The 288,358-nt window shown below is 41.5% G+C and overlaps 2 protein-coding genes and 2 pseudogenes across 4 annotated transcripts; 3 read left to right on the forward strand and 1 right to left on the reverse strand.

Annotated features, from left to right (window-relative positions):
- Window positions 1-7,727: 7,727 nt before the first annotated feature.
- On the forward strand, window positions 7,728-10,849 carry LOC137248461 (putative gustatory receptor 39b; annotated as a pseudogene).
- Window positions 10,850-61,495: 50,646 nt separating this feature from the next.
- LOC137249608 (uncharacterized) lies at window positions 61,496-215,797 on the forward strand. Of its 3 annotated transcripts, XR_010952455.1 has the most exons (6): window positions 61,496-61,609; window positions 62,007-62,164; window positions 208,247-208,347; window positions 215,110-215,282; window positions 215,335-215,506; window positions 215,611-215,797. XR_010952455.1 is itself a non-coding variant. In XM_067781255.1 (3 exons), the coding sequence occupies exon 1, from the start codon at window positions 213,617-213,619 to the stop codon at window positions 214,727-214,729; it is 1,113 nt and encodes a 370-aa protein (XP_067637356.1). In that variant the 5' UTR covers window positions 209,804-213,616; the 3' UTR covers window positions 214,730-215,282; window positions 215,335-215,506; window positions 215,611-215,797. The 3 variants fall into 3 exon arrangements, 1 of the variants encoding a protein (XP_067637356.1); XR_010952456.1 differs by lacking the exons at window positions 62,007-62,164; window positions 208,247-208,347 and having other exon boundaries at window positions 61,539-61,609; XM_067781255.1 differs by lacking the exons at window positions 61,496-61,609; window positions 62,007-62,164; window positions 208,247-208,347 and having other exon boundaries at window positions 209,804-215,282.
- Window positions 198,105-200,101, reverse strand: LOC137248462 (putative gustatory receptor 39b). Its single transcript, XM_067779391.1, has 2 exons — window positions 199,990-200,101; window positions 198,105-198,931 (listed from the first exon to the last, which is right to left on the reverse strand). The coding sequence occupies exons 1-2, from the start codon at window positions 200,099-200,101 to the stop codon at window positions 198,105-198,107; spliced, it is 939 nt and encodes a 312-aa protein (XP_067635492.1).
- A 17,201-nt stretch (window positions 215,798-232,998) lies between the features above and the next one.
- LOC137248463 (putative gustatory receptor 39b) lies at window positions 232,999-236,115 on the forward strand (annotated as a pseudogene).
- Window positions 236,116-288,358: the final 52,243 nt, after the last annotated feature.

Consider the following 288,358-nt stretch of genomic DNA (forward strand, 5'->3'; position numbering starts at 1 on the left):
TTCTTTATCAGGCTCGAAAAAGAAGCCGCCAATTTAGGACTTGAAAAGATACAGTTGTCCTTAGGGGACAAATTGTTTAAGGATAATTATACTCGAGTAGGCAAATTTATTGAATTAGGAAAAAGGGTTCTCAAGAAATTAGCAATTGCACTAACCCCAGAGGTTGTGTACGTGACTAGTCCCAGGAAAATTAGAGAAATCCTGCAGAAATATCATGACGATCCTATTAGTGGTGGCCACCCAGTAATAAAGCGCATGATAAAGAAAATCAAACAAAACTATAGCTGGAAAAATATGCGAGGTGAAATAAAGAAATACGTAAATAACTGCATCCACTGCAATAAGAATAAAATAAATAAGCATATAAAGGAGCCAATGACAATAACGGAGACACCTCCGAGAGCCTTCGATATAATACAGATCGATACGGTCGGACCATTGCCAAAGTCAATAAACGGAAACGAATACGCAGTTACCATTATATGCGATCTCACAAAATACTTGGTAGCAATCCCAGCCCCCAGCAAACATGCGCTAATAGTTGCCAAAGCTATATTCGAGCATTTCATTTTGATTTATGGTCCCATGAAAACAATCCTAACAGATATGGGATCCGAATACAAAAATAAATTATTCGAAGAACTGTGCAAATTGCTAAAAGTTGAACACAAAAACTCAACACCATACCATTATCAAACTTTGGGCACTGTAGAACGTAGTCATAGAACGTTTAATGAATATGTACGTTCATATATATCCAGTGACAAAGATGATTGGGATGAATACCTAAAATATTTCGCGTACTGCGACAACACGACCCCACCGACCGTACATAACTATTGCCCTTATGAGCTTATATTTGCGAAACCCCCCCAAGAAGCCAAGGAAAAACAAAAAATTAATTATGATAAAAGTAGCACCAGTAAGGAAATAAAATTAGGAGATTTAGTATTAGTAAAAGAAGAAGATAACCATAAGCTAGACCATAGATATAAAGGACGGTATAAAGTAAAGAAAATCGACGAAAATAACAATTTTACTTTAATACCATATAGACAGGAGTCTGGTAATAAGAACAATAGGGATAAGGAACTAATAATCCATAAGAATAGACTTAAACCCATTTAAAATATTTTTTTAGCAAATAATCATTCCAATTTACCCGATTCATTAATAAAAATAATTTCTAAAAACAATCGGATTTTAGAAGGGTCGACACATTTAAAATCCGGCAATAAAACAATTGTATAAAATTTTAATAAAATAAATAAAATAAACAATATAAATAAAATAAGAAAAATTAAAAGATTTTTTCTTTCTCTACAATTTTGAAAAAATAAATGGACTTATACAAATATATATATGTAAAAAGTAACAATAATTATAACAATAAAAATAGCAAGGTCAACAGATCAAAAGCAAAGCAAACAACCTCTTTCACTACAATATCAAATAACAATAAAATATCAAAACAATTGAAAATATGACAAAAAGTCTTATACAATTGTTCACAAAACAATTATATAATACTTTTTTTTCTAAGGTGGATGGTGTAGTATTATACGTCACACACTGTATTGTATCATTATATGCCACACCTACTGTAACATACTTGCGGCTTTACGCATAACAAATTCAAATATATTTTAGTAATAATCATATTACAATTATTGAACTAACCCAGACGGCACGGAATGCCGAATATGAGACACATATCACAGTTAATAAATTATACATATAAACACACAACCCATTGTAATATACATACAAACATTCAACTAATTGTGGGAAAATACCAAAATATTCAAACTGATCTGCTGACGCTGCAAATTGTACAAAACTACATGTATGGAGTTATGCATACAAAACTACATGTATACAAAGACTGTATACAACCGTACATGTATGCATAACCCATTTCCTATGTACTTGTTTTTAGTTATTAGTATTAAGATATTTATGAATGTATAGGTTAAGTAAATTAGTATAAAAGACAATAATTTATTCAATAAAGAAGAGACTTAATGTCGCACAATCAAACGTGCAACGTCTTTCAATTACGAATATTTAAAATTGACCTTATGGCCGTTGACCTTATGTCACCACACCATCACATTAATGCATTGTCATCGAGCCTTGATACGTGTGCAAAGTTTCAATCAAACTTATGGACATTCAAAGTGGTAATAAGGCCAATTGACCTTATAGCCGTTGACCCTATGTCACCACACCATCACATTAATGCATTGCCATCGAGCCCTGATACGTGTGCAAAGTTTCAATCAAAACTTATGGCCATTCAAAGTGGTAATAAAGCCAATTGACCTTATGTACGTTGACCTTATGTCACCATACCATCACATTAATGCATTGTCATCGAGCCTTGATACGTTTGCAAAGTTTCAATCAAACTTATGGCCATTCAAAGTGGTAATAAGGCCAATTGACCTTATGGCCGTTGACCTTATGTCACCACACCATCACATTAATGCATTGTCATCGAGCCTTGATATGTGTGCAAAGTTTCAATCAAACTTATGGCCATTCAAAATGGTAATAAGGCCATTTGACCTTATGGCCGTTAAAGTTATGTCACCACACCATCACATTAATGCATTGTCATCGATCCTTGATACGTGTGCAAAGTTTCAAATTAATCAGACTTCTAGAAACCGGTGAAAATTAAGCTCAAAGATTCCGTTACATACAGGCCAATCTAATAAAAGCGTGTTAAAAATCTTCGCCGAGGCAGTCGCGTTAGTATCAGAAGATCTAGCACCGGAACGTATCGGAGTTATATCCGGCAAATGACTGCTCGACAGTCGAAACACTCACCTAAAAACAACAGCAGCACACATCACGTACACATTTATCAAAATTTCGTTGCATGCCCTTTTTAGTGATAACATCCGCAACACAATAGCCTGTAAACTAAGCGAAGTAACATCTCCCAAAGCACACTTTGTTTTTTATCACGATATAAAGCGAAAGCCCGCCATTAGCTAAATTATAATGCACTATGGAACAACAATTGCACGCTTGGTTTCGATATACAGTAATTTTTGGTATTTATTTAAGACGAAGTTCAATAGCCACAAGCAGTCTAGAAAAGTATGAGATTGGAGCGCGCAACTTAAAACCAGGCCCCAGCACCAAATTACGTAGCGTATGGGTTACCCCACGGCATGGTATCATCAACGCATACCGTTTGAAAAGGCTCTATGTAAAAGCATTATTAACGTGGACGTTTATTATGAATGCCCTGGGCTTCGGCGCCGTACGAAGGGTGTTATGCTCACTTGGGTGGTTGGAAAATACTCTTCACGTCGGAAGCTATCGCGAATCTATTCATTATTATGGAGGCACTATGGCTGCAGGTAGAACATGAAGCATTCTTTGAGCAGCTGCATAAGGTTGAGTTTTCACTGAAATTTCGGCTTCATCTTAATATGAAAGAAGACAATTTTTTAAAAACTTTGCTGCGCCTATATTTATGCTATTTGTCGTCATTCTTTCTTGTGGGTCTAACGCTCTTTCTTTGTTCAACGATTTGGATACAATATATTGGCTACTTTTGGTATGTTTTTTGGTTTATGATCGCAAGCGTATACGTCTTATACAAGTGCTAATCTATTTACGTGTTCTAAATTATTACATGATTTGCCTTGCAAAGAAATTACGTCAAGATGTAGCCTATTACAAGGCGTAAACATTGGATGCGAATTTTGCAAAAGTTAAATCACTAAATATCTTTTAGCCATCAAAGATACCTACACCCAACTTGTGGAAGCTTTCGATTTATTTAATAAATTTGCCTGCTGGTCAATTTTATCGATTATAACCTGTTACATTTTGGATATAAGTTGTAATATTTATTGGTCTCTTTTGAGCCTCGATGGTATAGTCATACGTAAGAACATTTTTATAGCCACTATATTTTGGTTATGTCCTCTGATTGCCTTAGTTTGGCATGTTTGCAGGTTTGGTGACGCGTGTTCACAAGTGGTAAGTATTTGCTAAACTCAATTTAATTGCATAAAATAAGTTTTGCATACTTTTAGGATGCAGTCATAACGGGTTTATTATGCAAAGTAGTAATTTCAAGCACTTCAAATGAATTGGCAATTTAGCGTTTGACATTGCGTCAATTGTCGACGCAATTAAAACTCCGTCGTATTCAGGTGTCAGCGAAAGGCATTTTTTACCTGAATATGCAACTGATAATGTCGGTAAGCCTCAAAGTATGCTTTAGTTGCTACCTGTAGGAATTAGTTTGAAGTCTTTTATTATCGTTTCTAGGTTTCCACATCGATAGCGGCCTACCTTATTATAATAATACAATTTGTCAATAGTTCAAATAGATGAATATCTGAAACATCACTTGGAGTTGCGAATTATATACCCAGTTGTGCATATTGTCATAAAATAAAAGAGTTTATTTAGCATCTTTTAAATTTCATTTTAAATAAACTTATTTGGTGGCGGCTTTAGGAGATATTTAAAATCTCCGATTGCAGGGCATTACCAGTCCGTTAATGGGAATGCTGCATCTTGCCGGTTATCCTATCAACCATTTTATAATAGCAGTGTAACCGGTCTAGCTCTCTCTTCCTTAATTGCCCCATCCCTCCCTTACTATTATTTTAACTTTCTACTCCGAACTGGCGAATGCTGCATCTTGCCGGTTATCCTATCAACCATTTTATAATAGCAGTGTAACCGGTCTAGCTCTCTCTTCCTTAATTGCCCCATCCCTCCCTTACTATTATTTTAACTTTCTACTCCGAACTGCACTCCCAGCTATATTAAATTGTCTCTCCTTTTTACATATTCGACACTCTTTTTCTTCCTTTCTCCATTTTTTTTGTTGCAGAGAAGCCCGTAATGACAAGAACTGCGCCAAATCACTGGCAAGGGTGATAAAGTGTAACCAACAATATTTTGTAAGCTCGGAACTTGGCTCTGCTTGGTAACTCTTATTTTTCTTACCTTAGCGATAAAGACAATCCCCGAAGGTTTTGGTGATGATGATCGTTTCACGGTACGATTCGTTTAGGTACTAGCCCAATTATAGTACTAGCCCACCATTTCGGGAACGATTCCACGTCGTGACCTTCGAGAATACGCCACCAGCTCCTTCTGTGAGAAACTTGAGTCGTGCCCTTAAATATGTGTATGATTCAATAATATTTGTAACAAGACTTGCCTCGCGTAGACATGGTTACCTATTAGGTTATTGTTGTTGTAACGATAAAGACACTCCCCGAAAGCTTTGGGGAGTGTTATCGATATTGATGGTCCGGATATACATAGATTCGATACGTACCGGTAACAAGCACCATTCAGGTTCTAGCCCGACCATATCGGAAACGATTTAATATGACCACATTGAACCTTCTGGCCATCCCGCCCACCACCAACAGAGGCTCGCCTGCTTAATATGTGTGTATCACATATTTGTAACAGAATTCACTTCGACTAGGTGAGGTTGACAATTGAAACCCTGACGTGGTTGGACGTACGTGCAACCATAGTAGGAGAGCGGGTTCGCATCCCACACCCGAGAGAAAAGGCTTTGACGATATGCCAATTGGTTGTGAAGAAGTTATAAATTGCTCTGAGAAACTACTTGAATCGTACACTGGGTTGGTAGACAAGCACGCTACATCCATACCTTTGCCTATTTCCGTGTGTCTGCCCCTTTCCTTTTCATTGTTTTCGTATTCTTTTTCTTACTCATATGTTTCTTCTATCCCCTCACCTTCACCCTCCTCCTCTTTCTTTCCTCTCCTTCATCTCTTATGCTCCTCATCGTTCTCCTGTTAGGTATCTCCTCTTTTCATGTTCCACTTCGTTTCTTTCGCCTATCTCTTCTCTTCCTCAGTCTATATCTCCTTCTCTTCGCCTTGCTTTGTGCCTTTACCTGTCTTTCCTCTCTATCGCTTTCCGGCTTCCTATGCCGATTCCTTTGTTTTCGACTTTTGTTTCCAATTCCTGTTACATACTTTTTCCTTACGAAAACTCCATCTTCTTCGTTTTTCTCTTTCTTTCTCTATCGTCTTGCTCACCGTTTTTCTCTAAATGAGCGTAACAAGGATAGAAGTAGTAGTATTGGAAGCTTTTAACGTATTTAAGTACCGCTTCGGACTCTTGACTCTAAATCACGAAGGGATTAAGAGCCACGACACTTAGATGGGAGAGTCTTGCTTTGCCAGAGTGACGCAATCGCATAGAATGTGAGCCTGTGCATTTATATTCTGATCTACGGCAACCTAACTTAACAAAACTTTGTTTTTGGCTTCCAAATCAATAAGTCTACATTGCATTCATCCATTCGTTTAAAAGTAATGTGTTACACAGCAAGGCACGTACGGCTGTCTGACATAGTGAGGATACTCCACGAGTATAAGCCACATTGTAGATATTCTTTACCGCTTACTTCTTCTGCATGGATTTGGCTAAGGCACTAAGTGCCTCAAAAGTAGCGGGGTAGCATCCTTTTTGTAACCATTTCAAAAGTTCGACCCATAGATGCCAGCTCTCGTTTTTTCGTCAATAAATTTGAACCCTTCTGTGAAACAGACCTATAAGGCAGGGTCAGTATATGGATTCCCTTTCACCCAAATAGTTCTGTCCACAATGGGCCGCTCAAAATTCCGAACATCACGTAGTTGCAATAAATTTTCTCATTACTTACCTATGACCCGTCATTTTTCTACTCTTCAGCTTAGAGTTATTTTGAAATCTTAATGCAGCAAGTATTGCCTCTTTCTCTATTATAATAGGGAAGGGAGATATTGCCACAAAGGTACTATGTGGGGGACGTTGTCATCGTTCTTGCCAATACAAACTAGTCCATACAGTTGGCTTCATTTTGTTATTGCTGTTGTTTGCGTGGTATTCGGCCAGTATTAAATGTACGAATACCAATTTGGGAGATAGCTGCTATGCTTTGTCATAGAGTCTACTATAGGCAAAGAAAGCTCTTGTTATTGTGGTGGTTGTAGCAATAAGGACACTCCTCGAAGGCCTTGGGGAGTGTTATCGATGTTGATGATCCTTTGCCGGATGCAGATCCGGCACGTTCCGGTAACAAGCACCCTAAAGTTAATAGCCCGACGATCTCGGGAGACCTTCTAGGCCATCCCGCCCTCCCAATCCCTAGATCCATCAGGAGTTCGAGGTCGCCAGAGCCTCGGTTGTTAATGAAAAAGGATTCGCCACGGGTAGGTGAGGTTGACAATTGGGTTGGAGAAGCTATATATCGCGCTGGCAATCCCTTGAATCAATTTGGTATTTCAGTCGCCTCTTACGACAGGCATACCTACCGCGTGTATATTCTAAGCTCCCTAACCCGCTGGGGTGGGCAAAGAAAGCTTTGCTCAGATTTTGGTACCACCCAGGGATGGTTATGGCATGGATAGTTCCTTTTCCGGGTAAAAGTCACTATTAGTAGACTATTGATAGACAGTGCTTCATTATCACAACACCTTTCTATCTATTTTCAACGTTCATGCATACATATATCGTGTATCTCGAAACCACCTTTATCTGATTTTTTTGTGTCTCATCCTAATAGTTGCATGGCAAACATTATTCATTTTTTATCACAAAAAAGATGAAGATAATGTCCTAAACACATCTTTTGGCACATACTTGCATACGTAGAACTTTTTCTAAGTTCACGATACACCGTAATAAGGACAAAAAGTGTCTACGCAGTTAGAATGACAAACGAATTCCGCGCTTCGCAGCGCTGCTGCATATTTTTTGGCATTTCCTTAAATCAATGGCAATACGAGTGTCCCACCCAATTAAAGAGATATCACAAACAAGCGTGGTGTCAAAAGCCTTCAGGCGTTTGCTACAACAAAAGCACATCCCACTTGATCCAACGTATCTACATAACGCCCATAGCATTAATGGTGGCTATGTTTTACGTACATGGACTATACACGCATGATCCATTAACAAACTTGCTGCTTACGTGGCTGACTTCCGTTACGCTCTTTCATCTACAAGTATTAACAAATTTCTTGATTCTCATGGAAGCGTTATGCAGGCGCAGCCAACACGCTAACTTTCTTCTACTACTCGAAGAGATTGAAATGTCCTTGAAACTGCGTTTGCGTACGGATGTGCGTAAATTTGTACTAATTAAGCAATTGCATTATATCATAGCATACCTTGGGGCGCTTTCACTGCTTGGACTCATACTCTTCATGATCACTTCGTTATGGTTGAACTATGTTGGTTACTTTTGGAATGGTCTTTGGTCCCTCTTAATGCGTGTACGTATCATACAGTTAATAGTTTATGTGCGTACAATGCAACATTATTTGGAGTGCTTGTGTGCGAAGCTACGTTAAGTTGTAGCCTACCGTGTGGCGCTGCAACAGCAGCTGTTGGACATAGATTATGCCAAATTCGACTCAGTGGAGTACTTGTTCGCTATTAAAGATATTTATGCTCTGATTTATAATGCTTTTCAGTTACTTAATTATTTTGGTGGTTGGTCGCTCTTTTGCATTGTGCTCACTTTTCTGTTTGACATAAGCTTTAACATTTATTGGACGCTTCTTAGTTTGGATGGGTTCTTCATACGGCGCCTTTATTATATTGCTGGACCCTTGGCTACAATACCACGTGTCGTCATTATTTATATGCTTTGCTATTGGTGCAATAAGTGTAATTAATTGGTGAGTCTAATTGAAAGTAAATTTTTTTCTTAAAATTTATTGCATACTTTTAGGGTCGTAATGTTGCTTGTCTCGTAAGTAGGATGCAGATATTGAATTCTGCGAGCTCTACGGCCAGATATTATCTTGTTTTGCATCAATTCTCTTCACAACTATAACTACAACGTATTGAAGTTACGGCGCATGGATTCTTTGTATTGGAAATGCACCTCTTAGTGACAGTAAGTGCTTATGAGGATGAATGCTACCATGCAGGGCTTACATATGTACAAGACAGAAATCGGATATGTAATCAGGCAAACAAGCTGTAAGTGTGATTTCACCTTCTTGACTTGAGGACAGTGAACATGACCAAAACTTACCTTTGGAAAGCGCAAGTATAATCCGAATCGGGAAATTACAAATCTCTTACGAGATCGTTTAAGAAGTATAGTTAACTCCCGTTGCACAAAACCAAAAAGGAAATATCAAAAATATTTGAGCGCGTGGCTAGACGTTTACAAATATTTGAGTATAAGATTCCTAAAGAGCGACTGACGGCATCGCCTTTTATCGATTGCCAAACTTAGAAATGTAGCCTAACTCTTGCCGGGCGCTCTCTCAGACTTACTAGGATGCTTTTTCATAGTCTTATAAGCTCTATAGAAATAGTCTATTCGTCATATCGTGGTTCCTCTGGTTTAACCTATTCACAGGCAGTGAGCGTAAACTGCATCGGAGTGGGGTAGGTTGGGCCGCTATTCAAAGAAATGTGAAAAAAGGACGCCACTGATGACCTTCTACTGCTGTAAAGGAGCTTCCTCGTATCTTGCGTCTAGAGGCTACAAATTAGTTTCATCGGAGGAGCTTTTGCTCAGCCTGTGAAATATTTTGAAGCCTCATGTAGACAGGGTGATTATGCAAAATAAAGTTAACACAAACTAGCTCTGGGTGTGGCGGGATGGTCTAGAAGGTTTAATGTGGTTATATGTATAAATCATTTCCGAGATGTTCGGGATAGTATCTTAATGTTGCCTGTTATCGGCACGTAGCGGATATATATCCAGTCAAGGATCAACATCGATAAAACTCCCCAAAACCTTTATCGTTAATATAACAACAACACAACAACATGTTGAAGCTAAAGTGATCCTCGACTTGGGGGAACCGTTTATACTGGGAGGGCGAACCACCTCGCTACTTGCCCTGACAAGAAGTCGCATATTGCGTCTAGATTTTAGCGTATCGAATGGTTGGAAAGAACTACCTGGTAGCCATAGGTGGGGTACAGTTCGTATTTCCGTTGATCACATTTAGCCTCACTAACGCTAACATCATCGGTTTGTAGCTGGGAAGATTTTGTACAGATGTTGACGCCAATCAGCTCAGCTGAGTTATGAGAAAACTGGAGAGAAGTACTGTGGATAAAGATGCGGATAAGGATAAAGATAAGAATAAAAATAAAAAGAAGGATAGGTATACGGATAAGGTAAGGGCAAAGGATAAGGATAAGAATAAAGATACGGAGATGAGTGCCAAGTTCGGACAGACAGGCAGACAGACGGACGGATGGACGGACGGACGGGCGGAAGGACATGGCTAAATAAAGTTCTTTTCTCGCCCGGATCATTTTGATATATAGAAGTCTATATCTATCTCGATTAGTTTATGCCGTTACGGGATACAGTTATGCGAACGAAATTAATATACTCTGTGAGCTATGCTCAGATGAGTATAAAACGAAAGGGATGGAAAAGAGAGAGAAGAAAAAAGGAAGAACGAGAAGATGAAGTACGAGTGGAAGAAGGAGAACAGAAAGTACAAGATGTAGGAAGAGTAGGATTGGTGAAGGAAAAGAAAGGCAAGGAGAGATAGAAGAATAAGGAAAGAAAAATGGAGGGGTGAAATTTGTTATATTAGAGAGACATCAGCAAAACATTTATTATAAAGGGTGCCTGGAAAAATATCCGAATATCACAGAGACCGCGGAACTTGTAACAAAACCTGTACGCTGCTTGCTCTTCAAAAATTCTCACACTTATTTTAAACAGATTTTCGCGGAGACAGCAAGAAACTTGGTCATATTACTGCAATTTCTTTCACTTTGGATGGACTACCATAACACAACAACACTTACAGGGACTGGCATCTGTCGCAGCTGTCAGAATTAATGTTCAATTCATATGCTATTAAAAAAATATGTACTAAATAAAATTGAGAAGGTGAAATTATACTTATAGTGGATTTTATTTTACGTTCATATTCAACATGGGAGTATTCCAGCTGCTTTAATGTTTTTGCCGTTTATATTTCTATCGGCTGAAAACATTTGTAGGCTTGACATGGAGATGTCCTAGACATGGTGAGCTCAGCTCATCCTCATTGGAGCACAGCCGTCTGTCCTTCCGCTCGGCCGTTAACACAATAACTTGAGCAAAAACCGATATATCTTTACTAAACTTAGCCCACGTACTTACCTGAACTCACTTTATCTTGGTATAAAAAATGGCCGAAATCCGACCATAACCACGCCCACTTTATCGATATCGAAAATTACGAAAAATTAAAAAAATGCCATAATTCTATACCAAATACGAAAAAAGGGATGAAACATGGTAACTGGATTGGTTTATTGACGCAAAATATAACTTTGGAAAAAACTTTGTAAAATGGGTGTGACACCTACCATATTAAGTAGAAGAAAATGAAAAAGTTCTACAAGGCGAAATCAACAGGCCTTGGAATCTTGGCAGGAATACTGTTAGTGTTATTCAATATATAAATAAATTAGCAGTACCCGACAGATGATTTTCTGGATCACCTGATCCACATTTGGTCGATATCGCGAGAACGCCTTCACATATACATCTAAGGGCCACTCGCTTTTAAACCCTCATTAATACCTTTAATTTGATATCCATATCGTACAAACACATTCTAGAGTCAACCCTGGCCCACCCTAATGGCGATATCTCGAAAAGGCGTGCACCTATAGACCTAATGCCCACTCCCTCTTAAAATGCTCAGTAACACCTTTCGTTTGATACCCATATCGTAAAAACATTCTAGAGTCACCCCTGGCCCACCCTAATGGCGATATCTCGAAAAGGCGTCCACCTATAGACCTAATGTCCACTCCCTCTTAAAATGCTCAGTAACACCTTTCCTTTGATACCCATATCGTACAAACATTCTAGAGTCACCCCTGGCCCACCCTAATGGCGATATCTCGAAAAGGCGTCCACCTATAGACCTAATGCCCACTCCCTCTTAAAATGCTCAGTAGCACCTTTCGTTTGATACCCATATCGTACAAACATTCTAGAGTCACCCCTGGCCCACCCTAATGGCGATATATCGAAAAGGCGTCCACCTATAGACCTAATGCCCATTCCCTCTTAAAATGCTCAGTAACACCTTTCGTTTGATACCCATATCGTACAAACATTCTAGAGTCACCCCTGGCCCACTCTAATGGCGATATATCGAAAAGGCTTCCACCTATAGACCTAATGCCCATTCCCTCTTAAAATGCTCAGTAACACCTTTCGTCTGATGCCCATATCGTACAAACATTCTAGAGTCACCCTTGGTCAACCTTTATGGCGATATCTCGAAAAGGCTTATACCTATAGAACTGAGGATTACTCCCTTTTAAAATACTCATTACCACCTTTCATTTGATACCCATATCGTACAAACACATTCTAGAGTCACCCTGGCCCACCCTAATGGCGATATCTCGAAAAGGCGCCCACCTATAGACCTAGTGCCCACTCCCTCTTAAAATGCTCAGTAACACCTTTCGTTTGATACCCATATCGTACAAACATTCTAGAGTCACCCTTGGTCCACCTTTATGGCGATATCTCGAAAAGGCGTCCACCTATAGAACTAAGGATTACTCCCTTTTAAAATACTCATTACCACCTTTCATTTGATACCCAAATCGTACAAACACATTCCAGAGTCACCCCTGGCCCACCCTAATGGCGATATCTCGAAAAGGCGTCCACCTATGGACCTAATGCCCACTCCCTCTTAAAATGCTCAGTAACACCTTTCGTTTGATACCCATATCGTACAAACACATTCTAGAGTCACCCCTGGCCCACCCTAATGGCGACATTTCGAAAAGGCGTCCACCTATAGACCTAATGCCCACTCCCTCTTAAAACGCTCAGTAACACCTTTCATTTGATTCCCATATCGTACAACTAGAGACACCCCTGGTGCACCTTTATGGCGATATCTCGAAACGGCGTCCACCTAGGGAACTAAGGATCACTCCTTTTCAAAATACTCATTAACAGCTTTCATTTGATACCCATATCGTACAAACATATTCTAGAGTCACCCCTGGTCCACCTTTATGGGGATTTCTCGAAAAGGCGTTCACCTATAGAACTAAAGCCCATTCCCTTTTAAAATACTCATTATCACCTTTCATTTGATACCCATATCGTACAAACACATTCTAGAGTCAGCCCTGGTCCACCTTTATGGCGATATCCCTAAATGGCGTCCATCCATAGAACTATGGCCTACTCTCTCTTAAAATACTCTTTAATACCTTCCATTTGATACACATTTCATACAACCACATTCCAGGGTTACCCTAGGTTCATTTTCCTACATGGTGATTTTCCTTATTTTGTCTCCATAGCTCTCAACTGAGTATGTAATGTTCGGTTACACCCGAACTTAGCCTTCCTTACTTGTTAAGTATAAAGTACTAAGTGGTAAATTTTGTGGGCGCTATTTATACCTGAGTCGTGTGAGTAAAAAATAAAGAAACACTTTTTCTTATAGATTTCAGGAACACATATTTTAGATTAAAGCTATGCAAAAAAATCTTTTTTTTTTTTAAGTAGCTGAACAAACAAATTTTACTTTAAACAAATAAAAAATTCAAGCAATTTATGCATATTCCAGCAAAATGAAATGAGCTCAGCTCTGGCAAAACACTTGCTTTAGTTTTTTAGTAATTGTTTGTTAAATCTGTACTCGCATAGTTGAATTGTGTTATTAATTAGATATGAATAAATACAGAAAAGTACAGAGCGTGCACTTAATAAAAAAAAATTTGTTTTCAAACTGCTAATATGTTCTATTGTATACTGCCACAAAACCAAAGGTGGGAGCAGTGCAATACATTTTGTGTAGCAACACAGCTCGAAATTAACTGGGCTGACATAATCAAGATCTTTTGTTAAGTGTTAATGGGACCTTATGAAGTCAATTACTTTTCATCTTACGATAGCTTTTCCCTCTAGATTTTGGAATGAAACACAATCAAAATACTTCTTAATTTCAGTTAGAGTTGTACAACACTCGGTCCGTTTTAGCTTAAGTTTTCGGGTGAAAGTATGTGCCAAAATTCCAAACACCTAATTAAACAACAAAACTTTTAAAAACAATATTTTCTTACAAATTTCTTACTATAGGAGCTTTATATGTTTATGATATATACAGAGTGTGCATTTAATTAGCTTTATTTGTTTCCAAACCGCTAATATGTTCTATTGTATACTGCCACAACACCATAGTTGGGAGTAGTGCACGAAATTGTGAGCAACAACACTGCACTATGGCTTAAATGACCATGTTCTGCGGCCAAAAATCAACCAAAGGAGATAGAAGCTTGAAAATTTGCACACACAAATCTGGCACCCCCTAAAACTCTGGCAAAATAATGTGCGGGATTTGATCACTGCCACGCCTTTTTTTAAATTATACTTACGAGTAGGTACATATATTATTTAAGAACTTTTTTGACCTACATATTTCTTCTTAAAATCTTTCAATGAATCTGTTATTTTTCGAGATATCGCTAATTAAGTTGTATGTAAAATAAAATGGAACACTTAAGGCTATTAAAAAACAATTTATTCAGAAAGATTGATATTATATTTAAAAGTATTAGTCGAGTTTATTTTTGGTGCTCCCTTTTTGAGTGAGTACTAAAAGCATAGCAAATTTTTGTTTTTTGTGTGTCAGGTAAAATCCCACCTTGATCTAATCTCACGATTCTTCTTTTTCCTCTAGTTCAATCGAGAAGCCAATATTATCTTCCATATCTTCATTTTCGTCGGAACATATTTCATCTAATTCTTCTAATGCCTGACGTGATGTTGTAGGCTTATCATTGTCAAACTCATTAGGAAGAGATTTAAAAAGTGCAACTACTTCAGGTGGAAATGTTTGTTTTGTTGTTGAATAAATCCTCTTTGTCAAGTGCATACTAGATATAAGGGGATCAAATGAATCCATAGCTCTATCAAAGGCATCTTTTATATTACGACATGCGATCTCTTTTATAGTATTTGTTATGGCTTTCTGAAACATTTTCTCCTAGACAGCCTAGTGGTGTACTAGATGATTGCATAATTTGAGCGCAGTGAACCAAAATTTTGTGTAACGTGGCTGACATAGGATACCAGTCGTATTTTTATACTCAGATGAGAAGAGCTCACAGAGTATATTAACTTTGTTCGCATAACGGTAATCCGTAACGGCATAAACTAATCGAGATAGATATAGACTTCTATATATCAAAATGATCTGGGCGAAAAAAGAAATTCATTTAGCCATGTCCGTCCGTCCGTCCGTAAACACGATAACTTGAGTAAATTTTGAGGTATCTTGATGAAATTTGGTATGTAGGTACGTAGGCACTCATCTCAGATCGCTATTTAAAATGAATGAAATCGGACTACAACCACATCCACTTTTTCGATATCGAAAATTTCGAAAAACCGAAAAAGTCCGATAATTCATTACCAAAGATGTATAAAGCGATGAAACTTGGTAGTGCGTTGACCTTATGGCGCAAAATAGAAAATTAGTAAAATTTTGGACAATGGGCGTGGAACCGCCCACTTTTAAAAGAAGGTAATTTAAAAGTTTTGCAAGCTCTAATTTGGCAGTCGTTGAAGATATCATGATGAAATTTGGCAGGCACTTTACTCCTATTACTATATGTGTGCTAAATAAAAATTAGCAAAATCGGATGACGAACACGCCCACTTAAAAAAAGAATTTTTTTAAGTCAAATTTTAACAAAAAATTGAATATCTTTACAGAATATAAGTAAATTATGTCAACATTCAACCCCATTAATAATATGGTGCAACAAAATACAAAAATAAAAGAAAATTTCAAAATGGGCGTGGCTCCGCCCTTTTTCATTTAATTCGCCTAGAATACTTTTAATGCTATAAGTGGAACAAAAATTTACCAATCCTTGTGAAAATTGGTAGGTGCATAGATTCTATGACGATAACTGTTTTCTGTGAAAATGGGCGAAATCGGTTGAAGCCACGCCTAGTTTTTATACACATTCCACCGTCTGTCCTTCCGCTCGGCCGTTAACAGGATAACTTGAGCAAAAATCGATATATCTTTACTAAACTCAGTTCACGTACATATCTGAACTCACTTTATCTATTTAGAAAAAACTTTGTAAAATGGGTGACACCTACCATATTAAGTAGAAGAAAATGAAAAAGTTCTGCAGGGCGAAATCAAAAGCCCTTGGAATCTTGGCCGGAATACTGTTCGTGGTATTACACATATAAATAAATTAGCGGTACCCGACAGATGATGTTCTGTGCCACCCTGGTCCACATTTTCATCGATATCTCGAAAACGCCTTCACATATACAACTAAGCACTCCCTTTTAAAACCCTCATTAACACCTTTAATTTGATACCCATATCGTACAAACGCATTCTAGTCACCCCTGGTCCACCTTTATGGCGATATCTCGAAAAGGCGTCCAACTATAGAACTAAGGCCCACTCCCTTTTAAAATACCCATTAACACATTTCATTTGATACCCATATCGTACAAACACATTCTAGAGTCACCCCTGGTCCACTTTTATGGCAGTATCTCGAAAAGGCGTCCACCTATAGAAATAAGGCCCACTCCCTTTTAAAATACTCATTAACACCTTTCATTTGATACCCATATCGTACAAACAAATTCTAGAGTGACCTCTGGTCCACCTTTATGGCGATATCCCGTAATGGCGTCCACCTATAGAACTATGGCCCACTCCCTCTTAAAATACTTTTTAATACCTTCCATTTGAAACCCATGTCATACAAACACATTCCAGGGTTACCCTAGGTTCATGTTGCTAAATGGTGATTTTCCCTTATTTTGTCTCCAAAGCTCTCAGCTGAGTATGTTATGTTCGGTTACACCCAAACTTAGGCTTCCTTACTTGTTCCATATATGTTTGATAGTTGCATCAGCATGTCTTTTTGCAGAAATAATATTCATTTTGCTGTCTGCTCTACCAAATTTTGCAAAGGCACCATCACCATTGTTTCACTATGTATTATACCTTCAGGCCGACACAGTAACTTACACTCAATAACTTTATAATAAAGAGGGTAAATATCACAATTTCTAGATTTGTTTAGTTCTCGTGTGTTATTGCACTGTTGCCTTGTCAAGTCATTTTCCAACAATTATACTAAAGCTTCTTCAAAATTTCATTATTCGAAGCATCGCGTCGGAGATTTAACTGCCTCAGTCAAAACATATTTTAAGTCATTGTCCTTCGATGCACGTGTAGAAATTGATGCCGCATGTAACAGAAGATATGTGATTGCTGAGAGCAAACTTCTGATGAGAATCTCAGCTTTTGCGGCTCAATTCCTTCAGAATAACTCACTGTAGGTCGCCCTTATTGCTAAACATTGGACAATGCAAATACAATATCCATTGCTAGCCAGTGACTTTCATACGTGATCATATTTTGTAAACTTCGTCCATTTTTCTTACATTTTTGGGTTGCATGTGAACAGAAACTCTTATTTTTTAAATATATTCGTTTCACCTCTTCCCAGTTAAGTCGACTATTGAATTTTCGCCCAATTCAATCGAAAACAGCTTTATGTTGCTTATTATTTTCCGCCCACACATTAAACATATCTCCGTTTTTGATCTTGATATGCTCTGAAAATGTTTGATAAGTCAGCGATTAACAAACTCTTGCAAAAGATATATACACCGAATTAACAACACACTTTTGTCTCAAATAATTTTCATATCGGACCCAGTCGGACCCCACAACTTCTACTTTACGAAACCCGAGCAACATTTTTAAACCCACATAATTTTAACTAGCACATAACTACTGCGAAATTTTAAATATATTGTAACGAATTTAGGGAAACTCCGCTTATTTCAAACCTTCTACTAACGTTGATATCGCTAAACTTTTCAACCAATAACTCCAATATTCAATAATGCAAAATGGTCTTTATTAAAGTACTTCACAATAACTCTTATACTTAGCAACCAATAGCGTGCTTAAGTCAAACTGATTCGTCGTGCCTCAGCTGCTGCTGCTTTTATACTTTTTGGTTTTGACATATTTCTAGGCGTTTCTATTTCTAGAATTTACTGGTTAGTTACCAGCTGTAAAATTTCCAGCTATAACTACGTTTAAAGCTTCTCATAAGCGCGTGTATATGTGAGTGATACTTGCACAAATTATTGCCTACTTTTGGGAGTATCTCAGATAAATTCATGTGTTTGTGCGTTGCTCTCCGCTGCTTGTATGGACATATGTATACACATAGTGATTGATTTATTGATGTGCATACAAGTCACTGCTTAGTGTTGGCTTAGAGATGATAGTATCCCTTAGTGTTGCTAATATTCGTCACAATATGTTGCTTGTATTGTTTTTGCACTTATACACATTGTTATACACACCTTCGCAATTGTTTTCCATTTTAAAAAACATATTTATCTGTAGAACTTTTCCTTTCGCACAATTTTAAGCTTAGCTAATTTTCGCACAATAAAAATCGCAAAATTGACGTTAAAATAACCGTTAAATTCAGCTGGTTACCGCTTCTACTAGAGTTGCCAGAGAGGAAAAAAAGTATGTATATATAAGGTTTATTCCCTATTTAGAGAAAACATAATTTGCCAAAAGTCGAAACTAAAAAAATTGACTTTTGGCGTCAGAACATGGTCATTTAAGCCACAGTGCACTGCTCTAATTAAAGTGGGCTAACATAATCAAAATCTTTTGTTAAGTGTTAATGAGCCGGCGATAAGCCCACAGTGATAAACAGAAGAAAGGATAAACTAGATTTCTTAAAATGTGGGAGGGGCGGGAGTACGAAACTCCCCTGAAAATTTATCTTTTGAAATGATCTTGAAATAGTTTCGAAAACAACGAACATATTCGGCTATAGTTAAAAAATATTTGGTAGTAGTGCTTCCGATATAATTCCCGAAACATTTTACTTTAGCACTTTTTCGAAAATTTTTAAGTATAAAATACACCTGTGGGCGCTATTGGAACAATATTGGGTTGTGTGAATAGAATATAAGCAAACACTTTTTCTTCTAGATTTCAGGAGTCTGGAAAACCAAAGATACTTCTAAATTTAAGTTCAAGCTATACAAAGAGGAGCTTGTTTTGTTTTTTCTTTCTATTCGTTATAAATTAATAAATACAAGGCGCAATAACCGCCGAAGATATTTAAGGCCGAGCTTCTCGTCTAATTTGCGTCGTGTTTCCTTCAGTTTTCCCTAAAAATTGGCCGGACGGGACCTACATGTTTTATGTCGACTCCGAACGGCATCACCAAGGCAGATGAGTTTTCACTGAGAGCTTTTCATGGCAGAAATACACTCGGAGCGCTTGCCAGACACTACCGAGGGGCGACCCCGTTTAGACAAATTTTCTTCTAATAGAAAAACCTTATTTCTAAAATTTTTGATGTTGCTTTGCCCGGGGTGTGAACCCAGGGCATACGGTGTCGTAGGCGGAGCACGCTAAAATCACACCACGGTGCCCGCCAAAAATATATTGCTGGAAAATACGAAAAATCCAAAAAGTATAAAGATATGAAAATTTTTGCATCCACTCTCCCTCCGTTCTAGCTGACCTGCTACTACTATAAACTATCTCGCCCTTCCGTCAACAACTACAACTCTTCACTTGTTTATACAATCAGTTACAGATTTAACTAAATGAAATGGAAAAAAAGTCAAATTACAAAAATTATTTTTTTGTTTAATAGGAATAATATGCGGAATTAATTTAAGAAAATAAAATAAATACATTTAATTTGTTTATTGGCCGTTAATGAATAAATATATATATTTTTCTGTTTGTGAGCTCTAGGCCTCTTTTAAATAAAACAACTCCGTTTGTTGCTAGTATGTATTTAATTTTCGATATTTCAATCATCAGGAATCTTCTGCTGTGATGCATGTGTGATGTGTGTCTTTGCACCACAGCGGAAGATTCCTGATGATGATCTCAGATTGAGATCGAAATATCGAAAAATAAATACATACTAGCAAGAAACCGAGTTGTTTTATTTAAAAGAGGCCTAGAGCTCACAAACAGAAAAATATATGTAAAATAAATACAAACATTTATTGGCCCGGCTTCATCTAGGAAAACCTCGCCTTTTAGAGAGGTCATAATTTTAGGAAAAATATTTTCATTTTAACCCCCGGTAGAATAGAAAATATTAATAGGAAAATTTTCCTAAATTTGAAAAATTGTATTTTGTTTTTGGATTAGTAAGTAGAAAAATTTTCAGACAACCTGCCATAGCTGCGCAGATAGATCCATTTCGAAGGGTGCTAAGCCTTCATCATCAGTACGCTTTAGGCACGCTGCGCTAACCATTTAGCTATACAGCGGTGGTTTGTTTGACTGGCAAATTTGCTACTTCTATTCCTTTTACCCAATATATTTATTCAGTGTTGCGCCATCTGGTGCAAATCACTGATAATGCTGGATTTTTGTTTCTTGTCAATTACTTTGTTTGACATTCCCAAGTGCTCATGGTTTATTAACAATTGTTTTTGTTTTTATCGGCATATTGATAAATGATTCAAGGTTCGATTCGAGCTCAAGGCCAGAACAATAATTTTTTTCTAATGTTCTAATTATTGTTATTTTTAAATTTTTCTAAATTTGAAAAAGACAAGAAACAAAAATCCAGCATTATCAGTGATTTGCACCAGATGGCGCAACACTGAATAAATATAGTTGGTAAAAGGAATAGAAGTAGCAAATTTGCCAGTCAAACAAACCACCGCTGTATAGCTAAATGGTTAGCGCAGCGTGCCTAAAGCGTACTGATGATGAAGGCTTAGCACCCTTCGAAATGGATCTATCTGCGCAGCTATGGCAGGTTTTCTGAAAAATTTTCTACTTACTAATCCAAAAACAAAATACAATTTTTCAAATTTAGAAAAATTTTAAAATAACAGTAATTATCATTAGAAAAAAATTATTGTTCTGGCCTTGAGCTCGAATCGAACCTTGATTCATTTATCAATATGCCGATAAAAACAAAAAGGAAAATTTTCCTACTTTAACTTATCTACAAAATAAGGCAGTAGATTTAAGATTGGCCGATCTCAGTTAAGAAAACCTCGCCCATAGAGAGGCAATAAGTTAGATAATATATATAAGGGACAGTATAAGGTAAATAATATTGATAAAAACAACAATTTAACATTAATACCACTTAGAGTAGGAAATAGTATAGGAACAATAAAGATAAGAGGAAATAATAGTCCATAAGAATAGGCTTAAACCAATATAAAAAATCTGCTAGTAATTCCCATAATTTAACAAAAAACAAGTAAGAACGGCACTGTCTTCGGCTGTGCCGAAGACTTCATACCTTTCATGAATGGGGCTGAACAATAATCTTATCCCGTTCGTAATCTCCGAATAATCGGATGTATAAGATAAGAAATATATAGTGAACAGATCTACATACCTTAACGATTTTTAAGATAAATATAAAATAAAAAACAGGTAGGTAATCTGTGTGAGGATGCAAAGCTTCACGTTTTTTGTGGTCTGCATGTAAAAACTATGGCTACGAATCACGTATTTCAAAAATATATGACGTAAACGTAACTATTTGATGAAATTTGATGAATCTTGAAGCTTCTAGCCGTAAAAAAGGGGTCAATATGACAGTTTATATGAAGTATATAATATATATACCCCCGATCTCTATGATTTTTTCAGACAACAATATATGCTATATACGAAAGCATTTTGTGAAATTTGAAGCTTCTAACTGTTAAAACGGGGCAGAAATTGCGCAAAGTTTCTTATCTGAAAAATCGGTTGTATGAGATATATACTATTTATACCACCGATCTCAATGATTTTTTCAGACATCAATATATGCTATACACGTAAGCAGTTGGTGAAATTTGAAGCTTCTAGCTGTTAAAATGGGGTAGAAATTGCGAAAAGTTTCTTATCTGAACAATCGGTTGTATGAGATATATACTATATATACAACCGATCTCTATGATTTTTTCAGACAACAATATATGCTATATACGTAAGCAATCAGTGAAATTTGAAGCTTATAGCTGTTAAAATGGGGTAGAAATTGCGAAAAGTTTCTTATCTGAACAATCGGTTGAATGAGATATATACTATATATACAACCGATCTCTATGATTTTTTCAGACAACAATATATGCTATATACGTAAGCAATCAGTGAAATTTGAAGCTTATAGCTGTTAAAATGGGGTAGAAATTGCGAAAAGTTTCTTATCTGAACAATCGGTTGTATGAGATATATACTATATATACAACCGATCTCTATGATTTTTTCAGACAACAATATATGCTATATACGTAAGCAGTCGGTGAAATTTGAAGCTTATAGCTGTAAAATGGGGTAGAAATTGCGAAAAGTTTCTTATCTGAACAATCGGTTGTATGAGATATATACTATATATACAACCGATCTCTATGATTTTTTCAGACAACAATATATGCTATATAGGTAAATATTCGGTGAAATTTGAAGCGTCTAGCTGTTAAAATGGGGCTAAAATTTGCGAAAATATATATATATATATAATATATATATACTATATATACCACCATATATATAATATATATACCACCGATCTTTATGATTTTTTCAGACGACAATATATGCTATATACGTAAGCATTCGCTGAAATTTGAAGCCTCTAGCTCTTAAAATAGGGCAGTAATTACGAAAAGTTCCTTATCTGAACAATCGGTTGTGGGGGATATATACTATGTATACGACCGATCTCATACATTTTTTCAGGCAACAATATGTGCAATATACGAAAGTATATGGTGAAGTTTGAAGCTTCAATCTGTTAAATTGGGTAAGATATTACAAAAATCCTCTTTTTCTGAAAAATCGGTTGTATGGAGGATATATGCTATAGTGGTCCGATCCGGTCGGTTCCGACAAATGTCTAATCGGACACCCAAATACACCTGCTCACCAAATTTTATCAAGATATCTCAAAAATTGAGGGACTAGTTTGCATACAAACAGACAGACGGACAGACGGACAGACGGACATGGCTAAATCAACTCAGCTCTTCAACCTGATTATTTCGGTATACTTAATGGTGGGTCTATCTATTTTCCTTTAAGGACTTACAATTTTCGGTTTCGTGACGAAGTTAATATACCATTTCATTTTCATGAAAGGTATAAAAATAGGTAGGTAATCTGTGTGAGGATGCAAAGCTTCACGTTTTTTGTGGTCTGCATGTAAAAACTATGGCTACGAATCACGTATTTCAAAAATATATGACGTAAACGTAACTATTTGATGAAATTTGATGAATCTTGAAGCTTATAGCCGTAAAAAAGGGGTCAATATGACAGTTTATATGAAGTATATAATATATATATCACCGATCTCTATGATTTTTTCAGACAACAATATATGCTATATACGAAAGCATTTTGTGAAATTTGAAGCTTCAACTGTTAAAACGGGGCAGAAATTGCGCAAAGTTTCTTATCTGAACAATCGGTTGTACGAGATATATACTATTTATACCACCGATCTCAATGATTTTTTCAGACAACAATATATGCTATACACGTAAGCAGTTGGTGAAATTTGAAGCTTCTAGCTGTTAAAATGGGGTAGAAATTGCGAAAAGTTTCTTATCTGAACAATCGGTTGTATGAGATATATACTATATATACAACCGATCTCTATGATTTTTTCAGACACCAATATATGCTATATACGTAAGCAATCAGTGAAATTTGAAGCTTATAGCTGTTAAAATGGGGTAGAAATTGCGATAGGGGTGGTATATCCGGGCGCGCGCCTCAAGGTAGTGGAGGCGAGTGATATCCCCTCACGATCAAGGGCTAGAGCCTGGATTCCAGTGACGCCAACGGACCCAGCTGACATCCTGGAGCTGCTCTAGGATTACGTCTAAAAGCCGGATGGGTACTGGACGGTCTTCAGCGCTGAAACCATAAACTTGCTTATGGATACACACTTCCCAGCAAGCGTGGGCGTGTCTTCAAATATTGTTAGCGGAGGGTCACCTAATGATCAGCTAATAAGCGAAATCACAGATGATAAAAGGATTGATTGGGCTTTACAGACCTTTAAGCCCTATAAATCGCCGGCGCCGGATGGAATTTTTGCGGCTCAGCTACAGTATACTGCCGAACTTATAAGGCCCTGGATAAAAGAGATGTTTATAGGTTGTCTTAGGCTCAATTACGTACCAGCATCGTGGAGAGAAGTCAACGTGGTCTTTATCCCCAAGGCAGGGAAAACCTCCCACTCTAAACCAAATGATTATAGGTCTATAAGCTTATCTTCTTTTTTGCTAAAAGCACTCGAAAGATTCCTAGAGGACTAAATCAGGAGGAGGAATGAGCCATCGCTTATTTCGCAAGCTCAGCATGCCTATACTAAGTGTAGGTCAACTGACACGACCTTACATTCACTGGTATCCGTTATCGAAAGGTCACTTGACCTCAAGGAATACACACTGGCGGCATTTGTAGATATAGCGGGTGCCTTTAACAACGTTCTCTCTGAGGCCATCACCTCGGCGCTGGCCGATCTGGGGGTTGACGCGTGCCTTGTGGAGTTTATATACAATCTGCTTACGTGTAGGCATACTAAAACTGAGCTAGGTGGATGCGTGATCCCCAGACCGGTCGGCAGAGGCACTCCGCAGGGCGGCGTTCTCTCTTCGCTACTTTGGGTGGTTACCGTCAACCAACTACTACGCCTCATGGAGGCAGAACGTCACCAAGTGACCGCATATGCAGATGACATCTGCGTCACCATGCGGGGGAAATTTCCGCAAACTCTTTGCAACCTAATGGAAGGGACACTATCCAAAATTTCTCACTGGGCCACAGCCACAGGTTTGGAAGTCAACCCGGAAAAAACCGAGCTTGTCCTCTTCACGAGGAGGTACAAAGTACCAAATCGTACACCGCCAAGAATTGGGGGTACGTTCTTAGCGTTTGGCGATCAAGTCAAGTATTTGGGAGCCATTCTGGATAGGAAGCTATTATAGAGTGACCATATAGTGGGGCGATCCAAGAAGGAAGCAGCAGAGCTGTTTACCTGCAAGAGGGCAATAGGCACCTCCTGGGGATTCTCTCCTAAGGTGACCTACTGGATTTACACAGCCATTGTGCCCCGATTCTTCTTTATGGTGCCTTGGTCTGGTGGCCTGCACTAGCTAAAAGTACCTATCTTAAAATGCTTCAAAAGGTGCAACGGAGTTCGGAGCCTTTTAAGCCTTGATATGTGTGCAAAGTTTCAATCAAGCTTGTGGCCATTCAATGTGGTAATAAGGCCAATTTGTAGCATTCTACGTCACACACTGTATTGTATCTTTATATGCCACACCTACTGTAACATACTTGCGGCTTTACGCATAACAAATTCAAATACAGTTTAGTAATAATCATATTACAATTATTGAACTAACCCAGACGGCACGGAATGCCGAATATGAGACACATATCACAGTTAATAAATTATACATATAAACACACATCCCATTGTAATATACATACAAATATTCAACTAATTGTGGGAAAATACCAAAATATTCAAACTGATCTGCTGACGCTGCAAATTGTACTAAACTACATGTATGGAGTTATGCATACAAAACTACATGTATACAAAGACTGTATACAAACGTACATGTATGCATAACCCATTTCCTATGTACTTATTTTTAGTTATTAGTATTAAGATATTTATGAATGTATAGGTTAAGTAAATTAGTATAAAAGACAATAATTTATTCAATAAGGAAGGGACTTAATGTCGCACAATCAAACGTGCAACGTCTTTCAATTACGAATATTTCATGGCGATCCTGTCAGCTCAGAACAAAAATCAGCACAACTGCTAAAACGTTCTGACTGGAGAAGATCATGCCAGCTTGATCTTAACTTAGCTGAAAATTTGCTCATAAGCAAAATTCGCTAGATCTTGCCTGGACAGAGATCCTGCCATCTCACAAACAGCTCACTAACTGCCAAGAATTTGAAAAGAAAGGACTAAAGATCCTGCCAAACTAAAGTAGTCCTGAACGTAACAAGATACAAAGAAAGAAGATATTTTACGCTACAAAGAGGACTCAAAAATTTTTTGCTAACATCATCAGGAGCTGAACAAATTAAAACCAAAATCATCAGTTATGAAAATTGGAGCAAATCAGAATCGAAGGATGACTGATCAAGTAAACGCATAAGCGAAGTGGAATAAAAAGGCAATAAGGAGAACGGATCAAATAAAAACGTAAGCAAGCTGGAATAAAAATGACGGATCAAATATAAGCAAAAGAGGTGGAATAAATGTTGGAAATTTTCAGCAACAGCAAATTAACGGCAAACTACATCCAGACCGACAAGGAGTTATAAATATTTAAGTATACATTTTTAGAATCAATTGAGCGGCCTCAGGGACGCTAAACCATTAGCAAAAACGAAAGTTTTTGCTTAGGATTTTTTTTCTCTCTTTAAGTAGGAAATAAAATTAATTGAAAATTCCTTTTTTAAACATTGAACAAATTTCCTTTAAAATATATAGAAAAACTGCACTATTTAATTTTGAAAAAAAAAAGTGTGTAGAAACAATTTCTTTTGAAAAAAAAAGTATAATATAAAAATTTACCTTAAAAGTAAAAGAAAAGTAAATTGGAATATTTAGGACGCTTCTATAACCTCTAGAAAAATCCCATAGAACATTTTAATAAAGTTTAAAAATTTAAATTACTCTGTCCATTACTATTAAAATGCAAAGAAACTCCTCAGACCTTCCTCTCTATTGGTGGGATGAAAATACCCGACACACTAGGGACCTACCCAAAGAACTAGAGAGTTTAAAGAAATTTTGGAAGACAATAGGTATGGAACGGGAACCCACAATTGAGGACATTATAAACCCCACTACCAGGGTGGAAGAAATAATGCGAATGATGAGGAAAGTGTTCCCCAACAATTCCAAATGTTAGGTAGCACCTGAAAAAAAAATTTTATAAAACAAAAATATCTAACTTCCTATTAAAACCTTCAAGATGTCTTGGTGGACAAAAATAGCCCAAGGCATTATGGTAGCCATAGCTGGCTACGAAATAGGAAAAGAAAGCTCTGAAACAAGAGATAACAAGTATGAGCCATCAACTAGGGTAGATACAGAAAGTACTCCGAACATCCCGGATGTTTAGCAATTATAGGTTGCGTATTCATGCTATTAATCATCACAATAGCCATGATGCTCAAAAACTATATGAATCACAAATTTAGGCAGGTAAAACCCGCCACAAATCGTATCTAACCCATTACCAGTACCAAACCAAAACTGAGGAAGAGCGGTAAATTCAAACCCAAAATGTCACAATCGCACAAATAAAACTAAGACTAAAAACCGCAATCAAAGGCGAATCAGTAGAAGTTTTGACAGCAAAACTCCTGAATATCCAACAGCGTAGCAAAACTGCAAATCAATACACTGAAGAGATAGAGAAGATAACTAGGTAATTGGAGGGAGCCTATATCTCGGACGGATTAAACCCAGAGCTAGCAACGAGATATGCTACCCAAGCAGCAGTAAAAGCTATGTGTAAGAACTGCTCCAATGACAAAGTGAAAATGATAATGCAAGCAGGAACGTTCACAACAATGAACGACACAATCTCAAAATTCACAAACAGCTGCACAGAAATCACAGGCAGCTCTAATACAATTTTAAACATTCGTCTACAAAATCAATATCGAAGTAATTTCCGTGGAGGTTACCGAAGTAACAACTATGGGAACTACCGAGGTAGAAGATTTAGACCACAACCGAGATACAATAATAACACAGTAACAAATAATAATGCTCAAAGAGGAGCACAAACTCAAAGCGTCAATAGACAATACAACCAGACTCGTAATGTTCGAAATTGTACCCAGCAGGAAAACCAAGAAACTCCACTTCAAAATCAGTAGATAGAAAAATATATGTACTAAATCTACACTTAAATAGTTACATATCTACAAGAACTTCATTAAATAACTCATTTTCAATTTTTTTAGTAGGCACAGGAGCAGATACCTCCATAATTAAAAAGAATCAAGTACTTAGTCATACAAAAATTAATACAGAACAAATAACAGACTTAAAGGGCATCGGTCAGGGTACAACCAGTACATTAGGCACAATTAAAGCCGATTTAAAAGGCGATGACCTTCTAATTTATCATAAATTTCACGTCGTAGAAGACGATTTTCCAATACCGTGTGATGGTATAATAGGTTTGGACTTTATAAAGAAATATAATTGTATTCTAGATTATGGCAAAAATGAGGATAAACTAATCCTAATACCATATGATTTTCCTCAAACAATCACAATGTACCTAACAAATTATCTGTCTGCCAACACAATTACGATCCCTGCTAGATCTGAAGTCATTAGACAAGTAACAGTAAACTCTGATAATAAAACCATCTTCATACCCCATCAACAATTATCTGAAGGAATTTTCATAGCAAACACAATCACAAATAAAGAACAAACTTTTGTCAGAATTATAAACACCACACACAAAAACACAACTATTCAAAATTACAAAATACATACTGAAAATCTAGATGACTACAATTTAATTAAAACAAACACACGCAATAAACAAAGTAATGACACAGAAAAATTAAAAAGATTAACTAAAAATTTCCCAAAATTTGTTAATTCAGAATTAACCTCATTATGCACAGAATTTATAGACATATTTGCACTAGAAACAGAACCAATCTCGTCTAATAATTTTTATAAGCAAAAATTACACATGAAAGATGACACACGAGTATACATAAAAAACTATAGATTGCCCGAAACTCAAAAAGGAGAAATAAGCAAACAGGTTAATAAACTGATCGAAGATGACATTATAGAACCCTCAATATCAGAGTATAACAGCCCCATTTTACTGGTACCTAAAAAATCACTACCAGGTAATACTGAAAAAAGATGGAGACTGGTAGTTGATTACAGACAAGTAAACAAAAAACTAGCAGCGGATAAATTTCCACTTCCAAGAATTGATGATATTTTAGACCAACTTGGAAGAGCAAAATATTTTTCATGCCTTGACCTTATGTCAGGTTTTCACCAAATAGAATTACACCAAGATTCTAGAGATATAACCTCGTTCACAGCAGACAATGGTACATATAGATTTAAAAGACTACCCTATGGATTAAAAGTAGCACCAAACTCATTCCAAAGAATGATGACACTGGCATTTGCAGGCCTCAAACCATCCCAAGCCTTTCTATATATGGATGATTTAGTTGTACTAGGGTGTTCAGAAAAACACATGCTGAAAAACTTAAGAGATGTTTTTGATACTTGTAGGAAATACAACTTAAAATTACATCCAGACAAATGCCTATTTTTCAGCGAAGAGGTAACTTATCTAGGACATAAATGCACAAGCGAGGGAATACTACCCGACCCAAGCAAATTTGAGATAGTTCAAAATTACCCAACACCAAAAACAGCAGATGAAGTTAAAAGATTCGTAGCGTTCTGCAATTATTACAGAAGATTTGTACCGAATTTCGCAGAATACTCAAGAAAATTAACTAGGCTTTGCAAAAAGAATGTTTTCTTCGACTGGACAGAAGAATGTCAAAAAGCGTTTGTCTATTTAAAGGAAGCATTAATCAGCCCAAAACTTTTGCAATACCCCGACTTCAATAAAGAATTCTGCATAACAACAGACGCTAATGGGTATGCTTGCGGAGCAGTCCTTAGCCAGGAACATGACGGCAAACAGTTACCAATCGCTTACGCCTCTAGATCCTTTACAAAAGGTGAAACAAACAAAGCTACAATAGAAAAAGAGCTAGCAGCAATCCATTGGGCCATAACATTCTTCAGACCATACGTCTATGGTAGAAAATTCAAAATCAAAACCGACCACCGCCCTTTAACTTACCTTTTTTCGATGAAGAACCCTTCATCTAAGTTAACACGAGTAAGACTCGATTTAGAAGAATACGATTTCGAAGTGGAGTACATTGCTGGAAAAGAAAATCACATCGCGGACGCATTGTCTCGTATTAACATAACGAATTTAAAAGAAATGTCAGTGGAAGCATGCAAAATAATGAAAGTCACAACTAGATCAACAGCTAAAAATATACCAAATAATGCTAAAATTCAAGAAAGTCACACTGAGAACCCCAAGATATATGAAGCGGTAAATAAATTTGAAGTAAAAAGACATGTCAGGCTCGTTTTCAATCCCCCGAAATTATATTTCAAAAAGGGAAAGAAAATTAGTAGCACCATAAATACAAGAAACCTAATTGTAGATGATAAAATTGACTTAGGACAATTCTTTATCAGGCTCGAAAAAGAAGCCGCCAATTTAGGACTTGAAAAGATACAGTTGTCCTTAGGGGACAAATTGTTTAAGGATAATTATACTCGAGTAGGCAAATTTATTGAATTAGGAAATAGGGTTCTCAAGAAATTAACAATTGCACTAACCCCAGAGGTTGTGTACGTGACTAGTCCCAGGAAAATTAGAGAAATTCTGCAGAAATATCATGACGATCCTATTAGTGGTGGCCACCCAGGAATAAAGCGCATGATAAAGAAAATCAAACAAAACTTTAGCTGGAAAAATATGCGAGGTGAAATAAAGAAATACGTAAATAACTGCATCCACTGCAATAAGAATAAAATAAATAAGCATATAAAGGAGCCAATGACAATAACAGAGACACCTCCGAGAGCCTTCGATATAATACAGATCGATACGGTCGGACCATTGCCAAAGTCAATAAACGGAAACGAATACGCAGTTACCATTATATGCGATCTCACAAAATACTTGGTAGCAATCCCAGTCCCCAGCAAACATGCGCTAATAGTTGCCAAAGCTATATTCGAGCATTTCATTTTGATTTATGGTCCCATGAAAACAATCCTAACAGATATGGGATCCGAATACAAAAATAAATTATTCGAAGAACTGTGCAAATTGCTAAAAGTTGAACACAAAAACTCAACACCATACCATTATCAAACTTTGGGCACTGTAGAACGTAGTCATAGAACGTTTAATGAATATGTACGTTCATATATATCCAGTGACAAAGATGATTGGGATGAATACCTAAAATATTTCGCGTACTGCTACAACACGACCCCACCGACCGTACATAACTATTGCCCTTATGAGCTTATATTTGCGAAACTAAGCCCAGTATATAATCACGAGGCATACGATAAGGAAATTAAATATAGACTTCAAATAGCACAACAAAGAGCTAGAAAATTGGTAAAAGAAGCCAAGGAAAAACAAAAAATTAATTATGATAAAAGTAGCACCAGTAAGGAAATAAAATTAGGAGATTTAGTATTAGTAAAAGAAGAAGATAACCATAAGCTAGACCATAGATATAAAGGACGGTATAAAGTAAAGAAAATCGACGAAAATAACAATTTTACTTTAATACCATATAGACAGGAGTTTGGTAATAAGAACAATAGGGATAAGGAACTAATAATCCATAAGAATAGACTTAAACCCATTTAAAATATTTTTTTTAGCAAATAATCATTCCAATTTACCCGATTCATTAATAAAAATAACTTCTAAAAACAATCGGATTTTAGATGGGTCGACACATTTAAAATCCGGCAATAAAACAATTGTATAAAATTTTAATAAAATAAATAAAATAAAATAAGAAAAATTAAAAGATTTTTTCTTTCTCTACAATTTTGAAAAAATAAATGGACTTATACAAATATATATATGTAAAAAGTAACAATAATTATAACAATAAAAATAGCAAGGCCAACAGATCAAAAGCAAAGCAAACAACCTCTTTCACTACAATATCAAATAACAATAAAATATCAAAACAATTGAAAATATGACAAAAAGTCTTATACAATTGTTCACAAAACAATTATATAACACTTTTTTTTCTAAGGTGGATGGTGTAGTATTATACGTCACACACTGTATTGTATCATTATATGCCACACCTACTGTAACATACTTGCGGCTTTACGCCTAACAAATTCAAATATATTTTAGTAATAATCATATTACAATTATTGAACTAACCCAGACGGCACGGAATGCCGAATATGAGACACATATCACAGTTAATAAATTATACATATAAACACACAACCCATTGTAATATACATACAAACATTCAACTAATAGTGGGAAAATACCAAAATATTCAAACTGATCTGCTGACGCTGCAAATTGTACAAAACTACATGTATGGAGTTATGCATACAAAACTACATGTATACAAAGACTGTATACAACCGTACATGTATGCATAACCCATTTCCTATGTACTTATTTTTAGTTATTAGTATTAAGATATTTATGAATGTATAGGTTAAGTAAATTAGTATAAAAGACAATAATTTATTCAATAAAGAAGAGACTTAATGTCGCACAATCAAACGTGCAACGTCTTTCTATTACGAATATTTCAAATTGACCTAATGGCCGTTGACCTTATGTCACCACACCATCACATTAATGCATTGTCATCGAGCCTTGGTACGTGTGCAAAGTTTCAATCAAACTTATGGACATTCAAAGTGGTAATAAGGCCAATTGACCTTATAGCCGTTGACCCTATGTCACCACACCATCACATTAATGCATTGCCATCGAGCCCTGATACGTGTGCAAAGTTTCAATCAAAACTTATGGCCATTCAAAGTGGTAATAAAGCCAATTGACCTTATGTACGTTGACCTTATGTCACCATACCATCACATTAATGCATTGTCATCGAGCCTTGATACGTGTGCAAAGTTTCAATCAAACTTATGGCCATTCAAAGTGGTAATAAGGCCTATTGACCTTATGGCCGTTGACCTTATGTCACCACACCATCACATTAATGCATTGTCATCGAGCCTTGATATGTGTGCAAAGTTTCAATCAAACTTATGGCCATTCAAAATGGTAATAAGGCCAATTGACCTTATGGCCGTTAAAGTTATGTCACCACACCATCACATTAATGCATTGTCATCGATCCTTGATACGTGTGCAAAGTTTCAAATTAATCAGACTTCTAGAAACCGGTGAAAATTAAGCTCAAAGATTCCGTTAAATACAGGCCAATCTAATAAAAGCGTGTTAAAAATCTTCGCCGAGGCAGTCGCGTTAGTATCAGAAGATCTAGCACCGGAACGTATCGGAGTTATATCCGGCAAATGACTGCTCGACAGTCGAAACACTCACCTAAAAACAACAGCAGCACACATCACGTACACATTTATAAAAATTTCGTTGCATGCCCTTTTTAGTGATAACATCCGCAACACAATAGCCTGTAAACTAAGCGAAGTAACGTCTCCCAAAGCACACTTTGTTTTTTATCACGATATAAAGCGAAAGCCCGCCATTAGCTAAATTATAATACACTATGGAACAACAATTGCAGGCTTGGTTTCGATATACAGTAATTTTTGGTATTTATTTAAGACGAAGTTCAATAGCCACAAGCAGTCTAGAAAAGTATGAGATTGGAGCGCGCAACTTAAAACCAGGCCCCAGCACCAAATTACGTAGCGTATGGGTTACCCCACGGCATGGTATCATCAACGCATACCGTTTGAAAAGGCTCTATGTAAAAGCATTATTAACGTGGACGTTTATTATGAATGCCCTGGGCTTCGGCGCCGTACGAAGGGTGTTATGCTCACTTGGGTGGTTGGAAAATACTCTTCACGTCGGAAGCTATCGCGAATCTATTCATTATTATGGAGGCACTATGGCTGCAGGTAGAACATGAAGCATTCTTTGAGCAGCTGCATAAGGTTGAGTTTTCACTGAAATTTCGGCTTCATCTTAATATGAAAGAAGACAATTTTTTAAAAACTTTGCTGCGCCTATATTTATGCTATTTATCGTCATTCTTTCTTGTGGGTCTAACGCTCTTTCTTTGTTCAACGATTTGGATACAATATATTGGCTACTTTTGGTATGTTTTTTGGTTTATGATCGCAAGCGTATACGTCTTATACAAGTGCTAATCTATTTACGTGTTCTAAATTATTACATGATTTGCCTTGCAAAGAAATTACGTCAAGCTGTAGCCTATTACAAGGCGTAAACATTGGATGCGAATTTTGCAAAAGTTAAATCACATAAATATCTTTTAGCCATCAAAGATACCTACACCCAACTTGTGGAAGCTTTCGATTTATTTAATAAATTTGCCTGCTGGTCACTTTTATCGATTATAACCTGTTACATTTTGGATATAAGTTGTAATATTTATTGGTCTCTTTTGAGCCTCGATGGTATAGTCATACGTAAGAACATTTTTATAGCCACTATATTTTGGTTATGTCCTCTGATTGCCTTAGTTTGGCATGTTTGCAGGTTTGGTGACGCGTGTTCACAAGTGGTAAGTATTTGCTAAACTCAATTTAATTGCATAAAATAAGTTTTGCATACTTTTAGGATGCAGTCATAACGGGTTTATTATGCAAAGTAGTAATTTCAAGCACTTAAAATGAATTGGCAATTTATCGCTTGACATTGCATCAATTGTCGACGCAATTAAAACTCCGTCGTATTCAGGTGTAAGCGAAAGGCATTTTTTACCTGAATATGCAACTGATAATGTCGGTAAGCCTCAAAGTATGCTTTAGTTGCTACCTGTAGAAATTAGTTTGAAGTCTTTTATTATCGTTTCTAGGTTTCCACATCGATAGCGGCCTACCTTATTATAATAATATAATTTGTCAATAGTTCAAATAGATGAATATCTGAAACATCACTTGGAGTTGCGAATTATATACCCAGTTGTGCATATTGTCATAAAATAAAAGAGTTTATTTAGCATCTTTTAAATTTCATTTCAAATAAACTTATTTGGTGGCGGCTTTAGGAGATATTTAAAATCTCCGATTGCAGGGCATTACCAGTCCGTTAATGGGAATGCTGCATCTTGCCGGTTATCCTATCAACCATTTTATAATAGCAGTGTAACCGGTCTAGCTCTCTCTTCCTTAATTGCCCCATCCCTCCCTTACTATTATTTTAACTTTCTACTCCGAACTGGCGAATGCTGCATCTTGCCGGTTATCCTATCAACCATTTTATAATAGCAGTGTAACCGGTCTAGCTCTCTCTTCCTTAATTGCCCCATCCCTCCCTTACTATTATTTTAACTTTCTACTCCGAACTGCACTCCCAGCTATATTAAATTGTCTCTCCTTTTTACATATTCGACACTCTTTTTCTTCCTTTCTCCATTTTTTTTGTTGCAGAGAAGCCCGTAATGACAAGAACTGCGCCAAATCACTGGCAAGGGTGATAAAGTGTAACCAACAATATTTTGTAAGCTCGGAACTTGGCTCTACTTGGTAACTCTTATTTTTCTTACCTTAGCGATAAAGACAATCCCCGAAGGTTTTGGTGATGATGATCGTTTCACGGTACGATTCGTTTAGGTACTAGCCCAATTATAGTACTAGCCCACCATTTCGGGAACGATTCCACGTCGTGACCTTCGAGAATACGCCACCAGCTCCTTCTGTGAGAAACTTGAGTCGTGCCCTTAAATATGTGTATGATTCAATAATATTTGTAACAAGACTTGCCTCGCGTAGACATGGTTACCTATTAGGTTATTGTTGTTGTAACGATAAAGACACTCCCCGAAAGCTTTGGGGAGTGTTATCGATATTGATGGTCCGGATATACATAGATTCGATACGTACCGGTAACAAGCACCATTCAGGTTCTAGCCCGACCATATCGGAAACGATTTAATATGACCACATTGAACCTTCTGGCCATCCCGCCCACCACCAACAGAGGCTCGCCTGCTTAATATGTGTGTATCACATATTTGTAACATAATTCACTTCGACTAGGTGAGGTTGACAATTGAAACCCTGACGTGGCTGGACGTACGTGCAACCATAGTTGGAGAGCGGGTTCGCATTCCACACCCGAGAGAAAAGGCTTTGACGATATGCCAATTGGTTGTGAAGAAGTTATAAATTGCTCTGAGAAACTACTTGAATCGTACACTGCGTTGGTAGACAAGCACGCTACATCCATACCTTTGCATATTTCCGTGTGTCTGCCCTTTTCCTTTTCATTGTTTTCGTATTCTTTTTCTTACTCATATGTTTCTTCTATCCCCTCACCTTCACCCTCCTCCTCTTTCTTTCCTCTCCTTCATCTCTTATGCTCCTCATCGTTCTCCTGTTAGGTATCTCCTCTTTTTATGTTCCACTTCGTTTCTTTCGCCTATCTCTTCTCTTCCTCAGTCTATATCTCCTTCTCTTCGCCTTGCTTTGTGCCTTTACCTGTCTTTCCTCTCTATCGCTTTCCGGCTTCCTATGCCGATTCCTTTGTTTTCGACTTTTGTTTCCAATTCCTGTTACATACTTTTTCCTTACGAAAACTCCATCTTCTTCGTTTTTCTCTTTCTTTCTCTATCGTCTTGCTCACCGTTTTTCTCTAAATGAGCGTAACGAGGATAGAAGTAGTAGTAGTGGAAGCTTTTAACGTATTTAAGTACCGCTTCGGACTCTTGACTCTAAATCACGAAGGGATTAAGAGCCACGACACTTAGATGGGAGAGTCTTGCTTTGCCAGAGTGACGCAATCGCATAGAATGTGAGCCTGTGCATTTATATTATGATCTACGGCAACCTAACCTAACAAAACTTTGTTTTTGGCTTCCAAATCAATAAGTCTACATTGCATTCATCCATTCGTTTAAAAGTAATGTGTTACACAGCAAGGCACGTACGGCTGTCTGACATAGTGAGGATACTCCACGAGTATAAGCCACATTGTAGATATTCTTTACCGCTTACTTCTTCTGCATGGATTTGGCTAAGGCACTAAGTGCCTCAAAAGTAGCGGGGTAGCATCCTATTTGTAACCATTTCAAAAGTTCGACCCATAGATGCCAGCTCTCGTTTTTTCGTCAATAAATTTGAACCCTTCTGTGAAACAAACCTATAAGTCAGGGTCAGTATATAGATTCCCTTTCACCCAAATAGTTCTGTCCACAATGGACCGCTCAAAATTCCGAACATCACGTAGTTGCAATAAATTTTCTCATTACTTACCTATGACCCGTCATTTTTCTACTCTTCAGCTTAGAGTTATTTTGAAATCTTAATGCAGCAAGTATTGCCTCTTTCTCTATTATAATAGGGAAGGGAGATATTGCCACAAAGGTACTATGTGGGGGACGTTGTCATCGTTCTTGCCAATACAAACTAGTCCATACAGTTGGCTTCATTTTGTTATTGCTGTTGTTTGCGTGGTATTCGGCCAGTATTAAATGTACGAATACCAATTTGGGAGATAGCTCCTATGTTTTGTCATAGAGTCTACTATAGGCAAAGAAAGCTCTTGTTATTGTGGTGGTTGTAGCAATGAGGACACTCCTCGAAGGCCTTGGGGAGTGTTATCGATGTTGATGATCCTTTGCCAGATGCAGATCCGGCACGTTCCGGTAACAAGCACCATAAAGTTAATAGCCCGACGATCTCGGGAGACCTTCTAGGCCATTCCGCCCTCCCAATCCCTAGATCCATCAGGAGTTCGAGGTCGCCAGAGCCTCGGTTGTTAATGAAAAAGGATTCGCCACGGGTAGGTGAGGTTGACAATTGGGTTGGAGAAGCTATATATCGCGCTGGCAATCCCTTGAATCAATTTGGTATTTCAGTCGCCTCTTACGACAGGCATACCTACCGCGTGTATATTCTAAGCTCCCTAACCCGCTGGGGTGGGCAAAGAAAGCTTTGCTCAGATTTTGGTGCCACCCAGGGATGGTTATGGCATGGATAGTTCCTTTTCCGGGTAAAAGTCACTATGACAGTTTTGTTCGGATTGATAGACAGTGCTTCATTATCACAACACCTTTCTATCTATTTTCAACGTTCATGCATACATATATCGTGTATCTCGAAACCACCTTTATCTGATTTTTTTGTGTCTCATCCTAATAGTTGCATGGCAAACATTATTCATTTTTTATCACAAAAAAGATGAAGATAATGTCCTAAACACATCTTTTGGCACATACTTGCATACGTAGAACTTTTTCTAAGTTCACGATACACCGTAATAAGGACAAAAAGTGTCTACGCAGTTAGAATGACAAACGAATTCCGCGCTTCGCAGCGCTGCTGCATATTTTTTGGCATTTCCTTAAATCAATGGCAATACGAGTGTCCCACCCAATTAAAGAGATATCACAAACAAGCGTGGTGTCAAAAGCCTTCAGGCGTTTGCTACAACAAAAGCACATCCCACTTGATCCAACGTATCTACATAACGCTCATAGCATTAATGGTGGTTATGTTTTACGTACATGGACTATACACGCATGACCCATTAACAAACTTGCTGCTTACGTGGCTGACTTCCGTTACGCTCTTTCATCTACAAGTATTAACAAATTTCTTGATTCTCATGGAAGCGTTATGCAGGCGCAGCCAACACGCTAACTTTCTTCTACTACTCGAAGAGATTGAAATGTCCTTGAAACTGCGTTTGCGTACGGATGTGCGTAAATTTGTACTAATTAAGCAATTGCATTATATCATAGCATACCTTGGGGCGCTTTCACTGCTTGGACTCATACTCTTCATGATCACTTCGTTATGGTTGAACTATGTTGGTTACTTTTGGAATGGTCTTTGGTCCCTCTTAATGCGTGTACGTATCATACAGTTAATAGTTTATGTGCGTACAATGCAACATTATTTGGAGTGCTTGTGTGCGAAGCTACGTTAAGTTGTAGCCTACCGTGTGGCGCTGCAACAGCAGCTGTTGGACATAGATTATGCCAAATTCGACTCAGTGGAGTACTTGTTCGCTATTAAAGATATTTATGCTCTGATTTATAATGCTTTTCAGTTACTTAATTATTTTGGTGGTTGGTCGCTCTTTTGCATTGTGCTCACTTTTCTGTTTGACATAAGCTTTAACATTTATTGGACGCTTCTTAGTTTGGATGGGTTCTTCATACGGCGCCTTTATTATATTGCTGGACCCTTGGCTACAATACCACGTGTCGTCATTATTTATATGCTTTGCTATTGGTGCAATAAGTGTAATTAATTGGTGAGTCTAATTGAAAGTAAATTTTTTTCTTAAAATTTATTGCATACTTTTAGGGTCGTAATGTTGCTTGTCTCGTAAGTAGGATGCAGATATTGAATTCTGCGAGCTCTACGGCCAGATATTATCTTGTTTTGCATCAATTCTCTTCACAACTACAACTACAACGTATTGAAGTTACGGCGCATGGATTCTTTGTATTGGAAATGCACCTCTTAGTGACAGTAAGTGCTTATGAGGATGAATGCTACCATGCAGGGCTTACATATGTACAAGACAGAAATCGGATATGTAATCAGGCAAACAAGCTGTAAGTTTGATTTCACCTTCTTGACTTGAGGACAGTGAACATGACCAAAACTTACCTTTGGAAAGCGCAAGTATAATCCGAATCGGGAAATTACAAATCTCTTACGAGATCGTTTAAGAAGTATAGTTAACTCCCGTTGCACAAAACCAAAAAGGAAATATCAAAAATATTTGAGCGCGTGGCTAGACGTTTACAAATATTTGAGTATAAGATTCCTAAAGAGCGACTGACGGCATCGCCTTTTATCGATTGCCAAACTTAGAAATGTAGCCTAACTCTTGCCGGGCGCTCTCTCAGACTTACTAGGATGCTTTTTCATAGTCTTATAAGCTCTATAGAAATAGTCTATTCGTCATATCGTGGTTCCTTTGGTTTAACCTATTCACAGGCAGTGAGCGTAAACTGCATCGGAGTGGGGTAGGTTGGGCCGCTATTCAAAGAAATGTGAAAAAAGGACGCCACTGATGACCTTCTACTGCTGTAAAGGAGCTTCCTCGTATCTTGCGTCTAGAGGCTACAAATTAGTTTCATCGGAGGAGCTTTTGCTCAGCCTGTGAAATATTTTGAAGCCTCATGTAGACAGGGTGATTATGCAAAATAAAGTTAACACAAACTAGCTCTGGGTGTGGCGGGATGGTCTAGAAGGTTTAATGTGGTTATATGTATAAATCATTTCCGAGATGTTCGGGATAGTATCTTAATGTTGCCTGTTATCGGCACGTAGCGGATATATATCCAGTCAAGGATCAACATCGATAAAACTCCCCAAAACCTTTATCGTTAATATAACAACAACACAACAACATGTTGAAGCTAACGTGATCCTCGACTTGGGGGAACCGTTTATACTGGGAGGGCGAACCTCCTCGCTACTTGCCCTGACAAGAAGTCGCATATTGCGTCTAGATTTTAGCGTATCGAATGGTTGGAAAGAACTACCTGGTAGCCATAGGTGGGGTACAGCTCGTATTTCCGTTGATCACATTTAGCCTCACTAACGCTAACATCATCTGTTTGTAGCTGGGAAGATTTTGTACAGATGTTGACGCCAATCAGCTCAGCTGAGTTATGAGAAAACTGGAGAGAAGTACTGTGGATAAAGATACGGATAAGGATAAAGATAAGAATAAAAATAAAAAGAAGGATAGGTATACGGATAAGGTAAGGGCAAAGGATAAGGATAAGAATAAAGATACGGAGATGAGTGCCAAGTTCGGACAGACAGGCAGACAGACGGACGGATGGACGGACGGACGGGCGGAAGGAAATGGCTAAATAAAGTTCTTTTCTCGCCCGGATCATTTTGATATATAGAAGTCTATATCTATCTCGATTAGTTTATGCCGTTACGGGATACAGTTATGCGAACGAAATTAATATACTCTGTGAGCTATGCTCACATGAGTATAAAACGAAAGAGATGGAAAAGAGAGAGAAGAAAAAAGGAAGAACGAGAAGATGAAGTACGAGTGGAAGAAGGAGAACAGAAAGTACAAGATGTAGGAAGAGAAGGAGTGGTGAAGGAAAAGAAAGGCAAGGAGAGATAGAAGAATAAGGAAAGAAAAATGGAGGGGTGAAATTTGTTATATTAGAGAGACATCAGCAAAACATTTATTATAAAGGGTGCCTGGAAAAATATCCGAATATCACAGAGACCGCGGAACTTGTAACAAAACCTGTACGCTGCTTGCTCTTCAAAAATTCTCACACTTATTTTAAACAGATTTTCGCGGAGACAGCAAGAAACTTGGTCATATTAGTGCAATTTCTTTCACTTTGGATGGACTACCATAACACAACAACACTTACAGGGACTGGCATCTGTCGCAGCTGTCAGAATTAATGTTCAATTCATATGCTATTAAAAAAATATGTACTAAATAAAATTGAGAAGGTGAAATTATACTTATAGTGGATTTTATTTTACGTTCATATTCAACATGGGAGTATTCCAGCTGCTTTAATGTTTTTGCCGTTTATATTTCTATCGGCTGAAAACATTTGTAGGCTTGACGTGGAGATGTCCTAGACATGGTGAGCTCAGCTCATCCTCATTGGAGCACAGCCGACTAACAGTATGTTCTGTTCAGGTATCAGGCCATATTAAAGACTCTGCCACGTTTGAAAGACAAACTTTGAAAATGTTTAGTATTCTGTGAATTTTCTAGCTCTCAGAATGCATACTCCAAAGGCTGCTTCATAGAAATTGCTCACGACATTATCACCTATTAGCAGAACATGATTCGGTGTAATAACGTCACTATGCCCTTACCGCAATTTCCTCACGAATATCAAAGTTTAACCGCAGAAGAAGCTCTTGGATTAAGATACCGCGAAAGCCGTTGGCTGAACAGCAGATATGAAACCTTTGACTTCTCTCTATAAATTTCTTGCTTTCCTTCACATCTATAGCCGACAGGGAATATGCCACTCAAGTTCTTCGTTTAAAGGAACATAATATAGGCCAGCCTACGAGGAAGCAGCGATTAGGCTCACAAATGGGTATCGAAACTGGACTTTGCTAACTGACCTTAGCTAGAATAGTGACGAGCACTCTCCGGAATCAAAAAATGCACTGACATTTTTCAAAATACTTTTTAGGAGTTTGCTCATATCCCATATAGTACAAGGTCTTTGCAGCATACCCTCTCAGGTATTAAACGCTAAGTCTCAGGCTTTATAACAACGCCTGTAGTCGTGAGTGGTCAGTGGTACATGCAGCAGAAAGAGTTGAGTGCGTAGGGTTTCTTTTATTTAGCGGTATCTTCACTATATTTATTAGAGCCTGTGATTGCATTAGCAGAAGTGTAAAAGCTCTCCTACGATACTGCGACAGCCAATGGATTTTACACCACAGAAAGGATCGTTTCGATAGCTATGATTGCATAACGGTTGGTTGTACAGGTATAAAGGAATCAAGATAGATATAGACTTCCATATATCAAAATCATCAGGAACGAAAAAAATTTGATTGAGCCATGTCCGTCCGTCCGTCCGTTAACACGATAACTTGAGTAAATTTTGAGGTATCTTGATGAAATTTGGTATGTAGGTTCCTGAGCACTCATCTCAGATCGCTATTTAAAATGAACGATATCGGACTATAACCACGCCCACTTTTTCGATATCGAAAATTTCGAAAAACCGAAAAAGTGCAATAATTCATTACCAAAGACAGATAAAGCGATGAAATTTGGTAGGTGAGTTGAACTTATGACGCAGAATTGAAAATTAGTAAAATTTTGGACAGTGGGCGTGGCACCGCACACTTTTAAAAGAAGGTAATTTAAAATTTTTGCAAGCTGTAATTTGGCAGTCGTTGAAGATATCATGATGCAATTTGGCAGGAACGTTACTCGTATTACTATATATACGCTTAATAAAAATTAGCAAAATCGGAGAAGGACCACGCCCACTTTTAAAAAAAAATCTTTTTTAAAGTAAAATTTTAACAAAAAAATTTAATATCTTTACAGTATATAAGTAAATTATGTCAACATTCAACTCCAACAATGATATGGTGCAACAAAATACAAAAATAAAAGAAAATTTCAAAATGGGCGTGGCTCCGCCCTTTTTCATTTAATTTGTCTAGGATACTTTTAATGCCATAAGTCGAACAAAAATTTACCAATCCTTTTGAAATTTGGTAGGGGCATAGATTTTATGACGTTAACTGTTTTCTGTGAAAATGGGCGAAATCGGTTGAAGCCACGCCCATTTTTTATACACGGTCGTCCGTCTGTCCTTCCGCATGGCCGTTAACACGATAACTACAGCAAAAATCGACATATCTTTAATGAACTTAGTTCACGTACTTATGTGAACGCACTTTATCTTGGTATAAAAAATGAACGAAATCCGACTATGACCACGCCCACTTTTTCGATATCGAAAATTACGAAAAATGAAAAAAATGCCATAATTCTACACCAAATACGAAAAAAGGGATGAAACATGGTAATTGGATTGGTTTATTGACGCGAAATATAACCTTGGAAAAAACTTTGTAAAATGGTTGTGACACCTACCATATTAAGTAGAAGAAAATGAAAAAGTTCTGCAGGGCGAAATAAAAAACCCGTGAAATCTTTGCAGGTATTACATATATAAATAAATTAGCGGTATCCAACAGATGATGTTCTGGGTCACCCTGGTCCACATTTTGGTAGATATCTGGAAAACGCCTTCACATATACAACTACCACCACTCCCTTTTAAAACTCTCATTAATACATTTAATTTGAGACCCATATCGTACAAACATATTCTAGAGTCACCCCTGGTCCACCTTTATGGCGATATCTCGAAAAGGCGACCACCTATAGAACTAAGGCCCACTCCCTTTTAAAATACTCATTAACACCTTTCGTTTGATACCCATATTGTACAAACGCATTCTAGAGTCACCCCTGGTCCACCTTTGTGGAGATATCTCGAAACGGCGTCCACCTATGGAACTAAGGATTACTCCCTTTTAAAATACTCATTAACACCTTTCATTTGATACCCATATCGTACAAACAAATTCTAGAGTCAAACCTGATCCACCTTTATGGCGATATCCCTAAATGGCGTCCGCTTTTAGAACTATGGCCCACTCCCTCATAAAATACTCTTTAATGCCTTTCATTTGATACACATGTCATACAAACACATTCCAGGGTTTCCCTAGGTTCATTTTCCTACATGGTTATTTTCCCTTATGTTGTCACCATAGCCCTCAACTGAGTATGTCATGTTCGGTTACACCCGAACTTAACCTTCCTTACTTGTTATTAGCACGCTTTTATTAGCTTTACCTGTATGTTTCTTTGTAACTCTCCATTCGCCCCAACGCGCCTGCTGCCTTATTAAAATGGTTCTGCAATTAGATTCGCCTTATTTGTAATCCCGTTGGGGTCATATCGAGACCCTTCCGGGATCATTTTTGGATGGTTTTCGGGATGCGTCAGGGATCCCGCCGGGGTCATTTCGGGACTTTCTCGGTACTATTTCGGGATAATTTTGGACCCTTCCGAGATCATTTCTGTATAGTTTTCGGGATCCTTCCGGTATCCCGTCGGGGTTATTTTGGGATATTTTCGGGATCTCGACGGGGTCTTTTCGGGATCATTTCTGCATAGTTTCCGGGGTTCGTCCGAGATACCGTCGAGGTCATTTCGGAACTTTTTCTCGACTAATACGGGATCATTTGGGGACCCTTTCGGCACCATTTCTGGATGGATTTCTTTATCCGTCCGGGATCCCGTCAGGGTAATTTCGGGACAATTAGGGGATCATTTGAAGACCTTTCCGGCATCATTTCTGCATAGTTTCCGGGGTCCATCGGGGATCTCGACGGGGTAATTTCGGCACTATATCGGGATCATTTCTGCATAGTTTCCGGGGTTCGTCCGAGATACCGTCTTGGAAATTTCGGGACTTTTTCTCGACTAATACGGGATCATTTGGCGTCCCTTCCAGCATCATTTCTGGATGGATTTCGGTATCCGTCGGGGATCCCCTCTTGGTCATTTCGGGACTTTTTCTCTACTAATACGGAATTATTTGGGGACCCTTTCGGCATCGTTACTGGATGGTTTTCGGAATCCGTCCGGGATCCGCGCGGGATCATTTCGGGACTCTTAGGGGATCATTAGAGGACCTCTCCGGCATCATTTCTGGATAGTTTTTGGGATCCGTTCGGGATCCCGACGGGGTCATTTTGGGACTATTTTGGGATCAGTTTGGGGTACCTACCGGCATCATTTCTGAATGGTTTTCGGTATCCGTCCGGGATCCCGTCGGGGTCATTTCGGGAATTTTTCGGGATTTTTTGGGGTCCCTTCCGGCATCATTTCTGGGTGGTTTTGGGGATACCGTCGGTATAATTTCAGGACTTCTTCGAGATCATTTGGGGACCCTTCCGGCATTATTTCTGGATGGTTTTACGACTGAGTATAAAAATCGTTTTTTTTTAAGTTGTTGAACAAACAAATTTAGCTTTAAACATATAACAAATTCAAGGAACTTATTATGCATATTCCAGCGAAATGAAATGAGCTCAGCTCTGGCAAAGCACTTGCTTTGGTTTTTTAGTATTTGTTTGTTTATATACGTGGCTCACAGCTTATTTCGTGCAGCTATAGAACAAAACTGTTGAGCTATATAGAAAGGAAACTAGTGACGGTGTCAAAAAAATTCAGATGCACAGTTTTAATAAAAATATGTTTCTGTTCGAACAAATTCTTAATTTTAATGTGTTTACACGTTTGTGCTAATCTTAGTTTATAAAAAACACGTGTCACACAATTGAGGCCAATGGTCTCCTAAACTACTGAACCGATTTTGAATTTGTTTTGCACCCTGTGTGTTGTTTGATCTAACTTGAAATATAGGATAGGTGACTGGGTGACTAGGATCTCGAGATATAGGCCAAAACGTGGACCCGGGTACCTCTAGAGTGTGTTTATAGAATATGGATATCAGATGAAAGCTGTTGATGAGTGCTTTAGTAGAGGGTAATTTTCATACCCCTGGGTGACTAGGGTTTCGAGATATAGGCCAAAACGTGGACCCGGGTACCCCTAGAGTGTGTTTATAGAATATGGATATCAAATGAAAGCTGTTGATGAGTGCTTTTGTAGAACGTAATTTTCAAAACCCTGGGTGACTAGGGTCTCGAGATATAGGCTAAAACGTGGACCCGGGTACCCCTAGAGTGTGTTTATAGAATATGGATATCAAATGAAAGCTGAGTGCTTTAGCACAGAGTAATATTATCCAGAGACGGACTGGGACTGGGATTAGGACTAGGACTGGGACTGAGACTCGGAGTGGGACTGGGACTGGGACTGGAATAAAATACATACCACCTTCTGGGACAGGCAATAAGGGATGCAGAAGAATGACAAGAAATTGCGAGAAGAGAAAACAGAAACCAGTGAAGGAGAAGGAGATTGAGACGGAGATAGAATGAGACGAAGACGGAGATAGAATGAGACGAAGATGGAGATAGATGAAGCGAAAAAGACGGAGGGAGGAGTGAATAAAAGGATTAGCAAAAAGTGAAGAGGGGGGAGGGCAGAGTCAGACGGAAAAAGCTTATAAAATGTATGCAGATTGGCCAAATTTAGGGCAGGACAACGTCTGCCGGGCCTTCTAGTTATTTAATAAAAACTAAAATTATCTCAAAAACTAAGGTCACAGCTTATTTCGTGCACTGCGCCCTGCCTTAGAAAACTACTTTTTATTTAGTTTATAGTTTTAAATCCCAACATTCTTTTACAAGAGCTATTGTTAAAGTTTTTTAGTCAAAATTCAACAAGAATATGTCTGTATTAAAGGAAGAATTGCCTTCTATTTTTTGGTTCATTTATATAAAGGTAGTCCTTAAAATTTTTTTATCATCTTTTTATTTCACTTGAGCTGAGCTTTGTATATAAAAAAAATATTTCGGGTTTCCCTTTTGGCCTTCCCTAGGGGTATGCCAACCTGGACACCTCAATGTCTCTAACAACCCTCTCATTATGGTCCACCCCTGTTGAAACAGCAAGTTTCCTAGGACTCCCGTTAGAGGATATTGATGACAATTTGTGATCGGTCCCACCTACTGGATGCGGCGAAGCACTGCTACAACAACAACAACAACGGCGGTTTGGATGAGGTGGATATCTCTAGCGAATGGAAACAGATACCAGCCCCCACACCTGAGTCAATTTTCGAGTCGTCTGTGTGGGTTTTTATACCGTGCGAATAGATAATAATCCATTTCGGAACTGAATTTTCCCACTGGAAGTAAAGTAAGCATATGCCTCAGAGTCGCTGAGTCTCAGTGCGATTTCGGCCCATGACCACCGTATGTGCATGTCTATCGGAAGCAGGTTTGATATGGGGTATTTAATTTTGTGACTTCTCCCAAAACTCAAGTTTCTGAGTCCTTTATACCATTTTACTTACCTGTTTCAGCAATTCAAGATTCAATGTGCAAAATTCTTTCACGTCTACTGTAAGTCCTTTATGTTGGCATTGTATTGCAACATTTGGGACAAGATCATTGTAGGTTTTATTACCGAAAGGTTTTGCCAACTTGCTTATGAGACAACTTATCTTAGCGTTCTGTAAAGGTACGACGGATAAGAAACTGAGTTGAACCAACTACAACAGCGCCACCATACTCACATTTCTACGCTTCGACGCTTTGCAGACCGCGCTTGGTGTCCGAATTTTCTGCTTGGTCGATCATATCATGTGTAACACTCGTCCAATCTGTTTGAGACGTCTACATGACAAGCTTCGAGGTATGCGTCTTGTGTAGCTAGCTCATCCGCTTTTTAATTTCCATATATTCCCATATTCTCAGGCACCAAATATAGATCAATGTAAAAATTGACGCGGCTGCAGTTTAAGCTATTTTTCTCCACGATTTCCACTGCCTTAGTCACAGCTATTACTCTCGCCTGAAAAAAATTACAGTGATCAAAGGAGTTAAATCAAGAGCATTCCCATCCTTAGAATCCTTTCAAAGCTAAAGAAATAACAGAAAGGTCGATTGCATATGTAGCCAAAGATTTCATCTCCAAGGAAGGGATATTTTAACTTCGCACCGCAATGTATTTCTCCCAAGGCCTAGCCTTTTAGCGAACAACCTTTTCAATTAGTTGCTTATTCCCTTTTCCATCTCATATTCTCTGTTTTCTTCTATGCCTATGTGTGTAGTTAATTTAATGCCATGAGCGCTCGCTCTTTGTTGCTGTGTATATGGCTGAGTAATGTCTTCTGGGCTCTTTTTTGCTTTGTACATGTGTGCGTAATGTCGTCCGAGCTCTTTGCTACTGTGTAGAACTTAAGCTTATCGCCCGTTTATTTCACAAAGTGCTATTTATACAGAGATACATCAAGCTCTAAAAAACTTTTTTCATTCTTAAATCTTTAATCATAAAATACTTTAATAGTTTTATTAGCTGGGACTTCATTATCTTGGGAAATTTGCTTTTCACTGCCCAAAAACTGAATCAGCATAATCAGATATGTAACGATTAATACGATCATCTGTAGATAGAGAAACAAGTTTTGAGTATAAATAAACGAATACTATTTAAGACGCAGTAGTAAATTTGGAGAAAAAGTTCTATCTTAATGGAGCAAACTTCACATTATACTTCCCAAGGCGTACACTGGGACAAATGCAGAAGGGCAGCCATTTGATATGCACCCTGTAACCACTCAGCCATCTGGCTATAATTTCATGCTCCACATCCGCGGGAAAAGATCAACAAACCCCTGGATTTGCCTACCGTCCCCCATGGATGAGGCACATAACGTCCCAGATAAGCTTTTAAGTTCTAGTGGTATACTGATATGCTTGAGTGAGAGACTGATATCACAGTGGGCAGGTACTCATATCATATGATAATACAAATTTGAGGTTATTCTAGATGAGCAAAAAAAAAAAAAAACTTAACGTCAGATGTTTCAAGAACATTTTGTAATGTATATTGGAAAGATTTTCCGTCATCCCTTGTCAAATTTGTTTTGCAAACAAACCGATTCCGGTGAGGTGTCTTCTTCAATGTCATTTTTCATTCTTGAAACTTGGATTATTATTATTATTATTAGTAGGCCTCGATGAACTATGAACTATTTTAGATCTATTGTACTTGCCCTGTCATTCCATTACTGTATGTAGAGGCTTTTAATGTATTTAAGTACCTCTTCAGACTTTTTACTACATAGCATATTGGAATTAAGAGCTACGCCTTGCATGAACGACGCAATCGGGGCGTTTCATCCCCCCAACTCACAGAAGTGACCGATTTGTGTATCGGATAGATTTAACTTAATTAGGTGATATCGTAAACTACAGTGTCCCCTAGATCCGTCCGTCAGATTTAGTAGGTCCACTCTGCTTAGATTAACGAGTGATACTCTTGTTGCGGGGCTGTGTTTAAAATAATAATGTGAATAAAATACTAATGTGAATGCTCCTCCAGTGAATAAAAACGATGAAATAACGCTCTACCAAATTGGTCGGTACATCAGCTCCAATGAAGCAGCTTGGCGTATATTTGGTTTCCAATTCATGAACGGGATCCAGCAGTTGTTCAGTTAGCCGTCAATCTCGAAAACGGTCAGCGTGTATTTTTCACGAACGAGACAGTGATTGATCGTGCAATAAATCCACCTAAAACTATACTCACTGAATTTTTTGAATTGTGTAATTGTGCGGATGATTTTGGTGCCTTTGCACGAATATTACTCTATTCACAAGTACCACGCTATTTCACATGGACTCAAACAAAAAAATGGATGCCCCGCAAGCAAGGCTAACCAGTTGCTGCATGTCACAATTTATTTAAATCAAACGCCTTGGGGAGATTATTTACAGTCAATCCAAGACACACTGAGTGCTTTTATCTTCGACTGTTGTTGGTTAATGTTACTGGCCCATTATCATTTAAAGATATACGTAAAGTGAATGGGCAACACTATCCAACGTATAAAGATGCATGCCGTGCACTCGGCTTGCTCGAAGACGACAACCAGTGGGAACGTATGCTTGCTGAAACTGCATTGAACTGTACAGCAATACAAATTTGTCTACTATTCGCTATAGTGTTGACTACATGTTTCCCAGCCCGAGCACAGATATTGTGGCATAATCACAAAGATTCAATGACTGATGATATATTGCATCAACATCGTACACGGTGTCACGATCTAACCATAACATTCAGCGACGCAATGTACAATGAAGCATTAATTGCTATTGAGGATCTTTGCATTGTCATTGCCAACTTACCACTCAGTCATTTCGGTATGAATTCGCCAAATCGAAATGCATCTGATTTAATGAATACTGAAATGAATCGTGAACTGCAGTACAGCACTGTAGAAATAGCAGCGATTGTTGCCCGCAATGTCCCACTAATGAATGAGGAACAAAGAACCATTTATGATCGCATTATGAACAAAGTTTCAGCTAGACAAGGTGGGTTCTTCTTTTTGGATGCACCGGGTGGAACTGGCAAAACATTCCTTATTTCGCTAATTCTTGCTCAAATACGATCAAATAATGTCATCGCATTGACCGTTGCATCATCGGGCATTGCAGCAACTTTATTGGACGGAGGCAGAACAGCTCACTCAGTATTTAAGCTGCCACTAAATATTTAGAATAACCCTGACGCAGTATGCAACATTAAGAAACAATCGTCCATGGGCACCGTGCTGAAACAGTGTAAAATTATCATTTGGGATGAATGTACTATGGCACACAAAGATATTAAAAACAACGACAAACTATTTGGCGCAACTCTGTTGGTCCTTTCAGGTGATTTCAGGCAAACACTTCCAGTCACGTTCAACATACGCTGATGAGATCAACTCTTGCTCAAAATCATCTCCATTGTGGCGTAATGTTGAAAAAGTACACTTGAAAGTAAATATACGCGTTCAAATGCTTCAAGATCCATCCGCTGAAACATTTTCAAAACAACTCTTAGATATCGGTGATAGAAAAGTTGCTATAGATGAAACTGGCTACGTAAAATTACAGACCGATTTCTGCACAATCGTTGATTCGCATGATACTCTCATTGAACTAATATTTCCCGATGTACATACACAGTACATAAATTATGAGTGGCTTGCAGAAAGAGCAATTTTAGCGGCAAAAAATGTAGACGTTGACAATTTAAATGTGAAGATACAAATTTGGTTGCCAGGGAACTTGGTATCATATAAATCTATTGATACTGTTTGTGACGACAGCGAACAGTAAATTTTCCAACAGAGTTTTTGAACTCACTGGATTTGCCAGGCATGCCACCGCATAATTTACAATTAAAGGTTGGATCTGCGATTATCTTGCTTCGTAATTTGAACCCGCCCCGGCTGTGCAACGGTACGCGATTAGTCATTCAAAAATGAATGAAAAACGTGATCGAAGCCAGCATTTTAAATGACAAGTTCCGAGGTGAAAATATATTAATACCACGGATTCCTATTATAACTACAGATGTGACAATTAAATTCAAACGTATTCAGTTTCCGATTAGATTGGCATTTGCAATGACTATCAACAAATCCCAAGGTCAAACGATGTCTATTTGTGGCTTTGTTTTTCACACGGACGTGGCATGCTCTCGAGTGGGTAAACCATCCAGTTTGTTTGTGTTGGCTAAAGATGGACTAACAAAAAATATTATTCACGCTATAGCATTAAGAGATTGATATTGTTTGTTAGTTATACTGCCTTAATTGATAAATTAATGATATATCATTTTAATACTGTTTTCAAACAGAAACTTAATGATCTCATTTCACCTTCTAATGAAATCGTAAATTTTTTGCTTTCCCACAGAAGTAACTGCTCGATTAGTATGAAGGATGAAATGCCAAGCGAATAAAATGACAATGCTATATGACAGACAATCATGGCCGAACGATACAAGGTGGCAGCATGGTGACATACCTACAAACATAAAAAAAATTCCATGTACTTGTAAATTCGATGGACATTTGTCAAAATCGTACTGCGCCGGTAGTTGATGTATCAAATCAAATAAAAAAGGTTATAATCAGCTGTTCGATGCGGCCACCTTGTATCGTTCCGCCATGCAGACAATGACATTTACTTTGACAAATGACATTTTTAAGCACTGAACACACCAAAAACTAAGAAGCGGAACGCGGCCAACAGAGTTGCATTGTGCTTTTGACTTCATTAGGCATTCGATTAGCTACTAATGAAATAATTACGGATTCGAATTTTGTAGGGAAGATTGAGCTCAATAAACGTCTTAATGTAGAAAAATGCCTTTATTATTCAATAAGCCGTCTGTGTGAAAATAGTATAAGGAATAAAGTATAATAACTTTAAAAAAATAATGTTGGACTTTTGTTATTTTTATATTCCTTCATCTTTCACAGCGCTCCATGCCTATTTCACGCATATACCACATTCTTACACACTTACAATAAGTAAGCTATTTTTGGTATCTATACACTAGAAATTACTCAAAAATTATTTATATGGCAAAAAAACGTTTGCCGGGTCAGCTGTATTAAATAAATTATAAATTAACAAGTAAGGAAGGTTAAGTTCGGCTGTAACCGAACATTACATACTCAGTTGAGAGCTATGGTGACAACATAAGGGAAAATAACCATGTAAGAAAATGAACCGAGGGAAACCCTGGAATGTGTATCAAATGAAAGGCATTAAAGAGTATTTTATGAGGGAGTGGGCCATAGTTCTATAGGTGGACGCCATTTAGGGATATCGCCATAAAGGTGGATCAGGTTAGACTCTAGAATTTGTGTGTACGATATGTGTATCAAATGAAAGGTGTTAATGAGTATTTTAAAAGGGAGTAATCCTTAGTTCCATAGGTGGACGCCGTTTCGAGATATCGCCATAAAGGTGGACCAGGGATGACCCTAGAATCTGTTTGTACGATATGGGTATCAAATTAAAGGTATTAACGAGGGTTTTAAAATGGAGTGGTGATAGTTGTATAGGTGGTCGCCTTTTCGAGATATCGCAATAAAGGTGGACCAGGGGTGACTCTGGACTTTGTTTGTACGATATGGGTATCAAATGAAAGGTATTAAAGAGAGTTTTAAAAGGGAGTGGTGGTAGTTGTATATGTGAAGGCGTTTTCCAGATATCGACCAAAATGTAGACCAGGGTGACCTAGAAAATCATCTGTTGGATACCGCTTGTAGCGAAAAAAAGTTTGATGTCGTTGGCCCAGGCTTGCGAATTTAACGCACCCAGTTGTGAACAATTGATGTTGGTTTATTAGATGGTAGGTTGGATGGGTGGATGGGTGGTTTATTTCTAAATCAGGTTACAGGTTAATAAAATCACATTACAAACAAAATGACAAATTTTCTACTTACCGCTGTGTGCCTTATCCGACTGCTTGCCAACGAATGGCGGTTTTTCATATTACAAAATGGGACTTGGCAGACAGCGGCGAGTTTACATTACAAGGTTACCAGATCATAAAATTGACTACTAAAATTATTGAACACAGGGCGTTCTGCAACATCCCGCCCCCGTGAATCACTCTATTCACCAGACTCAACGTCCAGAACGGCCAACTTGGCTACAGCTCTTCTCTTCACCCCAGAGTTCGTTCGTACATCAACTTGGCGGACAACTCCGTCTTTCGAAGGATACACTCGCTCCACCACGCCATGACACCACTCTCTTCTTGGCACATTTGGATCGCAGATGAACACTAGCGCTCCTTCTTTCAACGGTTTCGTAGACTGGCACCACTTCGTTCGACGTGTTAGCGTGGGGAGATATTCCAGCACCCACCTTTTCCAGAAGTGATCTCTGAGTTGACGAGCCACACGCCACTGTTGTCGTAGAGCCACGGGGCCTGCCGATACGTTGTCCACGCTGGGCGTATGCGCAGTATTATTCGGCCCCAATAAAAAGTCATTCGGCGTCAATGGCTGTTCTTGGTCTGGAGAGATGGGCAAGTGCGTTAGTGGCCGGGAGTTGACGATGTTTTCCGCCTCAACAAGAAAGCTATATAGTGTATTTTCCCGAGGTGCAACCTCTTTAAGCGTTTGATGTAGTACTCGCTTGACACACTGCACCACTCTCTCCCAAACGCCACCTTCAGCTGGGTTATACGGTGAGCTGAACACCCAATCTACACCACGTCGAGAAAGCTCGCCCTGGACACGCTCGCAATCGAATACCTCGGTGAATCTCTTGGCCTCGTTGTTCACACCAACAAAGTTTTTCCCATTGTCTGACCTCAACCTTGTAGGGACGCCCCTACGATTAAAAAAATTTCTGATTACGATGATGCAGGAGTCAGTGCTCAGATCGTGAGCTACCTCCAGATGCACAGCCCGCGTGGTTAGGCATGTGAAAAGTGCTACCCACCGCTTTTCTGTACTCCGCCTCACTGTTACGTTAAGTGGCCCGAAGTAATCCATACCAGTGTAAGTAAACGGCCTTACGTAGGGTGTAAGTCGATCCACTGGCAACGGCCCCATTAATGGCGGGACTGGTGCTGCTTTCCGTAGGCGGCAAACCTTACAGTTAGCGATGACGTTTCGTAGAAGTGTTCTTAGACGCGGCACCCAGTACTCTCGGCGAATAGCGCATATGGTGGCTTCGGTATTTTGATGGCCCATGAGGATGTGATAATGCTCCGTTATAAGTTTCGTGTGCACATGTTTTGGCGGCAATATTATAGGGCGTCTAGTACATATCGGGAGCCAGCTGGCTGCATCTATACGTTCACGAACACGTATCACACCATTCTCATCCTGATACGGCGACAACTGCACCAAAGGGCTCTGACTAGATATCTCTTTTCCATCTTGGATCTGTTGGATTTCCTCGGGGAAGCATTCATTCTGAACGATGCGGCATAGGAGAAGCTTCGCTGCTTCGAGATTGTTAGCTGTAAGACCATACGGATTCTTATTTTGGGTTCGGCTGCATATCTTGACGAACAGCACAACCCAGGCGGTAGTTCGTAGTAGCCTATTGTATGAAGAGAACCGATCGAAGTCAATGAAATTTTTGCATACGATGATAAATGTATGCTGTGGGCGCAATTCTTCTTCATGAACAACATCGGCAGAGATTCCATCTTCAGTAGGCCAAGCATATTCCTGTTCGCGCAGAAATGATGGACCTTGTACCCAACGAGTCTTAGGACCAAGCACGATATTATGATTGGCTCGAGTGGCTTCATCGGCCACGTTTTGTGCTGTGGGTATCCAGCGCCAATCGGACTCGTGAGTAGCGGCTAAGATTTCGGCGATTCTATGCTGCACGAAGGGCTTATATTTACGATGTTTGCTTCGAATCCATTTGATCACTGTTCCCGAATCACTCCAAAGAAAACATTGGTCGATTTTGAAAGAATGTGCTTCTCGCACAGCTTGTTGAAGACGAGCTCCTAAAACTGCGGCCTGCAGCTCTAATCGCGGTATGGTCAAAGTTTTTAGTGGAGCGCACTTTGATTTCGCGCAGATGAATGTGACCTCTATCTCCCCTTGGGCATTCCTTGCTCTCCAATATGTGACAGCAGCAAAGGCATTTTCGCTAGCGCCGATGAATACGTGTAACTGTAGAGATTTCGGCGCACCATTTCGGAAATAGAAGCGAGGGCAGGCGTACTCCATTACCGCTGGCAGTAGCTTTCGCCATCTTTCCCATGATTCGGCTATGTTTGCTGGGAGTGGGTCATCCCAATGTGTTTCGTGCCTCCACACTTCTCGCATCACTAACTTTGCTCCTATCACGAAGTTACCTAGAAATCCCAGTGGGTCGAATATGGACATAACCACACTGAGAAGTTCCCTCTTTGTAGGGCACCTACCTCCGTTCACTACCGCCTCGCTTACTTTGTTAAACTTCAGTCCAAACTTAAAACAGTCCGTTGTACAGTGCCAATGTAACCCAAGAACTCTCTCAGTCTGCAGTCCATCTTTTAATCCGATGGCCTTGTCGACGTCCATTCCACCCAATGCTGCAATCACTTCCTCCGAGTTTGACGTGAAATTACGGAGTTCAAAGTCGCCATTCTTGTGGATCTCCCTTACTTGGTTTGCAACGGTTATAGCTTCCTTTGCTGAGTCGAAACTATCTACCAAGTCATCCACATAGTGATTTTCCAAGATCGCAGTCACGGCCCGTGACGTATAACGATTGTCATCGACGTGTTCCAACGCATTTCGCGTCTTAACATAATGAGCCGCGCAAGGGGAGCACGCAGCTCCAAACGTAATGACACACATTTCGTATATATCGGGTGGTTGGCCAGAGTCACCACTGCGCCACAGAAAGCGCTGGGCACACCTATCTTCCGGACGTATTAATATCTGGTGAAACATTTCCTTAATGCCGCCACACAGGCCCACCGCTCGTTCACGAAAGCGGAAGAGAATCGAAGGCAAAGGCTTATACTCCTGCGGTCCCTTAAGTAAGCAGCTATTCAAGGAGATACCATTGACGTGGGCGGCGGCATCGAACACGAATCGAAGTTTTCCAGGCTTGTTCGGATTTGGTACGGCAAAATGGGGCAGGTACCAGGTACGCGGCGATGACCAGATAGATTCCGACGTAGTGAGTTTACGTGCGTAACCCTTCCCTATATAGCTATCAATGATTTCTTTATACGCTTTAGCAAACTCGGCATCGCAGTTCATTTCAACGCTCTTTAGCCTCTTGAGCGCCATATTGTAACTGTTCGGCAACTGAATATTATCATCCTTCCATATAAGTCCCGTCTGATATCTTCGTCCAAAACGACAAGTTGTCGACTCCAAGATAGATCGTGCGCGGATGTCGGCGTCGCTTTCGATTGGTGACGATGGTCTAACGCCAAAACTTTCGGTCTCGAAAAAATCGGCAACCATGTTATGAAGCACTTCATCTGGGTTACATTTCAAAAAAAGACATGTAGCTATAGAAGGAGGGGATTTGCTGACAGGACCAAACACTACCCAACCCAGTTCTGTTTTGGCTACAAACGGGCCGTGTTTCCTCATCGTGATGATTTTTGAACCTATGCCCAAGTGGCAGTTATCAATCCCGATGAGAAGTCGAGGTGTGGCTCCTGAGTGCGGCTGCACTGGCAGTTGACTTGCTTCCTTGTCGTCCATTTCCAGGTCACTCCAACTAAGGCTTTGTGTTTGCAGCTTTAGATTACGTATGGCATGGACCTGTCGCAGCTTGTGTTTTTTGTTCATACCAGCACCGCTTATTTGTAATTCGACTAAGGTGGCGGGCTCATGAACCGAATGCCCCCAAACCATTGAACGTTCAGACTGTAAGGCCGTCCTACTAGGTTTAACTCCTTTACGAGGCTGTCTTCCATCATCGTTATAGATGAACCTTCATCTAGTAAGGCATATGTATCCACGCGGCGTTGCTTTCCATACAGTGTGACAGGGAGAATGCGGTAGAGTAACTTAATCTTCGGCGAGTTGGTAGAACAGCTTAAAACGGTCGCTCCCTTATCGCTAAGCGGCTGCTGCCGAGCATTGTTTAGTGGCGAAGTAGATCTGGACGTAACAAGGGAGGCGCTTCGTGACGACGATGTTGATGGAGCTGGCGGACGCTCTGACCGAGACTCATGAAGTAATTTATGATGTGCTCTACTGCATCCATCGATGCCGCAAACCTTTCGCCTTCTGCAATTGCTGGTGATGTGACCCCCATTTAGGCAGGCAAAACATAATCGTCGAGATTTAACTAGGGTCCATCGATCGGCTACTGTGGCTCCAGTGAGGCGTTTGCACTCTGATGGCTTGTGTTGACCTTGGCAAATAGGACAACTCCGCAGAGTAGTATCATCTACATTGAGGACTGTACGGCGTTTAGGTTCACGAGCAGCGAGTTGACAGTCATCATTGATGGTGCATATGACATTGACGAGTGAGGTTAGCCAGTCGCTAAAATGTATTATTGTGGCTCGAGCAGGTATGGTGGCTGCATGCCGACCCCACTCAATGCGTTTGCTCATGGGTAACTTGGCGATAAGTTCGTCGAGTAGCATAGGGTTGGCGATATGATGCTCGGCACCGGCAGATTCCAAAAGTGCGCAGATGTTTTTTACCTTCATTGCAAATGATATAACTTTCCCTAACATACTCTCAGAGATTGGTGCTATCTCTTTAACTTGCGCTAACTGGCTACGAACCAGCTGCTCTGGTCGTCCAAATCTAAACTTCAACTGTTCTAGAATGCAATTTACATTGTTAGGGTGGATGAGTAGTGACTTGAACGTTTCACGTGCATCACCCTTAAGGCACTTTTGGAGACGCTGGTTATTTTCGAAGTTGCTATATCTGTATGCAGCCGTCGACTCTACGAAAGATGCATAAAACATAGGCCAGTCCTCAGCCCTACCGCTAAACTCAGGCAAATCTAACAATTTTTTGGGAGGGTTCAAATTATATGGTACATACTGTACGTTATTGCAAGCCCCACTGACTTGAGGCGTCGACGTCGGAGCGGCTGACGACTGAGCTGAAAATAAATTATTTGAATGTAGCGCGGAGGTATAGCGCAAATCATAAGGTATTGCATTGGGTTGACAAAAATTGTATAAATTTCTAGAATTGGGCGGAGGTACACAAGGGGCTTCGATAAATGGCGTAGAGGCATTCGACTGTGTGCTAGTTGGCATTGGCGACGGCTCAATCCGCGTTGACTGTGGTAGCACTGGAGGTGCTTGCGTTGACTGCGGCAGCATTAGCTGCGACTGCGCGACGACGCTGCTGGCGTAGGTAACAGCAGAACTGCCGTTATGCAATCCCGTTGACCGAAGGCAATAGTTCTGGGACTCCCGTTCTTGTAACTGTACCTGAGTGGCTTTCAGATGGAGCTCCAACATGGCTATACGTTTTTCCATCTCGTCGTAGTTATGACCACCGTGGTTACTTTGGGCATGGCTTGGCGTCGGCGAAGTACCCGTGGTTATAACCGTTTGGCTGGCTGAGGCAATTGGGGCTCCATCATAGATGTGTACTGGTTCAGTTACCGCGGACTTACCAGGGGCACTGTATACCTGTATTTCTGAACGTGTCCTTGTGGCAGATTCAGATATGCTGGGCGGCGTTTCCGTTATTGGGGATAATGTGGCGTTCTTATCCATATTGTTACTACTATTCATAAGGCGAGCACTTCTGCGTGGCGGTGTGTGCAACATATGTAGCAGGTGTATTGAAGCAGTTAATACAGAAGCGTGGCTATTAAATTACATATATGTAGAGGCAGACCCGTGGCTTAACTACGCAGATTCGTGGCTCTAAATTTATTAATTACCAGAATCTTTGTTTGATATATATGGCACAAATAGCAACGTATTTACTGCTTTGTGGCGGCGATGTTGGGAAATATAGGCAGAAATATGCATACATACATTTACCTTGCGTTGCGAAGTGGTGTTACGACTTTGCTAGCGCTGCGACGTTCCTGGCTGAGACGGCGACGTTGACGTAGCGTTGTAGTGGCTTTCACGGTGGTGTGTTACTGGCGTTAAAATGGCAAACAATTACAACATTGATATCCACCTGTTGAACATTTAACGGAGAATATTTTTTTGGCAATAAAAATGAGGGCTGCTGTTATTGGCAAAGTATTACGGGCATGGCGTTGCTGATGTGACGGGCGCAGTAAGCGCAGCCCATTTGGTCAACAGCGAAATAAAGTTTGTAGCGAAATAAAGTTTGATGTCGTTGGCCCAGGCTTGCGAATTTAACGCACCCAGTTGTGAACAATTGATGTTGGTTTATTAGATGGTAGGTTGGATGGGTGGATGGGTGGTTTATTTCTAAATCAGGTTACAGGTTAATAAAATCACATTACAAAACAAAATGACAAATTTTCTACTTACCGCTGTGTGCCTTATCCGACTGCTTGCCAACGAATGGCGGTTTTTCATATTACAAAATGGGACTTGGCAGACAGCGGCGAGTTTATATTACAAGGTTACCAGATCATAAAATTGACTACTAAAATTATTGAACACAGGGCGTTCTGCAACACCGCTAATTTATTTATATATGTAATACCTGCCAAGATTTCAAGGGTTTTTTATTTCGCCCTGCAGAACTTTTTCATTTTCTTCTACTTAATATGGTAGGTGTCACAACCATTTTACAAAGTTTTTTTCTAAAGTTATATTTCGCGTCAATAAACCAATCCAATTACCATGTTTCATCCCTTTTTTCGCATTTGGTATAGAATTATGGCATTTTTTTCATTTTCGTAATTTTCGATATCGAAAAAGTGGGCGTGGTCATAGTCGGATTGCGTTCATTTTTTATACCAAGATAAAGTGAGCTCAGATAAGTACGTGGACTAAGTTTAGTAAAGATATGTCGGTTTTTGCTCAAGTTATTGTGTTAACGGCCATGCGGAAGGACATACGGACGACTGTGTATAAAAACTGGGCGTGGCTTCAACCGATTTCGCCCATTTTCACAGAAAACAGTTAACGTGATAAAATCTATGCCCCTACCAAATTTCAAAAGGATTGGTAAATTTTTGTTTGACTTATGGCATTAAAAGTATCCTAGACAAATTAAATGAAAAAGGGCGGAGCCACGCCCATTTTGAAATTTTCTTTTATTTTTGTATTTTGTTGCACCATATCATTGTTGGAGTTGAATGTTGACATAATTTACTTATATACTGTAAAGATATTAAATTTTTTGTTAAAAATTTACTTAAGAAAAATTTTTGTTTTTAAAGTGGGCGTGGTCCTTCTCCGATTTTGCTAATTTTTATTAAGCGTATATACAGTAATAGGAGTAACGTTCCTGACAAATTTCATATTGATATCTTCAACGAATGCCAAATTACAGCTTGCAAAATTTTTAAATTACCTTCTTTTAAAAGTGGGCGGTGCCACGTCCATTGTCCAAAATTTTACTAATTTTCTATTCTGCGTCATAAGTTCAACTCACCTACCAAGTTTCATCGCTTTAGCTGTCTTTGGTAATAAATTATTGTACTTTTTCGGTTTTTCGAAATTTTCGATACCGAAAAAGTGGGCGTGGTTATAGTCCGATATAGTTCATTTTAAATAGCGATCTGAGATGAGTGCTCAGGAACCTACATACCAAATTTCATCAAGATATCTCAAAATTTACTCAAGTTATCGTGTTAACGGACGGACGGACGGACATGGCTCAATCAAATTTTTTTTTCGATCCTGATGATTTTGATATATGGAAGTCTATATCTATCTCGATTCCTTTATACCTGTACAACCAACCGTTATCCAATCAAACTTAATATACTCTGTGAGCTCTGCTCAACTGAGTATAAAAATTGCTTCAATTCATTCTAAGTTTGAAGTTCCTTTATATTTACAAACGCACCATCTTTGGCGGTTGTGGCAATATTCGATTTTGCATTTAAACTCATTTACATGAGAAATTTCATTGTGACACGTTCACTAGCAACTCTGCTGCGCTATGTTCGTGATGCTGGTTTCCGCTAGCTGCTAGTTTCGGTTACGCCGCGAAGCTTTAAACACGTGCGCTCAATCGCGAAGTGATTAACAAATTGAAGTTCAGTGAAAATTGTGTCAAATAGTGTAAAAGAATGATTATTATTATAAAATATTGATAATAAAATGTATGTAAGTAGCTATATCAGAATGTAAAATATATCCGTGCAAGGCATTTTTATAAGAAAACTGTAAAGTTGAAAAGCTGCATCAGTTCAACAAATGGTTGTTCTGAAAAAATATATATGTACGTGTGTGGGCGAGTGTGAATGTAGGTATGCACATTAGACTGTTTTATAAGCAAACGTAAATTCTGTGATTTTCCTCTAATTTTTTTTACAATCGCAAGATGGATATCTTTGCAAATCAATTATTCAGTGCAGGCACTGACACGAATCAATGCGCATACCTAAATATATACGTGAATATGTATATAAAAGTGTTGAAATGCTGATTAAAAAGCGTTGTTGCATTAAATGTTAGAAAAAAGTGTGTTAATAAATGTTTTTCGATTTAATAAAATATTAAGTAATAATGCAGTCACTTTATTCGAGGTAGCGAGCAAAGAAAATGTGTGTTAGTGTGCATGCAAATGAAGGGAAAGTGGCTTAATAAAATGGGAAGCCTAATTTTTAGAAATATGGAAGTCACGCACTCAAGAAGAGAGGGTTGATTTATTCCAGTAAGGTGAGTAGTTATTTATTTGACTCTCACACTTTTCAAAACAAATCATAATCTATACATATATATAAAAAGGGGGCTCATTTTCCACGTAAAGGTTTGGAGCACAAACGGGTGAGGGGATCTTGACCAAACTTACATACGTGTTATGTAGAGGTCCCTCGATTGCTTTGGTTCTTAAATTTTTAAAATCAGACACAATAGGGTCTTGAAACCCAAAACATGGACCCGGGTATTTTTCAAAATATGGATGTACAATATGGATATCAAATGAATGATGCTGATGAAGGCCTTAGTACAAAGGTAAATGATTGCAATATCTCAACCCGCTTACGAGATATGGGCCAAAATGTGGTTCAGGGGTATTATCTGTATTATGAATAAAACAAAATTCTCGTGGTACACTGTTTGTAGTTGAACTCCTTCGAAACGGCTCGACCGATTTTCATAAAATTGTGGGAGCATATTGAGTAGGTTTGAGAATTCGTCATACAAATAAAAACACCAGAAGATATTTTTTTCTAAAAAAAAAACAAATTATATGAAAAATAGGTAAGATTTTATGCCACTTATATTTTTTATACAAAATTTCTGTTTTTTTATTCTTTTATGAAACAGCATTCAAAAATACTTACAACTATTTTGGACTGGGACTGGAAATAAAGGATATATACAAGAATAAAAAACTAGAGAGAAGAAAAACGAGAGAAGGAGAAAGAGACTGAGAAAGAGATAGAGTTAGACGAAGATAGAGAAAGGTATAGATGGAGCGGGGGAGGGAGAAGAAGAGGGAGCTAGCGTAAAAATATGGGATGGAAAAGACGGATACGGAGAAAGAGACTCAGAAAGATTAGTGTGTAAAAAATCTTGAAGAGTGGAGAGAGGAGAGAGGGGGAGGGAGAGTAAGAGATAATAACTTCGTAAAATTAATGCAGATAGACCAAAGCTAGAGCAGAACAATGTCTGCCGGGTCCGCTAGTATATATATATATTTATTTCTTTGTGCTTGTGTTTGTGATTGAACTCATTCTAAGCAACTAGAGCGATTTTAATGAAATTTTATGATTGTGTTCAAGTGGACTTGAGGTTGCTTTAGATTCACAATGTGGTCCTTTTTCCTTTCATATCTTTCCGGAAAGTCCGCCAAGGGTCGACCTGTTCTTGAAAAATATAATTTATGGTGCGGTTTGCTTGAAATTTCGCATTGGGGTACCTCCTTGCCTAGCTTGTTATTTGTGAAAGACCTATTTCCGATAATCTAACCAGATTTTTCAGAAAGGGGCTTCCGAATAATCTCATAAGTATTCTAGCTAGATCCGACCATTTACACAGAAAGTGCTCCATAGTATTGTTGGTAGTTACGTCTATACAACTTTTGCAGTGGCGGAATACCTATCTTTTCACTATGCATGCACAAATACCGATGACTGGTGCAGACCGCTATACGTTTATGGGTGTCGGCTCAAGATCTACTCAGTAGAATATCTGTCCTTCTGTTATTGTAGTCTGGCCATGTCTCCTAAAATTGCACAGTTAGAAGTATTCTTTCACTTGAGCTGAGCTTTGTACATAAAAAAAGAAATATTTCGAGTTTCCCTTTTGGCTATCCCTAGGAGTATGCCTTCCTCGACGCTGGTTATTCTTTCATTTCCATCCGCTGTTCCCCCATGCGCCAGCTCATCCGCTACCTAATTTCTTTCGATTCTCTTATGACCCAGAACCCATATAACGGATAATTCTAGAGTGTCCGTTAATGTAGCTATAAGGTGCTTGAATGCTCCCACTAGCTTAGAGCTAGCTTTATTGCTGCATGGCTGCAGAAGAGATACCTTTCCAGTTATGTTCAAGAGCTTGAATGATTTACAGGCTTGCCTAATCGCTAGGCCTTCCGCCTGAAACACACTATACTTTGACGATAGTTTGAATGACGTGGATATCACTAGCGAATGCAAATAGATTCCAGCCCCCATGCCTGAGTCAATTTTCGAGTCGTCGGTGTGGATTTGTATACCGTGCGATTTGGGGGGATAATAATCTATTTGGGAACTGAATTTCCTCACCGGAAGTAAAATAAAGATATGCCCTGAGAGTCGCTGAGTCTCAGTGCGATTTAGGCCGATGCACACCGTATGTGCATGTCTATCGGAAGAAGGTTTGATAAGGGGTATTTAATTTTGTGACTTCTTCCAAAACTCAAGTTTCTGAGTGCTTATAATGTTTTACTTACCTGTTTCAGCAATGCCAGATCCAATGTGCAAAATCCTTTCACGTCTATCGTAAGTCCTTTATGTTGGCATTATATTGCAAAATTTGAGACAAGATCATTGTAGATTTTATTACCGAAAGGTTTTGCCAACTTGTTGATGAGACAACTTATTTTAGCGTTCTGTGGAGATACGACGGATAAGAAACTCAAATGAACCAACCACAACAGCGCCACCATACTCACATTTCTACGCGCCCTATCGCCAAACACCAATAGCGTTGTCATCATAGTACCCAATCTTAACATGGTCATCATATTGTAGAAGAATTGCATGGGATTTGATTTATTCTTCGCGATTATAATACACCAAAAAAGATTGCTCACCAATGTAAAAAACGTAGTGAAGATCAACACTATGGCGGACCAACCATAACAATTGCTCACACTTTCATGTAACTCGCACAGACGTCCCTGTATAAGACGCAACGAATTCAAACGTTCATATTCCCACAATGTATAGGGTTGCCAAACGGCACTGGTATATTTATATTTGGTACGATTAGCACACACTAACACTTGAAGCGCATCAATCATATATGAGGAACGTAGAGTTTGCCGTTCAATTGCTTGTATGATTTGCACATAACGCATACGTTGCACAACCATTAGGGGCGCGGCTTGATAGAAAACCGGAGATTTATAGCCTACGAATGCAATTCCCAAATGTATGACATCGTAAATGATGTGTAAGATTACATGATAAGAAGCATTTAGCCACACTTTCAACTCCATTCCGCTAATGTCCACTTGTTTTTGCAACAACTCATCCAACTCACGTTCCAGCGCAATACTCGCCGACATTTTTTTGCCTTCAACATTACTTCGCATATGGTTACCACATTTGTGAAAATGTTAAAAAAATATAACACATTGCCCACCATAAAACTGACCTTTTCATAAACGGTCATCATTAGAGATAATAATAGCTTAGTTGCAGGTCCAGCTAGCCAAGCAAGCCAGCCCAAGCGGAGCATTGTCGTAAGCCATGATAGATGTGGTAGTGGTATAAGGAGGGTTATGTACATTTGTACTAAAACATAGTTACGTATTAAAAATGCGCAAATCTGCTGATAGTACATTATGTTGAGGTGACGTTACAGATACTGGCTCTCTGTCTAGGTCACTAGCTTAATAACTTCTGAATTTTTTCGACTGATACCACAGACCTAAGTGGTTGCATGACTTAGCTAAAATCAAAATGTGCATGATTTGGAAATGTGAAATCCATTAAAGTTTATCAGTAAGTCATCTAACCCAGCGAATGGGTAGTAACCCAGTAACAAAAGAATAAGGCCGCCACCAATGAAACATTTTGTTTGGCCCTCAAAAACCCAATTAAACCAAAAATTGTGAGCACTTGAACAAAAAACTACGGAGAACTGTGTGGGAGTTTTTTCCCTCATTCTCTTCACAGAACCTCATCCAAGCATAACTGCTAGGAAAAATCCAGGACAGTGCTCGGCTTTAGAGAGTGTATGTAATTACTTGCTAATTTTAGCGATCCGAGTCTTCGTTTCGCGATGGCATTGCATTCGAGAAGGATGTGTTCTGCAGTCTAATCCTCGCGGTCACAGAACCGACGCAGGTTATAAGTCCATATACCTAGTGTGCATAGTGACCTGTGAGTATGCTAGTTAAAACTCTAAGGATACTTTTTTGGGAGATAAATAATGTCTTCATATCGCTTTGTGTTATATTCTCCCATCAGTGCCTTTGTCTGCCGTAATGCTGGAATATGACGCCATTGTTCTATGAGGCATGTCACCTCTTGCTTGAATTCTTCCCTTACTGTGTTAGACCCCATCACCATGATGAGCTCAGGCCCTATAGTGCTTCAGTCCAGCCCACCCGCTTCCTCGTCCCTAACCACCCCTCTCTGTCCCTGTACCGAAGCCAAAATACTGTTGTTATTAGCTCCTAAACGATTCAAATTTCCCACGCTCTTAAGGACTGTTTATGATCTAGTCTCTGCTGACGACATTGCCTTGAGTCCGGCCTGGCTGTCGCTCAGTATAACGATTATCTTATTAGTGTAGTCTCGTTGTAGGTTGATCTCAGCACGGGTTAATTTTATGACGTTGACCTCGGTATGAAAAATGTTCAGATAATATCCGAGGGGTATGGATATCTTAGTTCTAAGGCTGTAGATCCCCGCCCGGTGCCCTCTGGTGTCCTTGAGCCATCGGTATACATGAGGGTGCGTCTCCGGTGGAGCACTTTTTGTCTAGAGCGATATCACCAGTGGTTTCCTGCTGGAAGTACAAGCTAAAACTAATTTACTGCTTGCTTTACTAAATCTCTGTCGTTGCGCTCACACGACATACATATGTGTGAACGCCGAATAGTTTTCCTCTCGAGTGCACCACTGTTCTAAAGGAAATGGGTTTTAAGAGCTGCACGTTCTCTCGAGTAGATACAAAACAACAAATACTTTTATTAATAATTATAAAGAGCTGGGGGTTTCATGCCAATTTTATTTAATACAATTCTTGGTTACATTATCTCCACTCAGATGAAACTGTATTAAGATTATAAGGTAGGTTGTTGTAGCCCCAGTGATCTAAAATGAGAAAAATGGGAAAAGAAAATAAAAGCGTATTATAGAAGAGGTTTCGAATGAAGTCTTTTCATGCCAAGGGCTATTGGTTTTTGATACATGATACTAAGAACTTCAGCCTCTCTACGCTGTATACTTACTTATTTTATTCATCTTGGGTTCTTACCGTATATAGGAGTGAAGTATTGACGTCAAAGAATCCCGCGGCGGAGACTGTCATCTTTTGATGTAATAGCTCCAAGGAGAACTGCTCGATCTGCAAACGACGAATCATAGGGATCTTTATAATACATCTTATAAACAAAAATGCACGTTCAAAGTTCTTAGCCACTCATACCTAATTTTGACGATAGGTGTCGAAGTCGCCCATCATATTTTATTCATCGTACGACCATCTGTCCAGCAAGGCAGGCTCAGCGGTCTAATATTGAATAATGGGGAAGGCGTTGAAATACAGCCGAATATATCCCCGAATATATAACCACCACCTCTCCGTGGCTGCAAATCATTCAGCATGAACGATAAACTGCTGTGTTATATAGTCGCGTGCTATGGAGTCCGGCTAAGCCCTCACACCATCGACGAGTGCCTACCCTAGTAAGGATTCTATGACTAACTTCAAGTTTATCACCGGATGATTTTGTGCGATATCATTTCGGGACTTTTTCTTGAGTTTTTTAGGATGTGGCTCAATTTCTTTATCTTCATTCTCTATCAGAGCCGAAAGTAGGCTTAATCATTCAGTTTCTGAATTTAAGGAGAGTCTATAGGAGAGTTATAAAAAGCTGGAGATTCTTTAGCTGTCCTTTAAGCCGTAGTATGCTATCACAGAATCACTGCTTAGCCGTAAAATCAGAGTTTCGACCAAATTAACTCTAGGTCATCTTTAAAAAGACCTTTTATCAAACATGTTCTGAGTGGGTAAGTTACTCTAATGATTTCTACGTCTTTTTCTATTTTTCAGAGGGACAGGGGACAGAGCGACTTAATAATCGGAATAGAACCGATAAATTTTCTGACTTACCGCAGTGTTGTGGTTGTCATTGTCAACATTCCATTCAATGCGATGTAGGCCCAATGCAAGTTCAGTTGTGTTTAAAAAAAGAATTGAAATTTTTTTTATTAGTCGAATTTTTTCCGATACTTTTTACTCACCTTTAGTGATAAATCATCGCAGAGTAGTATCAACGTGACAAGATTAAAAATATGCGGTACGAAGAGTAAAACGCCACTAGTCGTTTGTAATATCTCCTCCATTGTAGATGAGTTGCTGTAGAAATTTAAGAAAACCCAATACAAATTCGCAGTTATCGATATAAAATCGTTGATAACATTTGCGCATATCGAATAACCATAATTCTCATTCAACAGCAACAATAATTCCCACAAACGATTGTAAAGATCACGAGTGATGTTAAGACGATGCAGATCTGCGTTTTCCAAGCAAGTACCGCGATATTGTGGATACTCGGAGGATATAAAGTCTGTCGACAGATCATGATTTAGCTTTTGAATCCCATGCAATAGATCAAGCTCATGCAAGGTAAGAACCAATTTCACCAAACGTTGACGTAACACGGACAGGAAACATGCAATTTTAAAATATCGTAAGCCGACAATAAGGAATGGCACTAGATATAAGATGAAATATACAGAAAGGAAACTTTCTTTGGAAAAAGTTTGTGCTATAATGATAAAAGAATCGATGGTTATGTACAAAGTAGCCATGATGGTACCCCAACGTAATAGATAACGGTGTAAGTGGCTGGAAAGTAAGAAAATGCATTTACACGAAGATTTTCCAGATACTCAACGACGGCATAGTTCGGTCTAGAAAAACAAATGTCTCTTAACACGTTGGTTGCCTGCGTATCACTGGTGATTATATCAGGATCTATTAAAAAATTGAAAATATCGAATGGCGCTACTATCGCTAGTTTTAAAGCTCTAGCACAATCAAAATTATAACCGGAACTCTTGTATGGAGATATCGATGATACTGTAACGAATTTAGGGAAATTCCGCTTATTTCAAACCTTTTGCTAACGTTCGATTCGCTAAACTGTTGAATAAATCACTCCAATATTCCGTATTGCAAACTGGTCTTTATTTAGCTTACTTTAAAGTAGTACTTCACAACCAATACCGTGCTTAAATCAAAATTTGATTACTGACTACTCAGCTTGCGCTGCTTTTATACTCTCCTTTGCTTCAGTTTCATATTTCTACTAAAGTCTAGACGTTTCGTCTTCTAGAACTGCTGTATCTCCTGCTTGGTAATTGAGCTATATAATGGGTATATATGTGTGAGTAACAACTTCGGCTGATGACTACATCTGTGTGTGAGGTATTTCTTTGTTGCCTTGTACATAAGTGTGGCTTCTTCATGTTATTGTTGTTGCGTGATTATTAACTAGCCTAGTGATGTCAACATTCGCCACAATACATTGTTGTATGATCACTGGTGATACTCTGGCAGCCAACGTGTTAACGTCGCTCTTTACTCACCGATTATCTACATCCCCATTCAACCAACGCACATACATTCGATCGATTTCTCGCACCCGTTCCACGAATTCGGCGAAGTGATGACGATTTATGAATACTTCTGTGACAATAACTAAGTGTACGATTCTTATACCAGAAAATTGTATAAAATCAACGGTATCATCAAGCCTAGTATTTCCCGTTGGAAACTCGTTCTTACCAAATATGCTGTAAAGCAGAAAACTGACAGATAATAACCAAGAGCAAATGCTATAACATTCGAGTAGACGTGAACTATAGAGTTTGCCATTTTTACGGTTTTGCATGTATACTGAGAGAGCACTAAATTGAAGGAAGCGGTGCAAAAAAGCGAGGACGCCGACAATATCCATGGTTAGCTGTTATTCTATTCATGGGAACTGGAATGAAATAAAAGTGTATTAGAAAGGATAGAGACGGTGGGCATGGTTTCCTATGACAAAAAAGAAATTTGCAAAACAGTAGAGGATATGTTCATAGTCATTCTATTGGGTTGAAATACTTGAGAAGTTTGACAGCCCTGACTTGTTTGGGTTCTGATATTCTTTTGCTGAAAGATTGTACAAGAAATTTCATCTACTACGCAAGATTACAGCTGTGTAGTCCAATGCTCAGTGCATACGGGAATAATCTGGATAAGCGCCTACCATAAATAGTGTGGAGTGTAAAGCAGGCTCTAAGCAGCATAGAGTCAAAACACGCAGGGAGTTAAACAAAAATAATCGGTTATTTAGCTGTGCCGCTTTGATCCGTCCTTGAGAACTGAGAAATCAAATTTCCGGGCACAAGTGTGCACCCCTTAGCTCTGTAAAGTTGGCACCTACTTGGGCGAATAATTAAAAAAACCATATCTCATTCGTTTGTCCAACGTTTGTCCATGTTTGTCCAGGAAAAATTTTCATTTGTCCACCTTTTGTTAAAAAGTTATAACAAAAAAATTTTTTTTTTCGAAAAAACCCAAAAAAGTTTTTGGTTCGCTTTATTGTGCTAAATCGTTTGCCCATCGTTTGTCCATGTTTGTCCAGGAGAAATTTTCGTTTGTCCACCTTTTGTTAAAAAGTTTTTTCAAAAAAACAAAAATCGTGTGTGAAGTTGGCACCTCCATTTACGAGTAATTAAGAAAACCAAATGACATTCGTTTGTCCATCGTTTGTCCACGTTTGTCCAGGAAAAATTTTCGTTTGTCCACCTTTTGTTAAAAAGTTATAACAAAAAATTTTTTTTTTCGAAAAAACCCAAAAAAATTGTTGTTTCGCTTTATTGTGCTAAATCGTATGTCCGTCGTTTGCCCATCGTTTGTCCATGTTTGTCCAGGAGAAATTTTCGTTTGTCCACCTTTTGTTAAAAAGTTATTTCAAAAAAACAAAAATCGTGTGTGAAGTTGGCACCTCCATTTACGAGTAATTAAAAAAACCAAATGCCATTCGTTTGTCCATCGTTTGTCCACGTTTGTCCAGGAAAAATTTTCGTTTGTCCACCTTTTGTTAAAAAGTTATAACAAAAAATTTTTTTTTCGAAAAAACACAAAACAATTTTTGTTTCGCTTTATTGTGCTAAATCGTATGTCCGTCGTTTGCCCATCATTTGTCCATGTTTGTCCAGGAGAAATTTTCGTTTGTCCACCTTTTGTTAAAAAGTTATTTCCAAAAAACAAAAATCGTGTGTGAAGTTGGCACCTCCATTTACGAGTAATTAAAAAAACCTAATGCCATTCGTTTGTCCACGTTTGTCCAGGAAAAATTTTCGTTTGTCCACCTTTTGTTAAAAAGTTATAACAAAAACATTTTTTTTCGAAAAAACCCAAAAAATTTTTTGTTTCGCTTTATTGTGCTAAATCGTATGTCCGTCGTGTGCCCATCGTTTGTCTATGTTTGTCCAGGAAAAATTTTCGTTTGTCCACCTTTTTTTGAAAAGCTATTTCAAAAAAAACAAAAATCGTGTGTGAAGTTGGCACCTCCATTTACGAGTAATTAAAAAAACCTAATGCCATTCGTTTGTCCACGTTTGTCCACGTTTGTCCAGGAAAAATTTTTGTTTGTCCACCTTTTGTTAAAAAGTTATAACAAAAACATTTTTTTTCGAAAAAAACCCAAAAAATTTTTTGTTTCGCTTTATTGTGCTAAATCGTATGTCCGTCGTTTGCCCATCGTTTGTCCATTTTTGTCCAGGAGAAATTTTCGTTTGTCCACCTTTTGTTAAAAAGTTATTTCAAAAAAACAAAAATCGTGTGTGAAGTTGGCACCTCCATTTACGAGTAATTAAAAAAACCAAATGCCATTCGTTTGTCCATCGTTTGTCCAGGAAACATTTTCGTTTGTCCACCCTTTTTTAAAAAGCTATTTCAAAAAAAAACAAAAATCGTGTGTGAAGTTGGCACCTCCATTTACGAGTAATTAAAAAAACCTAATGCCATTCGTTTGTCCACGTTTGTCCAGGAAAAATTTTCGTTTGTCCACCTTTTGTTAAAAAGTTATAACAAAAACATTTTTTTTCGAAAAAACCCAAAAAATTTTTTGTTTCGCTTTATTGTGCTAAATCGTATGTCCGTCGTTTGCCCATCGTTTGTCTATGTTTGTCCAGGAAAAATTTTCGTTTGTCCACCTTTTTTTGAAAAGCTATTTCAAAAAAAACAAAAATCGTGTGTGAAGTTGGCACCTCCATTTACGAGTAATTAAAAAAACCTAATGCCATTCGTTTGTCCACGTTTGTCCACGTTTATCCAGGAAAAATTTTCGTTTGTCCACCTTTTGTTAAAAAGTTATAACAAAAACATTTTTTTCGAAAAAAACCCAGAAAATTTTTTGTTTCGCTTTATTGTGCTAAATCGTATGTCCGTCGTTTGCCCATCGTTTGTCCATTTTTGTCCAGGAGAAATTTTCGTTTGTCCACCTTTTGTTAAAAAGTTATTTCAAAAAAACAAAAATCGTGTGTGAAGTTGGCACCTCCATTTACGAGTAATTAAAAAAACCAAATGTCATTCGTTTGTCCATCGTTTGTCCAGGAAACATTTTCGTTTGTCCACCCTTTTTTAAAAAGCTATTTCAAAAAAAAACAAAAATCGTGTGTGAAGTTGGCACCTCCATTTACGAGTAATTAAAAAAACCTAATGCCATTCGTTTGTCCACGTTTGTCCAGGAAAAATTTTCGTTTGTCCACCTTTTGTTAAAAAGTTATAACAAAAACATTTTTTTTCGAAAAAACCCAAAAAATTTTTTGTTTCGCTTTATTGTGCTAAATCGTATGTCCGTCGTTTGCCCATCGTTTGTCTATGTTTGTCCAGGAAAAAGTTCTTTTGTCCACCTTTTTTTAAAAAGTTATTTCAAAAAAACAAAAATCGTGTGTGAAGTTGGCACCTCCATTTAAAAGTAATTAAAAAAACCTAATGCCATTCGTTTGTCCACGTTTGTCCAGGAAAAATTTTCGTTTGTCCACCTTTTGTTAAAAAGTTATAACAAAAACATTTTTTTTCGAAAAAAACCCAAACAATTTTTTGTTTCACTTTGTTGTGCTAAATCGTATGTCTGTCGTTTGCCCATCGTTTTCCCATGTTTGTCCAGGAAAAATTTTCGTTTCTCCACCTTTTTTAAAAAAGTTATTTCAAAAAAACAAAAATCGTGTGTGAAGTTGGCAGCACCATTTACGAGTAATTAAAAAAACCTAATGCCATTCGTTTGTCCACGTTTGTCCAGGAAAAATTTTCGTTTGTCCACCTTTTGTTAAAAAGTTATAACAAAAACATTTTTTTTCGAAAAAAACCCAAAAAATTTTTTGTTTCACTTTGTTGTGCTAAATCGTATGTCTGTCGTTTGCCCATCGTTTGCCCATGTTTGTCCAGGAAAAATTTTCGTTTGTCCACCTTTTTTTAAAAAGCTATTTCAAAAAAAAAACAAAAATCGTGTGTGAAGTTGGCACCTCCATTTACGAGTAATTAAAAAAACCTAATGCCATTCGTTTGTCCACATTTGTCCAGGAAAAATTTTCGTTTGTCCACCTTTTGTTAAAAAGTTATAACAAAAACATTTTTTTTCGAAAAAAACCCAAACAATTTTTTGTTTCACTTTGTTGTGCTAAATCGTATATCTGTCGTCTGCCCATCGTTTGCCCATGTTTGTCCAGGAAAAATTTTCGTTTCTCCACCTTTTTTAAAAAAGTTATTTCAAAAAAACAAAAATCGTGTGTGAAGTTGGCAGCACCATTTACGAGTAATTAAAAAAACCTAATGCCATTCGTTTGTCCACGTTTGTCCAGGAAAAATTTTCGTTTGTCCACCTTTTGTTAAAAAGTTATAACAAAAACATTTTTTTTCGAAAAAAACCCAAAAAATTGTTTGTTTCACTTTGTTGTGCTAAATCGTATGTCCTTAGTTTGCCCATCGTTTGTCCATGTTTGTCCAGGAGAAATTTCGTTTGTCCACCTTTTGTTAAAAAGTTATTTCAAAAAAACAAAAATCGTGTGTGAAGTTGGCACCTCCATTTACGAGTAATTAAAAAAACCTAATGCCATTCGTTTGTCCATCGTTCGCTCATCGTTTGTCCAGGAAAAATTTTGGTTTGTCCACCTTTTGTTAAAAAGTTATAACAAAATTTTTTTTTTTTTGAAAAAACCCAAAAAAATGTTTGTTTCGCTTTATTGTGCTAAATCGTATGTCCGTCGTTTGCGTTAAAAAAACAAAATGGCATTCGTTTGTCCATCGTTTGTCCACGTTTGTCCAGGAAAAATTTTCGTTTGTCCACCTTTTTTTAAAAAGTTATTTCAAAAAAACAAAAATCGTGTGTGAAGTTGACACCTCCATTTACGAGTAATTAAAAAAACCAAATGCCATTCGTTTGTCCATCGTTTGTCCACATTTGTCCAGGAAAAATTCTCGTTTGTCCACCTTTTGTTAAAAAGTTATAACAAAAACATTTTTTTCGAAAAAAACCCAAACAATTTTTTGTTTCGCTTTATTTTGCTAAATCGTATGTCCGTAGTTTGCCCATCGTTTGTCCATGTTTGTCCAGGAGAAATTTTCGTTTGTCCACCTTTTGTTAAAAAGTTATTTCAAAAAAACAAAAATCGTGTGTGAAGTTGGCACCTCCATTTACGAGTAATTAAGAAAACCAAATGACATTCGTTTGTCTATCGTTTGTCCACGTTTGTCCAGGAAAAATTTTCGTTTGTCCACCTTTTGTTAAAAAGTTATAACAAAAAATTTTTTTTTTCGAAAAAACCCAAAAAAATTGTTGTTTCGCTTTATTGTGCTAAATCGTATGTCCGTCGTTTGCCCATCGTTTGTCCATGTTTGTCCAGGAGAAATTTTCGTTTGTCCACCTTTTGTTAAAAAGTTATTTCAAAAAAACAAAAATCGTGTGTGAAGTTGGCACCTCCATTTACGAGTAATTAAAAAAACCAAATGCCATTCGTTTGTCCATCGTTTGTCCACGTTTGTCCACCTTTTGTTAAAAAGTTATAACAAAAACATTTTTTTTCGAAAAAACCCAAAAAATTCGGGATTATTTCGGGATCATTTGGGATACCTACCGGCATCATTTCTGGATGGTTTTTGGGATTCGTCCGGGTCATTTCGGAACTATTAGGGGATCATTTGAGGACCTTTCCGGCATCATTTCTGGATAGTTTTTGGAATCCTTTCGGGATCCCGTCAGGGTCATTTCGGGGCTTTTTCGGGGTCATTTAAGGATGGCTTTCAGGATTCGTCCGGGAACCCGTCAGGGTAATTTCTGGACTTTTCCGAGACTATTTCGGGATCATTTTGGGACCTTCCCAAGATCATTTCTGGATGGATTTCGGGATTTGTCCGGGATGCCCTCAGGGTCATTTTGGGACTATTAGGTGAGCATTTGAGGACCGTTCCGGCATCACTTCTGGATGGTTTTCGGTATCCGTTCAGATTCCCGTCGGAATAATTGCGGGACTTTTTCGGGATCATTGGGGTCCCTTCCAAAATCATTTCTGGATGGTTTTTGGGATTCGTCTGGTATCCCGTCGGGGTAATTTCGGGACTTTTTCTCGACTAATACGGGATCATTTGCGGGCCCTTTCGGTATCATTTCTGGATAGTTGTCGGGATCCGTTCGGGATCCCGTCAGGGTCTTTTCGCAACTATTGGGAGATCATTTGAGGACCTTTCCGGCATCATTTCTGGTTAGTTTTCGGGATCCTTTCCGGGTCCCATCAGGGTCATTTCGGGACTTTTTCGGCATCATTTAAGATTGGTTTTCAGGATTCGTCCGGTATCCGTCAGGGTAATTTCTGGACTTTTCCCAGACTATTTCGGGATAATTTTGGGACCCTCCCAAGATCATTTCTGGATGGATTTCGGGATCTGTCCGGGATGCCGTCAGGGTAATTTTGGGACTATTAGGTGATCATTTGAGGATCTTTTCGGCATCACTTCTGGATGGTTTTCGGTATCCGCTCAGGATCCCGTCGGAATTATTGCGGGACTTTTTCGGGATCATTTGGTGTCCCTTCCGGCATCATTTCTGGCTGGTTTTTGGGATTCGTCCGGCATCCCGTCGGGTTCATTTCGGGACTTTTTCTCGACTAATACGGGATCATTTGCGGGCCCTTTCGGCATCATTTCTAGATAGTTGTCGGGATCCGTTCGGGATCCCGTCAGGGTCTTTTCGGAACTATTAGGTGATCATTTGAGGACATTTCCGGCATCATTTCTGGATAGTTTTCGGGATCCTTTCGGGGTCCAGTCAGGGTCATTTCGGGACTTTTTCGGGATCATTTAGAGATGGCTTTCAGTATTCGTCCGGGAACCCGTCAGGGTAATTTCTGAACTTTTCCGAGACTATTTCGGGATAATTTTGGGACCTTCCCAAGATCATTTCTGGATGGATTTTGGGATCAGTCTGGGATGCCGTCAGGGTCATTTTGGTATTAGGTGATCATTTGAGGACCTTTCCGGCATCACTTCTGTATGATTATCGGTATACGATCAGGATCCCCTCGGAATCATTGCGGGACTTTTTCGGGATCATTTGGGGTCCCTCCCAAGATCATTTCTGGATGGATTTCGGGATCTGTCCGGGATCCCGTCAGGGTCATTTAGGGGTGCGTTCGAGATCCCGTCAGGGTCATTTCGGGACTTCTTCGGGAATATTTCTGGAGGGTTTATGGGATCCGTCCATTACCCCTTAAGGGTCATTTCGGGACTATTAGGTGATCATTTGAGGACCTTTCCGGCATCACTTCTGGATGATTTTCGGTATCCGTTCGGGATCCCGTCGGAATCAATGCGGGACTTTTACGGAATCATTTGGGATTCCTTCCGGCATCATTTCTGGATGGTTTTCGGGATTTGTCCGGGATCCCGTCGGGGTTATTTCGGGACCTTTTCGGGGCTAATACGGGATCATTTGGGGATCCTCTAGGGGTCGTTTCGTGACTTTTTCTGTATTATTTTGGGATCGTTTTGGGACCCTTTCGGCATAATTTCTTGATGGTTTGCCGGATCCATCAGGGTCATTTCGGGACCATTTTGGGATCATTTGGAGACCCTTCCGAGATCATTTCTGGATCCGTCCGGGATGCCGTAGGAGCCATTTCGGGATTTTTTGTTACTTTTCCGGGATAGTTTTTGCACCCTTCCGGGATCATTTCTGGATCTGTGCGGGATCCCATCTGGGTCAATTCCGGACTATTTCGGGATCATTTTGGAATCCTTCCGGAATCATTTCTGTATGGTTTTCGCTATCCATCGTGGATCCCCTCGGAGCCATTTCGGAACTTTTTCTGGAGTTAGTCGGGATAATTTAGGGACCCTTCCTGGATATTTTCTGGATGGTTTCTGAGTTCCGTCCGGGAGCCCGTCAGGGTAATTTCGGAACTTTTTCGGGACTATTTCGGGATCAATTTGGTACCCTTCAGGCATCATTTCTGTGTGGTTATCTGGATAAGTCTAGAATCGTGTCGTTGTCATTTCGGGTTTTTTGGGACTACTTCGGGAACTTTTGGAAACACTTCCGGGGCGTTTCTGGATGGTTTTCGGGATCCGTCCGCGATAGCATCGGGGTCATTTCGTGGCTTTTTCTGGATAATTTCGTTACCATTTTGGGATCCTATCAGGTTATCAGCTCATAAAGTTCTTTTTTTTACTCAAATACAAAAATAAAATGCATTAGACAGAAAAACAATTTTAAACAGATAACTTTATAAGCAGGCTAACGTGAATAGCCCACATATTTCATTTTCTCCTTGCGGACGGGGCCGCGGGTAAAGGCTATCTAATATATATTATAAATGGGAAAGTTTGGATGTTAAGATGTTTGGATGTTTGGATGTTTGGATGTTTGTCCAGACGTTTGTCTTTGTGACTCAATAACGCAAGAACGGCTGGACCGATTTGGATGAAATTTTGCGCACATATAGCCAATAGTCTAGAAGGATCTACTAGCTATATATTTTTCAAAAGGGCGTGGTCCCCGCCCCCTAGGAACAGTTATAATTTAATTATTATATTTTTTCGTCTTTGCGACTGAATCACGCCAGAATGGCTACACGGATTTTGATGAAATTTGGGACACAGACAGTAGTCTACTAGCGAAATTTTTTTCGAACATGGAAAGAGGGGTGGGGGTCCCACGACCCTTCGAGAAATTATTTTTCATAATTTTTACACATTATAACTTTACGTATACTGGCCTTCACCAATATCACAGACTCAAGGGGTCAAATAAATCGAGGGCTTACAAAGTAAGCAGTGACACCCTCCGCCCGCCCCCCTTTATCTCCCCCTCTGGTGTAAAATCCATAAATTGTTATAACTCAATCTAAATTTTCTCCTAAATCAATAGTTTTTGGTATCTGGTACATACAGAACGAGATCTAGACAATTTTGGAGGAACGATCAGTGGTCCTCTCCTCTACTCCCGCCATCCGCCCTCCATCAATTGTTTTTATTAGCACGCTTTTATTAGCTTTACCTGTATGTTTCTATCTAACTTTTTATTCGCTCCAATGCGACTGCTGCCTTATTAACATGGTTTTATAATTAGCTTCACCTTATTTGTAATCCCGTAAGGGTCAGTCGAGACCCTTCCGGGATCATTTCTGGATGGTTTTCGGGATCGGTCCGGGATTACGCCGGGGTAATTTCGGGACTTTTTCGGGACTATTTCGGGATCATTTTGGGACCCTTCCGGGATCATTTCTGTATAGTTTACGGAATCCGTCCGGGATCCCGTCGGGGTTATTTTGGAACATTTTCGGGACTATTAGGGGATGAGTTGTGGACCTTTCCGGCATCATTTCTGGATAATTTTCGGTATCCGTCCGGGATGCCGACGAGGTCATTTCGGGATTATTTCGGGATCATTTGGGATACCTACCGGCATCATTTCTGGATGGTTTTTGGGATTCGTCCGGGATCCCGTCGGGGTCATTTCGGGACTTTTTCTCGACTAATACGGGATCATTTGCGGACCTTTTCGGCATCATTTCTGTATGGTTTTCGGGATCCGTTCGGGATCCCTTCAGGGTCATTTTGGGACTTTTTCTCGACTAATGCGGGTTCCTTTGAGGTACCATCCGGCATCATTTCTAGATGGTTTTCGGGATCCATCAGGGATCCCGTCGGGGTCATTTCTGGACTTTTTCTCGACTAATACGGGATAATTTGGGGTAGCTTCCGGCATCATTGCTAGATGGTTTTAGGGATCCGTCCGGGATCCCGTCAGGGTCATTTCGGGACTATTTCGGGATACTTTCCGGCATCATTTCTGGATAGTTTTCGGAATCCATCCGGGATCCCGACGGGGTCAATTCAGGACTTTTTCTCGACTTATACGGGATCATTTGGGGTACCTTCCGGCATCATTTCTATATGGTTTTGAGGATCCGTCCGGGATCCCGTCGGGGTCATTTCGGGAATTTTTCTCAACTAATACGGGATCATTTGGGGACGCTTTCGGCATCATTTCTGGGTGGTTTTCGGGGTCCGTCCGGTATCCCGTCGGGGTCATTTCGGGACTATTTCGGGATCATTTGGGGTACCTTCCGGCATCATTTCTAGATGGTTTTCGGGATCCGTCCGGGATCCCGTCGGGGTCATTTCGGTACTATTTCGGTATCATTTGTGGTACCTTCCGGCACTATTTCTAGATGGTTTTAGGGATCCGTCCGGGATCCCGTCAGGGTCATTTCGGGACTATTTCGGGATACCTTCCGGCATCATATCTGGATAGTTTTCGGAATCCATCCGGGATCCCGACGGGGTCAATTCAGGACTTTTTCTCGACTAATACGGGATGATTTGGGGACCCTTTCGGCATTATTTCTGGATGGTTTTCGGGATTCGTACGGGATTCTGCCAGGGTCATTTCGGGACTATTTCGGGATCATTTGGGGTACCTTCCGGCATCATTTCTATATGGTTTTGAGGATCCATCCGGGATCCCGACGGGGTCAATTCAGGACTTTTTCTCTACCAATACGGGATGATTTCTGGACCCTTTCGGCATCATTTCTGGATGGTTTTCGGGATCCGTCCGGGTCCCGTCGGGGTCATTTCTGGACTTTTTCTCGACTGATACGGGATCATTTGAGGACCCTTTCGGCATCATTTCTGGATGGTTTTCGGGTTCCTTCCGGATCCCGTCAGGGTCATTTCGGGGCCCTTTCTCGACTAATACGGGATCATTTGGGGACCCTTTCGGCATCATTTCTCGATGGTTTTCGGGATCCGTCCGGGATCCCGTCGGGGTCATTTCGGGACTTTTTCTCGACTAATACGGGATCATTTGGGGACCATTTCGGCATCATTTCTGTATGGTTTTCGGGATCCGTTCGGGATCCCTTCAGGATCATTTTGGGACTTTTTCTCGACTAATACGGGTTCCTTTGAGGTACCTTCCGGCATCATTTCTAGATGGTTTTCGGGATCCATCAGGGATCCCGTCTTGGTAATTTCGGGACTTTTGATCGACTTATACGGGATCATTTGGGGACCCTTTCGGCATCATATCTTGATGCTTTTCGGGATCCGTCCGGGAACCCGTCGGGGTTATTTCGGGACTTTTTCTCGACTAATACGGGATCATTTGGGGACGCTTTCGGCATCATTTCTGGATGGTTTTCGGGATCCGTCCGGGATCCCGGCGGGGTTATTTCGGGACTATTTCGGGATCATTTGGGGTACCTTCCGGCATCATTTCTATATGATTTTGAGGATCCGTCCGGGATCCCGTCGGGGTCATTTCGGAAATTTTTCTCGACTATTACGGGATCATTTGCGGACGCTTTCGGCATCATTTCTATATGGTTTTGAGGATCCGTCCGGGATCCCGTTGGGGTCATTTCATTAATTTTTCTCGACTATTACGGGATCATTTGCGGACGCTTTCGGCATCATTTCTATATGGTTTTGGGGATCCGTCCGGGATCCCGTCTTGGTAATTTCGGGACTTTTGATCGACTTATACGGGATCATTTGGGGACCCTTTCGGCATCATATCTTAATGCTTTTCGGGATCCGTCCGGGAACCCGTCGGGGTTATTTCGGGACTTTTTCTCGACTAATACGGGATCATTTGGGGACGCTTTCGGCATCATTTCTGGATGGTTTTCGGATCCGTCCGGGATCCCGGCGGGGTTATTTCGGGACTATTTCGGGATCATTTGGGGTACCTTCCGGCATCATTTCTAGATGCTTTTCGGGATCCGTCCTGGATCCCGTCGGGGTCATTTCGGGACTTTTTCTCGACTAATACGGGATCATTTGGGGACCATTTCGGCATCATTTCTGTATGGTTTTCGGGATCCGTTCGGGATCCCTTCAGGGTCATTTTGGGACTTTTTCTCGACTAATACGGGTTCCTTTGAGGTACCTTCCGGCATCATTTCTAGATGGTTTTCGGGATCCATCAGGGATCCCGTCGGGGTCATTTCTGGACTTTTTCTCGACTATTACGGGATCATTTGGGGATGCTTTCGGCATCATTTCTGGATGGTTTTCGGGATCCGTCCGGTATCCCGTCGGGGTCATTTCGGGACTATTTCGGGATAATTTGGGGTAGCTTCCGGCATCATTGCTAGATGGTTTTCGGGATCCGTTCGGGATCCCGTCAGGGTCATTTCGGTACTATTTCGGGATCATTTGGGGTACCTACCGTCTTCATTTCTAGATGGTTTTCGGGATCCGTCCGGGATCCCGTCAGGGACATTTCGGGACTATTTCGGTATCATTTGGGGTACCTTCAGGCTTCATTTCTAGATGGTTTTCTGGATCCGTCCGGGATCCCGTCGTGGTAATTTCGGGACTTTTTCTCGACTAATACAGGATCATTTAGGGTAGCTTCCGTCATCATTGCTAGATGGTTTTCGGGATCCGTCCGGGATCACGTCTTGGTAATTTCGGGACTTTTGATCGACTTATACGGGATCATTTGGGGACCCTTTCGGCATCATATCTTGATGCTTTTCGGGATCCGTCCGGGATCCCGTCGGGGTCATTTCGGGACTTTTTCTCGACTAATACGGGATCATTTGGGGACGCTTTCGGCATCATTTCTGGGTGGTTTTCGGGATCCGTCCGGGATCCCGTCTTGGTAATTTCGGGACTTTTTCTCGACTTATACGGGATTATTTGGGGACCCTTTCGGCATCATATCTGGATGCTTTTCGGGATCCGTCCGGGAACCCGTCGTGGTAATTTCGGGACTTTTTCTCTACTTATACGGGATCATTTGGAGACCCTTTCGGCATCATATCTGGATGCTTTTCGGGATCCGTCCGGGAACCCGTCGGGGTCATTTCGGGACTTTTTCTCGACTAATACGGGATCATTTGCGACGCTTTCGGCATCAATTCTGGATGGTTTTCGGGATCCGTCCGGAATCTCGTCTTGGTCATTTCGGGACTTTTTCTCGACTAATACGGGATCATTTGGGGACGCTTTCGGCATCATTTCTGGATGGTTTTCGGGATCCGTCAGGGATCCCGTCGGGGTCATTTCGGGACTATTTCGGGATCATTTGGGGTACCTTCCGGCATCATTTCTGGATGGTTTTCGGGATCCGTCCGGTATCCCGTCGGGGTCATTTCGGGACTATTTCGCGATCATTTGGGGTACCTTCCGGCATCATTTCTATATGATTTTGAGGATCCGTCCGGGATCCCGTCGGGGTCATTTCGGGAATTTTTCTCGACTATTACGGGTTCATTTGCGGACGCTTTCGGCATCATTTCTATATGGTTTTGAGGATCCGTCCGGGATCCCGTCGGGGTCATTTCGGGAATTTTTCTCGACTATTACGGGATCATTTGGGGATGCTTTCGGCATCATTTCTGGATGGTTTTCGGGATCCGTCCGGTATCCCGTCGGGGTCATTTCGGGACTATTTCGGGATCATTTGGGGTACCTTCCGGCATCATTTCTAGATGGTTTTCGGGGTCCGTCCTGGATCCCGTCGGGGTCATTTCGGTACTATTTCGGGATCACTTGAGGTACCTTCCGGCACCATTTCTAGATGGTTTTAGGGATCCGTCCGGGATCCCGTCAGGGTCATTTCGGGACTATTTCGGGATACCTTCCGGCATCATTTCTGGATAGTTTTCGGGATCCATCCGGGATCCCGACGGGGTCAATTCAGGAATTTTTCTCGACTAATACGGGATGATTTGGGGACCCTTTCGGCATTATTTCTGGATGCTTTTCGGGATCCGTCAGCAATCCCGTCGGGGTCATTTCGTAACTTTTTCGGGACTAATACGGGATAATTAGGGGAGCCTTTCGGCATCATTTCTGGATGGTTTTCGGGATCCGGACGGGATCCTGCCAGGGTCATTTCGGGACTATTTCGGGATCATTTGGGGTACCTTCCGGAATCATTTCTATATGATTTTGAGGATCCGCCCGGGATCCCGTCGGGGTTATTTCGGGACTTTTTATCGACTGGTATCGGATCATTTGGGGACCCTTTCGGCATAATTTCTGGATGGTTTTCGGGATGCGTCAGGGATCCCTTCCGGGTCATTTCGGAAATTTTTCGGGACTATTTCGGGATCATTTGGGGTATTTTCCGGCATCATTTCTGTATGGTATTCGGGATCATTTGGGGTCCCTTCCGGCATAATTTCTGGATGGTTTTCGGTCATTTCGGGACTATTAGGGGATCATTTGATGACATTCCGGCATCATTTCTGGATAGTTTTTGGGATCCGTGCGGGATCCCGTCGGGGTAATTTCTGGACTTTTCAGAGATTGTTTCGGGATTATTTTGGGCCCTTCCAAGATAATTTCTGGATGGATTTCGAGATCTGTCCGGAATCCCGTCAGGCTCATTTAGGAGTCCGTTCGAGATCCCGTCAGGGTCATTTCGGGACTATTAGGGGATCATTTGAGGGCCTTTCCGGCATCACTTCTGGATAGTTTTCGGAATCCGTCTGGGATCCCGTCGGGGTCATTTCAGGACTTTTTCGGGACTAATACGGGATCATGTTGGGCCCCTTCCGGAATCATTTCTGTATGGTTTTCGCGATCCGTCGTGGATCCCCTAAGGATCCTTCCTGGATATTTTCTGGATGGTTTTTGAGAACCGTCCGGGAGCCCGTCAGGGTCATTTCGGAACTTTTTCGGGACTATTTCGGGATCATTTTGGTACCCTTCAGGCATCATTTCTTTGTGGTTCTCTGGATAAGTCTAGAATCGTGTCGTTGTCATTTCGGGTTTTTTGGGACTATTCCGGGAACTTTTGGAGACCCTTCCGTGGCATTTCTATATGGTTTTTGGGATCTGTCCGCGATAGCGTCGGGGTCATTTTGTGAAATTTTCTTGATAATTTCGGGATCATTTGGGGATCCTATCAGGTTATCAGCTCATTTAGTTCTTTTTTTACTCAATTACAAAAATAAAATGTATTAGACAGAAACATCTTTTTAAACAGATAACTTGATAAGCAGGCTAACGTGAATATCCCATATATTTAATTTTCTCCTTGCGGACGGGGCCGCGGGTAAAGGCTAGTCCCAAAATGATAACGAAATTATCCAGAAAAAGCCACGAAATGACCACGACGCTATCGCGGACGGATCCCGAAAACCATCCAGAAACACCCCGGAAGTGTTTCCAAAAGTTCCCGAAGTAGTCCCAAAAAAACCCGAAATGACAACGACACGATTCTAGACTTATCCAGATAACCACACAGAAATGATGCCTGAAGGGTACCAAATTGATCCCGAAATAGTCCCGAAAAAGTTCCGAAATTACCCTGACGGGCTCCCGGACGGATCTCAGAAACCATCCAGAAAATATCCAGGAAGGGTCCCTAAATTATCCCGACTAACTCCAGAAAAAGTTCCGAAATGGCTCCGAGGGGATCCACGATGGATCGCGAAAACCATACAGAAATGATTCCGGAAGGATTCCAAAATGATCCCGAAATAGTCCGGAATTGACCCAGATGGGATCCCGCACAGATCCAGAAATGATCCCGGAAGGGTGCAAAAACTATCCCGGAAAAGTAACAAAAAATCCCGAAATGGCTCCTACGGCATCCCGGATGGATCCAGAAATGATCTCGGAAGGGTCCCCAAATGATCCCAAAATGGTCCCGAAATGACCCTGATGGATCCGGCAAACCATCAAGAAATTATGCCGAAAGGGTCCCAAAATGATCCCGAAATAATACAGAAAAAGTCACGAAACGACCCCTAGAGGATCCCCAAATGATCCCGTATTAGCCCCGAAAAGGTCCCGAAATAACCCCGACGGGATCCCGGACAAATCCCGAAAACCATCCAGAAATGATGCCGGAAGGAATCCCAAATGATTCCGTAAAAGTCCCGCATTGATTCCGACGGGATCCCGAACGGATACCGAAAATCATCCAGAAGTGATGCCGGAAAGGTCCTCAAATGATCACCTAATAGTCCCGAAATGACCCTTAAGGGGTCATGGACGGATCCCATAAACCATCCAGAAATGATCCCGATATATTCCCCAAGAAGTCACGAAATGACCCTGACGGGATCTCGAACGCACCCCTAAATGACCCTGACGGGATCCCGGACAGATCCCGAAATCCATCCAGAAATGATCTTGGGAGGGACCCCAAATGATCCCGAAAAAGTCCCGCAATGATTCCGAGGGGATCCTGATCGGATACCGATAACCATCCAGAAGTGATGCCGGAAAGGTCCTCAAATGATCACCTAATACCAAAATGACCCTGACGGCATCCCGGACTGATCCCAAAATCCATCCAGAAATGATCTTGGGAAGGTCCCACAATTATCCCGAAATAGTCTACGAAAAGTTCAGAAATTACCCTGACGGGTTCCCGGACGAATCCTGAAAGCCATCTCTAAATGATCCCGAAAAAGTCCCGAAATGACCCTGACTGGACCCCGAAAGGATCCCGAAAACTATCCAGAAATGATGCCGGAAATGTCCTCAAATGATCACCTAATAGTTCCGAAAAGACCCTGACGGGATCCCGAACGGATCCCGACAACTATCTAGAAATGATGCCGAAAGGGCCCGCAAATGATCCCGTATTAGTCGAGAAAAAGTCCCGAAATGAACCCGACGGGATGCCGGACGAATCCCAAAAACCAGCCAGAAATGATGCCGGAAGGGACACCAAATGATCCCGAAAAAGTCCCGCAATAATTCCTACGGGATCCTGAGCGGATACCGAAAACCATCCAGAAGTGATGCCGAAAAGGTCCTCAAATGATCACCTAATAGTCCCAAAATGACCCTGACGGCATCCCGGACAGATCCCGAAATCCATCCAGAAATGATCTTGGGAGGGTCCCAAAATTATCCCGAAATAGTCTGGGAAAAGTCCAGAAATTACCCTGACGGATACCGGACGAATCCTGAAAACCAATCTTAAATGATGCCGAAAAAGTCCCGAAATGACCCTGATGGGACCCGGAAAGGATCCCGAAAACTAACCTGAAATGATGCCGGAAAGGTCCTCAAATGATCTCCCAATAGTTCCGAAAAGACCCTGACGGGATCCCGAACGGATCCCGACAACTATCCAGAAATGATACCGAAAGGGCCCGCAAACGATCCCGTATTATTCGAGAAAAAGTCCCGAAATGACCCCGACGGGATGCCGGACGAATCCCAAAAACCATCCGGAAATGATTTTGGAAGGGACCCCAATGATCCCGAAAAAGTCCCGCAATTATTCCGACGGGAATCTGAACGGATACCGAAAACCATCCAGAAGTGATGCCGGAACGGTCCTCAAATGCTCACCTAATAGTCCCAAAATGACCCTGAGGGCATCCCGGACAAATCCCGAAATCCATCCAGAAATGATCTTGGGAAGGTCCCAAAATGATCCCGAAATAGTCTCGGAAAAGTCCAGAAATTACCCTGACGGGTTCCCGGACGAATCCTGAAAGCCATCCTTAAATGATCCCGAAAAAGCCCCGAAATGACCCTGACGGGAACCCGAAGGGATTCCAAAAACTATACAGAAATGATGCCGGAAAGGTCCTCAAATGATCCCCTAATAGTTCCGAAATGACCGTGACGGGATCCCGAACGGATCCCGACAACTATCCAGAAATTATGCCGAAAGGGTCCGCAAATGATCCCGTATTAGTCGAGAAAAAGTCCCGAAATGACCCCGACGGGATCCCGGACGAATCCCAAAAACCATCCAGAAATGATGCCGGTAGGTATCCCAAATGATCCCGAAATAATCCCGAAATGACCTCGTCGGCATCCCGGACGGATACCGAAAATTATCCAGAAATGATGCCGGAAAGGTCCACAAATGATCCCCTAATAGTCCCGAAAATGTTCCAAAATAACCCCGACGGGATCCCGGACGGATTCCGTAAACTATACAGAAATGATCCCGGAAGGGTCCCAAAATGATCCCGAAATAGTCCCGAAAAAGTCCGAAATTACCCCGGCGTAATCCCGGACCGATCCCGAAAACCATCCAGAAATGATCCCGGAAGGGTCTCGACTGACCCTTACGGGATTACAAATAAGGTGAAGCTAATTATAAAACCATGTTAATAAGGCAGCAGGCGCATTGGAGAGAATAAAAAGTTAGATAGAAACATACAGGTAAAGCTAATAAAAGCGTGCTAATAAAAACAATTGATGGAGGGCGGATGGCGGGAGTAGAGGAGAGGACCACTGATCGTTCCTCCAAAATTGTCTAGATCTCGTTCTGTATGTACCAGATACCAAAAACTATTGATTTAGGAGAAAATTTAGATTGAGTTATAACAATTTATGGATTTTACACCAGAGGGGTAGATAAAGGGGGGCGGGCGGAGGGTGTCACTGCTTACTTTGTAAGCCCTCGACTTATTTGACCCCTTGAGTCTGTGATATTGGTGAAGGCCAGTATACGTAAAGTTATAATGTGTAAAAATTATGAAAAATAATTTCTCGAAGGGTCGTGGGACCCGCACCCCTCTTTCCATGTTCGAAAAAAATTTCGCTAGTAGACTACTGTCTGTGTCCCAAATTTCATCAAAATCCGTGTAGCCATTCTGGCGTGATTCAGTCGCAAAGACGAAAAAATATAATAATTAAATTATAACTGTTCCTAGGGGGCGGGGACCACGCCCCTTTTGAAAAATATAAAGCTAGTAGATCCTTCTAGACTATTGGCTATATGTGTGCAAAATTTCATCCAAATCGGTCCAGCCGTTCTTGCGTTATTGAGTCACAAAGACAAACGTCTGGACAAACATCCAAACATCCAAACATCCAAACATCCAAACATCCAAACATCTAAACATCCAAACATCCAAACATCCAAACATCTTAACATCCAAACTTTCCCATTTATAATATATACTAGCCTTTACCCGCGGCCCCGTCCGCAAGGAAAATTTTTAATAAATGGGCTATTCGCGTTAGCCTGCTTATTATCTGTTTAAAATTTTGTTTTCTGTCTAATGCATTTTATTTTTGTAATTGAGTAAAAAAAAGAACTAAATGAGCTGATAACCTGATAGGATCCCAAATGATCCCGAAATTATCCAGAAAAAGCTACGAAATGACCCCAACGCTATCGCGGACGCATCCCGAAAACCATCCAGAAATGCCCAGAAAGGGTCTCCAAAAGTTCCCCGAATAGTCCCAAAAAACCCGAAATAAGAGCGACACGATTCTAGACGTATCCAGAGAACCACACAGAAATGATCCCTGAAGGTGTTCCAAAATGATCCCGAAAAGGTTCCGAAATGACCCTGACAGGCTCCCGGGCGGTTCTCAAAAACCACCCAGAAAATATCCAGGAAGGGTCCCTAAATTATCCCGACTAACTCCAGAAAAAGTTCCGAAATGGCTCCGAGGGGATCCACGATGGATCGCGAAAACCATACAGAAATGATTCCGGAAGGATTCCAAAATGATCCCGAAATAGTCCGGAATTGACCCAGATGGGATCCCGCACAGATCCAGAAATGATCCCGGAAGGGTGCAAAAACTATCCCGGAAAAGTAACAAAAAATCCCGAAATGGCTCCTACGGCATCCCGGACGGATCCAGAAATGATCTCGGAAGGGTCCCCAAATGATCCCAAAATGGTCCCGAAATGACCCTGATGGATCCGGCAAACCATCAAGAAATAATGCCGAAAGGGTCCCAAAATGATCCCGAAATAATACAGAAAAAGTCACGAAACGACCCCTAGAGGATCCCCAAATGATCCCGTATTAGCCCCGAAAAGGTCCCGAAATAACCCCGACGGGATCCCGAACGGATACCCCGAAATGACCCTTAAGGGGTCATTAACGGATCCCATAAACCATCCAGAAATGATCCCGATATAGTCCCGAAGAAGTCCCGAAATGACCCTGACGGGATCTCGAACGCACCCCTAAATGAACGTGACGGGATCCCGGACAGATACCGAAATCCATCCAGAAATGATCTTGGGAGGGACCCCAAATGATCCCGAAAAAGTCCCGCAATGATTCCGAGGGGATCCTGATCGGATACCGAAAACCATCCAGAAGTGATGCCGGAAAGGTCCTCAAATGATCACCTAATACCAAAATGACCCTGACGGTATCCCGGACTGATCCCAAAATCCATCCAGAAATGATCTTTGGAAGGTCCCAAAATTATCCCGAAATAGTCTCGGAAAAGTTCAGAAATTACCCTGACGGGTTCCCGGACGAATCCTGAAAGCCATCTCTAAATGATGCCGAAAAAGTCCCGAAATGACCTTGACTGAAACCGGAAAGGATCCCGAAAACTATCCAGAAATGATGCCGGAAATGTCCTCAAATGATCACCTAATAGTTCCGAAAAGACCCTGACGGGATCCCGAACGGATACTGAAAATCATCCAGAAGTGATGTCGGAAAGGTCCTAAAATGATCACCTAATAGTCCCGAAATGACCCTTAAGGGGTCATGGACGGATCCCATAAACCATCCAGAAATTATCCCGATATAGTCCCGAAGAAGTCCCGAAATGACCCTGACGGGATCTCGAACGCACCCCTAAATGACCCTGACGGGATCCCGGACAGATCCCGAAATCCATCCAGAAATGATCTTGGGAGGGACCCCAAATGATCCCGAAAAAGTCCCGCAATGATTCCGAGGGGATCCTGATCGGATACCGAAAACCATCCAGAAGTGATGCCGGAAAGGTCTTCAAATGATCACCTAATGCCAAAATGACCCTGACGGCATCCCGGACTGATCCCAAAATTCATCCAGAAATGATCTTGGGGAGGTCCCAAAATTATCCCGAAATAGTCTCGGCAAAGTTCAGAAATTACCCTGACGGGTTCCCGGACGAATCCTGAAAGCCATCTCTAAATGATCCCGAAAAAGTCCCGAAATGACCTTGACTGAACCCCGAAAGGATCCCGAAAACTAACCAGAAATGATGCCGGAAAGGTCCTCAAATGATCCCCTAATAGTCCCGAAATGACCGTGACGGGATCCCGAACGGATCCCGACAACTATCCAGAAATTTTGCCGAAAGGGTCCACAAATGATCCCGTATTAGTCGAGAAAAAGTCCCGAAATTACCCTGATGGGATCCCGGACGGATCCCGAAAACCATCCAGAAATGATGCCGGAAGAGCCCCCAAATGATCCCGAAAAAGTCCCCAAATGACCCCGACGAGATCCCGCACGGATCCCGAAAACCATCCAGAAATGATGCCGGAAGAGCCCCAAATGATCCCGAAAAAGTCCCCAAATGACCCCGACATACTCCAGAAAAGGTTCCGAAATGGCTCCGAGGGAATCAACGACGGATCGCGAAAACCATACAGAAATGATTCCGGAAGGATCCCAAAATGATCCCGAAATAGTCCGGAAATGACCCAGATGGGATCCCGTACAGATCCAGAAATGATCCCGGAAGGGTCCAAAAACTATCCCGGAAAAGTAACAAAAAATCCCGAAATGGCTCCTACGGCATCCCGGACGGATCCAGAAATGATCTCGGAAGGGTCCCCAAATGATCCCAAAATGGTCCCGAAATGACGCTGATGGATCCGGCAAACCATCAAGAAATTATGCCGGAAGGGTCCCCAAATGATCCCGAAATAAAACAGAAAAAGTCACGAAACGACCCCTAGAGGATCCCCAAATGATCCCGTATTAGCCCCGAAAAAGTCCCAAAATGACCCTGACGGGATCCCGAAAGGATTCCTAAAACAATACAGAAATGATGCCGGAAAGGTCCTCAAATGATCCCCTAATAGTCCCGAAATGACCGTGACGGGATCCCGACAACTATCCAGAAATGATGCCGAAAGGGTCCGCAAATGATCCCCTATTAGTCGAAAAAAAGTCCCGAAAGGACCAAGACGGGATCCCGGACGAATCCCAAAAACCATCCAGAAATGATGCCGGTAGGTATCCCAAATGATCCCGAAATAGTCCCGAAATGACCTCGTCGGTATCCCGGACGGATCCCGAAAATTATCCAGAAATGATGCCGGAAAGGTTCCCAAATGATCCCCTAATAGTCCCGAAATTACCATAATGGGATCCCGGACGGATCCCGAAAACCATCCAGAAATGATGCCGAAAGGGTTCCCAAATGATCCCGTATTAGTCGCGAAAAAGTCCCGAAATGACCCCGACGGGATCCCGGACGGATCCCGAAAACCATCCAGAAATGATGCCGAAAGAGTTCCCAAATGATCCCGTATTAGTCGCGAAAAAGTCTCGAAATGACCCCGACGGGATCCCGGACGGATCCCGAAAACCATCCAGAAATGATACCGGATGAGCCCCAAAATGATCCCGAAAAAGTCCCCAAATGACCCCGACGAGATCCCGGACGGATCCCGAAAACCATCCAGAAATGATGCCGGAAGAGCTCCCAAATGATCCCGAAAAAGTCCCCAAATGACCCCGACGATATCCCGGACGGATCCTGAAAACCATCCAGAAATGATGCCGGAAGAGCCCCCAAATGATCCCGAAAAAGTCCCCATATGACCCCGACGATATCCCGCACGGATCCCGCAAACCATCCAGAAATGATGCCGGAAGAGTCCCCAAATGATCGCGAAATAGTCCCGAAATGATTCCGGAATAGTCCCGAAAATGTTCCAAAATAACCCCGACGGAATCCCGGACGGATCCCGTAAACTATACAGAAATGATCTCGGAAGGGTCCCAAAATGATCCCGAAATAGTCCCGAAAAAGTCCCGAAATTACCCCGGCGTAATCCCGGACCGATCCCGAAAACCATCCAGAAATGATCCCGGAAGGGTCTCGATATGACCCTTACGGGATTACAAAAAAGGTGAAGCTAATTATAAAACCATGTTAATAAGGCAGCAGGCGCAATGGAGCGAATAAAAAGTTAGTTAGTAAAGCTAATAAAAGCGTGCTAATAAAAACAATTGATGGAGGGCGGATGGCGGGAGTAGAGGATAGGACCACTGATCGTTCCTCCAAAATTGTCTAGATCTCGTTCTGTATGTACCAGATACCAAAAATTATTGATTTAGGAGAAAATTTAGATTGAGTTATAACAATTTATGGATTTTACACCAGAGGAGGAGATAAAGGGGGGGGGGGCAGGCGGAGGGTGTCACTGCTTACTTTGTAAGCCCTCGACTTATTTGACCCCTTGAGTCTGTGATATTGGTGAAGGCCAGTATACGTAAAGTTATAATGTGTAAAAATTATGAAAAATAATTTCTCGAAGGGGTCGTGGGACCCCCACCCCTCTTTCCACGTTCGAAAAAAATTTCGCTAGTAGACTACTGTCTGTGTCCCAAATTTCATCAAAATCCGTGTAGGCATTCTGGCGTGATTCAGTCGCAAAGACGAAAAAATATAATAATTAAATTATAACTGTTCCTAGGGGGCGGGGACCACGCCCCTTTTGAAAAATATATAGCTAGTAGATCCTTCTAGACTATTGGCTATATGTGTGCAAAATTTCATCCAAATCGGTCCAGCCGTTCTTGCGTTATTGAGTCACAAAGACAAACGTCTGGACAAACATCCAAACATCCAAACATCCAAACATCTTAACATCCAAACTTTCCCATTTATAATATATATTAGATTAAATTATAACTGTTCCTAGGGGGCGGGGACCACGCCCCTTTTGAAAAATATATAGCTAGTAGATCCTTCTAGACTATTGGCTATATGTGTGCAAAATTTCATCCAAATCGGTCCAGCCGTTCTTGCGTTATTGAGTCACAAAGACAAACGTCTGGACAAACATCCAAACATCCAAACATCCAAACATCCAAACATCTTAACATCCAAACTTTCCCATTTATAATATACTAGCCTTTACCCGCGGCCCCGTCCGCAAGGAGAAAATGAAATATGTGGGCTATTCACGTTAGCCTGCTTATAAAGTTATCTGTTTAAAATTTTTTTTCTGTCTAATGCATTTTATTTTTGTAATTGAGTAAAAAAAAGAACTTTATGAGCTGATAACCTGATAGGATCCCAAAATGATAACGAAATTATCCAGAAAAAGCCACGAAATGACCCCGACGCTGTCGCGGACGGATCCCGAAAACCATCCAGAAACGCCCCGGAAGTGTTTCCAAAAGTTCCCGAAGTAGTCCCAAAAAAACCCGAAATGACAACGACACGATTCTAGATTTATCCAGATAACCACACAGAAATGATGCCTGAAGGGTACCAAATTGATCCCGAAATAGTCCCGAAAAAGTTCCGAAATTACCCTGACGGGCTCCCGGACGGATCTCAGAAACCATCCAGAAAATATCCAGGAAGGGTCCCTAAATTATCCCGACTAACTCCAGAAAAAGTTCCGAAATGGCTCCGAGGGGATCCACGATGGATCGCGAAAACCATACAGAAATGATTCCGGAAGGATTCCAAAATGATCCCGAAATAGTCCGGAATTGACCCAGATGGGATCCCGCACAGATCCAGAAATGATCCCGGAAGGGTGCAAAAACTATCCCGGAAAAGTAACAAAAAATCCCGAAATGGCTGCTACGGCATCCCGGACGGATCCAGAAATGATCTCGGAAGGGTCCCCAAATGATCCCAAAATGGTCCCGAAATGATCCTGATGGATCCGGCAAACCATCCAGAAATTATGCCGAAAGGGTCCCAAAATGATCCCGAAATAATACAGAAAAAGTCACGAAACGACCCCTAGAGGATCCCCAAATGATCCCGTATTAGCCCCGAAAAGGTCCCGAAATAACCCCGACGGGATCCCGGACAAATCCCGAAAACCATCCAGAAATGATGCCGGAAGGAATCCCAAATGATTCCGTAAAAGTCCCGCATTGATTCCGACGGGATCCCGAACGGATACCGAAAATCATCCAGAAGTGACGCCGGAAAGGTCCTCAAAAGATCACCTAATAGTCCCGAAATGACCCTTAATGGGTCATGGACGGATCCCATAAACCATCCAGAAATGATCCCGATATATTCCCGAAGAAGTCCCGAAATGACCCTGACGGGATCTCGAACGCACCCCTAAATGACCCTGACGGGATCCCGGACAGATCCCGAAATCCATCCAGAAATGATCTTGGGAGGGACCCCAAATGATCCCGAAAAAGTCCCGCAATGATTCCGAGGGGATCCTGATCGGATACCTATAACCATCCAGAAGTGATGCCGGAAAGGTCCTCAAATGATCACCTAATACCAAAATGACCCTGACGGCATCCCGGACTGATCCCAAAATCCATCCAGAAATGATCTTGGGAAGGTCCCAAAATTATCCCGAAATAGTCTCGGAAAAGTTCAGAAATTACCCTGACGGGTTCCCGGACGAATCCTGAAAGCCATCTCTAAATGATCCCGAAAAAGTGCCGAAATGACCCTGACTGGACCCCGAAAGGATCCCGAAAACTATCCAGAAATGATGCCGGAAATGTCCTCGAATGATCACCTAATCGTACCGAAAAGACCCTGACGGGATCCCGAACGGATCCCGACAACTATCTAGAAATGATGCCGAAAGGGCCCGCAAATGATCCCGTATTAGTCGAGAAAAAGTCGTGATGCCGAAAAGGTCCTCAAATGATCACCTAATAGTCCCAAAATGACCCTGACGGCATCCCGGACAGATCCCGAAATCCATCCAGAAATGATCTTGGGAGGGTCCCAAAATTATCCCGAAATAGTCTTGGAAAAGTCCAGAAATTACCCTGACGGATACCGGACGAATCCTGAAAACCAATCTTAAATGATGCCGAAAAAGTCCCGAAATGACCCTGATGGGACCCGGAAAGGATCCCGAAAACTAACCAGAAATGATGCCGGAAAGGTCCTCAAATGATCTCCCAATAGTTCCGAAAAGACCCTGACGGGATCCCGAACGGATCCCGACAACTATCCACAAATGATACCGAAAGGGCCCGCAAATGATCCCGTATTAGTCGAGAAAAAGTCCCGAAATGACCCCGACGGGATGCCGGACGAATCCCAATAACCATCCAGAAATGATTTTGGAAGGGACCCCAATGATCCCGAAAAAGTCCCGCAATTATTCCGACGGGAATCTGAACGGATACCGAAAACCATCCAGAAGTGATGCCGGAACGGTCCTCAAATGCTCACCTAATAATCCCAAAATGACCCTGAGGGCATCCCGGACAAATCCCGAAATCCATCCAGAAATGATCTTGGGAAGGTCCCAAAATGATCCCGAAATAGTCTCGGAAAAGTCCAGAAATTACCCTGACGGGTTCCCGGACGAATCCTGAAAGCCATCCTTAAATGATCCCGAAAAAGCCCCGAAATGACCCTGGCGGGATCCCGAAAGGATTCCAAAAACTATCCAGAAATGATGCCGGAAAGGTCCTCAAATGATCCCCTAATAGTTCCGAAATGACCGTGACGGGATCCCGAACGGATCCCGACAACTATCCAGAAATTATGCCGAAAGGGTCCGCAAATGATCCCGTATTAGTCGAGAAAAAGTCCCGAAATGACCCCGACGGGATCCCGGACGAATCCCAAAAACCATCCAGAAATGATGCCGGTAGGTATCCCAAATGATCCCGAAATAATCCTGAAATGACCTCGTCGGCATCCCGAACGGATACCGAAAATTATCCAGAAATGATGCCGGAAAGGTCCACAAATGATCCCCTAATAGTCCCGAAATTACCCTGATGGGATCCCGGACGGATCCCGAAAACCATCCAGAAATGATGCCGGAAGAGCCCCCAAATGATCCCGAAAAAGTCCACAAATGACCCCGACGATATCCCGGACGGATCCCGAAAACCATCCAGAAATGATGCCGGAAGAGCCCCCAAATTATCCCGAAAAAGTCCCCAAATGACCCCGACGAGATCCCGCACGGATCCCGAAAACCATCCAGAAATGATACCGGAAGAGCCCCAAATGATCCCGAAAAAGTCCCCAAATGACCCCGACATACTCCAGAAAAGGTTCCGAAATGGCTCCGAGGGAATCAACGACGGATCGCGAAAACCATACAGAAATGATTCCGGAAGGATCCCAAAATGATCCCGAAATAGTCCGGAAATGACCCAGATGGGATCCCGCACAGATCCAGAAATGATCCCGGAAGGGTCCAAAAACTATCCCGGAAAAGTAACAAAAAATCCCGAAATGGCTCCTACGGCATCCCGGACGGATCCAGAAATGATCTCGGAAGGGTCCCCAAATGATCCCAAAATGGTCCCGAAATGGCCCTGATGGATCCGGCAAACCATCAAGAAATTATGCCGGAAGGGTCCCCAAATGATCCCGAAATAAAACAGAAAAAGTCACGAAACGACCCCTAGAGGATCCCCAAATGATCCCGTATTAGCCCCAAAAAAGTCCCAAAATGACACTGACGGGATCCCGAAAGGATTCCGAAAACAATACAGAAATGATGCCGGAAAGGTCCTCAAATGATCCCCTAATAGTCCCGAAATGACCGTGACGGGATCCCGACAACTATCCAGAAATGATGCCGAAAGGGCTCCCAAATGATCCCGTATTAGTCGCGAAAAAGTCCCGAAATGACCCCGACGGGATCCCGGACGGATCCCGAAAACCATCCAGAAATGATGCCGAAAGGGTTCCCAAATGATCCCGTATTAGTCGCGAAAAAGTCCCGAAATGACCCCGACGGGATCCCGGACGGATCCCGAAAACCATCCAGAAATGATGCCGGATGAGCCCCAAAATGATCCGGAAAAAGTCCCCAAATGACCCCGACGAGATCCCGGACGGATCCCGAAAACCATACAGAAATGATGCAGGAAGAGCCCCCAAATGATCCCGAAAAAGTCCCCAAATGACCCCGACGATATCCCGGACGGATCCCGAAAACCATCCAGAAATGATGCCGGAAGAGCCCACAAATGATCCCGAAAAAGTCCCCATATGACCCCGACGAGATCCCGCACGGATCCCGAAAACCATCTAGAAATGATGCCGGAAGGGTCCCCAAATGATAGCGAAATAGACCCGAAATGATTCCGGAATAGTCCCGAAAATGTTCCAAAATAACCCCGACGGGATCCCGGACGGATCCCGTAAACTATACAGAAATGATCCCGGAAGGGTCCCAAAATGATCCCGAAATAGTCCCGAAAAAGTCCCGAAATTACCCCGGCGTAATCCCGGACCGATCCCGAAAACCATCCAGAAATGATCCCGGAAGGGTCTCGATATGACCCTTACGGGATTACAAATAAGGTGAAGCTAATTATAAAACCATGTTAATAAGGCAGCAGGCGCATTGGAGCGAATAAAAAGTTAGATAGAAACATACAGGTAAAGCTAATAAAAGCGTGCTAATAAAAACAATTGATGGAGGGCGGATGGCGGGAGTAGAGGAGAGGACCACTGATCGTTCCTCCAAAATTGTCTAGATCTCGTTCTGTATGTACCAGATACCAAAAACTATTGATTTAGGAGAAAATTTAGATTGAGTTATAACAATTTATGGATTTTACACCAGAGGGGGAGATAAAGGGGGGCGGGCGGAGGGTGTCACTGCTTACTTTGTAAGCCCTCGACTTATTTGACCCCTTGAGTCTGTGATATTGGTGAAGGCCAGTATACGTAAAGTTATAATGTGTAAAAATTATGAAAAATAATTTCTCGAAGGGTCGTGGGACCGCTACCCCTCTTTCCATGTTCGAAAAAAATTTCGCTAGTAGACTACTGTCTGTGTCCCAAATTTCATCAAAATCCGTGTAGCCATTCTGGCGTGATTCAGTCGCAAAGACGAAAAAATATAATAATTAAATTATAACTGTTCCTATGGGGCGGGGACCACGCCCCTTTTGAAAAATATATAGCTAGTAGATCCTTCCAGACTATTGGCTATATGTGTGCAAAATTTCATCCAAATCGGTCCAGCCGTTCTTGCGTTATTGAGTCACAAAGACAAACGTCTGGACAAACATCCAAACATCCAAACATCCAAACATCCAAACATCCAAACATCCAAACATCCAAACATCTAAACATCCAAACATCCAAACATCCAAACATCTTAACATCCAAACTTTCCCATTTATAATATATATATTAGACTAGCCTTTACCCGCGGCCCCGTCCGCAAGGAGAAATTTAAATATATGGGCTATTCGCGTTAGCCTGCTTATTATCTGTTTAAAATTTTGTTTTCTATCTAATGCATTTTATTTTTGTAATTGACTAAAAAAAAAGAACTAAATAAGCTGATAACCTGATAGGATCCCAAATGATCCCGAAATTATCCAGAAAAAGCTACGAAATGACCCCCACGCTATTGCGGACGGATCCCGAAAACCATCCAGAAATGCCCCGAAAGGGTCTGCAAAAGTTCCCCGAATAGCCCCAAAAAACCCGAAATGACAGCGACACGATTCTAGGCGTATCCAGAGAACCACACAGAAATGATCCCTGAAGGTGTTCCAAAATGATCCCGAAAAGGTTCCGAAATGACCCTGACGGGCTCCCGGGCGGATCTCAAAAACCATCCAGAAAATATCCAGGAAGGGTCCCCAAATTATCCCGACATACCCCAGAAAAAGTTCCGAAATGGCTCCGAGGGGATCCACGACGGATCGCGAAAACCATACAGAAATGATTCCGGAAGGATCCCAAAATGATCCCGAAACAGTTCGGAAATGACCCAGATGGGATCCCGCACAGATCCAGAAATGATCCCGGAAGGGTGCAAAAACTATCCCGGAAAAGTAACAAAAAATCCCGAAATGGCTCCTACGGCATTCCGGACGGATCCAGAAATGATCTCGGAAGGGTGCCCAAATGATCCCAAAATGGTCCCGAAATGACCCAGATGGATCCCGCAAACCATCAAGAAGGGTCCCCAAATGATCGCGAAATAAAACAGAAAAAGTCACGAAAGGACCCCCAGAGGATCCCCAACTGATCCCGTATTAGCCCCGAAAAGGTCCCGAAATAACCCCGACGGGAAGCCGGACAAATCCCGAAAACCATCCAAAAATAATGCCGGAAGGGATCCCAAATGATCCCGAAAAAGTCCCGCAATGATTCCGACGGGATCCTGAACGGATACCGAAAACCATCCAGAAGTGATGCCGGAAAGGTCCTCAAATGATCACCTAATAGTCCAAAAATGACCCTGACGGCATCCCGGACTGATCCCGAAATCCATCCAGAAATGATCTTGGGAAGGTCCCAAAATGATCCCGAAATAGTCTCGTAAAAGTCCAGAAATTACCCTGACGGGTTCCCGGACGAATCCTGAAAGCCATCCTTAAATGATCTCGAAAAAGTCCCGAAAACTATCCAGAAATGATGCCGGAAAGGTCCTCAAATTATCTCCTAATAGTTCCGAAAAGACCTTGACGGGATCCCGACAACTATCTAGAAATGATGGCGAAAGGGCCCGCAAATGATCCCGTATTAGCCGAGAAAAAGTCCCGAAATGACCCCGACGGGATGTCGGACGAATCCCAAAAACCATCCAGAAATGATGGCGGAAGGGACCCCAAATGATCCCGAAAAAATCCCGCAATTATTCCGACGGGATCCTGAACGGATACTGAAAACCATGCAGAAGTGATGCCGGAAAGGTCCTCAAATGACCCTGACGGCATCCCGGGCTGATCCCGAAATCCATCCAGAAATGATCTTGGGAAGGTCCCAAAATGATCCCGAAATAGTCTCGTAAAAGTCCAGAAATTACCCTGACGGGTTCCCGGACGAATCCTGAAAACCAATCTTAAATGTTGCCGAAAAAGTCCCGAAATGACCCTGATGGGACCCCGAAAGGATCCCGAAAACTATCCAGAAATGATGCCGGAAAGGTCCTCAAATGATCTCCTAATAGTTCCGAAAAGACCTTGACGGGATCCCGACAACTATCTAGAAATGATGGCGAAAGGGCCCGCAAATGATCCCGTATTAGCCGAGAAAAAGTCCCGAAATGACCCCGACGGGATGTCGGACGAATCCCAAAAACCATCCAGAAATGATAGCGGAAGGGACCCCAAATGATCCCGAAAAAATCCCGCAATTATTCCGACGGGATCCTGAACGGATACTGAAAACCATGCAGAAGTGATGCCGGAAAGGTCCTCAAATGACCCTGACGGCATCCCGGGCTGATCCCGAAATCCATCCAGAAATGATCTTGGGAAGGTCCCAAAATGATCCCGAAATAGTCTCGGAAAAGTCCAGAAATTACCCTGACGGGTTCCCGGACGAATCCTGAAAGCCATCCTTAAATGATCCCGAAAAAGCCCCGAAATGACCCTGACGGGATCCCGAAAGGATTCCAAAAACTATCCAGAAATAATGCCGGAAAGGTCCCCAAATGATCCCCTAATAGTTCCGAAATGACCGTGACGGGATCCCGAACGGATCCAGACAACTATCCAGAAATTATGCCGAAAGGGTCCGCAAATGATCCCGTATTAGTCGAGAAAAAGTCCCGAAATGACCCCGACGGGATCCCGGACGAATCCCAAAAACCATCCAGAAATGATGCCGGTAGGTATCCCAAATGATCCCGAAATAATCCCGAAATGACCTCGTCGGCATTCCGGACGGATACCGAAAATTATCCAGAAATGATGCCGGAAAGGTCCACAAATGATCCCCTAATAGTCCCGAAATTACCCTGATGGGATCACGGACGGATCCCGAAAACCATCCAGAAATGATGCCGGAAGAGCCCCCAAATGATCCCGAAAAAGTCCCCAAATGACCCCGACGATATCCCGGACGGATCCCGAAAACCATTCAGAAATGATGCCGGAAGAGCCCCCAAATGATCCCGAAAAAGTCCCCAAATTACCCCGACGAGATCCCGCACGGATCCCGAAAACCATCCAGGAATGATGCCGGAAGAGCCCCATATGATACCGAAAAAGTCCCCAAATGACCCCGACATACTCCAGAAAAGGTTCCGAAATGGCTCCGAGGGAATCAACGACGGATCGCGAAAACCATACAGAAATGATTCCGGAAGGATCCCAAAATGATCCCGAAATAGTCCGGAAATGACCCAGATGGGATCCCGCACAGATCCAGAAATGATCCCGGAAAAGTAACAAAAAATCCCGAAATGGCTCCTACGGCATCCCGGACGGATCCAGAAATGATCTCGGAAGGGTCCCCAAATGATCCCAAAATGGTCCCGAAATGACCCTGATGGATCCGGCAAACCATCAAGAAATTATGCCGGAAGGGTCCCCAAATGATCCCGAAATAAAACAGAAAAAGTCACGAAACGACCCCTAGAGGATCCCCAAATGATCCCGTATTAGCCCCGAAAAGTCCCAAAATGACCCTGACGGGATCCCGAAAGTATTCCGAAAACAATACAGAAATGATTCCGGAAAGGTCCTCAAATGATCCCCTAATATTCCCGAAATGACTGTGACGGGATCCCGACAACTATCCAGAAATGATGCCGAAAGGGTCCGCAAATGATCCCGTATTAGTCGAAAAAAAGTCCCGAAAGGACCACGACGGGATCCCGGACGAATCCCAAAAACCATCCAGAAATGATGCCGGTAGGTATCCCAAAGGATCCCGAAATAGTCCCGAAATGACCTCGTCGGCATCCCGGACGGATCCCAAAAATTATCCAGAAATGATGCCGGAAAGGTTCCCAAATGATCCCCTAATAGTCCCGAAATTACCCTAATGGGATCCCGGACGGATCCCGAAAACCATCCAGAAATGATGCCGAAAGGGTTCCCAAATGATCCCGTATTAGTCGCGAAAAAGTCCCGAAATGACCCCGACGGGATCCCGGACGGATCCCGAAAACAATCCAGAAATGAAGCCGAAAGGGTTCCCAAATGATCACGTATTAGTCGCGAAAAAGTCCCGAAATGACCCCGACGGGATCTCGGACGGATCCCGAAAACCATCCAGAAATGATGCCGGATGAGCCCCAAAATGATCCCGAAAAAGTCCCCAAATGACCCCGACGAGATCCCGGACGGATCCCGAAAACCATCCAGAAATGATGCCGGAAGAGCCCCCAAATGATCCCGAAAAAGTCCCCATATGACCCCGACGAGATCCCGCACGGATCCCGAAAACCATCCAGAAATGATGCCGGAAGGGACACCAAATGATCCCGAAAAAGTCCCGCAATAATTCCAACGGGATCCTGAGCGGATACCGAAAACCATCCAGAAGTGATGCCGGAAAGGTCCTCAAATGATCACCTAATAGTCCCGAAATGACCCTTAAGGGGTCATGGACGGATCCCATAAACCATCCAGAAATGATCCCGATATAGTCCCCAAATGACCCTGACGGGATCTCGAACGCACCCCTAAATGACCCTGACGGGATCCCGGACAGATCCCGAAATCCATCCAGAAATGATCTTGGGAGGGCCCCAAATGATCCCGAAAAAGTCCCGCAATGATTCCGAGGGGATCCTGATCGGATACCGAAAACCATCCAGAAGTGATGCCGGAAAGGTCCTCAAATGATCGCCTAATAGCAAAATGACCCTGACGGCATCCCGGACTGATCCCAAAATCCATCCAGAAATGATCTTGGGAAGGTCCCAAAATTATCCCGAAATAGTCTCGGAAAAGTTCAGAAATTACCCTGACGGGTTCCCGGACGAATGCTGAAGGCCATCTCTAAATGATCCCGAAAAAGTCCCTGACTGGACCCCAAAAGGATCCCGAAAACTATCCAGAAATGATGCCGGAAATGTCCTCAAATGATCACCTAATAGTTCCGAAAAGACCCTGACGGGATCCCGAACGGATCCCGACAACTATCTAGAAATGATGCCGAAAGGGCCCGCAAATGATACCGTATTAGTCGAGAAAAAGTCCCGAAATGAACCCGACGGGATGCCGGACGAATCCCAAAAACCATCCAGAAATGATGCCGGAAGGGACACCAAATGATCCCGAAAAAGTCCCGCAATAATTCGGACGGGATCCTGAGCGGATACCGAAAACCATCCAGAAGTGATGCCAAAAAGGTCCTCAAATGATCACCTAATAGTCCCAAAATGACCCTGACGGCATCCCGGACAGATCCCGAAATCCATCCAGAAATGATCTTGGGAGGGTCCCAAAATTATCCCGAAATAGCCTGGGAAAAGTCCAGAAATCACCCTGACGGATCCCGGACGAATCCTGAAAACCAATCTTAAATGATGCCGAAAAAGTCCCGAAATTACCCTGATGGGACCCGGAAAGGATCCCGAAAACTAACCAGAAATGATGCCGGAAAGGTCCTCAAATGATCTCCCAATAGTTCCGAAAAGACCCTGACGGGATCCCGAATGGATCCCGACAACTATCCAGAAATGATACCGAAAGGGCCCGCAAATGATCCCGTATTAGTCGAGAAAAAGTCCCGAAATGACCCCGACGGGATGCCGGACGAATCCCAAAAACCATCCAGAAATGATGTCGGAAGGGACCCCAATGATCCCGAAAAAGTCCCGCAATTATTCCGACGGGAATCTGAACGGATACCGAAAGCCATCCAGAAGTGATGCCGGAACGGTCCTCAAATGCTCAACTAATAGTCCCAAAATGACCCTGAGGGCATCCCGGACAAATCCCGAAATCCATCCAGAAATGATCTTGGGAAGGTCCCAAAATGACCTCGTCGGCATCCCGGACGGATACCGAAAATTATCCAGAAATGATGCCGGAAAGGTCCACAAATGATCCCCTAATAGTCCCGAAATTACCCTGATGGGATCCCGGACGGATCCCGAAAACCATCCAGAAATGATGCCGGAAGAGCCCCCAAATGATCCCGAAAAAGTCCACAAATGGCCCCGACGATATCCCGGAAGGATCCCGAAAACCATTCAGAAATGATGCCGGAAGAGCCCCCAAATGATCCCGAAAAAGTCCCCAAATGACTCCGACGAGATCCCGCACGGATCCCGAAAACCATCCAGAAATGATGCCGGAAGAGCCCCAAATGATCCCGAAAAAGTCCCCAAATGACCCCGACATACTCCAGAAAAGGTTCCGAAATGGCTCCGAGGGAATCAACGACGGATCGCGAAAACCATACAGAAATGATTCCGGAAGGATCCCAAAATGATTCCGAAATAGTCCGGAAATTACCCAAATGGGATCCCGCACAGATCCAGAAATGATCCCGGAAAAGTAACAAAAAATCCCGAAATGGCTCCTACGGCATCCCGGACGGATCCTGAAATGATCTCGGAAGGGTCCCCAAATGATCCCAAAATGGTCCCGAAATGACCCTGATGGATCCGGCAAACCATCAAGAAATTATGCCGGAAGGGTCCCCAAATGATCCCGAAATAAAACAGAAAAAGTCACGAAACGACCCCTAGAGGATCCCCAAGTGATCCCGTATTAGCCCAGAAAAAGTCCCAAAATGACCCTGACGGGATCCCGAAAGGATTCCGAAAACAATACAGAAATGATTCCGGAAAGGTCCTCAAATGATCCCCTAATATTCCCGAAATGACTGTGACGGGATCCCGACAACTATCCAGAAATGATGCCGAAAGGGTCCGCAAATGATCCCGTATTAGTCGAAAAAAAGTCCCGAAAGGACCACGACGGGATCCCGGACGAATCCCAAAAACCATCCAGAAATGATGCCCGTAGGTATCCCAAAGGATCCCGAAATAGTCCCGAAATGACCTCGTCGGCATCCCGGACGGATCCCGAAAATTATCCAGAAATGATGCCGGAGAGGTTCCCAAATGATCCCCTAAAAGTCCCGAAATTACCCTAATGGTATCCCGGACGGATCCCGAAAACCATACAGAAATGATGCCGAAAGGGTTCCCAAATGATCCAGTATTAGTCGCGAAAAAGTCCCGAAATGACCCCGACGGGATCCCGGACGGATCCCGAAAACCATCCAGAAATGATGCCGAAAGGGTTCCCAAATGATCCCGTATTAGTCGCGAAAAAGTCCCGAAATGACCCCGACGGGATCCCGGACGGATCCCGAAAACCATCTAGAAATGATGCCGGATGAGCCCCAAAATGATCCCGAAAAAATCCCCAAATGACCCCGACGAGATCCCGGACGGATCCCGAAAACCATCCAGAAATGATGCCGGAAGAGCCCCCAAATGATCCCGAAAAAGTCCCCAAATGACCCCCACGATATCCCGGACGGATCCCGAAAACCATCCAGAAATGATGCCGGAAGAGCCCCCAAATGATCCCGAAAAAGTCCCCATATGACCCCGACGAGATCCCGCACGGATCCCGAAAACCATCCAGAAATGATGCCGGAAGGTTCCCCAAATGATCGCGAAATAGTCCCGAAATGATTCCGGAATAGTCCCGAAAATGTTCCAAAATAACCCCGACGGGATCCCGGACGGATCCCGTAAACTATACAGAAATGATCCCGGATGGGTCCCAAAATGATCCCGAAATAGTCCCGAAAAAGTCCCGAAATTACCCCGGCGTAATCCCGGACTGATCCCGAAAACCATCCAGAAATGATCCCGGAAGGGTCTCGATATGACCCTTACGGGATTACAAATATGGTGAAGCTAATTATAAAACCATGTTAATAAGGCAGCAGGCGCATTGGAGCGAATAAAAAGTTAGATAGAAACATACAGGTAAAGCTAATAAAAGCGTGCTAATAAAAACAATTGATGGAGTGCGGATGGCGGGAGTAGAGGAGAGGACCACTGATCGTTCCTCCAAAATTGTCTAGATCTCGTTCTGTATGTACCAGATACCAAAAACTATTGATTTAGGAGAAAATTTAGATTGAGTTATAACTATTTATGGATTTTACACCAGAGGGGGAGATAAAGGGGGGCGGGCGGAGGGTGTCACTGCTTACTTTGTAAGCTCTCGACTTATTTGACCCCTTGAGTCTGTGATATTGGTGAAGGCCAGTATACGTAAAGTTATAATGTGTAAAAATTATGAAAAATAATTTCTCGAAGGGGTCGTGGGACCCCCACCCCTCTTTCCATGTTCGAAAAAAATTTCGCTAGTAGACTACTGTCTGTGTCCCAAATTTCATCAAAATCCGTGTAGCCATTCTGGCGTGATTCAGTCGCAAAGACGAAAAAATATAGTAATTAAATTATAACTGTTCCTACGCCCCTTTTGAAAAATATATAGCTAGTAGATCCTTCTAGACTATTGGCTATATGTGTGCAAAATTTCATCCAAATCGGTCCAGCCGTTCTTGCGTGATTGAGTCACAAAGACAAACGTCTGGACAAACATCCAAACATCCAAACATCCAAACATCCAAACATCCAAACATCTAAACATCCAAACATCCAAACATCTTAACATCCAAACTTTCCCATTTATAATATACTAGCCTTTACCCGCGGCCCCGTCCGCAAGGAGAAAATAAAATATATGTGCTATTCACGTTAGCCTGCTTATCAAGTTGTCTGTTTAAACATTTTTTCTGTCAATGTATTTTATTTTTTAATACAGTAAAAAAAAAGAACTAACTGAGCTGATGGGCACGCTTACATGAATAGTACAATACACTTTTTTCGAATTAAAAAAAATACATTTTGTTTCTAAGTTAAATTAATTGATATGACAGGGGTGAAAGAATTACTACTCATAGAACAAAGGAGTGAAACTACAATTAGCTAAAACCAAAAGGAAGTTTTTAAATGAAAGCAGAGTTGCTTTTTCGGGTATTTAGTTGGTTAAAATATTACAAAAATTTTAATTATAGTTGTAATAGTTCGTTACAGGATTCATTTAAAAATAGAACGAAAAAGCTGTGATATATTAAAGATAAAACATACCGAATTTTAATTACGAATAATTTGCCGTAAATCCACGGCCATGTGTGCTGAATTACCGGTTTCGAAGAGACCTAAAATGATCCCGGAAGTGTCCCTAAATGACACCAAATAGTCACGAAATGATGCCGACGGGATGCTGGACAAATCTCGAAAACTTTCCAGAAATGATGCCGGAAGGGTCCCAAAATAATCCCGAAGTAGTCACGAAAAGTCCCGAAATGACCCTGACGGGATCCCGGACGGATCCCGAAAACCATCCAGATTTGATTCCTGAACGGTCCGCAAATGATCCCGATATAGTCCGAAAAAGTCCCGAAAAAACTCTGACGGGATCCCGGACAAATCCCGAAAATCGCCCAGAAATTATCCCGGAGGAGTCCCAAAATGATTCCGAAATAGTAGTCACGAAAAAGGCCCGAAATGACCCTGACGGGATCCCGAAAACCATCCAGAAATGACTCTGGAGGGATCCCCAAATGATCCCGGAAAAGTCCACAAACCATCCATAATTGATCTCTGAAGGTTTCGCAAATGATCCCGAAATAGTCCCGAAAGTCACGAAAAACTCAGACCCATCCCGAAAATCATGAAGAAATTATCCTGGAAGGGTCCCAAAATTACCCCGAAATAACTCTGACGGGATCCCGGACAGATCCCGAAAATCATCCAGAACTGAGCTCTGAAACGTCCCCAAATAATCCAGAAATAGTCCGGAAAAATTCCCGAAAAAACTCCGTCGGGATCCCGAACAGATCCCGAAAATCACCCAGAAATTATGCCGGAGGGGTCCCAAAATGATTCCGAAATAGTCCCGAAAAAGTCCCGAAATGACCTTGAGGGGATCCCAGACCGATACCGAAAATCATCCAGAACTGAGCTCTGAAACGTCCCCAAATAATCCAGAAATAGTCCGGAAAAATTCCCGAAAAAACTCCGTCGGGATCCCGAACAGATCCCGAAAATCACCCAGAAATTATGCCGGAGGGGTCCCAAAATGATTCCGAAATAGTCCCAAAATGACCCCGACAGGATCCCGGACGGATCCCGTAAACCATCTAGAAATGATGCCGGAGGAGACCCCAAATGATCCCGCAAAAGTCCCAAAATGACCCCGACAGGATCCCGGACGGATCCCGTAAACCATCTAGAAATGATGCCGGAGGAGACCCCAAACGATCCCGCAAAAGTCACAAAATGACCCCGACAGGATTCCGGACGGATCCCGTAAACCATCCAGAAATGATGCCGGAGGAGACCCCAAATGATCCCGCTAAAGTCCCAAAATGACCCCGACAGGGTCCCGGACGGATCCCGTAAACCATCCAGAAATGATGCCGGAAGAGAACCCAAATGATCCCGCAAAAGGCCCAAAATGACCCCGACAGGATCCCGGACGGATCCCGTAAACCATCCAGAAATGATGCCGGAAGAGACCCCAAATGATCCCGCAAAAGTCCCAAAATGACCCCGACAGGATCCCGGACGGATCCCGAAAACCATACAGAAATGATGCCGGAAGAGACCCCAAATGATCCCGCAAAAGTCTCAAAATGACCCCGACAGGATTCCGGACGGATCCTGTACACCATCCAGAAATGATGCCGGAAGAGACCCCAAATGATCCCGCAAAAGTCCCAAAATGACCCCGACAGGATTCCGGACGGATCCCGAAAACCATCCAGAAATGATGCCGGAAGAGACCCCAAATGATCCCGCAAAAGTCCCAAAATGACCCCGACAGGATCCCGGACGGATCCCGAAAACCATCCAGAAATGATGCCGGAATGGACCCCAAATGGTCCCGAAATGACACCGACGGGTTCCCGGACGGATACCGAAAACCATCCAGAAATGATGCCGGCAGGTACCCCAAATTATCCCGAAATAGTCCCGAAATGACCCTGACGGGATCGCGTACGGATTCCGAAATCCATCCAGAAATGATGCCGATAAGGTCCCCAAATGATCCTGTATTAGTCGAGAAAAAATTCCGAAATGACTCCGACTACCGAAAACCATCTAGAATTGATACCGGAAGGTACCCCAAATGATGCCGAAATAGTCCCGAAATGACATCGACGGGATCCCGGACGGATCCCGAAAACCATCCAGAAATGACGCCGGAGGAGACCCCAAATGATCCCGCTAAAGACCCAAAATGACCCCGACAGGGTCCCGGACGGATCCCGTAAACCATCCAGAAATGATGCCGGAAGAGACCCCAAATGATCCCGCAAAAGTCCCAAAATGACCCCGACAGGATCCCGGACGGATCCCGTAAACCATCCAGAAATGATGTCGGAAGAGACCCCAAATGATCCCGCAAAAGTCCCAAAATGACCCCGACAGGATCCCGGACGGATCCCGAAAACCATCCAGAAATGATGCCGGGAGAGACCCCAAATGATCCCGCAAAAGTCCCAAAATGACCCCTACTGGATCCCGTAAACCATCCAGAAATGATGCCGGAGGATACCCCAAATGATCCCGCTAAAGTCCCAAAATGACCCCGACAGGGTCCCGGACGGATCCCGTAAACCATCCAGAAATGATGCCGGAAGAGACCCCAAATGATCCCGCAAAAGTCCCAAAATGACCCCGACAGGATCCCGGACGGATCCCGTAAACCATCCAAAAATGATGCCGGAAGAGATCCCAAATGATCCCGCAAAAGTCCCAAAATTACCACGACAGGATCCCGGACGGATCCCGTAAACCATCCAGAAATGATGCCGGAGGATACCCCAAATGATCCCGCAAAAGTCCCAAAATGACCCCGACAGGATCCCGGACGGATCCCGAAAACCATCCAGAAATGATGCTGGAAGAGACCCCAAATGATCCCGCAAAAGTCCCAAAATGACCACGACAGGATCCCGGACGGATCCCGTAAACCATCCAGAAATGATGCCGGAGGAGACCCCAAATGATCCCGCAAAAGTCTCAAAATGACCCCGACAGGATCCCGGACGGATCCCGAAAACCATCCAGAAATGATGCTGGAAGAGACCCCAAATGATCCCGCAAAAGTCCCAAAATGACCCCGACAGGATCCCGGACGGATCCCGTAAACCATCCAGAAATGATGCCGGAAGAGACCCCAAATGATCCCGCAAAAGTCCCAAAATGACCGCGACAGGATCCCGGACGGATCCCGTAAAGCATCCAGAAATGATGCCGGAAGAGACCCCAAATGATCCCGCAAAAGTCCCAAAATGACCCCGACAGGATTCCGGACGGATCCCGTAAACCATGCAGAAATGATGCCGGAGGAGACCCCAAATGATCCCGCTAAAGTCCCAAAATGTCCCCGACAGGGTCCCGGACGGATCCCGTAAACCATCCAGAAATGATGCCGGAAGAGACCCCAAATAATCCCGCAAAAGTCCCAAAATGACCCCGACAGGATCCCGGACGGATCCAGTAAACCATCCAGAAATGATGCCGGTAGAGACCCCAAATGATCCCGCAAAAGTCCCAAAATGACCGCGACAGGATCCCGGACGGATCCCGTAAACCATCCAGAAATGATGCGGAGAAGACCCCAAATGATCCCGCTAAAGACCCGAAATAACCCCGACAGGGTCCCGGACGGATCCCGTAAACCATCCAGAAATGATGCCGGAAGAGACCCCAAATGATCCCGCAAAAGTCCCAAAATGACCCCGACAGGATCCCGGACGGATCCCGTAAACCATCCAGAAATGATGCTGGAAGAGACCCCAAATGATCCCGCAAAAGTCCCAAAATGACCCCGACTGGATCCCGGACGGATCCCGTAAACCATCCAGAAATGATGCCGGAAGAGACCCCAAATGATCCCGCAAAAGTCCCAAAATGACCGCGACAGGATCCCGGACGGATCCCGTAAAGCATCCAGAAATGATGCCGGAAGAGACCCCAAATGATCCCGCAAAAGTCCCAAAATGACCCCGACAGGATTCCGGACGGATCCCGTAAACCATCCAGAAATGATGCCGGAGGAGACCCCAAATGATCCCGCTAAAGTCCCAAAATGACCCCGCCAGGGTCCCGGACGGATCCCGTAAACCATCCAGAAATGATGCCGGAAGAGACCCCAAATAATCCCGCAAAAGTCCCAAAATGACCCCGACAGGATCCCGGACGGATCCCGTAAACCATCCAGAAATGATGCCGGAAGATACCCCAAATGATCCCGCAAAAGTCCCAAAATGACCGCGACAGGATCCCGGACGGATCCCGTAAACCATCCAGAAATGATGCCGGAAGAGACCCCAAATGATCCCGCAAAAGTCCCAAAATGACCCCGACAGGATCTCGGACGGATCCCGTAAACCATCCAGAAATGATGCCGAAGGAGACCCCAAATGATCCCGCAAAAGTCTCAAAATGACCCCGACAGGATCCCGGACGGATCCCGAAAACCATCCAGAAATGATGACGGAAGAGACCCCAAATGATCCCGCAAAAGTCCCAAAATGACCCCGACAGGATCCCGGACGGATCCCGTAAACCATCCAGAAATGATGCCGGAGGAGACCCCAAATGATCCCGCTAAAGTCCCAAAATGACCCCGACAGGGTCCCGGACGGAGCCCGTAAACCATCCAGAAATGATGCCGGAAGAGACCCCAAATGATCCCGCAAAAGTCCCAAAATGACCCCGACAGGATCCCGGACGGATCCCGTAAACCATCCAGAAATGATGCCGGAAGAGACCCCAAATGATCCCGCAAAAGTCCCAAAATGACGCCGACGGGATCCCGGACAGATCCCGTAAACCATCCAGAAATGATGCCGGAAGAGACACCAAATGATCCCGCAAAAGTCCCAAAATGACCCCGACAGGATCCCGGACGGATCCCGTAAACCATCCAGAAATGATGCCGGAAGAGACCCCAAATGATCCCGCAAAAGTCCCAAAATGACCCCGACAGGATCCCAGACGGATCCCGTAAACCATCCAGAAATGATGCCGGAAGAGACCCCAAATGATCCCGCAAAAGTCCCAAAATGACCCCGACAGGATCCCGGACGGATCCCGTAAACCATCAAGAAATGATGCCGGAAGAGACCCCAAATGATCCCGCAAAAGTCCCAAAATGACGCCGACGGGATCCCGGACAGATCCCGTAAACCATCCAGAAATGATGCCGGAAGAGACCCCAAATGATCCCGCAAAAGTCCCAAAATGACCCCGACGAGATCCCGCACGGATCCCGAAAACCATCCAGAAATGATGCCGGAAGGTTCCCCAAATGATCGCGAAATAGTCCCGAAATGATTCCGGAATAGTCCCGAAAATGTTCCAAAATAACCCCGACGGGATCCCGGACGGATCCCGTAAACTATACAGAAATGATCCCGGATGGGTCCCAAAATGATCCCGAAATAGTCCCGAAAAAGTCCCGAAATTACCCCGGCGTAATCCCGGACCGATCCCGAAAACCATCCAGAAATGATCCCGGAAGGGTCTCGATATGACCCTTACGGGATTACAAATATGGTGAAGCTAATTATAAAACCATGTTAATAAGGCAGCAGGCGCATTGGAGCGAATAAAAAGTTAGATAGAAACATACAGGTAAAGCTAATAAAAGCGTGCTAATAAAAACAATTGATGGAGTGCGGATGGCGGGAGTAGAATAGAGGACCACTGATCGTTCCTCCAAAATTGTCTAGATCTCGTTCTGTATGTACCAGATACCAAAAACTATTGATTTAGGAGAAAATTTAGATTGAGTTATAACTATTTATGGATTTTACACCAGAGGGGGAGATAAAGGGGGGCGGGCGGAGGGTGTCACTGCTTACTTTGTAAGCTCTCGACTTATTTGACCCCTTGAGTCTGTGATATTGGTGAAGGCCAGTATACGTAAAGTTATAATGTGTAAAAATTATGAAAAATAATTTCTCGAAGGGGTCGTGGGACCCCCACCCCTCTTTCCATGTTCGAAAAAAATTTCGCTAGTAGACTACTGTCTGTGTCCCAAATTTCATCAAAATCCCTGTAGCCATTCTGGCGTGATTCAGTCGCAAAGACGAAAAAATATAGTAATTAAATTATAACTGTTCCTACGGGGCGGGGACCACGCCCCTTTTGAAAAATATATAGCTAGTAGATCCTTCTAGACTATTGGCTATATGTGTGCAAAATTTCATCCAAATCGGTCCAGCCGTTCTTGCGTGATTGAGTCACAAAGACAAACGTCTGGACAAACATCCAAACATCCAAACATCCAAACATCCAAACATCTAAACATCCAAACATCTTAACATCCAAACTTTCCCATTTATAATATACTAGCCTTTACCCGCGGCCCCGTCCGCAAGGAGAAAATAAAATATATGTGCTATTCACGTTAGCCTGCTTATCAAGTTGTCTGTTTAAACATTTTTTCTGTCAATGTATTTTATTTTTTAATACAGTAAAAAAAAAAGAACTAACTGAGCTGATGGGCACGCTTACATGAATAGTACAATACACTTTTTTCGAATTAAAAAAAATACATTTTGTTTCTAAGTTAAATTAATTGATATGACAGGGGTGAAAGAATTACTTCTCATAGAACAAAGGAGTGAAACTACAATTAGCTAAAACCAAAAGGAAGTTTTTAAATGAAAGCAGAGTTGCTTTTTCGGGTATTTAGTTGGTTAAAATATTACAAAAATTTTAATTATAGTTGTAATAGTTCGTTACAGGATTCATTTAAAAATAGAACGAAAAAGCTGTGATATATTAAAGATAAAACATACCGAATTTTAATTACGAATAATTTGCCGTAAATCCACGGCCATGTGTGCTGAATTACCGGTTTCGAAGAGACCTAAAATGATCCCGGAAGTGTCCCTAAATGACACCAAATAGTCACGAAATGATGCCGACGGGATCCTGGACAAATCTCGAAAACTTTCCAGAAATGATGCCGGAAGGGTCCCAAAATAATCCCGAAGTAGTCACGAAAAGTCCCGAAATGACCCTGACGGGATCCCGGACGGATCCCGAAAACCATCCAGATTTGATTCCTGAACGGTCCGCAAATGATCCCGATATAGTCCGAAAAAGTCCCGAAAAAACTCTGACGGGATCCCGAACAAATCCCGAAAATCGCCCAGAAATTATCCCGGAGGAGTCCCAAAATGATTCCGAAATAGTAGTCACGAAAAAGGCCCGAAATGACCCTGACGGGATCCCGAAAACCATCCAGAAATGACTCTGGAGGGATCCCCAAATGATCCCGGAAAAGTCCACAAACCATCCATAATTGATCTCTGAAGGTTTCGCAAATGATCCCGAAATAGTCCCGAAAGTCACGAAAAACTCAGACCCATCCCGAAAATCATGAAGAAATTATCCTGGAAGGGTCCCAAAATTACCCCGAAATAACTCTGACGGGATCCCGGACAGATCCCGAAAATCATCCAGAACTGAGCTCTGAAACGTCCCCAAATAATCCAGAAATAGTCCGGAAAAATTCCCGAAAAAACTCCCTCGGGATCCCGAACAGATCCCGAAAATCACCCAGAAATTATGCCGGAGGGGTCCCAAAATGATTCCGAAATAGTCCCGAAAAAGTCCCGAAATGACCTTGAGGGGATCCCAGACCGATACCGAAAATCATCCAGAACTGAGCTCTGAAGCGTCCCCAAATAATCCAGAAATAGTCCGGAAAAATTCCCGAAAAAACTCCCTCGGGATCCCGAACAGATCCCGAAAATCACCCAGAAATTATGCCGGAGGGGTCCCAAAATGATTCCGAAATAGTCCCGAAAAAGTCCCGAAATGACCTTGAGGGGATCCCAGACCGATACCGAAAACCATCCAGAATTGATCTCTAAAGGGTCCGCAATTTATCCCAGATAAAGTCGCGAAAAAACTACGAAGGGATCCCGAACAGATCCCGAAAATCATAGAGAAATTATCCCGGAAGGGTCACAAAATGATCCCGAAATAGTCCCGAAAAGGCGCGAAATAAACCTGACGGGATCCCGCACGGATCCCGAATACCACCCAGAAATGATCTTTAAGGACAACTGACCCCGAAATAGTCGTGAAAAAGTCCCGAAATTACCCCGACGGGATCCCGAAAACCATCCAGAAATTATCCCTGAAGGATCCCCAGATGATCCAAGAACAGTCTCTAAACTCCCTGACATTTTCCCGAAAAAGTAAAAAAATAAACCCGACGGGATCTCGGACGGATCCCGAAAACGATCCAGAAATGATGCCGGAAGGGACCCCAAATGATCCCGAAAAATTCCCGAAATTCCCCGATGGGATCCCGGACGGATCCCGGACCATCCAGAAATGATGCCGGTTGGTACCCCAAAATGATCCCGAAATAGGCCAGAAATGACCCCGTCGGGATCCCGGACGGATCCCCAAAAGTATACAGAAATGATGCTGGAAGGTGAAATGATCCCCTTAAAGAAAGATGAAAAATGAAATGATCCCCTTATAGTTCCGAAATGATCCTGACGGGATTCCCGACGGATCCCGGAAACTATCCAGAAATGATGCCGGAAAGGTTCCCAAGTTATCCCCAAATAGTCCCGAAATTACCCTGACGGTATCCCGGACGGATCACGAAAACCATCCGGAAATGATGGCGAAAGGGTCCCCAAATGATCCCGCATTAGTCGCGGGTTCCGAAATGACCCTGACGGGATCCCCGAAGGATCCCGGAAACTATCCAGAAATGATGCCGGAAAGGTTCCCAAGTTATGACCCCGACAGGGTCCCGGACGGATCCCGTAAACCATCCAGAAATGATGCCGGTAGGTACCCCAAATGGTCCCGATATGACCCCGTCGGGATCCCCAACGGATCCCTAAAACTATCCAGAAATGATGCCGAAAGGGTCCCCAAATGATCCTGTATTAGTCGAGAAAAAGTTCCGAAATGACTCCGACGGGATCCCGGATGGATCCCGAAGACCATCTAGAAATGATGCCGGAAGAGACCCCAAATGATCCCGCAAAGGTCCCAAAATGACCCCGACAGGATCCCGGACGGATCCCGAAAACCATCCAGAAATGATGCCGGAGGAGACCCCAAATGATCCCGCAAAAGTCCCAAAATGACCTCGACAGGATCCCGGACGGATCCCGTAAACCATCTAGAAATGATGCCGGAGGAGACCCCAAATGATCCCGCAAAAGTCCCAAAATGACCCCGACAGGATTCCGGACGGATCCCGTAAAGCATCCAGAAATGGTGCCGGAAGAGACCCCAAATGATCCCGCAAAAGTCCCAAAATGACCCCGACAGGATTCCGGACGGATCCCGTAAACCATCCAGAAATGATGCCGGAGGAGACCCCAAATGATCCCGCTAAAGTCCCAAAATGACCCCGCCAGGGTCCCGGACGGATCCCGTAAACCATCCAGAAATGATGCCGGAAGAGACCCCAAATAAACCCGCAAAAGTCCCAAAATGACCCCGACAGGATCCCGGACGGATCCCGTAAACCATCCAGAAATGATGCCGGAAGATACCCCAAATGATCCCGCAAAAGTCCCAAAATGACCGCGACAGGATCCCGGACGGATCCCGTAAACCATCCAGAAATGATGCCGGAAGAGACCCCAAATGATCCCGCAAAAGTCCCAAAATGACCCCGACAGGATCCCGGACGGATCCCGTAAACCATCCAGAAATGATGCCGAAGGAGACCCCAAATGATTCCGCAAAAGTCTCAAAATGACCCCGACAGGATCCCGGACGGATCCCGAAAACCATCCAGAAATGATGACGGAAGAGACCCCAAATGATCCCGCAAAAGTCCCAAAATGACCCCGACAGGATCCCGGACGGATCCCGTAAACCATCCAGAAATGATGCCGGAGGAGACCCCAAATGATCCCGCTAAAGTCCCAAAATGACCCCGACAGGGTCCCGGACGGAGCCCGTAAACCATCCAGAAATGATGCCGGAAGAGACCCCAAATGATCCCGCAAAAGTCCCAAAATGACCCCGACAGGATCCCGGACGGATCCCGTAAACCATCCAGAAATGATGCCGGAAGAGACCCCAAATGATCCCGCAAAAGTCCCAAAATGACGCCGACGGGATCCCGGACAGATCCCGTAAACCATCCAGAAATGATGCCGGAAGAGACACCAAATGATCCCGCAAAAGTCCCAAAATGACCCCGACAGGATCCCGGACGGATCCCGTAAACCATCCAGAAATGATGCCGGAAGAGACCCCAAATGATCCCGCAAAAGTCCCAAAATGACCCCGACAGGATCCCAGACGGATCCCGTAAACCATCCAGAAATGATGCCGGAAGAGACCCCAAATGATCCCGCAAAAGTCCCAAAATGACGCCGACGGGATCCCGGACAGATCCCGTAAACCATCCAGAAATGATGCCGGAAGAGCCCCCAAATGATCCCGAAAAAGTCCCCAAATGACCCCGACGATATCCCGGACGGATCCCGAAAACCATCCAGAAATGATGCCGGAAGAGCCCCCAAATGATCCCGAAAAAGTCCCCAAATGACCCCGACGAGATCCCGCACGGATCCCGAAAACCATCCAGAAATGATGCCGGAAGAGCCCCAAATGATCCCGAAAAAGTCCCCAAATGACCCCGACATACTCCAGAAAAGGTTCCGAAATGGCTCCGAGGGAATCAACGGCGGATCGCGAAAACCATACAGAAATGATTCCGGAAGGATCCCAAAATGATCCCGAAATAGTCCGGAAATGATCCAGATGGGATCCCGCACAGATCCAGAAATGATCCCGGAAGGGTCCAAAAACTATCCCGGAAAAGTAACAAAAAATCCCGAAATGGCTCCTACGGCATCCCGGACGGATCCAGAAATGATCTCGGAAGGGTCCCCAAATGATCCCAAAATGGTCCCGAAATGACCCTGATGGATCCGGCAAACCATCAAGAAATTATGCCGGAAGGGTCCCCAAATGATCCCGAAATAAAACAGAAAAAGTCACGAAACGACCCCTAGAGGATCCCCAAATGATCCCGTATTAGCCCCAAAAAAGTCCCAAAATGACCCTGACGGGATCCCGAAAGGATTCCGAAAACAATACAGAAATGATGCCGGAAAGGTCCTCAAATGATCCCCTAATAGTCCCGAAATGACCGTGACGGGAATCCGACAACTATCCAGAAATGATGCCGAAAGGGTCCGCAAATGATCCCGTATTAGTCGAAAAAAGTCCCGAAAGGACCACGACGGGATCCCGGACGAATCCCAAAAACCATCCAGAAATGATGCCGGTAGGTATCCCAAATGATCCCGAAATAGTCCCGAAATGACCTCGTCGGCATCCCGGACGGATCCCGAAAATTATCCAGAAATGATGCCGGAAAGGTTCCCAAATGATCCCCTAATAGTCCCGAAATTACCCTAATGGGATCCCGGACGGATCCCGAAAACCATCCAGAAATGATGCCGAAAGGGTTCCTAAATGATCCCGTATTAGTCGCGAAAAAGTCCCGAAATGACCCCGACGGGATCCCGGACGGATCCCGAAAACCATCCAGAAATGATGCCGAAAGGGTTCCCAAATGATCCCGTATTAGTCGCGAAAAAGTCCCGAAATGACCCCGACGGGATCCCGGACGAATCCCGAAAACCATCCAGAAATGATGCCGGATGAGCCCCAAAATGATCCCGAAAAAGTCCCCAAATGACCCCGACGAGATCCCGGACGGATCCCGAAAACCATCCAGAAATGATGCCGGAAGAGCCCCCAAATGATCCCGAAAAAGTCCCCAAATGACCCCGACGATATCCCGGACGGATCCCGAAAACCATCCAGAAATGATGCCGGAAGAGCCCTCAAATGATCCCGAAAAAGTCCCCATATGACCCCGACGAGATCCCGCACGGATCCCGAAAACCATCCAGAAATGATGCCGGAAGGGTCCCCAAATGATCGCGAAATAGTCCCGAAATGATTCCGGAATAGTCCCGAAAATGTTCCAAAATAACCCCGACGGGATCCCGGACGGATCCCGTAAACTATACAGAAATGATCCCGGAAGGGTCCCAAAATGATCCCGAAAGAGTTCCGAAAAAGTCCCGAAATTACCCCGGCGTAATCCCGGACCGATCCCGAAAACCATCCAGAAATGATCCCGGAAGGGTCTCGATATGACCCTTACGGGATTACAAATAAGGTGAAGCTAATTATAAAACCATGTTAATAAGGCAGCAGGCGCATTGGAGCGAATAAAAATTTAGATAGAAATATACAGGTAAAGCTAATAAAAGCGTGCTAATAAAAACAATTGATGGAGGGCGGATGGCGGGAGTAGAGGAGAGGACCACTGATCGTTCCTCCAAAATTGTCTAGATCTCGTTCTGTATGTACCAGATACCAAAAACTATTGATTTAGGAGAAAATTTAGATTGAGTTATAACAATTTATGGATTTTACACCAGAGGGGGAGATAAAGGGGGGCGGTCGGAGGGTGTCACTGCTTACTTTGTAAGCCCTCGACTTATTTGACCCCTTGAGTCTGTGATATTGGTAAAGTTATAATGTGTAAAAATTATGAAAAATAATTTCTCGAAGGGTCGTGGGACCCCCACCCCTCTTTCAATGTTCGAAAAAAATTTCGCTAGTAGACTACTGTCTGTGTCCCAAATTTCATCAAAATCCGTGTAGCCATTCTGGCGTGATTCAGTCGCAAAGATGAAAAAATATAATAATTAAATTATAACTGTTCCTAGGGGGCGGGGACCACGCCCCTTTTGAAAAATATATAGCTAGTAGATCCTTCTAGACTATTGGCTATATGTGTGCAAAATTTCATCCAAATCGGTCCAGCCGTTCTCGCGTTATTGAGTCACAAAGACAAACGTCTGGACAAACATCCAAACATCCAAACATCCAAACATCCAAACATCTAAACATCCAAACATCCAAACATCTTAACATCCAAACTTTCCCATTTATAATATACTAGCCTTTACCCGCGGCCCCGTCCGCAAGGAGAAAATTAAATATATGGGCTATTCACGTTAGCCTGCTTATGAAGTTATCTGTTTAAAAATTGTTTGCTGTCTAATGCATTTTATTTTTGTAATTGTGTAAAAAAAAGAACTAAATGAGCTGATAACCTGATAGGATCCCAAAATTATCCAGAAAAATCCACCAAATGACCCCGACGCTATCGCGGACGGATCCCGAAAACCATCTAGAAATGCCACGGAAGGGTTTCCAAAAGTTCCCGGAAAAGTCCCTAAAAACCCGAAATGACAACGAACCGATTCTGGACTTATCCAGAGAACCACAAAGAAATGATTCCTGAAGGGCACCCCAAATGATCCCGAAATGACCCTGGCAAGATCCCGTACGGATCCCGAAAACCATCCAGAAATTATGCCGGAAGGGATCCCAAATGATCCCGAAAAAGTCACGAAATTACCACGACGGGATCCCCAAAAACTATACAGAAATGTTTCCGGAAAGGTCCCCAAATGATCCCTTAATAGTCTCGAAATGGCCCTGAGGGGGGTCCCCAAATGTTCTCGTATTAGTCGCGAAGGAGTCCCGAAATGACCGCAACGGGATCCCGAACGGGGTCCTAAAACCATTTAGAATTGATGCCGGAAGGTACCTCAAATGATCCCGGATATAGTCCCGAAATGACCCTGACGGGATACCGGACGGAACCCGAAAACCATCCAGAAATGATGCCGAAAGGGTCCCCAAATGATCCCGAAATAGTCCCGATATGACCCGACGGGATCCCGAACGGATCCCGAAAATCATCTAGAAATGATGCCGGAAGGTACCTCAAATGATCCCGTATTAGTCGAGAAAAAGTCTCAAAATGACCCTGATGGGATCCCGGACGGATCCCGAAAACCATCCAGAAATGATGCCGAAAGGGTCCCCAAATTATCCCGTATTAGTAGAGAAAAAGTCCCGAAATTGACGAAGACGGGATCCCGGAAGGATCCCGAAAACCATCTAGCAATGATGCCAGAAGGTACCCCAAATGGTCCCGTATTAGTCGAGAAAAAGTCCCGAAATGACTCCGACGGGATCCCGGACGGATCCCGAAAACCATCTAGAATTGATGCCGGAAGACACCCCAAATGGTCCCGAAATAGTCCCGAAATGACCATGAGGGGATCCTGGACGGACCCCGAAAGGGTCCCCAAATGATCCCGCATTATTCGAGAAAAAGTTCCGAAATGGCCCCGACGGAATCCCGGACGGATCCCGACGACCATCCAGAAATGTTGCCGGAAGGGTCCCCAAATGATCGCGAAATAGTCCCGAAATGATTCCGGAATAGTCCCGAAAATGTCCCAAAATAACCCCGACGGTATCCCGGAAGGATCCCGAAAACTATACAGAAATGATCCCGGAAGGGTCCCAAAATGATCCCGAAATAGTCCCGAAAAAGGCCCGAAATTACCCCGGAGGGATCCCGGACCGATCCCGAAAACCATCCAGAAATGATCCCGGAAGGGTCTCGATATGTCCCTTACGGGATTACAAATAAGGTGAAGCTAATCATAAAACCATGTTAATAAGGCAGCAGGCGCATTGGAGCGAATGAAAAGTTACATAGAAACATACAGGTAAAGCTAATAAAAGCGTGCTAATAAAAACAATTGATGGAGGACGGATGGCGGGAGTAGAAGGAGAGGACCACTGATCATTCCTCCAAAATTGTCTAGATCTCGATCTGTATGTGCCAGATACCAAAAACTATTGATTTAGGAGAAAAGTTATATTGAGTTATAACAATTTTTAGATTTTACACCAGAGGGGGAGATCCCGAAATAGTCCTGAAATAACCCGACGGAATCCCGGACGGATCCCGAAAACCATCTAGCAATGATGCCGGAAGGTAACCCAAATTATCCCGTATTAGTCGAGAAAAAGTCCCGAAATGACCCCGACGGGATCCCGGATGGATCCAGAAAACCATTTAGAAATGATGCCGGAAGGTACCCCAAATGATACCGAAATAGTACCGAAATGACCCTGCCCGGATCCCGGACGGAACCCGAAAACCATCCAGAAATGGTGCCGAAAGGGTCCCCAAATGATCCCTTATTAGTCGAGAAAAAGTCCCGAAATGAGCCCGACGGGATCCCGAAAACCATCTAGAAATGATGGCGGAAGGCACTCCAAATGATCCCGAAATAGTCCCGAAATGACCCCTACTGGATCCCGGACGGATCCCGAAAACCAGTCAGATATGATGCCGAAAGGGTCCCCAAATGATCGCGTATTAGTCGAGAAAAAGTCCCGAAATGACCAAGACGGGATCCCGGACGGATCCCGAAACCCATCTAGCAATGTTTGCGGAAGGTACCCCAAATGATCCCGTATTAGTCGAGAAAAAGTCCCGAAATGACTCCGACGGGATCCCGGACGGATCCCAAAACCATCTAGAATTGATGCCGGAAGACCCCCCAAATGATCCCGAAATGACCTTGAGGGGATCCTGGACGGATCCTGAAAACCATCCAGAAATGATGCCGAAAGTGTCCCCAAATGATCCCGTATTATTCGAGAAAAAGTTCCGAAATGACCCAGACGGGATCCCGAACGGATCCCGACAACCATCCAGAAATGATGCCGGAAGGGTCCCCAAATGATCGCGAAGCAGTCCCGAAATGATTCCCAAAATAACCCCGACGGGATCCCGGAAGGATGCCGAAAACCATCCAAAAATGATGTCGGAAGGTACCCCAAATGATCCAGTATTATTCGAGAAAAAGTCCCAAAATGACCCTGACGGGATCCCGGCGGATCCCGAAAACCATCCAGATATGATGCCGGAAGGGTCCCCAAATGATCCCGTATTAGTCGAGAAAAAGTCCCGAAATTGACGAAGACGGGATCCCGGAAGGATCCCGAAAACCATCTAGCAATGATGCCAGAAGGTACCCCAAATGGTCCCGTATTAGTCGAGAAAAAGTCACGAAATGAACCCGACGGGATCCCGAAAACCATCTAGAAATGATGGCGGAAGGCACCCCAAATGATCCCGAAATAGTCCCGAAATGACCCCTACTGGATCCCGGACAGATCCCGAAAACCAGTCAGATATGATGCCGAAAGGGTCCCCAAATGATCGCGTATTAGTCGAGAAAAAGTCCCGAAATCACTCCGACGGGATCCCGGACGGATCCCGAAAACCATCTAGAATTGATGCCGGAAGACACCCCAAATGATCCCGAAATAGTCCCGAAATGACCTTGAGGGGATCCTGGACGGATCCTGAAAACCATCCAGAAATGATGCCGAAAGGGTCCCCAAATGATCCCGTATTAGTCGAGAAAAATTCTGAAATGACCCCGACGGGATCCCGGACGGATACCTACAACCATACAGAAATGATGCCGGAAGGGTCCCCAAATGATCGCGAAATAGTCCCGAAATGATTACGGAATAGTACCGAAAATGTCCCAAAATAACCCCGACGGGATCCCGGAAGGATCCCGAAAACTATACAGAAATGATCCCGGAAGGGTCCCAAAATGATCCCGAAATAGTCCCGAAAAAGTCCCGAAATTACCCCGGCGGGATCCCGGACCGATCCCGAAACCATCCAGAAATGATCCCGGAAGGGTCTCGATATGTCCCTTACGGGATTACAAATAAGGTGAAGCTAATTATAAAACCATGTTAATAAGGCAGCAGGCGCATTGGAGCGCATGAAAAGTTACATAGAAACATACAGACAGGTAAAGCTAATAAAAACAATTGAAGGAGGGCGGATGGCGGGAGTAGAAGGAGAGGACCACTGATCGTTCCTCCAAAATTGTCTAGATCTCGATCTGTATGTGCCAGATACCAAAAACTATTGAGTTATAACAATTTTTAGATTTTACACCAGAGGGGTAGGGGGGGGGGGCGGAGGGTGTCACTGCTTACATTGTAAGCCCTCGACTTATTTGACCCCTTGAGTCTGTGATATTGGTGAAGGCCAGTATACGTAAAGTTATAATGTGCAAAAATTATTGAAAAATAATTTCTCGAAGGGGTCGTGGGACCCCCACCCCTCTTTCCATGTTCGAAAAAAATTTCGCTAGTAGACTACTGTCTGTGTCCCAAATTTCATCAAAATCCGTGTAGCCATTCTGGCGTGATTCAGTCGCAAAGACGAAAAAATATAATAATTAAATTATAACTGTTCCTAGGTGGCGGGGACCACGCCCCTTTTCAAAAATATATAGCTAGTAGATCCTTCTAGACTATTGGCTATATGTGTGCAAAATTTCATCCAAATCGGTCCAGCCGTTCTTGCGTGATTGAGTCACAAAGACAAACGTCTGGACAAACATCCAAACATCCAAACATCCAAACATCTTAACATCCAAACTTTCCCATTTATAATATATACTAGCCTTTACCCGCGGCCCCGTCCGCAAGGAGAAAATGAAATATGTGGGCTATTCACGTTAGCCTGCTTATAAAGTTATCTGTTTAAAATTTTTTTTCTGTCTAATGCATTTTATTTTTGTAATTGAGTAAAAAAAAGAACTTTATGAGCTGATAACCTGATAGGATCACAAAATGATAACGAAATTATCCAGAAAAAGCCACGAAATGACCCCGACGCTATCGCGGACGGATCCCGAAAACCATCCAGAAACGCCCCGGAAGTGTTTCCAAAAGTTCCCGAAGTAGTCCCAAAAAAACCCGAAATGACAACGACACGATTCTAGACTTATCCAGATAACCACACAGAAATGATGCCTGAAGGGTACCAAATTGATCCCGAAATAGTCCCGAAAAAGTTCCGAAATTACCCTGACGGGCTCCCGGACGGATCTCAGAAACCATCCAGAAAATATCCAGGAAGGGTCCCTAAATTATCCCGACTAACTCCAGAAAAAAAAACTCCAATCCACGATGGATCGCGAAAACCATACAGAAATGATTCCGGAAGAATTCCAAAATGATCCCGAAATAGTCCGGAATTGACCCAGATGGGATCCCGCACAGATCCAGAAATGATCCCGGAAGGGTGCAAAAACTATCCCGGAAAAGTAACAAAAAATCCCGAAATGGCTCCTACGGCATCCCGGACGGATCCAGAAATGATCTCGGAAGGGTCCCCAAATGATCCCAAAATGGTACCGAAATGACGCTGATGGATCCGGCAAACCATCAAGAAATTATGCCGAAAGGGTCACAAAATGATCCCGAAATAATACAGAAAAAGTCACGAAACGACCCCTAGAGGATCCCCAAATGATCCCGTATTAGCCCCGAAAAGGTCCCGAAATAACCCCGACGGGATCCCGGACAAATCCCGAAAACCATCCAGAAATGATGCCGGAAGGAATCCCAAATGATTCCGTAAAAGTCCCGCATTGATTCCGACGGGATCCCGAACGGATACCGAAAATCATCCAGAAGTGACGCCGGAGAGGTCCTCAAATGATCAATTAATAGTCCCGAAATGACCCTTAAGGGGTCATGGACGGATCCCATAAACCATCCAGAAATGATCCCGATATATTCACGAAGAAGTCCCGAAATGACCCTGACGGGATCTCGAACGCACCCCTAAATGACCCTGACGGGATCCCGGACAGATCCCGGAATCCATCCAGAAATGATCTTGGGAGGGACCCCAAATGATCCCGAAAAAGTCCGGCAATGGTTCCGAGGGGATCCTGATCGGATACCGATAACCATCCAGAAGTGATGCCGGAAAGGTCCCCAAATGATCACCTAATACCAAAATGACCCTGACGGCATCCCGGACTGATCCCAAAATCCATCCAGAAATGATCATGGGAAGGTCCCAAAATTATCCCGAAATAGTCTCGGAAAAGTTCAGAAATTACCCTGACGGGTTCCCGGACGAATCCTGAAAGCCATCTCTAAATGATCCCGAAAAAGTCCCGAAATGACCCTGACTGGACCCCGAAAGGATCCCGAAAACTATCCAGAAATGATGCCGGAAATGTCCTCAAATGATCACCTAATAGTTCCGAAAAGACCCTGACGGGATCCCGAACGGATCCCGACAACTATCTAGAAATGATGCCGAAAGGGCCCGCAAATGATCCCGTATTAGTCGAGAAAAAGTCCCGAAATGAACCCGACGGGATGCCGGACGAATGCCAAAAACCAGCCAGAAATGATGCCGGAAGGGACGCCAAATGATCCCGAAAAAGTCCCGCAATAATTCCGACGGGATCCTGAGCGGATACCGAAAATCATCCAGAAGTGATGCCGAAAAGGTCCTCAAATGATCACCTAATAGTCCCAAAATGACCCTGACGGCATTCCGGACAGATCCCGAAATCCATCCAGAAATGATCTTGGGAGGGTCCCAAAATTATCCCGAAATAGTCTGGGAAAAGTCCAGAAATTACCCTGACGGATACCGGACGTATCCTGAAAACCAATCTTAAATGATGCCGAAAAAGTCCCGAAATGACCCTGATGGGACCCGGAAAGGATCCCGAAAACTAACCAGAAATGATGCCGGAAAGGTCCTCAAATGATCTCCCAATAGTTCCGAAAAGACCCTGACGGGATCCCGAACGGATCCCGACAACTATCCAGAAATGATACCGAAAGGGCCCGCAAATGATCCCGTATTAGTCGAGAAAAAGTCCCGAAATGACCCCGACGGGATGCCGGACGAATCCCAAAAACCATCCAGAAATGATTTTGGAAGGGACCCCAATGATCCCGAAAAAGTCCCGCAATTATTCCGACGGGAATCTGAACGGATACCGAAAACCATCCAGAAGTGATGCCGGAACGGTCCTCAAATGCTCACCTAATAGTCCCAAAATGACCCTGAGGGCATCCCGGACAAATCCCGAAATCCATCCGGAAATGATGCCGGTAGGTATCCCAAATGATCCCGAAATAATCCCGAAATGACCTCGTCGGCATCCCGGACGGATACCGAAAATTATCCAGAAATGATGCCGGAAAGGTCCACAAATGATCCCCTAATAGTCCCGAAATTACCCTGATGGGATCCCGGACGGATCCCGAAAACCATCCAGAAATGATGCCGGAAGAGCCCCCAAATGATCCCGAAAAAGTCCCCAAATGACCCCGACGAGATCCCGCACGGATCCCGAAAACCATCCAGAAATGATGCCGGAAGATCCCCAAATGATCCCGAAAAAGTCCCCAAATGACCCCGACATACTCCAGAAAAGGTTCCGAAATGGCTCTGAGGGAATCAACGACGGATCGCGAAAACCATACAGAAATGATTCCGGAAGGATCCCAAAATGATCCCGAAATAGTCCGGAAATGACCCAGATGGAATCCCGCACAGATCCAGAAATGATCCCGGAAGGGTCCAAAAACTATCCCGGAAAAGTAACAAAAAATCCCGAAATGGCTCCTACGGCATCCCTGACGGATCCAGAAATGATCTCGGAAGGGTCCCCAAATGATCCCAAAATGGTCCCGAAATGACCCTGATGGATCCGGCAAACCATCAAGAAATTATGCCGGAAGGGTCCCCAAATGATCCCGAAATAAAACAGAAAAAGTCACGAAACGACCCCTAGAGGATCCCCAAATGATCCCGTATTAGCCCCAAAAAAGTTCCAAAATGACCCTGACGGGATCCCGAAAGGATTCCGAAAACAATACAGAAATGATGCCGGAAAGGTCCTCAAATGATCCCCTAATAGTCCCGAAATGACCGTGACGGGATCCCGACAACTATCCAGAAATGATGCCGAAAGGGTCCGCAAATGATCCCGTATTAGTCGAAAAAAAGTCCCGAAAGGACCACGACGGGATCCCGGACGAATCCCAAAAACCATCCAGAATTGATGCCGGTAGGTATCCCAAATGATCCCGTATTAGTCGCGAAAAAGTCCCGAAATGACCCCGACGGGATCCCGGACGGATCCCGAAAACCATCCAGAAATGATGCCGAAAGGGTTCCCAAATGATCCCGTATTAGTCGCGAAAAAGTCCCGAAATGACCCCGACGGGATCCCGGACGGATCCCGAAAACCATCCAGAAATGATGCCGGATGAGCCCCAAAATGATCCCGAAAAAGTCCCCAAATGACCCCGACGAGATCCCGGACGGATCCCGAAAACCATCCAGAAATGATGTCGGAAGAGCCCCCAAATGATCCCGAAAAAGTCCCCAAATGACCCCGACGATATCCCGGACGGATCCCGAAAACCATCCAGAAATGATGCCGGAAGAGCCCTCAAATGATCCCGAAAAAGTCCCCATATGACCCCGACGAGATCCCGCACGGATCCCGAAAACCATCCAGAAATGATGCCGGAAGGGTCCCCAAATGATCGCGAAATAGTCCCGAAATGATTCCGGAATAGTCCCGAAAATGTTCCAAAATAACCCCGACGGGATCCCGGACGGATCCCGTAAACTATACAGAAATGATCCCGGAAGAGTCCCAAAATGATCCCGAAATAGTCCCGAAAAAGTCCCGAAATTACCCCGGCGTAATCCCGGACCGATCCCGAAAACCATCCAGAAATGATCCCGGAAGGGTCTCGATATGACCCTTACGGGATTACAAATATGGTGAAGCTAATTATAAAACCATGTTAATAAGGCAGCAGGCGCATTGGAGCGAATAAAAAGTTAGATAGAAACATACAGGTAAAGCTAATAAAAGCGTGCTAATAAAAACAATTGATGGAGGGCGGATGGCGAGAGTAGAGGAGAGGACCACTGATCGTTCCTCCAAAATTGTCTAGATCTCGTTCTGTATGTACCAGATACCAAAAACTATTGATTTAGGAGAAAATTTAGATTGAGTTATAACAATTTATGGATTTTACACCAGAGGGGGTGATAAAGGGGGGCGGGCGGAGGGTGTCACTGCTTACTTTGTAAGCCCTCGACTTATTTGACCCCTTGAGTCTGTGATATTGGTGAAGGCCAGTATACGTAAAGTTATAATGTGTAAAAATTATGAAAAATAATTTCTCGAAGGGTCGTGGGACCCCCACCCCTCTTTCCATGTTCGAAAAAAATTTCGCTAGTAGACTACTGTCTGTGTCCCAAATTTCATCAAAATCCGTGTAGCCATTCTGGCGTGATTCAGACGCAAAGACGAAAAAATATAATAATTAAATTATAACTGTTCCTAGGGGGCGGGGACCACGCCCCTTTTGAAAAATATATAGCTAGTAGATCCTTCTAGACTATTGGCTATATGTGTGCAAAATTTCATCCAAATCGGTCCAGCCGTTCTTGCGTTATTGAGTCACAAAGACAAACGTCTGGACAAACATCCAAACATCCAAACATCCAAACATCCAAACATCTAAACATCCAAACATCCAAACATCTTAACATCCAAACTTTCCCATTTATAATATATATTAGATTAGATTAGATATTAGATATTAGATATAGATATAGATATATTAGATATTAGATTAGATTAGATAAATGGGAAAGTTTGAATGTTTGGATGTTTGTCCAGACGTTTGTCATTGTGACTCAATCACGCAAGAACGGCTGGACCGATTTGGATGAAATTTTGCACACATATAGCCAATAGTCTAGAAGGATCTACTAGCTATATATTTTTCAAAAGGGGCGTGGTCCCGCCCCTAGGAACAGTTATAATTTAATTATTATATTTTTTCGTCTTTGCGACTGAATCACGCCAGAATGGCTACACGGATTTTGATGAAATTTGGGACACAGACAATAGTCTACTAGCGAAATTTTTTTCAAAATGGAAAGAGGGGTGGGGGTCCCACGACCCCTTCGAGCAATTACTTTTTAATAATTTTTACACATTATAACTTTACGTATACTGGCCTTCACCAATATCACAGTCTCAAGGGGTCAAATAAGTCGAGGGCTTACAAAGTAAGCAGTGACACCCTCCGCCCCCCCCCCCCCCCCGCACATTTATCTACCCCTCTGGTGTAAAATCTATAAATTGTTATAACTCAATATAAATTTTCTCCTATACCAATAGTTTTTGGTATCTGGCACATACAGATCGAGATCTAGACAATTTTGGAGGAACGATCAGTGGTCCTCTCCTTCTACTCCCGCCATCCGCCCTCCTTCAATTGTTTTTATTAGCACGCTTTTATTAGCTTTACCTGTATGTTTCTATGTAACTTTTTACTCGCTCCAATGCGCCTGCTGCCTTATTAACATGGTTTTATAATTAGCTTCACCTTATTTGTAATCCCGTAAGGGTCATATCGAGACCCTTCCGGGATCATTTCTGGATGGTTTTCGGGGTCGGTCCGGGATCCCGCCGGGGTAATTTCGGTACTTTTTCGGGACTATTTCGGGATCATTTTGGGACCCTTCCGGGATCATTTCTGTATAGTTTTCGAGATCCGTCCGGGATCCCGTCGGGGTTATTTTGGGACATTTTCGGGACTATTCCGGAATCATTTCGGGACTATTTCGCGATCATTTGGGGACCCTTCCGGCATCATTTCTGGATGGTTTTCGGGATCCGTCCGGGATCCCGTCGGGGTACTTTCGGGATCATTTGCGTACCTTCGATAGATAAATTCTTGATGGTTTCCGGGATCATTACGGGACTTTTTCGGGGTTATTTTGGGTCCCTTTAGGCATAATTTCTGGATGGTCTTCGGGATTCGTCCGGCATCCCGTCGGGCTCATTTCGGAACTTTTTCGCGACTAATACGGGATCATTTGGGGATCCTTTCGGCATCATTTCTGGATGATTTTCGGGATCCGTCCGGGATCTCGTCGGGGTAATTTGGGGACTTTTTCGGGATCATTTGGGGGCTCTTCCGGCATCATTTCTGGATGGTTTTCGGGATCCGTCCGGGATCTCGTCGGGGTCATTTGGGGACTTTTTCGGGATCATTTGGGGGCTCTTCCGGCATCATTTCTGGATGGTTTTCGGGATCCGTCCGGGATCCCGTCGGGGTCATTTCGGGACTTTTTCGCGACTAATACGGGATCATTTGGGAACCCTTTCGGCATCATTTCTGGATGGTATTCGGGATCCGTCCGGGATCCCATCAGGGTAATTTCGGGACTATTAGGGGATCATTTGGGGACCTTTCCGGCATCATTTCTGGATAATTTTCGGGATCCGTCCGGTTTGCCGACGTGGTCATTTCGGGACTATTTCGAGATCATTTGGGATACCTACCGGCATCATTTCTGGATGGTTTTTGGGATTCGTCCGGGATCCCGTCGGGGTCATTTCGGGACTTTTTCTCGAATAATACGGGATCATTTGCGGACCCTTTCGGCATCATTTCTGGATAGTTGTCGGGATCCGTTCGGGATCCCGTCACGGTCATTTCGGGACTATTAGGGGATCATTTGAGGACCTTTCCGGCATCATTTCTGGATAGTTTTCGGAATCCTTTCGGGATCCCGTCAGGGTCATTTCGGGACTTTTTCGGGATCATTTAAGGATGGCTTTCAGGATTCGTCCGGGAACCCATCAGGGTAATATCTGGACTTTTCCGAGACTATTTCGGGATCATTTTGGGACCTTCCAAAGACCATTTCTGGATGGATTTCGGGATCTGTCCGGGATGCCGTCAGGGTCATTTTGGGCCTATTAGGTGATCGTTTGAGGACCTTTCCGGCATCACTTCTGGATGGTTTTCGGTATCCGTTCAGGATCCCGGCGGAATAATTGCGGGACTTTTTCGGGATAATTTGGGGTCCCTTCCGGCATCATTTCTGGATGGTTTTCGGGATTTGTCCGGGATCCCGTCGGGGTTATTTCGGGACCTTTTCGGGGCTAATACGGGATCATTTGGGGATCCTGTAGGGGTCGTTTCGTGACTTTTTCTGTATTATTTCGGGATCATTTTGGGATCCTTTGCCTGGCTATGGGATGGTAAATATTTATGAAAGTTTGCCTAGGAGATTGAGGGAGGTGATGACGCGTGCATCTGAGCTTAGGCGGCAAAAAAAGTTAGCGTCGGCGTTTTCCAATCGAGGCAGAGTATTTGTTCGGCTTAAGAGTGACGAAGAGCCCAAATTGGTTGGCAGCATCGCCGAGGTGGATGCTGTTGTTGGTACTTAAGCGCACTTACAGTATGAAACAAATAATAATTAGAATGTTTATGTATATGTATATGTTAAACTTAAGCTCTGCCTTTCAATTTAATCTATGCTGTGAACTTTTCTCTTTATGCTCAATTCTTTCAACTCGTCTATTTTCTCGTTCTTATTTTGTTTCTAGCTTTAATTTCAGTCATGCTAATTTATTTTTTTTTTGTCTGCTCTTTTTCTCTTTGTGCTTTTTATTTGTTGCAGTCACATATATTTGCTTCACTGCTGCGGTTTTTATGTATATCATACTTTTTGTGGCCGTTCCTTCACCATCTAATGGACTTAGACCCCTGTAGGAAATCTGCCTTCAGCATTAGTGATAGCAACAAGGCATTAATGAATATCTTGTGTAAGCAATCTGATGGACTTAATGTAGTACACTTCAACGCCCGCAGTTTAAATAATGATAAGCTGGACTATGTTAGGGATGTATTTTCTGATTGTAATGTCGATCTTATTTGTGTCACGGAAACCTGGTTCACTAGTGATATTCCTGACGTTTGTTACAGCATCCCTAACTATAGTCTGACACGCGTTGACAGAAAAGGAAAGAGGGGGGAGGAGTTGCTATCTACTGTAAGTCCTACTTGAAAATTAGTGTCTTGGCAGAATCAAAAAATAGTGACACGGAGTTTATCATTGCCGAAATATCGGACAACGTGAAAAAAGTTTTGGTATCTTGCGTGTACAACCCCCATAGGTGTAATTTGTTAGATTCATATTTTGAGGAGTTATCCCAGTTTTTAATTGATTTTGAGCGTTTTGTAATTTGTGGGGACTTTAACGTGAATCTTTTGTGTAATGGTGCTTACACTATGAAACTACTTGACCATGTCGCGGGCGCTGGTCTTACCGTTGTTAACAATATTGTACCAACAAGATATTCACATAACTCATCTCCGAGCCTGCTGGACATCATTATAACGGCAAGCCCTGACCACATTTTAAAATTTCAACAAATTAGCTTCATCTCCGATCATGATCTTATTTTTTGCACACTAGATGTTACGTTTAATTGTTCAGCTGACACCGTTACTTCTGTTTATCGTGATTTCAATTCTCTAAATGTGGATGAGTTGTTTGTTGATCTATCATATGTCGATTGGGCCTCATGTTGGTTTCTTGCTACCGTGGATGAGAAGCTTGATTTTTTAAATAACACCCTCCGCAATCTATTTGATGTCCACGTACCGTTACGTGAAGTCTGGTTTATAAAAAATTCTTGTCCTTGGTACAATAAAAAAGTCAGATCTGCTATTAAACTACGCAATAAGCTGTACACAAAGTGGAAAAAGACCAACACTGAAACTGCTTGGTCGCAGTATAAAATCGCTCGCAACCAGGCCACTTACATCACTAGGCAAGCAAAGCAAATATACTGTCACCGAAAGTTAAATCCGGCACTAGCATCTAAAGATTTATGGCGAAACTTAAAGAATCTCAACATCCATGGTAAACAGACGATTGAGTGTCAGATTAATCCTAATACTCTTAACGATTATTTTAGTAGTTCGGGTATTGTCCAGAACAGAGCTGAGTCCCTAGAACACACATTTTCACCGGAGAGAGAATTTCAATTTAGCGCAGTAAGTGAAAAAGATGTTCTTGAATCCCTTATGAGAATCAAGTCCGATGCCATAGGAGAGGACGGAATATCCTTGAAGTTCGTGAAGATTGTACTGCCTTTCGTGCTAGGAACCCTTACACACATAATCAATCATTGCTTTACAACTTCGTGTTTCCCAGTGGAATGGAAAAAGGCTGTGATTGTTCCTGTCGCCAAAAAAAATGCAGCCATAACACCTTCTGATTACAGGCCAATCAGCGTTATTCCAGCCTTAGCTAAAGTGTGTGAGTCCTTGATGGCAGCTCAAATTTCATTATACGTTCTAGAACATAATCTGCTCAATCCACTGCAATCTGGTTTTCGTCCTAAGCACAGTTGTTCTACAGCTATGTTGAAAATACTGGACGACATAAGAATTAATTTTGATAAAGGTGACCTAACTCTTCTTTGCCTCCTGGACTTTTCAAAGGCATTTGATTTAGTTAGTCATAGACTTCTTTGTGAAAAGCTCAAATGTTTTTTTGGGTTTTCAGTTACATCAGTTAGCCTTATGGCCAGCTACCTTGCCGAAAGGACTCAGAAAGTTGTATGCAAAGGCACTGCATCTAGATCATGTATTGTCTCTTCTGGTGTACCGCAAGGCTCTGTCCTTGGTCCTCTTCTGTTTACTCTTTTTATCAATGATGTGTTCGCTAGGTGTCAGTATGTTAATGCACATGCTTATGCTGATGACATTCAATTGTATTTATCTAGTCGTGTTGGTCTTGTTGATGATTTGTGTTACAAAATAAATTGCGACTTGTCTGCTATTGCGAAATGGGCTTGTGAAAACGGTCTGTGCTTGAATGCCAAAAAGTCATATGTTCTGCCTATAAGCAATAGTGTTGTGCATACTGAAGATATTCCAAAACTGTTCGTTGGTGAAAACGTGCTTTCATTTACTAGCAAAATAAAAAATTTGGGCTTTGTGATTAACTCAAAATTAAACTGTGTCGACCATGTAAATAAAGTTGTGAGTAATGTTTATTCTGTTTTACGTAGATTGAGAATGTCTGCTTCGTTCACTCCCCTAGAGACTAGGAAAAAACTAGCTATGCAGCTGATCCTTCCACAAATAACGTACTCAGAGCTCGTTTACAGTCAACTTGACTCTGCTTCGTCCCATAAAATTGATGTTACTTTTAACAACGTCACACGGTATGTTTACGGCCTACAAAAATATGATCATATATCTCCATGGAAGCGCAAAGTTATCGGATGCAGTATTTTTGAGTACATAGCAGCGCGAAATTGTATATACATGTACAAACTCATTGAATTTCAAACACCAAAGTATCTTTTTGAGAAACTTAAATTTTCAAAGTCTGGTAGACATTGCAAATTGATCATTCCCAGATATTTCTATTTGTGCTCTTCGAGGCTATTCTTTATACATGCTGTAAGGCTCTGGAATTCTATCCCAAATTTCCTTAAGGGTGTGTTCTGTAGGAACAACTACAGAAGGGTGATTCATGACTACTTCAGTTCAGGGAGCTTAATGTGATTGTGGTAAACTTTATAGTCTTCCTTGTATTTCCATCTTTCTTTCTTTTACCAACAAAACTTTCTATTCGTTAAGTTTATAATTATTGTTAGTATTTCTCTTATAAGAATTTAGGCTTAATTGTTAATTATTTTGCAAAGTATAATCGTTGATGTGCTATAAAAGACTCTGTCTTACAGTCACAACCACGTTTTTAAATAAATTGAAATTGAAATTGAAATTGAAATAATTTCTTGATGGTTTGACGGATCCATCAGGGTCATTTCGGGACCATTTTGGGAACATTTGGGGAACTTTCGAGATCATTTCTGGATCCGTCCGGGATGCCGTAGGAGCCATTTCCGGATTTTTTGTTACTTTTCCGGGATAGTTTTTGCACCCTTCCGGGATCATTTCTGGATCTGTGCGGGATCCCATCTGGGTCATTTCCGGACTATTTCGGGACCATTTTGGTATCCTTCCGGAATCATTTCTGTATGGTTTTCGCGATCCGTGGTGGATCCCCTGGGAGCCATTTCGGAACTTTTTCTGGAGTATGTCGGGATAATTTACGGACCCTTCCTGGATATTTTCTGGATGGTTTTTGAGATCCGCCCGGGAGCCCGTCAGGGTCATTTCGGAACCTTTTCGGGATCATTTTGGAACACCTTCAGCGATCATTTCTGTGTGGTTCTCTGGATACGTCTAGAATCGTGTCGCTGTCATTTCGGGTTTTTTTGGGACTATTCGGGGAACTTTTGGAGACCCTTTCGGGGCATTTCTGGATGGTTTTCGGGATCCGTCCGCGATAGCGTGGGGGTAATTTCATAGCTTTTTCTGGATAATTTCGGGATCATTTGGGATCCTATCAGGTTATCAGCTCATTTAGTTCTTTTTTTTACTCAATTACAAAAATAAAATGCATTAGACAGAAAACAAAATTTTAAACAGATAATAAGTAGGCTAACGCGAATAACCCATATATTTAAATTTCTCCTTGCGGACGGGGCCGCGGGTAAAGGCTAGTATATTATAAATGGGAAAGTTTGGATGTTAAGATGTTTGGATGTTTGGATGTTTGTCCAGACGTTTGTCTTTGTGACTCAATAACGCAAGAACGGCTGGACCGATTTGGATGAAGTTTTGCACACATATAGCCAATAGTCTAGAAGGATCTACTAGCTATATATTTTTCAAAAGGGGCGTGGTACCCGCCCCCTAGGAACAGTTATAATTTAATTATTATATTTTTTCGTCTTTGCGACTGAATCACGCCAGAATGGCTACACGGATTTTGATGAAATTTGGGACACAGACAGTAGTCTACTAGCGAAATTTTTTTCGAACATGGAAAGAGGGGTGGGGGTCCCCCGACCCCTTCGAGAAATTATTTTTCATAATTTTTACACATTATAACTTTACGTATACTGGCCTTCACCAATATCACAGACTCAAGGGGTCAAATAAGTCGAGGGCTTACAAAGTAAGCAGTGACACCCTCCGCCCGCCCCCCTTTATCTCCCCTCTGGTGTAAAATCCATAAATTGTTATAACTCAATCTAAATTTTCTCCTAAATCAATAGTTTTTGGTATCTGGTACATACAGAACGAGATCTAGACAATTTTGGAGGAACGATCAGTGGTCCTCTCCTCTACTCCCGCCATCCGCCCTCCATCAATTGTTTTTATTAGCACGCTTTTATTAGCTTTACCTGTATGTTTCTATCTAACTTTTTATTCGCTCCAATGCGCCTGCTGCCTTATTAACATGGTTTTATAATTAGCTTCACCTTATTTGTAATCCCGTAAGGCTCATATCGAGACCCTTCCGGGATCATTTCTGGATGGTTTTCGGGATCGGTCCGGGATTACGCCGGGGTAATTTCGGGACTTTTTCGGGACTATTTCGGGATCATTTTGGGACCCTTCCGGGATCATTTCTGTATAGTTTACGGGATCCGTCCGGGATCCCGTCGGGGTTATTTTGGAACATTTTCGGGACTATTCCGGAATCATTTCGGGACTATTTCGCGATCATTTGGGGACCCTTCCGGCATCATTTCTTGATGGTTTTCGGGATCCGTGCGGGATCTCGTCGGGGTCATATGGGGACTTTTTCGGGATCATTTGGGGGCTCTTCCGGCATCATTTCTGGATGATTTTCGGGATCCGTCCGGGATATCGTCGGGGTCATTTGGGGACTTTTTCGGGATCATTTGGGGGCTCTTCCGGCATCATTTCTGGATGGTTTTCGGGATCCGTCCGGGATCTCGTCGGGGTCATTTGGGGACTTTTTCGGGATCATTTTGGGGCTCATCCGGCATCATTTCTGGATGGTTTTCGGGATCCGTCCGGGATCCCGTCGGGGTCATTTCGGGACTTTTTCGCGACTAATACGGGATCATTTGGGAACCCTTTTGGCATCATTTCTGGATGGTTTTCGGGATCCGTCCGGGATCTCGTCGGGGTCATTTGGGGACTTTTTCGGGGTCATTTTGGGGCTCTTCCGGCATCATTTCTGGATGGTTTTCGGGATCCGTCCGGGATCCTATCAGGGTAATTTCGGACTATTAGGGGATCATTTTGTAACCTTTCCGGCATCATTTCTGGATAATTTTCGGGATCCGTCCGGGATGCCGACGAGGTCATTTCGGGACTATTTCGGGATCATTTGGGATACCTACCGGCATCATTTCTGGATGGTTTTCGGGATCCGTCCGGGATCTCGTCGGGGTCATTTCGGGACTTTTTCGGGATCATTTTGGGGCTCTTCCGGCATCATTTCTGGATAGTTTTCGGGATCCGTCCGGGAACCCGTCGGGGTCATTTCGGGACTTTTTCGCGACTAATACGGGATCATTTTGGAACCCTTTCGGCATAATTTCTGGATGGTTTTCGAGATCCGTCCGGGATCCCGTCGGGGTCATTTCGGGACTTTTTCGGGATCATTTTGGGGCTCTTCCGGCATCATTTCTTGATAGTTTTCGGGATCCGTTCGGGATCCCGTCGGTGTCATTTCGGGACTTTTTCGCGACTAATACGGGATCATTTTGGAACCCTTTCGGCATCATTTCTGGATGGTTTTCGGGATCCGTCCGGGATCCCGTCGGGGTAATTTCGGGACTTTTTCGGGATCATTTGGGGGCTCTTCCGGCATCATTTCTGGATGGTTTGCGGGATCCGTCCGGGATCTCGTCGGGGTCATTTGGGGACTTTTTCAGGATCATTTGGGGGCTCTTCCGGCATCATTTCTGGATGGTTTTCGGGATCCGTCCGGGATCTCGTCGGGGTCATTTGGGGACTTTCTCGGGGTCATTTTGGGGCTCTTCCGGCATCATTTCTGGATGGTTTTCGGGATCCGTCCGGGATCCCATCAGGGTAATTTCGGGACTATTAGGGGATCATTTGGTAACCTTTCCGGCATCATTTCTGGATAATTTTCGGGATCCGTCCGGGATGCCGACGAGGTCATTTCGGGATCATTTGGGATACCTACAGGCATCATTTCTGGATGGTTTTCGGGATCCGTCCGGGATCTCGTCGGGGACATTTCGGGACTTTTTCGGGATCATTTTGGGGCTCTTCCGGCATCATTTCTGGATAGTTTTCGGGATCCGTCCGGGATACCGTCGGGGTCATTTCGGGACTTTTTCGCGACTAATACGGGATCATTTTGGAACCCTTTCGGCATCATTTCTGGATGGTTTTCGGGATCCGTCCGGGATCCCATCAGGGTAATTTCGGGACTATTAGGGGATCATTTGGTAACCTTTCCGGCATCATTTCTGGATAATTTTCGGGATCCGTCCGGGATGCCGACGAGGTCATTTCGGGACTATTTCGGGATCATTTGGGATACCTACCGGCATCATTTCTGGATGGTTTTTGGGATTCGTCCGGGATCCCGTCGTGGTCATTTCGGGACTTTTTCACGACTAATACGGGATCATTTGCGGACCCTTTCGGCATCATTTCTGGATAGTTGTCGGGATCCCGTCACGGTAATTTCGGGACTATTAGGGGATCATTTGAGGACCTTTCCGGCATCATTTCTGGATTGTTTTCGGAATCCTTTCGGGATCCCGTCAGGGTCATTTTGGGACTATTTCGGGGATAATACGGGATCATTTGGGGATCCCCTAGGGGTCGTTTCGTGACTTTTTCTGTTTTATTTCGGGATCATTTGGGGACCCTTCCGGCATAATTTCTTGATGGTTTGCCGGATCCATCAAGGTCATTTCGGGACCATTTTGGGATCATTTGGGGATCCTTCCGGGATCGTTTCTGGATCTGTGCGGGATCCCATCTGGGTCATTTCCCGACTATTTCGGGATCATTTTGGGATCCTTCCGGAATCATTTCTGTATGGTTTTCGCGATCCGTCGTTGATTCCCTCGGAGCCATTTCGGAACTTTTTCTGGAGTATGTCGGGGTCATTTGGGGACTTTTTCGGGATCATTTGGGGGCTCTTCCGGCATCATTTCTGTATGGTTTTCGGGATCCGTCCGGGATCCCGTCGGGGTCATTTCGGAACTTTTTCTCGACTAATGCGGGATCATTTGGGGACCCTTTCGACATCATTTCTGGATAGTTTTCGGGATCCGTCCGGGATCCGGACGGGGTAATTTCGGGACTATTTCGGGTTCATTTGGGATACCTACCGGCATCATTTCTGGATGGTTTTCGGTATCCGTCCGGGATCTCGTCGGGGTCATTTGGGGACCTTTTCGGGATCATTTGGGGCTCTTCCGGCATCATTTCTGGATGGTTTTCGGGATCCGTCCGGGATGCCGTCGGGGTCATTTCGGGACTTTTTCGCGGCTAATACGGGATCATTTGGGAACCCCTTCGGCATCATTTCTGGATGGTTTTCGGGATCCGTCCTGGATCCCATCAGGGTAATTTCGGATATATTAGGGCTCATTTGTGGACCTTTCCGGCATCATTTCTGGATAATTTTCGATATCCGTCCGGGATGCCGACGAGGTCGTTTCGGGATTATTTCGGGATCATTTGGGATACCTACCGGCATCATTTCTGGATGGCTTTTGGGATTCGTCCGGGATCCCGTCGGGGTTATTTCGGGACTTTTTCTCGACTAATACGGGATCATTTGCGGACCCTTTCGGCATCATTTCTGGATAGTTGCCGGGATCCGTTCGGGATCCCGTCACGGTCATTTCGGGACTATTAGGGGGTCATTTGAGAACCTTTCCGGCATCATTTCTATATAGTTTTCGGAATCCTTTCGGGATCCCGTCAGGGTCATTTCGGGGTTTTTTCGGGATCATTTAAGGATGTCTTTCAGTATTCGTCCGGGAACCCGTCAGGGTAATTCCTGGACTTTTCCGAGACTATTTCGGGATCATTTTGGGACCTTCCCAAGATCATTTCTGGATGGATTTCGGGATTTGTCCGGGATGCCGTCACGGTAATTTTGGGGCTATTAGGTTTGCATTTGAGGACCTTTCCGGCATCACTTCTGGATGGTTTTCGGTATCCGTTCAGGATCCCGTCGGAATAATTGCGGGACTTTTTCGGGATCATTGGGGTCCCTTCCGACATCATTTCTGGATGGTTTTTGGGATTCGTCCGGCATCCCGTCGGGGTCATTTCGGGACTTTTTCTCGACTAATACGGGATCATTTGCGGGCCCTTTCGGTATAATTTCTGGATAGTTGTCGGGATCTGTTCGGGATCCCGTCAGGGTCTTTTCGGAACTATTGGGAGATCATTTGAGGACCTTTCCGGCATCATTTCTGGTTAGTTTTCGGGATCCTTTCCGTGTCCCATCAGGGTCATTTCGGGACTTTTTCGGCATCATTTAAGATTGGTTTTCAGGATTCGTCCGGGATGCCGTCAGGGTCATTTTGGGACTATTAGGTAATCATTTGAAGACCTTTCCGGCATCACTTCTGGATGGTTTTCGGTATCCGTTCAGGATCCCGTCGGAGTAATTGCGGGACTTTTTCGGGATCATTTGGTGTCCCTTCCGGCATCATTTCTGGATGGTTTTTGGGATTCGTTCGGCATCCCGTCGGGGTCATTTCGGAACTTTTTCTCGACTAATACGGGATCATTTGCGGGCCCTTTCGACATCATTTCTAGATAGTTGTCGGGATCCGTTCGGGATCCCGTCAGGGTAATTTCGGAACTATTAGGAGATCATTTGAGGACCTTTCCGGCATCATTTCTGAAAAGTTTTCGGATCCTTTCGGGGTCCAGTCAGGGTCATTTCGAGATAATTTAGAGATGGCTTTCAGGATCCGGTCGGGATCATTTAGGGGTGCGTTCGAGATCCCGTCAGGGTCATTTCGGGACTTTTTCGGGACTATATCGGGATAATTTCTGGATGGTTTATGGGATCCGTCCATGACCCCTTAAGGGTAATTTCGGGACTATTAGGTGATCATTTGAGGACCTTTCTGGCATCACTTCTGGATGATTTTCGGTATCCGTTCGGGATCCCGTCGGAATCAATGCGGGACTTTTTCGGAATCATTTGGGATTTCTTCCGGCATCATTTCTGGATGGTTTTCGGGATTTGTCCGGGATCCCGTCGGGGTTATTTCGGGACCTTTTCGGGGCTAATACGGGATCATTTGGGGATCCTGTAGGGGTCGTTTCGTGACTTTTTCTGTATTATTTCGGGATCATTTTGGGATCCTTTCGGCATAATTTCTTGATGGTTTGACGGATCCATCAGGGTCATTTCGGGACCATTTTGGGAACATTTGGGGAACTTTCGAGATCATTTCTGGATCCGTCCGGGATGCCGTAGGAGCCATTTCCGGATTTTTTGTTACTTTTCCGGGATAGTTTTTGCACCCTTCCGGGATCATTTCTGGATCTGTGCGGGATCCCATCTGGGTCATTTCCGGACTATTTCGGGACCATTTTGGGATCCTTCCGGAATCATTTCTGTATGGTTTTCGCGATCCGTGGGGGATCCCAGGGGATCCAGGGAGCCATTTCGGAACTTTTTCTGGAGTATGTCGGGATAATTTAGGGACCCTTCCTGGATATTTTCTGGATGGTTTTTGAGATCCGCCCGGGAGCCCGTCAGGGTCATTTCGGAACCTTTTCGGGATCATTTTGGAACACCTTCAGGGATCATTTCTGTGTGGTTCTCTGGATACGTCTAGAATCGTGTCGCTGTCATTTCGGGTTTTTTTGGGACTATTCGGGGAACTTTTGGAGACCCTTTCGGGGCATTTCTGGATGGTTTTCGGGATCCGTCCGCGATAGCGTGGGGGTAATTTCATAGCTTTTTCTGGATAATTTCGGGATCATTTGGGATCCTATCAGGTTATCAGCTCATTTAGTTCTTTTTTTTACTCAATTACAAAAATAAAATGCATTAGACAGAAAACAAAATTTTAAACAGATAATAAGTAGGCTAACGCGAATAGCCCATATATTTAAATTTCTCCTTGCGGACGGGGCCGCGGGTAAAGGCTAGTATATTATAAATGGGAAAGTTTGGATGTTAAGATGTTTGGATGTTTGGATGTTTGTCCAGACGTTTGTCTTTGTGACTCAATAACGCAAGAACGGCTGGACCGATTTGGATGAAATTTTGCACACATATAGCCAATAGTCTAGAAGGATCTACTAGCTATATATTTTTCAAAAGGGGCGTGGTCCCCGCCCCCTAGGAACAGTTATAATTTAATTATTATATTTTTTCGTCTTTGCGACTGAATCACGCCAGAATGGCTACACGGGATTTTGATGAAATTTGTGGGGGTCCCCCGACCCCTTCGAGAAATTATTTTTCATAATTTTTACACATTATAACTTTACGTATACTGGCCTTCACCAATATCACAGACTCAAGGGGTCAAATAAGTCGAGGGCTTACAAAGTAAGCAGTGACACCGTCCGCCCGCCCCCCTTTATCTCCCCTCTGGTGTAAAATCCATAAATTGTTATAACTCAATATAAATTTTCTCCTAAATCAATAGTTTTTGGTATCTGGTACATACAGAACGAGATCTAGACAATTTTGGAGGAACGATCAGTGGTCCTCTCCTCTACTCCCGCCATCCGCCCTCCATCAATTATTTTTATTAGCACGCTTTTATTAGCTTTACCTGTATGTTTCTATCTAACTTTTTATTCGCTCCAATGCGCCTGCTGCCTTATTAACATGGTTTTATAATTAGCTTCACCTTATTTGTAATCCCGTAAGGCTCATATCGAGACCCTTCCGGGATCATTTCTGGATGGTTTTCGGGATCGGTCCGGGATTACGCCGGGGTAATTTCGGGACTTTTTCGGGACTATTTCGGGATCATTTTGGGACCCTTCCGGGATCATTTCTGTATAGTTTACGGGATCCGTCCGGGATCCCGTCCGGTTTATTTTGGAACATTTTCGGGACTATTCCGGAATCATTTCGGGACTATTTCGTGATCATTTGGGGACCCTTCCGGCATCATTTCTGGATGGTTTTCGGGATCCGTGCGGGATCTCGTCGGGGTCATATGGGGACTTTTTCGGGATCATTTGGGGGCTCTTCCGGCATCATTTCTGGATGATTTTCGGGATCCGTCCGGGATATCGTCGGGGTCATTTGGGGACTTTTTCGGGATCATTTGGGGGCTCTTCCGGCATCATTTCTGGATGGTTTTCGGGATCCGTCCGGGATCTCGTCGGGGTCATTTGGGGACTTTTTCGGGATCATTTTGGGGCTCATCCGGCATCATTTCTGGATGGTTTTCGGGATCCGTCCGGGATCCCGTCGGGGTCATTTCGGGACTTTTTCGCGACTAATACGGGATCATTTGGGAACCCTTTCGGCATCATTTCTGGATGGTTTTCGGGATCCGTCCGGGATCCCGTCGGGGTCATTTCGGGATTTTTTCGCGACTAATACGGGATCATTTGGGAACCCTTTCGGCATCATTTCTGGATGGTTTTCGGGATCCGTCCGGGATCCCATTAGGGTAATTTCGGGACTATTAGGGGATCATTTGGCAACCTTTCCGGCATCATTTCTGGATAATTTTCGGGATCCGTCCGGGATGCCGACGAGGTCATTTTGGGACTATTTCGGGATCATTTGGGATACCTACCGGCATCATTTCTGGATGGTTTTTGGGATTCGTCCGGGATCCCGTCGTGGTCCTTTCGGGACTTTTTTTCGACTAATACGGGATCATTTGCGGACCCTTTCGGCATCTTTTCTGGATAGTTGTCGGGATCCCGTCACGGTCATTTCGGGACTATTAGGGGATAATTTGAGGACATTTCCGGCATCATTTCTGTATTGTTTTCGGAATCCTTTCGGGATCCCGTCAGGGTCATTTTGGGACTTTTTCGGGGCTAATGGGGATCCTCTAGGGGTCGTTTCGTGACTTTTTCTTTTTTATTTCGGGATCATTTGAGGACCCTTCCGGCATAATTTCTTGATGGTTTGCCGGATCCATCAGGGTCATTTTGGGACCATTTTGGGATCATTTGGGGACCCTTCCGAGATCATTTCTGGATCCGTCCGGGATGCCGTAGGAGCCATTTCGGGATTTTTTGTTACTTTTCCGGGATAGTTTTTGCACCCTTCCGGGATCATTTCTGGATCGGTGCGGGATCCCATCTGGGTCATTTCCGGACTATTTCGGGATCATTTTGGGATCCTTCCGGAATCATTTCTGTATGGTTTTCGCGATCCGTCGTTGATTCCCTCGGAGTCATTTCGGAACCTTTTCTGGAGTATGTCGGGGTCATTTGGGGACTTTTTCGGGATCATATGGGGCTCTTCCGGCATCATTTCTGGATGGTTTTCGGGATCCGTGCGGGATCTCGTCGGGGTCATTTGGGGACTTTTTCGGGATCATTTGAGGGCTCTTCCGGCATCATTTCTGGATGGTTTTCGGGATGCGTCCGGGATCCCATCAGGGTAATTTCGGGACTATTAGGGGATCATTTGTGGACCTTTCCGGCATCATTTCTGGATAATTTTCGGGATGCGTCCGGGATATCGTCCGGATCATTTGGGGACTTTTTCGGGATCATTTGGGGGCTCTTCCGGCATCATTTCTGGATGGTTTTCGGGATGCGTCCGGGATCCCATCAGGGTAATTTCGGGACTATTAGGGGATCATTTGTGGACCTTTCCGGCATCATTTCTGGATAATTTCCGGTATCCGTTCGGGATGCCGACGAGGTCATTTCGGGATTATTTCGGGATCATTTGGGATACCTACCGGCATCATTTCTGGATGGTTTTTGGGATTCGTCCGGGATCCCGTCGGGGTCATTTCGGGACTTTTTCTCGACCAATACGGGATCATTTGCGGACCCTTTCGGCATAATTTCTGGATAGTTGTCGGGATTCGTTCGGGATCCCGTCACGGTCATTTCGGAACTATTAGGGGATCATTTGAGGACCTTTCCGGCAGCATTTCTGGATAGTTTTTGGAATCCTTTCGGGATACCGTCAGGGTCATTTCGGGGCTTTTTCGGGATCATTTAAGGATGGCTTTCAGGATTCGTCCGGGAACCCGTCAGGGTAATTTCTGGACTTTTCCGAGACTATTTCGGGATCATTTTGGGACCTTCCCAAGATCATTTCTGGATGGATTTCGGGATTTGTCCGGGATGCCCTCAGGGTCATTTTGAGACTATTAGGTGAGCATTTGAGGACCGTTCCGACATCATTTCTGGATGGTTTTTGGGATTCGTCCGGCATCACGTCGGGGTCATTTCGGGACTTTTTCTCGACTAATACGGGATCATTTGCGGGCCCTTTCGGTATCATTTCTGGATAGTTGTCGGGATCCGTTCGGGATCCCGTCAGGGTCTTTTCGGAACTATTGGGAGATCATTTGAGGATCTTTCCGGCATCATTTCTGGTTAGTTTTCGGGATCCTTTCCGGGTCACATCAGGGTCATTTCGGGACTTTTTCGGGATCATTTAGAGATGGCTTTCAGGATTCGTCCGGGAACCCGTCAGGGTAATTTCTGAACTTTTCCGAGACTATTTCGGGATAATTTTGGGACCTTCCCAAGATCATTTCTGGATGGATTTTGGGATCAGTCCGGGATGCCGTCAGGGTCATTTTGGTATTAGGTGATCATTTCAGGACCTTTCCGGCATCACTTCTGGATGGTTTTCGGTATCCGATCAGGATCCCCTCGGAATCATTGCGGAACTTTTTCGGGATCATTTGGGGTCCCTCCCAAGATCATTTCTGGGTGGATTTCGGGATCTGTCCGGGATCCCGTCAGGGTCATTTAGGGGTGCGTTCGAGATCCCGTCAGGGTCATTTCGGGATTTCTTCGGGACTATATCGGGATCATTTCTGGATGGTTTATGGGATCCGTCCATGACCCCTTAAGGGTCATTTCGGGACTATTAGGTGATCATTTGAGGACCTTTCCGGCATCACTTCTGGATGATTTTCGGTATCCGTTCGGGATCCCGTCGGAATCAATGCGGGACTTTTACGGAATCATTTGGGATTCCTTCCGGCATCATATCTGGATGGTTTTCGGGATTTGTCCGGGATCCCGTCGGGGTTATTTCGGGACCTTTTCGGGGCTAATACGGGATCATTTGGGGATCCTCTAGGGGTCGTTTCGTGACTTTTTCTGTATTATTTCGGGATCATTTTGGGACCCTTTCGGCATAATTTCTTGATGGTTTTACCGGATCCATCAGGGTCATTTCGGGACCATTTTGGGATCATTTGGGGACCCTTCCGAGATCATTTCTGGATCCGTCCGGGATGCCGTAGGAGCCATTTCGGGATTTTTTGTTACTTTTCCGGGATAGTTTTTGCACCCTTCCGGGATCATTTCTGGATCTGTGCGGGATCCCATCTGGGTCAATTCCGGACTATTTCGGGATCATTTTGGAATCCTTCCGGATTCATTTCTGTATGGTTTTCGCGATCCATCGTGGATCCCCTCGGAGCCATTTCGGAACTTTTTCTGGAGTTAGTCGGGATAATTTAGGGACCCTTCCTGGATATTTTCTGGATGGTTTTTGAGATCCGCCCGGGAGCCCGTCAGGGTCATTTCGGAACCTTTTCGGGATCATTTTGGAACATCTTCAGGGATCATTTCTGTGTGGTTCTCTACATACGTCTAGAATCGTGTCGCTCTCATTTCGGGTTTTTTGGGACTATTCGGGGAACTTTTGGAGACCCTTTCGGGGCATTTCTGGATGGTTTTCGGGATCCGTCCGCGGTAGCGTTGGGGTCATTTCGTAGCTTTTTCTGGATAATTTCGGGATCATTTGGGATCCAATCAGGTTATCAGCTCATTTAGTTGTTTTTTTTTACTCAATTACAAAAATAAAATGCATTAGACAGAAAACAAAATTTTAAACAGATAATAAGCAGGCTAACGCGAATAGCCCATATATTTAAAATTTTCCTTGCGGACGGGGCCGCGGGTAAAGGCTAGTATATTATAAATGGGAAAGTTTGGATGTTTGGATGTTTGTCCAGACGTTTGTCTTTGTGACTCAATCACGCAAGAACGGCTGGACCGATTTGGATGAAATTTTGCACACATATAGCCAATAGTCTAGAAGGATCTGCTAGCTATATATTTTTCAAAAGGGGCGTGGTCCCGCCCCTAGGCACAGTTATAATTTAATTATTATAAATTTTCGTCTTTGCGACTGAATCGCGCCAGAATGGCTACACGGATTTTGATGAAATTTGGGACACAGACAATAGTCTACTAGCGAAATTTTTTTCGAACATGGAAAGAGGGGTGGGGGTCCCACGACCCCTTCGAGCAATTACTTTTTAATAATTTTTACACATTATAACTTTACGTATACTGGCCTTCACCAATATCACAGTCTCAAGGGGTCAAATAAGTCGAGGGCTTACAAAGTAAGCAGTGACACCTCCACCCCCCGCCCCACCTTTATCTACCCCTCTGGTGTAAAATCTATAAATTGTTATAACTCAATATAAATTTTCTCCTATACCAATAGTTTTTGGTATCTGGCACATACAGATCGAGATCTAGACAATTTTGGAGGAACGATCAGTGGTCCTCTCCTTCTACTCCCGCCATCTGCCCTCCTTCAATTGTTTTTATTAGCACGCTTTTATTAGCTTTACCTGTATGTTTCTATGTAACTTTTCACTCGCTCCAATGCGCCTGCTGCCTTATTGACATGGTTTTATAATTAGCTTCACCTTATTTGTAATCCCGTAAGGGTCATATCGAGGCCCTTCCGGGATCATTTCTGGATGGTTTTCGGGGTCGGTCCGGAATCCCGCCGGGGTAATTTCGGGACTTTTTCGGGATCATTTTGGGACCCTTCCGGGATCATTTCTGTATAGTTTTCGGGATCCGTCCGGGATCCCGTCGGTGTTATTTTGGGACATTTTCGGGACTATTCCGGAATCATTTCGGGACTATTTCGCGATCATTTGGGGACCCTTCCGGCATCATTTCTGGATGGTTTTCGGGATCCGTCCGGGATCCCGTCGGGGTACTTTCGGGATCATTTGCGTACCTTCGATAGATAAATTCTTGATGGTTTCCGGGATCATTACGGGACTTTTTCGGGGTTATTTTGGGTCCCTTTAGGCATAATTTCTGGATGGTCTTCGGGATTCGTCCGGCATCCCGTCGGGGTCATTTCAGAACTTTTTCGCGACTAATACGGGATCATTTGGGGATCCTTTCGGCATCATTTCTGGATGGTTTTCGGGATCCGTCCGGGATCTCGTCGGGGTAATTTGGGGACTTTTTCGGGATCATTTGGGGGCTCTTCCGGCATCATTTCTGGATGGTTTTCGGGATCCGTCCGGGATCTCGTCGGGGTCATTTGGGGACTTTTTCGGGATCATTTGGGGGCTCTTCCGGCATCATTTCTGGATGGTTTTCGGGATCCGTCAGGGATCCCCTCGGGGTCATTTCGGGACTTTTTCGCGACTAATACGGGATCATTTGCGGACCCTTTCGGCATCATTTCTGGATAGTTGTCGGGATCCGTTCGGGATCCCGTCACGGTCATTTCGGGACTATTAGGGGATCGTTTGAGGACCTTTCCGGCATCATTTCTGGATAGTTTTCGGAATCCTTTCGGGATCCCGTCAGGGTAATTTCGGGACTTTTTCGGGATCATTTAAGGATGGCTTTCAGTATTCGTCCGGGAACCCATCAGGGTCATTTCTGGACTTTTCCGAGACTATTTCGGGATCATTTTGGGACCTTCCAAAGACCATTTCCGTTCAGGATCCCGTCGGAATAATTGCGGGACTTCTTCGGGATCATTTGGGGTCCCTTCCGGCATAATTTCTGGATGGTTTTTGGGATTCGTCCGGCATCCCGTCGGGGTCATTTCGGAACTTTTTCGCGACTAATACGGGATCATTTGGGGATCCTTTCGGCATCATTTCTGGATGGTATTCGGGATCCGTCCGGGATCCCATCAGGGTAATTTCGGGTCTATTAGGGGATCATTTGGGGACCTTTCCGGCATCATTTCTGGATAATTTTCGCGATCCGTCCGGGTTGCCGACGAGGTCATTTCGGGACTATTTCGGGATCATTTGGGATACCTACCGGCATCATTTCTGGATGGTTTTTGGGATTCGTCCGGGATCCCGTCGGGGTAATTTAGGGACTTTTTCTCGACTAATACGGGATCATTTGCGGACCCTTTCGGCATCATTTCTGGATAGTTGTCGGGATCCGTTCGGGATCCCGTCACGGTCATTTCGGGACTATTAGGGGATCGTTTGAGGACCTTTCCGGCATCATTTCTGGATAGTTTTCGGAATCCTTTCGGGATCCCGTCAGGGTAATTTCGGGACTTTTTCGGGATCATTTAAGGATGGCTTTCAGTATTCGTCCGGGAACCCATAAGGGTCATTTCTGGACTTTTCCGAGACTATTTCGGGATCATTTTGGGACCTTCCAAAGACCATTTCCGTTCAGGATCCCGTCGGAATAATTGCGGGACTTCTTCGGGATCATTTGGGGTCCCTTCCGGCATAATTTCTGGATGGTTTTTGGGATTCGTCCGGCATCCCGTCGGGTCATTTCTGGACTTTTTCTGGACTAATACGGGATCATTTGCGGGCCCTTTCGGCATCATTTCTAGATAGTTGTCGGGATCCGTTCGGGATCCCGTCAGGGTCTTTTCGGAACTATTAGGAGATCATTTTAGGACCTTTCCGGCATCATTTCTGTATAGTTTTCGGGATCCTTTCGGGGTCCCGTCAGGGTCATTTCGGGACATTTTCGGGATCATTTAAGGATGGCTTTCAGGATTCGTCCGGGAACCCGTCAGGGTAATTGCTGGACTTTTCCGCGACTATTTCGGGATAATTTTGGGACCTTCCCAAGATCATTTCTGGATGGATTTCGGGATCTGTCCGGGATCCCGTCAGGGTCATTTAGGGATGCTTTCGAGATCCCGTCACTTCTGGATGATTTTCGGTATCCGTTCGGGATCCCGTCGGAATCATTGCAGGACTTTTTCGGAATCATTCGGGATCCCTTCCGGCATCATTTCTTGATGGTTTTCGGTATTTGTCCGGGATCACGTCGTGGTTATTTCGGGTCCTTTTCGGGGCTAATACGGGATCATTTGGGGATCCTCTGGGGGTCGTTTCGTGACTTTTTCTGTATTATTTCGTGATCATTTGGGGACCCTTCCGGCATAAATTCTTGATAGTTTACCGGATCCATCAGGGTCATTTCGGGACCATTTTGGGATCATTTGGGGACCCTTCCGAGATCATTTCTGGATCCGTCCGGGATGCCGTAGGAGCAATTTCGGGATTTTTTGTTACTTTTCCGGGATAGTTTTTGGACCCTTCCGGAATCATTTCTGGATCTGTGCGGGATCCCATCTGGAACATTTCCGGACTATTTCGGGATCATTTTGGGATCCTTCCGGAATCATTTCTGTATGGTTTTCGCGATCCGTCGTAGATCCCCTCGGAGCCATTTCGGAACTTGTTGCGGACGAATAACCTAATTTTAAGATTCTTCTATAAAAGCATCATTTGCAATGAAATACTGATTTTTATTCCCCTTTGTGCAACCCTGAAACTGAACGAACGTGGTATAGATATTTTCTAATGCTTTTCCGGATAAGGCTTGCCCGTTTTGCTAATCATGCGATTCTTTTGGTTTCAGGGAAGACACGAGTAAGGTGAGCCTATTAGAAAAAACATGTAATGATATTGAAATTTAAACTTATATAACTTTGTGAAATATTGAACATTTCAGATATTAAAACCATCAACATTAAAATACCATAGAAACGATTTTCAGTAAACCGTAGGTGTTTTTGGGTTCTTAATATACGCGTGCCGTAACCCTGCTGCAAATGTTATGAAACATTTGTATGTTCATACATCTGTCGATGACATTTTATTTTAATATCTTACTCCAACATTCGATTTGGAGTAAATTCGCCTTGTGAATCGATGAAGAGTCATTCATACAATCTAAGAAATTAAAAGATGTCCGATCGCGGGAATTCCGACAGCGAGGAAGACAACAGAACTGATCGGCAGCAAGATACCGAACTGGATGAGCTACGGAAGAAGCTAGAAACCTTGCAAGCTTCACTAAATGCGTCCTACGAAGAAAACAACTCGCTGAAGAAAGAAATACAAACGCGCGCTAAAACTGCCAGCGCAAATGCCTACCATGCCGATGTATCAAGTACTACCACCTATTCCACTGCTGCCGGTGCCAACTATACCAACGTCACCTGTGCCGACGTAAACGCGCGAACCGCCAAAAGCTATGCTCCTACAATTTCGACTGCTACCAACTCAAGGTTCCATCTTACTGCCGTCAATACTAGAAACGACACCACAACGGTAAGTTCTGCTCTCAATTATTCATCCAATTTTAATATAAATGCCCCGGATGTGCCGCATTGCCACGTTACCTCTGCCAACGTACCAACGCACCTAACTGCTCCATCTGATGCATATCGGAATTTCGGAAACGGCGGCTACAATCGTTGCATACCGAACCGAGCTTCGATTCTAACCTCAAATTATGTGCACAACGTGCCACATGCTCTGACAAATGGAATTAGTTCTATGTGTCATAATACACCGATCTATTCGAATAATTCTCTGCAAAGTTCCGCACAACATACCTACGTCAATACTCGAAAGTTGATCGATTTACCAGAATTTCACGGCTCACCCGAAGAATGGCCCATGTTCTCTGTCGCCTTTCGCGAAACGACGAGCACGTACGGATATACGAACCTCGAAAATTTGTTACGTTTACAAAAGGCGCTTAAGGGTGCAGCTCGTCAGCGCGTGCAATCGTTACTAATACACCCAGCGAGTATTGAATCCGTAATGAACTCTCTTGAATTTATGTACGGAAGGCCAGAGCTTCTTATCCGCAGCCAGATAGCAAAAGCGCGTGCATTCCCCGCTATTCCAGCTGGAAAGCCCAGTGAAATAATGAATTTATTTACAATGGTATCGGACCTGACTGCATTTCTCGAAAGTGCCGGCGCATATCCGCATTTGGCAAACCCAACACTGATTGACGAATTAGTGAGCAAATTACCTCTTAATAAGCGGGAAGAGTGGGTACGCCATACATTTAGCATCCAGCAACCGTATCCTAGCCTACGCGAACTTTGTGCCTGGTTACAGCAAGTTTCCACATATATTTCCGTAGCTACCGACATGACTAGCGCAAAAAATGTAAACACAAACGAATCAGTTGCTCACAAACCTAAAGCCGCAAGACCAGTGTTGACAGTGGATGAAAATAAGCAGAATTGCAAAATGTGCCGAGGAAATCATAAGCTCAGTTTGTGTGAGAAATTTAAGGAATTAGAAAATACCCAAAGGTGGAACTTTGTTAAACAACACCAGCTTTGTTTTAGTTGCCTAAACGCTGGTCATGGCACTCAAAACTGCATAAAACGTCGTGAGTGTGGAATCAATTCTTGCCGAAAACCCCATAATCGCCTCTTGCATAACATAAAATTTAAGCCTGTCGACAAAAATAACACCGCGCATAACAACACTGTCGTCGCTACCATAAGTGGCTGCAAAACTCTAAGTGCTTGTCAAACTGTTAAGGCTGTCAAAAGCGAAAATAAAAAACAAAACAAAACATCTGATCAATTTACTTTACTAAAATATCTGGCGGTAAAAGGGAACAATTGAGGTAATCGCCTTCCTTGATGAAGGAGCGAAATTATCTCTACTAGAGGAGAGCACGGCAGATTTGCTTGGTTTAAGAGGAGCAACCAGCATCTTGTCTCTTAGGTGGATTAACGATAAAACTACAAAGGAGTTATCACGAGACGTGCCATTTGAAATCAGTGGCGCGTTCGAGGGTGCAGAGAAGTTTTGTATAAAAGGCGTACGTACAACCAAACAGCTATTGTTACCACAGCAGTCGCTCAACTTCGGCACAATTGCAAAAAAGCATAGGGAATTAGAATGCCTTCCAGTTAAGAACTACAATAACGGAACGGCAAAGCTGTTAATTGGTATGTCTCATACGAACTTGGTGCGACCAACACAAATGTTAAATTTTGACGACGGATTTACCGTGCATCATACAAAACTCGGTTGGGTGCTGTTCGGGTCGAACGAGCCGAATTGCGAAGAAGCCACTGTTGGCCACGTAGCTACTGACAACGACATTTTGGCCGATCTGCAACAACAAATGACTGAGTATTTAGAATTGGATAATTTAAAGCCAGCGCCACTGCCGCGTGTGAAGTCAACATACGATATAAGAGCTGAAGACATTTTAGCTAAAACAACAAAGTACGTGGGCGATAAATATGAAACTGGGCTATTGTGGAAGAGCGATAATGTTGACTTGGGCGAAAGTTATAGCATGGCGCTGAGGCGATTGGAAATCGTGGAAGGGCGAAAGATACTGATTTGGCTAACTGGTATAAACAAAAAATTGCGGAATATGTTAGTAAGTCATACGCGGTCAAATTAACGCCATTTGAGGCTGCGAAAGTAAACGAGCGTACGTGGTACTTACCCCATTTTGTAGTACAAAAAAATAACAAAAGACGGCTCGTTTTCGACGCGGCCGCTAAAAAAGAAGGCATTTCACTAAACTCAGTGCTGATGAAAGGGCCTGAGGAGTATCAACCAAGATCGTTGCTATCCATACTTTTTAAATTCCGTCAGGGGAACATTGGTGTGTGCGGAGACATCAAAGAGATGTTTCACCGCGTCGATATAAGAAACGAAGATCGTTGTGCCCAAATGTTTCTGTGGAGAGATGGCAATCCAACAAGGGCTCCAGACGTATACACGATGAAGGCCATGATATTTGGGTAAATTTGTTCGCCCTGCTCCGCTCAGTACATTAAAAATTTGAATGCTGAAAAATTTCGTGAAAAATACCCTCGCGCAGTAGAGGGTATTGTTAATCGACATTATGTCGATGACTACGTAGACTCCTTCGCAACAATAGATGAGGCAATTGAGGTAACAAAACAAATCAAATTTATTCACTGCGATGCTAATTTCGAGCTCAGGCGTTTCGTATCGAATTCCAAGGAAATATTAGATGCAGTCGTCGGTGAACCAACCGCACTTACAGAAACAACCATAAAAAATATGTTCCATGGTGAATCTAATTCAGAGAAAATTTTGGGCATGTACTGGAATGCCAAAACTGACGAATTTTGTTTTCAGCTCAGATTTTCGAATGTACTAAAGGCGGTTTTGAATGGTAATCGACGTCCAACAAAAGCAGAAATCTTAAGTTTGATAATGCAATGTTATTTTGGCATCGAAAATCATGATGCAAGAACTATGGCGACAGAATACTAGTTGGCATGAGCCCGTGCCTGATAAAATATACGAGGACTGGTACAAATGGTATTGCGATTTAGGTATGATAGAAGGATTTAGAGCACTTAGGTGCTACAATCCATATTTCACTGCATCTAATACACAGGTCGACTTACACGTTTTCGTCGATGCAAGCGAGATGGCATTCGCTGCAGTAGCCTTTTGGCGCATACAATACAAAAACGATGTCAGCGTACGATTCGCATTTGGCAAGTCTAGATGTAGCCCAATAAAGCCTTTATCAATACCTAGACTAGAATTGCAGTCCGCCGTCCTCGGGGTGCGAATGAAGAAAACTTTCGTGTCCAACCATGATACCCAACCAGAAAAGGTTGTTTTTTGGACGGATTCAAAAACTGTCATACAATGGTTGCGTTCTGACGCAAGACGTTACAAACAATATGTATCGAACAGGATTTCCGAGATACTGCAGTCGACGAAACCTGATCAATGGAGGTGGGTTCCGGGCAAATTAAACCCAGCAGATGAAGGAACCAGACCGCAAACGTTCTCCACCGATAGCAAATGGCTTAAAGGCCCTTTCTTTCTTAAATTAACCGACGATAAGTGGCCGGCAATGCCGGATGGCATCGCTGATAAAGAGGCAAGCGAGGTTCGTACAAAGGAATTGTAATACGTGCAATACGACGAAAGTGTTATTCCTTTTAGCAAATACTCGAATTATTACCGATTTTTGAAAGTAATGTGCTGGGTTAGACTCGCTATAAAAAGGTTTCGTTCATATTGCACTAAAGAGATCCTGAAGCCATTGCAAGTGAACATTCATTTAATGAAAGAAACTGAAGGTTTCGTGTGTCGCCTTATTCAAGAAATTGAATTTAAGAACGAAATTGAGCTTTTGAAAGATAATACTCAGGTAAACTAGTCAAGTAATTTATGGAAATTGACGCCGGTCCTGGACGAGGACGGAATATTACGTTTAGGTGGACGTTTGGACAATGCCGACTGTGTGCCAATGTGCACGCGGAGACCAATAATTCTTCCGAAGGAACACGAATTAACCCGTCTGATCGTTCAACATTACCATGAAGTATTCCGCCATCAGAACCAGGAATCAATAGTGTACGCTATCCGATATAAATTTTGGGTACCGAATTTACGTCGTCTCGTACAATCAGCTAAACGAAGATGCCAGGTAAGTAAAACCTTAAGCGCGGTTCCACGACCCCCGTTAATGGGGCAGTTACCTAGCGATCGCGTGATGCCATACACTCGCCCGTTCACATATACTGGCCTAGATTATTTTGGACCCGTTTATGTGGCAATAGGCCGACGACGTGAGAAGCGATGGGTTGCCGTTTTTACATGTCTTACGGTAAGAGCAATCCATTTAGAAGTAGCTAAGGATTTGTCGGCAGATGCTTTCGTGCTCTGTCTGAAAAACTTCGTGAATCGGCGTGGCGTACCCGTGCGAATAAGGAGCGATAGAGGCGCAAACTTCATAGGTGCAAGTAAAGAGCAATGGATAGAAATCGAAGGGAATATGCAAAAGGAATGTCAACGAAAAGGTATCGAGTGGGTTTTTAACACTCCTCTACACCCATCAGCTGGCGGCGTTTGGCAGCGCATGGTGCAAGCTGTAAAGAAAGTGCTGTCGTTTACCTTAAAGGAGAAAACACCGCAAATAGAAACGTTGCAGAGTTTGCTGATCGAGGCAGAAAATCTTATCAATTCACGACCACTTACGCACATAACAATAGATAGTACAGACGCAGAACCGCTGACACCCAACCATTTCTTGCTGGGTTGTCCCAATTTTATTCAGACACCCGCTTCGGCAGAAGGTGGATGCCTGAGAAAACAATGGCTTATAGTGCAACAGTTAAAACAAACTTTTTGGAAACGGTGGATTTTGGAATACCTACCGACGTTAACCCGTAGAACAAAATGGTTTGGTAGAGTTGAACCGATCAAGATTGGCGATGTGGTAGTCATTTGTGACGACAATGAAAGCCGCGGGCAGTGGAAACGAGGCATAGTGGTAGAAGTCTTCGCGGCAGCAGATGGTCAGGTGAGATCAGCAATGGTAAAAACGGTTCAAGGAAGTTTTCGACGACCGGCCTCCAAATTGGCAGTTCTAGATGTTTGTGGTGATCCTCCGGCTCCCGCTTCGAATCACGGGGGGCGGAATGTTGCGCACGAATAACCTAATTTTAAGATTCTTCTATAAAAGCATCATTTGCAATGAAATACTGATTTTTATTCCCCTTTGTGCGGGATCTGTCCGGGATCCCGTCAGGGTCATTTAGGGGTGCGTTCGAGATCCCGTCAGGGTCATTTCGGGATTTCTTCGGGACTATATCGGGATCATTTCTGGATGGTTTATGGGATCCGTCCATGACCCCTTAAGGGTCATTTCGGGACTATTAGGTGATCATTTGAGGACCTTTCCGGCATCACTTCTGGATGATTTTCGGTATCCGTTCGGGATCCCGTCGGAATCAATGCGGGACTTTTACGGAATCATTTGGGATTCCTTCCGGCATCATATCTGGATGGTTTTCGGGATTTGTCCGGGATCCCGTCGGGGTTATTTCGGGACCTTTTCGGGGCTAATACGGGATCATTTGGGGATCCTCTAGGGGTCGTTTCGTGACTTTTTCTGTATTATTTCGGGATCATTTTGGGACCCTTTCGGCATAATTTCTTGATGGTTTACCGGATCCATCAGGGTCATTTCGGGACCATTTTGGGATCATTTGGGGACCCTTCCGAGATCATTTCTGGATCCGTCCGGGATGCCGTAGGAGCCATTTCGGGATTTTTTGTTACTTTTCCGGGATAGTTTTTGCACCCTTCCGGGATCATTTCTGGATCTGTGCGGGATCCCATCTGGGTCAATTCCGGACTATTTCGGGATCATTTTGGAATCCTTCCGGAATCATTTCTGTATGGTTTTCGCGATCCATCGTGGATCCCCTCGGAGCCATTTCGGAACTTTTTCTGGAGTTAGTCGGGATAATTTAGGGACCCTTCCTGGATATTTTCTGGATGGTTTTTGAGATCCGCCCGGGAGCCCGTCAGGGTCATTTCGGAACCTTTTCGGGATCATTTTGGAACACCTTCAGGGATCATTTCTGTGTGGTTCTCTACATACGTCTAGAATCGTGTCGCTCTCATTTCGGGTTTTTTTGGGACTATTCGGGGAACTTTTGGAGACCCTTTCGGGGCATTTCTGGATGGTTTTCGGGATCCGTCCGCGGTAGCGTTGGGGTCATTTCGTAGCTTTTTCTGGATAATTTCGGGATCATTTGGGATCCAATCAGGTTATCAGCTCATTTAGTTGTTTTTTTTTACTCAATTACAAAAATAAAATGCATTAGACAGAAAACAAAATTTTAAACAGATAATAAGCAGGCTAACGCGAATAGCCCATATATTTAAAATTTTCCTTGCGGACGGGGCCGCGGGTAAAGGCTAGTATATTATAAATGGGAAAGTTTGGATGTTTGGATGTTTGTCCAGACGTTTGTCTTTGTGACTCAATCACGCAAGAACGGCTGGACCGATTTGGATGAAATTTTGCACACATATAGCCAATAGTCTAGAAGGATCTGCTAGCTATACATTTTTCAAAAGGGGCGTGGTCCCGCCCCTAGGCACAGTTATAATTTAATTATTATAAATTTTCGTCTTTGCGACTGAATCGCGCCAGAATGGCTACACGGATTTTGATGAAATTTGGGACACAGACAATAGTCTACTAGCGAAATTTTTTTCGAACATGGAAGGAGGGGTGGGGGTCCCACGACCCCTTCGAGCAATTACTTTTTAATAATTTTTACACATTATAACTTTACGTATACTGGCCTTCACCAATATCACAGTCTCAAGGGGTCAAATAAGTCGAGGGCTTACAAAGTAAGCAGTGACACCTCCACCCCCCGCCCCACCTTTATCTACCCCTCTGGTGTAAAATCTATAAATTGTTATAACTCAATATAAATTTTCTCCTATACCAATAGTTTTTGGTATCTGGCACATACAGATCGAGATCTAGACAATTTTGGAGGAACGATCAGTGGTCCTCTCCTTCTACTCCCGCCATCTGCCCTCCTTCAATTGTTTTTATTAGCACGCTTTTATTAGCTTTACCTGTATGTTTCTATGTAACTTTTCACTCGCTCCAATGCGCCTGCTGCCTTATTGACATGGTTTTATAATTAGCTTCACCTTATTTGTAATCCCGTAAGGGTCATATCGAGGCCCTTCCGGGATCATTTCTGGATGGTTTTCGGGGTCGGTCCGGAATCCCGCCGGGGTAATTTCGGGACTTTTTCGGGATCATTTTGGGACCCTTCCGGGATCATTTCTGTATAGTTTTCGGGATCCGTCCGGGATCCCGTCGGTGTTATTTTGGGACATTTTCGGGACTATTCCGGAATCATTTCGGGACTATTTCGCGATCATTTGGGGACCCTTCCGGCATCATTTCTGGATGGTTTTCGGGATCCGTCCGGGATCCCGTCGGGGTACTTTCGGGATCATTTGCGTACCTTCGATAGATAAATTCTTGATGGTTTCCGGGATCATTACGGGACTTTTTCGGGGTTATTTTGGGTCCCTTTAGGCATAATTTCTGGATGGTCTTCGGGATTCGTCCGGCATCCCGTCGGGGTCATTTCGGAACTTTTTCGCGACTAATACGGGATCATTTGGGGATCCTTTCGGCATCATTTCTGGATGGTTTTCGGGATCCGTCCGGGATCTCGTCGGGGTAATTTGGGGACTTTTTCGGGATCATTTGGGGGCTCTTCCGGCATCATTTCTGGATGGTTTTCGGGATCCGTCCGGGATCTCGTCGGGGTCATTTGGGGACTTTTTCGGGATCATTTGGGGGCTCTTCCGGCATCATTTCTGGATGGTTTTCGGGATCCGTCAGGGATCCCCTCGGGGTCATTTCGGGACTTTTTCGCGACTAATACGGGATCATTTGGGAACCCTTTCGGCATCATTTCTGGATGGTATTCGGGATCCGTCCGGGATCCCATCAGGGTAATTTCGGGTCTATTAGGGGATCATTTGGGGACCTTTCCGGCATCATTTCTGGATAATTTTCGCTATCCGTCCGGGTTGCCGACGAGGTCATTTCGGGACTATTTCGGGATCATTTGGGATACCTACCGGCATCATTTCTGGATGGTTTTTGGGATTCGTCCGGGATCCCGTCGGGGTCATTTAGGGACTTTTTCTCGACTAATACGGGATCATTTGCGGACCCTTTCGGCATCATTTCTGGATAGTTGTCGGGATCCGTTCGGGATCCCGTCACGGTCATTTCGGGACTATTAGGGGATCGTTTGAGGACCTTTCCGGCATCATTTCTGGATAGTTTTCGGAATCCTTTCGGGATCCCGTCAGGGTAATTTCGGGACTTTTTCGGGATCATTTAAGGATGGCTTTCAGGATTCGTCCGGGAACCCATCAGGGTCATTTCTGGACTTTTCCGAGACTATTTCGGGATCATTTTGGGACCTTCCAAAGACCATTTCCGTTCAGGATCCCGTCGGAATAATTGCGGGACTTCTTCGGGATCATTTGGGGTCCCTTCCGGCATAATTTCTGGATGGTTTTTGGGATTCGTCCGGCATCCCGTCGGGTCATTTCTGGACTTTTTCTCGACTAATACGGGATCATTTGCGGGCCCTTTCGGCATCATTTCTAGATAGTTGTCGGGATCCGTTCGGTATCCCGTCAGGGTCTTTTCGGAACTATTAGGAGATCATTTTAGGACCTTTCCGGCATCATTTCTGGATAGTTTTCGGGATCCTTTCGGGGTCCCGTCAGGGTCATTTCGGGACATTTTCGGGATCATTTAAGGATGGCTTTCAGGATTCGTCCGGGAACCCGTCAGGGTAATTGCTGGACTTTTCCGCGACTATTTCGGGATAATTTTGGGACCTTCCCAAGATCATTTCTGGATGGATTTCGGGATCTGTCCGGGATCCCGTCAGGGTCATTTAGGGATGCTTTCGAGATCCCGTCACTTCTGGATGATTTTCGGTATCCGTTCGGGATCCCGTCGGAATCATTGCAGGACTTTTTCGGAATCATTCGGGTTCCCTTCCGGCATCATTTCTTGATGGTTTTCGGTATTTGTCCGGGATCACGTCGTGGTTATTTCGGGTCCTTTTCGGGGCTAATACGGGATCATTTGGGGATCCTCTGGGGGTCGTTTCGTGACTTTTTCTGTATTATTTCGTGATCATTTGGGGACCCTTCCGGCATAAATTCTTGATAGTTTACCGGATCCATCAGGGTCATTTCGGGACCATTTTGGGATCATTTGGGGACCCTTCCGAGATCATTTCTGGATCCGTCCGGGATGCCGTAGGAGCAATTTCGGGATTTTTTGTTACTTTTCCGGGATAGTTTTTGGACCCTTCCGGAATCATTTCTGGATCTGTGCGGGATCCCATCTGGAACATTTCCGGACTATTTCGGGATCATTTTGGGATCCTTCCGGAATCATTTCTGTATGGTTTTCGCGATCCGTCGTAGATCCCCTCGGAGCCATTTCGGAACTTGTTGCGGACGAATAACCTAATTTTAAGATTCTTCTATAAAAGCATCATTTGCAATGAAATACTGATTTTTATTCCCCTTTGTGCAACCCTGAAACTGAACGAAACGTGGTATAGATATTTTCTAATGCTTTTCCGGATAAGGCTTGCCCGTTTTGCTAATCATGCGATTCTTTTGGTTTCAGGGAAGACACGAGTAAGGTGAGCCTATTAGAAAAAACATGTAATGATATTGAAATTTAAACTTATATAACTTTGTGAAATATTGAACATTTCAGATATTAAAACCATCAACATTAAAATACCATAGAAACGATTTTCAGTAAACCGTAGGTGTTTTTGGGTTCTTAATATACGCGTGCCGTAACCCTGCTGCAAATGTTATGAAACATTTGTATGTTCATACATCTGTCGATGACATTTTATTTTAATATCTTACTCCAACATTCGATTTGGAGTAAATTCGCCTTGTGAATCGATGAAGAGTCATTCATACAATCTAAGAAATTAAAAGATGTCCGATCGCGGGAATTCCGACAGCGAGGAAGACAACAGAACTGATCGGCAGCAAGATACCGAACTGGATGAGCTACGGAAGAAGCTAGAAACCTTGCAAGCTTCACTAAATGCGTCCTACGAAGAAAACAACTCGCTGAAGAAAGAAATACAAACGCGCGCTAAAACTGCCAGCGCAAATGCCTACCATGCCGATGTATCAAGTACTACCACCTATTCCACTGCTGCCGGTGCCAACTATACCAACGTCACCTGTGCCGACGTAAACGCGCGAACCGCCAAAAGCTATGCTCCTACAATTTCGACTGCTACCAACTCAAGGTTCCATCTTACTGCCGTCAATACTAGAAACGACACCACAACGGTAAGTTCTGCTCTCAATTATTCATCCAATTTTAATATAAATGCCCCGGATGTGCCGCATTGCCACGTTACCTCTGCCAACGTACCAACGCACCTAACTGCTCCATCTGATGCATATCGGAATTTCGGAAACGGCGGCTACAATCGTTGTATACCGAACCGAGCTTCGATTCTAACCTCAAATTATGTGCACAACGTGCCACATGCTCTGACAAATGGAATTAGTTCTATGTGTCATAATACACCGATCTATTCGAATAATTCTCTGCAAAGTTCCGCACAACATACCTACGTCAATACTCGAAAGTTGATCGATTTACCAGAATTTCACGGCTCACCCGAAGAATGGCCCATGTTCTCTGTCGCCTTTCGCGAAACGACGAGCACGTACGGATATACGAACCTCGAAAATTTGTTACGTTTACAAAAGGCGCTTAAGGGTGCAGCTCGTCAGCGCGTGCAATCGTTACTAATACACCCAGCGAGTATTGAATCCGTAATGAACTCTCTTGAATTTATGTACGGAAGGCCAGAGCTTCTTATCCGCAGCCAGATAGCAAAAGCGCGTGCATTCCCCGCTATTCCAGCTGGAAAGCCCAGTGAAATAATGAATTTATTTACAATGGTATCGGACCTGACTGCATTTCTCGAAAGTGCCGGCGCATATCCGCATTTGGCAAACCCAACACTGATTGACGAATTAGTGAGCAAATTACCTCTTAATAAGCGGGAAGAGTGGGTACGCCATACATTTAGCATCCAGCAACCGTATCCTAGCCTACGCGAACTTTGTGCCTGGTTACAGCAAGTTTCCACATATATTTCCGTAGCTACCGACATGACTAGCGCAAAAAATGTAAACACAAACGAATCAGTTGCTCACAAACCTAAAGCCGCAAGACCAGTGTTGACAGTGGATGAAAATAAGCAGAATTGCAAAATGTGCCGAGGAAATCATAAGCTCAGTTTGTGTGAGAAATTTAAGGAATTAGAAAATACCCAAAGGTGGAACTTTGTTAAACAACACCAGCTTTGTTTTAGTTGCCTAAACGCTGGTCATGGCACTCAAAACTGCATAAAACGTCGTGAGTGTGGAATCAATTCTTGCCGAAAACCCCATAATCGCCTCTTGCATAACATAAAATTTAAGCCTGTCGACAAAAATAACACCGCGCATAACAACACTGTCGTCGCTACCATAAGTGGCTGCAAAACTGTAAGTGCTTGTCAAACTGTTAAGGCTGTCAAAAGCGAAAATAAAAAACAAAACAAAACATCTGATCAATTTACTTTACTAAAATATCTGGCGGTAAAAGGGAACAATTGAGGTAATCGCCTTCCTTGATGAAGGAGCGAAATTATCTCTACTAGAGGAGAGCACGGCAGATTTGCTTGGTTTAAGAGGAGCAACCAGCATCTTGTCTCTTAGGTGGATTAACGATAAAACTACAAAGGAGTTATCACGAGACGTGCCATTTGAAATCAGTGGCGCGTTCGAGGGTGCAGAGAAGTTTTGTATAAAAGGCGTACGTACAACCAAACAGCTATTGTTACCACAGCAGTCGCTCAACTTCGGCACAATTGCAAAAAAGCATAGGGAATTAGAATGCCTTCCAGTTAAGAACTACAATAATGGAACGGCAAAGCTGTTAATTGGTATGTCTCATACGAACTTGGTGCGACCAACACAAATGTTAAATTTTGACGACGGATTTACCGTGCATCATACAAAACTCGGTTGGGTGCTGCTCGGGTCGAACGAGCCGAATTGCGAAGAAGCCACTGTTGGCCACGTAGCTACTGACAACGACATTTTGGCCGATCTGCAACAACAAATGACTGAGTATTTAGAATTGGATAATTTAAAGCCAGCGCCACTGCCGCGTGTGAAGTCAACATACGATATAAGAGCTGAAGACATTTTAGCTAAAACAACAAAGTACGTGGGCGATAAATATGAAACTGGGCTATTGTGGAAGAGCGATAATGTTGACTTGGGCGAAAGTTATAGCATGGCGCTGAGGCGATTGGAAATCGTGGAAGGGCGAAAGATACTGATTTGGCTAACTGGTATAAACAAAAAATTGCGGAATATGTTAGTAAGTCATACGCGGTCAAATTAACGCCATTTGAGGCTGCGAAAGTAAACGAGCGTACGTGGTACTTACCCCATTTTGTAGTACAAAAAAATAACAAAAGACGGCTCGTTTTCGACGCGGCCGCTAAAAAAGAAGGCATTTCACTAAACTCAGTGCTGATGAAAGGGCCTGAGGAGTATCAACCAAGATCGTTGCTATCCATACTTTTTAAATTCCGTCAGGGGAACATTGGTGTGTGCGGAGACATCAAAGAGATGTTTCACCGCGTCGATATAAGAAACGAAGATCGTTGTGCCCAAATGTTTCTGTGGAGAGATGGCAATCCAACAAGGGCTCCAGACGTATACACGATGAAGGCCATGATATTTGGGTAAATTTGTTCGCCCTGCTCCGCTCAGTACATTAAAAATTTGAATGCTGAAAAATTTCGTGAAAAATACCCTCGCGCAGTAGAGGGTATTGTTAATCGACATTATGTCGATGCCTACGTAGACTCCTTCGCAACAATAGATGAGGCAATTGAGGTAACAAAACAAATCAAATTTATTCACTGCGATGCTAATTTCGAGCTCAGGCGTTTCGTATCGAATTCCAAGGAAATATTAGATGCAGTCGTCGGTGAACCAACCGCACTTACAGAAACAACCATAAAAAATATGTTCCATGGTGAATCTAATTCAGAGAAAATTTTGGGCATGTACTGGAATGCCAAAACTGACGAATTTTGTTTTCAGCTCAGATTTTCGAATGTACTAAAGGCGGTTTTGAATGGTAATCGACGTCCAACAAAAGCAGAAATCTTAAGTTTGATGATGCAATGTTATTTTGGCATCGAAAATCATGATGCAAGAACTATGGCGACAGAATACTAGTTGGCATGAGCCCGTGCCTGATAAAATATACGAGGACTGGTACAAATGGTATTGCGATTTAGGTATGATAGAAGGATTTAGAGCACTTAGGTGCTACAATCCATATTTCACTGCATCTAATACACAGGTCGACTTACACGTTTTCGTCGATGCAAGCGAGATGGCATTCGCTGCAGTAGCCTTTTGGCGCATACAATACAAAAACGATGTCAGCGTACGATTCGCATTTGGCAAGTCTAGATGTAGCCCAATAAAGCCTTTATCAATACCTAGACTAGAATTGCAGTCCGCCGTCCTCGGGGTGCGAATGAAGAAAACTTTCGTGTCCAACCATGATACCCAACCAGAAAAGGTTGTTTTTTGGACGGATTCAAAAACTGTCATACAATGGTTGCGTTCTGACGCAAGACGTTACAAACAATATGTATCGAACAGGATTTCCGAGATACTGCAGTCGACGAAACCTGATCAATGGAGGTGGGTTCCGGGCAAATTAAACCCAGCAGATGAAGGAACCAGACCGCAAACGTTCTCCACCGATAGCAAATGGCTTAAAGGCCCTTTCTTTCTTAAATTAACCGACGATAAGTGGCCGGCAATGCCGGATGGCATCGCTGATAAAGAGGCAAACGAGGTTCGTACAAAGGAATTGTAATACGTGCAATACGACGAAAGTGTTATTCCTTTTAGCAAATACTCGAATTATTACCGATTTTTGAAAGTAATGTGCTGGGTTAGACTCGCAATAAAAAGGTTTCGTTCATATTGCACTAAAGAGATCCTGAAGCCATTGCAAGTGAACATTCATTTAATGAAAGAAACTGAAGGTTTCGTGTGTCGCCTTATTCAAGAAATTGAATTTAAGAACGAAATTGAGCTTTTGAAAGATAATACTCAGGTAAACTAGTCAAGTAATTTATGGAAATTGACGCCGGTCCTGGACGAGGACGGAATATTACGTTTAGGTGGACGTTTGGACAATGCCGACTGTGTGCCAATGTGCACGCGGAGACCAATAATTCTTCCGAAGGAACACGAATTAACCCGTCTGATCGTTCAACATTACCATGAAGTATTCCGCCATCAGAACCAGGAATCAATAGTGTACGCTATCCGATATAAATTTTGGGTACCGAATTTACGTCGTCTCGTACAATCAGCTAAACGAAGATGCCAGGTATGTAAAACCTTAAGCGCGGTTCCACGACCCCCGTTAATGGGGCAGTTACCTAGCGATCGCGTGATGCCATACACTCGCCCGTTCACATATACTGGCCTAGATTATTTTGGACCCGTTTATGTGGCAATAGGCCGACGACGTGAGAAGCGATGGGTTGCCGTTTTTACATGTCTTACGGTAAGAGCAATCCATTTAGAAGTAGCTAAGGATTTGTCGGCAGATGCTTTCGTGCTCTGTCTGAAAAACTTCGTGAATCGGCGTGGCGTACCCGTGCGAATAAGGAGCGATAGAGGCGCAAACTTCATAGGTGCAAGTAAAGAGCAATGGATAGAAATCGAAGGGAATATGCAAAAGGAATGTCAACGAAAAGGTATCGAGTGGGTTTTTAACACTCCTCTACACCCATCAGCTGGCGGCGTTTGGCAGCGCATGTTGCAAGCTGTAAAGAAAGTGCTGTCGTTTACCTTAAAGGAGAAAACACCGCAAATAGAAACGTTGCAGAGTTTGCTGATCGAGGCAGAAAATCTTATCAATTCACGACCACTTACGCACATAACAATAGATAGTACAGACGCAGAACCGCTGACACCCAACCATTTCTTGCTGGGTTGTCCCAATTTTATTCAGACACCCGCTTCGGCAGAAGGTGGATGCCTGAGAAAACAATGGCTTATAGTGCAACAGTTAAAACAAACTTTTTGGAAACGGTGGATTTTGGAATACCTACCGACGTTAACCCGTAGAACAAAATGGTTTGGTAGAGTTGAACCGATCAAGATTGGCGATGTGGTAGTCATTTGTGACGACAATGAAAGCCGCGGGCAGTGGAAACGAGGCATAGTGGTAGAAGTCTTCGCGGCAGCAGATGGTCAGGTGAGATCAGCAATGGTAAAAACGGTTCAAGGAAGTTTTCGACGACCGGCCTCCAAATTGGCAGTTCTAGATGTTTGTGGTGATCCTCCGGCTCCCGCTTCGAATCACGGGGGGCGGAATGTTGCGCACGAATAACCTAATTTTAAGATTCTTCTATAAAAGCATCATTTGCAATGAAATACTGATTTTTATTCCCCTTTGTGCAACCCTGAAACTGAACGAAACGTGGTATAGATATTTTCTAATGCATTTCCGGATAAGGCTTGCCCGTTTTGCTAATCATACGATTCTTTTGGTTTCAGGGAAGACACGAGTAAGGTGAGCCTATTAGAAAAAACATGTAATGATATTGAAATTTAAACTTATATAACTTTGTGAGATATTGAACATTTCAGATATTAAAACCACCAACATTAAAATACCATAGAAACGATTTTCAGTAAACCGTAGGTGTTTTTGGGTTCTTAATATACGCGTGCCGTAACCCTGCTGCAAATGTTATGAAACATTTGTATGTTCATACATCTGTCGATGACAGAACTTTTTCTGGAGTATGTCGGGGTCATTTGAGGACTTCTTCGGGATCATTTGGGGGCTCTTCCGGCATCATTTCTAGAAGGTTTTCGGGATCCGTCCGGGATCCCGTCGGCGTCATTTCGGGAGTATTTCGGGATCATTTGAGGTACCTTCCGGCACCATTTCTAGATGGTTTTCGGGATCCGTCCGGGATCCCGTCAGGGTCATTTCGGGACTATGTCGGGATCCTTTGGGGTGCCTTCCGGCATCATTTCTAGATGGTTTCAGGATCCGTCCGGTATCCCGTCGGGGTCATTTCGGGACTTTTTCGGGACTAATACGGGATAATTAGGGGAGCCTTTCGGCATCATTTCTGGATGGTTTTCGGGATCCGTACGGGATCCTGCCAGGGTCATTTCGGGACTATTTCGGGATCATTTGGGGTACCTTCCGGCATCATTTCTATATGGATTTCAGGATCCTTCCGGGATCCCATCGGGATTACTTCGGGACTTTTTATCGACTGGTGTCGGATCATTTGGGGACCCTTTTGGATGGTTTTCGGGAACAGTCCGGGATCCCTTGGGGTCATTTCGGGACTTTTTCGGGGCTATTTCGGGACAATTTGGGGTATTTTCGGGCATCATTTCTGTGTGGTTTTCGGGATCATTTGGGGTATCTTCTGGCATAATTTCTGGATGGTTTTCGGTCATTTCGGGGCTATTAGGGGATCATTTGAGGACCTTTCCGGCATCATTTCTGGATAATTTTTGGGATCCGGGATTCCGTCGGGGTATTTTCTGGGTTTTTCGATACAATTTCGGGATCATTTTGGGGCCCTTTCAAGATCATTTCTGGATGGATTTCCAGATCTGTCCGGGATCCCTCAGGGTTATTTAGGAATCCGTTCGAGATCCCGTCAGGGTCATTTCGGGACAGTTAGGGGCTCAGTTGAGGACCTTTCCGGCATCATTTCTGGATAGTTTTCGGGATCCTTCCGGGATCCCGTCGGGGTCATTTCAGGACTTTTTCGGGACTAATACGGGATAATTTTGGGACCCTTCCGGAATCATTTCTGTACGGTTTTCGCGATCCGTCGTGGATCCCCTCGGGGTCATTTCGGTAGTTTTTATGGACTATGGCGGAATAATTTAGGGACCCTTCCTGGATATTTTCTGGATGGTTTTTGAGAACCGCCCAGGAGCCCGTCAGGGTCATTTCGGAACATTTGCGGGACTATTTCGGGATCATTTTGGTACCCTTCAATCATCATTTCTTTGTGGTTCTCTGGATAAGTCCAGAATCGCGTCGTTGTCATTTCGGGTTTTTTGGGACTATTCCGGGAACTTTTGGAGACCCTTCCGTGGCATTTCTAGATGGTTTTCGGGATTCATCCGCGATAGCGTCGGGATAATTTCGTGGATTTTTCTGGATAATTTTGGGATCATTTGGGGATCCTATCAGGTTATCAGCTAATTTAGTTCTTTTTTTTACTCAATTACAAAAATAAAATGCATTAGACAGAACAAATTTTTTAAACAGATAACTCGATAAGCAGGCTAACTTGAATAGCACATATATTTTATTTTCTCCTTGCGTACGGGGCCGCGGGTAAAAGCTAGTATCTAATCTAATCTAATATATATTATAAATGGGAAAGTTTGGATGTTAAGATGTTTGGATGTTTAGATGTTTGGATGTTTGGATGTTTGGATGTTTGGATGTTTGTCCAGACGTTTGTCTTTGTGACTCAATAACGCAAGAACGGCTGGACCGATTTGGATGAAATCTTGCACACATATAGCCAATAGTCTAGAAGGATCTACTAGCTATATATTTTTCAAAAGGGGCGTGGTCCCCGCCCCCTAGGAACAGTTATAATTTAATTATTATATTTTTTCGTCTTTGCGACTTAATCACGCCAGAATGGCTACACGGATTTTGATGAAATTTGGGACACAGACAGTAGTCTACTAGCGAAATTTTTTTCGAACATTGAAAGAGGAGTGGGGGTCCCACGACCCTTCGAGAAATTATTTTTCATAATTTTTACAAATTATAACTTCACGTATACTGGCCTTCACCAATATCACAGACTCAAGGGGTCAAATAAGTCGAGGGCTTACAAAGTAAGCAGTGACACCCTCCGACCGCCCCCCTTTATCTCCCCCTCTGGTGTAAAATCCATAAATTGTTATAACTCAATCTAAATTTTCTCCTAAATCAATAGTTTTTGGTATCTGGTACATACAGAACGAGATCTAGACAATTTTGGAGGAACGATCAGTGGTCCTCTCCTCTACTCCCGCCATCCGCCCTCCATCAATTGTTTTTATTAGCACGCTTTTATTAGCTTTACCTGTATGTTTCTATCTAAATTTTTATTCGCTCCAATGCGCCTGCTGCCTTATTAACATGGTTTTATAATTAGCTTCACCTTATTTGTAATCCCGTAAGGGTCATATCGAGACCCTTCCGGGATCGTTTCTGGATGGTTTTCGGGATCGGTCCGGGATTACGCCGGGGTAATTTCGGGACTTTTTCGGGACTATTTCGGGATCATTTTGGGACCCTTCCGGGATCATTTCTGTATAGTTTACGGGATCCGTCCGGGATCCCGTCGGGGTTATTTTGGAACATTTTCGGGACTATTCCGGAATCATTTCGGGACTATTTCGCGATCATTTGGGGACCCTTCCGGCATCATTTCTGGATGGTTTTCGGGATCCGTGCGGGATCTCGTCGGGGTCATATGGGGACTTTTTCGGGATCATTTGAGGGCTCTTCCGTCATCATTTCTGGATGGTTTTCGGGATCCGTCCGGGATATCGTCGGGGTCATTTGGGGACTTTTTCGGGATCATTTGGGGGCTCTTCCGGCATCATTTCTGGATGGTTTTCGGGATCCGTCCGGGATCTCGTCGGGGTCATTTGGGGACTTTTTCGGGATCATTTTGGGGCTCATCCGGCATCATTTCTGGATGGTTTTCGGGATCCGTCCGGGATCCCGTCGGGGTCATTTCGGGACTTTTTCGCGACTAATACGGGATCATTTGGGAACCCTTTCGGCATCATTTCTGGATGGTTTTCGAGATCCGTCCGGGATCCCGTCGGGGTCATTTCGGGACTATTAGGGGATCATTTGTGGACCTTTCCGGCATCATTTCTGGATAATTTAAGGTATCCATCCGGGATGCCGACGAGGTCATTTCGGGATTATTTCGGGATCATTTGGGATACCTACCGGCATCATTTCTGGATGGTTTTTGGGATTCGTCCGGGATCCCGTCGGGGTCATTTCGGGACTTTTTCTCGACTAATACGGGATCATTTGCGGACCCTTTCGGCATAATTTCTGGATAGTTGTCGGGATCCGTTCGGGATCCCGTCACGGTCATTTCGGAACTATTAGGGGATCATTTGAGGACCTTTCCGGCATCATTTCTGGATAGTTTTTGGAATCCTTTCGGGATCCCGTCAGGGTCATTTCGGGGCTTTTTCGGGATCATTTAAGGATGGCTTTCAGGATTCGTCCGGAAACCCGTCAGGGTAATTTCTGGACTTTTCCGAAACTATTTCGGGATCATTTTGTGACCTTCCCAAGATCATTTCTGGATGGATTTCGGGATTTGTCCGGGATGCCCTCAGGGTCATTTTGGGACTATTAGGTGAACATTTGAGGACCGTTCCGGCATCACTTCTGGATGGTTTTCGGTATCCGTTCAGATTCCCGTCGGAATAATTGCGGGACTTTTTCGGGATCATTGGGGTCCCTTCCAAAATCATTTCTGGATGGTTTTTGGGATTCGTCCGGCATCCCGTCGGGGTCATTTCGGGACTTTTTCTCGACTAATACGGGATCATTTGCGGGCCCTTTCGGTATCATTTCTGGATAGTTGTCGGGATCCGTTCGGGATCCCGTCAGGGTCTTTTCGGAACTATTGGGAGATCATTTGAGGACCTTTCCGGCATCATTTCTGGTTAGTTTTCGGGATCCTTTCCGGGTCCCATCAGGGTCATTTCGGGACTTTTTCGGCATCATTTAAGATTGGTTTTCAGGATTCGTCCGGTATCCGTCAGGGTAATTTCTGGACTTTTCCCAGACTATTTCGGGATAATTTTGGGAACCTCCCAAGATCATTTCTGGATGGATTTCGGGATCTGTCCGGGATGCCGTCAGGGTCATTTTGGGACTATTAGGTGATCATTTGAGGACTTTTTCGGCATCACTTCTGGATGGTTTTCGGTATCCGCTCAGGATCCCGTCGGAATTATTGCGGGACTTTTTCGGGATCATTTGGTGTCCCTTCCGGCATCATTTCTGGCTGGTTTTTGGGATTCGTCCGGCATCCCGTCGGGTTCATTTCGGGACTTGTTCTCGACTAATACGGGATCATTTGCGGGCCCTTTCGGCATCATTTCTAGATAGTTGTCGGGATCCGTTCGGGATCCCGTCAGGGTCTTTTCGGAACTATTAGGTGTTCATTTGAGGACATTTCCGGCATCATTTCTGGATAGTTTACGGGATCCTTTCGGGGTCCAGTCAGGGTCATTTCGGGACTTTTTCGGGATCATTTAGAGATGGCTTTCAGGATTCGTCCGGGAACCCGTCAGGGTAATTTCTGAACTTTTCCGAGACTATTTCGGGATAATTTTGGGACCTTCCCAAGATCATTTCTGGATGGATTTTGGGATCAGTCCGGGATGCCGTCAGGGTCATTTTGGTATTAGGTGATCATTTGAGGACCTTTCCGGCATCACTTCTGGATGGTTGTCGGTATCCGATCAGGATTCCCTCGGAATCATTGCGGGACTTTTTCGGGATCATTTGGGGTCCCTCCCAAGATCATTTCTTGATGGATTTCGGGATCTGTCCGGGATCCCGTCAGGGTCATTTAGGGGTGCGTTCGAGATCCCGTCAGGGTCATTTCGGGACTTCTTCGGGAATATATCGGGATCATTTCTGGATGGTTTATGGGATCCGTCCATAACCCCTTAAGGGTCATTTCGGGACTATTAGGTGATCATTTGAGGACCTTTGCGGCATCACTTCTGGATGATTTTCGGTATCCGTTCGGGATCCCGTCGGAATCAATGCGGGAATTTTACGGAATCATTTGGGATTCCTTCCGGCATCATTCCCGTCGGGGTTATTTCGGGACCTTTTCGGGGCTAATACGGGATCATTTGGGGATCCTCTAGGGGTCGTTTCGAGACTTTTTCTGTATTATTTCGGGATCGTTTTGGGACCCTTTCGGCATAATTTCTTGATGGTTTGCCGGATCCATCAGGGTCATTTCGAGACCATTTTGGGATCATTTGGGGACCCTTCCGAGATCATTTCTGGATCCGTCCGGGATGCCGTAGGAGCCATTTCGGGATTTTTTGTTACTTTTCCGGGATAGTTTTTGCACCCTTCCGGGATCATTTCTGGATCTGTGCGGGATCCCATCTGGGTCAATTCCGGACTATTTCGGGATCATTTTGGAATCCTTCCGGAATCATTTCTGTATGGTTTTCGCGATCCATCGTGGATCGCCTCGGAGCCATTTCGGAACTTTTTCTGGAGTTAGTCGGGATAATTTAGGGACCCTTCCTGGATATTTTCTGGATGGTTTCTGAGATCCGTCCGGGAGCCCGTCAGGGTAATTTCGGAACTTTTTCGGGACTATTTCGGGATCAATTTGGTACCCTTCAGGCATCATTTCTGTGTGGTTATCTGGATAAGTCTAGAATCGTGTCGTTGTCATTTCGGGTTTTTTTGGGACTACTTCGGGAACTTTTGGAAACACTTCCGGGCGTTTCTGGATGGTTTTCGGGATCCGTCCGCGATAGCGTCGGGGTCATTTCGTGGCTTTTTCTGGATAATTTCGTTATCATTTTGGGATCCTATCAGGTTATCAGCTCAAAAAGTTCTTTTTTTTACTCAATTACAAAAATAAAATGCATTAGACAGAAAAAAAATTTTAAACAGATAACTTTATAAGCAGGCTAACGTGAATAGCCCACATATTTCATTTTCTCCTTGCGGACGGGGCCGCGGGTAAAGGCTAGTATATTATAAATGGGAAAGTTTGGATGTTTGTATGTTTGTATGTTTGTCCAGACGTTTGTCTTTGTGACTCAATCACGCAAGAACGGCTGGACGGATTTGGATGAAATTTGGCACACATATAGCCAATAGTCTAGAAGGATTTATTAGCTATAATTTTGAAAAGGGGCGAAGTCCCCGCCCCCTAGGAACAGTTATAATTTAATTATTGTATTTTTTCGTATATGTGACTGAATCACGCCAGAACGGCTTCACGGATTTTGACGAAATTTGGAACACAGACAGTAAGTCTATTTGCGAAATTTTTTTCGAACATGGAAAGAGGGGTGGGGGTCCCACGACCCCTTCGAGCAATTACTTTTTAATAATTTTTACACATTATAACTTTACGTATACTGGCCTTCACAAATATCCCAGACTCAATGGGTCAAATAAGTCGAGGGCTTACAAAGTGAGCAGTGACATCCTCCGCCCCCCCCCCCTCTTTGTCTACCCCTCTGGTGTAAAATCTATAAATTGTTATAACTCAATATAAATTTTCTCCTAAATCAATAGTTTTCGGCATCTGGCACATACAGATCGAGATCTAAACAATTTTGGAAAAACGAGCAGCGGTCCATCTCCTCCCGCCTTCCGCTCTCCGTCAATTGTTTTTATTAGCACGCTTTTATTAGCTTTACCTGTATTTTTCTTTGTAATTCTTCATTCGCTCCAACGCGCCTGTTGCCTTATTAAAATGGTTCTACAATTAGGTTCGCCTTATTTATAATCCCGTCGGGGTCATATCGAGACCCTTCCGGGATCATTTTTGGATGGTTTTCGGGATCCGTCCGGGATCCCATCGGGGTCATTTCGGGACTTTTTCGGTACTATTTCGGGATCATTTTGGCACCATTCCGGAATCATTTCTGTATAGGTTTCGGGATCCGTCTGGGATCCCGTCGGGGTTATTTTGGGATATTTTCGGGACTATTCCGGGATCATTTCGGGACTATTTCGCGATCATTTAGGGAACTTTCCGGCATCATTTCTGGATGGTTTCGGGATCCGTTCGGTATCCCGTCGGGGTATTTTCGGGATCATTTGCGTACCTTTAAGAGATAAATTCTTGATGGTTTCGGGGATCATTACGGGACTTCTTCGGGGTCATTTTAGGTCCCTTCCGCCATCATTTCTGGATGGTTTTCGGTACTATTTCGGGACCATATTGGGACCCTTCCGGGATCATTTTTGTATAGTTTTCGGGATCCGTCCGGGATCCCGTCGGGGTTATTTTGGGATATTTTCGGGACTATTCCGGGATCATTTCGGGACTATTTCGCGATCATTTAGGGAACTTTCCGGCATCATATCTGGATGGTTTCGGGATCCGTTCGGTATCCCGTCGGGGTATTTTCGGTATCATTTGCGTACCTTTAAGAGATAAATTCTTGATGGTTTCGGGGATCATTACGGGACTTCTTCGGGGTCATTTTGGGTCCCTTCTGCCATCATTTCTGAATGGTTTTCGGTACTATTTCGGGACCATATTGGGACCCTTCCGGGATCATTTTTGTATAGTTTTCGGGATCCGTCCGGGATCCCGTCGGGGTTATTTTGGGCTATTTTCGGGACTATTCCGGGATCATTTCGGGACTATTTCGCGATCATTTAGGGAACTTTCCGGCATCATTTCTGGATGGTTTCGGGATCCGTTCGGTATCCCGTCGGGGTATTTTCGGGATCATTTGCGTACCTTTAAGAGATAAATTCTTGATGATTTCGGGGATCCTTACGGGACTTCTTCGGGATCATTTTGGGTCCCTTCCGCCATCATTTCTGGATGGTTTTCGGAACCGTCAGGAAACCCGTCGGGACCATTCCTGCATTTTTTCGGGACTAATGCTAGATCATTTGGGAAGCCTTTCGTTATCATTTCTGAATGATTTTCAGGATCCCTTTGGGAACCCGTCGGGGTCATTTCGGGACTTTTTCGGGACTAATACGGGATCGTTTAGCGACCATTCCGGCATCATTTCTGGATGGATTTCGGGATCTGTACGGGAACCCATCAGGGTAATTTCTGGACTATTTCGGGATTATTCGGGGACCCTTTAGGGGTCATTTCGTGACTTTTTCTGTATTATTACGGGATCATATGGGGACCCTCTCGGCATCATTTCTGGATGGGTTTCGAGATCCGTTCGGGATCCCATCAGGGTTATTTCGCGACTTTTCGGGACTATTTCGGATTCATTTTGGGACCCCTCCTGGGTAATTTCTGGATGATTTTCGAGATCTGTCCGGGAATTTTAGTATCATCTTTGGACCCTTCCTGGATCATTTTAGGTCTCTCGGCAACCGGTAGTTCAGCACACATGCCTTTTTAAATTATGAGCTTTTATGGCCGTGTATTTGCTGCTAATTATTCGTAATTAAAATTCGGTATGTTTTATCTTCAATCTAACACAGCTTTTTCGTTCTAATTTTGAGTTTTTTAAATGAATCCTGTGACGACCTGTTATAACAACAAAAAAACACTTTTTGTAATATTTTAACCAACTAAATACCCGAAAAAGCAACACTATTGTTTCGTGGCCGCTAAGCCTTTTTAGCAGCCAGTTGCCAAATAAAATGAGATGCAGTTCGCCAAACCTCTGAAGCAAATTAAACTACACCGCATAAAGAACTGAGCTGAAAAACCACTATAGTAAATGCCTCTATCGTATAGCCAAATTAAGCACTGTAGCTGATACCAATCGCTTCAAAAAAAAAGACAAACCTGGATAAAACCAGTGTAAATTCTCCGCTGTAGAAACACTGTAAAATCCAAAACGGTGGAGCCAACTAGTAAGGGGTGAAGCTTATGCCAATTGCGTCCAAATAAAAGCCAAGATTTAATATTTTTATTATAATTTATTTTACCGCAATCGATGTGACAATGTCGAAGTCCAGCAAGAAATAAAAAAATATACATAAGCTAAATAGCCAACGTCGCCCTAATTACAATATTCGATATATATACATACATTTCATTGTACATACGTACATATGTACACACCAATTGTGCAAATCACTTGATTTAGCGGTCGCCGATTCTTCGCTGCACAATACCGTAGATTGCTTATTAGCTGTACCATCAGCTGATGTAGCAGTCGGTGACTTACTTTGCTTTGCAATTACAATTTGTCAAAGCAATTTCTCCCAACTTGGAAGTGGGAGAAGCAATAAAACATAAAAAATGCATTTATGGATATGTATTTAAAGCATATAATAACCCTTTAAGTATAGCGGAATTCTTGTGCGTGCAATTGTTCGGACTTAAGCAAGTACAGGCAGTGCTAGTACTATATAGTACAATTAGGAGTAGATAATATAATTAGAGTAGTATAGTATGTAATTAAACATCCTCCGCCCGTTGAAAGGCTTAGGCTTTCAAAATGTTGTCGTCGATGGGTAAAAGGCATAGCTTCGCCACGGGTCGCTTGTATACACCATTTGTGGTTTTGAGCACGGCAACACGAACTACACCGTCATTTCCTTAAATCGTTTCCATGACTCTAGCGAGAGGCCACTTTAGAGGAGGATAATTTTCTTCCTTCACCAAAACCATTTCACCAACCTTTAGGTTAATTTCGGACGAACTCCATTTTTGTCGCTGCCGCAAGAGAGTAAAATATTCGGACTGCCATTTGCTCCAAAATTGCTGTTGCATGCAGCACATACGCTGTCATCTGTTGAGCCGGCTTATTTCAATTTGTGTTAGATTGGGTTCCATGATAGATGTAAAAGGTGCGCCAATTAGAAAATGTGCAGGAGTAAGCACATCTAAGTCATCGATATTTTCTGAGATAGGCCAAAGTGGTCTTGAGTTCACAATCGCAGCAATTTGGCAAACCAATGTACGACGCTCTTCAAAGTTCAGAGCTGAGAGACCTGCAATACGATAAAAACGATATTTGATTAGCTTGATAGAGGCCTCCCAAAGGCTACCAAAATGGGGAGAGCGTGGAGGTATTAATTTCCATTCAATGTCGTCGTTCAAACATTGCTCCTTTACTGATCTTATATGGTGCTGATTTAAAAAAAGTTCTTTTAGCTCACTCAATTCACGTTTTGCTCCAACAAAATTCGTTGCATTATCAGACCATATTGTTTGGGGCTTTCCACGCGTACATACGAAACGTTTTAGTGCGGCTAAAAACGAAGGAGTAGATAAGTCCTTTACTAGTTCCAAATGAACTGCCTTTGTTGAAAAACAGATGAAAAGGCTTATGTAACATTTAATCGGAGGCCGATTTCTGACTTCGGACTTGTAAACAAACGGCCCACAAAAATCTATACCCGTAGTTGTAAATGCTCGGTTGAACTGAACTCGTTGTGAAGGCAAGCTGCCCATCAAATGTTCCACTACCTTCGGCTTAACATGAAAGCAGCGAACGCACTTGTTTATGACACGAGTAATTGTTTTTCTACCACCAATAGGCCAGTAGTGAAGGCGAATAGAAGCTAGCAGGGATTGTGGACCGGCATGAAGCAGCTGCTAGTGAAAAAATGTAATAATTGCATCAGTTATCGGATGCTTCCTGGGCAAAATGATTGGGTGCTTTGCGGAGTAGTCTAAAGATGAGTTCTGAATTCTACCACCAACTCGAGCAATCCATTTCCGTCGATAAAGGGGTTCAAAGATCGAATGTCCGATGAAGTCTTCACTTGCAGTTTAGCTTCTAACAAATTATAGTCCTATTTCAAGTGCGACCCTTGGATCATACGAATTAATAAATATGTTCCACGTTGAAGGTCTATAGGATTAAGTGGTCCAGAGCATCTCGTACCAAGTGGTTGTAAAAAACGGGAGACGTAAGCATATACCTTTCGCAATTTGGCAAAGGAATTAATAAATTTACACCTTACCGACATATCCTGTGTGGCTACATGTACAAACGCACCTTTTTTCTTCTCTGATAATACCTTTGGTAGGGCAGGAGATACTGGCCATTTGCATTGGTTATTTGAGAGGAATGATGGTCCGTGCTTCCAAATTGGCTTGATTAATAATTCCTTTGGGCTGGCTCCCTTAGATAATATATCAGCTGGATTCATTTCAGATGGAACATACAGCCATGTCGTGTTTTGCGTCATTGTTTGTATGCTATTAATGCGGTTGGCAACAAATATGTTAAAATTAGCTGGCTCGTTAGGCAGCCAGGATAAAACAATAGTCGAGTCTGACCAACAAAATACCTTACCATTAAAAATGCGAAGATTAGTCACCTTATTTAGTAATTCTGCTAATAGCGAGGCGGCCGATAACTCAAGCTTTGGCACTGTGAGTGTTTTAAGTGGAGCTACACGCGATCTAGAGCAAAGTAGATTTGTGCAAACGATTCCCTCTTTCTCGGCCCGAATATATACGCAAGCACCATATGCTGCCAAGCTTGCGTCGCAAAATCCATGGATTTGTATATCGGCATCAGCCATTTGTACACATCTATCAAATGCGAAACGAGGAACGAGTTCGTATTGGTTACAGATGTCTAGCCACGCTGTCTGAATGTATTGGGGTGGGCTTTCATCCCAATGCAAATTTTCCCTCCAAAGTTGTTGTAAAAATATTTTGGCCTTCGGAACCACAGGCCCAATCAAACCAAGTGGATCGTATAATTTGGCAATAGTTGATAAAATAGTGCGCTTTGTGACCTTTGTTGGTGCTGTAAAAGGCGGGAATGAAAATATAAAAGTGTCTAAGTTAGGTTCCCAAATTAATCCAAGTGTTTTCGTTACGGTAGTGCCATCATGAAAGGCTAAAAAACTTTGCTTTTCTGCATCAGCTTTATCCAGTAATAAACGCTTGTCATTTGAACACCATTTCTGCAACTCAAAATTTCCCAAAGAAAGTAACTCTCTTGTTTGGTATAAAATATCACGAGCTTCATCCAAGGAATCTGCACCTGTAATCATATCGTCTACATAAAAAGAATTAGTAATGGGTTTTTCCCCAATTTGATAGGCTTGCCCTTCATCAATGCAAAGTTGTTGCATTGCTCGAATTGCTAAAAACGAAGCTGGTTTTGTACCATAAGTTACCGTGTCAAGTTTATAAATACGAAAGTTTTCAGTAGGACGATCCCTCCAGACAATACACTGCAGATAATTATCAAGATCAGACATTTTAACGCAACGATACATTTTGCATATGTCTGCAGTTAGAGCAATTTTAAATGATCGAAAGTTCAATAGCGTGTCGAATAAGGTGGGCTGTATTGTAGGCCCTGCCATTAAAATTGAGTTTAGTGAGCATCCATTGCTGGTTGGCGCAGAACCGTCAAATACAACGCGTAGCTTTGTTGTTGTGCTATCTGCTTTGTGAAAGCAGTGATGTGGTAAAAAATGTGCACGTACCTGGGCTGGTATAACGTCAACCGCTGACATATGACCAAGATCGATATATTCATTAATAAAATCAGAGTATAGTTGCTTGAGTTCCGGATTACGCTGAAGCTTACGCTCAAGTGATTTAAATCTATTTAAGGCCTGTTCATACGATTCTCCTAATTCTTCTGCCGGCATCTTTTTAGGTAAATGTACCGAATAAGCGCCAGATTCCAAGCGAGTGTAATTTTTAAGAAAGTGATTTTCGCACCTTTCTTCTTCCACAGTCATTTGAGAAGCTGAATTTATACGTTACTCTATTTCCCAAAAACGCTTTACGAAATTATCAAGTTCTATATTTGTTTCAACCTCACCTGAGATGCCAACAGCTGTCAAACATGAAAGTTTTGATGACTTTGTGGTACTGCTTCCAGACACAACCCATCTTAATTTTGTTTTTTGTAATACAGGTAAATTTTCGGCCAAACGTATTTGCCCGACGCATAACAGGTCAAAGAATAAACTGGCTCCAATAAGCATATCTATGCGCTGTGGTTCAAAAAATAGTGGATCTGCTAAATTAATGTTAGTTGGAATCTTCCAGTCAACGGATTTCAAAGAACGGCTTGTTTGCACATCGGTGATGGTAGGTGCGACGACTGCTGATAATTTGGTAGAGTAATTAGTGATACGTGAGTGTAGTTCAAGATCAACGATATGATCTGCAACAAATCCATTTTGGCCTATGCCAGAAACGGACAATGATGATTTCAATTTTCTTAACTGAAGCTGATTAACTAAGCGATTCGTGACGAAGTTCAGCTGGGATGCAGAGTCAAGCAACGCTCTGCAAGGAACCAGCGAACCAGAACGATTTTTTACGTAAATTACGGCTGTTGCTAAGATTTCAAATGGCATATTGGTGTTGCTACAGTTAAACTCAGAACTCACCAATGTGGAACCTGTGTGCTGTGTTGATGGTAAATTAGAATTGTTCACATTACCTGAAGAAAGTCTATAGTTTGATGTTGACGGCGCATCGTACACTAGTGCGTTGTTGGATGGCGCATTACTTAGATGAAGTAACGTGTGATGTTTCGATGAGCAATATTTGCAGTTGCCTGATCTACAGCTCTTGACCGAAGTTGCAATTTTTTCACCTCCTTAAACCGCAAGGAGGGTGAAAGCCGAAGAAAGTTTTCACACTGTATGATGGTATGCTGGTTAGATTTGCATGATTTGCATTCGCTTGACGTCGAAGCAAGCGATACCTTACGATTATTGTTTAAATTTGATCGCTTTCCTACCTGTTTGTCGGGCCTTAGTGCAATTTCTGCGTTTTCCACATTTTCCAAGCGCTGGCAGCGTTTTTCCAAAAATTTAGACATTGAGTCCCAGGATGGTAATTCATTTATGGGTGTTTCTTCTTCCCATTTCTTTCTGGAGGCGACGTCCATTTTTTGAAAAATAAGTTGGATAAGCATACCATCCGCAATTTGCTCTTTCGTACCCATTGTATGCAGTGCGCGTAGATGAGCGTTGATACCGTCACTTAATTCCCGAAGTTTTGCCACTGACTCACCTTCGATGCTCTTAAATTGTACAATATCTCTTATATGTGCCTGAAAATTCAAACGTTTATTATCAAGTCGTGCCTTTAGTAAATCGATTGCCTTTTCATAATTTTGCTCTGAAATTTCCAAAGAACGTATTTTGTCTAAAGCAACGTCGCGAAGGCTAGACCGCAAATGTTGGAACTTTTCAACACGAGTTAAATCAACATCTTGATGCGCCACTGTGTTAAACATTGAAAAGAAATCAGGCCATTCCTTATAATTACCACTAAACTTCGGAATCTGGAGTACTGGTAGTTTCTGTTTGGGCGGTGTAACGATGATGGATTGTTCTCCTGCATTTATCCTACTGGTCGAGGTATCAGATGCTGCTGAACGAAGCGAATGTAATTGGCGTTTCAACTTTGTTTTAGCCTCTATGTAGCGATTTGTGAATGTCGAAAGAATTTCCTCGGAGACATCCTCATCTTCCAGTTGTGAATGCGCAACATCAAACCTTTTTTCTAGCCGCTCAACCTGCTCTATTCGCACTTCAATTGCCGGTTCATCCATATTTCGCAGAGCTTCGAATGTTAGCTTGTCGTCAATCGCAGTAAGTTGCTGCACAAGGGAATCTTGCTTCTTTTTTGCGCCTTCTAAGTCCTCCGATTTCTTTGGCGGCATTATTGATATGATCGTTAATAATATTTAAATAAAGAAGGGGTTAAATAATACGGACCGTGATCGCAAATCACGTCGGGGTCACCAAATGTTTCGTGGCCGCTAAGCCTTTTTAGCAGCCAGTTGCCAAATAAAATGAGATGCAGTTCGCCAAACCTCTGAAGCAAATTAAACTGCACCGCATAAAGAACTGAGCTAAAAAACCACTATAGTAAATGCCTTTATCGTATAGCCAAATTTAAGCACTGTAGCTGATACCAATCGCTTCCAAAAAAAAAAAAAAGACAAACCTGGATAAAACCAGTGTAAATTCTCCGCTGTAGAAACGTTGTAAAATCCAAAACGGTGGAGCCAACTCGTAAGGGGTGAAGCGTATGGCAATTGCGTCCAATAATTTATTATAATTTATTTTACCGCAATCGATGTGACAATGTCGAAGTCTAGCAAGAAAAGAAAAAATATACATAAGCTAAATAGCCAACGTCACTCTAATTACAATATTCGATATATATACATACATTTCATTGTACATACGTACATATGTACACACCAATTGTGCAAATCACTTGATTTAGCAGTCGCCGATCTTCGCTGCACAATACCGTAGATTGCTTATTAGCTGTACCATCAGCTGATGTAGAAGTCGATGACCTACTTTGCTTTGCAATTACAATTTGTCAAAGCAGTTTCTCCCAACTTGGAAGTGGGAGAAGCAACAAAACATAAAAAATGAATTTATGGATGTATGTATTTAAAGCATATAATAACCCTTTATGTATAGCGGAATTCTTGTGCGTGCAATTGTTCGGACTTAAGCAAGTACAGGCAGTGCTCGTACTATATAGTACAATTAGGAGTAGATAATATTGTCACGGATATTAGCATCACTAAGCTATACCATCACTAAGGCGATGCTAAGCGGTGTTTACGTCAATAATCAAATCATGTATACACATATATAAGGCAGCCGAGAGATGTCACACACAGATGCATTTACTTATACGCCTATGTGTGTGCGAGAGACTGTAAACTACAAACTCACATACATCTGAGAGACGCTGAAAAGTGGAAAATTGTAAACAAGTAGAAACTATATGAGAACTATAAACACTCGAAATGGTTGGTAAGTTCTGGAAATAGAAGAGCCTAGATGTATGCAGCGTAAACTATAAAAGCGGCACAAGCGAGTAAAAAGTAATTCAGTTTGAGTTGAGCTATCAATCAGTTTGATTAAGCACGCGATCTGGCGGCCAATAGTAGAGTTTCGTTTGAGTTATCAATCAGTTTGGTTATTAAGCCAGCGAGTAGCAAAGTATAAGTGTTATTGTGAAGTACTTTAATAAAGGCCATTTTTCCATTGTTCAATATTGGAGTTATTTATTCAACAGTTTAGTGATACGAACGTTGGCATAAGATCGCAAATAAGAGGATTTGCAGCAAATTCGTTACAATTGGTGTCAGAAGAGGAATTGTTGAATAAATTCCAGAGGACAACAAGGACATGGCAAAGTTCAGTGAATTGAAGATCCAGCAACTGAAGAGGGAGTTGGAGAGCCATGGATTGAATACAAGCGGCGTTAAACTTGAACTTCAGGCACGGAAGTAAAAGGAATTGACGTGGAAGAGTATGACTTTCATCTTGATGGCGAGGAAACAACAAAAATGGAAGAGTCAGTTACGCAGACAGTTACGAGCACAGACTTGAACATGATTTTGGCTGCAATATCTGCTCAAACATCGACAATGGCATCCCAACTGGAATCACAGGAGACACGTATAACATCCAAGATGGAAACTCAACTGGAAGAACAAAAAACATATATTGCAGAAATGTCGTCAGAAATAACATCGAAGATAGAAGCACAAGAAACACGGATATCCGAAATGTCGGCGCAAATTTCAGCACAGATATCATCGCAGATCTCTGCTCAACTGGAAGAGCAAGAAGGACGAATTTCCTCGAAGTTGGAGGCGCAAGATACAAAAATTTTACAGTTTGAAGAAAAAATCGAGGCCGAGGTGGATGCTTTGAGAGGACGTATCGAGCAGTTGCAACTAAATCGCCCAGCAGTTTCAACGAGTAATCCAAAGGTAAAGACACCATCCTTTGACAGTTCTGTTCCTTTTCAGGTCTTTAAGCTACAGTTCGAGAAGACCGCAGCAGTGAACAACTAGAATGCGGAAGATAAAGTTGCTGCACTGTTCATGGCGTTGAAAGGGCCTACAGCTGAGATTTTACAAACCATTCCAGAGGGCGAACGGAACTGTTATGAAGCATTGATGGGCGCTCTAGAGAGACGATACGGAACTGAGCATAGGAGATAGATATACCAAATGGAGTTGCTGAACCGCTTCCAGAGGCCTGGTGAAACATTGCAAGAGTTTGCGTCGGATATTAAAAGGCTAGCACATTTAGCGAATGCGGACGCACCCGTGGAATACACTGAAAGGGTAAAAATCCAGAGCTTCAGAAATGGCATACGAGATGTGGAAACGAAGCGGGCTACATACGCAAACCCAAAGCCAACATTCGCAGAAACGGTGTCACAAGCTCTGATTCAGGAAACAGCGTCGCTTCTGTGTAAGCCAGTTTTCAAAGCACGCCGTGAGGAAGTAGAAAGGCCAGAGTGGGTAGACGCAATATTGGAGGCGCTGAAAGGATCGCAAAAGCGGAGTGAAAAAGTTATCAAATGCTTCAAATGCGGGAAGTCCGGTCACATTGCACGTCATTGCGATCTTGGTCCTAATAGTTCCAACAATGTGGGTGGCCGTAAACGCAAAGCTGGAAGAGATGAGCAAGAGCGAGTAAGAGGTAGAGATCGAGAGCTAGATCCAGCTATTGAATGCCCTATGATATCTGTGTTGCAAATTGGTAGAAAATCGAGCAGTCTTACCGTCAGAGGGAATGTCGATGGCAAGGAGCGTGTACTGACTGTAGATACGGGCGCATCTCATTCCTTGATTCGATCTGAATTAGTCAACAGGAGAGTAAAACCGTTACCTGGAGCAAGGTTGCGTACGGTCACAGGCGAGTATAACCAAGTCCAGGGAGAAGTGATATGTGAAGTACTGATTGGGAAGGTCATGGTTTTACACAAATTCGTTGTGGCGGAGATCGTTGATGAAGTCATATTGGGAGTGGACTTCTTGGTTGAACATGACATCAAGATCGATATGCAGAAAAGGGTGATGCATTATAAGAACCAGGATGTGCCAATTAACTTCAGTTTGGAAAAAGGTTTCAGCAGTAATCGAGTACTGGTGGAGAAAAGTCGACAAAGGCCACCAAAGTCAAAGGTAAAGGTTGATGAAACGAATGGGCCAAACAAAGCGAAATCAAAAGTATCTGCGAGAAAAACACCGGCATTGACAAACCCAAATGGACGCACTAAAACGACTGCAAGAATTTTGCAGGAAGCATGCAAGGGTGGTTTCAAGCCATCGCGCACTTCTGTTGGGAAACGGCGGAACGATACTGTCAAGCCAATCCGTCAAGCGCAAACTCTGCGAAGTAGTTCATTGGTCAAACAACAGAGTGCGAGGGAACGACTAAGGATAATGAGTAGTAAGATCAAACGCAGGTACAATGAGAACAATAATTCGGAAGGGTTCTTGGAGGGAGATTTGGTACTGTTAAACAACCCTCACCGGCGGAAAGGTGTTCCAGCCAAATTTTGGTGCATTTGGGAAGGCCCGTTCAAGGTTGTGAAGAAGATCAGTAATTCCATCTACCGCATACAAACCATTGGGAAACCACGAAATAGAAAGGTGGTTCATTTGGAGATGCTAGCGGCGTTTAGATCGAGAGATTTGTCTGATCCGTCAGACTTAGGTGGAGGGCAGTGTCACGGATATTAGCATCACTAAGCTATACCATCACTAAGGCGATGCTAAGCGGTGTTTACGTCAATAATCAAATCATGTATACATATATATAAGGCAGCCGAGAGATGTCACACACAGATGCATTTACTTATACGCCTATGTGTGTGCGAGAGACTGTAAACTACAAACTCACATACATCTGAGAGACGCTGAAAAGTAGAAAATTGTAAACAAGTAGAAACTATATGAGAACTATAAACACTCGAAATGGTTGGTAAGTTCTGGAAATAGAAGAGCCTAGATGTATGCAGCGTAAACTATAAAAGCGGCACAAGCGAGTAAAAAGTAATTCAGTTTGAGTTGAGCTATCAATCAGTTTGATTAAGCACGCGATCTGGCGGCCAATAGTAGAGTTTCATTTGAGTTATCAATCAGTTTGGTTATCAAGCCAGCGAGTAGCAAAGTATAAGTGTTATTGTGAAGTACTTTAATAAAGGCCATTTTTCCATTGTTCAATATTGGAGTTATTTATTCAACAGTTTAGTGATACGAACGTTGGCAGAAGATCGCAAATAAGAGGATTTGCAGCAAATTCGTTACAATATAATAAGAGTAGTATAGTATGTAATTAAACAACTATTTTCATCTAAAAAATTCTCTTTGGTTTTAGCTAATTGTAGTTTCACTCCTTTGTTCTATGAGTAGTAATTCTTTCACCCCTCTCATATCAGTTAATTTAATTTAAAAACAAAATGTATTATTTTTAATTCGAAAAAACTGTATTGTACTATTCATGAAAGCGTGCCTTTCAGCTTATATTCTCATTTAGTACTTTTTTTTTTTACTAAATTACAAAAATAAAATACATTAGACAAAAATAATTTTTAAACAGATAATTTGATAAGCAGGCTAACGTGAATAGCACATATATTTTATTTTCTCCTTGCGGACGGGGCCGCGGGTAAAGGCTAGTAAATAAATAAATGTAAGGCGCGATAATATCCGAAGAGATTTTAGGCCGAGCTTCTCTTCCAATATGCGTCGCGCTCCTTTTAATTTTTCTTACAAATTGACGGGACGGGACCTACTTACCCCAGCGGGTTAGGGGGCTTAGAATATACCCGCGGTAGGGATGCTTGTCGTAAGAGGGGACTAAAATACCAAATTTATTCAAGGGGTTGCGTAGCGCAATCCTCGCAAGGGGTTGCCAGCGCGATATATGTAGCTTCTCCAACCCAATTGTCAACCTCACCTACCCGTGGTGAATCCTGTTTCATTAACAGCCGAGGCTCTGGCCACCCCGAACTCCTGATGGATCTAAGGGGTGGGAGGGCGGTATAGCCTAGAAGGTTTCATGTGGTCATACCAAATCGTTCCCGAGATGGTCGGGCTAGTACCTTTATTGATTACACTCCCCAAGGCCTTCGGGGAGTGTCCTTATCGCTACAACAACAACGGGACCTACATCTTTTATGCCGACTCCGACCGGCATCAAGGCAGATGATTTTTTGACTGAGAGATTTTCCTGGAAGAAGTACACTCAGAGTGCTTGCGACGCCGTTCGACAAATTTTCTTCTAACTAAGAAAACGTTTTTCTAAAATTTTGATGCTGCTTTTCCCGCGGTTTGAACCCAGGATCTTCGGTATATTTGGCGTAGCATGCTACCATCACACCACGGCGGCCGCCTTCTTCATTAGTCCACTTTAAAATATGGCAGCTATGAATACCGGAAACACCAAAAGGGTGGAAGTGACGTGACGTTGCTCAATTTTCACTATCACAGCGAGGCAGATCGTCGACGATCGTCGACGAACGAGGATTGTCATTTAGCAATAATTTTAACAGAGCTCTGAGGTCAGAATACTTCCCGCGGTAGCTTTAATTTTCTTAAAGCGGGGGAAACGATGGTAATGTACTTAAGTTGCATCCGATAGGTGGCCCGAGGATCGATGCAGTTGGCGATTTGAAGGACCCTGAAGATAGGAAAAAAGTGGAAATGGGAGGTTTACGCAGCGAAATAGGAACGCGGTTAAGTGGAAACTGAAAAGGGAATTAAGTGCAAAATTTTACGCGAGTACCTGCCATTGCTGGCCTAACCTCACGGTGCATCCATGCATACATGTCCGGCCAAGACTCGCTACTTTCCTACTCCCAATCGATGATATGAGTGGACAAAGCAACACCTTGGTGGGGTTGGAGGCCTATCTCATACGTCTTCCATTCTAAGGGTCGTGGCAACCGGTTGCAATGCAGCTCCACATTCGAGCTGACCAACTCTTACCGCATTCTGATATCAAACACAGCCATCACGTTGCTCTCAAAAGTGGCCTACCGCAAACGAGCTGAAACGGAACAAGCTCCGCGGGCTATCTGCTTCGGTGGTACCACTTTAAAGTCTTGGTATGACTACTGACAAGGGAATGGAAGAGAACGGCAAAAAGCCAGTTTCTGACAAAAGGTGAAATGTGAAAAGAAAAGGAGGAAAATTAATAGAACTCTTTCTATGCCGCAGAGAAAGTACATGTAAATACACTGCAGCTTTTGCTGCAGGGAAGAGTCAGTGAAGCTGGTATCGTCTCTAAAGCACCAAGAGCTTAACCTTCTGCACTAACCTCATCCGAGTTCAGCTAGGGTAAGGTGGATTTCCATAAGAAGAGCAGGATCTATACATCTAAAGGTGGAGATTGGACTTTCAATACAGTGTTCACTAGCCAGTTGTTGACGTAGGAAATTACCGACTGTTTGTGAAAGCCATTGATAGCTTGCGTCAGCTGCAATGACTGTTTTGGTGTATTGCCGGATCTCGTTTTTCGCTCCTTGTTTTCGTTTTAAACAGTACCGCGCCAGGCAGTGGTGAGATTGAATCATTCATCCTCTAACATCCAACCAGGATGAGCTGTCAACGATTCTGGGAACATATGTCAGATATCGGACAAAAGATCGAAGCATGCGAACTCCTTTATCTGGCTAGGAAAAAATATCAGATACGCATAGAATTCTTTTGCAGTTTGCCTAAGCCGCCCAAATCTATCATTAACTAGAGTAGAACCTTGAAAATTTTAAAGGAAACAGAAAGTTTCGAAAGCTTTTGAGGTCAGGACGCTATATTCTGGCGAAAACACGTTTAGCTAAGATTGGCAAACTCAGCGGTGGATCGCTCAGGAAGGGAGTGGTATCATATGATAACGATATGTCGAAATCTGTGTCTATATTTCAAGCAAAATGCAACCAAAACGGCGGCGGGTTAACGACGATTGCGGTCTTAGTGTATTACAAATGAAAAGCTAGAGTCAAAGTCGGGGTTTTTTTGGGGTAGACAGAATTACACTTAACTGAATTTCGCACTCGATCCACTCATTACTTTCAGTAAATAAAAATATTAAAGAGGGTATACTTTTAGGCCTACCGTCATCAATAAACGCATCTCCAATACAAAGAAACGTTGTGTTGTCACTTCGATGCATTGTAGTTGTAGCTGGGTTGAGAAGCCATAGAGGACGAGGCAGTACGCAGCAAACGTATGCTCAGAGCTAATTATGCTTATTCTGCTTAGTAAATTTGCAACAGTATGACCCTAAAAATAGGCAATATTTTTATAAATTAGATATTTACAAAAATTCTCTCATAACTTACCAATTCCTTGCATTTGCTACATCTAATATAATATCTAATCTAATATATATTATAAATGGGAAAGTTTGGATGTTAAGATGTTTGGATGTTTGGATGTTTGGATGTTTAGATGTTTGGATGTTTGGATGTTTGGATGTTTGTCCAGACGTTTGTCTTTGTGACTCAATAACGCAAGAACGGCTGGACCGATTTGGATGAAATTTTGCACACATATAGCCAATAGTCTAGAAGGATCTACTAGCTATATATTTTTCAAAAGGGGCGTGGTCCCCGCCCCCTAGGAACAGTTATAATTTAATTATTATATTTTTTCGTCTTTGCGACTGAATTACGCCAGAATGGCTACACGGATTTTGATGAAATTTGTCTACTAGCGAAATTTTTTTCGAACATGGAAAGAGGGGTGGGGGTCCCACGACCCTTCGAGAAATTATTTTTCATAATTTTTACACATTATAACTTTACGTATACTGGCCTTCACCAATATCACAGACTCAAGGGGTCAAATAAGTCGAGGGCTTACAAAGTAAGCAGTGACACCCTCCGCCCGCCCCCTTTTATCACCCAATCTGGTGTAAAATCCATAAATTGTTATAACTCAATCTAAATTTTCTCCTAAATCAATAGTTTTTGGTATCTGGTAAATACAGAACGAGATCTAGACAATTTTGGAGGAACGATCAGTGGTCCTCTCCTCTACTCCCGCCATCCGCCCTCCATCAATTGTTTTTATTAGCACGCTTTTATTAGCTTTACCTGTATGTTTCTAACTTTTTATTCGCTCCAATGCGCCTGCTGCCTTATTAACATGGTTTTATAATTAGCTTCACCTTATTTGTAATCCCGTAAGGGTCATATCGAGACCCTTCCGGGATCATTTCTGGATGGTTTTCGGGATCGGTCCGGGATTACGCCGGGGTAATTTCGGGACTTTTTCGGGACTATTTCGGGATCATTTTGGGACCCTTCCGGGATCATTTCTGTATAGTTTACGGGATCCGTCCGGGATCCCGTCGGGGTTATTTTGGAACATTTTCGGGACTATTCCGGAATCATTTCGGGACTATTTAGCGATCATTTGGGGACCCTTCCGGCATCATTTCTGGATGGTTTTCGGGATCCGTGCGGGATCTCGTCGGGGTCATATGGGGACTTTTTCGGGATCATTTGTGGGCTCTTCCGGCATCATTTCTGGATAATTTTCGGGATCCGTCCGGGATGCCGACGAGGTCATTTCGGGAATATTTCGGGATCATTTGGGATACCTACCGGCATCATTTCTGGATGGTTTTTGGGATTCGTACGGGATCCCTTCGGGGTCATTTCGGGACTTTTTCTCGACTAATACGGGATCATTTGCGGACCCTTTCGGCATAATTTCTGGATAGTTGTTGGGATCCGTTCGGGATCCCGTCACGGTCATTTCGGAACTATTAGGGGATCATTTGAGGACCTTTCCGGCATCATTTCTGGATAGTTTTTGGAATCCTTTCGGGATCCCGTCAGGGTCATTTCGGGGCTTTTTCGGGATCATTTAAGGATGGCTTTCAGGATTCGTCCGGGAACCCGTCAGGGTAATTTCTGGACTTTTCCGAGACTATTTCGGGATCATTTTGGGACCTTCCCAAGATCATTTCTGGATGGATTTCGGGATTTGTCCGGGATGCCCTCAGGGTCATTTTGGGACTATTAGGTGAGCATTTGAGGACCGTTCCGGCATCACTTCTGGATGGTTTTCGGTATCCGTTCAGATTCCCGTCGGAATAATTGCGGGACTTTTTCGGGATCATTGGGGTCCCTTCCAAAATCATTTCTGGATGGTTTTTGGGATTCGTCCGGCATCCCGTCGGGGTCATTTCGGGAATTTTCTCGACTAATACGGGATCATTTGCGGGCCCTTTCGGTATCATTTCTGGATAGTTGTCGGGATCCGTTCGGGATCCGCTCAGGATCCCGTCGGAATTATTGCGGGACTTTTTCGGGATCATTTGGTGTCCCTTCCGGCATCATTTCTGGCTGGTTTTTGGGATTCGTCCGGGATCCCTTCGGGGTCATTTCGGGACTTTTTCTCGACTAATACGGGATCATTTGCGGACCCTTTCGGCATAATTTCTGGATAGTTGTTGGGATCCGTTCGGGATCCCGTCACGGTCATTTCGGAACTATTAGGGGATCATTTGAGGACCTTTCCGGCATCATTTCTGGATAGTTTTTGGAATCCTTTCGGGATCCCGTCAGGGTCATTTCGGGGCTTTTTCGGGATCATTTAAGGATGGCTTTCGGGATTCGTCCGGGAACCCGTCAGGGTAATTTCTGGACTTTTCCGAGACTATTTCGGGATCATTTTGGGACCTTCCCAAGATCATTTCTGGATGGATTTCGGGATTTGTCCGGGATGCCCTCAGGGTCATTTTGGGACTATTAGGTGAGCATTTGAGGACCGTTCCGGCATCACTTCTGGATGGTTTTCGGTATCCGTTCAGATTCCCGTCGGAATAATTGCGGGACTTTTTCGGGATCATTGGGGTCCCTTCCAAAATCATTTCTGGATGGTTTTTGGGATTCGTCCGGCATCCCGTCGGGGTCATTTCGGGAATTTTCTCGACTAATACGGGATCATTTGCGGGCCCTTTCGGTATCATTTCTGGATAGTTGTCGGGATCCGTTCGGGATCCCGTCAGGGTCTTTTCGGAACTATTGGGAGATCATTTGAGGACCTTTCCGGCATCATTTCTGGTTAGTTTTCGGGATCCTTTCCGGGTCCCATCAGGGTCATTTCGGGACTTTTTCGGCATCATTTAAGATTGGTTTTCAGGATTCGTCCGGTATCCGTCAGGGTAATTTCTGGACTTTTCCCAGGCTATTTCGGTATAATTTTGGGACCCTCCCAAGATCATTTCTGGATGGATTTCGGGATCTGTCCGGGATGCCGTCAGGGTAATTTTGGGACTATTACGTGATCATTTGAGGACCTTTTCGGCATCACTTCTGGATGGCTTTCGGTATCCGCTCAGGATCCCGTCGGAATTATTGCGGGACTTTTTCGGGATCATTTGGTGTCCCTTCCGGCATCATTTCTGGCTGGTTTTTGGGATTCGTCCGGCATCCCGTCGGGATCATTTGGGGACTTTTTCTCGACTAATACGGGATCATTTGCGGGCCCTTTCGGCATCATTTCTAGATAGTTGTCGGGATCCGTTCGGGATCCCGTCGGGGTCTTTTCGGAACTATTAGGTGATCATTTGAGGACATTTCCGGCATCATTTCTGGATAGTTTTCGGGATCCTTTCGGGGTCCAGTCAGGGTCATTTCCGGACTATTTGGGGATCATTTTGGAATCCTTCCGGAATCATTTCTGTATGGTTTTCGCGATCCATCGTGGATCCCCTCGGAGCCATTTCGGAACTTTTTCTGGAGTTAGTCGGGATAATTTAGGGACCCTTCCTGGATATTTTCTGGATGGTTTCTGAGATCCGTCCGGGAGCCCGACAGGGTGATTTCGGAACTTTTTCGGGACTATTTCGGGATCAATTTGGTACCCTTCAGGCATCATTTCTGTGTGGTTATCTGGATAGGTCTAGAATCGTGTCGTTGTCATTTCGGGTTTTTTTGGGACTACTTCGGGAACTTTTGGAAACACTTCCGGGGCGTTTCTGGATGGTTTTCGGGATCCGTCCGCGATAGCGTCGGGGTCATTTCGTGGCTTTTTCTGGATAATTTCGTTATCATTTTGGGATCCTATCAGGTTATCAGCTCATAAAGTTCTTTTTTTTACTCAATTACAAAAATAAAATGCATTAGACAGAAAAAAAATTTTAAACAGATAACTTTATAAGCAGGCTAACGTGAATAGCCCACATATTTCATTTTCTCCTTGCGGACGGGGCCGCGGGTAAAGGCTAGTATATTATAAATGGCAAAGTTTGGATGTTTGGATGTTTGTATGTTTGTATGTTTGTCCAGACGTTTGGCTTTGTGACTCAATCACGCAAGAATGGCTGGACGGATTTGGATGAAATTTGGCACACATATAGCCAATAGTCTAGAAGGATATACTAGCTATATTTTTTTGAAAAGGGGGAGGTCCCCGCCCCCAAGGAACAGTTATAATTTAATTATTGTATTTTTTCGTATATGTGACTGAATCACGCCAGAACGGCTTCACCGATTTTGATGAAATTTGGACACAGACAATACTCTACTGGCGAAATTTTTTTCGAACATGGAAAGGGGGAGGAGGTCCCACGACCCCTTCGAATAATTACTTTTTAATAATTTTTACACAGTATAACTTAACGTATACTGACCTTCACCAATATTACAAACTCAATGGGTCAAATAAGTCGAGGGCTTACAAAATGAGCAGTGAAACCACCCTTACCCTGGTTTTCGGGATCCCGTCGAAGTTATTCCGGGATCATTTGGGATCCTTTCAGCATCATTTCTCGATGGTTTTCGGGATCCGTCCGGAATCCCGTCGGGGTCATTTCGGGACTTTTACTCGATTAATACGGCATCATTTGCGAACCTTTTGCCATCATTTCTAGATATTTATCGTGATCCGCCCGGGATCCCGTGGGGGTCATTTCGGGAATTTTTTGCGATCACATGGGGTCCCTTCCGGCATCATTTCTGGATGGTTTTCCGGGATAACTTGGGGTCCCTTCCGGATCATTTCTGGATGGTTCTCGGGATTCGTCCGGGATCCCGTCGGGGTAATTTCAGGACTCTTTCGGGATCACTTGGGGTCCCTTCCGGATCATTTCTGGATGGTTTTCGGGATTCGTCCGGGATCCCGTCGGGTCATTTCGGGACTTTTTCGGGAACATTTGGGGTATTTTTTGCCATCATTTCTAGATGGTTTTCGGGATGCGTCCGGGATCCCTTCGGGGTCATTTCGAGACTTTTTCGGTACTAATTCGGGATAATTTGGAGACCCTTTCGGCATCATTTCTGGATGGTTTTCGGGATCCTTTTGGGATCCCAGCAGGGCAATTTCGGGACTATTAGGGGATCATTTGGGGACCTTTCCGGCATCTTTTCTGGATAGTTTTCGGTATCCGTTCGGGAACCCGTCGGTGTAATTTCGGGATCATTTGGGGTACCCTCCGGCATCATTTCTAGATAGTTTTCGGGATACCATCGGGGTCACTTTGGGACTTTTTCTCTACTGATACGGGCTCATTTGAGGACCCTTTCGGCATCATTTCTGGATAGTTTTCGGGATCCGTCCGGGTTCCCGTCAAGGTCATTTCGGAACTATTAGGGGATCATTTAAGGACCTTTCCGGCATCATTTCTGATGGTTTTCCGGATCCGTCAGGAATCCCGTCGGGGCCATTCCTGGACTTTTTCGGGACTAATACGGGATCATTTGGGGAGCCTTTCGGTATCACTTCTGGATGGTTTTCGGGATCCGTTTGGGAACCCGTCGTGGCATTTCGGTACTTTTTCGGGACTAATACGGGATCGTTTAGCGACCCTTCCGGCATCATTTCTGGATGGATTTCGGGATCTGTATGGGAACCCATTAGGGTAATTTAGTGACTTTTTCGGGACTATTTCGGGATCATTTGGGGACCCTTTAGGGGTCATTTCGTTACTTTGTTTTATTATTACGGGATCATATGGGGACCCTCTCGACATCATTTCTGGATGGGTTTCAGGATCCGTCTGGGATCCCATCAGGGTTATTTCGCCACTTTTCGGGAATATTTCGGGATCATTTTGGGACCATTTCGGGATAATTTCTGGATGGGTTTCGGGATCCGTCCGGGATCCCGTCGGATATTTTTCGGGATTTTTTCTGGACTATTTTGGGATAATTTGCGGCCCCTTTAGAGATCAATTCTGGATGGCTTTCGGGATGCGTCCGGGATCCCGTCAGTGTCATTTCGGGACTTTTTCGGGACTATTTCGGAATCATTTTGGGACCCCTCCTTGATAATTTCTGCATGATTTTCGGTATCTGTTCGGGATCCCGTCGGAGTTATTTCGGGATAATTTGGGGACCCTGTAGGGGTCATTTCGTGACTTTTTCTGTATTATTTCGGGATAAATTGGGGACCCTCTCGGCATCGTTTCTGGATGGGTTTCGGAATCCGTCCGGGATCACGTCAGGGTAATTTCGGGACTTTTTCGGGACTATTTCGGAATCATTTTCCGACCCTTCAGAGATGAATTCTGGATGGTTTTCGGGATCCTTCCGGGATCCCGTCAGTGTCATTTCGGGAATTTTTCGGGACTATTTCGGAATCATTTTGGGACCCCTCCTTGATAATTTCTGCATGATTTTCGGGATCTGTCCGGGATCCCGTCGGAGTTATTTCGGGACTTTTTTGGGACTATTTTGGGACCATTTCGGGATAATTTCTGAATGATTTTCGGGATTCGTCCGGGATACCGTCGAAATTATTTCTGGACTTTTCCGGGATCATTTGGGTATCCCTCCAGATTCATGGATGGTTTTCGTGATCCCGTCAGGGTCAAATGGGGACTTTTCGGGACTATTTCGAGATCATTTGGAGATTCTTCCGGCATTATTTCGGGATGTTTTTCGGCATCCATAGGGAATCCCGTCAGCGTACTTTCGGAACTTTTTCAGGGCTATATCGGGTTCCGTCAAAAACATTTGGGGACTTTTTTGGGAGTATTTCGGGATCATTTCAGGATAGATACTTCAGGGATAATTTCTGGATGATTTTCGGAATCCCTGCAGGATCCCGTCAGGATCATTTTGGGACCCCTCCGGAATAATTTCTGGGTCATTTTCGGGATCTGGCCGGGATCCCGTCGGAGTTATTTCGGGACTTTTTCGGGAGTTTTTTCTGGATTATTCCGGGATCATTTTGGGACGCTTTCGGGATAATTTCTGTATGATTTTCGTGATCTGTCCGGGATTCCGTCGGAGTTTTTTCGGGACTTTTTCCGGACTATTTCGGAATCATTTGCGGACCCTTCAGAGATCAATTCTGGTCTTAGGGACTATTTCAGGATCATTTATGGATGGTTTTCGGGATCCCGTCGGGGTCATTTCGGGAGTTTTTCGGAGCTAATACGGGATCATTTGGGGACCCTTCCCGTATCACTTCTGGATGGATTTCGGGATCTACACGGGAACCCATCAGGGTAGTTTCGAGACTTTCGGGACTAATTCGGGATCATTTGGGGACCCTTTAGGGGTCATTCCATGAAATTTTCTGTATTATTTCGGTATCGTTTGGGGACCCTTCCGGCATCAATTCTTGATCGTTTGCCGGATCCATCAGGGTCATTTCGGGACCATGTTGGGATCATTTGGGGACCCTCCCGAGGTCATTTCTGGATCGGTCCAAGATGCCGTAGGAGTCATTTTGAGATTTTTTTGTTACTTTTACGGTATAGTTTTGGAACCCTTCAGGGATTACATCTGGATCCGTGCGGTATCCCTTCGGGGTCATTTTCGGACTATTTCGGGATCATTTTGGGATCCTTCCGGAATCATTTCCTTGTGGTTTTCGCGATCCGTCGTGGATCCCTCGGGGTCATTTCGGATCGTTTTCCGAGCTTTTTCTGGTCGGGATAATTTAGGAATCCTTCCTGGATGGTTTTTGAGATCCGTCCGGGAGCCCGTCAGGGTAATTTCGGAACTTTTTCGGGATTATTTCGGGATCCCTTCAGGGATCATTTCTGTGTTGTTCTCTGGATAAGTCTATAATCGTGTCGTTGTCATTTCGGGTTTTATTAGGACTATTTCGGGAACTTTTGGAGACCCTTCCGCGGCGTTTCTGGATGCTTTTCGGGATCCGTCCGCGATAGCGTCGAGGTAATTTCGTGGCTTTTCTGGATAATTTCGGGATCATTTGGGGATCCTATCAGGTTATCAGCTCATTTAGTTCTTTTTTTACTCAATTACAAAAATAAAATGCATTAGACAGAAACAAATTTTTAAGCAGATAACTTGATAAGCAGGCTAACGTGAATAGCCCATATATTTCATTTTCTCTTTGCGGACGGGCCGCGGGTAAAAGCTAGTAAATAACATAAATGTAAAATTATAATGATGAGTGGTGCTATCACAGCTACTCCTGCAATATTATAATAACGTCGTCTCACATAACCATCGAACGACAAGAGAGTGCAATATAAATTTGCGCTCGTATCAAATAAGTAAGAAGTAACTGTGCAAAATAGCGACCAACCAGCAAAGCTATTCAATAAAACGAAAGCACGATGTAGCAGCGCATAAATCTCTTTCACAGCAAACAAACATTCGAGAGAATCCAACCTTTCATAGTTCACATCCAACATACGCTGTTGCGGCGCCCTACGATATACTTCAATTTGACGCATTTTCACGCATAAACACTCGAGATAGTGACGCAAAATACGTACATAAATAAGCACTTGAACGATGCGTATACGCAGAGTAAGAATAGACCAAAGCCCATGCCAAAAATAGCCTGTATAATTCAACCATACTGAGGTGATTACATAGAGTAAGTGCGGTATAATTGCAATGACAATGTGAGAAATTATATGAAAACGAAAACACTTTAACAGCGTCATCTGTTGTACGTTCAAATTTAAACGCAACTTCAAAGACACTTCAATTTCGTCGAGTAACGTTAGAAAGTTTTCATGTTCCGTTTGTTTGTGCATAGCTTCGTATATAATAATAAAATTCGTGCCAACTTGACATGTAAATATGATAGTGGATGCTATCCACGTAAGCATGAGTCCTGGTATAAGATTACGCCAGTGAAGTCCATGAATATAGATGGCGCAGAGAACGCAGATCAAAAGGTAGATATGAATTTTTGCTTGAAGAACTTAAAGATACAATTATCTGTGCTTCTAAACCAAGCATTGCCGTTTTGGTGCATTCGGAACTGGTCGCTACTGCCTGAGAAAGGTCTTAGTTGGTTTTTTACTTTTTTGTTTGTGTCTACGTAAACTCCAAAAAATATGCAATACTGTAACCCTATCCATCGTGTCGTTGATAAATGAAACTAATGGACTTATCACACTTTTCCTCGAGTTTTCATTGGAAAATGAAAATAATTTTTAAATTGGAAAATAAAATTTCTTGACAGACATATTGATGATTTGATGTTATCTTTAATGTGCGCGTTCTTCAGAGAGTGGGTGAGTTGGCTGCTGAGATCTCGAATTTAAAGAGCAGCTTCAGCAGTTTGCAGTCTAGAGTACAGGCAGCGGAAAGTGAATGCAGTCAGCTTCGATCTGATGTCAACTCATTAAAGGCTCAGTTGAATGAATGCCAAAACAATGCCGTGCTATCTGATGTGCTGGTAAGTGGAGTCCCCCAAGCACCAAACGAAGATATAGGCGAAGTCTTCACAAAAATATGTAACTCGGTTCAGTTGACCGCGCCTTCAATACGCTCTGCATTTCGCATTCAAAAGAGCAAGAACAAAAACGGTAGCTCTCCCATCATAATAAAACTGAATTCACCCACTGACCGCTCCTTGCTTTTAAGAGCAATTTCAAATTTTTGAAAATTAAATAAAAGATCTATGACTCTCAGTGATATTGGGCGCAACGAAAATGGAAAGATCTTTGTGCATGAGTGCCTAACTAAGAACAATCGCGAAACACTGCAGCATGGACTGCAACTAAAAAAACAGATAAAACTTACTTCTGTTTTCTCTATACATGGAGATGTATATGTGCGTACACGTCAACAAGGTGAAGCAGAGAAAATCAGTGACAAAGAGAGCGCTGATCGAATTGCTGTAAGCGAGCAATGAAAACAACAATGCATACTTATATTTGCAATGCAATGCTTTATGTGTTATTAATTTTTAGTTTATTTCCATTCTATATTGTTCTTGTCTTTTTTCTACTTTCCCCCTCTTACTGCTTTGTTGATCTCCTTTTGCTTCGTTGCTATGAGTTTGGTTAACTTGACCAATAATTGCACTGACAGTGGACATGTGCGATGCATTTTGAGTCAAATTTGTAAAATTCATAACAGATTAAATAAGTGTCACTTAAATGTGCGGAGTCTTACGACTCAGAAACTTGATTACCTTTCGTATTTATTTGCCGATCAAAATATATTGATTTAATTGGCCTTACGGAAAGCTGGTTCAGATCCAACGTTAATGATGATTCTTATTCTATAAATAAATATGTACTGCTGAGGAATGACAGAAAAGATAACATTCGTGGTGGTGGTGTTGCAATTTACTGCAAAGATGTTTTAAATCCAAAAGTGGTTTATCATTCACAGCATGCAAACGAGGTTGAATGTATTTTTGTTGAAATAGGCGATGCCAGTACAAATTGTTTTGTGGCATGTGTTTATAACCCAAAAGGTCTAACGATTTAACACGCCTTTTTCACAAAATAACAGAGTTTTCTTTAAATTATGACCACGTCATTATTTGTGGAGATTTTAACGTAGATCTGCTTAACTGTGATTCCCGTAGTAAAAGTATTATTAATAATTTTCAGGCGTGTGACTTAAAAATTATAAATAAATTTGCAACCCGTTTTGCTCCTAATAGTAAGCCTAGTTTGCTAGATTTAATGTGTGTTAACAATATAAATTATATCAATCATACTGACCAGCTTCCGATGGATGGTATCTCTGACCATGGAATGCTCTTCTTGTGCTATGATTTGAAATTTAATACAGCAGATCCCGAATCTGTTAACCTACAGAAATTTCAAAGGTGTTAATATGGAGCTTCTTAATAAAGAAGCCTCTTGTCTTGATTGGAGTGGTTGCTTGTCCATTTCAAATTTGGACGAGAAGGTAAAATATTTTAATAACCTGGTTTGGTACCTTTTTGATAGATTTGTTCCGCTAAAATCTTTTAAAATCCAGGGCCATAAAAAGCCCTGGTTCACACCGGAGGTTTTAAAACACATAAAAAAACGTGAGAGGGCTTACAGGGAATGGAAGGGATATCGCGATGATAAGCACTGGGAAGATTACCGCCTTCTGAGAAATCAAGTTACCCTTTTCATTCGGAATGCTAAAGTAGCATTCCTGAATATTAAATTTGATACAAATTTGCCAACGAGAATGCTCTGGAAAAATTTTCGATCTTTTGGAGTCTGTAAAAAGCATAACATTGAGTGCAGCCACGACCCAAATGTTATGAACTCGTATTTCTTGTGTGGTAATACAAACAGTATTGAAAAAAATAATGATGTGAATAAGAATGATATCGATGACAGAATCGCTGTAACCTGTGTAGACAGAAGACTGGATATAAGTGCCTTTGATTTTTCAGTGGTCACCGAAAGCGATGTGCTGGATGCTATTTTTGCTATAAAGTCTAATGCCGCGGGAATTTGACGGTATTAGCATACGATTAATAAAACTTATTCTACCTTACGGCACCGCTTCGCTAACACATATCTTTAATTTTTCAATTATGTCCAGTAGGTTTCCTAGTCAATGGAAAATTGCAAATATTATTCCGGTTCCTAAAACGAGGTCTCCGTGTTCTTACAAAGAATTTAGACCAATAAGTATGTTACCTGCCTTATCTATAGTGTTTGAGAAACTATTAGCATGCAAATAACTCACCATATATATAATAATAATTTGCTATCCGAAGTCCAGTCGGGATTTAGAAGGGGGCATATTAGTGCAACATCTATGCTTAAGATTCTTGAAGATATACGTCCGGCCTTTGACAATAATGAAATTACCGTGCTCGTGCTTTGGGATTTCTCAAGAGCTTTTGACATGGCTGATTTTGAAGTACTACTTCACAAACTTGAAACTAGTTTTAACTTCAGCCCATATGCCATAAAGTTAATGCAAAGCTACCTCTGTAACCGGTTTCAACAAGTAAAATGTGCTGATAAAGTCTCAAATTTAAATTCCATAAAATCTGGTGTTCCGCAAGGATCTATGCTAGGTCCAATACTCTTTACGCTTTTTATTAATGACATAGTCGCCTGTTGTCGCAATGCCTCCATTCATCTTTATGCCGATGATACTCAAATATACATGTCTCGTCCAATTGGTCTTTCCGAAGACCTATTTTTCAGGCTGAATGAAGAATCAACACGCATAACTACTATCTCTTACAAACTATCTCCTAATGCAACTAAATCAAAGGCAATAGCAATATCGATCGCATGCGCCTAAACTTATGCGAAAATTTATTAAAAAAAATGTGTAAACAATATTTTGCAAAACTTGTAATTTTTACCATTTTCTTGAACTTATCGCACAAATAACATAAATAACACATAAAAACATAACAAAACATAACATAAATTACAACGCCAATTGGTATGAACCACCAAATATCAGACAAAATATTACTACGATCATCAGCCTCATCCAAATTCTGTAACACACATACATACAAGGCAACGGAGAGATACTCATAAACACATGTAATCATCAGCCGAAGTAGTACTCACATATACACACGCATATGGCTATGCAGAATATTTGGAGAGGATTACACTCCTGAAACAATTGTTGGATGCATGCTACAAAGCAAGGTAAAATGGTCAGCGGCGTGCGATGTAATAGCGGAAATAATGAAGTGTCTACGAAGTCTTGAAAGGCTACGGCGCAGCAGCGAACATTGAACAGTCGAGTTGTGTGGGTGGATAACAAATTGCTAAGGTGGAGGGGATCGAGCTGAGCACGTATTGAATGCAAGGCCTCCGTACAATTAGCGGCGTGAGAATGATGAAATAAGAAAATACCGTAATATATGTAGGTAAATGTAATAGCAAACCAGGCGACGGATTGGAGACAAGGCCTCTTCAACCGTTCGAATACTGCCTCAGGTGAAGGAATAAAGCACGGATTGGAGACACGGCCTCTTCAACCGTGCGACCAAAAGCAGTCAACATACACGCAACGACAAACCTACGGATTGGAGACAAGGCCTCTCCAACCGTAGAAACAACGAGTATGAGGGTAAACGTCTCACATGTAGTCTCACATGTAATCAGAGTTTATACTCGGATTGGAGAGAAGACCTCTCCAACCGGTGGAAGTACGAGGAAAGCCCCGTTACGTATTGTGGAAAAAAAAAAAAAAATGAAATGAAAAACGGAAAAACCTATTGAAAAAAAAAAAAAAATTCAAAAAAAAAAAAAATTTCTATTTATACATATATAATTTATTTACACATATATACATATGTAAAAAACAAAACCCTACAATACAAGTAGTCGAACGCACAAGCATGCCACAAGCACTATATGCACAGTGTTTAAGGTAGGCTTGCAAATATTCGTAGAAGTGGTATGCGTCAAGCACATTCAGGTAGTAAGCAGGGCGTGTCAGTCCCAGCGTTAACCATACCGCGGCACTATCTAAGTACAGCAACGTGACCCCGACAGACGTAGAGCTTAGTGCTCAACCTACCTCCCGACGGAATACTTGACGGTAGTACCGGGGGGTAAATGGTACTCAGACGGTAGGAGGTTTAGTGCGGTTAAAGTCCCACACTGACTATGAGGCTTTTGATGCTTCCTCCTCGTAAAACAAAAAAAAAAAAAAATGGCTATGCGAGAGATTATACACTACAAATATACATGTACGTAGATGGCTGGTAAACAAGCATGAAGTTCACGAAATTACTAGACCTTAGTAGAAATAATCGAATGAAGCAACGGAGAGTATAAAAGCCGCAACAAGCTGAGTGGTCAGTAATCAGTTTTGATTTAAACACGCAATTGCTTGTGAAGTATAATTGTGAAGTACCACTATTGAAGAAATCTAAATAAAGACCAGTTTGCAATACTAAATAGTAGAGTGATTTATTCAACAGTTTAGCGATTCGAACGTTAGCAGAAGGTTTCAAATAAGCGGAATTTCCCTAAACTCGTTACAATACAATGTACAAATGACACTGTGGAGTATAAAAATATAGCAACTTTGTAGATAGTAGATTGGTGACATTCTCTTTGTTGCACTCACATATATACCGAAAAATATGCAGACACGCAACCAACTTCTCAATTGTTGTTCCATTTTGACAGCTGAAAGTTTGATGGTCCTCTGAAGTGTGAAATGAGAAAAACAAATTTATTAGCTTGTGGCATGTTTGGCTGTGATAATAATTAACTGTAACATTGTTCATATCTAGCGATAAGGAAATTAAAGTAATTTTCAACTGAGTGCGGATAATCTCTCACTGTCGTTTCTCAACAAATGCCGAGACTTATACTAGACTAATATGAACACTGAATCGCTCTTCCCTTTTGCCACATCCATTCATGAAGTTGATCACCAACATCGTCTACAATAAGATGTGCTTTTCGACTCGGTTATCGGATATTTTCTCCATGACATAGCCTATCGCAGAGATTTGTACATAGTAGATTTAGTATGCATGAAGCTGAACTGATAAGGTCCAATCAGTTTGCTGACTTTAGGGTTCGTTAAGCAGAGTTATTCCATGGTAGTTAGCGCGATCTGCGAAGTCGCTTTTCGAGGACCAACCACCTTTGGACTGCAAGATAGAGACATATGATCGTGTTTGAACAGCTCGGGGGCGTTTTAATTCCTTAGACGGGATATTGCCATTTTTACTTCGCCATAGTCGTTTGGCGGAACATATATTCCGTTCTCAGCGATTTTAATATTGGGTTAGTCCTTTTTCTCGCTATCTAACAAAGAGGAAAAGTACTCCCTTTAGCAAGCTCCTAGCACTCACCGATCGAATGCACCACGTGCTGCTACGCCCATATGCATGACCCATGACTGGGCATCATACCAGTTGTTTTTAAGGGGAAATCTATGGTCTGACAGGTTGAATATTACTCTTGTCGAAAAGGAATTCGAGCCGATGGGGTAATCATAATCCGACTGTTTCGGTGCAGCTTCTCGAGAGCATACTTCTCTTGCATCACTGCGTGTAATTTCTACGCTGCACAGATACGTACGCAAATCTTCGCTATTTCAAGGTAATGATGAGGTGTTCCGATTCGGCGACAGCCAGGTAGCTTTATATCCGTTTATGTTGAAACCTGATACTGCAGGTGACTTTACTGCGAGCCGCAGCGAAGTAAATCAGCCTTTGCCCGTTGGGATATATCTTAATTTTCTCACTGTAGGGCAAACAAAGCGTTGAAGTCGCAAAACATGATTTCAATACTCTGCCGGCTGCAGTCATTGTATGTATTTTCTTGTTTACCGTAGAAAAAGTATTCGCCTTTATGCGTACCGCGGCAAAACACTCGTTCAAAACCAATGCGACGTTTCTTTGCAACCAAAAACCCAAAAATTGTCTCTCAATTGTGTTTTTGTACATATGGCGTTTCAGCAGACTTCGGATGGTTCTTCTTGTAGCGATAAGAAGACTACCGTTTTTGTGGAATTTTCAGCGTGCAGGGTATGCCCACTATAGAAGGTCCTAATATCGACTTGTACCACTGTCCTGTGATAACCAGTAACGAGAGGGAGAGCCATTTATAAAGATGGAAACTTAGAGTATGAATAAGAATGACCATCCGATTGAAACAAAATGAGAATATCGCGGCTCTGAAAACAATAACGCAGCGGTAAATGATGAGTGGAGACTTGCTAAAATGGCATGCTTCAACTTTCATCGCAATATAGAATTATCTAGATCTAAAATTATTTAATTTAAATTGAAATGTGTATGATAATTAGATAAGGCCAAAGCTTGCAGAATTCTACAACACTGTCATAAACTAAATCCATTTCTTACCATAAAAACATGGTACAAATAATACGCTTTTGGCTCAGCTGTGCATATTCTTTGGTATTTATAACAAGTCTTGCGTGGGCGAGTACTCCGTCGAGCTTCAATCAACTTTCATACGAAGCCAAACTAAACAATGCTTGTTTCCTAGTGAGCGCGAACGCACCAACAATCTTCAACGTTTCTATATTTGTCTGTTAGCAATAGCCGTTTGCTATCTCTATTTGCATGGCTTATAGTGGCGTCACAGCTTACCAACACTTCTACTCACCTATGTAGCGACAATCAAAATCTTTAGCTTTCAAGTGCTTACAACCTTATTAATACTCATGGAGGCTACAAACAGACGCAAGCAGCATGCTCAATTCCTCCTAGTACTCGAAGAGATCGAAGTCGCTTTGAAATTGCGTCTACGTTTGGACGTGCGAAAATGCGAGCTTATAAAGACTTTAAACTACCTTATCATTTACTTTGTAACGCTTTCGCTGCTGGGACTCGCGCTTTTCATAATCACATCAATGTGGTTGAATTATATTGGTTTCTTTTGGAGTAGTCTTTGGGCCATCTTAACAATACGTTTACGCGTTATTCAATTGTGTTTGTATGTGCGTACATTGGAACACTATTTGGAGTGGCTGTGCGCAATATTGCCTCAAATTGTAGCCTATCATTTGGCGCCACAGCAGCAGCTATTGGATATTGATTACGGGCAATTGGGTTCGGTGGCGTATTTGCTGTGCATCAAAGAGATCTATGCGCTCATTAGTAAGGCATTCCATTTGCTAAATTACTTTTGTGGTTGGTCACTCTTTGGCATCTTTATCTTTTATATACTTGATATAATCTGTAATATAACTTAACAAGGGGGCAGACACACTTACTTGTAAGAATGTGCTGACACCACACTTCAACAAACACAAGCAAAGCCAACGATCCGATATCATATTGTCTAAGCAGACAAAATGCAATCCATGGGAACTGCAGCGTAAACGATATGATATGCGGACAAAATGCAAGCCGTGTGATTCGCCACACAAGCGAAAAATATTATTTTGGCCAACCGTGGGAAGTGCAGTGTCAGCAATTATGAAATCACTTAGATTAATGTAGAAGCTTAGAGCTTAGGTTAAGTGAATGATAGAGTCAGTCTGTTTTTGACATTGAACGTAAATAAATGGTAAATATTGTTAAGCGGAAAAACCTATTTTTATTTGGATCTTTTAGGTTGCAATGGGGCTGCGGGGCGGCCCCCAACTTTAACTTTTTGGAGCCCTAGTCCTTGGGCTCCTTAACTGGCGCCCGAGCAGGGACCCACTGGCAAGTGGGTCCTTCAAAAAGGACCTCCTTAAATGTGAAGTCCATAGTGATTAGTGACAAAGTGATAGTGATAGTGGAGTGCTAAGAAAAAAAAATAATAGAAATTTTACCGATAAAGGAATAAAAAAATATAGAGAGGCAAGACCTCAGCTTAGATAATTTAAGGCTTGTACAGCCAATAACGAAAATACCAAAACCGAGATTCACCTTCGAGGGGACCCTCCGGTTATAACGATAGCTTAACTCTGCGATTCCCTTCGGGACCCTCCAGGGTATAAAAGCTCCTCTCCCCAGGAGAGGTAAAACGAATAATAAAAAAAACAAGTGAATAACAAAAAGTTGAGTGAAAAGTGATGCTACACGCAGTAAGTTACTACGTCCAATCCTAAAAGCCCTCAGAGGGCTATACAGGAATAATATTAAAAGAAGCGAGCCTGTGACCCCTAAGATCCTCTGGCGCGCGAATAAAATTCAACACGAAAATTGAAACATTTTATAAGTGAATTATCCTACGGCCCCACTATTGCTATTCCAAGTGCACGTATAATCACACAGGCTGGGTGAGTCCGTATACCTATACTTCTAGGACGGACCTCACCATACCAAAGGCCGAAAAATGGTTAACGACTCCTGTGACCGTGTCATGTACACAAAATTTTTTTTTTTGCAATATGCAACTTGCCGCTCCCTTCAGGATACGGCAAAAATTTCCTTCTGAAAAAGTTAACCCGAGCGTACACATAAGAACACACTTGGGCCGGCTTTAAAAGTTAACCCGAGCGTACACATAAGAACACACTTGGGCCGGCTTATCCTTTTGTGAAGTTTCCAGGGTACACATCAGCGCACACTGGAAACGGTCACTCGTTACTTGCGATACTTTCAGCGTACCCATAAGAACACGCTAAAGATTCGCAATATGTCCAGGGCGTTGTGGAGCAACTGTGCCTTAGTAGGTTGCCTTCAATCTGATTGTCGACGACTAAAAAGGAGTGACACAGCCTCCCCTGACCAAAACCATAATTAGTTAAAGACTAATGTACTGTGAAACGCCAACTTGGTACATGTCGCCGTTGCCATAAGAACGCGGTAAAAGTTTCACAAATGTAACTAAAGTCCTCTTTTTCTTTGCAGGAAACTGTCAAAGTGTAAGGACAACCTTAAAACTAAAACAAAAAAAAAAAATAAATCGTCTGTGCTATAAGGACTATCCCGTCAGGTGATCGCGAACGCCAGTAAGTAACACAAAAAAAAAAAATAATAAAAAACAATTTTTAAAGAGCCACCGTGTGCCAAATTAAAATTTAAAAATATATTTTTTAATCTCAAACTAAAATTTTTTTTTTATCTGAAATGGACGCTTTAGCCACGAAAGTTAATGAACTTAATGGGGGCATTAATGCTCTGCTCGAGCAGATTAGGCGGCTTGAGACACGCCTTGGGGGTATAGAAAGCAACGGTGTTGCTCTAAACTCTAGGCTAGGGGAAATTGAATGCAATAACGCGAGTTTAGAACAAAATCTTGCCAGAATCGATGAGCGATTGGGAAGAGTAGAACAGGGTGGCGTAAGAACGCAGCCACAGGGGGTATTGGCAGCGGTGCGAACACCACTGTCGGAGCAAGACCTAAAGGATATTGGCAGACTCCCCGACTGCGTGAAGGAGCTGCAAGTTTTTGAAGGCAGCCCTTCTCAATACATCTCTTGGGTTCACAGCGTTGAAGGAATTCTGTCGGACTACGATATCGTCAAGGAAAGGCCCCTGTATCGTGCCATCCTGCAACATATTAGGCAGAAAATCCGTGGCTTTGCCGATGCAGCACTGGTAGCGTATAATGTTTTCGATAGCGATTGGGTAGAAATAAAAAGGGTATTATCACTGCATTACGCAGACAAAAGGGACATTAGGACTTTAGAGCACCAACTGAATCAGCTAGCTCAGAGAGGTTCAAAATTAGATGATTTCTACGCAACGGTCAATCATCAGTTGTCTCTAATAGTGAACAAAATCAAGTGCGATGACTATAGCCAGGAAACCGTGTCGGTCCTTGTGGAAACGTACCGTAACAGGGCACTCGATGTTTTCATATGGGGCCTCAGTCCAGAATTGTCACGTATGCTTATAGTGCAGAAGCCAAAAACACTGCCAGAAGCTTACACGGCCTGCCTTGACATCCAGAACCTAACGTTAAGGAACACAATAGTCCATGCAAACACTCCAAATAGAGTAGTTGTCCCCACCAATACCGTGTCACAAGTTACTCAGAGACCACCGTTACCTCCTCGATCACGGTCTACATACAACTGGACGAATCGGAACAATACTCAAGGGAATGGCCGGTCATCCTACAACAGATACCAAGGCAATCAAGGGACGAACACCGCACCTCCTGCTAGACCCGCAGCCCCAAGACCTGCGGAAAGAATGGATGTCGACGACAGTGTTCAAACCAGACAGGTGAACTACATGAACCGACCGACGAATTACAACGCCTTCAAAAGGGGACCTGCATCATCGATCGAAAAGTTACCCATATCCTGCAAACATGAGGGAAGAGGTAGAAAAACAAATTACTGAGTTGTTTGAAGAAGGAATTATACGACCATCCAAAAGCCCGTACAATTCTCCTATTTGGGTAGTTCCGAAAAAACCCAAACCCTCTGGTGAAAAGCAGTATAGAATGGTAGTGGACTTCAAACGTCTGAATGCAGTCAGCGTGCCAGACGCCTATCCTATCCCAGATATTAATGCAACGCTGGCCAGTTTAGGGAACGCAAAATATTTCACAACTATAGATCTGACCTCAGGCTTTCACCAAATCACAATGAAAGAAACAGATATACCCAAAACAGCGTTCTCAACAATGAATGGAAAGTACGAATTTCTGAGATTACCTTTTGGGTTAAAAAACGCTCCGGCTATATTCCAGCGAATGATTGATGACGTTCTTAAAGAGTATATAGGGAGGATATGCTACGTGTATGTCGACGACATTATTGTCTTTGGAAAAAGTACCGACGAACATTTAGTAAATTTAGAGATAGTGTTTAAACGGCTTGCGGATGCTAATTTGAGAGTGAATTTGGAAAAAACTAAGTTTATGAGAACGGAAGTAGAATTTCTGGGATATGTAATAACATCCGACGGGATGAAGGCAGATCCTTCAAAGGTCCAAGCTATAGAGAACCTCTCACCCCCAGAAACGCTTAAGGAACTAAAAAGCTTTTTGGGAATGACGTCGTATTACCGAAAGTTCATTCGAGATTACGCTAAGGTTGCTAAACCCTTGACCAATCTCACACGCGGTGAGAATTCGCAGGTCAAGGCAAACCAATCTAGAAGAGTGCGTATCAAAATGAATTCCGAGGCCCTTCAGGCCTTCGATACTCTAAAAAAACTACTCGTTTCCTCAGATATTCTCGCATTTCCAGATTTCGAAAAACCGTTCAACCTTACCACCGACGCCTCAAACTATGCCATTGGTGGGGTGCTATCCCAAGGAGAAACAGGGAAAGATCGACCCATCGCCTACATCTCAAGATCTTTAAGCAGAACAGAGGAAAACTATGCCACAAACGAGAAGGAAATGTTGGCTATAGTTTGGGCTCTAGACAACTTGAGATCCTACCTCTATGGGGCGAAAGAAGTTAGAATTTTCACTGACCACCAGCCTCTCACTTTTGCGTTAGGAAGTCGAAACTATAACGCCAAGTTGAAGCGGTGGAAGGCTAGATTGATTTACACTCCTGGTAAATCGAATGTCGTGGCGGATGCTCTCTCCAGAATTCCATGCCAGGCAAACCATTTGACAGCACCATCGGAACCCAACGATGCACCAACAGAAGCTAGAAGTGACGAGGGGACAGCTCACAGTGCTGAACAGGATTCTTCGGACCTTATTCCACACGTTGAAGCCCCTTTGAACGTTTTCCGAAACCAAATAATTTTTACGGAGGGGAATGCAATGACTTGTGTTGAAAACCCACATCCAGGATTCACTCGTCATTATGTGAGACTAGATGTAATTGAAAAGTCCAGCTTAATCGAAGCCTTGAAGGAACGCCTAAACCCGGCACTCATAAATGGAATAAAGATTCCAGAAAGTTACTTACAACTCCTACAAGAAGTATATATAGAAAATTTCCTTTTATACAAAATTAGGATAACTCAGAGGGTGGTCGAGGATGTGGCCAACGAGGATAGGATTTGCGGTATAATAGAGACAGAACATAGGAGGGCCCATAGAAACTCAAAAGAAAATAGGGAACAAATCTTGGAAAAGTATTATTTTCCCAAAATGGCTAGTAGGATAAAAAATTTCACTTCTAACTGTGAAACCTGCCTTGCTAACAAGTATGATAGGCATCCGGCAGTACCACCGATAAAAGAGACCCCAGTGCCGAAATATCCATGCGAAATAGTGCATGTGGACATTTTTGAAATTCAAGGGGAGAAATTTTTATCTTGCATAGACACATTTTCAAAATTTGCCAAGCTTTTTCACATTAAAAATAAAGCATCCGTCACTCTCCGCGCTAAGCTAGCCAAAGTAATACACTATTTCACAACTCCTAAAATGATAGTCACCGACAATGAGAGGGGATTTATGACTCCATTGGTATGTAACTACATAAGAGGTTTGGGAATCGAACTATATCAGACTCCAATTCAAAGAAGTGAAGTAAACGGCCAGATCGAAAAATTCCACTCTACCATTATTGAGATTTATCGGTGCCTCCGGAAAGAAATTAATAACGCTAGACCAAAGGAATTGGTGTATATTGCTGTCGATCGTTACAACACAACAATACACTCTGTAACAAAGAGGAAGCCTAGCGACATATTTTTCAACAGAACCGAAAGAATTAACTACCAAGGCCTAACCAACTTCAAAAGTAGGGTCCACAAGGAGATCAGGGAACAAATCAAGAGAAACCAGGAGTTAAGAAATCTCCGATTGAATAAAAAAAGGAAACGAGCTAAGGAATTTAGGCCAGGAGATGAGATTTACGTCAGGGATAAACAGATAAAATCAAAACAAAAGGCACTTTACAAAAAAGAAACGGTTGGTAAAGACAATACAGTGTCATTGCTCACAGACACTGGCAAAAGGATTCATAAAGCGCAGATAAAAAATACGCCAACATAAAAAAAAAAAAAAGATAAAAAGGTCACCACGGGAAGTCAACAACAAAAAGATGTCCCAATAAGGGCCCAAAGATTTGAAATTCTATAGCACAGACGACACGAAAAAGGCGTCAATTTCAAGATCAAAGATCTTTTCTATAACAAACCACATAAGCGATTAAAGAGGCAACATAAAATATTGCAAAAAACAAAAGAAAAAAAAAAAAACAAAAAATACAAAAAAAACAGAGGAAAAGATTTTTCGTTTAAAAAATTTTTAATGAAGCAATATCTGCCCACAAAAATATTAATTACACGCTTAATAAAAGAGGCAAAATAAAAAATAAATTTTTTTCTTAAGAAGAAATCTGCCCACAACAAAAAACTAATTATGCGCTTACTAAAAAGGCAAATTAGACAAATAGAAAAAATAGAAAAAATTAAAAAAAAAAAAAAAACATAAAAAACTTTAAAGAAGGGGGTAAAGAGGAAACATTTCAATAATTCTTAGAAATATTATCCTCTTTCCTCAGCTTCTTTACCACGAGTTTTTGTAAGGCGGCAGGATCCAAGGGTAGTAGCCTTTAACGCTACCTTTCAAACAAAAGTAAAGAATTACAAACTACCTCCCTTTCATATCCATGCTCTCGGATCCTGTGGACCTTCCAAGTACCACGATGGGTAGCCGAGGACGGTGGTAGGATATAGGAATACATTTAAACGCAACAAAAAACACATAAATAAAATAATAAAATTCAAAAAAGCACACAAAAAATTTAATTTTTTTTAACTCTTCCCTTAGTGTGGAAAGATTTTTTTTATTATACAATAGAATGTTCTTTAAATAATAATAATAAAAGGAAAAAATACAAAAGAAAACAAGATTTACATTATGTAACCATTTATTATTAGTTCACCGTCCCTGGGATAAATAATAAAAGTGCCTAAAAACAAAAAATGGTCAATACTAATCTTACCAACACTAATGAGTTTTTTTTCTCTCCATAATGGAATACAGTTTATTTTTAATATCTGGCGTGTACGGCCTCAACATCTACAATTATGGCTCCCCACTAGTAACTATTGAGCACGGGCGTGGTTGGATCCTGAACGGACACTTCAGTTTAGTCCATGTGGTCGACCTAAACTACTTCAACACGGCTTTGGTCAAATTGATGGAGTCAACAGAGCACGATATTACAAGCAGGGCTGTGCGGACTGTGCTACAATTTCCACCTAAATCAAACTAAGCTGCGTCTCGACGAACTACAAATAAGCAAATCACGAAGGGTACGTTCCATTGACTGGATTGGTTCAGCATGGAAGTGGATAGCTGGGTCTCCAGATGCAGCGGATTGGGACTATATTCTTCGAAGCATGAATGACGTGATAATAAACAACAATCACCAGTACCGGGTCAACGAAAAACTATTCAACGGTACCCGCGAGGCAATCGAGAAAGCAAACGAAGCGATGCTCCACATTAACGCTATAAGCAAAAACATTAGCGAGGAGAATATCGAACTACTTGACCTAAGCAAAGTCCTTATCTTGAAGGAACAGGTGTCAGAAGTCGTCCAAGCGTGCCAAATAGCGAAATCTGGCGTAATCAACACAAATCTTCTTGATCAAGACGAGATTGGAAGGCTCATAATGGAGGAAGATTCCCTACCATATCAGAACACCATTGAAGCCATAGAGTACGGTTCGGCCTCCGTGTATTCAAACGGTAGCACACTTTTGTACGTACTCTCAATGCCAAAGGTAAAACCAGATGGCTACCGACTCCTAATAACACGGGCCGCTGTTATAAAAGGACAACACGTTGACCTCAGCTATAAAAAAATGCTAATAAACGAAGTTGAAACGTTCGGGGTGACCGAGGATTGCCCTTCGATCAGCAACACAACAATTTGCTCTCCCAAATCCCTGACTAAACTACGGGAAAACGGGTGCCTAGCTAGGCTAGTTAAAGGTGGCGATGCCAAATGCCGCTTTGAACCAGACAACACCAAAACCGTCGAGATGATCACAGACTCAACAATATTTGTTACAAACTTTGAAGGCCTATTACAAGGGAAGAACTACTCCACAACCCTAAATGGAACGTACGTCATTATTTTGAACAACGAAACAGTCACGGTGGGAAATCAAACATTCACCAGCAGATCAGTACGCACAGCGCAGGCCCTGCCACCGCCCTTGGTAAACATCACGAGCGAAGGACTAAAATTGAACCTTAACTACATTCACGGCCTGAGCATGGAAAATATTAATCAGCTTAAACAACTTGGCAACAATTTTCACTTTTCGCTAATTTTTGACGCACTTGCCTTGGCCGTTCTAGCAGCCGTATGCTACATTATCTGGAGAAAACTCACTACTACAATCAACTTTCCTAGACTAAATCAGACCACAGATCAGGACCAGCCAAGCCATGCAAAGGATACTTCTGAAAAAGGAGCTCATCTGCGGGACGCAGATGTTTAAAGGGGGGGTACTTAACAAGGGGGCAGACACACTTACTTGTAAGAATGTGCTGACACCACACTTCAACAAACACAAGCAAAGCCAACGATCCGATATGATATTGTGTAAGCAGACAAAATGCAATCCATGGGAACTGCAGCGTAAGCGATATGATATGCGGACAAAATGCAAGCCGTGTGATTCGCCACACAAGCGAAAAATATTATTTTGGCCAACCGTGGGAAGTGCAGTGTCAGCAATTATGAAATCACTTAGATTAATGTAGAAGCTTAGAGCTTAGGTTAAGTGAATGATAGAGTCAGTCTGTTTTTGACATTGAACGTAAATAAATGGTAAATATTGTTAAGCGGAAAAACCTATTTTTATTTGGATCTTTTCAGGTTGCAATGGGGCTGCGGGGCGGCCCCCAACTTTAACTTTTTGGAGCCCTAGTCCTTGGGCTCCTTAACTTATATATTGGATACTATTGAGTTTGGATGGCTACCCAAATCGACAATATTATTATATAGCCGGACCCTTGGTGATGTTGCCGATTTTGTTGTGCAAGGAGTTGGTAAGCTCTTTAGCTTTGATTTGAATGCTTTCGTAAAATAATTTACTTTTAGGATATCACAGTACAGCATCTTGTGAGCAGCATTAAAGTGCTGAGTTCTACTAAATCTATGGCGCAATATCGCCTTGTATTACAACAATTTTCAGCACAACTAAAGATGCAACAAAATGTTTTAACAGCGCAAAATTTTTTTGTTTTAGAAATGCCGCTATTGTTGACAATAAGTAAGCCAGACCGTCAGTCTGCTGAGACTTAGCATCCGTCATAAGCATTGTTTGCGTTAGCAGTAAACCTTTTCGATAATAGAAATATTTTATTATCATTCCAGATTTTCACAATGGCCGCTACAAATTTGGTAATACTTGATAAATTTTTAAAATTGGAGCTGCAGTTGTATGATTTTAACAAAGTTCCCTGAGTGTTTTTAGTATGTGTAAATCATGAAACAAAATAAAAGAGTAGTTTAGCGAATTCTGGGGAATTCCGATTATTTATACACCTTCTGCGAACATTCGAATCGCTAAACTGTTGAATAAATCACTCTAATATTCAATATTGCTAAATTGTCTTTATTTGGACTATGTAGCTAATACCAAAAGTAGGTTAGGTAGAGCCACGAGGGCTTGTCGAAAAACCGTGCGCGCAGAAATCTGAGTCTTCTCGTTTGCAGTCCTGAAAATCGGCAGAGAAACTGTTGAACCGACTCCCCTTCCTCCTCATCCTGGCAGCTTCTGCAGAGGGAGCTTGTTGATATACGCCGCCGTCGGAGCATTGGTGCAATAGCGGAATGAAATGTGATAACATCCATAAGTACTCTCACTGTAGATTTGTTTAGTTTTCCTTTACTATGAAAACAAGGACACAAAACCCTTAAGGCCTCGTAAGATTCCCGATTTGCCCACAGCAAGTCCATTGCCCCAATCCGACATTCCTCGATTTTCGCTACGGCCTCGCTTATGGCCATTTCGGAAATTTTCTGACCTCATCTGCAACTTCTTTCCCTTCAATATCGCTGTGCTTCTCGCCTCGCTGTTGACAAAGATCGTAACATTAATGTCTGGCACAGTACTGCCCTCGAGCAGTCTGACTGCTATCTCCAACGCATAGACCCCTACTTCGATAACACTGCATGAGTGAGGAAGTGGGTACAATTGATAAACCTGCAGATGGTTTGAGTATATTCCAGCTCCAGTTTTCTTTTCTCAATTTCGAGTCGTTTGTGTAGGTTTTAATGCTTCTACTACTGTCTAGGCCTTCTCCCATTCTTCGCTTGAAATGTATCTTATGTTCTGCACTTGCAAGTCAAAAACTACCGTGATATGGTCAGCATGGGACGCAGGAGCCTAGTAGTTCCCTTGGATTCAGGGTTTGAATGTTACCAAAGGAGAGGTACTATGTCATCCAGTTGGTTAACTCCACGCTGTAACGTCTTTCAACGGATTTACGTTGATGGAGCCGAACTTCGAAGAAGGGTCATGCGTAGTACCAGATTTGACTCTGATAAAGGAGCGCGAAAGCAAATTCATAACACATGAACAAAGGCAGGCACACTTCCAGCGAGCTGGATGTATACAATCTGTGAAGGGGCTTAGAATATACCCGCGGCAGGTATGCCTGTGGTAAGATACTAAAATACCAAATTGATGCAAGAGGTTGCGTAGCGCAACCTCATCTACCCGTGGCGAATCCTGTTTCTTTAACAGCCGATGCTTCTCATTGATCTAGGGTGGGAGAACGGGATGGCCTAGAAGGTTTCATGTGGTCATACTAAATTGTTACCGAGATGGCCGGGCTAGTACTTTAATGCTGCTTGTTACCGTAACGTAACGGATATGCATGCGGAAAAGGACGATTCGATAACACTCCCCAAGGCCTTCGGGAAGTGTCCTTTTCTGTTTGTTGTTGTATTAACGATAAAAAAACCACCAAAAAGTTTCCTGGTCGCTACAACAACAGCATATTTCCCATTACTTACTCACCGCCACTGTGGACGTAAAAGGCTTCCAGCTTGTTGAAAGAACGAACTATGGTGTGAGTGCAAAGAAGTTGAGCTGCTCGGCGGTCGTCAGAAGATTGCAAGACTGGTTCAGGCAGGAATGATAATGGTGATAAAGTCACCGACGTGCAGAGCGGACTTAACTTAGGGTTCCATTACCTTACTTTGATGAAGTGAAAATGACCAAAGACCGATGTTAGATTAGGTTATATGGCAGCTGGCCCGATAAGTATAGCTCACTTGGACAACGCGAAGGTCCGTTGTGATACCACATACACCAAAAATAACGGTGACTTAGATCTAGCTACTTAGAGAATCGTTGGGTAGCAACGATAATGCTCCGAATGATAGGGTAGTAGTATGCTTAAACGATGATTCTGCGAGACACCCATATGTATAAATTCATCATGTTGTTATTGTTGTAGCAGTCCTTCGCCACATCCACTAGGTACGACCACTCACAAGTCGTCATCGATATCCTCTAACGGGAGTCCGAGAAAACTTGCGGTTTCAAGAGCCATTTCATCTTCTCTCGACGCCGTCCATGATTCCGAGCCATAGATCATTACATTATGACTAGAGACTTTAAGAGCGAAATTTTTGTTCGTCAGGAGAAGACTTGGATTAAACAGGGTTACAGTGAAATGATGTCGGTTGGCAGCAATAGCTGCGATTGTGTTTGGTACACAGAAACGGGTTGCGTTTCAGTAACAGTCGCTAATTGTTTTCAGCGGGTTAAAGCGATAGAGTCCACCAGGTTCGAGCAGTACTGAAATAAATAATAGTTTAAAAAAACTAAAAAAACACGCTTTTATAGCCAACCGAACTAAAAAATAGAAACAATTTTCAATTAAAAAGAATTTTTATAACAGTAGAAGAAGGTCAAACAATCATTTATAGTTAATCACCTCAAAATAAAATTATAATAAAATTTAAGTTATTAACATAATAATTGAATTCAGATTAAAAAGCGTTGGGTGCATTTGACTACATTTCATATCTTTCTTCTCAGATAGTTGCCAATAGAATGGTTGTAACATTCAATATCAAGCACCCCACGCTTTTTTGTTAATAACTTAAATTTTATTTTCAGGTGATTAACTATAAATGATTGTTTGACCTTCTACTACTGTTATATAAACTCTTGCTAATTGAAAATTATTTTCTATTTTTTAGTTCGGTTAGCTATAAAAGCGTGTTTTTTTAGTTTTTTTAAACTATTATTTATTTTTAATTTTTTAGTTCGAATAATTTTAAAAGTTTTAGTCGAGAGTGATGAAACCTTGAAACGCCAGCGGTCCATGGATGCATCCAACCCCACGGCACCGAAAAGGGCTAAGACGCAGGGAGGCTGGAAGCGGTCTTTCGCCGAAATTGCCAAGGGTCGGTAGATCATTGGCATTATAGACGAGAGCAGCGAAGATGGCAGGATCCCGAAACAACAGTGGAAGTGGATCGGGGCCGCGCGCGCTACGGTGGCCGTTAAGGTTAAGAAAAAAAACCGTGGTCCACTGCCATCTTACACCGATGCAGGGTGCTTACAGGGCAATGTCAAGCTAATTGCCTGTGACGACGCCAGGTCGGTAAACCTCTATAGGGCCGCCATCACGCTGATAGGGGTGGTATATCCGGGCGCGCGCCTCAAGGTAGTGGAGGCGAGTGATATCCCCTCACGATCAAGGGCTAGAGCCTGGATTCCAGTGACGCCAACGGACCCAGCTGACATCCTGGAGCTGCTCTAGGATTACGTCTAAAAGCCGGATGGGTACTGGACGGTCTTCAGCGCTGAAACCATAAACTTGCTTATGGATACACACTTCCCAGCAAGCGTGGGCGTGTCTTCAAATATTGTTAGCGGATGGTCACCTAATGATCAGCTAATAAGCGAAATCACAGATGATAAAAGGATTGATTGGGCTTTACAGACCTTTAAGCCCTATAAATCGCCGGCGCCGGATTGGAATTTTTGCGGCTCAGCTACAGTATACTGCCGAACTTATAAGGCCCTGGATAAAAGAGATGTTTATAGGTTGTCTTAGGCTCAATTACGTACCAGCATCGTGGAGAGAAGTCAACGTGGTCTTTATCCCCAAGGCAGGGAAAACCTCCCACTCTAAACCAAATGATTATAGGCCTATAAGCTTATCTTCTTTTCTGATAAAAGCACTCGAAAGATTCCTAGAGGACTAAATCAGGAGGAGGATTGAGCCATCGCTTATTTCGCAAGCTCAGCATGCCTATACTAAGGGTAGGTCAACTGACACGACCTTACATTCACTGGTATCCGTTATCGAAAGGTCACTTGACCTCAAGGAATACACACTGGCGGCATTTGTAGATATAGCGGGTGCCTTTAACAACGTTCTCTCTGAGGCCATCAGCTCGGCGCTGGCCGATCTGGGGGTTGACGCGTGTCTTGTGGAGTTTATATACAATCTGCTTACGTGTAGGCATACTAAAACTGAGCTAGGTGGATGCGTGATCCCCAGACCGGTCGGCAGAGGCACTCCGCAGGGCGGCGTTCTCTCTTCGCTACTTTGGGTGGTTACCGTCAACCAACTACTACGCCTCATGGAGGCAGAACGTCACCAAGTGACCGCATATGCAGATGACATCTGCGTCACCATGAGGGGGAAATTTCCGCAAACTCTTTGCAACCTAATGGAAGGGACACTATCCAAAATTTCTCACTGGGCCACAGCCACAGGTTTGGAAGTCAACCCGGAAAAAACCCAGCTTGTCCTCTTCACGAGGAGGTACAAAGTACCAAATCGTACACCGCCAAGAATTGGGGGTACGTTCTTAGCGTTTGGCGATCAAGTCAAGTATTTGGGAGCCATTCTGGATAGGAAGCTATTATAGAGTGACCATATAGTGGGGCGATCCAAGAAGGAAGCAGCAGAGCTGTTTACCTGCAAGAGGGCAATAGGCACCTCCTGGGGATTCTCCCCTAAGGTGACCTACTGGATTTACACAGCCATTGTGCCCCGATTCTTCTTTATGGTGCCTTGGTCTGGTGGCCTGCACTAGCTAAAAGTACCTATCTTAAAATGCTTCAAAAGGTGCAACGGAGTTCGGAGCCTTTTAAGCCTTGATATGTGTGCAAAGTTTCAATCAAACTTGTGGCCATTCAATGTGGTAATAAGGCCAATTTGTAGCATTCTACGTCACACACTGTATTGTATCTTTATATGCCACACCTACTGTAACATACTTGCGGCTTTACGCATAACAAATTCAAATATATTTTAGTAATAATCATATTACAATTATTGAACTAACCCAGACGGCACGGAATGCCGAATATGAGACACATATCACAGTTAATAAATTATACATATAAACACACAACCCATTGTAATATACATACAAATATTCAACTAATTGTGGGAACATACCAAAATATTCAAACTGATCTGCTGACGCTGCAAATTGTACTAAACTACATGTATGGAGTTATGCATACAAAACTACATGTATACAAAGACTGTATACAAACGTACATGTATGCATAACCCATTTCCTATGTACTTATTTTTAGTTATTAGTATTAAGATATTTACGAATGTATAGGTTAAGTAAATTAGTATAAAAGACAATAATTTATTCAATAAAGAAGAGACTTAATGTCGCACAATCAAACGTGCAACGTCTTTCAATTACGAATATTTCATGGCGATCCTGCCAACTCAGAACAAAAATCAGCACAACTGCTAAAACGTTCTGACTGGAGAAGATCATGCCAGCTTGATCTTAACTTAGCTGAAAATTTGCTCATAAGCAAAATTCGCTAGATCTTGCCTGGACAGAGATCCTGCCATCTCACAAACAGCTCACTAACTGCCAAGAATTTGAAAAGAAAGGACTAAAGATCCTGCCAAACTAAAGTAGTCCTGAACGTAACAAGATACAAAGAAAGAAGATATTTTACGCTACAAAGAAGATTCAAAAATTTTTTGCTAACATCATAAGGAGCTGAACAAATTAAAACCAAAATCATCAGTTATGAAAATTGGAGCAAATCAGAATCGAAGGATGACTGATCAAGTAAACGCATAAGCGAAGTGGAATAAAAAGGCAATAAGGAGAACGGATCAAATAAAAACGTAAGCAAGCTGGAATAAAAATGACGGATCAAATATAAGCAAAAGAGGTGGAATAAATGTTGGAAATTTTCAGCAACAGCAAATTAACGGCAAACTACATCCAGACCGACAAGGAGTTATAAATATTTAAGTATACATTTTTAGAATCAATTGAGCGGCCTCAGGGACGCTAAACCATTAGCAAAAACGAAAGTTTTTGCTTAGGATTTTTTTTCTCTCTTTAAGTAGGAAATAAAATTAATTGAAAATTCCTTTTTTAAACATTGAACAAATTTCCTTTAAAATATATAGAAAAACTGCACTATTTAATTTTGAAAAAAAAAGTGTGTAGAAACAATTTCTTTTGAAAAAAAAAATATAATATAAAAATTTACCTTAAAAGTAAAAGAAAAGTAAATTGGAATATTTAGGACACTTCTATAACCTCTAGAAAAATCCCATAGAACATTTTAATAAAGTTTAAAAATTTAAATTACTCTGTCCATTACTATTAAAATGCAAAGAAACTCCACAGACCTTCCTCTCTATTGGTGGGATGAAAATACCCGACACACTAGGGACCTACCCAAAGAACTAGAGAGTTTAAAGAAATTTTGGAAGACAATAGGTATGGAACGGGAACCCACAATTGAGGACATTATAAACCCCACTACCAGGGTGGAAGAAATAATGCGAATGATGAGGAAAGTGTTCCCCAACAATTCCAAATGTTAGGTAGCACCTGAAAAAAAAATTTTATAAAACAAAAATATCTAACTTCCTATTAAAACCTTCAAGATGTCTTGGTGGACAAAAATAGCCCAAGGCATTATGGTAGCCATAGCTGGCTACGAAATAGGAAAAGAAAGCTCTGAAACAAGAGATAACAAAATAATCAAGTATGAGCCATCAACTAGGGTAGATACAGAAAGTACTCCGAACATCCCGGATGTTTAGCAATTATAGGTTGCGTATTCATGCTATTAATCATCACAATAGCCATGATGCTCAAAAACTATATGAATCACAAATCTAGGCAGGTAAAACCCGCCACAAATCGTATCTAACCCATTACCAGTACCAAACCAAAACTGAGGAAGAGCGGTAAATTCAAACCCAAAATGTCACAATCGCACAAATAAAACTAAACCTAAAAACCGCAATCAAAGGCGAATCAGTAGAAGTTTTGACAGCAAAACTCCTGAATATCCAACAGCGTAGCAAAACTGCAAATCAATACACTGAAGAGATAGAGAAGATAACTAGGTCATTGGAGGGAGCCTATATCTCGGACGGATTAAACCCAGAGCTAGCAACGAGATATGCTACCCAAGCAGCAGTAAAAGCTATGTGTAAGAACTGCTCCAATGACAAAGTGAAAATGATAATGCAAGCAGGAACGTTCACAACAATGAACGACACAATCTCAAAATTCACAAACAGCTGCACAGAAATCACAGGCAGCTCGAATACAATTTTAAACATTCGTCTACAAAATCAATATCGAAGTAATTTCCGTGGAGGTTACCGAAGTAACAACTATGGGAACTACCGAGGTAGAAGATTTAGACCACAACCGAGATACAATAATAACACAGTAACAAATAATAATGCTCAAAGAGGAGCACAAACTCAAAGCGTCAATAGACAATACAACCAGACTCGTAATGTTCGAAATTGTACCCAGCAGGAAAACCAAGAAACTCCACTTCAAAATCAGTAGATAGAAAAATATATGTACTAAATCTACACTTAAATAGTTACATATCTACAAGAACTTCATTAAATAACTCATTTTCAAATTTTTTAGTAGGCACAGGAGCAGATACCTCCATAATTAAAAAGAATCAAGTACTTAGTCATACAAAAATTAATACAGAACAAATAACAGACTTAAAGGGCATCGGTCAGGGTACAACCAGTACATTAGGCACAATTAAAGCCGATTTAAAAGGCGATGACCTTCTAATTTATCATAAATTTCACGTCGTAGAAGACGATTTTCCAATACCGTGTGATGGTATAATAGGTTTGGACTTTATAAAGAAATATAATTGTATTCTAGATTATGGCAAAAATGATTGGCATATGATTTTCCTCAAACAATCACAATGTTCCTAACAAATTATCTGTCTGCCAACACAATTACGATCCCTGCTAGATCTGAAGTCATTAGAGAAGTAACAGTAAACTCTGATAATAAAACCATCTTCATACCCCATCAACAATTATCTGAAGGAATTTTCATAGCAAACACAATCACAAATAAAGAACAAACTTTTGTCAGAATTATAAACACCACACACAAAAACACAACTATTCAAAATTACAAAATACATACTGAAAATCTAGATGACTACAATTTAATTAAAACAAACACACGCAATAAACAAAGTAATGACACAGAAAAATTAAAAAGATTAACTAAAAATTTCCCAAAATTTGTTAATTCAGAATTAACCTCATTATGCACAGAATTTATAGACATATTTGCACTAGAAACAGAACCAATCTCGTCTAATAATTTTTATAAGCAAAAATTACACATGAAAGATGACACACGAGTATACATAAAAAACTATAGATTGCCCGAAACTCAAAAAGGAGAAATAAGCAAACAGGTTAATAAACTGATCGAAGATGACATTATAGAACCCTCAATATCAGAGTATAACAGCCCCATTTTACTGGTACCTAAAAAATTACTACCAGGTAATACTGAAAAAAGATGGAGACTGGTAGTTGATTACAGACAAGTAAACAAAAAACTAGCAGCGGATAAATTTCCACTTCCAAGAATTTATGATATTTTAGACCAACTTGGAAGAGCAAAATATTTTTCATGCCTTGACCTTATGTCCGGTTTTCACCAAATAGAATTACACCAAGATTCTAGAGATATAACCTCGTTCACAGCAGACAATGGTACATATAGATTTAAAAGACTACCCTATGGATTAAAAGTAGCACCAAACTCATTCCAAAGAATGATGACACTGGCATTTGCAGGCCTCAAACCATCCCAAGCCTTTCTATATATGGATGATTTAGTTGTACTAGGGTGTTCAGAAAAACACATGCTGAAAAACTTAAGAGATGTTTTTGATACTTGTAGGAAATACAACTTAAAATTACATCCAGACAAATGCCTATTTTTCAGCGAAGAGGTAACTTATCTAGGACATAAATGCACAAGCGAGGGAATACTACCCGACCCAAGCAAATTTGAGATAGTTCAAAATTACCCAACACCAAAAACAGCAGATGAAGTTAAAAGATTCGTAGCGTTCTGCAATTATTACAGAAGATTTGTACCGAATTTCGCAGAATACTCAAGAAAATTAACTAGGCTTTGCAAAAAGAATGTTTCTTTCGACTGGACAGAAGAATGTCAAAAAGCTTTTGTCTATTTAAAGGAAGCATTAATCAGCCCAAAACTTTTGCAAAACCCCGACTTCAATAAAGAATTCTGCATAACAACAGACGCTAGTGGGTATGCTTGCGGAGCAGTCCTTAGCCAGGAACATGACGGCAAACAGTTACCAATCGCTTACGCCTCTAGATCCTTTACAAAAGGTGAAACAAACAAAGCTACAATAGAAAAAGAGCTAGCAGCAATCCATTGGGCCATAACATTCTTCAGACCATACGTCTATGGTAGAAAATTCAAAATCAAAACCGACCACCGCCCTTTAACTTACCTTTTTTCGATGAAGAACCCTTCATCTAAGTTAACACGAGTAAGACTCGATTTAGAAGAATACGATTTCGAAGTGGAGTACATTGCTGGAAAAGAAAATCACATCGCGGACGCATTGTCTCGCATTAACATAACGAATTTAAAAGAAATGTCAGTGGAAGCATGCAAAATAATGAAAGTCACAACTAGATCAACAGCTAAAAATATACCAAATAATGCTAAAATTCAAGAAAGTCACACTGAGAACCCCAAGATATATGAAGCGGTAAATAAATTTGAAGTAAAAAGACATGTCAGGCTCGTTTTCAATCCCCCGAAATTATATTTCAAAAAGGGAAAGAAAATTAGTAGCACCATAAATACAAGAAACCTAATTGTAGATGATAAAATTGACTTAGGACAATTCTTTATCAGGCTCGAAAAAGAAGCCGCCAATTTAGGATTTGAAAAGATACAGTTGTCCTTAGGGGACAAATTGTTTAAGGATAATTATACTCGAGTAGGCAAATTTATTGAATTAGGAAAAAGGGTTCTCAAGAAATTAACAATTGCACTAACCCCAGAGGTTGTGTACGTGACTAGTCCCAGGAAAATTAGAGAAATTCTGCAGAAATATCATGACGATCCTATTAGTGGTGGCCACCCAGGAATAAAGCGCATGATAAAGAAAATCAAACAAAACTATAGCTGGAAAAATATGCGAGGTGAAATAAAGAAATACGTAAATAACTGCATCCACTGCAATAAGAATAAAATAAATAAGCATATAAAGGAGCCAATGACAATAACGGAGACACCTCCGAGAGCCTTCGATATAATACAGATCGATACGGTCGGACCATTGCCAAAGTCAATAAACGGAAACGAATACGCAGTTACCATTATATGCGATCTCACAAAATACTTGGTAGCAATCCCAGTCCCCAGCAAACATGCGCTAATAGTTGCCAAAGCTATATTCGAGCATTTCATTTTGATTTATGGTCCCATGAAAACAATCCTAACAGATATGGGATCCGAATACAAAAATAAATTATTCGAAGAACTGTGCAAATTGCTAAAAGTTGAACACAAAAACTCAACACCATACCATTATCAAACTTTGGGCACTGTAGAACGTAGTCATAGAACGTTTAATGAATATGTACGTTCATATATATCCAGTGACAAAGATGATTGGGATGAATACCTAAAATATTTCGCGTACTGCTACAACACGACCCCACCGACCGTACATAACTATTGCCCTTATGAGCTTATATTTGCGAACAATAAGAACAATAGGGATAAGGAACTAATAATCCATAAGAATAGACTTAAACCCATTTAAAGTATTTTTTTTAGCAAATAATCATTCCAATTTACCCGATTCATTAATAAAAATAATTTCTAAAAACAATCGGATTTTAGATGGGTCGACACATTTAAAATCCGGCAATAAAACAATTGTATAAAATTTTAATAAAATAAATAAAATAAACAATATAAATAAAATAAGAAAAATTAAAAGATTTTTTCTTTCTCTACAATTTTGAAAAAATAAATGGACTTATACAAATATATATATGTAAAAAGTAACAATAATTATAACAATAAAAATAGCAAGGTCAACAGATCAAAAGCAAAGCAAACAACCTCTTTCACTACAATATCAAATAACAATAAAATATCAAAACAATTGAAAATATGACAAAAAGTCTTATAAAATTGTTCACAAAACAATTATATAACACTTTTTTTCTAAGGTGGATGGTGTAGTATTATACGTCACACACTGTATTGTATCATATATGCCACACCTACTGTAACATACTTGCGGCTTTACGCATAACAAATTCAAATATATTTTAGTAATAATCATATTACAATTATTGAACTAACCCAGACGGCACGGAATGCCAAATATGAGACACATATCACAGTTAATAAATTATACATATAAACACACAACCCATTGTAATATACATACAAACATTCAACTAATTGTGGGAAAATACCAAAATATTCAAACTGATCTGCTGACGCTGCAAATTGTACAAAACTACATGTATGGAGTTATGCATACAAAACTACATGTATACAAAGACTGTATACAACCGTACATGTATGCATAACCCATTTCCTATGTACTTATTTTTAGTTATTAGTATTAAGATATTTATGAATATATAGGTTAAGTAAATTAGTATAAAAGACAATAATTTATTCAATAAAGAAGAGACTTAATGTCGCACAATCAAACGTGCAACGTCTTTCAATTACGAATATTTCAAATTGACCTTATGGCCGTTGACCTTATGTCACCACACCATCACATTAATGCATTTTCATCGAGCCTTGATACGTGTGCAAAGTTTCAATCAAACTTATGGACATTCAAAGTGGTAATAAGGCCAATTGACCTTATAGCCGTTGACCCTATGTCACCACACCATCACATTAATGCATTGCCATCGAGCCCTGATACGTGTGCGAAGTTTCAATCAAAACTTATGGCCATTCAAAGTGGTAATAAAGCCAATTGACCTTATGTACGTTGACCTTATGTCACCATACCATCACATTAATGCATTGTCATCGAGCCTTGATACGTTTGCAAAGTTTCAATCAAAATTATGGCCATTCAAAGTGGTAATAAGGCCAATTGACCTTATGGCCGTTGACCTTATGTCACCACACCATCACATTAATGCATTGTCATCGAGCCTTGATATGTGTGCAAAGTTTCAATCAAACTTATGGCCATTCAAAATGGTAATAAGGCCAATTGACCTTATGGCCGTTAAAGTTATGTCACCACACCATCACATTAATGCATTGTCATCGATCCTTGATACGTGTGCAAAGTTTCAAATTAATCAGACTTCTAGAAACCGGTGAAAATTAAGCTCAAAGATTCCGTTACATACAGGCCAATCTAATAAAAGCGTGTTAAAAATCTTCGCCGAGGCAGTCGCGTTAGTATCAGAAGATCTAGCACCGGAACGTATCGGAGTTATATCCGGCAAATGACTGCTCGACAGTCGAAACACTCACCTAAAAACAACAGCAGCACACATCACGTACACATTTATCAAAATTTCGTTGCATGCCCTTTTTAGTGATAACATCCGCAACACAATAGCCTGTAAACTAAGTGAAGTAACATCTCCCAAAGCACACTTTGTTTTTTATCATGATATAAAGCGAAAGCCCGCCATTAGCTAAATTATAATGCACTATGGAACAACAATTGCACGCTTGGTTTCGATATACAGTAATTTTTGGTATTTATTTAAGACGAAGTTCAATAGCCACAAGCAGTCTAGAAAAGTATGAGATTGGAGCGCGCAACTTAAAACCAGGCCCCAGCACCAAATTACGTAGCGTATGGGTTACCCCACGGCATGGTATCATCAACGCATACCGTTTGAAAAGGCTCTATGTAAAAGCATTATTAACGTGGACGTTTATTATGAATGCCCTGGGCTTCGGCGCCGTACGAAGGGTGTTATGCTCACTTGGGTGGTTGGAAAATACTCTTCACGTCGGAAGCTATCGCGAATCTATTCATTATTATGGAGGCACTATGGCTGCAGGTAGAACATGAAGCATTCTTTGAGCAGCTGCATAAGGTTGAGTTTTCACTGAAATTTCGGCTTCATCTTAATATGAAAGAAGACAATTTTTTAAAAACTTTGCTGCGCCTATATTTATGCTATTTATCGTCATTCTTTCTTGTGGGTCTAACGCTCTTTCTTTGTTCAACGATTTGGATACAATATATTGGCTACTTTTGGTATGTTTTTTGGTTTATGATCGCAAGCGTATACGTCTTATACAAGTGCTAATCTATTTACGTGTTCTAAATTATTACATGATTTGCCTTGCAAAGAAATTACGTCAAGATGTAGCCTATTACAAGGCGTAAACATTGGATGCGAATTTTGCAAAAGTTAAATCACATAAATATCTTTTAGCCATCAAAGATGCCTACACCCAACTTGTGGAAGCTTTCGATTTATTTAATAAATTTGCCTGCTGGTCACTTTTATCGATTATAACCTGTTACATTTTGGATATAAGTTGTAATATTTATTGGTCTCTTTTGAGCCTCGATGGTATAGTCATACGTAAGAACATTTTTATAGCCACTATATTTTGGTTATGTCCTCTGATTGCCTTAGTTTGGCATGTTTGCAGGTTTGGTGACGCGTGTTCACAAGTGGTAAGTATTTGCTAAACTCAATTTAATTGCATAAAATAAGTTTTGCATACTTTTAGGATGCAGTCATAACGGGTTTATTATGCAAAGTAGTAATTTCAAGCACTTCAAATGAATTGGCAATTTAGCGCTTGACATTGCGTCAATTGTCGACGCAATTAAAACTCCGTCGTATTCAGGTGTCAGCGAAAGGCATTTTTTACCTGAATATGCAACTGATAATGTCGGTAAGCCTCAAAGTATGCTTTAGTTGCTACCTGTAGAAATTAGTTTGAAGTCTTTTATTATCGTTTCTAGGTTTCCACATCGATAGCGGCCTACCTTATTATAATAATACAATTTGTCAATAGTTCAAATAGATGAATATCTGAAACATCACTTGGAGTTGCGAATTATATACCCAGTTGTGCATATTGTCATAAAATAAAAGAGTTTATTTAGCATCTTTTAAATTTCATTTTAAATAAACTTATTTGGTGGCGGCTTTAGGAGATATTTAAAATCTCCGATTGCAGGGCATTACCAGTCCGTTAATGGGAATGCTGCATCTTGCCGGTTATCCTATCAACCATTTTATAATAGCAGTGTAACCGGTCTAGCTCTCTCTTCCTTAATTGCCCCATCCCTCCCTTACTATTATTTTAACTTTCTACTCCGAACTGGCGAATGCTGCATCTTGCCGGTTATCCTATCAACCATTTTATAATAGCAGTGTAACCGGTCTAGCTCTCTCTTCCTTAATTGCCCCATCCCTCCCTTACTATTATTTTAACTTTCTACTCCGAACTGCACTCCCAGCTATATTAAATTGTCTCTCCTTTTTACATATTCGACACTCTTTTTCTTCCTTTCTCCATTTTTTTTGTTGCAGAGAAGCCCGTAATGACAAGAACTGCGCCAAATCACTGGCAAGGGTGATAAAGTGTAACCAACAATATTTTGTAAGCTCGGAACTTGGCTCTGCTTGGTAACTCTTATTTTTCTTACCTTAGCGATAAAGACAATCCCCGAAGGTTTTGGTGATGATGATCGTTTCACGGTACGATTCGTTTAGGTACTAGCCCAATTATAGTACTAGCCCACCATTTCGGGAACGATTCCACGTCGTGACCTTCGAGAATACGCCACCAGCTCCTTCTGTGAGAAACTTGAGTCGTGCCCTTAAATATGTGTATGATTCAATAATATTTGTAACAAGACTTGCCTCGCGTAGACATGGTTACCTATTAGGTTATTGTTGTTGTAACGATAAAGACACTCCCCGAAAGCTTTGGGGAGTGTTATCGATATTGATGGTCCGGATATACATAGATTCGATAAGTACCGGTAACAAGCACCATTCAGGTTCTAGCCCGACCATATCGGAAACGATTTAATATGACCACATTGAACCTTCTGGCCATCCCGCCCACCACCAACAGAGGCTCGCCTGCTTAATATGTGTGTATCACATATTTGTAACAGAATTCACTTCGACTAGGTGAGGTTGACAATTGAAACCCTGACGTGGCTGGACGTACGTGCAACCATAGTAGGAGAGCGGGTTCGCATCCCACACCCGAGAGAAAAGGCTTTGACGATATGCCAATTGGTTGTGAAGAAGTTATAAATTGCTCTGAGAAACTACTTGAATCGTACACTGGGTTGGTAGACAAGCACGCTACATCCATACCTTTGCCTATTTCCGTGTGTCTGCCCCTTTCCTTTTCATTGTTTTCGTATTCTTTTTCTTACTCATATGTTTCTTCTATCCCCTCACCTTCACCCTCCTCCTCTTTCTTTCCTCTCCTTCATCTCTTATGCTCCTCATCGTTCTCCTGTTAGGTATCTCCTCTTTTCATGTTCCACTTCGTTTCTTTCGCCTATCTCTTCTCTTCCTCAGTCTATATCTCCTTCTCTTCGCCTGGCTTTGTGCCTTTACCTGTCTTTCCTCTCTATCGCTTTCCGGCTTCCTATGCCGATTCCTTTGTTTTCGACTTTTGTTTCCAATTCCTGTTACATACTTTTTCCTTACGAAAACTCCATCTTCTTCGTTTTTCTCTTTCTTTCTCTATCGTCTTGCTCACCGTTTTTCTCTAAATGAGCGTAACGAGGATAGAAGTAGTAGTAGTGGAAGCTTTTAACGTATTTAAGTACCGCTTCGGACTCTTGACTCTAAATCACGAAGGGATTAAGAGCCACGACACTTAGATGGGAGAGTCTTGCTTTGCCAGAGTGACGCAATCGCATAGAATGTGAGCCTGTGCATTTATATTCTGATCTACGGCAACCTAACTTAACGAAAGTTTGTTTTTGGCTTCCAAATCAATAAGTCTACATTGCATTCATCCATTCGTTTAAAAGTAATGTGTTACACAGCAAGGCACGTACGGCTGTCTGACATAGTGAGGATACTCCACGAGTATAAGCCACATTGTAGATATTCTTTACCGCTTACTTCTTCTGCATGGATTTGGCTAAGGCACTAAGTGCCTCAAAAGTAGCGGGATAGCATCCTATTTGTAACCATTTCAAAAGTTCGACCCATAGATGCCAGCTCTCGTTTTTTCGTCAATAAATTTGAACCCTTCTGTGAAACAGACCTATAAGTCAGGGTCAGTATATGGATTCCCTTTCACACAAATAGTTCTGTCCACAATGGACCGCTCAAAATTCCGAACATCACGTAGTTGCAATAAATTTTCTCATTACTTACCTATGACCCGTCATTTTTCTACTCTTCAGCTTAGAGTTATTTTGAAATCTTAATGCAGCAAGTATTGCCTCTTTCTCTATTATAATAGGGAAGGGAGATATTGCCACAAAGGTACTATGTGGGGGACGTTGTCATCGTTCTTGCCAATACAAACTAGTCCATACAGTTGGCTTCATTTTGTTATTGCTGTTGTTTGCGTGGTATTCGGCCAGTATTAAATGTACGAATACCAATTTGGGAGATAGCTCCTATGCTTTGTCATAGAGTCTACTATAGGCAAAGAAAGCTCTTGTTATTGTGGTGGTTGTAGCAATAAGGACACTCCTCGAAGGCCTTGGGGAGTGTTATCGATGTTGATGATCCTTTGCCGGATGCAGATCCGGCACGTTCCGGTAACAAGCACCATAAAGTTAATAGCCCGACGATCTCGGGAGACCTTCTAGGCCATCCCGCCCTCCCAATCCCTAGATCCATCAGGAGTTCGAGGTCGCCAGAACCTCGGTTGTTAATGAAAAAGGATTCGCCACGGGTAGGTGAGGTTGACAATTGGGTTGGAGAAGCTATATATCGCGCTGGCAATCCCTTGAATCAATTTGGTATTTCAGTCGCCTCTTACGACAGGCATACCTACCGCGTGTATATTCTAAGCTCCCTAACCCGCTGGGGTGGGCAAAGAAAGCTTTGCTCAGATTTTGGTGCCACCCAGGGATGGTTATGGCATGGATAGTTCCTTTTCCGGGTAAAAGTCACTATGACAGTTTTGTTCGGATTGATAGACAGTGCTTCATTATCACAACACCTTTCTATCTATTTTCAACGTTCATGCATACATATATCGTGTATCTCGAAACCACCTTTATCTGATTTTTTTGTGTCTCATCCTAATAGTTGCATGGCAAACATTATTCATTTTTTATCACAAAAAAGATGAAGATAATGTCCTAAACACATCTTTTGGCACATACTTGCATACGTAGAACTTTTTCTAAGTTCACGATACACCGTAATAAGGACAAAAAGTGTCTACGCAGTTAGAATGACAAACGAATTCCGCGCTTCGCAGCGCTGCTGCATATTTTTTGGCATTTCCTTAAATCAATGGCAATACGAGTGTCCCACCCAATTAAAGAGATATCACAAACAAGCGTGGTGTCAAAAGCCTTCAGGCGTTTGCTACAACAAAAGCACATCCCACTTGATCCAACGTATCTACATAACGCTCATAGCATTAATGGTGGCTATGTTTTACGTACATGGACTATACACGCATGACCCATTAACAAACTTGCTGCTTACGTGGCTGACTTCCGTTACGCTCTTTCATCTACAAGTATTAACAAATTTCTTGATTCTCATGGAAGCGTCATGCAGGCGCAGCCAACACGCTAACTTTCTTCTACTACTCGAAGAGATTGAAATGTCCTTGAAACTGCGTTTGCGTACGGATGTGCGTAAATTTGTACTAATTAAGCAATTGCATTATATCATAGCATACCTTGGGGCGCTTTCACTGCTTGGACTCATACTCTTCATGATCACTTCGTTATGGTTGAACTATGTTGGTTACTTTTGGAATGGTCTTTGGTCCCTCTTAATGCGTGTACGTATCATACAGTTAATAGTTTATGTGCGTACAATGCAACATTATTTGGAGTGCTTCTGTGCGAAGCTACGTTAAGTTGTAGCCTACCGTGTGGCGCTGCAATAGCAGCTGTTGGACATAGATTATGCCAAATTCGACTCAGTGGAGTACTTGTTCGCTATTAAAGATATTTATGCTCTGATTTATAATGCTTTTCAGTTACTTAATTATTTTGGTGGTTGGTCGCTCTTTTGCATTGTGCTCACTTTTCTGTTTGACATAAGCTTTAACATTTATTGGACGCTTCTTAGTTTGGATGGGTTCTTCATACGGCGCCTTTATTATATTGCTGGACCCTTGGCTACAATACCACGTGTCGTCATTATTTATACGCTTTGCTATTGGTGCAATAAGTGTAATTAATTGGTGAGTCTAATTGAAAGTAAATTTTTTTCTTAAAATTTATTGCATACTTTTAGGGTCGTAATGTTGCTTGTCTCGTAAGTAGGATGCAGATATTGAATTCTGCGAGCTCTACGGCCAGATATTATCTTGTTTTGCATCAATTCTCTTCACAACTACAACTACAACGTATTGAAGTTACGGCGCATGGATTCTTTGTATTGGAAATGCACCTCTTAGTGACAGTAAGTGCTTATGAGGATGAATGCTACCATGCAGGGCTTACATATGTACAAGACAGAAATCGGATATGTAATCAGGCAAACAAGCTGTAAGTTTGATTTCACCTTCTTGACTTGAGGACAGTGAACATGACCAAAACTTACCTTTGGAAAGCGCAAGTATAATCCGAATCGGGAAATTACAAATCTCTTACGAGATCGTTTAAGAAGTATAGTTAACTCCCGTTGCACAAAACCAAAAAGGAAATATCAAAAATATTTGAGCGCGTGGCTAGACGTTTACAAATATTTGAGTATAAGATTCCTAAAGAGCGACTGACGGCATCGCCTTTTATCGATTGCCAAACTTAGAAATGTAGCCTAACTCTTGCCGGGCGCTCTCTCAGACTTACTAGGATGCTTTTTCATAGTCTTATAAGCTCTATAGAAATAGTCTATTCGTCATATCGTGGTTCCTCTGGTTTAACCTATTCACAGGCAGTGAGCGTAAACTGCATCGGAGTGGGGTAGGTTTGGCCGCTATTCAAAGAAATGTGAAAAAAGGACGCCACTGATGACCTTCTACTGCTGTAAAGGAGCTTCCTCGTATCTTGCGTCTAGAGGCTACAAATTAGTTTCATCAGAGGAGCTTTTGCTCAGCCTGTGAAATATTTTGAAGCCTCATGTAGACAGGGTGATTATGCAAAATAAACTACAAACTAGCTCTGGGTGTGGCGGGATGGTCTAGAAGGTTTAATGTGGCTATATGTATAAATCATTTCCGAGATGTTCGGGATAGTATCTTAATGTTGCCTGTTATCGGCACGTAGCGGATATATATCCAGTCAAGGCTCAACATCGATAAAACTCCCCAAAACCTTTATCGTTAATATAACAACAACACAACAACATGTTGAAGCTAAAGTGATCCTCGACTTGGGGGAACCGTTTATACTGGGAGGGCGAACCTCCTCGCTACTTGCCCTGACAAGAAGTCGCATATTGCGTCTAGATTTTAGCGTATCGAATGGTTGGAAAGAACTACCTGGTAGCCATAGGTGGGGTACAGTTCGTATTTCCGTTGATCACATTTAGCCTCACTAACGCTAACATCATCTGTTTGTAGCTGGGAAGATTTTGTACAGATGTTGACGCCAATCAGCTCAGCTGAGTTATGAGAAAACTGGAGAGAAGTACTGTGGATAAAGATGCGGATAAGGATAAATATAAGAATAAAAATAAAAAGAAGGATAGGTATACGGATAAGGTAAGGGCAAAGGATAAGGATAAGAATAAAGATACGGAGATGAGTGCCAAGTTCGGACAGACAGGCAGACAGACGGACGGATGGACGGACGGACGGGCGGAAGGACATGACTAAATAAAGTTCTTTTCTCGCCCGGATCATTTTGATATATAGAAGTCTATATCTATCTCGATTAGTTTATGCCGTTACGGGATACAGTTATGCGAACGAAATTAATATACTCTGTGAGCTATGCTCACATGAGTATAAAACGAAAGAGATGAAAAGAGAGGGAAGAAAAAAGGAAGAACGAGAAGATGAAGTACGAGTGGAAGAAGGAGAACAGAAAGTACAATATGTAGGAAGAGAAGGAGTGGTGAAGGAAAAGAAAGGCAAGGAGAGATAGAAGAATAAGGAAAGAAAAATGGAGGGGTAAAATTTGTTATATTAGAGAGACATCAGCAAAACATTTATTATAAAGGGTGCCTGGAAAAATATCCGAATATCACAGAGACCGCGGAACTTGTAACAAAACCTGTACGCTGCTTGCTCTTCAAAAATTCTCACACTTATTTTAAACAGATTTTCGCGGAGACAGCAAGAAACTTGGTCATATTACTGCAATTTCTTTCACTTTGGATGGACTACCATAACACAACAACACTTACAGGGACTGGCATCTGTCGCAGCTGTCAGAATTAATGTTCAATTCATATGCTATTAAAAAAATATGTACTAAATAAAATTGAGAAGGTGAAATTATACTTATAGTGGATTTTATTTTACGTTCATATTCAACATGGGAGTATTCCAGCTGCTTTAATGTTTTTGCCGTTTATATTTCTATCGGCTGAAAACATTTGTAGGCTTGACATGGAGATGTCCTAGACATGGTGAGCTCAGCTCATCCTCATTGGAGCACAGCCGACTAACAGTATGTTCTGTTCAGGTATCAGGCCATATTAAAGACTCTACTACGTTTGAAAGACAAACTTTGAAAATGTTTAGTATTCTGTGAATTTTCTAGCTCTCAGAATGCATACTCCAAAGGCTGCTTCATAGAAATTGCTCACGACATTATCACCTATTAGCAGAACATGATTTGGTGTAATAACGTCATTATGCCCTTACCGTAATTTCCTCACGAATATCAAAGTTTAACCGCAGAAGAAGCTCTTGGATTAAGATACCGCGAAAGCCGTTGGCTGAACAGCAGATATGAAACCTTTGACTTCTCTCTATAAATTTCTTGCTTTCCTTCACATCTATAGCCGACAGGGAATATGCCACTCAAGTTCTTCGTTTAAAGGAACATAATATAGGCCAGCCTACGAGGAAGCAGCGATTAGGCTCACAAATGGGTATCGAAACTGGACTTTGCTGACTGACATTAGCTAGAATAGTGACGAACACTCTCCGGAATCAAAAAATGCACTGACATTTTTCAAAATACTTTTTAGGAGTTTGCTCATATCCCATATGGTACAAGGTCTTTGCAGCATACCCTCTCAGGTATTAAACGCTAAGCCTCAGGCTTTATAACAACGCCTGTAGTCGTGAGTGGTCAGTGGTACATGCAGCATAAAGAGTTGAGTGCGTAGGGTTTCTTTTATTTAGCGGTATCTTCACTATATTTATTAGCGCCTGTGATTCCATTAGCCCAAGTGTAAGCGCTCTCCTACGATACTGCGACACCCAATGGATTTTATACCACAGAAACGATCGTTTCGATTGCCATGAAACAATAATAGTATCATCGATAGGTACAAATTATCGATATATCTATACTATAATCGATAGTTTTCCACCTCTATTATCCACCTCTCTATTTGTAGCATGTATGTGCGCTAACGTCGTGTACATGTGTAAGCCAACAGACACTCACTTTTCTCGGAACCGGGCGCAGCTATACATTTTTTTTTGCGTTAATAAATGTTAAATAATTGCCAATGAATGAGGTTTAAATTATTTAAAATACAATGGTGTGTCTGCCACGTTAATACGACCATTTAGAGGCCCTGAAAACTTTCCATATTCATAACATATATGTATATTGGCATCTGTGGCCACCGTGGAGTGATGGTAGCGTGCTCCGCCTACCACACCGTATGCCCTGGGTTCACACCCCGGGCAAAGCAACATCAAAATTTTAGAAATAAGGTTTTTCAATAAGACGAAAATTTTTCTAAGCGGGGTCGCCCCTCGGCAGTGTTTGGCAAGCGCTCCGGGTGTATTTCTGCCATGAAAAGCTCTCAGTGAAAACTCATCTGCCTTGCAGATGCCTTTCGAAGTCAGCATAAAACATGTAGGTCCCGTCCGGCCAATTTGTAGGGAAAATCAAGAGGAGCACGACGCAAATTAGAAGAGAAGATCGGCCTTAGATCTCTGCGGAGGTTATCGCGCCTTACATCTATTTTTTATTTTTTTATTTATATTGGCATCTGTTATTGGTGCCTCACCCTAAAAAATGTGATAACTTCATAAAATAGGAAACATCGAAAACTTTTTTTAATCTCCAAAATGTGAATAAATTCGCCAACCTAAAAATTTATAGATTATGAATATGGCGGAAAACCAAAAACTTATTGGTTGGCTATGGTATCATTCTAACATAGGCGTTATTCTATGGCTTCAATGACCTATTACATTAATTTCCATAAGATTGGTAGTTATTTCCCAACTTTCTTGCTATCTCATGATCTATTCATACAAGTTTGAACTTTACAGTCGTGAACAAAGTTTGGTCTCACAACAACAAGGCATTTACATACATGCGTCATACCTTTATTGCAAACAATCAAACATATTTATTGACTCGTAATCATAAAAATTTATTTGTATATGACACAAGAAAAAATATCGCTATTACGACTGCTGAGTGGAATATCACCACATCACAACTGTTGTTTGGACAACGCCCCATTTCAAAATAAATCGAAATTCGACATTCAGTCCAGCTAGGGTGATATTCCACCCAACAGTCAATTTATAACAACACACTTCAATTACTTCATATATTGGATATTAAAAACTCGTTAACAATTGGATTTGTTACATCTGTATATAAACTCGGAACATCGCTGTGCGTACAACCACCATGTAGCACCCCACAAAGTTTTCCTCCCACAAGGGCTCCTGCTCCAGAGTCTCCATAACACGGACGTATTTGGGGACATCCAGCACAAATGAGTGTGTTATCTAAATATCGTAGTGGATATCGAGTCTCAATAATATGATTGCAATCTTCTACTTCTACTATATATAATTTAACAGTTTTGAGATGATTAAGTTGATCGGATTGTGAACCCCATCCACTAATTTGCAGTGCTGTGCCCGGTCTTAATGAACTTTCACAAAGAGATATAGGTTTTACTTGAGCTTTTTCCGAAAATAATCCATCCACTTTAAGCACAGCTATATCTGCATATCTTGATGGTCTATGAAACTTTGGATGACGATGTATACTCCGTACACTGCGTTCTTGCCCTCTTGCTCTGTTTGTTTCACATATATCCGCTACACCAGCTAGAAGGACGAACTGCCTCGGCTCTCGCTGTACTGTGCAATGCGCAGCTGTTACAACCGTATACAAATTTACTAAGGAACCAACACATACATAGTTGAGATCATAAAAAATTGCCACTGAGTGTGGGCTCCGCTCTATTGGTATATCAGCGCCATTTACAAAGCGAAATTGCGCATTCGTATACGTCAAATAGCAGCTAAGTATAAGAGACAGGATCACGAAATAAATGCCTGAGTTCATTTTGGTTTAAGACCTTTTGCACTAATTTTTAAGTATAAAGTACTAAGTGGTAAATTTTGTGGGCGCTATTTATACCTGAGTCGTGTGAGTAAAAAATAAAGAAACACTTTTTCTTATAGATTTCAGGAACACATATTTTAGATTAAAGCTATGCAAAAAAATCTTTTTTTTTTTAAGTAGTTGAACAAACAAATTTTACTTTAAACAAATAAAAAATTCAAGCAATTTATGCATATTACAGCAAAATGAAATGAGCTCAGCTCTGGCAAAACACTTGCTTTAGTTTTTTAGTAATTGTTTGTTAAATCTGTACTCGCATAGTTGAATTGTGTTATTAATTAGATATGAATAAATACAGAAAAGTACAGAGCGTGCACTTAATTAGTTTTATTTGTTTTCAAACTGCTAATATGTTCTATTGTATACTGCCACAAAACCAAAGGTGGAAGCAGTGCAATACATTTTGGGTAGCAACACAGCTCGAAATTAACTGGGCTGACATAATCAAGATCTTTTGTTAAGTGTTAATGGGACCTTATGAAGTCAATTACTTTTCATCTTACGATAGCTTTTCCCTCTAGATTTTAGGAATGAAACACAATCAAAATACTTCTTAATTTCAGTTAGAGTTGTACAACACTCGGTCCGTTTTAGCTTAAGTTTTCGGGTGAAAGTATGTGCCAAAATTCCAAACACCTAATTAAACAACAAAACTTTTAAAAACAACATTTTCTTACAAATTTCTTACTATAGGAGCTTTATATGTTTATGATATATACAGAGCGTGCATTTAATTAGCTTTATTTGTTTCCAAACCGCTAATATGTTCTATTGTATACTGCCACAACACCATAGTTGGGAGTAGTGCACGAAATTGTGAGCAACAACACTGCACTATGGCTTAAATGACCATGTTCTGCGGCCAAAAATCAACCAAAGGAGATAGAAGCTTGAAAATTTGCACACACAAATCTGGCACCCCCTAAAACTCTGGCAAAATAATGTGCGGGATTTGATCATTGCCACGCCTTTTTTTAAATTATACTTGCGAGTAGGTACATATATTATTTAAGAACTTTTTTGACCTACATATTTCTTCTTAAAATCTTTCAATGAATCTGTTATTTTTCGAGATATCGCTAATTAAGTTGTATGTAAAATAAAATGGAACACTTAAGGCTATTAAAAAATAATTTATTCAGAAAGATTGATATTATATTTAAAAGTATTAGTCGAGTTTATTTTTGGTGCTCCCTTTTTGAGTGAGTACTAAAAGCATAGCAAATTTTTGTTTTTTGTGTGTCAGGTAAAATCCCACCTTGATCTAATCTCACGATTCTTCTTCTTCCTCTAGTTCAATCGAGAAGCCAATATTATCTTCCATATCTTCATTTTCGTCGGAACATATTTCATCTAATTCTTCTAATGCCTGACGTGATGTTGTAGGCTTATCATTGTCAAACTCATTAGGAAGAGATTTAAAAAGTGCAACTACTTGAGGTGGTAATGTTTGTTTTGTTGTTGAATAAATCCTCTTTGTCAAGTGCATACTAGATATAAGGGGATCAAATGAATCCATAGCTCTATCAAAGGCATCTTTTATATTACGACATGCGATCTGTTTTATAGTATTTGTTATGGCTTTCTGAAACATTTTCTCCTAGACAGCCTAGTGGTGCACTAGATGATTGCATAATTTGAGCGCAGTGAACCAAAATTTTGTGTAACGTGGCTGACATAGGATACCAGTCGTATTTTTATACTCAGATGAGAAGAGCTCACAGAGTATATTAACTTTGTTCGCATAACGGTAATCCGTAACGGCATAAACTAATCGAGATAGATATAGACTTCTATATATCAAAATGATCTGGGCGAAAAAAGAAATTCATTTAGCCATGTCCGTCCGTCCGTCCGTAAACACGATAACTTGAGTAAATTTTGAGGTATCTTGATGAAATTTGGTATGTAGGTACGTAGGCACTCATCTCAGATCGCTATTTAAAATGAATGAAATCGGACTACAACCACATCCACTTTTTCGATATCGAAAATTTCGAAAAACCGAAAAAGTCCGATAATTCATTACCAAAGATGTATAAAGCGATGAAACTTGGTAGTACGTTGACCTTATGACGCTAAATAGAAAATTAGTAAAATTTTGGACAATGGGCGTGGAACCGCCCACTTTTAAAAGAAGGTAATTTAAAAGTTTTGCAAGCTCTAATTTGGCAGTCGTTGAAGATATCATGATGAAATTTGGCAGGCACTTTACTCCTATTACTATATGTGTGCTAAATAAAAATTAGCAAAATCGGATGACGAACACGCCCACTTAAAAAAAGAATTTTTTTAAGTCAAATTTTAACAAAAAATTGAATATCTTTACAGAATATAAGTAAATTATGTCAACATTCAACCCCATTAATAATATGGTGCAACAAAATACAAAAATAAAAGAAAATTTCAAAATGGGCGTGGCTCCGCCCTTTTTCATTTAATTCGCCTAGAATACTTTTAATGCTATAAGTGGAACAAAAATTTACCAATCCTTGTGAAAATTGGTAGGTGCATAGATTCTATGACGATAACTGTTTTCTGTGCAATGGGCGAAATCGGTTGAAGCTACGCCCAGTTTTTATACACAGTCGACCTTCTGTCCTTCCGCTCAGCCGTTAACACGATAACTTGAGCAAAAATCGATATATCTTTACTAAACTTAGTTCACGCACTTATCTGAACTCACTTTATCTATTTAGAAAACACTTTGTAAAATGGGTGTGACACCTACCATATTAAGTAGAACAAAATGAAAAAGTTCTGCAGGGCGAAACCAAAAGCCCTTGGAATCTTGGCCGGAATACTCTTCGTGGTATTACACATATAAATAAATTAGCGGTACCCGACAGATGATGTTCTGGGCCACCCTGGTCCACATTTTCATCGATATCCCGAAAACGCCTTCACATATACAACTAGGGGGCACTCCCTTTTAAAACCCTCATTAATAGCTTTAATTTGATACCCATATCGTACAAACACATTCTAGAGCCCCCCTGGTCCACCTTTATGGCAATATCTCGAAAGGGCGTCCACCTATAGAACTAAGGCCCACTACGTTTTAAATAATCACTAACACCTTTCATTTGATACCCATATCGTACAAACGCATTCTAGTCATCCCTGGTCCATCTTTATGGCGATACTTCGAAAAGGCGTCCACCTATAGAACTAAGGCCCACTACGTTTTAAATAATCACTAACACCTTTCATTTGATACCCATATCATACAAACACATTCTAGAGTGACCTCTGGTCCACCTTTATGGCGATGTCCCGCAATGGCGCCCACCTATAGAACTATGGCCTACTCCCTCTTAAAATACTCTTTAATACCTTCCATTTGAAACCCATGTCATACAAACACATTCCAGGGTTACCCTGGGTTCATTTTGCTAAATGGTGATTTTCCCTTATTTTGTCTCCAAAGCTCTCAGCTGAGTATGCTATGTTCGGTTACACCCGAACTTAGCCTTCCTTACTTGTTCCATATATGTTTGATAGTTGCACCATTATGTCTTTTTGCAGAAATAATATTCATTTTGCTGTCTGCTCTACCAAATTTTGCAAATGCACCATCACCATTGTTTCAGTATGTACTATACCTTCAGGCCGACACAGTAACTTACACTCAATAACTTTATAATAAAGAGGGTAAATATCACAATTTCTAGATTTGTTTAGTTCTCGTGTGTTATTGCACTGTTGCCTTGTCAAGTCATTTTCCAACAATTATACTAAAGCTTCTTCAAAATTTCATTATTCGAAGCATCGCATCGGAGATTTAACTGCCTCAGTCAAAACATATTTTAAGTCATTGTCCTTCGATGCACGTGTAGAAATTGATGCCGCATGTAACAGAAGAGATGTGATTGCTGAGAGCAAACTTCTGATGAGAATCTCAGCTTTTGCGGCTCAATTCCTTCAGAATAACTCACTGTAGGTCGCCCTTATTGCTAAACATTGGACAATGCAAATACAATATCCATTGCTAGCCAGTGACTTTCATACGTGATCATATTTTGTAAACTTCGTCCATTTTTCTTACATTTTTGGGTTGCATGTGAACAGAATCTCTTATTTTTTAAATATATTCGTTTCACTTCTTCCCAGTTAAGTCGACTATTGAATTTTCGCCCAATTCAATCGAAAACAGCTTTATGTTGCTTATTATTTTCCGCCCACACATTAAACATATCTCCGTTTTTGATCTTGATATGCTCTGAAAATGTTTGATAAGTCAGCGATTAACAAACTCTTGCAAAAGATATATACACCGAATTAACAACACACTTTTGTCTCAAATAATTTTCATATCGGACCCAGTCGGACCCCACAACTTCTACTTTACGAAACCCGAGCAACATTTTTAAACCCACATAATTTTAACTAGCACATAACTACTGCGAAATTTTAAATATATTGTAACGAATTTAGGGAAACTCCGCTTATTTCAAACCTTCTACTAACGTTGATATCGCTAAACTTTTCAACCAATAACTCCAATATTCAATAATGCAAAATGGTCTTTATTAAAGTACTTCACAATAACTCTTATACTTAGCAACCAATAGCGTGCTTAAGTCAAACTGATTCGTCGTGCCTCAGCTGCTGCTGCTTTTATACTTTTTGGTTTTGACATATTTCTAGGCGTTTCTATTTCTAGAATTTACTAGTTAGTTACCAGCTATAAAATTTCCAGCTATAACTACGTTTAAAGCTTCTCATATGCGCGTGTATATGTGAGTGATACTTGCACAAATTATTGCCTACTTTTGGGAGTATCTCAGATAAATTCATGTGTTTGTGCGTTGCTCTCCGCTGCTTGTATGGACATATGTATACACATAGTGATTGATTTATTGATGTGCATACAAGTCACTGCTTAGTGTTGGCTTAGAGATGATAGTATCCCTTAGTGTTGCTAATATTCGTCACAATATGTTGCTTGTATTGTTTTTGCACTTATACACATTGTTATACACACCTTCGCAATTGTTTTCCATTTTAAAAAACATATTTATCTGTAGAACTTTTCCTTTCGCACAATTTTAAGCTTAACTAATTTTCGCACAATAAAAATCGCAAAATTGACGTTAAAATAACCGTTAAATTCATCTGGTTACCGCTTCTACTAGAGTTGCCAGAGAGGAAAAAAAGTATGTATATATAAGGTTTATTCCCTATTTAGAGAAAACATAATTTGCCAAAAGTCGAAACTAAAAAAATTGACTTTTGGCGTCAGAACATGGTCATTTAAGCCACAGTGCACTGCTCTAATTAAAGTGGGCTAACATAATCAAAATCTTTTGTTAAGTGTTAATGAGCCGGCGATAAGCCCACAGTGATAAACAGAAGAAAGGATAAACTAGATTTATTAAAATGTGGGAGGGGCGGGGGTACGAAACTCCCCTGAAAATTTATCTTTTGAAATGATCTTGAAATAGTTCCGAAAACAACGAACATATTCGGCTATAGTTAAAAAATATTTGGTAGTAGTGCTTCCGATATAATTCCCGAAACATTTTACTTTAGCACTTTTTCGAAAATTTTTAAGTATAAAATACACCTGTGGGCGCTATTGGAACAATATTGGGTTGTGTGAATAGAATATAAGCAAACACTTTTTCTTCTAGATTTCAGGAGTCTGGAATACCAAAGATACTTCTAAATTTAAGTTCAAGCTATACAAAGAGGAGCTTGTTTTGTTTTTTCTTTCTATTCGTTGTAAATTAATAAATACAAGGCGCAATAACCGCCGAAGATATTTAAGGCCGAGCTTCTCGTCTAATTTGCGTCGTGTTTCCTTCAGTTTTCCCTAAAAATTGGCCGGACGGGACCTACATGTTTTATGTCGACTCCGAACGGCATCACCAAGGCAGATGAGTTTCCACTGAGAGCTTTTCATGGCAGAAATACACTCGGAGCGCTTGCCAGACACTGCCGAGGGGCGACCCCGTTTAGAAAAATTTTCTTCTAATAGAAAAACCTTATTTCTAAAATTTTTGATGTTGCTTTGCCCGGGGTGTGAACCCAGGGCATACGGTGTCGTAGGCGGAGCACGCTAAAATCACACCACGGTGCCCGCCAAAAATATATTGCTGGAAAATACGAAAAATCCAAAAAGTATAAAGATATGAAAATTTTTGCATCCACTCTCCCTCCGTTCTAGCTGACCTGCTACTACTATAAACTACCTCGCCCTTCCGTCAACAACTACAACTCTTCACTTGTTTATACAATCAGTTACAGATTTAACTAAATGAAATGGAAAAAAAGTCAAATTACAAAAATTATTTTTTTGTTTAATAGGAATAATATGCGGAATTAATTTAAGAAAATAAAATAAATACATTTAATTTGTTTATTGGCCGTTAATGAATAAATATATATATTTTTCTGTTTGTGAGCTCTAGGCCTCTTTTAAATAAAACAACTCCGTTTGTTGCTAGTATGTATTTAATTTTCGATATTTCAATCATCAGGAATCTTCCGCTGTGATGCATGTGTGATGTGTGTCTTTGCACCACAGCGGAAGATTCCTGATGATGATCTCAGATTGAGATCGAAATATCGAAAAATAAATACATACTAGCAAGAAACCGAGTTGTTTTATTTAAAAGAGGCCTAGAGCTCACAAACAGAAAAATATATGTAAAATAAATACAAACATTTATTGGCCCGGCTTCATCTAGGAAAACCTCGCCTCTTAGAGAGGTCATAATTTTAGGAAAAATATTTTCATTTTAACCCCCGGTAGAATAGAAAATATTAATAGGAAAATTTTCCTGAATTTGAAAAATTGTATTTTGTTTTTGGATTAGTAAGTAGAAAAATTTTCAGACAACCTGCCATAGCTGTGCAGATAGATCCATTTCGAAGGGTGCTAAGCCTTCATCATCAGTACGCTTTAGGCACGCTGCGCTAACCATTTAGCTATACAGCGGTGGTTTGTTTGACTGGCAAATTTGCTACTTCTATTCCTTTTACCCAATATATTTATTCAGTGTTGCGCCATCTGGTGCAAATCACTGATAATGCTGGATTTTTGTTTCTTGTCAATTACTTTGTTTGACATTCCCAAGTGCTCATGGTTTATTAACAATTGTTTTTGTTTTTATCGGCATATTGATAAATGATTCAAGGTTCGATTCGAGCTCAAGGCCAGAACAATAATTTTTTTCTAATGTTCTAATTATTGTTATTTTTAAATTTTTCTAAATTTGAAAAAGACAAGAAACAAAAATCCAGCATTATCAGTGATTTGCACCAGATGGCGCAACACTGAATAAATATAGTTGGTAAAAGGAATAGAAGTAGCAAATTTGCCAGTCAAACAAACCACCGCTGTATAGCTAAATGGTTAGCGCAGCGTGCCTAAAGCGTACTGATGATGAAGGCTTAGCACCCTTCGAAATGGATCTATCTGCGCAGCTATGGCAGGTTTTCTGAAAAATTTTCTACTTACTAATCCAAAAACAAAATACAATTTATCAAATTTAGAAAAATTTTAAAATAACAGTAATTATCATTAGAAAAAAATTATTGTTCTGGCCTTGAGCTCGAATCGAACCTTGATTCATTTATCAATATGCCGATAAAAACAAAAAGGAAAATTTTCCTACTTTAACTTATCTACAAAATAAGGCAGTAGATTTAAGATTGGCCGATCTCAGTTAAGAAAACCTCGCCCATAGAGAGGCACTAAGTTAGATAATATATATAAGGGACAGTATAAGGTAAATAATATTGATAAAAACAACAATTTAACATTAATACTACTTAGAGTAGGAATAGTATAGGAACAATAAAGATAAGAGGAAATAATAGTCCATAAGAATAGGCTTAAACCAATATAAAAAATCTGCTAGTAATTCCCATAATTTAACAAAAAACAAGTAAGAACGGCACTGTCTTCGGCTGTGCCGAAGACTTCATACCTTTCATGAATGGGGCTGAACAATAATCTTATCCCGTTCGTAATCTCCGAATAATCGGATGTATAAGATAAGAAATATATAGTGAACAGATCTACATACCTTAACGATTTTTAAGATAAATATAAAATAAAAAATAGGCAGGTAATCTGTGTGAGGATGCAAAGCTTCACGTTTTTTGTGGTCTGCATGTAAAAACTATGGCTACGAATCACGTATTTCAAAAATATATGACGTAAACGTAACTATTTGATGAAATTTGATGAATCTTGAAGCTTCTAGCCGTAAAAAAGGGGTCAATATGACAGTTTATATGAAGTATATAATATATATATCACCGATCTCTATGATTTTTTCAGACAACAATATATGCTATATACGAAAGCATTTTGTGAAATTTGAAGACTCTAACTGTTAAAACGGGGCAGAAATTGCGCAAAGTTTCTTATCTGAACAATCGGTTGTATGAGATATATACTATTTATACCACCGATCTCAATGATTTTTTCAGACAACAATATATGCTATATAAGTAAATATTCGGTGAAATTTGAAGCTTCTAGCTGTTAAAATGGGGCTAAAATTTGCGAAAATATATATATATATACTATATATATATACTATATATACCACCATATATATACTATATATACCACCGATCTTTATGATTTTTTCAGACAACAATATATGCTATATACGTAAGCATTCGCTGAAATTTGAAGCCTCTAGCTCTTAAAATAGGGCAGTAATTACGAAAAGTTCCTTATCTGAACAATCGGTTGTGGGGGATATATACTATATATACGACCGATCTCATACATTTTTTCAGGCAACAATATGTGCAATATACGAAAGTATATGGTGAAGTTTGAAGCTTCAATCTGTTAAATTGGGTAAGATATTACAAAAATCCTCTTTTTCTGAAAAATCGGTTGTATGGAGGATATATGCTATAGTGGTCCGATCCGGTCGGTTCCGACAAATATCTAATCGGACACCCAAATACACCTGCTCACCAAATTTTATCAAGATATCTCAAAAATTGAGGGACTAGTTTGCATACAAACAGACAGACGGACAGACGGACATCGCTAAATCAACTCAGCTCTTCAACCTGATTATTTCGGTATACTTAATGGTGGGTCTATCTATTTTCCTTTAAGGACTTACAATTTTCGGTTTCGTGACGAAATTAATATACCATTTCATTTTCATGAAAGGTATAAAAATAGGTAGGTAATCTGTGTGAGGATGCAAAGCTTCACGTTTTTTGTGGTCTGCATGTAAAAACTATGGCTACGAATCACGTATTTCAAAAATATATGACGTAAACGTAACTATTTGATGAAATTTGATAAATCTTGAAGCTTCTAGCCGTAAAAAAGGGGTCAATATGACAGTTTATATGAAGTATATAATATATATATACCACCGATCTCTATGATTTTTTCAGACAACAATATATGCTATATACGAAAGCATTTTGTGAAATTTGAAGATTCTAACTGTTAAAACGGGGCAGAAATTGCGCAAAGTTTCTTATCTGAACAATCGGTTGTATGAGATATATACTATTTATACCACCGATCTCAATGATTTTTTCAGACATCAATATATGCTATACACGTAAGCAGTTGGTGAAATTTGAAGCTTCTAGCTGTTAAAATGGGGTAGAAATTGCGAAAAGTTAAACGTAACTATTTGATGAAATTTGATGAATCTTGAAGCTTCTAGCCGTAAAAAAGGGGTCAATATGACAGTTTATATGAAGTATATAATATATATACCACCGATCTCTATGATTTTTTCAGACAACAATATATGCTATACACGTAAGCAGTTGGTGAAATTTGAAGCTTCTAGCTGTTAAAATGGGGTAGAAATTGCGAAAAGTTTCTTATCTGAACAATCGGTTGTATGAGATATATACTATATATACAACCGATCTCTATGATTTTTTCAGACAACAATATATGCTATATACGTAAGCAATCAGTGAAATTTGAAGCTTATAGCTGTTAAAATGGGTAAGATATTACAAAAATCCTCTTTTTCTGAAAAATCGGTTGTATGGAGGATATATGCTCTAGTGGTCCGATCCGGTCGGTTCCGACAAATGTCTAATCGGAAACCCAAATACACCTGCTCAACAAATTTTATCAAGATATCTCAAAAATTGAGGGACTAGTTTGCATACAAACAGACAGACGGACAGACGGACAGACGGACATGGCTAAATCAACTCAGCTCTTCAACCTGATTATTTCGGTATACTTAATGGTGGGTCTATCTATTTTCCTTTAAGGACTTACAATTTTCGGTTTCGTGACGAAATTAATATACCATCTCATTTTCATGAAAGGTATAAAAATAGGTAGGTAATCTGTGTGAGGATGCAAAGCTTCACGTTTTTTGTGGTCTGCATGTAAAAACTATGGCTACGAATCACGTATTTCAAAACTATATGACGTAAACGTAACTATTTGATGAAATTTGATGAATCTTGAAGCTTCTGGCCGTAAAAAAGGGGTCAATATGACAGTTGATATGAAGTATATAATATATATACCACCGATCTCTATGATTTTTTCAGACAACAATATATGCTATATACGAAAGCATTTTGTGAAATTTGAAGCTTCTAACTGTTAAAACGGGGCAGAAATTGCGCAAAGTTTCTTATCTGAACAATCGGTTGTATGAGATATATACTATTTATACCACCGATCTCAATGATTTTTTCAGACATCAATATATGCTATACACGTAAGCAGTTGGTGAAATTTGAAGCTTCTAGCTGTTAAAATGGGGTAGAAATTGCGAAAAGTTTCTTATCTGAACAATCGGTTGTATGAGATATATACTATATATACAACCGATCTCTATGATTTTTTCAGACAACAATATATGCTATATAAGTAAATATTCGGGGAAATTTGAAGCTTCTAGCTGTTAAAATGGGGCTAAAATTTGCGAAAATATATATATATATACTATATATATATACTATATATACTACCATATATATACTATATATACCACCGATCTTTATGATTTTTTCAGACAACAATATATGCTATATACGTAAGCAATCAGTGAAATTTGAAGCTTATAGCTGTTAAAAAGGGGTAGAAATTGCGAAAAGTTTCTTATCTGAACAATCGGTTGTATGAGATATATACTATATATACAACCGATCTCTATGATTTTTTCAGACAATAATATATGCTATATACGTAAGCAGTCGGTGAAATTTGAAGCTTATAGCTGTTAAAATGGGGTAGAAATTGCGAAAAGTTTCTTATCTGAACAATCGGTTGTATGAGATATATACTATATATACAACCGATCTCTATGATTTTTTCAGACAACAATATATGCTATATACGTAAGCAATCAGTGAAATTTGAAGCTTATAGCTGTTAAAATGGGGTAGAAATTGCGATAGGGGTGGTATATCCGGGCGCGCGCCTCAAGGTAGTGGAGGCGAGTGATATCCCCTCACGATCAAGGGCTAGAGCCTGGATTCCAGTGACGCCAACGGACCCAGCTGACATCCTGGAGCTGCTCTAGGATTACGTCTAAAAGCCGGATGGGTACTGGACGGTCTTCAGCTCTGAAACCATAAACTTGCTTATGGATACACACTTCCCAGCAAGCGTGGGCGTGTCTTCAAATATTGTTAGCGGAGGGTCACCTAATGATCAGCTAATAAGCGAAATCACAGATGATAAAAGGATTGATTGGGCTTTACAGACCTTTAAGCCCTATAAATCGCCGGCGCCGGATGGAATTTTTGCGGCTCAGCTACAGTATACTGCCGAACTTATAAGGCCCTGGATAAAAGAGATGTTTATAGGTTGTCTTAGGCTCAATTACGTACCAGCATCGTGGAGAGAAGTCAACGTGGTCTTTATCCCCAAGGCAGGGAAAACCTCCCACTCTAAACCAAATGATTATAGGCCTATAAGCTTATCTTCTTTTCTGCTAAGAGCACTCGAAAGATTCCTAGAGGACTAAATCAGGAGGAGGATTGAGCCATCGCTTATTTCGCAAGCTCAGCATGCCTATACTAAGGGTAGGTCAACTGACACGACCTTACATTCACTGGTATCCGTTATCGAAAGGTCACTTGACCTCAAGGAATACACACTGGCGGCATTTGTAGATATAGCGGGTGCCTTTAACAACGTTCTCTCTGAGGCCATCACCTCGGCGCTGGCCGATCTGGGGGTTGACGCGTGCCTTGTGGAGTTTATATACAATCTGCTTACGTGTAGGCATACTAAAACTGAGCTAGGTGGATGCGTGATCCCCAGGCCGGTCGGCAGAGGCACTCCGCAGGGCGGCGTTCTCTCTTCGCTACTTTGGGTGGTTACCGTCAACCAACTACTACGCCTCATGGAGGCAGAACGTCACCAAGTGACCGCATATGCAGATGACATCTGCGTCACCATGCGGGGGAAATTTCCGCAAACTCTTTGCAACCTAATGGAAGGGACACTATCCAAAATTTCTCACTGGGCCACAGCCACAGGTTTGGAAGTCAACCCGGAAAAAACCGAGCTTGTCCTCTTCACGAGGAGGTACAAAGTACCAAATCGTACACCGCCAAGAATTGGGGGTACGTTCTTAGCGTTTGGCGATCAAGTCAAGTATTTGGGAGCCATTCTGGATAGGAAGCTATTATAGAGTGACCATATAGTGGGGCGATCCAAGAAGGAAGCAGCAGAGCTGTTTACCTGCAAGAGGGCAATAGGCACCTCCTGGGGATTCTCCCCTAAGGTGACCTACTGGATATACTCAGCCATTGTGCCCCGATTCTTCTTTATGGTGCCTTGGTCTGGTGGCCTGCACTAGCTAAAAGTACCTATCTTAAAATGCTTCAAAAGGTGCAACGGAGTTCGGAGCCTTTTAAGCCTTGATATGTGTGCAAAGTTTCAATCAAACTTGTGGCCATTCAATGTGGTAATAAGGCCAATTTGTAGCATTCTACGTCACACACTGTATTGTATCTTTATATGCCACACCTACTGTAACATACTTGCGGCTTTACGCATAACAAATTCAAATACAGTTTAGTAATAATCATATTACAATTATTGAACTAACACAGACGGCACGGAATGCCGAATATGAGACACATATCACAGTTAATAAATTATACATATAAACACACAACCCATTGTAATATACATACAAACATTCAACTAATAGTGGGAAAATACCAAAATATTCAAACTGATCTGCTGACGCTGCAAATTGTACTAAACTACATGTATGGAGTTATGCATACAAAACTACATGTATACAAAGACTGTATACAAACGTACATGTATGCATAACCCATTTCCTATGTACTTATTTTTAGTTATTAGTATTAAGATATTTATGAATGTATAGGTTAAGTAAATTAGTATAAAAGACAATAATTTATTCAATAAAGAAGAGACTTAATGTCGCACAATCAAACGTGCAACGTCTTTCAATTACGAATATTTCATGGCGATCCTGCCAGCTCAGAACAAAAATCAGCACATCTGCTAAAACGTTCTGACTGGAGAAGATCATGCCAGCTTGATCTTAACTTAGCTGAAAATTTGCTCATAAGCAAAATTCGCTAGATCTTGCCTGGACAGAGATCCTGCCATCTCACAAACAGCTCACTAACTGCCAAGAATTTGAAAAGAAAGGACTAAAGATCCTGCCAAACTAAAGTAGTCCTGAACGTAACAAGATACAAAGAAAGAAGATATTTTATGCTACAAAGAGGATTCAAAAATTTTTTGCTAACATCATCAGGAGCTGAACAAATTAAAACCAAAATCATCAGTTATGAAAATTGGAGCAAATCAGAATCGAAGGATGACTGATCAAGTAAACGCATAAGCGAAGTGGAATAAAAAGGCAATAAGGAGAACGGATCAAATAAAAACGTAAGCAAGCTGGAATAAAAATGACGGATCAAATATAAGCAAAAGAGGTGGAATAAATGTTGGAAATTTTCAGCAACAGCAAATTAACGGCAAACTACATCCAGACCGACAAGGAGTTATAAATATTTAAGTATACATTTTTAGAATCAATTGAGCGGCCTCAGGGACGCTAAACCATTAGCAAAGACGAAAGTTTTTGCTTAGGATTTTTTTTCTCTCTTTAAGTAGGAAATAAAATTAATTGAAAATTCCTTTTTTAAACATTGAACAAATTTCCTTTAAAATATATAGAAAAACTGCACTATTTAATTTTGAAAAAAAAAGTGTGTAGAAACAATTTCTTTTGAAAAAAAAAAAAAAATATAATATAAAAATTTATCTTAAAAGTAAAAGAAAAGTAAATTGGAATATTTAGGAAGCTTCTATAACCTCTAGAAAAATCCCATAGAACATTTTAATAAAGTTTAAAAATTTAAATTACTCTGTCCATTACTATTAAAATGCAAAGAAACTCCTCAGACCTTCCTCTCTATTGGTGGGATGAAAATACCCGACACACTAGGGACCTACCCAAAGAACTAGAGAGTTTAAAGAAATTTTGGAAGACAATAGGTATGGAACGGGAACCCACAATTGAGGACATTATAAACCCCACTACCAGGGTGGAAGAAATAATGCGAATGATGAGGAAAGTGTTCCCCAACAATTCCAAATGTTAGGTAGCACCTGAAAAAAAAATTTTATAAAACAAAAATATCTAACTTCCTATTAAACCTTCAAGATGTCTTGGTGGACAAAAATAGCCCAAGGCATTATGGTAGCCATAGCTGGCTACGAAATAGGAAAAGAAAGCTCTGAAACAAGAGATAACAAGTATGAGCCATCAACTAGGGTAGATACAGAAAGTACTCCGAACATCCCGGATGTTTAGCAATTATAGGTTGCGTATTCATGCTATTAATCATCACAATAGCCATGATGCTCAAAAACTATATGAATCACAAATTTAGGCAGGTAAAACCCGCCACAAATCGTATCTAACCCATTACCAGTACCAAACCAAAACTGAGGAAGAGCGGTAAATTCAAACCCAAAATGTCACAATCGCACAAATAAAACTAAGACTAAAAACCGCAATCAAAGGCGAATCAGTAGAAGTTTTGACAGCAAAACTCCTGAATATCCAACAGCGTAGCAAAACTGCAAATCAATACACTGAAGAGATAGAGAAGATAACTAGGTCATTGGAGGGAGCCTATATCTCGGACGGATTAAACCCAGAGCTAGCAACGAGATATGCTACCCAAGCAGCAGTAAAAGCTATGAGTAAGAACTGCTCCAATGACAAAGTGAAAATGATAATGCAAGCAGGAACGTTCACAACAATGAACGACACAATCTCAAAATTCACAAACAGCTGCACAGAAATCACAGGCAGCTCGAATACAATTTTAAACATTCGTCTACAAAATCAATATCGAAGTAATTTCCGTGGAGGTTACCGAAGTAACAACTATGGGAACTACCGAGGTAGAAGATTTAGACCACAACCGAGATACAATAATAACACAGTAACAAATAATAATGCTCAAAGAGGAGCACAAACTCAAAGCGTCAATAGACAATACAACCAGACTCGTAATGTTCGAAATTGTACCCAGCAGGAAAACCAAGAAACTCCACTTCAAAATCAGTAGATAGAAAAATATATGTACTAAATCTACACTTAAATAGTTACATATCTACAAGAACTTCATTAAATAACTCATTTTCAAATTTTTTAGTAGGCACAGGAGCAGATACCTCCATAATTAAAAAGAATCAAGTACTTAGTCATACAAAAATTAATACAGAACAAATAACAGACTTAAAGGGCATCGGTCAGGGTACAACCAGTACATTAGGCACAATTAAAGCCGATTTAAAAGGCGATGACCTTCTAATTTATCATAAATTTCACGTCGTAGAAGACGATTTTCCAATACCGTGTGATGGTATAATAGGTTTGGACTTTATAAAGAAATATAATTGTATTCTAGATTATGGCAAAAATGATTGGCATATGATTTTCCTCAAACAATCACAATGTTCCTAACAAATTATCTGTCTGCCAACACAATTACGATCCCTGCTAGATCTGAAGTCATTAGAGAAGTAACAGTAAACTCTGATAATAAAACCATCTTCATACCCCATCAACAATTATCTGAAGGAATTTTCATAGCAAACACAATCACAAATAAAGAACAAACTTTTGTCAGAATTATAAACACCACACACAAAAACACAACTATTCAAAATTACAAAATACATACTGAAAATCTAGATGACTACAATTTAATTAAAACAAACACACGCAATAAACAAAGTAATGACACAGAAAAATTAAAAAGATTAACTAAAACTTTCCCAAAATTTGTTAATTCAGAATTAACCTCATTATGCACAGAATTTATAGACATATTTGCACTAGAAACAGAACCAATCTCGTCTAATAATTTTTATAAGCAAAAATTACACATGAAAGATGACACACGAGTATACATAAAAAACTATAGATTGCCCGAAACTCAAAAAGGAGAAATAAGCAAACAGGTTAATAAACTGATCGAAGATGACATTATAGAACCCTCAATATCAGAGTATAACAGCCCCATTTTACTGGTACCTAAAAAATTACTACCAGGTAATACTGAAAAAAGATGGAGACTGGTAGTTGATTACAGACAAGTAAACAAAAAACTAGCAGCGGATAAATTTCCACTTCCAAGAATTTATGATATTTTAGACCAACTTGGAAGAGCAAAATATTTTTCATGCCTTGACCTTATGTCCGGTTTTCACCAAATAGAATTACACCAAGATTCTAGAGATATAACCTCGTTCACAGCAGACAATGGTACATATAGATTTAAAAGACTACCCTATGGATTAAAAGTAGCACCAAACTCATTCCAAAGAATGATGACACTGGCATTTGCAGGCCTCAAACCATCCCAAGCCTTTCTATATATGGATGATTTAGTTGTACTAGGGTGTTCAGAAAAACACATGCTGAAAAACTTAAGAGATGTTTTTGATACTTGTAGGAAATACAACTTAAAATTACATCCAGACAAATGCCTATTTTTCAGCGAAGAGGTAACTTATCTAGGACATAAATGCACAAGCGAGGGAATACTACCCGACCCAAGCAAATTTGAGATAGTTCAAAATTACCCAACACCAAAAACAGCAGATGAAGTTAAAAGATTCGTAGCGTTCTGCAATTATTACAGAAGATTTGTACCGAATTTCGCAGAATACTCAAGAAAATTAACTAGGCTTTGCAAAAAGAATGTTTCTTTCGACTGGACAGAAGAATGTCAAAAAGCTTTTGTCTATTTAAAGGAAGCATTAATCAGCCCAAAACTTTTGCAAAACCCCGACTTCAATAAAGAATTCTGCATAACAACAGACGCTAGTGGGTATGCTTGCGGAGCAGTCCTTAGCCAGGAACATGACGGCAAACAGTTACCAATCGCTTACGCCTCTAGATCCTTTACAAAAGGTGAAACAAACAAAGCTACAATAGAAAAAGAGCTAGCAGCAATCCATTGGGCCATAACATTCTTCAGACCTTACGTCTATGGTAGAAAATTCAAAATCAAAACCGACCACCGCCCTTTAACTTACCTTTTTTCGATGAAGAACCCTTCATCTAAGTTAACCCGAGTAAGACTCGATTTAGAAGAATACGATTTCGAAGTGGAGTACATTGCTGGAAAAGAAAATCACATCGCGGACGCATTGTCTCGCATTAACATAACGAATTTAAAAGAAATGTCAGTGGAAGCATGCAAAATAATGAAAGTCACAACTAGATCAACAGCTAAAAATATACCAAATAATGCTAAAATTCAAGAAAGTCACACTGAGAACCCCAAGATATATGAAGCGGTAAATAAATTTGAAGTAAAAAGACATGTCAGGCTCGTTTTCAATCCCCCGAAATTATATTTCAAAAAGGGAAAGAAAATTAGTAGCACCATAAATACAAGAAACCTAATTGTAGATGATAAAATTGACTTAGGACAATTCTTTATCAGGCTCGAAAAAGAAGCCGCCAATTTAGGACTTGAAAAGATACAGTTGTCCTTAGGGGACAAATTGTTTAAGGATAATTATACTCGAGTAGGCAAATTTATTGAATTAGGAAATAGGGTTCTCAAGAAATTAACAATTGCACTAACCCCAGAGGTTGTGTACGTGACTAGTCCCAGGAAAATTAGAGAAATTCTGCAGAAATATCATGACGATCCTATTAGTGGTGGCCACCCAGGAATAAATCGCATGATAAAGAAAATCAAACAAAACTATAGCTGGAAAAATATGCGAGGTGAAATAAAGAAATACGTAAATAACTGCATCCACTGCAATAAGAATAAAATAAATAAGCATATAAAAGAGCCAATGACAATAACGGAGACACCTCCGAGAGCCTTCGATATAATACAGATCGATACGGTCGGACCATTGCCAAGGTCAATAAACGGAAACGAATACGCAGTTACCATTATATGCGATCTCACAAAATACTTGGTAGCAATCCCAGTCCCCAGCAAACATGCGCTAATAGTTGCCAAAGCTATATTCGAGCATTTCATTTTGATTTATGGTCCCATGAAAACAATCCTAACAGATATGGGATCCGAATACAAAAATAAATTATTCGAAGAACTGTGCAAATTGCTAAAAGTTGAACACAAAAACTCAACACCATACCATTATCAAACTTTGGGCACTGTAGAACGTAGTCATAGAACGTTTAATGAATACGTACGTTCATATATATCCAGTGACAAAGATGATTGGGATGAATACCTAAAATATTTCGCGTACTGCTACAACACGACCCCATCGACCGTACATAACTATTGCCCTTATGAGCTTATATTTGCGAAAAACGCCCCCATGTACGACTTCTTAAATGAGAATAAAAGAAGCCCAGTATATAATCACGAGGCATACGATAAGGAAATTATATATAGACTTCAAATAGCACAACAAAGAGCTAGAAAATTGGTAAAAGAAGCCAAGGAAAAACAAAAAATTAATTATGATAAAAGTAGCACCAGTAAGGAAATAAAATTAGGAGATTTAGTATTAGTAAAAGAAGAAGATAACCATAAGCTAGACCATAGATATAAAGGACGGTATAAAGTAAAGAAAATCGACGAAAATAACAATTCTACTTTAATACCATATAGACAGGAGTCTGGTAATAAGAACAATAGGGATAAGGAACTAATAATCCATAAGAACAGACTTAAACCCATTTAAAATATTTTTTTTAATAAAAATAATTTCTAAAAACAATCGGATTTTAGATGGGTCGACACATTTAAAATCCGGCAATAAAACAATTGTATAAAATTTTAATAAAATAAACAATATAAATAAAATAAGCAAAATTAAAAGATTTTTTCTTTCTCTACAATTTTGAAAAAATAAATGGACTTATACAAATATATATATTGTTACGAATATTAGCAAAACTAAGGAGTGCTGCCAGCTCTAAGCCGATCTAAGCAGTGACGTGAATGCACATCAATAATTCAATCATTATGTATCTACATAAACGAATCAATAATTGCGTCTACACATATGCACACATTCCGACGAGCAACATTTACATACAAGGCAGCGAGAGATGAGATGTCACACACCGATGAATTTACTTATACGCTTATGTGTGTGCGGGAGACTGTAAACTACAAACACATGCATATACCTTATCTGAGTTGTCACAAGAGAGAGCAATAATTTGTGCACGTAGTTGTGGCTGGCGATTTTGTAGCCGAAACAACTAGTAACTTCTGGAAATCGAAGAGCCTAGAAGTATGCAGCGTAAACTATAAAAGCGATGCAGGCGAGTAAGAAGTAATTCAGTTTGATTGAGTTGATCAGCAGTTACGACTAAGAAGATATCTAGCGAGCAATACCAGTATTATTTTGATTAGTGGAGTTTCATTTGAGCTATCAGTTTGGTTAAGCAAGCTATTCGTTGCACAGTTTGAGTGTTATTGTGAAGTACTTTAATAAAGGCCATTTTGCATTACTACAAATTGGAGTTATTTATTCAACAGTTTAGTGATTCGAACTTAGCAGAGGATTGCAAATAAGAGGATTTGCAAGTAAATTCGTTACAATTGGTGTCAGAAGAGGAATTGTTGAATAAATTCCGAAGATTGGGAATACAACTTGGACATGGCAAAGTTCAGCGAATTGAAGATCCAGCAACTGAAAAAGGAGTTGGAGAACCGTGGATTAAATACAACCGGCAATAAGATCGAACTTCAAGCACGGCTACGAGAGGTAATGGAGTCGCAAGGAATTGATGTGGACGAGTTTGTCTTTTATCCTGATGGGGACGAAACAACAACAAAAATTGAAGAGAAAAACGAAACATCGCAGACGGTTACCAGCACAGACTTGAACATGATATTGGCTGCAATATCTGCACAAACATCGACAGTAGCATCAATGTCGTCGCAACTGGCATCCCAACTGGAAGCGCAGGAGACACGCATAACATCGAAGATGGAATCGCAGGAAACCCGTATAACATCACAATTGGAAGAACAGAAGACATATTTGGCATCTCAACTGGAAGCGCAAGAGGCACGTATATCTGAAATGTCGGCACTAATTTCGGAACAGGTATCATCGCAGCTCTTTGTGAAACTGGAAGAGCAGGATGCAAAAATTTTACAACTCGAGGACAAAATTGATGCCGAAATAGAAGCGTTAAAAGGTCGTATGGAGCAGTTACAACTAAACCGCCCAGCTGTTTCAGCAAGCAATCCAAAGGTAAAAACACCACCATTTGACGGTTCTGTTCCTTTCCAGGTCTTCAAGTTACAGTTTGAGAAGACCGCAGCAGTGAACAACTGGAATGCGGAAGATAAAGTTGCTGCACTGTTCGTGGCATTGAAAGGGCCTGCAGCGGAAATCTTACAGACGATTCCAGAGTATGAACGGAACAGTTATGAAACATTGATGGCTGCTATAGAACGACGTTATGGAAGCGAGCATAGGAAACAGATATTCCAAATTGAGTTGCAAAACCGTCACCAAAGAGCGAATGAGACTTTGCAGGAGTTTGCCTCGGATGTTGAAAGGTTAGCTCATCTCGCAAATGCGGACGCACCCGTGGAATACACCGAGAGGGTAAAAATCCAGAGTTTTATAAATGGCATACGAGATGTGGAAACGAAGCGGGCTACATATGCGAATCCCAAACTAACATTTGCTGAAACGGTATCGCATGCTCTGATACAGGAAACAGCGTCGCTTCTGTGTAAGCCAGTTTTCAAAGCACGCCGTGTGGAAGTAGAAAGGCCAGAGTGGGTAGAAACAATTTTGGAAGCACTGAAGGGATCTCAACAGAAGAATGCCGGAGTTATTAAATGTTTCAAGTGCGGTAACCCATGTCACATTGCACGTCATTGCGATCTTGGTCCTAATAGTTCCAACAATGTGGGTGGCCATAAACGCAAAGCTGGAGGAGATGAGGAAGAGCGAGTAAGAGGTAGAGAGCTAGATCCAGCTGTTGAATGTCCTGTGATATCTGTGTCGCAAATCGGAAGGAAATCAAGCAGTCTTACCGTCAGAGGGAATGTGGATGGTAAAGAGCGTGTACTGACTGTAGATACGGGGGCATCTCATTCCTTGATTCGATCTGATTTGGTCTACAGGAGAGTAAAGTCATTACCTGGAGCAAGGTTGCGTACGGTAACAGGCGAATATAATCAAGTCCAAGGCGAAGTGGTATGTGAGGTATTAATTGGAAAAGTCATGGTTCTACACAAATTCGTTGTGGCGGAGATCGTTGATGAAGTCATATTGGGAGTGGACTTCTTGGTTGACCATGACGTCAGGATCGATATGTGGAGAAAAATTATGCGCTATAAGAACCAGGACATACCACTTAACTTTAGTTTGGAAAAAGGGTTCAGCAGTAATCGGGTACTGGTGGAAAAGACTCGACAAAGACCACGAAAGTCAAAGGCAAAGGTTGATAGATCGAATGGGGCAAATAAATCAAAATCAAAAGTACCTGCGAGAGAAACACTGGCATTGAAAAAACCTAAAATACGCAGGAAAACGAAGCAACGAATTTCCGAGAAAGAATGCGAGGGTAGTTTCAAGCCGGAGCGCACTACTGTTGTAAAATGTGGGAACGATACCGATTATGCAAAGAAAATTCGTCCAGCGCAAGCTCTACGAAGTGGTTCATTGACCAAACAACAGAGTGTGAAGGAACGGCCCAGGGTAATGAGTAGTAAGATGAAACACTGGCATGACAAGAACTTTAATTCGGAAGGTTTCTTGGCGGGAGATTTGGTACTGTTAAAGAACCCTCACCGGCGGAAAGGTGTTCCAGCCAAATTTCGGTGCAGTTGGGAAGGCCCGTACAAAGTTGTGAAGAAGATCAGTGATACCATCTACCGCATACAAACCACTGGGAAACCACGGATTAGGAGAGTGGTACATTTGGAGATGCTAGCGGCGTTTAGATTGGGAGATTTGTCTGATCGGGACGATCAGACTTAGGTGGAGGGCAGTGTTACGAATATTAGCAAAACTAAGGAGTGCTGCCAGCTCTAAGCCGATCTAAGCAGTGACGTGAATGCACATCAATAATTCAATCATTATGTAACTACATAAACGAATCAATAATTGCGTCTACACATATTTACACATTCCGACGAGCAACATTTACATACAAGGCAGCGAGAGATGAGATGTCACACACCGATGAATTTACTTATACGCTTATGTGTGTGCGGGAGACTGTAAACTACAAACACATGCATATACCTTATCTGAGTTGTCACAAGAGAGAGCAATAATTTGTGCACGTAGTTGTGGCTGGCGATTTTGTAGCCGAAACAACTAGTAACTTCTGGAAATCGAAGAGTCTAGAAGTATGCAGCGTAAACTATAAAAGCGATGCAGGCGAGTAAGAAGTAATTCAGTTTGATTTGAGTTGATCAGCAGTTACGACTAAGAAGATATCTAGCGAGCAATACCAGTATTATTTTGATTAGTGGAGTTTCATTTGAGCTATCAGTTTGGTTAAGCAAGCTATTCGTTGCACAGTTTGAGTGTTATTGTGAAGTACTTTAATAAAGGCCATTTTGCATTACTACAAATTGGGGTTATTTATTCAACAGTTTAGTGATTCGAACTTAGCAGAGGATTGCAAATAAGAGGATTTGCAAGTAAATTCGTTACAATATGTAAAAAGTAACAATAATTATAACAATAAAAATAGCAAGGTCAACAGATCAAAAGCAAAGCAAACAACCTCTTTCACTACAATATCAAATAACAATAAAATATCAAAACAATTGAAAATATGACAAAAAGCCTTATACAATTGTTCACAAAACAATTATATAACACTTTTTTTTCTAAGGTGGATGGTGTAGCATTATACGTCACACACTGTATTGTATCATTATATGCCACACCTACTGTAACATACTTGCGGCTTTACGCATAACAAATTCAAATATATTTTAGTAATAATCATATTACAATTATTGAACTAACCCAGACGGCACGGAATGCCGAATATGAGACACATATCACAGTTAATAAATTATACATATAAACACACAACCCATTGTAATATACATACAAACATTCAACTAATTGTGGGAAAATACCAAAATATTCAAACTGATCTGCTGACGCTGCAAGTTGTACAAAACTACATGTATGGAGTTATGCATACAAAACTACATGTATACAAAGACTGTATACAAACGTACATGTATGCATAACCCATTTCCTATGTACTTATTTTTAGTTATTAGTATTAAGATATTTATGAATGTATAGGTTAAGTAAATTAGTATAAAAGACAATAATTTATTCAATAAAGAAGAGACTTAATGTCGCACAATCAAACGTGCAACGTCTTTCAATTACGAATATTTCAAATTGACCTTATGGCCGTTGACCTTATGTCACCACACCATCACATTAATGCATTGTCATCGAGCCTTGATACGTGTGCAAAGTTTCAATCAAACTTATGGACATTCAAAGTGGTAATAAGGCCAATTGACCTTATAGCCGTTGACCCTATGTCACCACACCATCACATTAATGCATTGCCATCGAGCCCTGATACGTGTGCAAAGTTTCAATCAAAACTTATGGCCATTCAAAGTGGTAATAAGGCCAATTGACCTTATGTACGTTGACCTTATGTCACCATACCATCACATTAATGCATTGTCATCGATCCTTGATACGTGTGCAAAGTTTCAAATTAATCAGACTTCTAGAAACCGGTGAAAATTAAGCTCAAAGATTCCGTTACATACAGGCCAATCTAATAAAAACGTGTTAAAAATCTTCGCCGAGGCAGTCGCGCTAGTATCAGAAGATCTAGCACCGGAACGTATCGGAGTTATATCCGGCAAATGACTGCTCGACAGTCGAAACACTCACCTAAAAACAACAGCAGCACACATCACGTACGCACTTATCAAAATTTCGTTGCATGGCCTTTTTAGTGATAACATCCGCAACACAATAGCCTGTAAACTAAGCGAAGTAACGTCTCCCAAAGCACACTTTGTTTTTTATCACGATATAAAGCGAAAGCCCGCCATTAGCTAAATTATAATGCACTATGGAACAACAATTGCACGCCTGGTTTCGATATACAGTAATTTTTGGTATTTATTTAAGACGAAGTTCAACAGCCACAAGCAGTCTGGAAAAGTATGAGATTGGAGCGCGCAACTTAAAACCAGGCCCCAGCACCAAATTACGTAGCGTATGGGTTACCCCACGGCATGGTATCATCAACGCATACCGTTTGAAAAGGCTCTATGTAAAAGCATTATTACCGTGGACGTTTATTATGCATGCCCTGGGCTTCGGCGCCGTACGAAGGGTGTTATGCTCACTTGGGTGATTGGAACAATACACTTCACGTCGGAAGCTATCGCGAATCTATTCATTATTATGGAGGCACTATGGCTGCAGGTAGAACACGAAGCATTCTTTGAGCAGCTGCATAAGGTTGAGTTGTCACTGAAATTTCGGCTTCATCTTAATATGAAAGAAGACAATTTTTTAAAAACTTTGCTGCGCCTATATTTATGCTATTTATCGTCATTCTTTCTTGTGGGTCTAACGCTCTTTCTTTGTTAAACGATTTGGATACAATATGTTGACTACTTTTGGTATGTTTTTTGGTTTATGATCGCAAGCGTATACGTCTTATACAAGTGCTAATCTATTTACGTGTTCTACATTATTACATGATTTGCCTTGCAAAGAAATTACGTCAAGATGTAGCCTATTACAAGGCGTAAACATTGGATGCGAATTTTGCAAAAGTTAAATCACATAAATATCTTTTAGCCATCAAAGATACCTACACCCAACTTGTGGAAGCTTTCGATTTATTTAATAAATTTGCCTGCTGGTCACTTTTATCGATTATAACCTATTACATTTTGGATATAAGTTGTAATATTTATTGGTCTCTTTTGAGCCTCGATGGTATAGTCATACGTCGGAACTTTTTTATAGCCACTATATTTTGGTTATGTCCTCTGATTGCCTGAGTTTGGCATGTTTGCAGGTTTGGTGACGCGTGTTCACAAGTGGTAAGTATTTGCTAAACTCAATTTAATTGCATAAAATAAGTTTTGCATACTTTTAGGATGCAGTCATAACGGGTTTATTATGCAAAGTAGTAATTTCAAGCACTTCAAATGAATTGGCAATTAACGCTTGACATTGCATCAATTGTCGACGCAATTAAAACTCCGTCGTATTCAGGTGTCAGCGAAAGGCATTTTTTACCTGAATATGCAACTGATAATGTCGGTAAGCCTCAAAGTATGCTTTAGTTGCTACCTGTAGAAATTAGTTTGAAGTCTTTTATTATCGTTTCTAGGTTTCCACATCGATAGCGGCCTACCTTATTATAATAATACAATTTGTGAATAGTTCAAATAGATGAATATCTGAAACATCACTTGGAGTTGCGAATTATATACCCAGTTGTGCATATTGTCATAAAATAAAAGAGTTTATTTAGCATCTTTTAAATTTCATTTTAAATAAACTTATTTGGTGGCGGCTTTAGGAGATATTTAAAATCTCCGATTGCAGGGCATTACCACTCCGTTAATGGGAATGCTGCATCTTGCCGGTTATCATATCAACCATTTTATAATAGCAGTGTAACCGGTCTAGCTCTCTCTTCCTTAATTGCCCCATCCCTCCCTTACTATTATTTTAACTTTCTACTCCGAACTGCACTCCCAGATATATTAAATTGTCTCTCCTTTTTACATATTCGACACTCTTTTTCTTCCTTTCTCCATTTTTTTTGTTGCAGAGAAGCCCGTAATGACAAGAACTGCGCCAAATCACTGGCAAGGGTGATAAAGTGTAACCAAAAATATTTTGTAAGCTCGGAACTTGGCTCTGCTTGGTAACTCTTATTTTTCTTGCCTTAGCGATAAAGACAATCCCCGAAGGTTTTGGTGATGATGATCGTTTCACGGTACGATTCGTTTAGGTACTAGCCCAATTATAGTACTAGCCCACCATTTCGGGAACGATTCCACGTCGTGACCTTCGAGAAAACGCCACCAGCTCCTTCTGTGAGAAACTTGAGTAGTGCCCTTAAATATGTGTATGATTCAATAATATTTGTAACAAGACTTGCCTCGCGTAGACATGGTTACCTATTAGGTTATTGTTGTTGTAACGATAAAGACACTCCCCGAAAGTTTTGGGGAGTGTTATCGATATTGATGGTCCGGATATACATAGATTCGATACGTACCGGTAACAAGCACCATTCAGGTTCTAGCCCGACCATATCGGAAACGATTTAATATGACCACATTGAACCTTCTGGCCATCCCACCCACCACCAACAGAGGCTCGCCTGCTTAATATGTGTGTATCACATATTTGTAACAGAATTCACTTCGACTAGGTGAGGTTGACAATTGAAACCCTGACGTGGCTGGACGTACGTGCAACCATAATAGGATCTCGGGTTCGCATCCCACACCCGAGAGAAAAGGCTTTGACTATATGCCAATTGGTTGTGAAGAAGATATAAATTGCTCTGAGAAACTACTTGAATCGTACACTGGGTTGGTAGCCAAGCACGCTACATCCATACCTTTGCCTATTTCCGTGTGTCTGCCCCTTTCCTTTTCATTGTTTTCGTATTCTTTTTCTTACTCATATGTTTCTTCTATCCCCTCACCTTCACCCTCCTCCTCTTCCTTTCCTCTCCTTCATCTCTTATGCTCCTCATCGTTCTCCTGTTAGGTATCTCCTCTTTTCATGTTCCACTTCGTTTCTTTCGCCTATCTCTTCTCTTCCTCAGTCTATATCTCCTTCTCTTCGCCTTGCTTTGTGCCTTTACCTGTCTTTCCTCTCTATCGCTTTCCGGCTTCCTACGCCGATTCCTTTGTTTTCGACTTTTGTTTCCAATTCCTGTTACATACTTTTTCCTTACGAAAACTCCACCTTCTTCGTTTTTCTCTTTCTTTCTCTATCGTCTTGCTCACCGTTTTTCTCTAAATGAGCGTAACGAGGATAGAAGTAGTAGTAGTGGAAGCTTTTAACGTATTTAAGTACCGCTTCGGACTCTTGACTCTAAATCACGAAGGGATTAAGAGTCACTACACTTCGATGGGAGAGTCTTGCTTTGCCAGGGTGACGCAATCGCATAGAATGTGAGCCTGTTCATTTATATTCTGATCTACGGCAACCTAACTTAACGAAACTTTGTTTTTGGCTTACAAATCAATAAGTCTACATTGCATTCATCCACTCGTTTAAAAGTAATGTGTTACACAGCAAGGTACGTACGGCTGTCTGACATAGTGAGGATACTCCACGAGTACAAGCCACATTGTAGATATTCTTTACCGCTTACTTCTTCTGCATGGATTTGGCTAAGACACTAAGTGCCTCAAAAGTAGCAGGGTAGCATCCTATTTGTAACCATTTCAAAAGTTCGACCCATAGATGCCAGCTCTCGTTTTTTCGTCAATAAATTTAAACCCTTCTGTGAAACAGACCTATAAGTCAGGGTCAGTATATGGATTCCCTTTCACCCAAATAGTTCTGTCCACAATGATCCGATCATCACGTAGTTGCAATAAATTTTCTCATTACTTACCTATGCCCCGTCATTTTTCTACTCTTCAGCTTAGAGTTATTTTGAAATCTTAATGCAGCAAGTATTGCCTCTTTCTCTATTATAATAGGGAAGGGAGATATTGCCACAAAGGTACTATGTGGGGGACGTTGTCATCGTTCTTGCCAATACAAACTAGTCCATACAGTTTGCTTCATTTTGTTATTGCTGTTGTTGGTATTCGGCCAGTTGTTGCGTGGTATTCGGCCAGTATTAAATGTACGAATACCAATTTGGGAGATAGCTCCTATGTTTTGTCATAGAGTCTCCTATAGGCAAAGAAAGCTCTTGTTATTGTGGTTGTTGTAGCAATAAGGACACTCCTCGAAGGCCTTGGGGAGTGTTATCGATGTTGATGATCCTTTGCCGTATGCAGATCCGGCACGTTCCGGTAACAAGCACCATAAAGTTAATAGCCCGACGATCTCGGGAGACCTTCTAGGCCATCCCGCCCTCCCAATCCCTAGATCCATCAGGAATTCGAGGTCGCCAGAGCCTCGGTTGTTAATGAAAAAGGATTCGACACTGGTAGGTGAGGTTGACAATTGGGTTGGAGAAGCTATATATCGCGCTGGCAATCCCTTGAATCAATTTGGTATTTCAGTCGCCTCTTACGACAGGCATACCTACCGCGTGTATATTCTAAGCTCCCTAGCCCGCTGGGGTGGGCAAAGAAAGCTTTGCTTTGTTCACCGCAGCATTTATATGGTAATTCCACGTGAAGGCTCTGTGCACTCTAAGCCCTAGGTATTTTGTTTCCATTGAAAATCAGGTTTTGGTGCCACCCAGGGATGGTTATGGCATGGATAGTTCCTTTTCCAGGTAAAAGTCAGTATGACAGTTTTTTCGGATTGATAGACAGTGCTTCATTATCACAACACCTTTCTATCTATTTTCAACGTTCATGCATACATATATCGTGTATCTCGAAACCACCTTTATCTGATTTTTTTGTGTCTCACCCTAATAGTTGCATGGCAAACATTATTCCTTTTTTATCACAAAAAAGATGAAGATAATGTCCTAAACACATATTTTGGCACATACTTGCATACGTAGAACTTTTTCTAAGTTCTGTTACGTGGCTGACTGTTTGGGTGGTGAGGAGCGGCGGCAAGCAGGTATGCTTGCGGGCCCAGGCTAGCTCGTCGTCTTGGGCGGGGTATTGCACCACCGACCTCACCCGCAGCCACATGAACAAAATTGGGGTTCATACCTGCATGATGAAAAAAAAAGGATGAAAGAAAAGCTGAAAAAGATATAAATAGACGTGAGGGGCAAAGTTATAGAGGGGAAAGCATGAGGGGCAGAAAAAGGTGAAGGCCTGTCCTGTCAGGTGGAGTCTACCCTCCCTCTGCAGTGCAACTTGCACTGCACCGTGGGCACTGTGCTGACTCCTATTTACCTTACAGTGCCCCCAAACCTGACATGAGTCTGTCCCCTGTCACTCAGTCATTTTCCCTAAACACTCACCTTCACCTTACCTTACCGCGCGCAAGCGCAGCACCAACACCAAAATTCGACTTAGCCCTGCATTATTGAAAAATATTAAATTTTCATCCAAACATAATTCTTATGATTTATTTACAAAATTTTTTTTTTTTTTGGTTTCCAAATTACCAACTAATAACAAGTGCAATAATTTCAACAAACTTTGAACTCAAAGTTTACTACAAAATAATTTGCCAAGGATTCCAAAAGGCTTAACTAGTATCAATTTCTAAAACTTCTATTTACTCAAAGTAAAAAAAAAAATGCTCAAATATAATACTGAACCTTATTACTAGCTAACATTACAAATTCATGTAAAGGCAGGAAGAAGTAGATAAAATTTCAAATTCCATACAATACAAAATACTTAAGACTAATAGACAAAGTGTCTGAACTCAAATAAAAAAATGTAAATTATTAGGGCCACCCTAATGCCATATTATTACTAGGAGCTAATTCTAAATCCTAAAATTGCAAATTCAAATAAAATGAAACAAAGTAAGAGGGCGAACAAAAAATCCAAGTACCCTAATCTCTGACCTACCGCAACCGCTCAAATAAACATAAGATCAATTATGTACACAGCAAAAGTAGGTCATCAAGGAAAAGAATTTATGTGTATATGAAAACAAATGGTATGTATGTAAGTGCAAATGTACGTTTGTGACGTTTTCCATGCATGCACATATGTTCGTTGCACTCTGTTTTTATTTTTCTGCTTTGCTAATTCCTGTTCTATTTTTTCAAGAGCAGGAATCTGTGCTAACACATGTACATACAACTAAACAGGCGTATTTTGATAAATTTTTTTTTTTGTTTCACTCAAAACACTCACCAAGTTACTCTCCTTGTCCAACGGCGCCGCTGCAGTTGAGTAGCTTTGCTGAAAACGCTGAAAAGAAATACTCCTATCATGCATACAATTATACAGGCCACGCCCACGTTGGCCACCCGCACTCACTCAGCCAAGATCACTCGCTAGCAATCTTGAGTGCTTTGGTAGTATTAATTCTACGAACGTGATGGTGAAACACAAAAATTAAAAATGTGTGTTCAAAAAAAAGTATTCTTGGTGCTGAAAGCACACTGTGCATATGCACCCTCGGGGTGTGAGGCTGATGGCTAAGAGGTAGGTTGGCAGGAATCGATTTTGCCAATAATCGCGTTAAAAAAAAGGAATTTAAATACGAAGAAAAAAAAAAACAGCTACAACAAAATTTTAAAATTTGCTAACTTCGAGTTAGGCCCTGTTTAACAGAAGTGAAAACCATATGTGAGAAAAATGATAAAGTGTGTTTACCGCGAAATGGCAAAAAAAAAATTGAAAGGGAAACGTGAGAGCAAAGAATTACCAACAATGGATCAAAAAGAAATAAATGTCATACTGAAAGTAGAAATGGAAAAAAAAAAAAAGGAAGATGAACAGATGATGGAAGCAAAAGTGCAACCATTAAATTAGCTATGAAAGTGAAGCCGTAAAAAAAAAATGTTTATTGTCAAACCAAAAAAGAAATATATTGGCCCCGGAAATGGCGTGTCCTGTTCGCTACCAAATTTATGCCCCCCTTATGACAGTATTTAAATAAGAAATATAATAATAATACGTAGAAATATGCAAAAAAAAATGATGCTAAACTTAAGTGTTGCCGGAAAGCTCCTCCCTCTGCTGGTGTTGATAGTTGCTTTCGTTATCAGAATCAGCTGGGCCAGCCCAATAAATGTATGAGTATTGCCGTATATTTGGTTGTGGTTATTGCCACCGTTTTTATACTTGTAGTTGCTCGTGGCTGTTGTTGTGGTTGCGTCTCAATGCCGCCGGTGAAAAGTGCTAACGATGTTGCCAATTCTATTGTGCTTTTGCCGTTGTTGTTGTGGTGTGCGCATGCAACGAATTAAATAGAACGTAGTGTTTGTGGATGCGTGGCAATTGTTTTTGGCCGGAATGTCACCAGTGTGATGTTGTTGTTGTTGGCGTTGCGTCGCCAATGTAATGGGGATGATATAGTTGGTGTTGAGCGGTATGTCGCCAAAGTGATGTAGTTGTTGTTGGGCGTTACGCCGCCAATATGAAAAAATGCTGTTTTGGTTGTTGCGGCCGTATATCGCCAATATAGAAAAATAATACCGGTTGTGGTTGGTGTTGCGCCGCCAATATAACAAGAAAATGCTGTAGTGGATGTTGTTTGCCGGTACGAATGTAGTTGCTGTTGTTGCTGCGTTCTAACCTCGCCAATAAGACATGTTTCTGAAATTGCTTTGCCGTCGGCTAAATAATAAAGTGTGGTGCTTGTCGATGGTAGTAATTGTTGTTGTGCGGTATTTCGCCAAGTACAATGTATTTGTTTTTGGGCGGTACGCCGCCAATGTACGTGCCCGGTGGGTCTTTCCCAACGAGAAATAAATTGTGCGCTGAAATTAAATACAAAGGAAAACCTATTTAGAAGTTCAACAGTAAAAGCGTATCTATGTACATGTACATAATTGCCTACGGATATCTTGTCTGCATAGTCATATATTCATCTACGTACATATATTTGTATGCAGAGATGTATATGTCGATGCAAGTTTTCTTTTGGCTTGCTTGGGAACTAGGCTATATAGAAGCCAACTTCCCAGTGGGCATGCCAGGTTGGGAGAGAGAGTTTAAACACGGAAAGGTTACACTTACCTGGTTTTATAAATTTTGTTGGCGAATGGAAACTGCCGGACTAGAGTGTAAGTAGGCCTCGCAACTCCGCGCACTAAAAACTTTTCCAGGACTTTTCTGACGTCTTTAAATAACGCGCACTAAAAACTTTTAAACCTTTTGAAAAGGTCTTGCTAACTTGGCACTTCACACTTTTTTAGTTTATTTATTTTTTTATTTTATTTATTTTTTTCCACTTCACTTCACTTGCACTGGGCACTGTTACAAGAAAACGTTTGCCCGTTGCCCAGCTTGATGCCCTTTTATAGCCACCGCCGTGGTAAAGAACGTTATCCAGAAACGGAAAATTTTTACTATTACATGCAAACTTTCTTTTCGGCTTTCCCCTATTTTCCATCTATACAATCAGGCACTCATACATTCACACGCTTACCGCTCCACAAAACGAACACCTACACAGATACATTTGGTTCGTGCCTTGACCGCTCGCACTGATGCATTCACACGTTCATAGCCTTGTACCAATACACATCAACATACATAATACAGAACAAAACAAGTAAGGAAGGTTAAGTTCGGGTGTAACCGAACATTACATACTCAGTTGAGAGCTATCGTGACAACATAAGGGAAAATAACCATGTAGGAAAATGAACCGAGGGAAACCCTGGAATGTGTTTGTATGACATGTGTATCAAATGAAAGGCATTAAAGAGTATTTTATGAGGGAGTGCGCCATAGTTCTATAGGTGGACGCCATTTAGGGATATAGCCATAAAGGTGGATCAGGGTTGACTCTAGAATGCGTTTGTACGATATGGGTATCAAATGAAAGATGTTAATGAGTATTTTAAAAGGGAGTAATCCTTAGTTCCATAGGTGGACGCCGTTTCGAGATATCGCCATAAAGGTGGCCAAGGGTGACCCTAGAATTTGTTTGTACAATGTGGGCATCAAACGAAAGGTGTTAATGAGTATTTTAAAAAGGAGTGGGCCTTAGTTCTATAGGTGGACGCCGTTTCGAAATATCGCCACAAAGGTGGACCAGGGGTGACTCTAGAATGTGTTTGTACGATATGGGTATCAAATTAAAGGTATTAATGAGGGTTTTAAAAGGGAGTGGTGGTTGATGTATAGGTGGTCGCATTTTCGTGATATCGCCATAAAGGCGGACCAGGGGTGACCCTAGAATTTGTTTGTACAATATGTGTATCAAAAGAAAGGTGTTAATGAGTATTTTAAAAGGGAGTAATCCTTAGTTCCATAGGTGGACGCCGTTTCGAGATATCGCCATAAAGGTGGAGCAGGGGTGACCCTAGAATTTGTTTGTGCAATATGGGTATCAAACAAAAGGAGTTAATGGGTATTTTAAAAGGGAGTGGGCCTTAGTTCTATAGGTGGACGCCTTTTCGAGGTATCGCAATAAAGGTGGACCAGGGGTGACTCTAGACTTTGTTTGTGCGATATGGATATCAAATGAAAGGTGTTAATGAGTATTTTTAAAAGGGAGTGGGCCTTCTTTCTATAGGTGTTCGCCTTTTCGAGATATCGCCATAAAGGTGGACCAGGGGTGACTTTAGAATATGTTTGTACGATATGGATATCAAATCAAAGGTGTTAATGAGTATTTTAAAAGGGCGTGGGGCTTATTCTATAGGTGGACGCCTTTTCGAGATATCGCTATAAAGGTGGACCAGGGGTGACTCTAGAATGAGTTTGTACGATATGGGTATCAAAATAAAGGTATTAATGATAGTTTTAAAAGGGAGTGGTGGTAGTTGTATATGTGAAGACGTTTTCCAGATATCGACCAAAATGTGGACCAGGGTGACCTAGAACATTATCTGTTGGATACAGCTAATTTATTTATATATGTTATACCTGCCAAGATTTTAGGGGTTTTTTATTTCGCCCTGCAGAACTTTTTCATTTTCTTCTACTTAATATGGTGGGTGTCACAACCATTTTATAAAATTTTTTCTAAAGTTATATTTCGCGTCAATAAAACAATCCAATTACCTTACCATGTTTCATCCCTTTTTTCGTATTTCGTATAGAATTTTTTTCATTTTTCGTAATTTTCGATATTGAAAAAGTGGGCGTGGTCATAGTCGGATTTCGTTCATTTTTCATACCAAGATAAAGTGAGTTCAAGTAAGCACGTGAACTAAGTTCATTAAAGATATGTCGATTTTTGCTGAAGTTATCGTGTTAACGGCCATGTGGAAGGACAGACTGACGACTGTGTATAAAAACTGGGCGTGGCATCAACCGATTCCGCCCCTTTTCACAGAAAACAGTTAACGTCATAAAATCTATGCCCCTACCAAATTTCAAAAGGATTGGTTAATTTTTGTTCGACTTATGGCGTTAAAAGTATCCTAGACAAATTAAATGAAAAAGGGCGGAGCCACGCCCATTTTGAAATTTTCTTTTATTTTTGTATTTTGTTGCACCACATCATTACTGGGGTTGAATGTTGACATAATTTACTTATACACTGTAAAGATATTAAATTTTTTGTTAAAATTTTACTTTTAAAAAAATTTTTTTTTTAAAGTGGGCGTGGCCCTTCTCCGATTTTGGTTATTTTTATTAAGCGTACATATAGTAATAGGAGTAACGTTCCTGCCAAATTTCATCATGATATCTTCAACGACTGCCAAATTACAGCTTGCAAAAGTTTTAAATTACCTTCTTTTAAAAGTGGGCGGTGCCACACCTATTGTCCAAAATTTTACTAATTTTCTATTTTGCGTCATAAGTTCAACTCATCTACCAAGTTTCGTCGCTTTATCGGTCTTTTGTAATGAATTATCGCACTTTTTCGGTTTTTCGAAATTTTCGATATCGAAAAAGTGGGCGTGGTTATAGTCCGATATCGTTCATTTTAAATAGCGATCTGAGATGAGTGCTCAGGAACCTACATACCAAATTTCGTCAAGATACCTCAAAATTAACTCAAGTTATCGTGTTAACGGACGGACGGACGGACGGACGGACGGACATGGCTCAATCAAATTTTTTTTCGATCCTGATTATTTTGATATATGGAAGTCTATATCTATCTCGATTCCTTTATATATGTACAACCAACCGTTATCCAATCAAACTTAATATACTCTGTGAGCTCTGCTCAACTGAGTATAACAAACACATAGGTGCATGGCATTCATCAATGTTGCTAAGTTGTTAGCAGTATGGTGACATCTTATTTGTTATAACAGCATGATGCCAAGCGCAACATATTATTTCCGCTGCAACATTGTGTTCACTATCGGTACAATGTTGTCAATGTTAATGTTAATATGATGTTAATGGCAACATTGTGGCTAGGGCACGGACCTGGACACAAAACACATAAACACATAGACGCATATACACTCTGCCACTCAGTTAGGCCAGTATGGAGACAGGCTGTCGTTACAGTTCACGATACACCGTAATAACGACAAAAAGTGTCTACGCAGTTAGAATGACAAACGAATTCCGCGCTTCGCAGCGCTGCTGCATATTTTTTGGCATTTCCTTAAATCAATGGCAATACGAGTGTCCCACCCAATTAAAGAGATATCACAAACAAGCGTGGTGTCAAAAGCCTTCAGGCGTTTGCTACAAGAAAAGCACATCCCACTTGATCCAACGTATCTACATAACGCTCATAGCATTAATGGTGGCTATGTTTTACGTACATGGACTATACACGCATGACCCATTAACAAACTTGCTGTTTACGTGACTGACTTCCGTTACGCTCTTTCATCTGCAAGTATTAACAAATTTCTTGATTCTCATGGAAGCGTTATGCAGGCGCAGCCAACACGCTAACTTTCTTCTACTACTCGAAGAGATTGAAATGTTCTTGAAACTGCGTTTGCGTACGGATGTGCGTAAATTTGTACTAATTAAGCAATTGCATTATATCATAGCATACCTTGGGGCGCTTTCACTGCTTGGACTCATACTCTTCATGATAACTTCGTTATGGTTGAAGTATGTTGGTTACTTTTGGAATGGTCTTTGGTCCATCTTAACAATGCGTGTACGTATCATACAGTTAATAGTTTATGTGCGTACAATGCAACATTATTTGGAGTGATTGTGTGCGAAGCTACGTCAAGTTGTAGCCTACCGTGTGGCGCCCCAACAGCAGCTGTTGGACATAGATTATGCCAAATTCGACTCAGTGGAGTACTTGTTCGCTATTAAAGATATTTATGCTCTGATTTATAATGCTTTTCAGTTACTTAATTACTTTGGTGGTTGGTCGCTCTTTTGCATTGTGCTCACTTTTCTATATAAAATACCACAATATTTCACAACAAAATACCACGTGTCGTCATTATTTATATGCTTTGCTATTGGTGCAATAAGTGTAATTAATTGGTGAGTCTAATTGAAAGTAAATTTTCTTCTTAAAATTTATTGCATACTTTTAGGGTCGTAATGTTGCTTGTCTCGTAAGTAGGATGCAGATATTGAATTCTGCGAGCTCTACGGCCAGATATTATTTTGGTTTGCATCAATTCTCTTCACAACTACAACTACAACGTATTGAAGTTACGGCGCATGGATTCTTTGTATTGGAAATGCACCTCTTAGTGACAGTAAGTGCTTATGAGGATGAATGCTACCATGCAGGGCTTACATATGTACAAGACAGACAGAAATATATAGTCTATTCGCCATATCGTGGTTCCTCTGGTTTAACCTATTCACAGGCAGTGAGCGTAAACTGCATCGGAGTGGGGTAGGTTGGGCCGCTATTCAAAGAAATGTGAAAAAAGGACGCCACTGATGACCTTCTACTGCTGTAAAGGAGCTTCCTCGTATCTTGCGTCTAGAGGCTACAAATTAGTTTCATCGGAGGAGCTTTTGCTCAGCCTGTGAAATATTTTGAAGCCTCATGTAGACAGGGTGATTATGCAAAATAAAGTTAACACAAACTAGCTCTGGGTGTGGCGGGATGGTCTAGAAGGTTTAATGTGGTTATATGTATAAATCGTTTCCGAGATGTTCGGGATAGTATCTTAATGTTGCCTGTTATCGGCACGTACCGGATCTATATCCGGTCAAGGATCATCAACATCGATAAAACTCCCTAAAACCTTTATCGTTAATATAACAACAACAACAACAACATGTTGAAGCTAAAGTGATCCTCGACTTGGGGAGAACTGTTTACACTGGGGGGGCGAACCTCCTCGCTACTTGCCCTGACAAGAAGTCGCATATTGCGTCTAGATTTTAGCGTATCGAATGGTTGGAAAGAACTACCTGGTAGCCATAGGTGGGGTACAGTTCGTATTTCCGTTGATCACATTTAGCCTCACTAACGCTAACATCATCTGTTTGTAGCTTGAAAGATTTTGTACAGATGTTGACGCCAATCAGCTCAGCTGAGTTATGAGAAAACTGGAGAGAAGTACTGTGGATAAAGATACGGATAAGGATAAAGATAAGAATAAAAATAAAAAGAAGGATAAGTATACGGATAAGGTAAGGGCAAAGGATAAGGATAAGAATAAAGATACGGAGATGAGTGCCAAGTTCGGACAGACAGGCAGACAGACGGACGGACGGGCGGAAGGACATGGCTAAATAAAGTTCTTTTCTCGCCCGGATCATTTTGATATATAGAAGTTTCTTCTATCTCGATTAGTTTATGCCGTTACGGGATACCGTTATGCGAACAAAATTAATATACTCTGTGAGCTATGCTCAGATGAGTATAAAACGAAAGAGATGCAAAAGAGAGAGAAGAAAAAAGGAAGAACGAGAAGATGAAGTACGAGTGGAAGAAGGAGAACAGAAAGGACAAGGTGTAGGAAGAGAAGGAGTGGTGAAGGAAAAGAAGGGCAAGGAGAGATAGAAGAATAAGGAAAGAAAAATGGAGGGGTGAAATTTGTTATATTAGAGAGACATCAGCAAAACATTTATTATAAAGGGTGCCTGGAAAAATATCCGAATATCACAGAGACCGCGGAACTTGTAACAAAACCTGTACGCTGCTTGCTCTTCAAAAATTCTCACACTTATTTTAAACAGATTTTCGCGGAGACAGCAAGAAACTTGGTCATATTACTGCAATTTCTTTCACTTTGGATTGGACTACCATAACACAACAACACTTACAGGGACTGGCATCTGTCGCAGCTCTCAGAATTAATGTTCAATTCATATGTTATTAAAAAAATATGTACTAAATAAAATTGAGAAGGTGAAGCTATACTTATAGTGGATTATATTTTACGTTCATATTCAACATGGGGTATTCCAGCTCCTTTAATTATTTTGCCGCTTATACTTCTATCGGCTGAAAATATTTGTAGGCTTGACATGGAGATGTCCTAGACATGGTGAGCTGAGCTCATGCTCCTTGGAGCAAAGCCGACCAACAATATATTCTGTTCAGGTATGACGCCATATTAAAGACTCTGCCACGTTTGAGACAAACTTTGAAAATGGTTGGTACTCTGTGAAGTCTCTAGCTCTCAGAATGCATACTCCAAAGGCTGCTTCATAGAAATTGCTCACCACATTATCACCTATTAGCAGAACACGATATCCCAGTGGGTTAGGGGTCAGAATATGCCTGTCGTAAGAGGCGACTAGAATACCAGATTTAAGGGGGTGTGTAGCACAACCCTTCAGGTTGCCAGCGCAAATATATATCGCTTCTCCAAAACCAATTGTCCACCTTACCTATCCGCGGCGAATCCGCTTTCACTAATAGACAAGGCTCTGGCGACCCCAAGCTCCTCATGCAACTTGGGGGTGGGGAGGGAGGGATGGTTTGAAGGTTTAATATGGCCATATAAATCGTTCCCGAGATGGTTGGGCTTGCACCTGGTGCTGTGTTACCGGAGCGTACCGGATCTGTATCCGCCAAAGGACCATCATATCGATAACACTCCCCAAAGCTTTTGGGGAGTAACCTTATCGCTACAACAGCAACAACAACAACAAGCAGAACATGATTTAGTTTAATAACGTCATTCAGCCCTTACCACAATTGCCTCACAAATATCACAGTTTAATCGCAAAAGAAACTCTTGGATTAAGATACCGCGAAACTCGTTGGCTGAACAGCAGATATGAAGCCTTTGAATTCACTATCAATTTCATGCTTTCCTTCTTCGTTTGAAGGTGTTGTATTACCAGATTACGCCTTACCCACAATTGATTCTTATGCATATACCAGAATACGCTTTTACACATAATGCAGTCTTATGCATATACAAATGCATATTCAAATCGACACACATTCAAGTCATAGCGACCGTAATAAATTATATTGAGCCCGGCATGAGTTTAACATCATACAGACATGCAGACATACAATGCACATATCTGTTTACATTCGACCGGCACATTGACAGAACGTCATTAACAGTTTGTCAATGTGTCTGCCAAAATATTTATATGTACATAATAACAAATATCTAAAATTAGGTCAGAGTAATATGCTGACACAGAATGTATGTATTAGGAATGTAGATACCCTTAGGTTGTAAGTATTAGTTTAATTATGTATGTGTAAAATAAGAAATTTTGTATAAACAGAATAATATTCTTACGCTACACTTCAGCCTTTCTCTCTACTTATTTTAAATATTACATGGCGATCCTGCCAGTCTAGATAAAGAATTAGCAAAACTGCTAAAGATCTAGCTGGTCAGAGATTCTGCCAGTTCGATCCTTAAGCATAAAAGTTGCTGATCAAGCAACGCTAAAAAGGTCTTACTGGAAGAGATCCTGCCAAGTTTCTTTTTATTATTTTAAAAAGTATGAAAAGTAATGGCAACAAACTGGTTAGAAGCTAGAGGATATTCCATCCTATAACTGGTATAAACAACTCCAACAAAAGCATTGGAAAACAGAAGAGATTTCAACAACCAGAAGAGATTTGATGGACTATCAACAACTAGAAGAGATTTGATGGACTTTCAACAAAATAACAGCAACAGCAATTAGCAGTATAAAGAAGTGGAATACAAAATTGACCATTAGACTGGCAGCAAAAGGAAGAAGATTCAAAAACGACTGGCGGCTGTTAGTTTTAAATAAGTATATTTCAGATTTAGAATTAATTGAGCGGCCTTATGGACGCTTAACTATGAGCAAAAACGGCGATGGTTACTAGGACATGTTTCTGAATTTCACTTCTTCATCAGCTAGCTTTTCGGGAGCTGAGCATTGAACTCGAATCTCCAACATTCATATCAATGCAAGGGCAGATGCCTTTAGCTGCTCAGCCATATGAACGTCCCGTTGCTTCCTGTACAATTGGTCTCTAAGAATTGCCTTTTAGTTTCTATTCCTTTTATTCACCATTTAGGCACATACACTCTGTATGTAGTCTATTCCTAGTGGTGTGGATATAATTTTAGGCGCGCTTATGAAAGCTTAGTAACATTTGTCCGCCGTTTGTAATCTTTACAATTTTTCTCTAATATCAATAACAAAAACCATTGTATAAAGCAATATGAGCAAAAGCTCGCTAATTAAATACATATGAGCAAAAACTTTTATTTTTTTTTAAATTAGGACTAGGTGAATTGAAAAGAAAATTTAAGTAAAATGAAAAGCAACATTGTCAAAATTTAAAGAAAAACGTTGTGAAAAAAAAACAGAATTATCAAGAAAAATGCCCTATTAAATTTGAAAAAAATAAATAAATAAAGAAAAAAGCTACCTTGCTAAAAATTAAAGAAAATTTTTAAAATAGTTTGTTAAAGAAACATTTTTATTTGAGTGAGTTGGAATGCCGAGGGACCTTTCAATAAACCCCTCAAAAGGTGGAATGAAAATACAACCTTGAAATTAGAAATAGTTGATTAAAAGGAGTTAAAGCGGCTAAAACCATTTTGGAAAAAGGCATGAATAGGGAACCCACAATAGAGGATGTAAAAAATCCCACAACCAGGGAAGAAGAAACCATGAGGATGATTAGAATGGTATTCCCCAATAGGGATTAAAACTAAATTATAATAGCGTTGGAGAAAAAACGTTTATCTATGAATAAATAAAAATAATACAAAACAAAATTTTATATAAAAACAAAATAAATCTAAGGTGCGATAACCTCCGAAGAGATCTAAGGCCGAGCTTCTCTTCCAATTTGCGTCGTGCTCCTCTTGATTTTCCCTAAAAATTGGCCGGACGGGACCTACTTGTTTTATGTCGACTCCGAACGGCATCAGCAAGGCAGATGAGTTTTCACTGAGAGCTTTTCATGGCAGAAATACACTCGGAGCGCTTGCCAGACACTGCCGAGGGGCGACCCCGTTTAGAAAAATTTTCCTCTAATTGAAAAACCTTATTTCCAAAATTTTGATGTTACTTTGCCCGGGGTGTGAACCCAGGGCACACGGTGTCGTAGGCGGAGCACGCTACCATCACACCACGGTGGCCGCCAAAAATATATGCTGGAAAATACGAAAAGTCCAAAAAGTAAAAAGATTTGAAAATTTTTGCATCCACTCTACCCTCCGTTCTAGCTGACCTGCTACTACTATAAACTACCTCGCCCTTCCGTCAACAACTACAACTCCACAATTGTTTATACAATTAGTTACAGATTTAACTAAATGAAATGGAAAAAAGTCAAACTACAAAAAAATTTTGTTTGTTTAATAGGAATAATATGCGGAATTAGTTTAAGAAAATAAAATAAATACATTTAATTTGTTTATTGGCCGTTAATGAATAAATATATATATTTTTCTGTTTGTGAGCTCTAGGCCTCTTTTAAATAAAACAACTCGGTTTGTTGCTAGTATGTATTTAATTTTCGATATTTCAATCTCAATCTGAGATCATCATCAGGAATCTTCCGCTGTGATGCATGTGTGATGTGTGTCTCATCAGATTGAGATTGAAATATCGAAAATTAAATACATACTAGCAACAAACCGAGTTGTTTTATTTAAAAGAGGCCTAGAGCTCACAAAGAGAAAAATATATGTAAAATAAATACAAACATTTATTGGCCCGGGTTCATCTAGGAAAACCTCGCCTTTTAGATAGGTCATAATTTTAGGAAAAATATTTTCATTTTAACCCCGGTAGAATAGAAAATATTAATAGGAAATTTTTCCTACTTTAACTTATCTACGAAATAAAGCAGTAGATTTAAGTTTGGCCGATCTCAGTTAAGAAAACCTCGCCCATAGAGAGGCAATAAGTTAGATAATATATATAAGGGACAGTATAAGGTAAATAATATTGATAAAAACAACAATTTCACATTAATACCACTTAGAGTAGGAAATAGTATAGGAACAATAAAGATAAGGAAATAATAGTCTATAAGAATAGGCTTAAACCAATATAAAAAATCTGCTAGTAACTCCCATAATTTAACAAAAAAAAAAAAAACAGTTTCAGTATAAGCATTCCACTTTACTTGTCGAAAAAAAAGAGAAAAAAACAAATGCCAATACAATATGTTCAAAACAAAAATCAGCATAATAGATACATTTTTAAAAGAAATGTAAACAAACAAAAGCAAAGAACACATAAACATACAAATTCATTTTGGCATCAAATTACCATTACCTCATAAAGTGTGACCATAAAACGATTAAATGTTAAAGAATAATTTTTAAACACAAGCGGATTTTAAGTGGATCGGCACACTTAAAAGTCGATTCTGTCAAGCGAAGTCCAATAGGTAACACATGTGTAAAATGATACAATACCTTCTTATAATAATAAATATACAAACATGCCAAAAATAAAAAATAAAAAAAATAGCATGAGATGAAAAAAAGGGAATAAAAAAAGTCAGCATACCAAAACCAAATGTAAATAGGTATAAAAAAACTCACTACTGTCAATATCAAGTTACCGCTATGCAATACATTACATTAGACTACGAAAGCAATTAAAATTTTTTTTTTAAACTGAAGCAAAAATTAAGTGGGTCATTAAGTATCTCGAATAGTCATATACAATTGTCTTCAATTGTATATGACTATTTCTAAGGCGGATGGTGTAGTATTACCAGAATACGCTTTACCCACAATTCATTCTTATACATATACCAGAATACGCTTTTACATATAATGCAGTCTTATGCATATACAAATGCATATTCAAATCGACCGCACACATTCAAGTCATAGCGACCCTAATAACTTATATTGAGCCCGGCATGAGTTTAACATCATACAGACATGCCGACATACAATGCACATATCTGTTTACATTCGACGGGCACGTTGACTGAACGTCATTAACAGTTTGTCAATATGCCTGTCAAAATATTTATATGTACATAATAACAAATATCTAAAATTAGGTCAAAGTAATATGCTAACACAGAATGTATGTATTAGGAATGTAGATACCTTTAGGTTGTAAGTATTAGTGTAATTGTGTAAAATAAGATATTTTGTATAAATAGAAAGACACTTCTACAATAAACAGAATATAATTCTTACGTTACGCTTCATCGTTTCTTTTTACTTATTTTAAATATTACAAAGGAACAGAATATAGCCAGCCTACGGGGAATCAGCGATTATGCTCACAAATGGATATCGAAACTGGACTTGTCTAACTGACCTTAGCTAGAGTGGTGACGAACATTCTCCGGAATCAAAAAATGCACTAACATTTTTCAAAATACTTTTCAGGAGTTTGCTCATATCACATATGGTACAAGGTCTTTGCAGAATATCCTCTCAGGTATTAAACGCTAAGCCTTAGACTTTATTACTAGGACTGTAGTCGTGAGTGGTACAGTGGTACATGCAGCAGAAAGAGTAGAGTGCGTAGGGTTTCTTTTATTTAGCGGTATTTTTACTATATTTATTAGCGCCTGTGATTCCATTAGCACAAGTGTAAAAGCTCTCCTACGATACTGCGACAGCCAATGGATTTTACACCACAGAAACGTTCGTTTCGATAGCTATGAAACAATAATAGTATCATCGATAGGTACAAATTATCGATATATCTATACTATAATCGATAGTTTCCACCTCTATTTGTATGCAGCATTTATGCGCGCTAACGTGTACATATGGACGCCAGCAGACACTCACTTTCCCTGCATCGGACGCAGCTATACATTTTTTTTGCGTTAATAAATGTTAAATAATTGGCAATAAATGAGGTTTAAATTATTTAAAATATAATAGGATGTTTGCAACCTTAATACAACCCATTAAAGGCCATAAAAACTTTCCATATTCATAACATATACATATGTATATTGGCACCTGTTATTGGTGCCTCAATCCAAAAAATGTGATTGACTTCATAAAATAGGAAACGTCGAAAGGTTTTAAAGCAAAAAATTAAATCTCCAAAATGTGAATGCATTCGCCAACCTTAAAAATATATAGATTATGAATATGGCGGAAAACGGTAAATTTATTGGTTGGCTATGGTATCATTCTAACATAGGCGTTATTCTATGGCTTCAATAACCTATTACATTAATTTCCATAAGGTTGGTAGTTACTTCGTAACTTTCTTGCTATTTCATGTTCTATTCATACATGTTTGAACTTTATAGTCTCAACAACAAAGTTTGGTCTCCCAAACCTGGCATTTACATACGTGCGTCACACTTTTATTGCTAACAATCAAACATATTTATTGACTCGTAATCATAAAAATTTATTTGTATATTGTACAAGGAAAACATATCGCTATTACGACTGCTGAGTGGAATGTCACCACATCTCAACTGCTGTTTGGACAACGCCCCATCTCAAAATAATTCGAAATTCGACATTCAGTTCAGCTAGGGTGATATTCCACTCAACAGTCAATTTAAAACAACACACTTCAATTACTTCATATCACGGAAATTAAAAAGTCGTTAACAATTCGATTTGTTACATCTGTATATAAACTCGGAGCATCGTAGTTCGCACAACCACCATGGAGCACCCCACAAAGTTTTCCTTCTACAAGGGCTCCTGCTCCAGAGTCTCCATAACACGGTCTTTTTTCAGGACATCCAGCACAAATGAGTGTGTTTTGTAAATATCGTTGTGGATATCGAGTCTCAAGAATATGATTGCATCCCGTTACTTCTACTATAAATAATTTAACAGTTTGGAGATGATTAAGTTGATCAGATTGTGAACCCCATCCACTAATTTGCAGTGCTGTGCCCGGAGTTAATGGACTTTCACAAAGAGATATTGGCTTTACTTGAGGTGTCGGCCAAAATAAGCCAGCCGATTTAACCACAGCTATATCTGCATATCTTGAGGGTTTATCAAACCTTGGATGATGATGTATAATCCGTACACAGCGTTCTTGCCCTCTTGCTCTGTTTGTTTCACATATATCGGCTACACCAGCTAGAAGGACGAACTGCCTCGGCTCTCGCTGTACTGTGCAATGCGCAGCTGTTACCACCGTATACAAATTTACTAAGGAACCAACGCATACGTATTTACGATCATACAAAATTGCCACCGAGTGTGGGCTCTCCTCTATTGTTATATCAACTCCATTTACAAAGCGGAATTGCGCATTCGTATACGTCAAGTAGCAGCTAAGTACAAGACACAGGATCACGAAATAAATGCCTGAGTTCATTTTGGTTTAAGACCTTTTGCACTAATTTTTAAGTATAAAGTACTACGTGGTAAATGTTGTGGGCGCTATTTATACCTAATTGAGTCGTGTGAGTAAAAAATAAATAAAAACGTTTTCTTATAGATTTCAGGAATATATATAAATTTATATTAAAGCTATACAAAAAATTCTTTTTTGTTTTTTTTTTTAATTAGTTGGACAAACAAATTTAACTCTATACATAAACAATATTCCAGCGAAATGAAATTAGCTCAGCTTTAACAAAACACTTGCTTTAGGTTTTTAGTAATTGCTTGTTAAATATGTAATCGCAGAGTTGAATTGTGTCATTAATTAGATATGTATACAATAACCGTATTTTTAGTGAATAAATACATAAAAGTACAGAGCGTGCACTTAATTAGTTTTATTTGTTTCCAAACCGCTAATGTGTTCTATCGTATTGTAACGAATTTAGGGAAATTCCGCTTATTTGCAACGTTATGCTAATGTTCGAATCGCTAAATTGTTGAAACTCCAATATTCAATAATGTAAAATGGTCTTTATTAGACTACTTTGAAAGTACTTCACAATAACACTTGTACTTCGCAACCAATAACGCACTTAAATTAAACTGATTAATGATTACTCAGCTTGTGCTGCTTTTATACTCTCTGCCCAAATGTCTAGCCGTTTCCTCTTCTAGAATCCTCTACCTGGTCACCAGCCATACGCGCGTGTATTTGTAGTGTGTAACCATATACGTGTGTATATGTGAGTACTACTTCGGCTGATGATGACATGCGTTTGTGAGTATCTCTCTGCTGCTTGTATGTATGTGTGTACATGATGATTACTGTGTTTCTGTAGCTTGCTTTAAAGTTTTTGTTGTTGTACATTTACTTAGTAACAGCTTAGAGATGGTAATATTCGCACACACAGTCGAAGGTCATTACCAAAAATTGCCTTTGCGGGAGTTTGATCCGTTGTCTCATGCACTGCCGATCGTTAAACCATCAAGAATAATGATATGTGTGTATGGTACTTGTCTACTACTTTCCTTAAGTGCTCCTCCAAGGTTCGATTGAAACGTTCCACCATACCATCGGACTGAGGATGCAATGCAGTTATCCGTATTTTTCGAATGCCCAACTTCTTACACATTTCTTGGAACACAGCTGATTCAAAATTCCTGCCTTGGTCAGAATGTAACTCCATTGGTACAGCATACCTTGCAACCCAATCGTTTGTAACTACTTCTGCTACTGGGATTGGGTTTGTGGAGTCAGCTATTATTACCTGCCGCACTAATTAAATTGAAGCTGCAACAATTGGGCCTCCCTGCCGTCGCCGTGGAGGGCGCCGCCTCCAAACCGATGCTATCTTGGTTAACTTACGCGAAAACGAGTAACGTGGCGGGAATCTCCGCCATTCCTTGCACAATTAAAAATGCGCTTATTTAAGTATATATTTCACAGCAAAACTTTATTTAAAACTATAGTTCACCGAAACACGTCTGCTCGGGTTAAGTGTAAAATTCGTCTGTATCTATCAATAAAAATGTTGACGTGGGCTGCAGGGCATTTGACATGCGCGTTGCCAACTACCTGCGGCTGTCAAATGCACTTCAGCTCACGTCCCATAGACTAGCTTATATTAGTATCCTTACAGGTATACCTCTGCCCATTTACTGAAATAAGCCATAACCACCAGTACGTATTTTCTTCCGCGGTTGCTAGTAGGAAATGGACCTGCGACATCCATGGCGATCCTTTCAAATGGTGCACCTGAAACATACTGCTTCCTCTGATTATGACTTCGTGTTTTGGGCCATTTCTCTCTGCTGCAAACCTCGCAGTTGGCAATCCTCTCGGTGACCCACCGACACACGGCAACCAACTCAATAGAATCTAGGCTGAATTTTCTCGAGCGTCTTCGTGATTTCAAGAAGACCTCCGCTTGGACCATTATGCAGCTCGCTGAGCACGTCAGGAATCCTTTTTCTGGGAACAACTATCAGTTTTTTCTTGCATTGACCATCCTCACTCTCCCATACTCGATGCAAGCAACCGGATATCAATTCTAAACTGTTCCACTGTGCCCAATATGACTTCGCCATGGGACTCTCTGCTGACATCTCCTCTCTATTTGGCCTTTCGTTTCGTTCGAGCCTTTGCATAACATGTGACAGATCTGTATCTTCTAGCTGATACTTCCTTAGTTGTTGCTTGTCCCATTCTTCCGCACATGTTATAGTCATTAGCCGGACATCTATAATATCTTCTTTAGCCTCGGCCTTTGCACAATGCTTGCATTCCAAACTACATGGTCTCCGTGACATTGCATCAGCATTTCCATGGGTACTACTTTTTCGATGCTCAATGGAAAAGTCATAGCTTTGTAGTCGATCGACCCACCGTGCCAATTGTCCTTCTAGATTACGGAACTGCAAGAGCCATTTCAACGCTGCGTGATCTGTCCTGACGCGGAATCCTTGCCCGTAGAGGTACTTGTGAAAATGTTTAATGCACTCTACCAATGCCAACAGCGCTCTCCGTGTAACGCAATAGTTCCTCTCTGGTTTTCCAATTGATCGGCTGTAGTAAGCAACTACCTTCTCCTGTCCACCTCCTCCTATAGCATATCCGCTCGCATCTGTATCTAGAATAAACGTTGCTCCTGGAATCGGATTTTCCAACATTGGGGCAGCGCACAAACGCTTTTTCAATGTTTGGAAAACCACTTCTTGCTCTTTCTTCTATTCAAAGGCTTTATTTTTTCTTGTAAGCTCGTGGAGGCTATGTGCTACGCTGGCAAAGTTTGGTATAAACCGGCGGTAATATGTGCACAGCCCAAGGAAACTTCTTAATTCATGCAAGTTCTGTGGTCTTGTTCAATCCTTTACAGCTTCTATCTTTTCATTTGCAGTGCAGATGCTCTCTGTCGTTACCTTGTGACCCAAATAATTTATTTCCTTTTTAAACAGCGAACACTTTTTGGGACTTAGTTTCAGATCAGCGCCAGCTATTCTCTGGAAAACTTCCTCGAAGTTGTTAAGATTTCATCAAAGTTCTTGCCCAAAACGATGATGTCGTCCAGGTACACCAAGCATGTTTTCCAATGTAGTCCTTTAAGTACCTGGTCCATGAGTCTCTCAAAAGTAGCTGGTGACTTACTAAGTCCAGAAGGCATCACTGTAAATTGCCAAAGACCATCACCGAGACTGAAGGCTGTTTTCTCTTTGTATTCTTCCTTCACCTCCACTTGCCAGTAGCCGCTTTTCAAGTCCAGTGTGGAAAACC

Source organism: Eurosta solidaginis, chromosome 4 (genome assembly GCF_040869045.1).
Source record: "Eurosta solidaginis isolate ZX-2024a chromosome 4, ASM4086904v1, whole genome shotgun sequence".
In the NCBI taxonomy this organism is placed as follows: domain Eukaryota; kingdom Metazoa; phylum Arthropoda; class Insecta; order Diptera; family Tephritidae; genus Eurosta; species Eurosta solidaginis.

Bases quoted from the DNA above. Each gene is read 5' to 3' on its own strand.
- LOC137248462 (XM_067779391.1), bottom strand. From the start codon at position 200,101: ATGAATTTTACAAATTTGACTCAAAATGCATCGCACATGTCCACTGTC. The intron at 198,932-199,989 runs GTAAGAGGGGGA...AAGTTCTTCAAG, and splicing joins AAAAGGAGATCAACAAAGCA to CAAAAATTCATATCTACCTT.
- LOC137249608 (XM_067781255.1), top strand. From the start codon at position 213,617: ATGAATGACGTGATAATAAACAACAATCACCAGTACCGGGTCAACGAA.